The 288,358-nt window shown below is 30.4% G+C and overlaps 23 protein-coding genes and 1 long non-coding RNA gene across 35 annotated transcripts; 17 read left to right on the top strand and 7 right to left on the bottom strand.

Moving 5' to 3' along the window:
* Positions 1–9,168: 9,168 nt before the first annotated feature.
* Positions 9,169–15,065, top strand: LOC116413574 (cuticle protein 19-like). The gene is made up of 4 exons (XM_031913527.2): positions 9,169–9,248; positions 10,536–10,685; positions 13,884–14,050; positions 14,764–15,065. The coding sequence occupies exons 1-4, from the start codon at positions 9,237–9,239 to the stop codon at positions 14,810–14,812; spliced, it is 378 nt and encodes a 125-aa protein (XP_031769387.1). The 5' UTR covers positions 9,169–9,236; the 3' UTR covers positions 14,813–15,065.
* A 4,310-nt stretch (positions 15,066–19,375) lies between these two features.
* Positions 19,376–21,235, top strand: LOC113511581 (uncharacterized). The gene is made up of 4 exons (XM_026895223.3): positions 19,376–19,453; positions 19,529–19,864; positions 20,176–20,342; positions 20,433–21,235. Exons 1-4 carry the CDS (start codon positions 19,442–19,444, stop codon positions 21,085–21,087), a joined length of 1,170 nt encoding a protein of 389 aa, XP_026751024.3. The 5' UTR covers positions 19,376–19,441; the 3' UTR covers positions 21,088–21,235.
* Positions 21,236–24,579: 3,344 nt separating this feature from the next.
* On the top strand, positions 24,580–27,091 carry LOC128200577 (cuticle protein 7-like). The gene is made up of 4 exons (XM_052894423.1): positions 24,580–24,625; positions 25,227–25,421; positions 25,990–26,156; positions 26,916–27,091. Exons 1-4 carry the CDS (start codon positions 24,614–24,616, stop codon positions 26,986–26,988), a joined length of 447 nt encoding a protein of 148 aa, XP_052750383.1. The 5' UTR covers positions 24,580–24,613; the 3' UTR covers positions 26,989–27,091.
* Positions 27,092–31,795: 4,704 nt separating this feature from the next.
* Positions 31,796–36,024, top strand: LOC113511589 (cuticle protein 7-like). Of its 2 annotated transcripts, none has more exons than XM_026895230.3 (4): positions 31,796–31,916; positions 32,478–32,696; positions 33,518–33,690; positions 35,905–36,024. In XM_026895230.3, the coding sequence occupies exons 1-4, from the start codon at positions 31,899–31,901 to the stop codon at positions 35,978–35,980; spliced, it is 486 nt and encodes a 161-aa protein (XP_026751031.2). In that variant the 5' UTR covers positions 31,796–31,898; the 3' UTR covers positions 35,981–36,024. The 2 variants fall into 2 exon arrangements, with proteins under 2 accessions (XP_026751031.2, XP_052750382.1); XM_052894422.1 differs by having other exon boundaries at positions 31,875–31,916; positions 32,482–32,696.
* A 2,597-nt stretch (positions 36,025–38,621) lies between these two features.
* On the top strand, positions 38,622–49,247 carry LOC113511871 (cuticle protein 19.8-like). The gene is made up of 8 exons (XM_052894438.1): positions 38,622–38,763; positions 38,839–39,075; positions 39,461–39,627; positions 40,313–40,352; positions 47,823–47,840; positions 48,059–48,289; positions 48,416–48,582; positions 48,976–49,247. The coding sequence occupies exons 1-8, from the start codon at positions 38,752–38,754 to the stop codon at positions 49,118–49,120; spliced, it is 1,017 nt and encodes a 338-aa protein (XP_052750398.1). The 5' UTR covers positions 38,622–38,751; the 3' UTR covers positions 49,121–49,247.
* Positions 49,248–61,704: 12,457 nt separating this feature from the next.
* LOC113511870 (cuticle protein 8-like) lies at positions 61,705–64,439 on the top strand. Its single transcript, XM_026895596.3, has 4 exons — positions 61,705–61,780; positions 62,728–62,961; positions 63,300–63,466; positions 64,253–64,439. The coding sequence occupies exons 1-4, from the start codon at positions 61,769–61,771 to the stop codon at positions 64,320–64,322; spliced, it is 483 nt and encodes a 160-aa protein (XP_026751397.1). The 5' UTR covers positions 61,705–61,768; the 3' UTR covers positions 64,323–64,439.
* A 1,106-nt stretch (positions 64,440–65,545) lies between these two features.
* LOC113511869 (uncharacterized) lies at positions 65,546–69,957 on the top strand. Its single transcript, XM_026895595.2, has 4 exons — positions 65,546–65,561; positions 67,738–67,979; positions 68,474–68,646; positions 69,657–69,957. The coding sequence occupies exons 1-4, from the start codon at positions 65,546–65,548 to the stop codon at positions 69,808–69,810; spliced, it is 585 nt and encodes a 194-aa protein (XP_026751396.1). The 3' UTR covers positions 69,811–69,957.
* Positions 69,958–73,972: 4,015 nt separating this feature from the next.
* LOC116413583 (uncharacterized) lies at positions 73,973–76,453 on the top strand. The gene is made up of 4 exons (XM_031913599.2): positions 73,973–74,112; positions 74,847–74,948; positions 75,138–75,166; positions 76,015–76,453. The coding sequence occupies exons 1-4, from the start codon at positions 74,104–74,106 to the stop codon at positions 76,313–76,315; spliced, it is 441 nt and encodes a 146-aa protein (XP_031769459.1). The 5' UTR covers positions 73,973–74,103; the 3' UTR covers positions 76,316–76,453.
* A 5,264-nt stretch (positions 76,454–81,717) lies between these two features.
* On the top strand, positions 81,718–83,374 carry LOC113511868 (histidine-rich glycoprotein-like). Its single transcript, XM_026895594.3, has 4 exons — positions 81,718–81,746; positions 81,982–82,203; positions 82,873–83,045; positions 83,185–83,374. The coding sequence occupies exons 1-4, from the start codon at positions 81,735–81,737 to the stop codon at positions 83,252–83,254; spliced, it is 477 nt and encodes a 158-aa protein (XP_026751395.1). The 5' UTR covers positions 81,718–81,734; the 3' UTR covers positions 83,255–83,374.
* Positions 83,375–83,458: 84 nt separating this feature from the next.
* On the bottom strand, positions 83,459–93,687 carry LOC113511867 (cuticle protein 19-like). Of its 3 annotated transcripts, XM_052894468.1 has the most exons (6): positions 86,113–86,177; positions 85,327–85,456; positions 85,065–85,099; positions 84,730–84,890; positions 84,141–84,323; positions 83,459–83,565 (listed from the first exon to the last, which is right to left on the bottom strand). In XM_052894468.1, exons 1-6 carry the CDS (start codon positions 86,131–86,133, stop codon positions 83,538–83,540), a joined length of 558 nt encoding a protein of 185 aa, XP_052750428.1. In that variant the 5' UTR covers positions 86,134–86,177; the 3' UTR covers positions 83,459–83,537. The 3 variants fall into 3 exon arrangements, with proteins under 3 accessions (XP_052750428.1, XP_031769543.1, XP_052750427.1); XM_031913683.2 differs by lacking the exon at positions 86,113–86,177 and adding an exon at positions 93,375–93,687 and having other exon boundaries at positions 83,459–84,323; XM_052894467.1 differs by having other exon boundaries at positions 83,459–84,323.
* Positions 93,688–100,889: 7,202 nt separating this feature from the next.
* On the top strand, positions 100,890–107,989 carry LOC113511866 (uncharacterized). Its single transcript, XM_026895590.3, has 4 exons — positions 100,890–101,031; positions 101,220–102,317; positions 105,087–105,186; positions 106,234–107,989. Exons 1-4 carry the CDS (start codon positions 101,023–101,025, stop codon positions 106,344–106,346), a joined length of 1,320 nt encoding a protein of 439 aa, XP_026751391.1. The 5' UTR covers positions 100,890–101,022; the 3' UTR covers positions 106,347–107,989.
* Positions 107,990–108,126: 137 nt separating this feature from the next.
* Positions 108,127–112,351, bottom strand: LOC113511717 (peroxisome biogenesis factor 2). The gene is made up of 5 exons (XM_026895423.3): positions 112,156–112,351; positions 112,001–112,078; positions 109,744–110,169; positions 108,800–109,021; positions 108,127–108,379 (listed from the first exon to the last, which is right to left on the bottom strand). Exons 1-5 carry the CDS (start codon positions 112,186–112,188, stop codon positions 108,296–108,298), a joined length of 843 nt encoding a protein of 280 aa, XP_026751224.1. The 5' UTR covers positions 112,189–112,351; the 3' UTR covers positions 108,127–108,295.
* A 4,695-nt stretch (positions 112,352–117,046) lies between these two features.
* LOC113511675 (chromatin modification-related protein MEAF6) lies at positions 117,047–118,818 on the top strand. Its single transcript, XM_026895356.3, has 4 exons — positions 117,047–117,360; positions 117,643–117,846; positions 117,944–117,980; positions 118,276–118,818. The coding sequence occupies exons 1-4, from the start codon at positions 117,226–117,228 to the stop codon at positions 118,716–118,718; spliced, it is 819 nt and encodes a 272-aa protein (XP_026751157.1). The 5' UTR covers positions 117,047–117,225; the 3' UTR covers positions 118,719–118,818.
* Positions 118,807–120,975, bottom strand: LOC113511674 (osteopetrosis-associated transmembrane protein 1). Its single transcript, XM_026895355.3, has 5 exons — positions 120,685–120,975; positions 119,780–120,081; positions 119,476–119,708; positions 119,217–119,388; positions 118,807–119,138 (listed from the first exon to the last, which is right to left on the bottom strand). The coding sequence occupies exons 1-5, from the start codon at positions 120,774–120,776 to the stop codon at positions 119,086–119,088; spliced, it is 852 nt and encodes a 283-aa protein (XP_026751156.1). The 5' UTR covers positions 120,777–120,975; the 3' UTR covers positions 118,807–119,085.
* Positions 120,976–123,318: 2,343 nt separating this feature from the next.
* LOC113511712 (gonadal protein gdl) lies at positions 123,319–126,678 on the top strand. Of its 3 annotated transcripts, none has more exons than XM_026895415.3 (4): positions 123,319–123,641; positions 124,837–124,997; positions 125,321–125,454; positions 126,428–126,678. In XM_026895415.3, the coding sequence occupies exons 1-4, from the start codon at positions 123,550–123,552 to the stop codon at positions 126,563–126,565; spliced, it is 525 nt and encodes a 174-aa protein (XP_026751216.1). In that variant the 5' UTR covers positions 123,319–123,549; the 3' UTR covers positions 126,566–126,678. The 3 variants fall into 3 exon arrangements, with proteins under 3 accessions (XP_026751216.1, XP_026751217.1, XP_052750429.1); XM_026895416.3 differs by having other exon boundaries at positions 123,319–123,685; XM_052894469.1 differs by lacking the exon at positions 123,319–123,641 and adding an exon at positions 124,420–124,616.
* Positions 126,679–127,220: 542 nt separating this feature from the next.
* LOC113511967 (1-acyl-sn-glycerol-3-phosphate acyltransferase gamma-like) lies at positions 127,221–146,887 on the bottom strand. Its single transcript, XM_026895708.3, has 8 exons — positions 146,635–146,887; positions 146,074–146,288; positions 145,424–145,596; positions 141,562–141,723; positions 140,344–140,541; positions 131,708–131,845; positions 130,220–130,439; positions 127,221–129,847 (listed from the first exon to the last, which is right to left on the bottom strand). The coding sequence occupies exons 2-8, from the start codon at positions 146,252–146,254 to the stop codon at positions 129,771–129,773; spliced, it is 1,149 nt and encodes a 382-aa protein (XP_026751509.1). The 5' UTR covers positions 146,255–146,288; positions 146,635–146,887; the 3' UTR covers positions 127,221–129,770.
* A 4,660-nt stretch (positions 146,888–151,547) lies between these two features.
* Positions 151,548–154,027, top strand: LOC113511610 (protein stunted-like). 2 transcript variants are annotated; one of them, XM_026895265.3, is made up of 4 exons: positions 151,548–151,707; positions 151,776–151,906; positions 152,684–152,705; positions 153,913–154,027. In XM_026895265.3, exons 1-3 carry the CDS (start codon positions 151,679–151,681, stop codon positions 152,695–152,697), a joined length of 174 nt encoding a protein of 57 aa, XP_026751066.1. In that variant the 5' UTR covers positions 151,548–151,678; the 3' UTR covers positions 152,698–152,705; positions 153,913–154,027. The 2 variants fall into 2 exon arrangements, with proteins under 2 accessions (XP_026751066.1, XP_026751065.1); XM_026895264.3 differs by lacking the exon at positions 152,684–152,705.
* On the bottom strand, positions 153,700–155,631 carry LOC113511865 (tRNA N6-adenosine threonylcarbamoyltransferase, mitochondrial-like). The gene has a single exon (XM_026895589.3). It carries the CDS (start codon positions 155,410–155,412, stop codon positions 154,168–154,170), a length of 1,245 nt encoding a protein of 414 aa, XP_026751390.2. The 5' UTR covers positions 155,413–155,631; the 3' UTR covers positions 153,700–154,167.
* Positions 155,632–156,541: 910 nt separating this feature from the next.
* LOC113511609 (traB domain-containing protein-like) lies at positions 156,542–163,263 on the top strand. Of its 2 annotated transcripts, none has more exons than XM_026895263.3 (11): positions 156,542–156,799; positions 157,406–157,616; positions 158,287–158,382; positions 158,709–158,830; positions 159,006–159,130; positions 159,868–159,994; positions 160,392–160,531; positions 161,266–161,417; positions 161,736–161,841; positions 162,177–162,338; positions 162,941–163,263. In XM_026895263.3, the coding sequence occupies exons 2-10, from the start codon at positions 157,427–157,429 to the stop codon at positions 162,289–162,291; spliced, it is 1,173 nt and encodes a 390-aa protein (XP_026751064.1). In that variant the 5' UTR covers positions 156,542–156,799; positions 157,406–157,426; the 3' UTR covers positions 162,292–162,338; positions 162,941–163,263. The 2 variants fall into 2 exon arrangements, with proteins under 2 accessions (XP_026751064.1, XP_031769327.1); XM_031913467.2 differs by having other exon boundaries at positions 156,542–156,808.
* A 154-nt stretch (positions 163,264–163,417) lies between these two features.
* On the top strand, positions 163,418–174,006 carry LOC113511939 (traB domain-containing protein-like). Of its 2 annotated transcripts, XR_008252788.1 has the most exons (9): positions 163,418–166,815; positions 167,721–167,872; positions 167,966–168,090; positions 168,711–168,837; positions 170,134–170,276; positions 170,467–170,624; positions 171,765–171,870; positions 172,539–172,613; positions 173,360–173,401. XR_008252788.1 is itself a non-coding variant. In XM_031913538.2 (8 exons), the coding sequence occupies exons 1-8, from the start codon at positions 166,731–166,733 to the stop codon at positions 173,460–173,462; spliced, it is 999 nt and encodes a 332-aa protein (XP_031769398.1). In that variant the 5' UTR covers positions 163,418–166,730; the 3' UTR covers positions 173,463–174,006. The 2 variants fall into 2 exon arrangements, 1 of the variants encoding a protein (XP_031769398.1); XM_031913538.2 differs by lacking the exon at positions 172,539–172,613 and having other exon boundaries at positions 173,360–174,006.
* Positions 174,007–174,364: 358 nt separating this feature from the next.
* Positions 174,365–178,987, top strand: LOC113511602 (formylglycine-generating enzyme). The gene is made up of 4 exons (XM_026895255.3): positions 174,365–175,109; positions 175,326–175,497; positions 176,184–176,343; positions 176,679–178,987. Exons 1-4 carry the CDS (start codon positions 174,566–174,568, stop codon positions 176,820–176,822), a joined length of 1,020 nt encoding a protein of 339 aa, XP_026751056.1. The 5' UTR covers positions 174,365–174,565; the 3' UTR covers positions 176,823–178,987.
* A 1,612-nt stretch (positions 178,988–180,599) lies between these two features.
* Positions 180,600–219,306, bottom strand: LOC113511947 (elongation of very long chain fatty acids protein AAEL008004-like). Of its 3 annotated transcripts, none has more exons than XM_026895675.3 (9): positions 219,095–219,306; positions 189,298–189,367; positions 188,755–188,837; positions 187,836–187,943; positions 185,452–185,535; positions 183,918–183,974; positions 182,988–183,230; positions 182,240–182,392; positions 180,600–181,805 (listed from the first exon to the last, which is right to left on the bottom strand). In XM_026895675.3, exons 2-9 carry the CDS (start codon positions 189,353–189,355, stop codon positions 181,650–181,652), a joined length of 942 nt encoding a protein of 313 aa, XP_026751476.1. In that variant the 5' UTR covers positions 189,356–189,367; positions 219,095–219,306; the 3' UTR covers positions 180,600–181,649. The 3 variants fall into 3 exon arrangements, with proteins under 3 accessions (XP_026751476.1, XP_052750426.1, XP_031769552.1); XM_052894466.1 differs by lacking the exon at positions 219,095–219,306 and adding an exon at positions 218,241–218,263; XM_031913692.2 differs by lacking the exon at positions 219,095–219,306 and adding an exon at positions 189,456–189,601.
* A 657-nt stretch (positions 219,307–219,963) lies between these two features.
* LOC128200587 (uncharacterized) lies at positions 219,964–240,035 on the top strand. Its single transcript, XR_008252789.1, has 3 exons — positions 219,964–220,073; positions 237,378–237,685; positions 239,657–240,035. It is a non-coding gene; the product is annotated as an uncharacterized LOC128200587 (long non-coding RNA).
* Positions 240,036–241,473: 1,438 nt separating this feature from the next.
* On the bottom strand, positions 241,474–275,517 carry LOC113511953 (elongation of very long chain fatty acids protein AAEL008004-like). 2 transcript variants are annotated; one of them, XM_026895685.3, is made up of 9 exons: positions 275,188–275,517; positions 272,499–272,559; positions 255,546–255,625; positions 250,287–250,477; positions 248,771–248,851; positions 246,085–246,247; positions 243,507–243,643; positions 242,712–242,900; positions 241,474–242,072 (listed from the first exon to the last, which is right to left on the bottom strand). In XM_026895685.3, exons 3-9 carry the CDS (start codon positions 255,592–255,594, stop codon positions 241,956–241,958), a joined length of 927 nt encoding a protein of 308 aa, XP_026751486.1. In that variant the 5' UTR covers positions 255,595–255,625; positions 272,499–272,559; positions 275,188–275,517; the 3' UTR covers positions 241,474–241,955. The 2 variants fall into 2 exon arrangements, with proteins under 2 accessions (XP_026751486.1, XP_026751485.1); XM_026895684.3 differs by lacking the exons at positions 272,499–272,559; positions 275,188–275,517 and adding an exon at positions 269,982–270,206.
* Between the last annotated feature and the right edge of the window lie 12,841 nt (positions 275,518–288,358).

Raw genomic sequence — 288,358 nt, 5'->3', positions numbered from 1 at the left:
GTGTACGATCATAGTTAGTAAAACAGATGTAGTTAGATTTAATGGCATTTAAAGTCAGTAGATTATATTGCAGCCAATCCGCTATTTTAGCCAGTCCGCTCTCAGTATGTAACTTTACTTGTTCCCAAGTCTCTCCTGTGAAAATAACAGCTGTGTCATCAGCAAATGAAATAACTAATCCCTCTTCTAATGCCATGTTACATAAAGTATTAATATATATAAGAAACAGTGTAGGGCCGAGGACGCTTCCTTGCGGGATCCCGTACGTAACTGTTTCTTCTGTACTGATAAATTCGCCTATCTTAACCCTTTGTTTCCGTTCACATAGGTAGTCTTTAAAAAGTTTAAGAGGTATTCCTCTTATATATACCCTCAAGTCTGTACAGAAGTTTGTAAACGGAAACAGTGTCAAAGGCTTTTTTGATATCAAGGAAAACAGTTAAACACTTATTTCCCTTATCAACCTCCTCTGTAATTTTAGCAACAAGCGTCGAAACTGCGTCCTCAGTAGAAAGCCCCTGTCTAAAACCGAATTGCTGCGATGATAATATATTGTATTTAGTTACATAATTTGTTAACCGGTTATTAATTAATTTTTCTAAAGTTTTTGAAATAGGTGTTAGGACTGAAATTGGCCTGTAATTTTCGGGTTTGTTACCATCTCCTCCTTTGTACACAGGCGTTATAAGAGCCTGCTTCAATTAGGGAAGATTCCCTGTTCAAAACACAAATTCGCTAGATGGCATAATAGAGGTACAGTCACATCATGTGCTATTTTTAAAAAACTAGTTGGTATTTCATCAATTCCAGGTGCACTGTCCGACCTTAAACTCATCAGCACTGAAAGCACCTCAGCAGGGTCTGTATCATATAGCACAAATGAAAAAACAGGAGGATTTTTAGGTTCATAAATATTAGGATCCTGAGTAGCGAAGGAGTCAACCTTAATTTTATCTGCCAGTACCTTGCCAATATTGGAAAAATATTTGTTTACCTCGTTTGCAGATTCCAAAGGTGTTGAGGCTATCTCCAGTAAATCCAAATTTTGTTGTTTCTTAGGATTCCTTTGAGTAATGTAGTTTATAGTGTTCCACAATTTTTTTGGGTCATTTTGTACTTTACTTAGTTTTTCTCGCTCATATTTTCGTTTTTGATTTTTAATCAGATTATTACAATGATTACGGTATCGTTTGTATGTTATTTTTAATATTTCATTATGTGGATCCAAATTTAGTTTTTTTTGCATGTTATTACGATTCCTAATACAACGCACTAATCCTACTGTCATCCAGGGTTTAAGGATTCTATTTTGTACAGGAATTGTAATTATGTTAGTGTTATTAATAAGACATTGTTGAATTTTATTAATTAAGCTATTTATCAATGTGTTCGGATTATTTATTTTTATCAAATCTAATACATCACTACTTTTTAGATCAGTCAATGCATTTTCTATATTCAGAGATTTTTTTGTTTTAATACATTTATTATTATAAAATAGGTCAGATATTTTTAAGCAAATCATATAGTGATCAGTTATAGTTGTATCAACAATCGCAATGTTAGCCTTTTTATATACACAGTTAAGTTTTATAATAAAATGATCGAGACAATTTTTTCCTCTTGTAGGTTGTGTATGTCCAGGTAAAAGGCCGTGCATAGCAAGCATGTTTAAATAATTTAATCTATTTACACGATCAATTGATTTTTCATGCTGATTAGATATCAAATTTATATTTATGTCTCCAGCGATTATAATATTTCTAGTAGGTGTAATCGAATTTAAGTATTGATCCAAAGAATCTATGAACTCATCAGAACTTGACGTCGAAGGAGATCGATAAATACCAAGCACAATGAAATCTGTGGAGATCTGAATTTGTAAACACGAGGCATTTTTTAATTTTATCTCATCAACTTTTGCATTATGTGTATTTTTAATATATGCAACTACTCCGTCAGCTTTATTTAAATGATTATATACTATATACTATATATTTTAAATTTCATGATCTGATACTGCTTAGTAGTTTGTATTCACACAAATTCATTATTTATGTAGTTAAACTTTTTGGAAAGTTTGATCTGAGTTTCTTGCACATTCTTAGCTAAAATTGTGTGACGATTGAAAAAATTGAATAAAAAAAAAATATTCAAAAATGCTTAAATCTAAGTTTACGTTTAAGTTAAATAAAAATATTTCTTTCTTCTTTCTTTTTTTCATTAGTTGGCCCAAAGCTCGTTTGACATTAACAAAAGTGTAGTTTCCTAGTCCGCAGTACATCGTAATTCGTTAAAAAGCTCTCGTAAAAAACAAGTTGTAATGAACACGACAATCATGTCAAACACCTCTCATTGTGTTCGGCGTCAATGAAAGACCTTGGCCTACTGCCACAGTAAGCATGCCTTTACTGTACTTTTTTACTTTTTTCCGTTGTCAAATACAATAAGAATACTTATCTCGAGAGTTAATATTTAAAAAAATCAAGAAATAATAATTGGTATAACTGTAATAATAATTGTAATGCACTTTGCACACGTGCATGTTCATTTAATTATTTTCATGAACATTATACTATTGTAATCTTTTGGAGGAAACAATAAAGAGTATCTATCTATAATATGCTAAGTAACTTAACCAAACTTTACAGTGCATGCTGTTATTTGTTTTATCACTTTCCTAATGAAACTAGGACAGCCCTCATTAATTCTGTGGCAAATAAATCTATAAATCGATATGTTTTTCTTACCGTAAGCAAGATATAGTATGAAATAGCAACAACTGGCATCTTATTCTTTATAATAAATATGATAACAAAATAAAAATATTTTTTTAATGCTTGTAAACAAGTCTATGAGAATAAAAATTATTTGAATTTGATTGTACATACAAATAGACATACTTACATTTATACCGTGTATTAAAAGTTTAATAAATAAATATATGTACTACTCACTTTAAAGTAACAGTTTCAATATTTTTATTTATATAAATTTAACCTATATTCTAAAATACTTATGATATTTTATGTCCTGAACTATCAAACAGTTAATCATATAGTTACATTACAGATTTGAGATCGAATATTCAAATATACACACAAAAAATTACAAAACTGAGAATAAAAAAATTACATGAACGTTTATCAGATGACGCAAGTGGTCTATAAAAAAACGCGTAACACGATTTAACTCCGATAATATTATAATCTAAGTTGCGTTCGTGATAATTATGGAAAATCTAAGTCACAAATCTTAACTACAGATTGAACAACAGATATTTATGCAATATACTTTTGTGTAATTTATAAAGATTCGATAAATTAAATTGAATAATGACTAGAAATATGAATATATTGAATAAGACTTAAGATTTTCTGTTATCATAAAAAAGAGAATATTTCTTTCTTAAAATGACACCTATTGTTAATATATATAAGTGTAAGTATACTTATAATATTAAGATATAAACGTGTTAGCTTAAACTATAAATTTATATTGTATGAAAATAAATAAAAAGAAAGAACGAGAACAATTACTATTTGAATAGTTCATTCATTCAGTCGTAATATAAATAATTACTGACTGGGTAAGTGAGCTTCAGTCATGTGATCTTCTCCGATTACTTATAGGCTATCAAAATCGAAAACTGGTTGCTACCCAGGCGACCTTAACTTTTATTATATAATCTCATATTTGCTTTAAAGATTCCTTCATTGATAATGAATAAATGAAGGAAGTATATACAAATTTAAAATCTCAGTTAGTTGCATGTTAAACTCTATAAAGTTCATGTTCCACTCCAAGCCATTTAGAGAGATACCAGATGTAAATAGAAATAAAAGATTTATTTCAAAACAACCAGGTTCCTTATCTCGAATCACACTTATATACTTTTTTACTTTTTAAATTATGATTTTTTTTTACAGACATGACAATCCAATTACTTCAAATACAAACTACTATTTAATATAAATTGGCACACCGCGAAAGTGTCTCCAAAACTATGAATTGTATAAATTTTCAAAACTTGGATTACACAGAATTTTACAAACAATCTAACATATTGATATTAAATGTTTTTCAAATATACTTCTCTTTTTTACTAAATTATATAAAAGGGTAACGATGTCCTCGTTGCTGATTGCCAAGAAAATGGATTAGCTACCAATAATAAGTTTAGTTATTGTTTGTTAGTTACTACTCACAATTTAAAATATCACTTTTCAACCAACTTTAAAAGAGTAGAAGATTTGTTTTTTTTTTATCAGAAATGATTATACAGATCGGTCTGATAAATAATTTATCATAATCTTTTTAATAATTTAGTTTTTAAATGAAAAGACCTGGTGTTGTCATTATTGAAATTTTTTTTATGTGGAACATAATCTTAATTTATATTTTTTTATTCAACTAGAAATAAAAAAAAATGTGAAGTAGTATTTTTGTCAAATCTATAAATAATTTAGCATAAATTTCGCTTCGAAACTTAAAGTCTGAATCCAACTATCCTGCAAGTAGGCTGTTTTGAATCTATTTTGGGTATAATATTAAGTATATAGTAGTTTTTGCCCTAAGAGAAAATTACATACAGTTGCGATATCTATACAGAACTGTACTACAATACATATAAAGATAATATACGTTCCAAGGTAAGCAACGAACAGACAATTTTATTGTGTTCAAAAAATAATTAATAAACAACCTGTTAGAAATAAACGTAGCCCAGTAGAGGACTACCAATAATTTTTTTTCCAAAATAAGCTAACTGCTTTAGTAAAATTAGAACTTTGATCACCGATTGAACGATATTAATATCAAAATACGCCTACTTAATGGATTTATATGGATTTAATAATTCACAAGTTATAAAATGTGTTATTCTCTAAAGCCCACCAAACAAGGTCGCAGTTACCGCAACTGTCTTTTACACACATCTTTACTTGGCAACGCTCTAGTTAACCATATGTAATTGCGAAGACCCAACAAGACACTGTGCTGAGAAAACATAAATAAACATGACTCATTTCGCTGTATGCAATTAATTTGTATATGTGTATATATATCTGTCTATCTATCTTCACGCCAAGGTCACTTGTACATTTTTGCTGGAGTTCGTAAACTTCGGAGTTTCTTGACTCCTCTATCAGACACTGATCATTTTAAGCCAATAATTATGACCTTCTTTGTGCCTACTTTCCTCTATCTTTTAAACACTATACAATAATCCGTTCATCAAAAATGTTTTCCACATGCTAGATCAGTTATAGCTTAACCTTCTCTGATTTATTTAAATATCGATCATTATATTCCACACTAAACTTTGAAGCTTTTTACATCGCTGAGGCACACACGTGCAGATATATTTATAACCTATATTTTATATACCAAAATTATTTGTAGTACTTATTGTTGCCCGTCTTTAAACTGTAATTTGATATGTGTGCTTTAGATACAAATAGTTTTTATCTAACTCTAATTATTGTACACAATGATAGTATATAAAAATATGACACAGATATGTAAATGTACAAAGGCGAACTTAACTCTAAAAGAACTCTCTTCCAGCAAACTCAAAGTGGAAAAGAGCAACAATCTCAGCAGATAAAGCGGTGTAAATAATGTGACAATTTTCAAACAAAAAAGAAGTAAGCTTAAACTTATACATAACTAATTATGTATCTATATTTACGTTTAGTAAAATTTCATATTAAAAGTATTAATAAGTTTAAAAAGATTAACTGCAATCTGGAACCATTTTAAAAAAGATCATCGATCATCAACCTGATGCATATGCATTGATTTTATGAAATAGGATAACGACACGGCATTTTTGTATATCTTATGAGTGTCATATCCGTCATGACATACGATGTGGTAGCGTATTTTAAATGTCATGGAAAATGTCCGGTTTTGTTCATTTCTCGAGATACTTTTAAAGTTAAAATTTAATACGTCTATAATCATTAATTAGATTATAAACGTCCTTATTGTACCGAAAAATTATTTGTACCTAGAGAAGCATCTATAAAAACACATACATACAATACATTCTTAAAATACATAATTAAATTGATTATATCATTAATATTATAATTTGTAAAAAATATGTATTTCAGTTCCAACTTTAAAATTTAAATATTTTTGTTTTATTTTTCCGATAATTCGAATGACTAATATTTCTATAGCAAACCTAATTGCAATACATTTGGAATACTTACATAATCTAATTTCTAACTAAACCATTTAAATGAAAATATCCATAGCATCAATTAAATATAATATTTTATATTAAGATCTGTAGTCGGTACAGGATCATGAGTTGATATTGGCCTTTAACTTAATACATATTAATATGTATCGTAAAGAGCAAAATAAGCATATTGTTACAAAATTTTAACCTTGCACAGATTTATAATTTTATAGAAAACGTTCCATTAATTAGCATTTACTGGTTTTAATGGTATTTTAGTTTGTTAAAATTTTATCGAAATTAAGTCGGCATTATATACTAATTTATTACAATATGATTACATAATAGTAAATTTTTGTTATATATAACAGTGTCATATACAATTCTGATGAGTTTGAGAATTAATCTACTCAATATATGTTTCAATAGAATTTAGTAAAAATGGGAACAAACGAATATGTATCCCAACAATAATATAGTCGGGTAACGTTGATAGTAGTAGCACAAGTCTATATTATGTTATAAAGAGAAAATACCTGACTGAAAGAGTTATCAACGCACAGCTGAAACTACTGAATTACATTGGGTTCAATAGAAAAAAATAATTTTTCGAAAATTGATCCCTAAGAGTATAAATATAAGTCTAGAATTTTTTTAACCGATTGATACTTGAAATTTACTATAAATACACTTAAATAATAATTAAAGAAAAACGTACTTTCATCATTTTTAAAATTTGTGTTCCTAAGTGTGTAACAGAGGGATGAAATATAGAGAAATGTCTTGACTAACTCATCAACGCACAGCCGAAACTAATAAAACTAGAAATACCAAATTTAAATAGTAAATTGCTTTTATTACCTACATAAGTAATGAGAAAGAACTTGTCAAAATTTGGCCAGTAATGGTGTAAAATAGGTGAGGACTTTTGTATCAGAAAGTATATTTTTAATCGATTTACTTGATTAATTATTACAGTTTTCGTATGAAATGACACAGATTAGTTATATATAAAAACAAATTTTACACATTGATATACGTGTAATCATATTGTAATATTTTGAATTATTTCATCTTAATTTAGAGTTTCTGAGATAATTTCGACTAACAAAATTTATTTGGCTTTTCTTTAAGTTGTAATGAAACCATAATATCTAGATTATATATCCAAACGTTTATTGATTTGACGATAACTCTATACATATATTGGTGAACATAAATTGTAAACACGTCACTTGCTAAGCTCAAATGTTATTTCAACATTTATTAAAAAAATTTGAATTTTTGCAATAGTTATGAAATTGCATCAATTAAAAAAATATCAAGGACTAGTACATAATAAGTTAAATACGCGCCGTAATGTACTTTGAATGCACGATCCTTCTTTAATTCAGGTTGCGCATTGCTTGTAAAATAAAAATACAGCTGTCTTGATTACATAAATCATGCCAAAACGAGCAGTTGACCATCAATTACCACTTAAAACAAACAAAAATGATGGTACAAACTACATACAATTATAAGCCCATTATAAAACAGCGAATAAAGTAATAACATTTAACATATAAATCTTTTTTAAAAAGTTACCTAGTCTAATATAATAAAAAAGAAAGCCTTTCATTTTTTTTATATTGGATAAACACAAAAGCAACAATATTAGCGAGTAATATGGGCATTATTTTATTTAAAAAATACGTGCTAAGCAATAGAGCACACTATTTAAAGATGGCGACAATAACTGACTAGTTGTAAACAGTTAATTGCCTTAACGGAAATCCTACTTTTATAAATAAACCTAATACTCGAAATTGGGGGAAAGGTATTGGTAGTAATGGGGTCAAATAGTCCCATTACATGCAATATACCCTAATAGGTCAACCTCCACGTGATTTCCCCTGGAAACCATCGTGTTTAATTCCAGTTGATTTTGTCAGGATGGGCTAACTGACCTACTTTCATCCTCATCTGTCATGTCTCACTGATGCCCCGCCAATTTATACCGATAGCGCAGGCGGGGTTACCATATCATTATCACCCATTAAAAAAATCGAATTATAGTCTAGTTGAAAGCCTGTGCTAGAAATTGACATTATAGAAAATCCCTCTAAAACTGGAAAATAAGTATTACTAAGCTGACGATCTCCTTGATATTAAGTATCATTGCATGCAATTATATGTACAGAATAAGCGTTACGCATAAGTATATGACTTTAATTAGTTCGAGTGGACTTAGTAACTCCATCCAGACTAAGATCAAGTCAGATATCTCTTGTATCATAAACTAAAAAGAAGATTTGTTATTATGTCAATGACTTAACGTATTTAAACATAATATAATAACTAAATTTTTATTACTTATTTCTTCTTTTACGACATAGATACCTTTAGAACGTTGAGTAAATTATGCTGGTATTTAATCTCAAACTAGTAGTCCCAGATTCAATATCAATGTCATCCGCTAAAGAAGACTGTCATGAAAATTTTTATCTATGTTTATCGCCTTAAGAATTATGCTCTATTACACCAATATTTATAACAGCAAACTGATGGAAGAAGAGAGAGACATTTCTAAATTTTTATAAGTTAACATAATATATGTTAACTTGTCATGTTTTCTTTAGTTGATACATCTATATTATGTTTAAGTTACTGATATCATAAAACGTTGAAATTATCGTTTCCTGATTGTAGCTTTGGCACACGGTGTAGTCACGTCTTAGACTAGCATATGTTAAAAGAAAGGAACCATCAACGTTTACGCAGACTTACTTGTAAATACTTTGGTCAACTACTGGATTCAAAATTGATTTGCTTTCCTTGCGTCTATTGACTTGATACATATATTAATTTCACCTTGAACCATGCATAACACTGAATAATTTTACGTAATTGCTGTATTATTATCAAACTACCGTATTCTTTCTAGCGTAGACAGAGCACACGCGTCGCATCTTGCTTAACTAATATAAAAGTCGATAGCTTCGCTCTTCGGCAACAGTTGTGTATAGTCGGTGAGACGAAGCAAACCTAATTCAAACACAAAATGATCGCTAAAGTAAGTGTAATTCGTGATATAATCTCCCGTTGCGAAATTAAGTGAAAGGATTTGTTGAAACGTCGCCATAAGTGATTTGGAGCAACCTCAAGGATTCATTGTTTCTCGACAGTCGTGTTTGATACATTTCTTAGCTCCAATTTCAAATTCTTTTGAAGTCTATATACATATGTATTAACACATTTCTATATAAATAAATTAGAGGTTAAAAGTCCACCCTCATTACTTGTTGCATCAAATCACGTACACAACCTAATTTTGACTTCTTTCATTCTTATACTTTTCCAAATTCAAGTTATAATTTTATTATTGCTTTTTCATTTGCACTAATAATTGATTGGCATTTTTCTCTGTATATGTAATTTTAAATTGCAAATAATAGTCCTAATGTAAAAGTACTCATTTACATTGTAAGAAATAGTTTGCAATCTAATTCAAACTGTTCAGACATTTATCCACTATTAATTTCAATTTTATCTTGACGTTAATTATTACTAGTTAATAATCATGTCTATCCTATTATATACATGACTTCTTTTTATCACTTATTTTTTTTTCTAAATATATATACTATATAGTTAATCTAAATCTTGCTTCTGAAAAACAATAACTGGAAAATGTAATAGAAATTATTAGCAGTATGTTTCCGTTATTTCTAAACGTCAACTCCACAAAACTGCCGTAAACTTTCTACTTCCATATTTATAAATGTTATCCAAAAGATAATATTATAAAAATACATTTAAAGATTGTGCCCCAAAACAGACAAAATTAGTTATTTTGATTTAAAAACTAAACTACTAAACCGATTTTGATAAAATTTCTATGAGACCAATCTGAAAATATATCCTTTTAGTTAAAAAAGAATCTTTCAAATCAATTTAGAACTGACGAAATGATGAGGTAGCTTAAAAAACTAACATAAAAAAAATACAAACGAATTGAAAAACTTCTTCTTTTTAAAGTCGATTGAAAACAAGACTTGCTCTTGAGAAAAAGAATAATTCACACATAATATTATCACTATTACATGTTTTATTAATAGTAGTTACTAGAGGGGCCCAATTGAATGATAATGGAAGGGAGCGATGACATAGGTGAGGATAAGAACAACACAGTTCGCCCATCATGACGAATTTAGAATTAATTACACGAAGGAATCGGGTAGACATCGACCAGACTGTACCTTATATTACCAGCAATGAAATTAGTAATTTCCATTACTAACAATACTCTTCCTAATAAAAATCTATGAAAGAATTCAAGATTTTAATTAATATTGTCCAGGCCGCAGTCGTCCTGTCCCTCGTGGCGTTGGTGTCCGCTGGAGTGGTCCAGGTTGGATACGGAGGTTATGACCAAGGAGCAGTTGCGTACGCACCCGTAGCACAGGTCGCCCAGTACGGAGGCTATGATGACAGAAACGTTGATTATCACGTAAGTTAATAAATATAAAACAAACAATTTATTTATTGGAAAATCAAAAGCGCTACTACAATAAATACAATGTTATAATATAAATTATGGTTAATAATAAGTTTCCTTAATTGTATTATGTAGTTGATAGTTATAAAAGGTGAAAATGAGGAATAACGTATGTTAGTAAAGTGATAGATTAACGACTTTCTGACAATTGATGACACCGAGGAAGATTTTTACAAAAACAATGAAATCCAATCTTGTGTTTTTTTCTCTAGATGACAACCACCATCAGGTTTTTTTTTTTTTGTTCTATTTGAAAGATATCTTTTAGTTCAGAATTTTGAAAAATCGACTCCTTGGAGAAAAATAACTTCATTTGTACAGGAAATTGTATATTTTAAATAAGATGGGCAGTCCGACAATACAGAAATTGTAACACAAAAAAGATCCCACAAGACAAAACGCTGCAACACTGTATGCGCTATCACAAATATGAGTATATTTGGTACCTTAAATCTAACTGATACCACTATCAATTATATAGACAGGCCACCTAATTGAATACGCTATACATTGTTTATCATGTCAATAGTTAAATTATTCTGTATAACAAATAATACGTAAATTGCACATTCAACAGATGCTAATATCAACATTTAATGATATTATTACGTTAACTAAATATTACAAAATATGTACTAAAATACATTGTATTTGCCATATTTCATTTGAAAATAAATCAAATGTAAGGACTATAGAAAACAGAGAAATAGAAGCCAAAGACTAAAAAAATAAAGAATAATCAGTCATAAAAAATTACATCGTCCTTTTAAAAATGTAATATGTTAAACTCATCATAGAATCCCAATAGGAGCACATCGTTAAAAGAAGCAGTGATCCGGAAAAGATGGATACACTAGACAATGCAACAACTAATTTGAAATGCGGCCAGTTGCAAAATATCAAAATGATACATACAAAAAGACAAAGTTATAACCAACCTTCAGTTAATGAACATTGTGGCGAGGAACTCGCAATATGTGCACACAGTAGTAATCTCAAAGACCATTATTGCAACACGACACCTCTGTCATACCAGCCATAAATTCATTACATTTAAAACCTCTAAAAAATTGGTCAAGGATGTGTATGTAAAAAATTGTAACAGTAGCTATCTTGTAATTTTCTGCTAATTAACTCTTACACTAAACAAATGCATACTAATATCTGACCCGTAAGTGGAGCACCGAAGCTGGTTTTGTTTCCCTAGGCCTGTATTACTTCGCTAGTGACGTAATACAATAGCAACTAGCTAATTGATAACTTGCGAAAACGCGCATGCTGTACGATCCAATACAATCGAAGCTATTTCCGGGATAAGATCTGAGACTATAACAGTCCTTGTTGCTTATGTTGCATCATCCTCTCAGTACACATAGTTAAATTTAAGCGAATAAGTAATATTAAATTTCCCCAGAGAAAATGTAGGTAATGTATGCACGCAAATCAGACATCGTAATGCAGGTATATCGGCATTTAGCTTGTTTCTCTAGGCAGTTGAATGAGTAATAGCGTAAGACTTTTGTTATTATATAAGCAAAGCTTTATTGTTGAACACTGACTTGTCAGAAATAATTTAATATCTAAAATGACAATTACTATAATTATGATCCAATTGTTTCCAGATACTATCAAATTTCCATTTTTTAAACAAATTGTTCTTACTACAGGTAACAATAACGTAATTATTCATAAACTTCCTTGTCCTAGAAATGTCAAATCGAAAACAAGTTCTTGGGACCAAGCGAAAGATATTATACCCCATTAACTACAAACAGGCACTTGCTTACATTATTTACGTCAAGGATCTGAAATGTAGGTAATAGCCTACAACACTTTGCGCGTCGTAAATCAATGAATCGATAATCTGAGAGATTTCACGGTTCACATACCTATTTATGACGCTGTCGTAAATCGATAGAATAATTTGAAATATTCCAGTTGTGTATTACATAAAATCTCAGCAGCAAATCCTGGTCGTGACTGAAGGGCCGATAACGTAGCTGTTCCCAGAGCGTTGCGACACAGCGTCTACGACAGGGACGTAATGACTGTCATGATACGAGTGGAAATGGACCGTTGTTTGCATAAACTGGCGCGTGCTCTCACGCTCGTTTAATGGCAGATGTGGATTTTGTTGGTCCAGTGTCGACCTAAATGCAACATTAAGCAATTCATTTGACAGATTTTAATATTTTCTTTTAAATTCCATATAGTACTACATAAAAAACCAACAGAAATTATAACTGCTATAATTTGTTAATTAAACGTTACTAATTTATTATAATATTATGGCACTTATTACTCAATAAAATTAAGGTCAAGAGGACTACTATACCAAACTTTCGTAACACAATTCATCTAAAAAAATACTGATTACATACACACACACATACACTTGTACATAAACATAATATGATTAATTGTAATAATTCATCTTATTACAAACAAAACTGGCGTTTAGTAACTCGATACGTAACATAATGCCTATGTAATGCATGAGCCTTGTTAATTTTATATCGATCATGCACTATTATTAGTAAGCATTGAATCACACTTGTTTTGTTTGCTATTCCCCAGATTTTAATAATCACTCGTTTTATTCTATAGAAAAAAAACAAGCTTCTAATAAGGACATTTATTTTATTAATAAGTGTTTTATTCATTAGTGTAGTTATTAAGCTGCTAGAAATATTTTAAACAGAAAAGCGTAAATGATAACATGAATATACACAGATTACTCTTACACATATGATACTCACAACTCATTGTTATTTACTATTATTTAATTTTTCGTATAAATTTTAATATTAGTTTTTACTTAAAATGGTCAGCTCCCATACAGGTATCAAACATATATTTGTTGTTACGATTATATAATTAAACATATAAAAAATGTAAAATTAACAAAACCTTAAATTATATAGTAGTAAGATTAAAATAGCTTTCTTACCTTTCATGTACCACCTAAAAATAGAATTCGAGACATTTGTGTGAGAATAAATAGGACAAATAAATACCTAATAATGCCGCGCCTATTTCATATTAAAAATTTATTCAAGTTAAAATAAGTTACTATTGATATATCTTACATCAGAAAGTTTGAAAATCTTAAATTTTAATTTAAAAATCACCTATTTATTTTTATTTCAGGCACACCCCAAATATGATTACTCTTACTCCGTGTCTGACCCTCACACTGGTGACCATAAGACCCAACATGAGGTCCGCGATGGTGACGTCGTAAGAGGCGAATACTCCCTCCTCCAACCAGACGGCACCTTCCGCAAAGTCACATATACCGCCGATGATCACAATGGGTAGGTTTTTATAAATATAACGTTGACAATGAAATTACGAGCAAGATTAAGACCGTCATGTACTGGTAATATACTACCCCTACATATAGACTAAGAGCTCATAAATTCTAACCTGGCCGTCATCAAATTTAGAGGAACAAACTTTGTTTATCAATTTAAAATTCAAGCTAACTCTCCGATAATAATAAATACGGTTAACAAACTAATCTTAGCAATAGGCTTGCATCCTGGTACGCTACATTCTAATATGCTTGACGAAATATAGACATGTTGAGTATTACATTCGCTACTTGAAATAAAGTACTATATATGTATTAGATTGACTTTGAAAAATATGCAATAAGAATTAATTCAATAATTGTTAAGCTTTATGAAATTTATATAAATTAATTACAGCGATGGTCAACGGTAGACAAATAGAAGGCTGCAATTATAAGTTGTTACGTTATATTAATACACTATAAATATATGTTAAATAAATATTACAGGACAGCGACAGAAGACATTGATAAACCTTTTTAATATTCAAAATTATGATGGTGATGACATTAGCATGACGAACGTTACGTTACTAGTTAAATATAACCAAAACCTGATTGAAAATGTCATTTATCAACATGTTATCTCATCGATACGTTTCCTTCTCTTGAAGGCCAAATTGTTAGCATCTTATTTGAATAATTAAACTGACTAATTATATTTTTTGATTGCAGCTTCAACGCGGTAGTTGAGAACAGCGGAGCATCCCAACACCAATACTAGTTACCAAGAATGGTGGCGCATTGCCATACACCATATGTGATATTAAACCTTTAATACTTATGTAGATAGTCTTTGGTCGACATCGACTTTTATGTTTTAAGACTGCGGCGAAAATATACTGTTTGAAAAAAGAAATTGTATTTTTATTGAAGTATTTAATGTTATTTTTTTATAAGATTAGAATAAAATCAGTCAAATTAAGAACTCCATGATAGTAAGTTATAAGTCTGTGATACGTAAGCTTTGTCCACTTTTTTAGTTTCTGTGTAATAAACTTCATCATATAATCAAGTAAAATCCCCTACAGGTGTTTCTTTTTCTGTCCAAACATGCAGGATAAAACTAATCTAAAATTTGAAAAATGTACTAAAGTATGAGTTATTTCTCATTAATGGCGAGTGTTATATTCAAAAGCAGTTGTGAAAAGCATACCAGTACCAATTACGAGTGCATACAGATGAAAAGGTCTATATTCGCACTTGAGAATAAGTAAATATCCCTTTTAGTTCAGAAACTCATAAAATGTAAAAAATAATAAAAAATTTTAATCTTGGTAATCTTTTTTTTTTCCTTTTTATAAAATGCCATTATTTATAAATACAATTGGATATTTGAAACTTTTATACCAACACAATGCATAAATGATAGCGTGATTATTATACATAAAAATCACATAATGCTCTATAACCCGTGGACCACGATGCTTTTATTAATGTTTTAATGCCTCATTTCCCCCATTTTCCTATAGTGATCCATTCCAGGTTTAATAAAAAAAATATGGAACCATATCTTATCATTTTAAGTTTGAAATTATAATAGTAAGACCGACTAATAAATTTTCTCTTCCACTCATATCTGTTAGTTATTTTAATATTCACTCTCTATTTATGTCTTTCTTAATAACAGGCCACTGCTTAACATAAGCGCCTCTCAAGGCTCGCCACTTTGTACGATCTTATGCTTTTCGCATCTAATCGTTCCCAACAATTTTGCACAAATCATCCCCTTGTCATTTCAGTCCACTAATCCTTTCGGCTACATCAACGACTCTAGCTTTTAGATGAATTATATTGTTTTTAATTCAATCTCTCAAGAAAACTTCGAGCATAAGACTAAGCATGGTTCACTAAACGACTCAGCTTATGGACTAGTCCCGTCGTCGGCGTCCACTACTTCATATCTTCATTCATTTACTCTTTCTCATACTACTTAAAACATGATAAAATTTCATTTATATTAATCTTGATTCATTGCCTAAGTGGCAGTGGCAAAGTTTTACTTGCAGCCATGAATTACATGTAATAAAGTTAGCCTCACATAAGAACTAGTGATCCCAGAAATAAATCATTACATTATTTATTAAATATGCCAATTAGCCTTATAGATGATATCTAAATATTTTATTGACAATTTTGGCCATTATGTTTTCTTAAAGTGTCATCATCTTCCCGTTCTTCCTGTCCTGTCGTTTTCAGATCTATTTGAGGCGAGCGTAATATGTTATATATATATATATATATATATATATATATATATATATATATATATATATATATATATATATATATATATATATTATAGTTTCTTAAATGATAAACATGCTTAAAAAGCCTTTACTAAAGCCAACCTTCAATATTATTTTTTATAAAAATTTATTTAAAAACATATATTTTCGTTTGAGGGTCACAAGAAGGTATGTTGATTATGTCACCAAATTATTTAAATGTGGTCTACATAACGTATTTACATATATCAATACATTTTTGTATATTAATGTCTTATTTTTTTATGTGCAAGCTAAGCCCCCGACTTCGTCTGCATGATTATGCATTTCATGCAGTCTGCATGAAACTACCATCCAATGTAATTCTGTGATTAAAAACATACACTAGTCACATATATGTCACATAATTGACTTGAATAAGAAGAACTAACTAATTATATCTCATAATTTGCTGTAATATAAAATGGCAGTTTAAAAATACACCAGTTTTCTGAGCGACATCATTAAGTCATTTATAAAATTTCATTACAAATTGTTCAATTATAACTTCCAATGAACTTTTTTTTAATAACCGAAATAAGCACTAAGAAATAAATCTTACTGAAATTTAAATCACATTTCCTATGGATATAATGTATTTACACAATGTACTGTTCATACTAATAACTAGGCCCACCTTTTACCGTTACCTTATTTGCTTTTTTAAATGTCATAAAAAGTTATTAGATAGAGATAATACTCCTTAATTAGTCTATAATACTTACAAAGGTATTGTCCTAAACAGATTTATAACATTTAATGCATAACTTCGTTGATAGTTTTTTTTAACTACTATTTTATTACTATGAAATTAAAAGAGATATTTCTGGTTTATATCAAACCTGAGCTTAGTGAATTTACATTGTAAACAATAATTCGAATGCACATAAGCAAAGGACGAGTCGAAGGGCGCATAGAGCGAACTAACTGCAATTGACAACCCGCCCATTTTGTCATTGCCAAGCGTGGCAACTACTGGCAAACCCCCCCCCCCCAAGGGGGAGGCTTATGCTCAGCAGTGGACAGTTAAATGCTGATATAATGCATCATCATTATATCAGCATTTAACTGTCTGAAATTATATCATCATAAGCAAAGTCGGGAGTGTTAACCACTACAAAATAAGAAGTTATCAACTATTGATATTAATGTCAATTTGGTCGGTAAATAATTGAAAATATTATATAATTATCTAATCCCGCAGGTACTACCTTTAATCTATGATCATCTCCTCTTTACATATAAGAAATATATATACTTCTACAGGACATGTCGTTACGTAGTAAATTTTTCACAGATTACCGTAATTTTTGATAACAGAAAAAAGTAATCCTTTTTATTTTTACGGCTTTGACACCGCCAAGTCTGCCTATTGCTATTACTAAAACTAAAGAACCTAAACAAATCATTTTCTAGCTACTTTACATTAGTAATGAATAAAAGGATTTTTGATACACATAAAATGTTTAAAATTAAAGTAACACTGTATTTTACTCAAACCAAACCACAAAAATTACCAAAAGATGACGAACTATTTTTTACAATAAAGAACTCTAAAATATTTACCTCTTTTTTAGGATTTTCATGAACTGTTATTTTGGGTATGGGCATAGGAAATGAGAGCATTAAATAATTATTTATTTAAATAAACATTTTTAATTCACTTTATTAGGTTATGACAATTGCTAAATAGAGAAGCAATAAACACCAAAAATATCAATTTGATCTAAGCCTAAACAACATAATTAAATACTCGTATTTAAAAACTGAAATTGACACGACTGCCAAGTTTTATTGTTTTTACAGTTCTAAATTCAGAATTTAGAATAAATACTTCCTGTGTAATATTTCTTATGATTATGGTCAGTACTACTTTAAACTCCTTTAAGATTCCAACAGCAAATATGTTTCCAAATATGTTTTTGCAATATGTCAAATGTAGGCGAATGTATGGGTGTTATATGTTATTGGTATGAATATTACGATTACTATAATAATTTTTATTATTATTATCATATAATTTAAAATTGTGTTTTATAAAAAACAACCGCCTACTGAACTAATTGTGATAAAACACTAAACTTCTGAACCAATTTTGATAAAACTTCTATTGCACCAATCTAAAAATATATCTTTCTATTGGAGTTACTAAATCTAAGAAAGCAATAGAGAGATCTCAATAAAAGATCCTCATGCCACGAGCTGAAGTCACAATAGTAAGCTAATGTCTTCTTCTTACAGAAAGAAACCTTGGCCAAAGGATAGTGTGTTGTTAGGATATGCTATAAAATAAATAAATAAATACAAATTTGTCAATAAATTAATAATTTTAAAGTAACTAAATAAAAATATGTAATCCCTAACCATAATTTTAATTATAATTAAGATACAATTAACCAAGTGACGAGTAAGAAACATGTATTTCTTTTTATATATTTTTATAGATTATATGCTAGATATACTTTATATAGTTATATATACATATAGGGCAATTTTTACTCTATGTCGCGTGAATTAAATTACATATTACAGTGTCCATATTTTGCATTATTATAAGTTTATTGAAAATAACTTCTTTTAATAATAGAGGTTGTTTGTTGGTTTATGAGTTTCTTTTACATTATAAACGATCAAATAAAGTAATGAAATACTCCAATAGTAAAAATAGATGTACTCAACGTTTGTGTAAACAAACGCGAAAGCTATATAGGTATCATTAATTTTAATTATGTCAAAGGCTTCATTTATAACCTGGAAACAGATACAATTTGAATAAAGGAATAGCAGAGTTCCCCGTAACATTGCATAATATATACACACCACTCTACATAAAACAAAACCAGATGTCACGCTAGATTACTCACTTTTTGTAAACCACGTGTTTTGAATACTGGATAGAGAAAACACGGAGCCTGTGTTAAATCTTCATTAGCATTTTAATTGTTAACCGCTATTCATCTAGTCAACGACATTGATGGTTTGTTTCGGTATTACCGAACAGCATATTTTAAGACAAACAAAGCTCCTTTTATAAGAGAGGAACATTCAGAAAAATATCAGTAGTCTTCCATCGATCACCAGGAAAGATGATTCTTAATGTAAGTCGTTTCCTCTTTCTTGTCATTAAAGCTGACAGTAATGATATTTATATGTGTTTTAATAATTTGTTTCAGAAAATAGTTATATCGATCATTTTTAGTACGAGTTGTCTGCAGATAATATGTGGAGCTGGTTATTCTAAAGTCTATGTTCATAGAGGCGCAGAAGAAGTTCCAGTGGAATATTTAAATTACGGCGCACCTCCAGTTGTAAGAAATCCACAAATAGCTCAAATATCAGCTGCTCCTATTGGATCCGTTTTGCCACTACAAAACGTTGTATCAGGATGTGTGGCGCCATGCGTTATTCCTAGTCAATCTGTGAACACCGTAGCTGCCGTGCCTACTAGTTCTAAAATCATTGCCTATAATACTCCAAATGTACCTACTGTTGTTCTTCCAAATTCTGATGTAAGTACATAGAAATATTCAAATAAAAAGATAATTAATTGCACTAATTGCATAGTGAACCATATTCATGCGAAATTATTTTATCATCGATTTACAGTAAATTACCACGTACATCGAATAAGAGAGATAGTATTATAAGAGATAGTTTTGCTTATATTTAATTTCGCTGTATTTAAGTCAATGTGAAATTTTCTTTATTAAGGAAATCGAAAAAGTTTACTTACTTGTGCTTTTTTTAAATCAGTTGATTTTTCTTTAATACAGAATTGAGTTAAATATCATAATAATTATATGTTCTGTTGACTTTGTAGGAGAAAACAAGTTACGAATATTCATATGTAGTCTACGATGAGAATACTGGAGATAGAAAGGCACAACGGGAATTAAGTGATGGCTCAGTGGTACAAGGAGAGTATTCTTTTATTCAACCGGATGGTTATGTGCGAGAAGTTAAATATAGAGCTGATGACTTAACAGGGTATATATTTTTAATATTTTAAATAACGTTCTAAGATTATATATTTTTTGTACGATTATTCAACATTATAACCACTTTTCTCTTGAACAGATTCAATGCCATAGTGAAAAATTTCTTGCCAGAATCAACACCAGATGAAGACGCGAAAAAACCTACAAAAAAAGGTAAAAGTGAACCAGACCCAGCATGTCAACCGATTCAAACAGGTGCATTGAAAGTAGACTCAGAATTAACCGAATCTACTGAAATAACAGTAGCGCCAACAGTTGAATCAGCTCCTGAAGTAGCCTCAGTTTCTATAAAAGAGTCTGAAGCTATTGTGGTTATCGACTCTACTACTCCTGATGCGAATTCTGCATTTTCCACTGAATCTTCTGTTCAGTTAATCGGATCGCCACTCAATTCACCAGCTGCACTAGTTGAAAACCCTTCTGCTACTAAAGCTATTGAACCACCAACTGACAATTCAGTTGAATTGATCAAAGATTCTACTAGTGATTCCACGTCAGCTGAACCAGATCATGACATTATTAACTGTACAGATGAAACACATACACACGAAGCTGTAGAAACTCCTATTGAGACGATTCCTAAACCTGAAGTGCCATTGGCAAACGGACTTGTATCATATAAAGATATTATTCGATGCGTACAAGCAGCTATAGCTAATGGTGATCCGAATGCGAATACTAATATTTCTCCATTGACATACATAATTTTACCTGGAACCAATAAACCATGTTAAAAAATAAGTACATCCATGTCCTGAAAAGTGTAATAATAATATTCTAGTCTTATTTTTGAAAACCAATGTCGACTTGAATTGTATTATAGGTTTGTGTAAAGTAATATATTGGTATGATTTTGAGTAAAATGAGCAAAGAAAAACACAATATTCGTTTTATTTAGAAAAGAAAAAGAAATAAGAAACGAAATAATACATCTGTAAATGATAAATACGAAAGTAAAATCATTTACTAATATACTTCATGTTTCAGTTAAAATGACAGTAAAATGACGAAGTATACAGACACGACATCTTAGTCCTCAGAAATTACAACATATAAGGCATGCCATGTCCATCATAGTATATTGTTTAGTGTCTATTGCTATTCGTGTCTATAAGCGCCGATTTTTGCTTTTCACCAAATAGGCCGTAGTCTGTTCGCTACAACTCCTTTTCCATAAGACTAAAGTCACATTTTTTAATTCTTTAAATCCTTTAGTAAATATATTAATACTTAGGATTCATATTCAAAAACATCTGGCAACAACTCAAATAAATCATTAGATTACCTACATTATATTATTATTACTTATTTACAAAGATCTATGATAATGAACTAGTACCTAAGTACTTAAAAAGTATATTATAACTCAAATCGTTTTTCCGGATACGGATTATATTAACGATACGAAGCAAATTAAATAATAGCTTGTGAGTTATATTTGTAAATATGAAATATGGAAAAATAATATACATACAAAGTTATAAAATATTGCGTGGTTGTAATCACAAACCTCAATATAGGTACTTGTAACGACAACCTTACAACAAACTCAATTGGTCAATCGATCATATCAACTCGAACCATTTAAGTTAGCTCTTAATGTAAAAAGATTATCATCTTGTTATGCCTTTGTTGGTATTTAGTAGGCAGATATAAATAAAACTTACTCAATAATCTAAAATGGTAAAGAAAAGAAAATAGTGCATAACTCTAAAAATACGGAATAAATTACTATTCTCATGTCGTAACTCGACATTGTCGCTCTAATTCTTGTACTACAAGAATTAATGCAACTGTGTTTAGTTACATATTTGTAGAACAACATTCGGTAAAGAGGCAATTACATCAAACGAACAAGGAGTAGATAAAAAGGTACAATAGTCTTAATGCTAGGTTTAGGATTAAAGAGCAAACAAAACAAACAAGATTCAAAACAGAACAACAACGGTTCTGGAATTATTATATTTTAGACGTACATTCTGTAGTTTATTGTATCATTGTGAACGTTGATATACTATGGATGCGTTTATAATTTTGCTTTTTTTCTAAATAAAGTAAATAATCCTACATAAATATACATACATTGAACAAATATTACTTACATATACAAATATATATCATAAAAACGTACATATATATATATACACATACGATTATATACTATGATACCAATAAACAACAATAGAAACCAAAGGTGATGATGAAGTTGATGAACTGCTTTCACAGCTTATTCAAAAGATATTCATAGACTTTTTTCTTAAAGTAAATTTGTTAGACACTTGTCTTGTGTGAATAGGTAGCGCATTCCAGAATAATGAGGCCTCAGAGTGAAAGAATTGGAAATAAAACCAGAACGATGCAGAGGAATAGAGAGAACAAGAAATTTTTTAGAGCAAAGTTCCTGTGTACGATAATCACTAAGATAGTTGAACCATGTTCTGCCATATATTTTTTTTAAAGAGACACCGTAGACACATAGCTATATGAAATATGCTTTACAACCTACAATCATATCTACCAAATATACATAAAAAAATCCTAAACATCGGTCAAATCGTTTCGGAAGAGTTTCATCACAAACACCGTGAGCGAGATTTTTATATATAAGATATAACCAAATTTTAATGATCATGATCTCGTATTGTATGCTATATCATCAAATATTACTATACTGGTACATTAATTAAAATTAAAACGAAATTTCAAATTGTTCCTATTCATTCCATTTTATAGTGCGAGTACTCTAAGCACGTTTGTAAAAACTATTTTGATTTTAGCTGTATACTTTATATTAGCACTACGTCTTAAAATGCTCCCTAATACATTTATAATACATTGTAAGTAATTTCACACGCTTGTTTGATATATGAAATAGAATTCTTTACAAGGTAAATAGTGTACTATAATAATTTCAAAACAAACATTGTATTTTCTCAAGCGCAAACATTAAAACCAACGTTTAGGCAGACAGTGTGAGTTATTATACCGCTATAAATCCAAAGCTAATTTATTGTTATAACATTTCCGCGTAGTTTACTTAATTTACATTCAATTTGTTTTCAAAATTTATCGCATTCTTACATTAAATATAATTTAATCAGAAATATCATATAGTTATTAAATTATTATACAGTTATTACTTTTTGGCACTTTAATGGCTCAATCAATTAGACTATTTTTTATCCTGTTCAATCAATAATTCGCGGTATTTAACTTCGATCACCTCTCTCAGCGCAGGACACATCAAGTTTCGCATTATAAAAGAGACCTACAATCTACACTGGCCATTTGCTATGACTTGGCCTCTTTTCGACATTTCTTTAACATGGAGTGGTTAGCTTTGTGTAGCCCTGTTATTATTATTTAGCCCTAATATCTTGTGCATGAAAAGGAATACAGTGATATTCTGTATTTATACTCTATCATCACATAAAAATTACTATTATACGATTATGATGAAGTAACAGTAAAAAAATAAATAACAACATAGTATCTAATCTAAATGATAACGCAAAATTTATTTGAATTCACAATTTTTGAATGGTTATAACCATTTATAGATTGCGATTATTAGTAATGAGTAGGTAGTCACTATTGCTAACAATGTACCAATCAGGTCGACCTCCCCGCGGTTCCCCCTGGAAATCACCATAATCAATTCTTACTGTATTCGTCACAATGAGCTAACTGACCTGTTTACATCCTTACTTCTTACTTGTACTACGACAGCGTATATCAATAGCACAGACAGGGTTACCGTACTATTTTCACCCATAAAAAAACCGTAAAACTTGTGATACAGTTTTAAATCATAAACACAAATTTTTTTTCTAGTGCCTCAAATATCATAAATATTTTAAACTTTAGCGATTAAATAAATCAAGTCTTACATAATAAAAACGGAAGTAAATTCTCAAAAAATCATCACAATACATGATGGCATTATTTGATTAATGACTTTCATTATTAAGATAAATATTTATAAATGTTAGAACAGGAACTAATTGGTTGTCAAAAATATTTATAACACTTACAAATCATATATAATTGTAGTAGGCATACTGATTAACGAGTTCACACTAGTTAACACTTATTGACTCGGCCTTGAGAATGTCAAAGTTACAGTTACAGAGTCAAGGTGCGCGCACGCATTTCTCCGCCCCACCGCACAGACACGCGCCGCCCGGCCGTGTTCTATAAAACCATACAGCAGGACCATTGACATCAATCAACAATTGTTAATTAAACAATACGCACAAAATGTTCAGTAAAGTAAGTGTTCAAATTAAAATAAATAAAATATTGCAATAGGCAATCTAAATATAACAATATCCAAAAATATAACGTTTACAGTACAGACTGATACTGATGACGTAATATTCATAATTTCTCTAATTTTTTGATAAAATAAAGTTTTGGTAGAAAAACATAATAAGTTACATACACTTTAAAGTTCTTTTTGTTATATTTAAAAAATCATCAAAATTGTGATTGTACTTTAAAAAAAAAGTTTTAGGACAGGACAACTACTGTCCTGAAACTATTTTTTAAAGCCATTTTTTTATTTTACAATAATAAAATGTCTAAATAACTGTTTCCTACACATGAGTTCTTTAGACAGTGGTCATAGTCTCTTAAACCAGATTAAAAAAAGAAAATCTCTCTTTCAAACCTGATTGTTAATAATAATTATTATTTATAATTATGTATTTTTCAATTGAAATAAAAATGTTATCGATTATAATTCCAATTGTCGTTTGAATTCTTTTAAATTAGGTATCTTAACTCACGTACTTGTATATCTCGAACTTAAATTGACTACTGTCAACTAATTTTAATTATTGTAATAAATATTTCTGATTTGTTTTTACAGCTCATAGCTTTCGGCGCTCTTCTGGCGGCAGCAAATGCTGGCCTATATCACGGGCACGCAGTGTCCTCACAAAGCATCGTACGTCATGACGAAGGTCATTACGCCGCTCCTCTGGTTCACGCAGCTCCTGTCGCCCACTACGCTGCGCCTATAGCTTATGCCCCAGCAGCCTATTATGAAGGACATGACGAATATGTAAGCATTAATAAACGTCTTGAATACTATATTACAAATACCCAAGAACAATACATAACCTTCAGATGAATTGGCATGAACGCAAAATGTATTTGTGAATTGCGTTTCTATTCCATTACATGAAATGAAGGTAGGTATATGATGTATAAATACTCCGATTAGCTCTTCGAGTATAAAGTCGAGAACATTTAAGTATATGATTATATTGCAAATTATGAAAATGTAATTAATAGTTGAACTATTTTATTGCTGCAAATTATCCACTTGCAATGTAATCATAGGTATCTTTACAACAGAGCTCCGTACATTCACCTTCATTAGGATACAGTATTTTATATGCCACTAAAGGAAGAACGATTTTGAATTGCTTGTCTTTTACCATATGTACTGTAGTAAAAGAAAATATAATGTACTTATTAATATAGATATCAGAAAAACATACATTAATTATTTATTATGAATCATGTTATCACTACTTGCAAAACCCTCCAAGGCTGAGGCTATGTTTAGCAGCAGAACGACTGATATGATGTTATCAAGATTATAAATTTGTTAATAAACATTATAGGCTCATCCCAAATATGACTACGAATACTCTGTCGCCGACCCGCACACCGGCGACCACAAGTCGCAGCACGAGAGCCGCGACGGCGACGTGGTGCACGGCTACTACTCATTGGTGCAACCCGACGGCTCCGTACGCAAAGTCGAGTACACCGCCGATGACCACAATGGGTAAATAAAATAGCATATCTTTTAATGCATATCTAACAGCATTTTATCGTCAAACCAGCAATCAGGGAACGAATCTCCAGGAATATATGCAGATCGTATGACTGCCTATTTTTATTTTTAAAATAACACAATTAACATGGAAAGGTTTTGCTGGAAGAAATCTCTTATTAGAGATAAACTCGCCTCTGTACATTATGTTTATAATGAATTGTAATTAACACTATGTCTTGTGCACAATAAAGAATAAAGAAAGAATCTCCACTCTTAAACCGAAACACTATTAATTCATAACATGAAAGAAAATGCAGTGTTTGCTCTTCTTTCATCATCCGTACCCTACGCAATGAAGAGTGGAATTCTCTTACTGCATTTGTTTTTCAAACCACATATAATTTAAAACCTATTTAAGGACAATGTATAAAGGCTATTCATGTTAATAATACTAGGAATGGCAACATCCCATTTTGGAAACTTAGCAACGAAAAATTTATAGATAAGATAGAATTTTGATACAAAAAAAGCTAAATTATTATATCAGAATTTCCATAGAATTCTTACCACAAATTTTTGATACCTACTAAAATGCACTAGGATGTACCTCTCAATGACACTATTTTGTTCGAATGTTTAAATAAATTCCTGTAATATTCCCTCTTTTACCAATTTTAAAAAGATAATGGGTTTAAATTAAATTACAGTTTTTAATAGCATATTACACGATATGTTAGCCCATTTTAACGATTCTATTTCCATTTTCAGTTTCAACGCCGTGGTGCACAACTCTGCCCCATCTGTACATATTGCTCCAGTACCAGCCTACCATCATTATTAAAAAAAATCATAGCTTTTTAATTGAATACCTGAATGTCGCATGCTAGTTGATACCTATTTATACTTTTTTAAATATGAATGTGTTGAATGTGCTCCGATAAATAAAATGTGTTTGTTGTACTTACTCTCATAGTTTTATTTTGATTGCATGTTTACATACATATTATTGAAAGAAAAACTTCAGCTCAGCTCAGCTCAGTCAGCTAATGTCTTTTACCTGAAAATATAACATTCTAATATATAATATAATATTCTAATATATCTGATATATAATAATATAATATTCTAATTTATAAAAAGTACATATATTCACATTCAAATCATCTTCATTAAAATACCCTTGTTTACGAGCACTTTTTAATTATTTTTTATGAATCTACCGCAAGGGTCGGAATGTTGTTACCTACTGAGAACGTGCTCTTTTAAATCTCTATTAATATTGTGTTAATCAAGTAAAATGTAAGTCTAAAATTACTCTTACATGGTCACTAAAATGCCCGTGCATGTTTGACTAACACTCTACACGTTTATGCATTGTTTATTCAAATAACAATCGTTTTAATGTATACTAGGCTTTGATCAATAAATGTTTAGATCGAAAAAATAAAAAAAAGGTAGATCAAAAATATCCTTCGGTATCATATAACATTTGATGCCTATTCTTATAAAAGACCTATTAACTTCTTCTAAAGATACGTCGGAACAGCAAATTTGTATTTGTATCTAGTATTAAGTTTATTACAATCGCCGTTTTTATGAAACAATGAATATTCTTGCGTATATAAAAATTGTTTGCGTATATACATGTACTGTGAGAATATTTGCTTCTTTAAACTTCTCTCTTAATGATTTACAACTTCCCATAGAATAAATTGCGCGAATGGCACGTTTTTGTTAAACAAATATCCATTGGTTGTCGGCTGCTTTAACCCATAATAATACTCCATGGGGCAATGTACCATAAAAATAACTATAATTAAATAATTTAGCAGGTACAACATTAATGTACTGTTTAACCCTGCGTACAGCATACACCGTCGAATTTAATTTGGTAACAAGGTTTTGAATGTCCCTATTGAGTTTTATTATCATGAGTGAATATTAGATTTTATTATGTATAATAATTCCTATAAGTGTTTACTGTCATGTAAAATACTTTTGTTACAAATACATATTATAATAAAATAACTGAACAATTTCTCTTTCACTTCCTTCGGGAGGTTAATAGTTTCAATTTCATCCTGTTTACTTAGACCGTGAAATTAAACAATTTTATTGAACAGGTCTATTTTAAATATGTTTTTGAAACAAAAACGAGCTTTATTAGACCTCGCACTTTATCATCATACTTCACACACCTCACACAACCAAAGGACTCCATATATGACATACTTATCATGCGTATTTTACGAGTTTTATGAGTTTTTCGAGAACTACCTTTTATCTTCATCACGATAAGCTAGATGGTACCATAATACTGCTCTGTGACCAAATTTACATAAGCATATCGCAAATTTTTAACGAGTATAAATTTGGAATGGAAAAACTTGCATTAGTTTTTAAAACAAGTTCAAAATTTGTAAAAATTAACATAAACACCATTTATTGCTAAACTATTTACTGAAATTAATCATCAGTCTATGTTACTGCTTTCTTGTCTTTACTACTTCACTGATATACATAAAAATCCTGGGAAATTATCTGTTATTTAAAGATTTTTCATTTCTTTTTATATTAAGAAAATTTGTAATTAGTAATATAATTTATAGTCGATCGATTGTGCAGAACATTAGATGGAAATATAAAATCCTTCTTGAAATTTTACAAAACATTGTGTGTTTTGTGTTATCGTGTTCTAAATTTAAATATTTTTCATTATTGTCTCTTCGTTTTCGCAGGGCATTTATTATTCTTATATATATCGATGAATCCAACCCGGCTAGGCAAAGTTTGGAAAACTACACCACACCTTTCATCCAAAATACCTCTGAGTTTGAAGAAGAAGGTCTTTATCCAGTGCGTGTTACTAGTGATGACTTATGGAACCAAAACATGGTTTTACACGATTGTTCGTATGTAAAAAGCTTCAAATTACTCAGAGGACCATGGAGAGGCCGATGCTCAGAGTCACTTTGCGTGATAGAATCTGAAACGAGGATATTCGCAAAACAACCAAAGTAACCGATGTAGCCCGAAGGATAAGCAAGCTGAAGCGACAATGAACTGGTCACATAGCTCGAAGAACCAACAACCGATGGAGAAGAAAGGTTCTTGAGTAGCGACCCCGTACAGGTAAACGCAGTGTAGGACGCTCTTCTACTAGATGGAGCAACGATCTGAAATGTATTGCAGGGAGTCAGTGGATACATATGGCTCAGAACCGTTCTTTATGGCAGTCTATGGGAGAGGTTATGTCCAGCAGTGGACGGATAATGGCTGAAATGATAATGGTAATGATAATGATATTATTCTTATCTTCTTCTTTTTCATTTAAGAGTTTCTTCTTGTCGGTGCAACTAATTCATGCATCTTCTTCCAGCCAGCTCTATCCCAGGCTATATCCTTGACCTCCCTATACGACATGACACCTAGTATTTCTTTTATCTGTCCCATGTAGTTATTCTTTGGTCTTCCGCTTTTGCCCTCTATTTTTCATTCTAATTAGCTCTTAAAAAAATCGTCATGTCGTATAAGATGGTCCGGCATTTTGCCTCTTCTATTCCCTATTATTTTAATTAATGTTCTTTTCTCTTTCACTCTTTTCGGGACTTCCTCATTCGTTAGTTTTTCTGTCCAGCTTATCCTTTCCATTCTCCTCCATGTCCACATTATTCTTATGATAATACGAAAATTATTTCGAATGCATATGAAGTATTACTAATAGTTTGTCACTGTGACCTTATTTGATTTTACTTACACAAAATTGGAATTAATATATTTAACATATGTTTTTACTTCCTGACACTAAAATACAAGTATAACGGGTTTTTAATATTAAGAGCATTTACTGAACTTACAAGATTATTTGTTTTCAATTTTTAATTAATACAGTAACCTAGAACTTACATAATATTATTATGTTTATAAAGTTATACTATATTCACTAATCACATTCATTACTGAACAATTTTTTTACTGTTTTTTATTCTAATATACAATAGGCCACTCCTTCCTTTTCCGTAGCAGATAAGAGGCAATTAAGGGAGAGCGTGAGATAGGCAACAGCGTCCCTCTTAAATCATCTCCGAAATCTAACTGTGGTTGCCAATCCGCCTGCCAATCGTGGCAACTACTGCCAACACCCCTCAAGAGGGAGACTTATGTTCAGCAGTGGACAGTTAAAGGCTGATATGATGATGATGTTGAATCTAATATAAAAAAATCTGAATCCTTTTTTTAAATAATGAATCCTAAAGACTGAGTTTAGACTACGAATTTTCTTCCTAAACTATATGTAGTATTAGAATACTAGTTCAAAACAACGTCTACTGAGTTTTTCACAGTCATTCATAACATAGAAACTTTGTATTTACTACTGTTAAACCGTCAAACATTTTATTCTAGTTTTAAGCGGATGTGTACTGAATAATGCTTGAACACATGCTTATTTGTCTGCATTCAGACGCTAATGAGAACCTAAGTATATTAATAGTTTCACAATGTTTTACAAGTATTACGAGCAAAATATATTTATAGAATCTGTTTAGATTTTTTTTTATACAACTTAGAATGGCAAACAAGCTGACGGCCCACCTGATGGAAAGTGGTAACTGTCGCCTATAGAATCAACATTATTTGATACTTTTAATACAAGGACACTTTATAAATGTAATTTATTTCTGATTAAAACAAATACTTAAAAAGCATCGTCTGATAAAATACGTAATTACATTATTACTTACCAGAAATGGAATAATATTAAAAAGCTATATTCTTAGATATTATATCTCATTTTGTTCCAAAACTCCAAAAAAATATCCCATCATAAGTAGTAAAGTAATATTTTTAATTTACTATTTTTGATATAATACCTATTCACATTCTTTTAAATAGTGTTAAGATCTCATAATATTAATAGTTTAAATTGCTATAACTTTCTTTAAATATTATCAATTAATTTGATTAATTTATGATTATATGATAACAGATCATTTATATCTAGATGGAGCATTAAATGTTTAAAAAAGGTTCTATAAACGGTAACTTGACTATTAATACGTCGCGCTTTTTCTTACTTATTCATCATTAGTGTTTAATATTCAATCACTTATTAAGGTATAAGAAAGTACAAAACTAAAATATTAATAATAATTTTATTTAATTATTTTATCCGTGATCATTCATCCCAATTACAGCGTGTGTACGTTGTCGTGTGTCATGATAAATTGTTAAATTGGTTGGTTAAAGTGTCAAGAGGTAACAAATAAAAATACTTTCTCATTTGTACCTACTTGATAAAATTATCATATTTTAATCAAGTCATAATTACAAGATTAATACAATTTCAAAAACGCGCCATTTAAAAATGGTCTACGTTATCTAAGTATTATTTATCTGTATCAAAACCTACACCATAAGAACAAACAATGTGAACCTTATTATTATGGCTAGACATTGCATTGTAAAATGCCTATTAAAACCTTCAATAAACAAAAAAAAAACACTTTTTGTGGATCACCACAAAACACGTACTAAGTGTACCTACCATAGTAAAAAGCAAAATTACAACAATCGATACCGTGACATATATTGAGATTCTATAATCGTATAATTCGACCTTTTGTATTGACATTGTCGCGAGGGCGCATTCTGCGGTCAGCCCCACTTGTTCTTTTTCAATATTTCATGATATAAAAACCTACAACCAATGGTAATTGACATCAATCACCAACCAAGCATTGACTAAAGTACATGAAAATGTTCAAAACTGTGAGTGAGATATTTTAAGTACATAAGTGTCAATTAGTCTACCTAGTCGTGCTAAATTTTATAATAAAATATTATTAAGTGATGGTCCAATCGTAGATTATGTTATCGTGTAATTCACATAGTGCGATCGTGATGTGTGTTAATCACGAATCGCAATGCAGAAGAAAATTCTAGACGTAACATACAGTGATTCAACAAAATAGTTACAAAACAATAGGCATAATTATATATTCAGAGTGGTTCTATTCCTATTATGATATCATATTATCTTATTAACAATTATTTTTCTGAATTACAAATTCGATATTAATTATTTAAGGTCAAAGTTTTACATCAGACTAGTCCGTTAAAAATTATATTCATGATAATATTGATTTTACTTTAAAGATAAAGTAATTTGATTATTGTATAATTGATATGAAAAATAACAATATATTTATTACAACTTACAATGTATGGTATATAATATAACATGTTAGAAATTAGTATATACAGTAACATACCTTTATATGCTGCATGTTCCTAAATTATAAATATTTTTATTAATTACTTTTTCTACAGCTAGTAACCTTCAGTGCCATGCTGGCTGCTGCCAGCTCTAGTCCGTACGGGCATGCCATCTCTTCTCAGAGCATCATTCAACACAACGGGGCATACGCGCCTATAGGGCATATAGATGCACCTGCTCTCTACGCCGTGCCCCTAGTTCACGCGGCCCCTCTAGCACATTATGATGCCCCTATTTCCTATGATGAGCATGATGATGGCGTAGACGATTATGTAAGTTTATAATACCCAATACAAAATTCCCTTTGGGAGAATGGGATTATTGGTAATGAGGTCTAATAACCTCATTGCTAGAAATATACCCTGTAAGGTTAACCTTCACACGGTTCCCCCAAGAAACTATCATGATTATTTCTTGTCAAATTCATCATGGTGGGCCAACTGACCTGCATTAATTCTCACCTATCGTCTTCCACTGGTGCGCCGCCGGTATATACCAATAACGCGAGCGGGGTAACCATTTCATTTTCATCTATTAAAAAAAATGCAAAATTCTCTCTCTATTTAAATCAATTAAGATTTTTAAAAAAATAACGATATTCAATATGAAACTAACCTATGTCTACTACAGAACTAATTATCAGAGTCGGATTAGAATCACCAAAAATATCTCGTATAATACACACCAAAAGTACGAGTGAATTGAGAGTCTCATTCTTTTTGCTCATGCATTGCCATTTCTGAGAGCTAAGATGAAATTCACTACCAAATCATGTATAAATTTCAAAAACATCTGAAATTTCTGAAACCTTTGAAATTTCTAACCACTATCAAATATCCTGGTTTGTACGATTAAATCAGCAAAATTCAACCCTCACTTTGTGTCACAAAATTACAAAATAGCTGTAAACCATCTCAAATAAGTTGGTTAATCTATCACTAAGTTCTTTCCTTCAACATACAATCCAAAAAATATTATTAATCGTGACTCATGCTATAATAGGTTCATTTAGTAAATATTCATCCCTAATTTTAATGTTGAAAATTATTGATTAATATGTACAACAGTAACTCATTACATTTTTTTTGTTAAGGGTCATGCTTATCCCAAATATGCCTTTGAATATTCCGTATCGGACCCGCACACCGGCGACCATAAGTCGCAGCACGAGATCCGCGATGGCGACGTCGTGCACGGCTACTACTCGCTGGTGCAACCCGACGGCTCCGTACGCAAGGTCGAGTACACCGCCGATGACCACAATGGGTAAGCAAAACAGTATATTGTTCCTTAGGGAATAAAGTAGACAAACCAGTGAGTGCAACGCTAGATGCCTAAAATAAGCGTTGCTTTTGACTACAAATGACAGGAATTAACAATCTTACTCGTATTTTCTATCGTGTGATATACATGCTATATATCATACGACGCCATGTATATCTCATCTCTTCTTCTCGTTTAAAAGTTTCCTTTTATCAGTGTAACTAATACGTGCATTCTCTTCCAGCCAGCTCTATTCCAGGCCATATCTTTGACTTCCCTATACGACATGACACTTAGTTTTACCTTTATCTGTCCCATGTTGTTATTTGTCGGTAATTAGTTATATCACATTTTGACATAAATTCATTAATTATGAAAGTCACACTGTTGTCGGTAGAGCTCTTTCCACTCACTCCGATTTTCATTGAACCTCTTTACCACTTCATATTTCACAATAACAAAGTTATTTTTAATATGGCTGATATACTCGTAACTATGTCTTAATATCCCTTTCCTCCCTCTTTCCTTTTGTCTTACCTTCTATTGCAATGTTTATGAAAGCGTCATGTCAAATCAAATGTACAAACATGTTCTTATAACAAAACCCGTTTACTCACTTTACTACAAGTATATTTTAGACTGTTATTTTAGTTTATTGAGCCAGATATATTTAATCATTGATAGACAAATTGTCTCTATCGCGACAGTAATGCCCTTGAATCGGAAAATCACCAAATCAAAAAATACAACGAAAGCACTCTCATGGTGATTAAAACATAATAGATACTAATACGACATAACATTATTGTTATGTTAATGGAATTGTTTCATTTAATTATTTCTATTTTAAGCAAAACTTCACCAATGTATTTATAAAATGTTGAACAAATAATATACCACATAGTATTCGACAATAAAGAAACGAAGACTGTCTTATATGTAATGTTAGGCACCTATAACTGTCCTTACTAATATTATAAATGTGAAAGTGAGTTTGTTTGTTGTACGTTATAGTGCTTTAACGGCTTAACCAATTACTATGAAATTGAGTATACATATACTATATAAGATGGAGAAGAATATAAGCTTTTTATCCCCGTCAGTAAATGCGAAAGAATTCATGGAAAAAGCTAATTGTGAATATTTTGAGAACTACTAAATATCTCGTACAATAAATCAAAGAAAAAAGTGGATATCGGTTAGATGGTTCTCATGAAAACTTGTGTTCTTAAATAGTATTATAATCCTACTAATATTATAAATATAAAAGTGAGTTGCTTTGTTTATTAACTCATAGCATTTTAACAGCTAAACCAGTCATCATGAAATTTAGTAAATATGTATTATTTAATTTTCTTGTTTGCCATTCTAAATTACATAAAAAAAAGAAATAATGAATAATATAATACTTTATACCCTGGACAAAAAATATATTCCGGTCACGTGAATGAAGTCATTATTAAAAACTAATATGTATAATATTAATAGTTTTTTGCTTAATATTTAGATTGACGTTCACTTCTAGATGACGTATCAAGATGAAATATATATATATCAGTTTTTAATTACAATGGAATCGTATTCAATTTAGTGCAGTAGTTTTTACATTTTGCCGAAACAAACAGACAGCGATATATTCTAAAAAATATTATTTCAGCATCTATCGACTTGGCTATGATCTCTTATAGTCATTCTTATTCTATTTATCTTTTATGTACAAACATCACCTAGTTACAATTTAATATACAATCTATACTTATAATAAATCTGTAGAGAGGTCAATTCTGTACATGAAATATATTTCCAAAATAACTATCAGGGGGTGATTAGTGATCGATACTGATGCCAAAAATGCAATTAATAAAATTTTTGTCTGTCTGTCTGTATGTTCATTATAGACACAAAAACTACTCGACGGATTTTAACAAAACTTGGTACAATTATTCCTCATACTCCTAAGCAAGTTATAATATACCTTTCACCAGCTATGATCAATAGGAGCAGAGCAGTGAAGGGAAATGTTCGAAAAACAGGAGAAGTTACTCCATTTTTAAGCTTCCGTTGCGTGTGCTGCTTTAATGGTCACTTTTTAAAATGGAAAAATGTCCACCCATGCGAAGCTGAGACGGGCCGCTAGTGTTACATAAAAACAAGCGAATTTAGAATTCATATTTCTTTCTTAAATAAAAAAAATAAATCCCTTTTTCTTTGTTTCAGTTTCAACGCAATAGTTCACAACTCAGCGCCGTCCATCCACCCGGAGCCCGTTTACGACCACCACCACGACTATTAAATATACCAAATATTAATTATTATCATTAATAAAGATATATAAATTATAATTTATTAACTTCATACATATGCATTTAAATTTACTAAAGCCGTATATATATCATTCGTCATTATCATCATCAATGTACATCTATTACCTCTAACTGCTCAGTGTAAATTTTTTATCATGATCTTTTATCTTAATATATAAAATCCCGACTCACGATGTTCGTTCACGCTAATCTCGGAAACCGTTCGACCAATTTCATAATACAAATTTATGAATGTGTATTGTTTGTTCCAACTTTTTTTTTTAATTGGTTGATAATGGAATGATAGCCCCGCCTGCGCTAACAGTATACGCTGATGAAGCACCAGTGAGGGATAGGTGATAATGAAAAGGTCAGTTAGCCCATCGTGATGAATACACCTGGAATTTAACACGATGGTTTGTAGGAGGGACCACGTAGAGGTCGACCTGACAGGTTTCATTGCTAGCAATGGGACTGGTAGTCCGCATTACTAACAATCCCTCTCCCCACCCCACCGTTTGTTCCAACTTTAAATATTAGATAGGTATTATACCAATAAGATAAAATGGACATGGTTTATGGCTGTAAGCAAATAAAACAACGTTTAACGTGATAGCTGATTTTTTTATAAACTATCTACAGTTGGCCAATCGTAGTGATGATATAACAATGATTTTCAGGAGGATCCGTGTGGAAGTCGATCTGATAGGATATTTCTAACAACGGAAATTAACATTCCCTTTACTAACAATCCCTCTCTCTCTAATACTACACAGTAGTACAACAATGGATAGTTATAGATAGGTGGCCAATAAAATATATTAGACAAATATATGATATTATAAACAAGTTTTAATGCAGGTGAAGCAATCTATAAAAAGCTATAGTTATACTCGTACGAGAACATGTAACTATTCAGCCTTATAGCAAATTTTAAAATTTGATAAAAGAGATAATCTCTCTACAGTTAAACTTGACTTTGTATGATAATATTATAAGATAACGTATCTAAAAATGTTTCGTGTGTAATAAAAAATAAATAGCTTTTGTAATATGGCAGTAAGAATAAAAAATACGGCACGTTTAATTTTCATATATAGATATATCTATCCCCGATTTTTGAGGTCGGAACAAAACATTAACATATACTCGTGCAAATTCTTACAAACTGTGTAATCACGATATCGATTTTATTATTTTCAAAAGAATATGGAAACTAAATTTCGTTATGTACAGTTGAATGTACATTTATTTATTTATATGCTTTTGTACATTCAGTTTTAATATAGATATTAATTTATAACAAAAATGTACACAGACGAACTTTATATCCTCTAAAGCGATTTCTTCCAGTCAATCTTAAAAAATTGCATAAAAATACATTTTATGCAACAAATATTATTCTGAAGTAAATTATTATTATCAAAATTAATGTTGCAAATTTAAATACTATTTTACAATATTTTAAATACGAGTATTTCATTCTATAAAATAAATAAAGAAAAACTCCTATTTATTGCAGAGACACAATATAAGATTTTTAAACTAATTACTGAATTAACTTCTATTGCTAATTAATATTTTAGCAAAATATCCATAATGCCGTTTTACAAACAAAAATACAATTTTATTTTTAACACATTTAAGTTACTAGTTATTCCTTCTTTCACATTCACTACCCAGGTTCAGGATATTACTTTTTAATTAATTTCATTGATCTCAACAAAACAAACTTAATCTCTTAATCTTATTCTTATAAGTAGGTATATGTAGTTAATGTAAATATATTTAATCTTCGTAAATATTTATTTTTTACCTACTATTAAGCATAATTGTAATAGTAATCTGTTATCTAAATTCTTTTAAAAAGTAGAAACACAGGAATATATTTTTTTAATTATTTACAAGATGTTAATATTTTGTTCGTCAAAAAGAAAACAAAAATATAAATGCAGATCTTACAATGTTCGTTCTAATTAAAATGTTTAATATGATTCCCCTCAAGACTGTGGAATACCTGATATATTCATTGATTTACTCGTAGTTCTTTTACATGTACTGCGTTATTTATCTGTTTATATCATAAAAGATATCTACAAGTACTTACTCTTAAAAAATTTATAAACGAACACAAAAAAAAAAAAATTTAATATCATTGTAATTTAAAAAAAATATATACTAAATCACATATAATTGCTATTATGTGACGATTTTGTTCCTACATAATAATATATATATATATACGATAAATTGTTAAAATTACACATGTTCTTAAATTTAATTCTCAATATGTATTCCATTCCACATATAACAAACTTTAAGTAAAAAATAATACTACAATAATCACATAATAAAATATTAAAATTTGTACCAAATATTGTATATACAAAGAATTAATTCACAACTTAGGCATTATTCGATATACAATTTGATGAAGTCAGTACGGCGTTGATCAAAAAACTATCACCCACGCATGTGCCCACTACGAAAGTCAATTTACAAATAATAATATCTTATCATGGACCACATTGACCTACTATAACGTATAATATAGTTCACAGAGTATTTTTATTAAGTAATAATCATTTACTTGGTCGTATGTAATGCGAGAATGTGAAGACAAAGCGGGGCGACCTTGTGGACGTGGGGACGACTGAGGAGTGCTCGCGCGCCCCACCGGGCCCGCAACACCATTTCTTATAAAACCCACTGGCGACTATGAAATGTATGTCAGTCACGCACAACTATCTAACATAAAAAAATGTTCGCAAAAGTAAGTTTATCGTGGTGTAACGTGAAGTGACAGTTAATTGTGATTATGGATAATTAAACATATTTTCATGTGCAGATCTTGGCACTCGGTGCGGTGGCGGCGGTGGCGCAGGCTGGCATAGTGGGACACGGCCACGGATACTCTGTATCGTCACAGCATAATGTAGTGCACCACGATACGCACTACGCAGCCCCCGTAGCTCATGCTGCCCCCATCGTTCACTATGCTCCTGTTGAACACTCCGCTTCAGTATACGCCGCTGCTCCCATTGCTCATGCTGGGTACTCCAGCCATGGACACGAAGACTACTACGTAATTTCTTTTTACTATTTATTTATTATTTTATTTATTTTTTTACGACTTATCTAAAGTAACCGTCTTTACACATAATCAGTACCATAAATATAAAGGTATCCCTAATTCTGGATATTCCTAAGAACTGAAGCAAATTTTTTTTTCTTGATATATTATTAATATTACTTAAATTTAAATTAATATTTTACTTAAAAATCATTATATATATAATTCAATATGCATTATAGTTAATAATGAAGACAATACAATAATTATTTGAATGCCTCTCTCATGGTTCCCGCATACGCTTTTATCTTAATCATAAACACTTAATAGTATTTCCGCAGACAAATGTAAATTCAAGGTAAAGTAAACTGAATTGTCTTTTCTTATGTTTTTACAGTCTCATCCCAAATACCAATACTCGTACTCCGTGGAAGATCCTCACACCGGAGACCACAAGTCCCAACACGAGTCCCGTGACGGTGACGTTGTGAAGGGCGAATACTCTTTACTCCAGCCTGATGGTACCTTCCGCAAAGTCTCCTACTCCGCTGACGACCACAATGGGTAAATTATTTTATACAAATTAGAACAGCAAAAGTTGCTTACGGTCCGTCTTATGGAAAATCGTAATCATCTCCGTCAACACATAGCACACCATGTATATCAAAGGATATAATGAAACTTTCACAGTATCCTTTACGCATTAGCTGAGGTCTAAAGTGTTATGCTTCTACAACTAATAATTATACGACCATATCTCATTCAAATCAAAGCACCGCCATAGAAGCAAATCTGTTTTCGGTAACAGAAATACACATGCGAGATATTCATAAGGACGACTTTTTTCAAAGTTTCCCTCAGGTAAATATTCAGTAAACCTTATATCTATTTAACCATATAATGCAAATCCACTAGATTTTTGTGTAAACATAATTGCATAAATTAGAGAATATTTTACACTAACGCTATTACAAAGATGATGAGACAGCAACTTTCCCCGAATTGCGCAAAACACGTGTTGCCACTCGTGTTTGCTTTTTGACCAAGCTTTGTTTATACGTAACGTAACTTTGAGTCAATGTTTACATAAAATCATATGGTCGACAAACCGGTACGAGGAACTCGTATGAGCAATGACCTCTCCCGACCCTTGTCTGTCAGGTGGCGCTACAATTACGGACTTGTTTTCAAACTAGTTTCCACTTCGTGAACAATTATAATACTCAATGTATTTATTATTTTGTTACAGCTTCAACGCGGTTGTACACAACTCTGGGCCCAGCCACCACGTTTACTCATCTCAGCACCATCATTATTAGACTTGGGAAAGCTTAAGATACTATGTACCTTGACTATTTATTTTTACTGTGATCTACATGTATATAATATAATTAACTCATATTGATAGTCATTAAAAAAGTACAAATATTATAATGTGTAGTATTAAATCTCATTACCCTATACAACGGCACCCTTATTTATATAGTTAATTTCTTCTAACAATATAGTATCAAGGTGTAATAACATAATTATGCACTCTAAAATAATATAGAAATGTATTATGCCCCCTACCGCCACCTACCGGATTCATTTCTTCTTATCAGAATAAAAAAATATACTATTTCTCATGTTGGAAGCAATACACATTAATAAAATTTTATTAAAATCTGTTAAGCAGTTTCGGAGATTAACGTGAACTAACATCGTGACACGAGTTTTATACGTATTAAGATATATCAACGACAGTAGCAAAGTAAGAATATAATGTAGGTATTACCACTCATTCTAATCTCCAGGATGTCGTTAAAGGTAACTAACAGCCATAAATCAATGAAACAGAAGAAATACTCAAGATAAAACACTAAATAACAACCTGAATACCGATATAATAGTTAATATCCTCTTATGTGCAGAGACTCATATCCAACAGTGGTACTTTAATAGATTATTATGGTGCCATTAATAAACTAGTCAAAACTAGTAAAAGTCTAGTAAAAAAGTTAAAAATAATCCTGTTTATTTTAACATATTTTAACAGTACTTACAGTATGCATAAGTATAAGTAGCGGTTTGCAAGAAATTAATACAGCAATTAAATTTTAACTTCACGTCAAACAAATTCAAATAGATAAGTACTTCGAAAACTAGACCGTTTATACTCGTACTATTTCGTTACGAAAGTACGTTTTAATTATTTTAAATATGCATTAGTATGTTGAAAACATTTCAAATGTAAAATATTTATCGCATAACTACAGGTATACAGTCAACAAGAGAAGTTGTTGACTTTAATATACTCTGTTTAAGCATTTTATGCAACATACCTTTTGGTACTTAACTACTTTTATTCTACCCACACTTATTGACAGCCATAACCAGAACGATTAAATGGAAATTACGTTAGCAATCACTTTAATGGGTCTTTTTGATTACTTATCAAGGCGAGAAAATGCAAAATAAAATTTTATTAAACACAGTTTGTTACGTTTATATCTATATTTATGACATCACAAACAATTTGCTATAACATTCATTAATCATTCCTAACTCAACCAATTAAATTATGTTTATCCAAAATTTTATATCTTCCTTATTTATCCTAAAACAAAATAAAATACAATTTTTCAAGACATATATCTCCAAGAATAGATATTTAAAAGTAAGGATGGAATAAAAATTGTCTTTTTTACATAACATCTGTGGTGTATAAAGGAAACCATTAAAATAAGAAATTTAATGTTAACCACACTGAAAAGACAGCACCTAATAAAACCACACAATGTTAACATCTCCTACATAATTATGCCCTCCTACTGTTTTATCAAAAACTTTTGATTCTCTACAAATTGTTTATCTTGTATGGAGATATAGTTAGTAGTTTCATTGTATGTAATAAAAATTTTATCAGGCTTCACATACAAAATTTTGATAATTTAATAATTTCTCTTTGTTTCTATAAGTAGAGTAATAAGTCATGGAAGAAGAAACTTTAAAAAATCAGACAATTGCTTCTGATTACAGTCCTCTAAAATATGGGATAACGAAAACATTTTAATTGTTTCTCATTTCATTTCAATAATTCATGTCATATTTTAACCGACTTTTGACAAGAAGTAGTTATTTATTCGACTATACACTCATGTGTTGCTAGGTTCGGTAGATAAATACTCTAGCATAAGAAGCATCATGGATCCTACACTTATCCAAAATTGTTTAAATGTTTTATAACGAAACTAAATAATTCAATTTATTATCATATAATTTATCTGGTTAGATATATTTAGAATCTTACTCAACCGGCAGCGGTGCATAATATCGGGCAGAGAATGTAATGTTGTATAATTTCCCTGTTCCCTTAACTTACATACTAACGCCCTTGTCGATAAAATTACTGGTTTCACCCACTGTAACAAACTGATGTCATAAGTAACGGGTTCTGTAAACTCCGTCATAGCCTACCAATATATTTATTTTCACTTTTATCAAGTATTGGTATAAAATAGAAATAAATAAACTCACAACTGAATACCTCGAATACCTTAAAGTTTAAAGACGAAGATATTTGACCAGTGCGTGTTGCAGTGATAACTTATGGAACTGAAACATGGTCCTACACGGTTCCCCGTATGCAAAAGCTTCAAATTGCTCGAGTTGCTTTGCGTGATATAATTCGAAACAAAAATATACGCACAAGAATCAAACTTGCCGACATAGCCCGAAAGATAAGCAAGCTAAAGTGGCAAGGAGCTAAGTGGCTGGCGAAAACCCATGGTAAAGAAAGATTCTTGAGTGGGAGCCCCGAATAGGCAAACGCAGTGTAGGATTACCTCCCCTCCCACCCCACTTGATGGAGTGACCACCTCTAATACATTACAAGAGTCAACGGATGCAGGTGGCTCAGGACCGTTCTTTATGGCAGTCTATAGGGAGAGGCCTATATTCAGCAGTAGATGGATAATAACTGAAATAATAATAATGACGATAATGCTCATAACTATAATCAGTATATATCAGTAATAGTCATGGCATTTATCCCAAATATTCCAATAGAAGAATATTTTTTTAGAACGTAAAATTTAATATGCACACATTTCAACGAGCATTTTAGAATCCAACATAATATTGGAGATTAAGACATAAGTTATTGGAGTATCGTAAATTATTATTCTGATGTTGAAACTGACACAAACTATTTGATCGAGATTCTCATTACCTTCTTCAATCTGTTAGGCTTGTTAGACAGAGAATAATGCATACATTTTAATCTGTGTCTATTATTTATTTTAATCGCATGTCTCTATTTTACTAGTAATGTTTAAATTGTTCAATTAATGTTGAAAGTACAAGTATTTTAATACATAAACTAGCAATCAATTAATAAGTTTTTGTAACAACAGCTACATAGTTTTGCGTGTATGTATATTGTGCATTAGATACTGATTATAATCGTGCATGATTAAAATGTATACCTATTATTAGCCTCAAAAATAATTTCCCTTCACACCAATAATTATTCTGAATATTGACTTATCCGCCTTCAATTTTGTAACTAGTAAATTGGAAATCCAGAATATACTTAATCTTGCTGTTACACTACGATAGTTTATTTATAAAGTAGTTAGTTCCCTGTTAGAAGTGCAGCAATATTACTATATTAGGAAGTTTTGCTTATATTAATTACATCAAATTGATCTTTATAATTTGAATTAATTAATCACATTTATGAAACAAAACTTTAATAAATTTAAACCTTATTAGTTAAAATTTTATATCAGAATATTATTCTGTTTTTAATGTCACAATTTTAGCGTACTTTTTTTTTGTTTATTCAATTGTGAATGCACTTCACAATGAATGGATTCATAACTGTGAACATTTCATTGATTACTTGTTTCTTTGCTAGCAAAATGTAGCTAGTTACTACTCTTATAAAAAAGTACTATTTTTGTATTAATAAAGGCTTTTGTTGTATAGTTTTCTAATCTTTATTTATCTTATAGTATCTATAATACTGATATAGGCGCATATGTAAATGTGAGCTGTTTTACATAAAGAAGCTCATAATACAAATGTCATATGTTTACACAGTAAATCAAATAATATGTGGAAAACAAAATATTTTGTCAAGGTCTTTCATAAACATTTTTCCCTATAAAAATTACTGACATAAAGATAAAACACTTATGATAAGTCCAGCCTAATAATAATAATAGTAATTTATACTTACACTTTAAAACATTTTAATTATTAAAATATGTAAATGTATATGTGGATGTAGATAAATGAAGCAAATACTACCTACTGCTCCACATATTTATGTAAAAACTCTGACCTTATCCATATCACAGGCGATCTATGATTTAATTACAAGATAGTTCAGTCGAAATATTGTTATTCAAGACTTAGGTGCTGTCAACAAAAGCCTTTGATTAATATTAATAGTTATCAAGTCACGGTCGCATTGGGTGAGTGACCTCTGAACTATTGTGTAGAGTTACACTTTACAATCAATTCTGGAGGTTTGCTTGCGGGTAGCCTTGCAATAATAAAGTTAATATTTCGTGATCAATACGAGTATTAACTAGATCTCCTTCCGTTGCGTTTTAATACAAATAATTTAAGAATTTGTTCTGCAAAAATAACCGAGTTCCGTTAAAAAAATTAATATTAAACTTGTATTATAACCTTCGCTTCTGACTAAAAAAGTTATTGTGAATATTCACACAAAAATAAATATATAAAATACAATCTTACGAAAAACAAATCGTTTTTAGCATATAACTGTCCACTACCAAGTAAATAAAATTAACACCGGATCTAGAAGCTTGCGGTAGGCGTGCAATCTTAAAATTCCATATTATTTTCTGTAACAATTAAAACGGTTAACTACAATGATCGTGTCCAATCAAAGCACTTTAATATGCAAATATGACACAGTTACCATTTTGAATTTATTAATATGTAACGAAAGCGTGCTTCAAAGGGATAATAGGTATTCGAAAATATATCGATGTATAATTATACCGTTCCGATTGTAGGACCACTGCTTCGGGCATTTTTGTACTATATTTAAAAACAATGAAATTCGTTCATGCATTAAGTTACCTACTTGATTGCAACAGTTAATTTATGATATCAACTCCTGGTGATCGCGTTACTAACAACGGTTGGGAAATTAAATACCTGGCAGGGGCATAGGTATACTAGAAACCACTGTGTGGTTTAACATATATTTGATATCGTTGTTGCAATCACTCAGTACGATTGACATTTCGGCGCCCCGCGTATCAGCTGGCGCATGCAATTTGTTAAAGTATTGATAGATCTGTTCTGTACAATAAGAATTATGGCAAAAAACATGTACATAGACACAGTAAACGTACAACAATTTTATCTGTTCATTTTAGGTATAGACTATTTGAAATCTTTTTATTCAAACAAAATAACATAAATAAATTTCTCAGTTTATCAAAAAAAGTACGTATAAAACAAAATTCAATAACAAAAAAAAACATTCAAAAATTAATTAAATTTATATTACAAAGTATTGAATGTTTATTAAGTACTTTTCTCATAAATATTCAATTAAATGTTATTCGTTTCTCTGATACTAATTACTGGTATACAAAATATTAACAAGTTCTGGCATTTCAATGTCAGTATTTGTTGATACTTTATTGGCCTTATTGACTAATGATATAGTTACCATTGATAACATAATAGGTATTTTGATTGAAATTAATATATCTAAATAATTCTACTAATAGTTTTTTACACAATTAACTGCGACTATGCTAACAATATTGAAAACTGTACCATCACGTACATATGTTTGCACGAAAATATATTGCTGTGGCCACCTACTTATATGAGTAACATCAACCTCTAAGTTAATTGTAGTGATATAAATGACACTTTATTGATATTTCGGTTTTAATAATATATCTATGCCTATAATCGTTGTTATATCCTCTATTGGGAGCACGCCGATGGTATTACATAGTATACGCAATACATACGAGTACACAACAAGCCAATTTTAAAATACGATATTACTAGCACTTGTGTTTGCATGGCTGTGTTTCGATTTGAAAAGTGGGATATGGCGTGAATTTACAAGGTACAGAGGAATAACACCTGAGTCCTCAGGAATGGCAACGCATAAAGGAGTATCATGGGCGAAATAGTATACTCTATTATGTCCATGGTACTGCTAATGTCTACGGTACTGGTTAAGGCGACGGTTACCACTTTCCATCAGGTGGGCTGTCAGCTTGTTTGCCATCTTTGTTTACAAAAAAAAACAAAGTATCGGCCAACAAAAAGCTTAAACAAAATATTTGATAATAAATACTTAATTGTATTAAAACATTTCAAATATATGACTTATATATACTTAACTATAGCTGCATTTCGCTTCGTTTTATATTTCTATATAAAAAGAATTTTCTAAATCGGTTTACTGATGACTGACTGAAAAATACAACCCAATTGAAAATCTTTATTGAAAAGTTTTATTGATGGTTCGAAGTTTTATGAGATTATATTTAGTTTTTCTTTTTTATAATGTAATATTGTAGTAACACTCTATTTGGCTCAAGAAAGTTATATTTTTAACAACTACCTGTGTTTATATCTGATTTTTTAATACCTTTTAGTAATACACTGTAATAAATAAAATCGAATTCTACCAGTGAAACTAAATAGTTGTTACAAAGTTCTTTTTTTTATGGATGATAATGGAATGATAATCCCGCCATTAACTGGAATGGAAAGGCAGGTCAGTTAGCTCATCGCGATGAATATACCTGGAATACAGCACGATGGTTTGCAAAGAGAACTATGTGGAGATTGAGCTGATAGGATATATTGCTAGCAATGGGACTGGTATTTCGCATTACTAACGATTTCTTCCCTCTGGAACAAGGAGTTATAAACAACAAACATTTTTTAATTTTACGTACGCTTAACTACTTCGATTTCATTCTGCATAATTATTTATGTTCCCAGGCATTTCAATCAAGATTAGTATATACTCTATATGCTATATTTCTATGGTATCGATAGTAATCATGATAGGTCAAGTGTCATATACTCATATAGTACAGAGATTCATGTTAGCTCTAAACCGCCATTTTGTTGAAGTTTACTATTTTTAAACTCATAGATATTACGTGATTTAAGCCTAAATACATACATACAATATACGGGTTTACAAAAGAGTATGAACTCATTTGTTAACTTACGTGTGTCAAAAATGGCTCAAATAAAGTGTTTATCTATCAATTTTTTTAAACAAACAAATTACTAAACTTCTTTTTTAAAAGGTTGAGAAAATAAACCAGAAAATATATTTCATAGACAACTTTAAACATTAAAACCAGGATATCAATTTTGTAAATGACCGTGTACTAAAGATAATTCAAATGATAGTGAAAATTATTAGACCAATCACGATCACTGTATAAACAAAAAAATATCGTTTATCCATGTTACTCACGCAACATCGATCTTTGAGATAGCAATTATGGTAGGTAGGTACCTAGTTAGCTGGAGGGCGCGCGAACGGGAGACTGTTGCCGTTGGTGAACTATTATTGTCCGAGTATGCGGCACGCGGCGCGACCTCGCGGTGTCAAAGTTGCGGAACTGCGGTGACCGCATGCCCCACCACTGCCAGGACTAACTCCGTTTTACTTTTCATATAAAAGTCACACTACAGTTCGATAATAGTATCAGTCACCTGCTCTGATTAACTAGTTCAAAATGTTCACTAAAGTAAGTTTAAATATTGGTTATGAAAAAATGAATATTAAATAATAAAAATATTTTAAAAGGGCTGTTGTATTTAAAATACGCGGATACAGGTTTTCCAAAGTGATTTAATTTTAATTCATGTGTTTATAATCACACAAGTCGATCGTTGTTAAAAGTGTTTGTATTAATTTTTTATTCAGTCAATTAGACAGTGAATAAAAATTTTACCTAAATTTCAGGTGTTCACCCTCGGCGCCATCTTGGCTACCGTAAACGCTGGCTTACTACCAGCGCATCACGCTGCGGTCTCCTCGCAAAGCATTGTCCGCCACGATGCTCCAGTGCATTATGCCGCCCCGGCACACTACGCTGCACCTTTCGTCCACGCCGCCCCTGTAGTTCATGCTGCCCCCGTTGTTCACGCTGCCCCCGTTGTTCACGCTGCCGCTTATGCTCATGGTCATGAATACGTAAGTATTAATTTTTACTCAATAATACCATAACACAAAATTCCTTAATTTACATGAATATTTTCCATTATATTGTTGTACTTCAGGTTATGTGATAATATAATTAAACTTTCTTTTTGGTTCCAGGCACACCCCAAATACGACTATGCTTACTCCGTAGCCGACCCCCATACTGGTGACCACAAGAGCCAACATGAGAGCCGTGACGGTGGTGCTGTACATGGTAGCTACTCCCTGGTCGAGCCTGACGGTTCAGTCCGCAAAGTAGAATACACCGCCGATGACCACCACGGGTAAGTTTTCTCAACATATTTAATATTTAAATAATAACCACGTTACTGGAATACGCTGTAAGACGGCGATAAAAACTAGCATAACTCCTTCTTGGTCCCGAATACTATCATATTACCATATAGTATACCAAATTTCATATCACTAATTGAGCCGTTTATGTCGAGAAGTAACAAACAAACACTCACTTACACATTTACAATATTAGTAAGAATGTTTGTTTAAAATATGTTCATTGTCAAAAAATATAGGTAAAAAAGAATACATACTCTTCACAGAATCACAAACCCTTTTATTTAATAATTAAAATGTATAATACCAGTAGAATAAACATATATATAAATAAACTTTTATTATTGTTTCATATCAATAACACATACCATCTGATTTTTCAGCTTCAACGCTGTAGTCCACAAGACTCCCGGACATCACCCCGCCCCCGTCGTTCACGCCGCCCCCGTCGTCCACGCCGCCCCCGTCGTTCATGCTGCCCCATTTGCTTACGGTCATGGGCATCATGGTTACTTCGGGCATTATTAAACAACGACTAGCTTATAATGTGTTCATTTGATGATGGATGACTGATGATTGTGATATTTATATGTAAATAATGATGATGATGAATATGATTTTATACTCGACTGTAAATATACTCAGCTGCTGAAAATATTTGTATTTTATTATTCTAAAAATCTCCTGATATTTCCAAGCATCACTACAAGCCGAAAAAAGTATACTTATCAAAAAATTATTACGCATCAAATTTAGGCAGGCCCCAATTATTTTATTACGTCAAGACCTAAAGTCCTATACTTGAAATAAAAACGATCATAATTTATAACAGAATAATGATTTATAAATAATATAGACGTTTGACTATATTACTAGTTATGTTATATATGTATAAGCTATCTTGAAAACGAAATAAGACTATGTAAAAATACTCTTATTTTGTTTTATTTTTAATAATTTTGCATGTATGTTTACATTTGGGCAATTTTTTTTTTTACAATCGCGGCTTTTTCTTAGATTACCAAATAGGTTTTCTTTATTGTTATACCTTTCATAATACTATGAACATATGGCAAAAAATACCTTGACTTATCACGTATAAATATAATTTATAAGGTCCTCGAGTAAATTTTAAGTTTATTTGTTTATATTTTCACAATAAATTCCCACAAGCAATTTAATTATAGGGTGCCCTTGAGTTTCAGTACAGCGACTTAAAACAATTAACTACTTAGTAGCTATGCATGGTTGCGTGGGTTACGAATACCAAGGCACTTGTGCATAGCATTCGATGTTTTGACGGTATAATTACGGTACATTGTATGGAGTATTACAAAATGTTACTACTCATATAGTAATACTACTGTGCGACGACCTAGAAAACCTCACAATTAAAGATTGCATCTCTATTACAGTAATCAGTGAATGAATTTGTATATTACTTATACAGTAACATTTTATAGACATGATCTGTTATAGGTTGGTTATCTGTTTGAAATTAAAAATTTATTACCTTTTACAAAACCGGTCCATAAATTCACCACGTCAATTTAAAATAAACTTTTGGCTTATATAAATTTTATAAGCTAATCTACTAAAGAAATGACAAAACACGGTAGTTTATGTAATATTTTGTAAATTTTAGTACTTACTAGTTTTACTCGTGACTCATCCGCGTGACCGAGATATGTTTATTGACCGGGATTAAAACTATGTTCTTCATCATCCCATGTACATAGAACCTGTGTACCAAATTTTATAGTGATTAGTTAAACAGTTGAGACCGCTAAAAGGTAAAAAAAAAAAAAACAAACTAATTTTTACGTTTATAATGCTAATAAGGATTATAACCATTGAGATTGCAACCAATACAGTGGCATAGAAAGTCTTAAGTGGGAATCAATAGTGCAATAAAGTATTGAAACAATATACACACTAATAGATCAATAATTAAATTGTATTGTATTATTTGTCTTGTATTAATATTCAATAGAATAATAAAATAAAATCATTGTTAATGTGCAATTTCACGAGATAAATGCAATAAGATATAGTAAACATTCCAGACTTTGTGAATTCCATCCAAAAACATATAAAGAGATCAGTACCTATATATTATTTAAAAGAATAAGTGCTCTAATAAAAGTTACATGTTGGAGTAATAAAAAAATATATACGTACTAAAATAATATTATATACGTAAATAAACCTAAAAATAATACATATATAAATATTAAATGTATACAAATTCAATATATTAATAATATATAATATATTAATACAGACGAAATTTTAACCAACATTAGATTATAATACTCGTATGAGAGTGAGACAGAAGTGTGAATATTTAGCATACATACGAGTATGTATGCTAAATATTCACACTTCTGCAGCGCATTAAATAAAATAATTAAATTAATTAGCAAATCGGTGATCTTCGTTTAAAATATGTATAAAATTATTTTCTAAACCAACTAAATAAAATAAAAAATACTCACAGTTTTTTTTTATTTTTAATGGATGATAATGGAATAGTATCCCCACCTGCTATCGGTATATACTAGTGGGGCACAAGTGAGCGATGATAGGTGATGATGAAGCAAGCCAGTTCGCCCATCGTGATGAATTTAAAAAGAATTAATCACGATGGTTTCCGGATGATGAGGGAACCGTGTGGAGGTCGACCTGACAGGGTATATTGCTAGCAATGAGATTGCTGATTCTCATTACTAACAGTCCTTTCCCCCCCTCCCCCTGTCAGAGGGTAAGCGGCTTGTTAAACCGTTACACCACCACGTAAACTTTACGGTATCAATAGCTAAATCAAACATAGTAGGTACGTGTACCATTTATTAAAAGGAATGCTTGACCTACGCCAAAGCGGATATAATTTTGTTGCTACTTATTAACACTTCCGCAAAACATGTACAAGTATCAGTTTGTACAATAAACAACGTCAATTTAAACGCAATCACAGTAATGACGTCAAATTACATGGAAACAAATAGGGCCCCACCATTATGTGTAAATCTCGCCCATATTGGTACAATCAACATATGCAGTTGTATTTCCAAATCAAAACAGTAGAAACAATCAGTCATAACAACATTATCACAATAAAACATGTCAATTTATATATATTATATCAATTAATAATAAACTATGCAAGAAGACGTATTCGTATTGTGAAACCATCAGTATTATGCTGTTTTATAATCTGCCACGAAGAGAAAAACGGTTGAGCCTGTTAAAGTAATAACATCTTAGTTATTACTCGTATGACTTTATTTATATTTTTGTCATAATATAGTATTTTTGTACAAACTTTTATGCATATATACATATGTGTATTATGTGTATATATATATATATATATACGTATATTTTATAAAAAAAAACCTGATGTACTGGATATATCAAGTTTTTTCTAACAAGCAGTTCGGATCTGATTATTTCCTGTACCATTAAAATAGGAGACTCTCGTCTCTCCATCGCGTTTGATTTTATAGATATAAAATTTACTTTGTCCGATTTATGTCTCAACTATCATTAATTTTAATCAAACAAGATTATGATATTATAATAACTATGAAATTAATATTTGTGATACACCCACATTGAGAGTGTTGAGGTCACGAATGTTTATTTTATTCACAATTAAACAAAAGTAGCTTACTCAAAAATTATATATAACACAAAATACTAGAATAACAAAATATAAAAGAAGCAAGTTTTTCTCAATTAATTAGATAACTCTTTAATCTACAATCAACTCTCGCATGAATTTATTTTTATTTTTATATTAAAATTAAGTTCTAAAATTTTCTATTTTATTTTGGTCTGTCAATCAAAAATATTTTTAATTATATTTGATGCAAAATAAAGTATTGAAAAAACTTGATGTTGATATATTTTAAATAATATCTTACTATCTTACTACTTCGTTCAAGCAAAGTTGAAATTTCAAAACTGTGATTTTTGACTCCATTAGAAGAATGTGGGGCGGAATTTGACCGAGTCTCGAGTCAGATTATAACAAGTAGTAATTACCGACCTTGGTCTCATGAGATAATATCTCAAACAGCCCGTAACGCATACACACTAACACTTTGATCGTCTCCTCTATTATTATGGCTCTTTTAAAGTCAATTCTGTGTAATATAGTTTTTATCAAATATTATTTTTATACAATATTTGTATAGTTCTTACAAAATACTGTTTTAATACTATTTATAAGTATAATACTTATACTTAATTGAGCTAGTTGCACTCGCACCATAAGGTGGGTACCGTGAAGTGGGCAACGGCTTACACCTTCCCTTCCCCTCCTCAATACGCCAATGTCTGTGCTCATTTTAGTATAAGAAATCTTGTAAAAGATATATTTTTTTAATACTTAGAATGGCAAACAAGCTGACGGCCCATCTGATGGAAAGTAGTAACCGTCGCCTATAGACATGAGCAGTATCATGGACATAACAGAGTATACTGTTTTGCCCATGATACCCCCATGCGTTGCCATTCCTGAGGACTCAGGTGTTATTCCTCTGTACCCAGTAATTTCACGCTATATCCCACCCTTCAAACCGAAACACAGCCATGCAAACACAACTGCTTCACGGTTGAAACACGAATGGGACAGAGGTACCCAAACAATCGACTTTTGTACAAAGTCTCCCTCTGGTATAAATATAATATATTTATAGCACACGGAGTAACGTCATACATATCATTACCTCAAGACTCCAAAAGGGTTGAATAGTCCAGTGGCTGATACATTCATAAATTCACTGAGCATTATAAATAAATATTAATTACTAGAGTTGTGTATGGCCAAGCCCTTAGCCTGCAATCGTGCTGGAGGGCTTTGTACTACGACAACGATTTTAGTTCATTCATGTCATTGCTCGATCGATTGTTGAATTGTCTGCGTTCTGTAAGCTTGATGTTGTAACCGCAAATGTAAAAGCTTTGTCCACTGTTTAAGAGCAAGGATATGATATTTATTATTAGTCCCCATTAACCTTATTACTTATAAAATTTATTGTAAATACTCGTTCATTAAATTTTTTTTTTATTTAATATTAAATCGATACAAAAATATTCAATGCCCTAATTAGTGCCTGAATAAATTTGTATGAATACGCGTAAGTTTCAAAAACCTTCGCAGATTTTTTGCGGTTAGATATAAAACGAGTAATATGTAATTTACGTTCTTGAACATAAGTATAAAAAATATAAATCATTGAAACTTGATTTAATAATATCTTTGGTAGGTATTTGTTTCAGTAGGTACGAGTATTATATGCTCAACGTTATTGACCTCTTAATATTCAGATAAGTCACTGAGAATAGAACCTTAATTTATATATGGTTTTCCTTTAAAAAATATGCATAAATATACTAAGAAAGAATTTACCGGAATTTCCACAGATATGGAAAATCAGAGTCTGTGCGAGCGTAAGTGCTAAGCAGGGGGGAGGGATTGTTAGTAATGTGGATTATCAGTCCCATTACTAACAATGGGTATATTGTATGGGTATATATATAATATAACAGGTCAACCTCCCCATGGTCGGAAACCATCGTGTTGTATTCCAAGCTTCTTCATCACTTCGAACTAACTAACCTGCCTTTTCATCCTCATCTCTCATCCCTCAATGGTGCCACGCCAGCGTATACCGTTAGCGCAGACGAAGTTACCATTCCATTATCATCCATTACAAAAAAAGTGCTAAGCAGGTAGCTGTATGCTATTTATATACATATAGCTTACCATAAAACGATACGGCAATTGGACGTAAGGCTTGACGAAATACAGAATACAAATTATAATACAAAAGCGATTCAAAATGTTAACAATACTTCAATAGAAATTTGTAAAAATACTAACAAGCATGATATGTACAAAACACTTTCGCTTATTCAAGAAATAATCTTTACTATACATAAATAATCGCTTTATTATTTTAATTCGTATTTTTGTAGAAATTTAGACGACTCGGTTCATTTGGCGACAAGAAATTTACAAACAATCGTCACAGATACAATAAGCTAAATGTCAAATACAGATACGTATTTCTCAAGTCTAAGTAGTATAATATAAACCACTACATACTATACCAATTACTAGTCGATAAGTACGATAGTTATCATTGTTTTTAATTTATATATCTTAAAAATAGGTCTATTAGTGACAAATGTTTCCATTTTTTCATATCTTTATATTACCTCACGCAAATATATGCATTATATTATCCATCCCGTGCCTACCTACTGAACTTATTTCCCGGTATGCGATATTAGTCACTACTTGTGTGAGCATGTCAATCTCTGGTATCAAGAGTATCAAGGCTACCTACATTACACATGAAAGTTTCAAATGTGGCTTACTGAACGACCGTTAACTGTCCACGTCTAAACGTAAACCTCCCCCTATTTGGAGGTTCTGCCAATAGTTGCCACGCTTGGTAGACGGGTTGACAATCGCAGTTAGGCTTTGGTGATCTTTTAAGAGGGACGCTAGTGCCTATCCCTTAACCATTAAGTTCTTCAACCACATCTTACGACACCCATGGGAAAAGAAGGTGTGGCCCTTTCTATGGCGGGACAATACGGTAGCAACGGTAAATATGGTAACTATATTATTCGTGATTATATTCTGATTTCGGAATAAAATAAAAATGAATAAAGTCTGCCACCTCAGTGGTATAAGAGAAAATTGCCATGTCCATTAATAATAAAAATATCCCTCAGGCATACATAGTACGAGTAATAAATATATAAATAATATTATTATTTCTTTATATAAAAAATAAATAAAATAGATGTTTTACATAGATACCTGTGCCTCACTTATGTATCTGTTGTCAAGCTGTATTTGCATGATTATGTTTCGATTTTAAAAGGATACATGTCAGTAGCCTACAAGGTATAGAGACAATATCAAAGTACTCAGAAATAGAATGGGAATGTGATGTCTATGCTGATGTTCGTGTCTATATGCGACGGTTACCACTTCCCATTTAGTACACTGCGTCCTTGTTTGACATTTTTAAGTTTAAATAACTTAAGATTGTGTTCCACAGAAAAAACTTCAAATATTGCTATATTTTTTTTTCTGTGCAACACATTACCAGCCAGCCAACCAGCTATTTGAATTTGAAACTAAACTACTAAACTAATTTTGGTAAAAATTCTATGAAACTAATCTGTAAGTATATCCTTTCCGTTAAAAAAATAGTTTTCCAAATCAGTTTACAACCAACGTAGTTATGAGGTAACAAATATAAAAAAATCAAACGAATTGAAAACCTCTTTCTTTTTAAAAAAATATATATTAAATTAAATCGATTAAAAAATTAACTATATTATGTTATCAAAAATTCATTTGAAGTTCAAGTCTGTTAAAAAAAACGAATGCCACGAACATAATTCGTCACGGCGCAACCAAGTGACATCCGTCACGGTGGCTTGTCTCCAAGTAATAAACTTGATCATGATAAGTAACTGTGCTATAACAATTGATCTTATCGATTTACAATATCGATTTTGGTATGACACGTAACTAACAACTGATTTCAATCAGATAAAATAACAAACAATGATTGTGTGCGCAATCAGAGAATAGAATTAAAATATGGTGTATATTTTTATGAATTGCGCATGTACAACTTACATTATTAGGGGAGGAAAGGGATGTTAGTAATGCGGACTATCAATGCCATTGCTAGCAATATGCCCCATAAGGTCGACCTCCACGTGGTCCTCCCTGGATACCATCGTGCTGAATTCCTGGTGTATTCATCACGATGGGCTAACTGACCTGCCTTTTCATTCTCGCCTATTAACCCCTCACTAGTGCCCCGCCAATGTATACCGTTTGCGCGAGTGGGATAACCATTCCAATATCATCAATAAAAACACCTACTTTATTATGTATATTTTGTTCATTTATTAAATAAACCCTATAAAATCTAAAAATATTTAATTAAATCAAATCACATACATACATACAGAGTACATTTATATGCCTCAAAAATGCTTGATATATAGTTATTTCACGATTTTTGTAACTAATTAGTAAAGCCTTGACGGCATCCTTATGAAATTAAACGTAGGAATCTAAAAGTTAATCGCGCATGAAAATCCGGTGTAATAACACGTTGAATAGCTCATAGTCAGTAAAGTGTAACAACTACATGTCTATATTAATTATGTAGACGTCGGTAATTAACAAAAAATATATAATATCAAACAGATGTAATGTATGAAATATAACGGAAAACAAAATAATTTTTACAAGTACACATACATCTTTAAGGTTATCATCATAAGTTTCCTGCCCTTATTCTATTTATTTGAGGTCGTCGTAATTAGGCGTAATATATTTTTCTTTTACTTTTGTCTCTGCTATAAGTCAGCTCAGTTTTATTACTCCCTTTTTGGTTCTCTTTCACACAGACCATTCATCTCTTTCCAAGTTTCCCTCTATACTTTTACCTTTAGTGTAATATTTAAAAATTTTGAATTAATCATACCATATGTAAGAGACTAACTTTTAATGGCAGTGAGCCAACTGCAAGCGAGTGGCCCAAATACTATTTGCTAGTAATATCCTGTCAAATCGAGCTTTATGTGGTCCCTCTGGAAACCGTCATAATTAATATCTGGTGAATTCACCACACAACCACAATCCACCACTTAAGGAGTAAATTCCAGTATCTTTTTTGAAACTCACGATCGTAACGTTCGTTCCAATAATACTTTCCAATTGTCTTTCCCCTCTCACCGTATTGGTTACGCTTCAAACTCTTTTCTCCTACATTCTTCACGCCTCTGGAATGCGATTCCTGATGCCATTAAGAGACTACCAACTAAACCGTCTTTCAAAACAAAACGTTCTCGCTCACTTTTTTACTTTATCCGAGCAGTAAGTCCTTTATATTATTCTCAATTTCGTGTATAATGTAGTATATGTTATTCATATATATTTATTCGTTTATATATGTAATTTTAGTATGTATGTATATCAATAATTAATAGTACCGCATTCGAGTATTCTGACACTTCCCTATGGTTGACTGGGAGAGAATGCTTTTAGCATAAAGTCCGCTATGTACACATATTTGGGCACACCATTAGTGCAGGTTGCCATTCCATTTTCATCCATAAATCATCCGAGAGAGTTCACCATACGCAAATGAATTACCCTTACCTATAAAGAACTATTAACGAAAATCAATACCTGCAGGCTATTATATACTATATTATCAGTCATGTACTATCTACAATTATTTTTTGCCCTCTCAGACATTGACCTAAAAACTATCATTACTATAGTCTATTATTGTGTAACACCTCGTTACCATGTAATAACAGACTTGACAATACAAATACAGTAAACACCTTTGCAATTTATATGTACATGGGTACACACGGATATATGATGTTTTTTGCGTACATATCGTAATTAGCCCAATTTTATATTGAGTCTAATTATGTATCTACAAAAAGGTATGATATTTGCAATGTAATATTTTATACATTCATTCAACCAATTGACAATTGCTTACACAAGTTTGCATAGGATAAACAAATGTTTAGTTGTGATTACACCCGCACAACAGGGACATATATCAAGAGGTAACAAACAAACAAATTCACTTTTATATTTATAATATAAGTACGGATTTTAATCTATTATAATGTAACATTATTTTCTTAATTTTTAAAAACATAAATACAAAACAGCCCTTCTTTATTCCATAGCACAGTAATTATCCAAAGTTACCAGTTGTAAGTGTAAAGAAATATAACAAATATACGCAAATTTTAATTATTTTATTTATGTAAGTAAAGACAGATCAACAAATTTTGACGTTTTACTTATTTTAACATAAAAAAATATTTTATTTAACTTTTTACAAAATAGTACCTAAACTACATCAATATTATTATTAGTAAATAAAAAGGTTTAAATAAAAAGTTAAAAAAAAAATATTTAAAAGTAAACCACGTAAATATGAAAGTTCTTTATGAAAGGCCATGTACTTCATTTCAATAATCGAACTTATCAACAACAATTATTGTTGAAAAAAAATTTTACTGAATATCAGATATTATTGTAAATAGAAAATACTTTTTGTTCTAAAAAGATCAACAATCGCTAGAGAAGAAAAATACTCGAGTGATCAATGAACGCAAAAAGCTCAGCTTATAATAGTCAGTCAGAGGGGAAACCTAGGTTCATCAGTGGACAATACTGAAGTGGCAACCGCTGACATTAAGTAATGATGATTAATTGTTCTCAAATTCTCTTTTCTAATCTTTTCACTTATTTATGCATTTTCTTCCAGCCAGGTTCTTAAATACAATATATATTTTATAAATGCATTATACAAACTAGGTACCTACATAGTTCTTATAATACGAACAGTTCAATTCGAGGCATAAGGTTATTCTTGTTCCAATGCCATCCCTAACTGCGACCTACTGTGACATTTATTTTAGGTATTAACAATAACCTGTAAAGAGAACGGTGACCCCGTGAGAAGTCAAAGTGAAGGCATAAGCCTACAAACGTAGAAAATATATGTTTATAATGAAACAAATATCACAAGGACAAATCGAAATACCTAATAGTTAATGATATCACTTTGAATATTTTCATAATTGTTCTTCCTATTTCTAAATTTCCAAATCTAATAATTATATAGATATTATGTTTATGCTCAATTGTTTCTGAATATTAAAGAAACAACAATTTAATGTTATAAAAATAAAAGAATTGATTGTTTGTTTGTTTGTAATGAATAAACTCAAAAACTACTTAATCTATTTTTAAAATTCTTTCACCTATAGAAAGCTACATTATCAGCGAGTAACATAGGCATTTCATATATTATTTTCAAAAATTCTATCAGGCCAGATCGCTAGTGTTACAGGTATTAGTTGTTGACTATAAAAATTATCCCACTTTACAATAAAATCGTTTCTTCAATACGGCAGTTGTAAAATGTATTTATTTTTATGTTACTTCGGAATATTCTAATTTATTTTATATATATAAAATATAAAGTCGGAATATAAGGTCCGAAATTACAGCAAAATTATTGAATAAGTACGCAAACGCTACTACTACAAATTTTTAAGGACCATAGACGTTACTGCATATGCTATGATGTCCATATTGCCATTTATGTGTATACACGACGGTTACCACTTTCCATCAGCTTGCTTACCATTTCATGTTAGACTATATATTCTCACCACCATGGCCATGTGCGAATTTCTAAGCCGCTATTTGCTAATCCATGATAATATACAGATGATAAATAAACGCATTGCACGCGACAAGAAAAATAGTCGAACACATTATGGTCGTAATTGAACCTTACTGTAACACAATACAGTTGAAGGTATATTTCTATTTATATTACCAAGTGTACCTATTTCATATTATGTGCATTGTCAAGCTTTTTCACGTACCGTACAATGAAACATTAATTGTACATACATTCTCACACATTATAATTTACGCTTGAGCAATATAGTAGTCTAAAATCAACAATGTTCAAATTTTATGTGTTTTAACATAAATATCTAGTAAAATTGGACATAACTATTATAATTTTGTTACAAAAGTTGAGTATATTGTTATGACAAAATTCTCATAGACTTATTTATAGTTTATAACCTAAAAACATTATATATAAACATAATTCAAAATATTGTTCCTTTATTGCATGTAGTGATGATATAACAAAATAATATTGTAATAATTAAGTATTCAGAAATGCAAATGTAATTAAAAATCTAGGATCACCTAGTCTCTAATTAAGTAGAGCTCATACTAGGGAACACCCTAGTATACTCGTATCTAACAAGATAACTGACTATAACGTAAATACTTTTTGTAAATACATACGTATTATATATAGAAAACACCCAGACTAATTAAAACAAACATACTCGTGAGTAGGTGGTGCGGAAATCCGGAATTCCAAATTGAAGTAGTGTAATAAACCATTATATTATCAAGGTATCAAAAAGACTTAACTATAGATTAAGAACTTGGCTGTTATTTTCTATATCAGATTTCTTTAGAAAAAGATGTGTTTGGAAAAATGTTATATAGAGTTTGACTGAACTTTGAGTCTTTACTCTAAACAATGTACTATCATAAATAGTACCTTTGGTACTACTACTACACAAAACCTTACAAAAAAAAATTTGATAGAAATTCTTATTATAAAAACATATTATTATGCCTTACCTTACTGGAATATTATTGTAATACGTAGTTATATAAGCCTATCACAATAAGCTTATTTTTAAACTATATCTACGGTCCCTAAGCTTTCATCCTTCTTATATGTAAAATCTAAATATTTATTTATTTATTTATTTAACTCTTTATTGCACCATAAATAAAAATCTACAATAACAAGTGAATAATTCAAGTGAAATACAGTAACATAAATACAGATTGAAATATACACATAAAGGTACAAAAGCCGGTCTTATCGCTAGGGCAATCTCTTACAGACAACCTTTAGTTAAAGGAGAACAGATAGAAAATAAATATTAAACTGAAACCATATTTTACTACAGTGAAATATTAGATTTTTTTTATAAATAAGATTATTGAAGATGTACTAGCAGTCTTTATAGTTATATACTTTTTATGATTGTTGCTTTAACTTATATTACTTATATTTTATATATGCTCTAACTTATATTTTATATTTTGTCACATTCCTAGTAAAGATTCAAAAGGAATATAGACATTTACGGTTAGAATATCATAATATTGTGATTATTTATTATAACTAAGTTATTAATTTAAAAGAAATTGTGCAAATCTCACTTATTCAGTAATTGATATAATTTTTATTTCTGACGAAATTACTAACAAATTATGCCCAAAGTAATACACACGCCTGTAATAAAGTTAAGTAGCTCCCTGATAAGTACGCAACACATTCTTTACGGAACATTACAGTGTGAGTACCACTGTTAACACATGCCCTGAGAATTGATCAATGAATTTTTGCTCTAATAATTCCCACAATTATAAACTCTATATAAACTAATGAAGCAAAGCTAAGCTAAACATTGTCGTTTCGGGTTACGCGGGAATAAGTGCATACATAACACAAGTTGTTATTCAAAATGTTGTTAAAAGTAAGTTTCATTGACTTAGAGTTAATCCTTTTTATTTTAGCCTGTTGTTTTATTATGATTAAATAAATGATTACCTTATATTTATATAAAACTAGCATTTTGCCGGTTACTTCGTACGCGTAATTTTCAGAGGTCGTAAATATCAATGAAAGAAATCATTTTAAGATTACATATCAAATTGAAACAATTATAATTTTTTAAGTTAGATCTTCAGAAGTACAACAATACCTATATAATATAGGTATTATAAGATTATAACTTGTGTTATTCTTACCTATAATCCCTCACCATTATACCCCGCCAGCGTGAACCAAGAGCGCAAAAAAGTTTATCATTGCAGTTTCATCCATAACTAAGGGACTGTCCTAACTAAATAGATATACTGATACTGATCTACCTATTAAAATGTAAATATTAATGTTATAACGTTATGGTTTGGAAACCATGACTACAATGTTACATAGGTGCTGGCATAGAAATAAATATATGTAATAATAACAAGCTTCGCTTAATCTGTAATTGGCAAAACACACGCACAGAGAAAACTCATTTTTCTGCATACAACAAATATTTTCATATGCAGTCTCACCTATATAATAAGCAACTTTAAATTTTAATAAAATGTACTATGTGTCATTAAACAACAGTTACATTTAAAAAAAGAATTGAATGAAAAAAGTTTTATTCATATAATTATTATTTAATTTTTTATAGACAGATATAAAGTTACTAAGATCTTAATCATATAAATGCATTGTGTATTCTTATTCTATTTTCATAGTAATAACGGGAGTAAAATAAAAGAATTAGGGCTAGGGCTAATTAGTTTAAACTCTATCCTTTTTATTTGGATGTACAAATAAAAAAATATAGTATTTGTTGAATAATTCTTAGATTATCGTATTATTGAAAACTCTATTTCATTGTTCTGATATTATCGTTTTCAGGTACTAGGCGTTTGCCTATTGGCAGCTGTCAGCCAGGCGATATTTCCGCTACACCATCACCACCAACCAATAATTCATCATCCCGCAATTTCCCACCAAGAGTACGAGAAGCACGACGGTCCCCACCACCCAATACCAATACATCATGTACCAATCCACCTGCCACCGATTCATCACCATGCCCCAATTATTCACCACGCTCCAATTCATCATATTCCTCATTATGATCATTATGTAAGTGTTTTATTTAATAACATATTTTCTCTAAACGTATACTGCGTAAGATACTAATAAATATTTATAACCTGGTTTATTATAGAGCATTGTGACACTTCGTGAATAAAATGCATCCCTTATATTATTAGATTGAAGTTTATATGAAATGCTTAAAAAAATTAAGAAGAAAATACAAGGAAAGAAATCGAAATAAAAATAATATAATAATAATTCAACAAAATAATTGTAATCAATTAACCAGTAAAAAATACTATTCTCTTAATTAATCTTCTAAATTGATTTATTTTATTTTACAGTATAATACTGAGAACTATTTTAAAGTTTTTTTTTTACAGGCTTTCCCAGAGTATAAATTTTCTTACTCCGTGCATGATCACCACACTGGAGACGTGAAGTCTCAACATGAAGTAAGGCATGGAGACATTGTAAAAGGAGGTTACGAGCTCGTAGAGCCTGACGGTAGACACAGGAAGGTCGAATATAAGGCTGATGATCATACAGGGTAAATATGATTTAATTATTACAGATATTTATTTCTGAAAATGTAGAATTAATATGTCGTATACATTTTTATTTAACTACCAAAAGAAAGGAGTTCGAATGTTTTTCTAATGTATTGTATATTATATATTAATAGACACAGCCTATAGATAATTTTGAACTTTCGCGTTGTTTACACATAATTAAATATGAAATGAATGAAAAAATAAATAAAAAGAGATCTGTCGTGACCACGGCGTGGTGCAATCCACATCGAAATATCGGCACTAAAGAAGCAGGTATGTAAGTGCCTGCAAAATATTTCATCGCATTAAGTCCCGATAGTGTATTTAAAATATAGGCTATAGAGTCTGATAAATTTCAATAAAAGTTGATTACATTAATCTTAATTAGAAGGGGTGCTGTTAGGTACGGTAACGGCCACAGTCCATTACGAATTTATAAATTTTATAAATTAAACAATCACATTTGCCGTTACTTTGTCATATCTACTTGCATTTTTTTTACCTTATCATTGTTTGTATTTTAACAAAAGCAATAACAAAATAATAATAAAACCCTTAGCGACAATTGTTAATATACGTTATCAGCTTAACCAATCTTTTGATGATAGTAGAAATTGAGTATTTAGGATGAAAAATTTGTTACTTTTTAACCCGATCACGTCAAGGAAGTTTTAGTTTAAGTTTCAGTTAGTGTCATGTAATCGACACATATTTAAATAGTCTATTTATAGAAAAAATAATTTAAATTTTAAAAGTTTATACTAATTTTTATATTGTTACAGATTTAATGCTATTGTACACCATTCATCGCCTCATCATCATGTTCATCTTGCGCATCATCATCATATATAGACATTTTCAATATCACCGACCGATATCATAAGGATGTGATACGCCACCTCGTCTAATACTTCGGAAAGACTGACTAAATCCTATTTCTATGCAGTTTTGTAAAATATTTTCATAATAAATTAGCGCTAATAATGTGAATTTCTTGTTCTCATTACCTTAATAACCAATATTTTTATGCAACTTTGCATAGCAAACTAGCGGATGGTACACCTGATGAAAAGTGGTGTCCACAGTTACAATAAACATTATTACATTATGACATCATAGAACACTCTGAGAGCATAGTGCCTCTCATGCGCTGCCATTCCTGAAGACCACAGTATCTTGTATGTTTACTGCCATAGACAGATTATAAACATAACTATGCATAGCAAAATCACGTATAGGATAGGAGTATCAATGCAGGCGACTTTTCTACAAAAGTTTATCTTTAATAATTAAATTACAATAGAACTTTAAATACTGAAGTAATACGCAAATTGAACATTTTAAATTATCTTTAAGGAATGCTTCATCTATTCCTACATAATTATGAGTTAAGTATCTTGTTAAATACACATAATAAAAAATTTCTGTATATAAAATTTGTATAATACTTAATAATATCTTAAATGCTTAAAGATATATTTTATATAATATTTTCACGAATTCTGAACCAAACTTTTTCCTTACAACACCGATAAATATTCAACTCACTTGAGTATTTGCTATCGCGATCATTACAGGCGTTCTTCAAATTATTACAAATAAATCAATCTTTACTAATATGTGTTATAAATATGAAACTGAATAAGTTTGTTTGTTATTTTATAGCGCCTCAACAACCTAATCATTCGCTACAATTTAGGTATACAGATACTACGTGAAACGGAGAAGGACTTAAGGTTACTTTTATCCTGGCCAATAAACATATCCCGATCACGCAGACGAAGTCGCAAGTAAAACTGCCATGATAAAAAAATACTTATATTCGTAATTTAATTATTTAAAATAATATACCAAATAATAATGTACCTTCAACTTCTATGTATTTGAATATCGTTTTTTTATTAATATTCTTTTTAAATTATAGTTTGTAAGACCCAATATTCTGATCAATCCTTACTAAGACAATACTAAAATGAATATGAAATGAGATAAAATAAAAGTGTCTAATGTTATTTCATACCACTTTAACGATACAATTAGTTGCTATAAAATTTTATGCACAAGTAGTGTTTACAATGGAGAAAGACATAAGTTACTTTTTCCATGTTTAATCAATTTAATAATATCTAAGTCATGTCTACGTGACTTATCTATGCTTCGAATAAAAACTGATATCATAGTAATTTATATTTATAATAAATGCATAGCATCACTTTCTGACAAAAACACAACCTCCCTCACATTTTACTTGCAAAACTGTACATAAGATTTTATTAAACGTTTGATTGTGTGGGCATGTAGTATTGAATAAAATCAAATAAATGACTAATCATTGTTTAAAAAATTTATGCCATTTATACATGAAAGTCATATACATTTACTTATTTATAATTTGTGATAAAATTAATAATAAACTAAGATTTAATTGCACAAATAAAGTGTCTTCAGTTTTGACAAAATTCTACGAAATCAATAATAAAAAAAACTAAAAGACCTCTAAATATAAATTATACAACCGAATATAAACTTCTGCTCTTTAAAACTTGTCGACCAACACAGAATATTGTTATGTTATGTTTAACCATAACTAGAATATTCAATATATATAAACAAAACTCACCATAGTGAACAGCACCTAACTACACTTGAATCTGATATTAATGTAATAATGTAATAAAAAATGAAATAACATTCAGTGAATTACATTAAGATTACATTAAGATCTTATAAGTTTAGATGGAGAATCAAATATAAAGCATCCCAAAAATGATCACTGTTGGCTAATTCATAGTTTTTATTATATTGAATGTTCAAATATACGATCTCGAAGAATACGATAGTATAAAAATTATACTACTTTTAAAAATACATATACAGTAGAAAAGTAATTTTTTGTCATCACTGGTACTTAAAACGCTTCGAACAATTGTACACTAGTAATATTTGGGATGGAGATGAACACATTAAGACGGCTGCTTTTTATACCGGTCAATGTATTCCGGTTACGCGGTCGAACTCATATATAATTACTAGCATAGTCATCATCCTGGCCGTGTAGTCCCGGTATGCCGGGATTCTATGGAATAGGCCACCCCTTCCTATCCCGTGGGGTTAGAGCGAAGGACGGGTAGCAGCGTACCTCTTAAAATATCCTTAAGTCTAACTGCGGTTGCCAATCCGCCTGACAAGCGTGGCAACTACTGACAAACTCCTCCCCCCCCCCCCCCCCAGGAAAGGCTTAAAATCAGCAGTGGACAATTAAAGGCTGATATGCTGATAAAGATTATGATGATGATAGTCATCATCATCATCTTCCTACCCTTATCCCAATTTGTATTTGCGTTCGACGTAATATATTTTCCATCCATATTACAAATAATTACTAGCATAGTAAAAATAAATAAATAAAATGACGACCTTTTATGATAAAAATCAACAATTACAAGATCATTATATTATAATGTAACAAGAAAATTACAAGATAATCATTATAGAATTTTAAATGCGCCATTTTTTTTTAAGTATGACTATTTTATTTCAGCGCTTATACGCAGACTTTCTATCTAGACATTATTGATCTATGTAATTGGAGTAATCCAATAAATCAATTTGACCCCCAAAGTTAAGTTTCGCTTTTACAATCCGTCTAAATCAATACACGCCCATTGAGAAACTATGCCAAGATAATTGCCATTGTACAGATTACAGGATATCCTGAACACTGGAATTTTATGTTTTTGGATAATCATGTCCTCTATAAATTGAAGATGCGTTGATTGTTATATCACTTGAGAACAAAGTATTATAACTTACGCAATGTTCCATCAGGTGAAAAATTTATTTACTTTTTTTCAATTTTCTTCAAAAAGAAGGAGGTTCTCAATTCGGTTGTATTTTTTTTTTATTTTTGTTCCATTACTTTCTCAGAAGTTTTGTCAGATACATAAAAACTTCTTAGATTTTATAATTACGGTCTTGTGGCTATAAATCATTAATTAAAGTAACTGTAACGTATTATTTTTGTTCTCTAATATAATAATAATTCCAAAACTTATCACTTAATAAAACATATAGTTTTTACGAAATACAAACTACTTTAATCTTCTGTGAAATTATAACTATAAGAATAATAATATATATAAAATAATAAATAATTAATTATATAGTGATAATAAATCCTTTTAATAAATGAATCAAAGATGATTGAAATTAAAATAAAAAACTTTCTTTTTTTTTATTTTCACATTGTAAAGTATATATTTCGTAGCATATTATAACATACACCAAAAACATTTGGTTGAAACATTTAGTTTTGAAATATTTACATTAATCTCTATATTATACCTGCAGTTAGGCCTAGTGCTGTGTTTGGTCGTCTGCGTCCTAGGGGACGATGATCGGCATGCTACCTCCGAGCAGAAAATCCGAATAAACCACAAGCCTATAGAAAATCATCATGGAGACCTGTCACATATCGGACACGAGGAGCCTGAACATCATGAAGAATACGTGAGTAGATAATGTTGTTGATTTTCAACTATACAACAATAAATAGGATGTACGTGAGTAGGATATAATTTTGACATTTTAATAATATTTCTATATGAATTTTTATAAGTGGAGAAGACTAAATACACCACCATGTGACAATAATTATATCGTGCATTTATTCTAGTAAGACGTATATTAAATAAAATAATAATGAGAAAAACCACTCAATCATATTAATCACCTGGTCCACAAACTAAGATATCCTGTATTATGAGGAAATACGCAACGAACAGCCTGAGGTTGGTATAACCCCGATTACCTGAGCTAATTCAGAAAAGATAATTTTCTGAATTGACCTGACCGAGAATTACATCTAGGACCTCATTACAAAAAGCTACTTACCGCTACGCCATAGACAGTTCATCAAATGTTAACAAATTGGATTTATTATTTATCTTATATATGTATATTTCAGCTCTGTAGAAAATAATAACATTCTAATTCCACAACAGGCTCATGCATATCCTTCATACGAATTCTCATACAAAGTAGCAGACCCATATACCAAGGACTACAAAGGTCAACATGAGGTCAGAGATGGAGACGAAGTGAAGGGCGAATACTGGTTAAGAGAACCGAAGGGTAGACTGCGTAAGGTCAAGTATCACGCAGACAAACACACCGGGTAATTATGCTTACTTTATTAGAAATATTGGTATTATAAGTATAACGCTAGTGCTCTTCCACAAAAAAAGGTGTTATAATAAATACCTGACCAGTAATATAACACTTACAAATTGTATTTAATTAATCAATCCGCTCTCAAAGCTTTAACGACATTTTATTCTTTGTCTTATGAAAATTAAACTGTAAACTAAATTACAATTAGTTATCTATCAAGTTGTAATCTTTTTCTTTTTTAGGCTAAGCTAATTTTTAAATAAGTTTTTCTGTTTTTAAAGTACAGTATATATTATCTATATTAAGTTTGTAATAGTCTCTGTATCCATTCACATTTTATATTTTTTTAAACTCAACTTTTGTTAGAAAAAAGCTACAACTGAGTTTTTTTTACCATTCCTCTCGATTAAAATTGCATACCCGTTGGAAAAATAATAAAAATGAATATTACGAATTGCTTATGATTCTTAAATAAAAAAAATATTATTTATTTTATTTATTGAATATATTGAATAAATATATATGAGCCGACTAATCACCATTCGCGGAGAAATAAAACTTTATACCACATATACCTATCCTTCTCTTACTGAGGTATGATAGACCCATGTATAGGAGCATTAGATGTTACCAATAAGATGTTTAAGAAAAATAACCAGATGAAGACTGTACAAAAGTCGTTTGCATGGGTACCATTGTCCCACTCGTGTTTCTGCCATGTAGCACCTTTGCTTATATAGTTCCGATTCGATTTAAAGAGTAGGGTGAGGTGGGATATAGTAATGAAGTTACAAGGTAAGGAGACATAACATCATAGTCCCTAGGAATGGCAACGCATAAAAAGTACTATGAGTATCACAGTGTATTCTGTATTTTTTATTTTTTGATAACCATGATATTCTTCATATTTATAGGCGACGGTTTTCATTTTCCATTAGCTGAACCGTCACCTTATTTGCCATTCTAAATATCATAAAAAAAATGTATAAAGCATAATTAATGTTTGTTTCGCAGTTTCCAAGCCGACGTCGAATACTCAGCTCCTCATATACATGCGTACCATAACGTAATCCATAACTCTCACGACAAATATCACGTGGACGATCTTCCAGAAGTCTCTATAAGAGAACAAAATGAGGACAACACTGAAGACCGTGCAGAAGAGTAATGTCATTGGATATTTGGAAACACAGAACGAATCCAGACTATCAAGACTGAAAGCATGAATAACGTGAATGGAATTAAATTGTGATTTTTATCAAAATAGAATAATGATGTCATATATCATCTTGCAATTATATTTTTTTTTTTTGAGAGTTAATTAATTTGGTATTATTTAATATACAAGCTGAAATAATCTCAACTATAATAATAATTAATTATTATTAAAACAAATACGCTTCAATTATCAACAGTCATAAGTTTTTACCCACACTAAAATATAACCACATATATTTGATTTCATTTTTATTAATAATTTTGTGAGTTACAGATATTTTACTAGAACTTTCTTTTGAACTTTCTAATCCCTAAAAATTTAAAGTCTCTTTATAAAATAGGAATTTGGAAATGCAGTATTTATTTTTTTATGTCAATCTAACAGCCAATAGCTATTACTTAAGTCTATTTCAAATACGGGTAAATAAGAAGTTGTCTAAATTTATATAGTTTCAAGTTTAACGTTTGAATATCCTTTAGTCAGCAGTTTTGTCTATAGCTCAACTAATTATTATTTAACGATTATCAATGAAATAATATATTTGTTCTTTAACAAAAATCCATGTTCTGCAGAACAAAATGAGTCACAAACCAAAGAGCGAGAAAACCTTACCGGTTGTAAAAGAAGATCATTAAACATCGTATATAGAAATGAAATCATAGCGTTTATACAGCCTACTCATACATCATTTTCACTATTTAGTGCTATAGTTTCATGCCTCTTGTAACAGAAATATTGTACTTGCTACCAAAGAGAGACTTGACAAAGAAAGACAATTAACAACTTGCTTATTTGCTATAATTCAGTTTAAATACATATGGATATATATAAGGATTACATATGGCGGTTATTACTGGTCTTATTCATACGGTACATTCTTCTTTCTTAAACGCATCGTGATACAAAGACCGATAACCAATGAGTAATTCTTAAGTCCGTCCATTTGACGAGAAGCAAACATCGTACACATTTGTATGAGTGTTGTAAGTATTATGCGTAGTACATACTTGATTATCACCATCTTTGTATAAAAAATACTTATTTCCTGCTATCGTATTGTTCATTTCAATATCTATCAAGATAACCAATGGGAAAGAAAAGTTCTTAAGTGGCGACCACGTACGAACCAACGCAGAGTAGGATAAAATATAAAATAGGTAGTAATAATAAAAAAATAGGGTTTATTTCTCTTTGAATAATAGAGATGCAGATCAATGGGCAAACAGTAACGCCTCGTCTTTCCAGAATTATCTATTAAATCCATTGTTTTTATGTAATTATAAAAAGAAGATATTTTACTAATATAATGATATTGTGACTAGACGTTATCTGTACATGGGAGATATTTAGAAGCCAAAATAACATGTTTTAGAAATTTTTCCTGTATATATGTTTGTTCCGGTATCACGCAAATACGCCAAATTGGATACCGTTTACACAGTTGCATTCCTGAAGGTTAGGTAAACTTAAAATCTGGTATTTTTTATCTATCTAGAAATAATCTATTTCATTGGTTTTCCTGCTTCTGAAGTTCCATTCCAAATTCGGATTTAACAATCCCATTGCTGGCAATATACTCTATCAGGTCGACCTCCACGCGGTTCCTCCTGGAAACTATTGTGATTGGTTTATTGTCAGTCACGATAGGCAGAACTGACCTGCTTCATCTTCACCTATCATCCCTCACTGGTGCCCCGCCAGTGTATACCATTAGCGCAAGCGGGTATCCATTCCATTATCATCCATTAAAAAAAAAGCTAGTGCAGGAAAGATACAAGAAAAAAAGAACTTTGCATGAATATAAAGTAAATAGAATACTAATAAAATATTCATACACAAATTGTAAATAGATACATATGTATATGTATATAAATATAATAAATAGTAATTTATAAGATGTACGCTGTACATCTTATATGGATATAATATATATATGTAATATTTGTCAGATCTGTCAGTATTCTACGACTATGACAATATATTAGCAAGTGCATAGTATTGAGCATTATTATGTGTTATTAGTTAAAAATTGAGACTTATTTATATTTATTTTTATTAGACAAAACTGTATTAAAGTCACTTCACAGCCTGTTTTGCGCGTAACTTACATATCTAGATTTATGCTTAAAGACTTAGACAAAATTCGTAAGTTAATTTTCTGTGTAAAAATCTACATTGTTTCCTTTTTAAAACAGTTTTTTTATATATATTTTACGAGGTCTGTCCGGAAAGTTCGTATAAAAGTGTTCTGGAATGCGAGAAAGAGGAGTGGGGAGGCCAGGTAAGCGCAGGACCCCTTCCTTATGTCCCTAACAATGCTTCAGTTCTGGTCTGACCGCCGTGCGGTGCGAACTGGCTTGTCACGCCATCTGTGAAGTTACCTCTTAACGAAACCCCGTCGGCATGGAGCCCGCTTCCGTTGAAGAGCAGCGCGTCGTAATCAAGTTTCTCTCGAAACTCGGCAAGAATGGCCGTGAAAGCAAAGAGTGGAAGACATCCGGGGAACCACGAACAAAAAAATCAAGAAAATCCCGCTCAAATGTCAAGACAATGTTGATTGTTTTTTTCGATGTTCGGGGGATTGTCCATCAAGAATTCGTCCCTCCAGGCCAGACAGTTGATGGAAAATTCTACGTCGATGTGCTCAGACGCCTCAAAGCTCGTGTGGCACGAGTTCGTCCAGAATTGGCGCGAGAGGGGCGTTGGATTCTTCACCACGACAATGCCCCTGCCCACACCTCTCTTGTTGTCCGTGAGTTTTTGAGTAAAAATTCCATTACGGTGACCGAACACCCCCCTATTCGCCGGATTTGGCCCCGTGTGACTTCTTCTTGTTCCCAAAAACCAAATTGGTACTTCGGGGGCGGCATTTGGGGGACATAAATGAGATAAAAAAAGCTACGACGGGGCAGCTGAGAAACCTACAACCAGAGGACTTTCAAGGAGCCTTCTCACAGTGGAAACGGCGTTGGCACAAGTGCATTATGTCACAGGGGGAGTACTTTGAAGGGGATAAAATTGATTTACCTGAATAATTGTAAAATAAAATTTTTAAAAAACTTTTATACGTACTTTCCGGACAAACCTCGTATATGCAACTACATAGTGAATCAATTTTTTTTAATCGCTTCCTGACTTCAAAATTTTTATTTTTATTAAATAAGTAATTATTATGTATATGTATTTCAAATAGCAAAATGTGAATCTAAAAAAGTCTGTATTTATTTAAAAAAAAAGAGGTCCATAAGTCTACAATTTCTCAATTTTTTTTTCAATTTCAAGCTTTTTAGCGGCTTTATATCCAGATTTCGTCGCCAGTTCTCAATTTTGACAATTATTTTTGCAATAAATATAGTATGCTCTTTCACCGTCTTAATCTTATATTAATTCACAGCAATTATAGCTGACATTTTTTTAGTAGAGTGAAAAATTCTAGTTGCAATGCAAAATAGACTCCTAGAAACACTAAATACTAAAATTTTAAATCTTGTTTTTTTTTTTTATCAGAACTAAAAACATATATTATTGAAAAAAATGCGCTTATAAATTGAAAAGATTGGTCGTTGAAAGCCCGTGCATGATTGACTTACCCACGCACATTTGTCATTTAAGTAATCGTTTAGTATGTAATAGGTTTTATTCAATAAATATTTTTTTAATATCAATTTTAAACTTATTAAAAAGTAGATTTAAATATCTTTCGGTATCCTATTATAATATTTAATGCCCATTGCCATAAAAGACCTATATTTTTTTCTAAACGATACTTCGAAACATCATGTTTGTTATCATATCTAATATTAAGATTATTGAGATGACTGTTTTTAAGTAACAGTTGAAGATTCCTGCGGATATACATAATATTTGCGTATATGTATTATAAAGCTACGGTGAGAATATTTGGTTTTTTTATTATACTTTACGTAAAATAATAAATAATGAAAAAACATCAAAAAATAAAACAATGATAACTATATTATTATTTTTAGCAATGAAGATACCGTATTCCATGCATCACTATAAAATTATCTATAAGTTCTTTAGGATGTAAATCATTTAAGCATTAAACTGTAGTATACAGCCAATCAATTACGCAAATTGATTTAATAATGCATTGAACACACGAACATCCGTTTATTTAATCATTACATTATATATTCGTAATTATTCTATTTAAATTCAGATTGAATACAAATAGTTGATGCATAAGTCTATAGTGATTCTTGTATTTCAGCCGACAACATGTTTTGGGTAAGTTTATTTTATAAACTTTAAAAATAAAATTGATTTTAAAAAATTGAAATCAATTATAAAAGAAAAATCAAAAAATGTTTAGAATTGGCGAAGACAGCGCGAAAAATAAGGACAAATTGAAAATATTCTCCTTTTTGAAGTCATTCAAAAAGTTTATCCTTTACCGATTATCAGAAAACAATTTTAAGTTAAATTAAAATATATATGTTATATTAATAGGTAATAAAAAGTATGTAATATGTTATTAATATGATTTATTTTATTGACTATAAAACAATAGAAATAATAATAGTTAAAGATTACTGACCCTACCGTCAGTCAGAGTAGATGAACTATCCAGTAATGGCCTTCCATATCTTCCATTATACTATTAAATTTAATAAACCTTATAATAATGATCATACTAAACTAACAAACTATAGTTTTTGAAAACATTGCTCTAAAAACTACACACATATTTGTAGTTTCACTTGTAGTTTTAATGCACTTACAATATATAGTTCAGATAATATGTACTATTATTTTTCATCGGCTTCAAATAAGTGATGGTAGTCGAATTATTTATACCTACCTACTTATAAATACTTTCTTTGCATAGTGTTTATGTTAGTCGTCAACTTCAAAGTCTTGTATCAAAATAGACAAACATTTTAAATTTGTATAATTTCTTATTTCTATTAATATATCCAAAGATTAAGATTATAAAATAATTATTTCACAAAATATTTCAGTTTGTAGTTTTAGCTACAGCTGCGGCGCTGTGCGCTGGAGAGCCTGAAGTGGAACAAGTAGCTGCCCCAAGCGGCGCATACGGATTGCGTGAACCGACCGTGGTATATAACCTTCATTGTTATTATTATTAATCAATCTATATTCATATAAAATCAAATGTATTGTTTGTTGGAAATAAAACCACAATTACTCTACTACCAACCTATCTATACGTACATAATATACCCAAATTTCTTTATTAAAAAAATATTTCTTGAATTTATTTACACTTAACAATCTTTTTGTTTCAGGGCATCCCTGATTTATCTCGTGGACATCGGTTAGTATTGTCATTCAAAATAAACAGTACAATTAATTAGGTAGGTAATGAAAATTCTGTTTCATAAAGAAAAATGCAAAAAAGTAATAACTTTCAATGAAAAATATCTATATTCTTCAAAATAAAAAAAAAAACAAATAATAGCTAACATTATCGATTTATTTTTATAAATTTATTAAATATTATTGACTTTTCTGACTAACAATTGCCTTCCAAAAAAAAAATAAAAAAAAACAGTTAATATTACATAATTACCGAAAGTATCAATTCTATTCTCCTCTTATTAGAGACTGTCCATTAAGTAGCATGTAAGTCAGAGGATTGATAACTCTCGGTATTATACCGCTTGTATAACGGATTATATTCTGAGGAATTGTTTGAAATGATACCTACAGCCACTTTTTATCATCGCACCGCTCGCCATCAACAGAGAATTCATCCTCACACGCTTGAACCTAAATGGTCACGTACAGTGCGGTTCCAGGAAAATTTTCTCCCACGAACACTCAGACTGTAGACTGAGTACCCTGCCAAGGTATTCCCTAGAGACTACAATATGGGGTTCGTCAAAAAGAGTATAATAAGATTTCTTCAAGGTCGGCAACGCGCACGTGCCAGGCATCCGTAGGCTACAGTGACCGGCACAAACGAACTGTATGCTTGTTTACCACCTCTTTTGTAATCCTTTGCTCTATATACCTTCCCAGCAACTGCTGTACTATTTTAAAAAAAGCTGAATTTTTCTAGTGAACTGATTGTATGATAGAAGTTTTGAATAATACTAGCACAACATAATTCTTCTTAGTCGTAACTTTTCCTTAATTTAATTCAATCATTAATTTTACCAGGATCATTGAGAGCGTCAACCTTCCTGACTACCACGAACCTACATTGTTACTCGACTATAGATATTTAAAGACCGGAGGCAGGGACTACACCCGAGGTCCTGGTGGCCAGTACCTTATTTTGCCAAGGAATGTCCATACACAGGAGCCTAAAGAATTCAGAAACTACGATGAACTTCTGGAAGCCCTCTCACGTAGAAACAGAGCAAGAGTGGAACTTCAGAGGCAATATATACGTGACAATCAGAGAAACTGGGAATACTCCGCCCCTCGTGGACATAGCCATTTGCACGGAGTACACTAAAAATCTCTCCCTTAATGTTTGTAACCTAAATAGACTACGAGAACAGTTATTTGCTTATTAATTTATAATATGTGTTGAAATAATTTCACAAATTACAAAAAATATATAATCCACTTTCTCCTCATAATATTACAAGTAGCTTCCTTGTTTTAATCTAAATTGCAAATAAAAAATCTATAATTAAAATAAATTTATTTTACAAAAATTGTAATATGATTATTATTCCATAAATATTACTGAATAAATTTCATAGATATACTATATAATTTCTTATATGTTGTTTTATTAATATTTTTATAAATTACTTTTATGTTTCTTGGTTAAACATATATCTATCAATATCAAAACTGGCTTATGATCTTTAGAGCTGAACTGTACTAAAATCATTATTATAAATGTAATTACACTTACAACGTCTCCCGCATTGAACTCTAAATCCATTTTGTAAACATTCTTTGATTATAAAAAGAATTTCATTTTAAAAATATTATAAATATTTTTAAAATTTTTATACGTTTGCTCTCTCAACTAAATCTTGCTTTAATGGTTACATAGATTTGAATTAAATTTGATATATTATAATATATAATTAGGAAATTTACTTATTGTATATATCAAATATATTGGATATACGCATGCAAACCGCTGGTGTTGTTAATATATTTTCATAGTAATATCATAATAGAATTTTTTTTATAATTGTCTGTAATTCTAGATACAAGTAAATTTATATAATAGAGGGATCTGTAAGCTATATCTCTCTCATGGCACGATACAATTCGAATTTGCTCCGCCGTTTTAATATTACATTTAAAAAATATTATATAAAAAATTTTCAAACGTACGTACTTTCAGATGACAAGCACTATACATGCGAAAGTAAATTCTTTCATTAAAAAATGTTACTGGTATTGATTCGTTAATGAACCAATATTTGTACATGGATATTAATGCATTGTAATTACCACGTAAAGACACTTCACTTTAGTTTTGATTCTAAAGCTTACACGGACACATGTCAGTGATACGTTTGTTAATCGGTAGTGATATTATACCTAATACTAGTCTTATAATATTTATTCTTATGTATATAAATATATATTTATTCTTATTTTAAAATGACTACCAAAAGAGGTTCTCAATTCACCGATGTCTTTTATTGTGTTACACAGATATAGCTATTAAAAACTGTAGTATAGATCGTGACAAAATTTTTATAAGATTTTAAAATTAATATTTCATTATTTTATAGTAATTATACTTGAATTACTTTATCGTGGCTTAGATTTATACATGTCTTTCCACGTAACGAATTAAAAAGCATCATAATCGAAAACTCGGTCGCGACGAGTGAAGAGACTGTGTCGCTTTAATATCAAACCAAGAAGTCTACAACAATAGTGGCTCCAAGTAAATATACCATTAACAAGATATTTTATATATTATATATTCTCAAAATCATCCATATTTCTCAAAGTTTGCACTAATTCTATACTTAATAAATAAGAAACGTAATTTATACTCAGTGTCACACGTCATTGCCGCGTGGTCCCGGCATAGAATGGGCCACCCTGTCCTGTCCAGTGGCTGTCGTAAGTTGCGATTAAGGAAACTTAATGGTTGAGGGATAGGCAGCAGCGTTCCTCTTAAAACATCACCAAAGCCCAACTGCGGTTACCAACCCGCATGCCTAACAGTTAACGGCTGACATGATTATGATGATATTGATGATTTGACACATCATAAGAAGAATTTGCATATTTATGTGTACATATTTGTGTAGATATATATATTCTTGTATTTACAGATCGTGTCTCTTTGTATGTTACTAATCAATATCCATGGACACCAAACAACACTATTTCACCCGGCTAATATGAATTATCATCATCATCAGCAAACTAATAGCCGCACATTATTAAGTTTCGTAACACACGCTTGTTACACAGAACTAAGTAATTTACTTGTTTAAGTTTCAGAGCTCGTGTTCATCGCAAGACTTATCATCAGCATTCCCTTCATCATCTTCAACGGCATAACTTGCAAAAAAGTCGCCATCACACCAATAGGAAGATTGGTTGACGCATGTTCTCTAATGTTTGCTCTAATGTATATATTGACATTTTAATTGAAATTGATTTTGACATTGTATTATATATGGTTATCGTTTTCCTATTTACTATAGTGGAATTAAATTACAGAATTGACATTTTATGAAAATTGAATATAAGCATAATCTTTTATAGTTAATTATTAGTATTAATTATTGTAAATAACTTGACATGTACAAAAATTATTATTACTTGTAGTGTATTGGAGTTTGATCATCTGTAAACTGCAGGTAATATAAATAAATAAATCACTAAATAATTTTATCTCTTACAAAACCTTTCTTTTATCTACAGTTTCTATTTATATATTTCTCTAGTGTATAGCCTGAACGAACAAAAATTTAAGAAAAGATTTATTTTTATTCATATCAACGCGCGCGTAATACCCCGACAACACCTGGGGTATTACGCGCGCGTTGTCGACCCTGAAAAAATCTCTTTACCCCCCTTTTGAAGAACCCCAAACTATAGTCTCTTGGGAAAACCTCGTGGGAGAATACATCTCTGAAACCGCGCTGTACGTGACCATTTAGCCTGTAGGATATGAAGATGAATTCCCTGTCGATAGCGAACCACACGATGGTAGAAAGGGGCCGTGGGCATCATATTGAACAATTTCTCTTAGCACAATCCGTTGTACAAGCGGTATAACACGCAGAGTGAACTATAATCTCTGCTAAGACTTAAGGGTTCAATACCGCTTGCAAGCCTGGGGTCGTCGACAATTCTCATGGTATTTAGGTGCTCCCGCCCATAAGTGATAGCAATAATCCATGTGGGGCCGGATTTGCGATTTGTAGAGCATTAATCGCTGATCCGGCGTGAAGTAATGCTTCGCTCTATTGAGCTCACCGAGTTTTTTGGTTACCAGCTTCACCTTATCTTCGAGGTGGCCACGGAACTGTACATTACTAGAGATGTCGACACCAAAGATCTTAATGCTTTAAGAGACGTGCCCCAGAACTGTGGAGCCACAGGAAATGGTTTTTTTTTTAGCGATGAACGCACAAGCTTATTTCTTAGCGGAGTTAAACTGAACTAAGTTTTGTCTTCCCCAATCAGAGACTCCAGTTAACAATTTCTCGATTTTAAACACAAGCTATTCACGATTGTCCTCCACGATGGAACGAGTGACATTAGTACGACCTGTATATGGGCATCCTCAGTGCTGTTACAATACATGAACACATAACAATGAATGTTACCTAAGGATAACATATCATTAATATGCAGCAGAAATAGCGTCGGGGATAACACAGATCCCTGCGGGATGCCCGGCACGGCCCATAAGAGTAACAGGCCTTCGTTTTTAAAATAACTACATATTAGCTAATTAATGATTCTGTTATTATAAACAGTTATATTGCTGTGTCTCTTATAAACAAATAATTAATAAGTGAATACAATATTCAATGGTCACTTAATTTATTGAATATCCTATTTATCATTAATTTATATCAATATTATAAAGAGATAAGATTTAAATGTCTGTTTGTTTGTTTGTAAAGGAGAAACTTAAAACTACTCGACCGATTTAAAAAATTATTTCATAGAAAGTTAAGTCATTAAAAATAACATAAGCTATATATTATTTTCTAAAATTCTATCTACTCGTATTAAGCAGGGCCGGGTAGATAATTAACAAAAAATCCAATATAAGAGATGGGCCTAATTATTTAACCAATTGAAAGTAGAGGATCAAACAAACTATCGGAATTTAATGAAATGAGGAAACTAAATATTAGATATTCTGAGATTTACATAAAGAATATCATAAGCATCATAAAACATAATGTTACAAACCTTTTCCTTTCGTTGCAAAGACATACGGAAATATAATAATATATTATAATTATATAATTACTAATTATTCTAGAACATGAAAATGAGATTCAAATTTATTCAAATAGACTTGTTTACATGTACTTTTAAATCGTAATTTTTTAATCTAGTACAGGGTTTTAAAGTTTGTTACCTGTTTAGAAGAACCCGCAACAAACTCAACAGTTACTCTTTTAAATCTCTGTTAACATTATATGTATTTATTTAAATGTATTATATCTAAAATTACATGGTCGTAAAAGCCCTAAACTTATTAAGCTAACATGCTCAACTCTCACTTAAAGGAAGGTATGTGTGTGTTGACGTTAGTAATTAGTTGGTATAATGAATTGCGTGTAAATGGCAGATTCATATCAAACAATTACTCGGATTAATCAGTTCCGATCAACAAATATTTGTGCATCAATTATTATGTACACCCTTGGCACTATGCAGGGAAACTACGCTTTCTCAAACATACATTGTTATGATGAGACTCGGTATGTGTTGTGATGATACCATCTAACTGTCGATATCGACATACCAATAAATAATACTTGAATATCTAAAATTCCTAATATGTTAAGCTAAAAAAATACAATCTAATTGGGAACCTTCTTCTTTCTGAAGTCGGTTGAAAAATGACTTCGATTCTGACAGAAATAGTGTAGCACGAACAGGTAACTTATTTCTTGGGAAATTCATGTTTACAGAGAGTGATAACCTCTTTTATCAGGTGAGCTACACACTTATTTACTATTCCTAATAATACTTAAAAATAAAACTATAATCAATGAACAACTGAAACAATCGTAACACTACTTTAAGTATTTTTGAAAAATATGAAATTATCTTATTGGTATTGGAAAACTGTAATATTTTCACTAATAGTCATTATATGGCCATAATGACTAATTCTACTAAAATGATGAAAGTTAATTAATAGTAACAGATGTGTGTTTTAAATTAAATAAATAATTTTGATTAATAATTTATACGGTACCATTTAAACTAACTATTAAACTTTGTAATTTCTTTTATTTGTTTAAATATAAAATATATAAACTATAAAAAAACTTATAAATATATTTGGATACTTTTTAAATACTCTGTCAACTTTTAACAGCTCAACTTTTAATAAAATTTAATACACAGATGTATGACTTATGATCATATATATAGTAAATCATGCAAGTAAAGCCGTGAGATATAGATAGTATTTTAATAATTTTAACTAGCCCTTTTTATTTTAAATCTACCAAGACAAAAATTAAATCTTTTTAATTTTTACTACACTTATTTTTAAGAGAACTTTAGTCTCCACTCACGCTTTACTCATTCGATTATAATTGCCTAGATTATTGCTATAAATCTATACTGTCATCCTACTTATATAGCATCCAATTAGCGGTTTGTATATATAAAAGAAGATTTTTTCAGTTTATTTTATAACTTGAAGTCAAGCTGAGCAGGAGAATTATACGAAAATGTGGTCCCAAGTAAATAAACTAACAAAAATAAGATTACATATATTTATTTAAAACTCTACATAAAGAATGGAAAAAAATAGAATTAAAATAAATTAATTTCTTTATATGTTGTCACTTACTAACATTTTATCTCCAATACTTCGAATTTTAAACACATTTTTGTTTAAAATTCGAAAATTCGAAATATTGTTTGTTTATGTTATGTTTACTTATTATGTATATTATTGTTTCGTAATATTTTCAGATTGCTGTGGTTTGCCTGCTAGTGGCCAGTATTGAGGGTCATCCAACAGCAATATCATACCAGTCTCGTACAGACGGCCATCATAACCTTCACCATCAAGTCGTCCATCATATTGGACATCATAACTTGCATCGTGCTCACCACCAGATAATCCACCACGCTGGTCATCACAGTGGACATCTAGGCATTCACCGTGGTGACGACCACGGACATTGGGATCACGTAAGTTACTTTGTTTGCACTCCACTGCTCAATAATACTATTATATATATATATATATATATATATATATATATATATATATATATATATATATATATATATATATATATATATATATATATATATATATATATATATATATATATATAGATCTGATACTGTTTAGTAATTTGTATTCACAAAAAATAATTATTTATATAATTAAATTTTTGACAAAAGCAACAGCTATGTTTCTTGCCTGTTCTTCTTAGCAAAATTAGGCTCCGAATGGGCAGTAATAAAAAAATATAAAAAAATGACTATTCAAAAGTGCTTAAATTTAAGTTCATTTGAATCTAAATATTTTTTTCTTTATTAAATAACTAATTATTTTACTAATTGCCACGATATTATTTAATAACCTATAATTTAAGTAAACAAACGGAACCACACCGTTACCAAATGTCATCATTTTTATCTTAATATTCATAAGTACGTTATTTAAAGAATTTCTGCATACAGTTTCTAGTAAGGTTTTTTTATGCAAGTTGGTTTAACTTTACAATAATAAACTTTACGAAATACTTTTAAGTATTACAACTAATTCAAAATAATAACCGTAGTCTATAGATATTACCAGCAGTACAACATCATGAACATCATAGTATATATGCATTATCTTTTGTACAGGCCTCTTCGTACCCTTCTTATAAATTTTCATACCATGTGTCGGATCCACACACCGGCGATCACAAGTCGCAAACGGAGTGGCGACATGGCGACTTAGTGAGGGGAACTTACTCCCTCGTAGAGCCGGATGGCAATGTGCGCACCGTTCATTACACCGCTGATGATCACCATGGGTATGTATTCACTCGTTTAATAGTTCTTTTTTTTTTGTAAACATGTATTTTTGTAACATTCGATATAAAAACTACACTTGCTTACAGAGTTTAATATTTAAAATTACCGGTTAAAACTAATCGAAAGTTGTATTTCCAGATTCAATGCTGATGTTCATCATAAGACGCATCATCATCATCCGCATCATTCTCATCATCATCACCATTAAGCTTGACAATATTATTACGACTTCTATTACTTCGACATCTAAAAAAGATGAATCTGTACTATCACAGCAAAAATTGTTAGCGCTAACAAATAAAACATATAGAAAAACAAAGGTATTTTATTGTGTTTACATCTTATATTAGTACATAATGTATAAAACTAAATGAGATTATAAAATACTAGCTAACAAATATATTTCGATGGGAATATTATAAGAACGACTGTCCATTCCTGCAATGCCGCTGGTGTTGTGGGTGATCATGGGCGGCGGTAGTCACTTACCATCAGGTGAGCCGCATGCTCGTTTGCCCCCTGTGTTGTAAAAAAATAAATATGGATAACAAATTTATAAAAGACATTTTCAAATAGATATTTTTAAACAAAATAACTAGAAATAAAATAGTTTACATAACAAACTTTCGTAAACAAGTAACAAAAAAAAATGGAGTTAATAACAAATTTGAAATCTATATCATTACGGCTAGATAGATTCTTTGAAGAATATTAAAAAATAAACCACAACGGAATGAGTAGCAAGTGAAATCTATGTTTATTTTTTATACCACGTGGCAAATAAATGGCAAACAAGCATACAGCATTATTGATGGTAAACAGTCACTGTAACCTATGGACGCCTGCAATACTAGAAGTGTTACAATAAATGTGAGTGTAAATACCATATGTATGTAAAGTACAATAACCTTTCCATAATACGGCAAATATAAATAGTTACTTTCATTATCCTTAGCTAATAATATCTTTAATAGATATTTAAATTACATATTTATCTATTCTAAAATAGTTTAAAACTACTGCCACTATTTTTTGTCGAATGGTTTACAGTGAATCCAATTGTAGAATCGTATGGCGTATTAGATGCATGATACCCGGAATGTTTCTTCTCGTTGGTAGAACTCAGATATCCATTTCTTTCTTCTGTAAGACCAGTAAGACTTGGAGATGCGTTATAACTATCTTGAATATTACTATTAGTGGATGATTTGTGTGAAAAATCATGATGTGAATGCTGGTGTCTTGTCGGTTCATCTCTTTTGACCACAGCGTTAAATCTGTAAATATAAATAATAAATAAATATAATAGTAATCTAATCTAATTAATAAGCAAATAAATTAAAATATTCCCACAATCTAACAGGAAAACTCCATTTGTGTAAAACGTTTCTTTTACACTAAAATAGTTAAACCGCTTTGAAATATATCTAATTAATAACAAATTAATTGGAAACCTATAAAAATAAATTGATTATAAGGCATTTAATGTTCGAATTTTCTATACATATATTATTTATACCTATGCCGATGAAGTTACACAGTTTTTATCTACAGACAGATATTGGACTAATGATACCCATGTTGATACCCTTTGTACTGTTTCTTGTATACGTGATGTAGCAAAAACAAGTAGTATCGCCAAATATTTTTTATTTATTTTATAAAAATCATCACAATACATACCCATGAATAGCATCAGCTGAATATTCAACAGTTCTTAAAGCACCATCAGGTTCATATAATGTGTATACTCCACGCACTCTGTCCCCGTCCCTGGTCTCCCAGTGACTTTTTCTGTCACCAGTCTGATGGTCTGACACCTCATACTTGTATTCATATTTTGGCTGTAAATAATTGAAACGGAGGCATTTAACCACAAAAACCTTAAATCATATAAACTACGCAAGACGACAATTAAAAGTAAATAGAGATACACTAAAATAAATAAAAACAAGCAAGGGATATAGATTTGAGTATACGCATGTACATAACATAAATAAAAAATAATATATAAGTACCTCATTCGCAGCATATAGATCTTCCGGAGACTGAGCTATAAAAATAAAAAATAAAATGAAATAAAGATTATTTCTAGCGAGATTTTTATGATTATCATACTATCTTTCTGTTTTCGAAATTCAATTAACCCTAATAAGTACCACAGTGTAACATGCTCATCTTTTCTTTCAACTTTTACTACTTCTACTAACGTTATACATACTAATTTAGAATGCTAATCTATTAATTTTTAATATACTATTAAAGTTGCAGAATAAATACCAGAGACAGATGGCGGAGAAGTGGTAGCTGATGAAGGATGAAATACAATGCTTTGTGATGAAGTAGCGTGTTGCAACATTGCCACAGGCGATCCTTCTGCTAGTACCCAACCATTCGTAAGCAGTAACATCTGGAAGTAATAATTCATTTTAGATAAAACTGTCTGAACTTTATAGAGTTAGTTTAATCTAAATTAACACCATAGTCACATCTCTTGCTTATTGCATATTCGTCTTCATTTGCACACAATTTTGAATATTATCTATATGATCTGCTGTTGTGTATTTATTAATTCTGCTGATATTCGTATGAACTAATATACGTTGCTTTTAATAATTGAAATAAATCTACATTGAAGTAAATCAAACTTTTCAATAATTTAGGAATAGTGGCTTTAATACAAATTTACAATAAATTTTTTATAGTTAATATTGAACGAAACGTCGGCAATAAACAATTTACATCTAAACGCATTACGCTAAATATTGATTGTAAATTTAAATAAAAATTTAATTATATATATATATATATATATATTATAATTTAAAAACATTCGCGATAAAACGATTCAGTATACATACAATGCAAGAAAACTCCATGCTGTCACATGATCGATATATACGGAGATTAACAAATTGCATTGGACACATTATTTTTTTTAATTTTACACAGAATCAGATCTAGGACGAAATACATTACTTTCATCTATTTTTATGCAGTTTATTTTTATTATAATGATAGTTACAACTTTAAGTGTATAATGATTTATATAAATATTATACGTGCCTTAAAATATACCAAATTCATTATTAGAACAATATATTCTTCGCTAGAATAAGGTATGTATTGAAGGGTCGTCTCTCAATGAGTTCCCTTTTTATAGTGTCAGGTGATCTGATAATGTAAAACAATGTGCTCGGCAGCGGATGTATTTGCATGGACAAAGGTCCTGTTGTCAATTACTAATAGTACTGTATGCAAACCTTAAGTTAGATAAACAAGACAAGTACTAAAAATCCTTGTATTTGTATCAGCTCATTATACCTATCCGTCTTGTTAATGTTCTTATCGCTTTATCTCCTGACAATTTAAAACTAATCCATCTTAGGCCAAATAGTTTATGTATAATAGCGACTCCCCACGTTATGCTACTAATCTAGTATTATAACGTGAGTTTATTCCTACAGCCGTCTATTACTGCAGTTAAACTAAAGATATACCCCCTTATTCATTAAAACTAAAACATCCTACAAAACTGTTTTAACTATTACACCGTTTTGTCATTTTCATTCAAACTGAGAATTTAATACAAGGAAAGGATAGAACGGTGTAATAAATAAAATAGATTTATGAGAAATTTGACAATATATTTCGAATAAAATTAAAATGAATACTTATACAAAATCTATTATTTATGATATTTTACCTTTTACAAATTTATAGTTTCTTGTCTAATATGCTTCAGATATCTATAACAACATCGAACACCATTGACCATGTACTCTCGTCAAGATATTCATTGGAGTACTGCAAATATAACTGGCCACTAATAAAAACGAATCTCTTTGTATTTAAAAATATATATATTCGTCATTTATTATTATTAAAATATATTGAAATTTAATGAAAATATAACTATCACGTGTGGTAATTATTTATTTTTTTCACAAAAAAATGTCTCCATATCCTGCAGTCTTCGTCAGTTTGGTTTTGGTGTGTGTGCTATTTTTTAATAGCACGCTGGATCAGTTGCGTTGGATTACGGGTCAGTGACTATCGTTGTTTTATGGGTATTTGTTGTTCCGTAGTCAAAAGGCTATATGAGTTTTGCAGAAGAACACCCCTATAAAATCGGTGTAGGCCCCTTATGGAGTTGCTATTATACGCGGCTTAATCAGTAATAAGTAATTTATTATATACCTATGTTTTCTTAAACAATTAAGTATACTTATTATATCGTTTTATTATAAATTAAAATATAAAAAAACTTTACTTTGCCGTAGATCTTTATATTGTAATATATGATACTAGATACATCTCTGTTTTCTATGCAATACTACTAGCACTTGTTTTAAGCAAATACCTAATATTTCTTAGTACCAAATCTCATTATTTGCTTATTGGTTTAACCGCCAAAATTCTTAAAGATACTCTATAGTGACGCTAGGTGGCGTAAGTTTGAATTTACAAGCTAACGCTACACATATTATATAAGTTCTAAACGATTTTAATAAGTAGACTATATTTTAATACACCGCTATTTTTTGTCTGTATGCATTTTTTTGTTTGAACGATGATTTCGTGCTTGGTCAAATATCACCCGATGAAAAGTTACAGTAAGACCTAAAATTTCATAAACTCATCACCGATATTGATGATTCTTTTTGTTATCAAAATATACTTTACGCCCATATTGATCCTGTACTAATTTTATAACAATCGAAGTTAGTATTTTATGTGAAAGAAAGTGTAGACCCGGCATAGAATGAGCCACCACTTCCTTTCCTGTGGGTGTCATAAGAAGCTACTAAAGGCACTCTATGGTCAAGAATGGGCAGTAGCGTCCCTCTAAAATATCACCAAAAGCTAACTGCGATAACTAATCCGCCTGCCAAGCGTGGCGACTACTAAACGGCGGCGGTGGCGGCAAGACCCTCTTTTGGGGGAGGCCTATGTTCAGCAGCGGACAGTAAACGGCTGATATGAAGATGATGATGCTTTTATGTAAAATAAAACATAAAATTATTAAGTACCTACGTATAGTTCGTACATTAATAAATAGTAGTTCGTTATATGTTGCAGATATTTACGCTAATTCCTACATAATTAATCAAAGCATTATCTTTATCTGTATACGTAATAAAATAATAATTAGGTAGCATTGAATATATATCTAAAATAAATATTTATATAACGAGATATACAAGCAAATATAATATATACGTTATTAAGAATTATTAAAGTTAAATATGATATAATCTTTATCTGAGACATTTTCTTTTGAATCTAAAGGAAAACAGTATCTAAAATATATATATTTCGTATGAAGTGTACGTACTGTACTGTGCAAACTGTGCGGTGAAAAATCGGAATCCACGGAACATTTAAGGTGCAACTGTGATTCATTAGCAAGAATACGTATGAGTCTACTGGGAACGGTTTATCCAGAGCCAGGAATCTTAAACCGCGGGATATCGTTAAGCACAAAAGATCCCAATGGGTCGACGGCTTAGCTGACCCCATATGCGAATATTAGATAAGTCTACGTAGTCACATTCAAATCTACTAATATTACTGTACTATATACGAGTATGAGATTTCAAAATGTGACGTAAGTAAGTTGATGCAGGACTTTGAAAAATGGTATGACATTATTAATATATGTAGAATTTGCACTTAAGTAAACCACTCATTAATTGTATCTACACTTCTACAGTAAGTATTACACAACATGTTTAATTGACACCCAATTATAACTTAACTAGATTTACAAGTAACACCTATGCTAATTTTATTGCTTCTTTTAATCTTTTTGTATTAGTCAATAGCTGTTATTATTATAGACTTGTCGCTATTTTATAAATATAGTTAGTAGCTTTCAATAAAATCAATGAAAATATAACCATATTTATAAATAAATAAAATTAAGTAGTACAAATTGAAACATTCTATCATATTAACGTTTTTTCTCTAATACGATTTTTTTTGATGGGTGAAAATGGTATGATAACCCCTCCTGCGCTAACGGTATACGCTGGCGGGGCACCAGTGAAGGGTGATCGATGAGAATGAAGACAGGCTAGTTAGCCCATCATGATAAATTCATCAGGAATTAACCATGATAGATTCCAGGGGGAACCACGAGGAGGTCGACATGGTTGGGTATATTGCCAACAATGGAATTTTTAGTCTCCATTACTAACAATCCCTTTCTCCCCTTTTCTAATACGATTGGACAACGGCAGAATGTCTCATTATCTGACCAACTATAATTTTTTTATATTTTTGTTAATTACTACTAGAACTTTGATAATTACTACTAGAAAATTAACACATTTTTGCATGTTGCTATAATACTCTAGTGCTCATAAAAACAACACATCATAGATCTCGCAGTATGTTATGTAATAATTTTTTACCACCACCATTTTAAGTCGATTTAAAAAATACAAATATCTTCGCACAATTCTATAACATTAGCAGGATTCACTAGCTATCCCCTAGAAAAAATTCCTTCCACATCAGTTGTTAATGTAAATTCCTAATACGACAAATACATAATAACTCTATGAATTACAAAATTCAGAGTTACTTTCGTAACCTTATCAAGATTTAAGCCGCTTCTTTTATCTATCTACTTATGCACGTTTCATATCCCCAGCATGACATCGCATCAGCTTGATCTCTAATCCCCGATACAAATAGATACTCATATGTCATCACCACATATTGTCTCGACATGCACAGGTTGTATATTATCTGTTACATCAAATCAAGGCTACAAGAACCAAATAAACATATATTAAAGCCAGTCTTAATTTAAAACTCAACGACCTCTATGTACTTTCGTACTTACTCTAAAAGTAGTTGACGAACAATTCAATAATTATACTAATAAAGATAGTCAAGTGATTTAAGTTATTATTATTATTATTGCCTTTGATACATACAGAGTGAGATTAAAATCATCAATATGGTATTAAGAGTGTTCTATTAATGAAACCGAATACTTTTCCCATAAAATCAAAGACATAAAAATTATAGCGTATCTTACTAACACGATTGTCTGCCATTAAGCTAGACAGAAACACTGGAATGCCAAATACTTCGCTTCAAACAAACCTCTTTTGTTTTCTGTACATTCATCAATGTTTTCATACACGCTCGCCGATTACGGATACTTTTAATTTGGACCTAATCTAACTACTCCTCTCCATCTAAAGGTTGGCTGGAAGAAAACGCTTTTAGCGTTAAGGTTGCCCATTTTTTTATAGTATGAACATTTCTTGCAATTGTTTGCATCTGTAAAAAGTTTACTACGGTAATCTTTTAAAGAAAACAATAAATAATTATTCTTTGGTGGAGAGTTTCGAGAGGTAGACGGAATTTTTTATCAAGTGAACCAGCATTTGCAAGTATATAAAAAAGTATGTATATAGATATTGTAATATAACACTGAACTAACAACAACAAAAATAATATTAAAAAGTATATCATTTCAACTTTCAAAGTCATTGTACCCAAGTACGTCAGAGACCGCACATTTGGAAACTGGTTCAACTGAATGAGACTTACATTTTATTGTGTCATATCATTAGTTATTGACAATAAAAAAATAAACCAATTAAATCTGGTGCTCGAATTACGAGTACTTTATATTTTGTTTGTGATGTTAACCTTCACAAACAAAGCTCCGTGCATACACACACAGTGTTCACCAACTCTAGGGCCATATACTCGTATTAATGAAAATGACAGCATCGATTTGTGTAGATTTTTTAATATAAGTACAATTTTTTTTTATGCAAACAAACATAATGGATCGTTTATCAAGACTTGATAAAAGTATTTTTATTTATTTTTAATCCTTGACATACATATGTCCTAAAATGTAATCTACAAAGATTTATTTTGTATGTAATTAAATAACTTTAGCGACATATATAAATTTGTACGTAACAAAATATTTCTTTTCTACTAAGCTTCTCTACTAAGTCTTTTTTGTACTAAGCATATATGTAAATACCATGAACAAAACAAATTTATTATATTTTGATACATAATCAGTTAATTCAAAAACATTTGTATTCTAATTATTTATTTTCGCATCGTCATTCCAATAAAAAATATTCTAAAGTCGTTTGATAATTTTGCAAAAATTTTATGTTTTATCAAGGTCAACATGTATAACCCTATCACGGAGGATGTTGAACGCTAAACGTTACATAGACTCAAACCGTATCAAAGACATCAAGCTCATGTAAAATAGTAGTGACAGTAGCCCACATCGTGAACGAGATAATCGATCATAAACCGAAGCCAAGCCTCCGCAGCCATAATCTTCTTTTGCACAACAGTCAATCGTACCTTGATCTCTGCTTAGATATTTGTTTTTTGAAATTGCAGCTATTGTTAGTCACGACTTTTTATTACCTAAATCTGTTTAAGTTATTATAGTAATTTGATGTTATGCTCTAAACGTTTACTAATGTAGTTACCGATAATTCAATGTCTTAAAACCTTTTAATATTATCTTGTGATTACTAAGTGTATGTTTTGAAAATAAATGAATAATTAGAGCATTTTTATAATACAGTTCTAACATCTATGAAATAGGGAGGGAAAGGGATTGTTAGTGATGGAGACTGAGAATCCCATTGCTAGCAACCCAACCAGGTCGACCTCCTCACGGTTGCCCTGGAAACTATCATGGTTAATTCCTGATGAATGCATCATGAGGGCTAACTGGCCTGTTTTCATTCTCATCTATCACCCTTCACTGGTGCTCCGCCAGCGAAGGAAAAAAACCTCTATAAAATACATGCTATGCAGCTTAATCGGGTTCCATATATAATTTTTTGAATTAAGTATTACTTAAATGTTATTAGTTTTTTTTTTATATTTTATTTATGCCTGCCAAGCGTGGAAGCTATTGACAATGTCCCCCTAACTAACTTAATGCTGAGGACTAATCACTATTATTGACTAATTAATGGTCAATCCACTAATAAGGATTCTGCCTTGCCTTTCCCATTAATCATTGATCTCCAACTGTTGTTAAGTTAATATAGAAAATAAATTTAAAATTAGAACGATCAAAAGATATCTCGAACTGAGTCGTTTCCCGTTAAAGAAGAACATAAGCCTATTTAAAGAGTTTTGTTTCGATTTTTTATATACTAAATATATATATATATATATATATATATACGAACCTGAAACCATCAGAATGTGCGACAGTATATTAAAATTCTACACCACCAAGGTCGTTATAATATATACCTACTCGTAAATTATTTAAATGTGTCAACATGAGGTTAAATCTTTCACTGTTTCTTTTTACTTTCACGAGTCCGCCATATTTCTTAAATTTGTAGCCAAATTTCTGTGTGCCTATAATGTAGATTGCTATACTAATTATTATCAATGAAGCTGCACAGCCCCAGGACAAAATTAAATTTCACAACGAAATTCATTAAAAACGCAATAGAAGTCGGAATGAAAAGTGACTTGCACAATACAGACACAATCGTCATACAGATGTTGAAACATCATCAACACAATTGCTGACTCACTATGTCCCGAATCCTTGATTTTATGTTTAATTTTTCGTATATGTCTTGAAAAGGTAGTTATAGTTAGTTTGTATTTGACTACCCACTCAATGTATCCCTGGATATTACGAAATACTTAGTGATACCTATAGTATGTACTGAGGAGTAGAGTGTTATGCCTTCGTATTCAATCACTTAATAATAATCTACCCAATAATTTCCCACTGTTGGATAACTGTACATTTTGTTTTCATTAATGTTTGTGAAATGTTAATAATTGATTCACAGATCACTCTCCTTAAAAGGTGAACATTAGTCCTCTAATGTAACTACTCTGACTTTTACAACTAAACTAACTACAACTAAATCGATAAAAGGTTTTATTTTTCATCTATTTTACTATACCCTCTATCTTATTAATACACATAAATGCAAAAGTTTATAACGATAGATTAATGGATAGGTATATAGATGCTTGTTACTCTTAAATGCAAAAATTACAGATCGAAAATTAACTATATATATTTGGTAGATGAGTAGGTTATATTTCAGTTTAGCACATAGGATATTTTATGTACTGATTCACGCGGGCGAAGCCACGAGCTACAGCTAGTATCTTATATATCAAACTCTACTACCAATAAGTATATCTAATGTAAAATCAGTTATAAGAATTTTAAAATATTATTATTATTATTTGCATGCACAATAAACCATAACCTGGTTAAGTTATTTCAGAAAACTACATTTCTTATACTTTCCTCAAGAGCTTACCAAATATAAAAAAGGTCATATCTTAAACATTAAAATCTTTACTAGTATTGCACTTTACCCATTTTTTTAACAGTTATCTGTTTTAAAATTTCGTAATACATTGATCTATGATACTACTAAGTCATTATTTTTATTACGAATATAATATAATAATTATTACTATTGTTACTACACAAATCACTCAATAAATTATCGATAACATAACTATGCTTAAAGTATCTAATTCTATTAATCTTAACGACTAATGCGATTTTAATCACATTAATAGTAATTTGAAAAGATAGCAGATTAAATAGAAATTGCTATATATAATGATTTCGTCTTATCTAATGCAATCCTAGACAACTGTCATGTACTCGTAGAACACTATAGAATAGTGTACATAGAGACATTCTCGATGTTTAGAAAAAAATAGTTCAATATTTTCCATTTTCTGTTCCATATATTAATAATAAATTATACGAGTACATTCCTACCAAAATTAAAATAATATTTATTATAAATATCAAAATTTCCACTGCAAACATTGTAATTCAATGTTATCATTCCTTTTAATAGCATACCTAAGTGGAACGCGCCGTGACCTGTTCCATTATACAGACGAGATGCAATTATTAGTTTTACATGACAACTAGAATGTCACATTTTGATACACTAGTAGAAAAGACATCAACGAGTTAAAACATAAATGTTTTCTACCATCGCAAACATTATAAATAAATAAAATATCTTAATTTCTTACAGAATTGTATGGTACAATTTATATGTATAAACGACATTATTTTTTATAAAATATTCCATTTTTATAAACCTCAAATACACAAGATTTCACTATGTATTCCTTCTGTTACGTTGTAATTTGTACCTATTACGAAAGCATTGCTTATTTACTCGTATATGTTCCCAAAAGTACATTTTTCTTTACAGCAATTATTTAATAGCAGTATTGATTGATGCCATGTATTCTATATCTATTTTATATTGAAAGTACTCAGATTCTAAAGCGAAATCTTTTGAATCTACAACGTGACAGGTTAGGGTGGATACTATACACCAATACAAATCAAGTGCAGCTACCGTATTGTATCGTGTCTGTATGAACAGATCATGTACAATTTACAATTTGAACGTATTCCAATAACGACACTGAATATGCATTACGATTTCTCAAGTGATCAATTAGCAATGCAGCTAGTATTGTACTCGTAAATGCGAAATAGTATCTATCTATTGGATACATTTTTATGCTAACATTACGGAACATATTTAGATGAAATTTGCAAAGATTTAGTTAGAAATGTAACTGAAACCCGTAACCATGGCATGGTAAATTTTTACTTATACATATTTATTTGTTTTTGTTTGTGGTCATAAATTATATGTTTTATTTCATTTATTACATTTTGACGCCAACTACTCAACCAATTATCTTGATTTGTAAATAAAATTTGATCTATACACACAATTATATTTTATTGCTACTTTTCATTCCGGTTCAGGATGTATGAAATGACCATAATGAATTATTAAAATCTGATAAACTTGAAAAATATTCAAGGCACTCATTAACTACCTGATTAATAATAATTAAATAATTTCGCTTAATGAACTAGCCTTGTAGCTCCACAATAAATCCGATCAATTACATTGGGAACCTCGCGCTAGATATTAGAATGTTATATAAACTAATTACATTTATGAAGTGATTACTATATAAAAACTAGTCAATAAAACAAACACTCCGTGTGTATTGATTAACAATCAGGTTTCGGCTACTGGGCGTAAGTCGTATCAGAATCACCCGGTTATGCGGAGTAGATAAATCACTGTTTAATTATCGCTCATGCGATCAACGTATTGCAAATTTTATTGCAATGTTTCTGCATTTAACAAAATGTGGCTCGCAATTAACAAGTCTGCGTTGATACTGTTTAATAGAAAATGCACAATCACCACATTTGTTGTTACAAAAAAAGTTACAGAACTAAATCATTAAAGTATTAAAGTTAACCACACAACACTTTACAATAACTACTTTTCTGGTTAATAATTTAGAATCGCTTTTTTACGTGATAGATTATTCTTTAATACTTATAACTCAAAAGTACTGCCTCTTTCAAGAACTATCAGGTTATAATTTCTTGAACAATGAAGATAAACGTGCGCTGTAACATAGTCCTCGCAATGCAAGGCACAGTTCATTTTATAATGTATAAATAAGTATAGAGCAGATCAGCAGACGCAAAAATTAAAATATGCCTTCACTGCCCTGCGACTCGTTTTGGCGCCAATTGCCGATATTAATTACTGCACCACGTGTACACTTTAAAGAACTACATATTATTATTTTGGTGTCAAATTTCTTTTTTTAATATATATTTCAAAGATACATATCAAATGAACACTCTTGTAACCCTTTAAAACGTTGATTTATCTAAAACAAAATTTCACAAGTTAAGAAAAAACACTACTTTCCCTTGTTATCTAAAAAAATAAGTTTTTTTTTCTTCAATCTACGAATTTTGCTCTTTTATTGATTAGTATATGACTAGAACTCATTTTACCAATTACAAATTACCTTTATTGAGAATTTTTCTATAACTATAAACCAACAATGTGTTATTGATGCAGATAATCTGTCATTTATCAGCGTCGCGTTGCAACATACACTCGTGACATATCTACGTCAACTGCTAAAACCTGCCAATTCCGTAGCATGTTGGGCTGCATCGTCTACATCTTAGTATGTATACACTTTATCTATCGCGGGCATCGATCCTCATGACAGAAGTAGGTCAGATAATGAAAACAAACAAGTCACAGAACACCAGTAGCAATTATAACGGATTATGTTTTACCACCAGAGCGAGACTTTTTACAAAAATCATTTGCTTAGGCACCTCTGTATTATTCGTGTTTCTACCGTGAAACAGTTGTGTTTGTCGGTTTAAAGGGTGGAATATGGCAGTGAATTTACAGGGTACAGAGGTAGAACACCTGAGTCCTCAGGAGTGATAACGCATGGAGGGTATCATGGGCGAAACATTATATGTTATGTCTAACAGTATGTTATGTAACTCTGTAATGTCCATGGTACTGCTCATGTCTATAGGCGACGGTTACCACTTTCCATCAGGTGGGCCGTCAGCTTGTTTGTCGTTCTAAATGACATAAAAAATAACTGTCCAACATATTTTAGTAAGGCTGGTATTTTAGGGTGTGTGAAGGTACTGCACTAATATTCTGTAAGATTTTAAAATTAACGGCCTATTTAGCACTTTCATGTGCGCGTGTTTATATAGTTTCTCCGGCACCCCTTACTTCGACAAACACGGATACCACTAAACTTTTAACATACCTAATTTATCTCACGTTTACTACCTGTAAAGACGAAATATTTCAATATATCTTTATTTTCAAAATAAAATACAAAATCATTCTCACATCCTCAGCGTACGTCGAAACCATTATGAAATACCTGTCCACCTTATTTCAATTACTCCACAAATCGACACCATTTTCTTGGCAATTATCTCACTTCACGTGGATAGTATTAATAGATATAAAACGGTTTAAATCCTTCTGTAACATGCGTGGAGTTTCGTAATTTGCATGTAAGCTGCGAAGCTTAGGGGCTTGTTGCCTTATGCAAGGCGCCCGGCTGGTGCCTGTATGTAACCTCTTTTGCTGACATTAATTTACTAACAGTAACTAATACATGAGGAAATTGTAGGTAATAAACTCATGCGAATATTCCTTAATTCACTGCCATAATGTTTGTATCTTCTTAAATAGTTTTTAAAAATATACTAATAAAGACAGAGACTACATAAATAAATAAAGTCTCTCATAGGTATGCACCTACGTATATTTATCTGTATTATCCTGTCCGATGTTCCGATATTAATATTTCATCTGCCATTAAAACTATTATAACGTTACGTTTACTTTATCTTTTTAAGTACAAAGAAACCTATCACTATTCATTCTTTTATTTGTACTAACATATAGATACAAACCAATCTAATCACTTACATTGAACACAAAACCAGAACACTCCATAAAAAACCTTGACTTTATATCATTTATTTTATCAAGAAGGGCCGCTTAATTATAGGACGTTTCGTCATTTCCTTAACGTGGGAATTATAGGAGTGTATTTCCTTAGTAATTCTGTATTCACATTGAATGATTAATTTAAATAAATAATAATAAGAAAAAATTGCGATATAAAAAAAATTATATGGGAGGAGTAATGTCAAGAAGATGTATTCTTCTCGTGATAATAGTAAGGTCGGCTCTGAAAATGACCATTTTTTAATGATCATTAACGTTTATATTATACCCTTGTATGTATATAAAGACTTTTGTACTTTGTTGCATAAACAATTCAATTATAATAACCAACAAGTAATCTGAGAATTAAATACAGTTGGCTAGCTAAAAAATTAGAACTAATATCATTCTGACTAAACAATAAAAATGTTACATAATACATATGACCGTAGACGTTATACAAAAACACGTGTACATTAAAAAAGACCTTTTGCTTCAATAATATTATTGTTCATAAAATATCATTGAGCTTTCACTTACACAATCCACATCGACGAATAAAGTCTGCCGGCTTCATGCTCCTGAGACACCAAGGTTGAATCGGCGCCTCACTTTTAATCCTTTTTTTAATCATTGTCATCAAATCTCTTCAATATCAGTAATATTATTTTGATTTATAATGACTAAAATTTGTTAATAAAGTTAATAATCTTTAAGTTTACCTATTTTACCCAATAACCAACAGAAAATTATTATATAGAATGATACATGAAGCCCATAGAAAATAAATACCTTATTTATTATCCCTTAGTTATTTTATTATTTTTAGATTTCTATTTATGTATCTACAAACAAAAGGATGGAACTGATTATGTTTCATTTTATTTTTTTATTTAATTATTCTAATGCTGAAAATACTTCTCACAACTAACACGGTTTAAAAGCTAGTTGAAAAAAATCGGAACTTGGAAATAATAAAATAATAAAGCTCTTTAATGTAGTTTGTAGTTAGTTATTACAAATTTATAATTTTTTTTGAAATCTGTTGAGCAGTTTACGAGACTAGCGTAAACGAACATCGTGAATTTTTATATACATGTGATGATTTGATAATTCAAATTCAATTAATACAGAGCTCATGTGTAAGAAATATATTTGTTTTTTGAGAAAATAAACTTAAACTTAATAATTGTTTAAGATTTTGCAATATAGATAAAACAATATTGACGTATTACTGGTACTCGATAAATGATTAATTTTTCTGTCAGTATGCACCTACACTTACCACGAAAGGATACATTTGAAGGATTTTTATATGCTAAATTTAAGCAATTTATATTATATACCATAAAAGTTAAGTTACACGATATTCTAAAATCTACAAAGAGATATGAAAGTTTCTAATAACATGTAATTTTCTACCTCAGCCAGACAAGTTTATTAATACAACTATCTACCTACAGCTTTGCACGCATGATGCTTCTCTTTAAAGTAGAATTTTTGAAAAATCCTTTTTTTAAGGTTTCAGATTTCAAAATTTAGTAGTTTTGGCACTGCGACAGATAGTCAGGACAAACGATTTTATAAGTATAGATTTATCTAAATTTCTAATTATATTAATATTTATATCTAATTTGAAAAAATTACTAAACTACTTGTGAATATTGAGAAAGTAAGAATGAGTTACACACAGAACAGTCTTAATTGCACAGCCTAGGCTTAGATCTAGGATATTGTTAGTATTTAGTTTTTTTAGTAATAGACGCCCACTTAAAGAAAGCCACTTAAATGTAAATTGGACTCCCTTTTCCGTACTTAGGCCCTTATTAAAGTATTTGTATGTCTAAAGCCGTAGCTAACATAGCCTGCTCTTTCCACAACTGTCTGTTTTCAAGTTTCCTGGTGTCTTCACATGGTTCACGGATTAACCTCACCATTCTCTAGATATGTGAACGTTAGGAGACCACAACTACACATTCTAAGATTACGTCAGCAGCTGTTTCTTCGGCATCGAAACAACCATGGTGTACAAAGCTGTCTGTGGCCCCTATTGTGTATATGTTTACTTAAAGTAAAATGACCCGTTATTACCCCTGTCATTATTTTAGGGGTTTTCCTGTCCAAATTTAATTGACATTTTAATAATTATCAGTTCCTAACAAACAGTAAAGGTACCTTATAGGTACTTGATAGGAATTCAAGGTTCTGTACACCGCGAGCAACACGCTATGTAAGTACGAGTATACTGTAATATCCCTGATACCTACATATTATTATGACTACAAATATAAGCTAAGGTGACCAATTTTTGTCAGGTGCATCGTCGTCTTAACAAACAGTTCGAAAATTAGCATTGTAACCTCAAAGTACTGAATGAAAAAGAACAAGTCTAATACAAAATCCTAAGATTTTTAAAAAGATAAGTAATGTGTTTTCTAAAATAGTAATAGAATTTTAGACATGTTTATGTAAACAAAAGACAATTTGTTAGCATTTCATTGAGGCAAAGCAAAGAGATTCTCGCTACATTCTTAATCAAAGCATTTATTTATGTATTTTAAAATTATATAAATCATAAATTTAATGTAATATAAAATTATATGAATCAAAATATAAGTTAATAAAATGTGCTCTCAGATTCATGTCAATAATAAAAAATGAGATAATCAGAAGTATTTCCTATATCGTTTTCGTAACATTTATCGTTAAGTCGTAATTTTCGGAATTAGTAAGGAACGAGACTATTACCTTCTTAACTAGAGCTTTAAAGGTGTTTTCTACTGGAAAGTAAGTTAGAAATTTAATACGATTAAATAAGAAATTTAGTTACGCTAAATAGTATCCGCCCGATTTGTATTTCATGGTGTATGAATGTGATGTAAACGCCACTGGGCACATTACTCAGTGCCATCTAATTCAAAACATAAGAACAAAGCTATTATTATTTATAGATACTAGACAACAGACATACATACTTAAATACTTTTTTGTAAGCACATATATATTGTACGTAGAAAACACCCATACGAATACAGACATGCTCATGAGTACAAATGTTTGTATTATGTAGGGATCGAACCCGCAACCATCGGAAGGTGAAGCGATATAAAGTCGCCAAACCATCAAGGTCGCTAATATTGCAAACCAACAGGCTACGATGCCTTTAAGTAAAAACATTTAATTACAATTTATTATTCTATTGAATATATTTTTTTTAAATATGTCATTTATTATTGCAATATATATTTGTCATTTTCGATAATGTTACTAAAAATTTATGGAATATTATTATTATCTTGATAGGTCTATCTAATTTACTCCTAGTGTATCTACCACACGTGGACCGCGCCCACTGAGTACCACTGGTTAGCGAACGTTAAAAGTATGACCCGTTCTTACACATATGAGATCACTATATAAGTCTTTGCAGACCCACTTTGCTCTCATTTCGACTGTCGCCTAAGTTTGGCAAATACGCTTGAAGTTTTCGGTAATTTTGATGTAAATATTACCGAAACCGAAACCATCTTAACAAATTATATGACGTAACGAAAACAATAAAATTTATTAGTGAACAGGCAATTGAGCAAAAATGAAGTCGGTAAGTAAAATAATACAATGCGAAACACAATTTAGCCACTCACTTACTTTATGCATAATGCAACTAGATGGGATATCTAATAGTGCTCTAAATAGCACTTAGGTACCAACCATTAAATTATTTTTAAACCGTCATAAGTATACTTAATTTTAGACTGTCATAAACATGAATTATTGTTTTTATTTCAGGTGCTACTTACAGCATTATTGGTAACAACAATTACGACAATTCAAGCATACCATGATCCAGACCTCAACTACCACCTCAGTCAAATACAAAAACTGCAAAACTGTGACAATGGTTATTCCTACCCCGCGCCTGCTATTCAACTAACCACCTCTGGAGTGAAAGTAGCTGCTGCGCCAGCAGTAGTGTCCCAGCAAGTACTATCTGCACCTGCTTATCAATACTCTGATGCGGGTTACTCAAACAGATTAAGTTATCAAGCCGTAGCGCCTCAAATTTCCTATGTTACTCAATCACCACCTGTATATCAGACTTCAGTAGTGTCTCAAAACGCTGCGCCGGTATATTCAACAAAAGAAGTACACGGGTACGCTACCTCTGCAGGACTCTCATCAGCTGCTTCAACAGGAAGAAGAGTAACACCGCTTGCAACGTACGCCCAAGCACCAATCATAGCGAAAATAACAGCTGCTCCATTATTTGCCAAGTTTTCTGTAACTCCACCCAAAACCACATTCTTAACTCAAAACTCAGTATCCCAACAAGCATATGTAACAGGATCATTGGCAAAAGCTTCTCTAAACTCCTATAGTGTACAAAGTGGAGGACCTGTTGTATCTCAAGTATACGCAGCTCCTTCTGCAGGATATGCAGCATCACCGGCTCTTAAACTTCAACAAAATCAAGTTGTTACACAGGCAAGCTATAGCACCTCTATCCCTGCTGTCACTCGATACACGCAGACTGTTCCAGCTGTTTCACAAGTGACTCAAATTGCACCAGTATCTCAATACGCGACATCTTCTGTTTCACATGTAGGAGGGACTGCTACACAATATTTTAGACCAGTGCAATATTCTACACCAATTGTCTCTCAATACGCAACTCCAGCTGTCACACAATACGCTGTTCCAACTATTGCTCATTATTCACAACCAGCTCAACACGCAGTACAGAGGATCGCTTCGGTTTCCCATATAAGTGCTCCTGTTGTATCCGCAGTAACAGTTCCCGCCACAGGCGTTGTAGCTCAAGCCGGTCACATTGCTTCTTCACCTGTCGCTGTTAAGAATGTGCACACAGAATTTCTGGAAAATTATGTAAGTAGTTATTCTTATACATTTTATTAAATTTGATAAGCTGTTAAAGTTAAAACTAAATAGGTAATTTGAATAATGTTCTAAAAGGTACTTATTCTATTCTTATTTACTACGAAATTAGGCACGCTTATTATCGTTTAAGTAAATCGATCGTCAAGTTATTTATTATCTTTTTTTATAAGCAACTTTAAAAAGAGGTACTCAATTTGCCCGTATTTTTTTGCATCATATCACGTAAAGAGTCATCTATGCCAACCCTAAATCGATTTGGATAATAATTATTTTTACAATCGATAATACTGGCGGAAGTAAACCCTGTGGTTTACTCCCTTGTTGGTTTCATACTAATTTCAATATTGAAGACAGTTTTTATGGAACAAAATTGTTTATTATTAACACTACTTTAAAATAACCTATTATGAAAATTCCTATAAAAGCGTGATATAACGGACAGCGAGATCGTAAAAAAATAGCTAGATACCTACTATCCAATTTGAATGTTCAACAAATTCTGCCAAGTTTTTATCTACAAAATAAACTGATCAATTTGCACATATTTACGTAGGTGGCCAATTACTAAGTTGCCTCACATCCCTACAACAAATTTTGTGATGTAACTATATGAACCGTTTATCGGAATCCAGATTTTTTACATTGACATCTTAAGCCAATTAATCAATCAAATGTAAGAAATAGACGCATGTCATATGTACATGATTATTATATAATTTATTCAATATTCGTTAATCAATGCACATTTAAACAATTACGTAATGCCTTAGGGTAGCCTTAATTTGATGCCATCAAAATAACTAGATAAATACTTATACTTTCATACTAGTTCTCTACGTTTATTTGTGAGAAAATTAGCATAAAGATAGACACTAAAAACAAAAAAGAAGCAACGAACTCATTTGCTTACAATGAAAATTAGTAAAATCCAATACTACAATTTATTTCGTTTAATAATAATATAAACGATTTCTATATAGATATTAAGTATTGCAAAAAGACGAAACGAAGTTCTTGTAGATTTTATTATGTCTAACTGCTTTCAATACTACACTCAGTCGCTTTTGATAGAACTACCCCCAAAAAGAAAACCCCAATATACTCGTATCAATGTATGCCCCACTAACCTTAAAGTAAATTTAAACTTTTTTTTATAAGTACAATATTATTGGTTTACTCACAAAATTTATTTCGCTTTTAAACATAACTACAGTTTCATATTATTTCATCTCCACACTTTAGGACGTATTTTGAAATTCTGAATATATCTAAATATACCTACATATATTCTTATGGTGAATAAATATACAATATCAGGAGATATAAGTGATTAAACAAAAGCTACTGAACAAAAAGAGAACAAGTGTCTCTTAGCCTACATTTAGGGATATTTTGTAACTTAGCTTTTGAAATTACAATCCTTTCTTGCCAATATCCATTGTACTCGTTATCCAAGTTGTTTAAGAAATATGTAGGTGCTATATTTTTAGTTAAGCACTATACTCGTATAATCAACAGTACCTAATTTAAGATTTTGTTCCGTACAAAAAATACTAGTTTGTAGACTACAAAAAGAATAAACAAGTTCAATTTCCACGTACGTAGCGCATAGATATTTTAAAAACTTTTAAAATATTCTTACTTTGATAATATAGGCATGCCTCAGAACCACTAAACACATCTTTGATTATTTAAGATTAAAGTTAGTTTCAATAGGTTTCAGTTATTGTCATACCTATTAAGAAACTCCAAGTCGTTGAACGAGCTATGTAGAGGACAATTCTCGGAATTTTGCTGCATGATAGAATTGAAAAAAAGGATGCGAATTCTCATAAAACCCAAACTGATAACAGCAAACTCTGAAGTGCCAATAGACCGGCGCCCTCGCTATATAAACCGGCATGGAAGTGAAAACTTGTAGGGCAAATTAATAGTTTTATAACAAAACAAAAAACTTAAATAAATTATTAGGTACAAACCCCAAGTAGATAAAGAAGCAACTTCTAGAAGTCAGTGGATAAAGGTGGTTTAAAACTGTTTCCTATGAAAGTTCATAAAGAAGACGTATTATCAGCAATAAATAAAGAACGGCTAAAATGATGATAATGATAAAATATTTGTTTCTATACCCCCCAAATTGTTCACTAATACTGTACAGCATAGGTGCCTCCCAATTCTACAGACTGTATTCACAATTACAACATGAGGCACATTACTTACTGCCTCGCCCTATTGAGCACATTAAGCCATTTATTGAGCTGGACCTTATCTTCTAATTTACTATGTTCTTAATATTGCTAGTGATGTCAACACTAATGTTATTGGAAAATGAGGGATGTGTTCTGATGCCACAGAAAATTAAGTTTCCTAACGGTGATGGAACGTTTTTTATACCACTGAAATGGCAATCAAGCATACGGCCCACGATGATTTATTTAATGGGACTAATTTAAGCAAAAGGCGTTCTTCATAGAAATTTGATTACAAATTCTACTTTCGATTTTAGACACAATCAATAAACTTAGCTTTCTCCATAAAGTCATCCGTATACAGGCAATGTCTTAGTCAGCATATAATTGCTATTAAGAATACTTCTCAACATTTACCTCAATCGTTATATAATTACGAGTATAACAACTTCGCTGTTTTGTCGACGATTGTCCTATATAGTCTAGTTATAACCTTTGGCTGACATTTCTCACGATATTAGCTCAAAGGGCAACTGTCAATGGTGATTTCATATCGTAACGTTTGCAGGACGCCCATCCACGATACGCTTTTGAGTACAGCGTCAACGATCCACATACGGGAGACGTGAAACAACAAAAGGAAGAACGAGACGGTGAAGTTGTCAAAGGTAAGTTACAATATCGCTGCTAATTTCTATTACTAGTAGGGATTTTAAGATGTTTTATGTATCCTCATGATATAAAGTGTATTTTCTAAAGCTGTTATGTTATCGTTTATGTATAAGTCGGCTATGTACAAATTATGTGCTACAGCATTTCTTTCTTATTGTGACAAAATCTGCAAACACTTTATGGGCATAAGCCTAGTTGAGGCACGTACTTGTTATGTTTGCAAAGCCCTTGTTAATACACACACACATTATTTTTACTTAAGAATTAATTTTCTTCGAGTATTTTTTGAAAAACCTCTTAATCGAGGCTTTCAAGTAATTTAATTCTGGAAATAAGAACTAGCTATTTGAATTGTAATAATAGATAAATTTAATCTCTGTTACTGTGAATATACCCTGCCAGATCGATCTCCTCGCAGTTTCTCGTGAAATCTACCGTAATTCTTAGTAAATTCGCATCAACGAGTTAACTCATCTAATTTTATCCTGACCTATCCCTTACTAATTCCCCGCCAGCATATATCGATAGTATTGGCACGGTTATAATTTTATTTCCATCTACCTATATATAAATTTACGCTGGCAGAATACACCAGAGGTGTATTGCCAATAGTAGGCCCACTAGCTCCATTACTAACAATCTTTTTCCCCCGTTATTATAAAATTTAGCATACTACGTAGGCAAACAATGTGTTCCCATTAGGATATAAAAAATCATAGTCAAGCCGCAGTTAACAGTTATTGTATTGAATTATAGTCATTTTTTAATACATATGTTAAATGATATGGCACACTACACACAAATCAGTCAGACTTCAATAGTGGCCATCTCTCTTTCAATAAACTATTTATCTGTACGGAATTCGCATAGATAGGAAGCGCAGTTTGTTTCTAAAAACTAAAACGCTTAAGCTGTTCTCTAACAAACAGACCCTTTTCATTCAAGACACGTACCTAATTATACACGTAAATACTTGTTGAACTATGTAATCATAACACAAAAATGTAACAGAATAATCTGCATAGTTGTTATGATATATCCAGGTCAATATTCTCTGGTGGAGCCGGACGGGTCAGTGCGGACAGTGGACTACGTTGCAGACTGGGAGACCGGTTTCCACGCCGACGTGCGTAACAGCAAAGACAATCAACATTAGATTTAGAACCCAGAACCCCACCTTGATCGAATTGCAACAAGCTTAGCCATTTATGGTACCGACAGGGCTAATAGTATTAATTAGAAATCATTTTTAAATCCACTATGTCACGACCTATAGAAATTATCAGTAATATGGCTAAATGTTTATTTATTACATCTCATTAGACAGACATACAGTAACTATAGGTCAACTATGGAGGTATTTGCTGCAATATGTTTGCAAAAACCTCGCGGTAAGGTATCGACAGTACCGATATGGTCTTTCGACGTATTTTAGACAGTTGCGTTATTAACAACGGAAATGTCTATCCGTTATATTAGTAGTTAGTAGGTTAAATTAATAATTAGGTACATAACTTACGTAATATAATATTATATATATCAAAAAATTATGTAACATTGATAAATGAATATGAGATCAGGAATAACCTTAATGAGGAAATATTCATACAGAGGACTAAGAATAGCAATGTATGATAGATAGATTGTAACAATGATGATGACTATGTATAATAATATTTTTTTGTTATTCTTATGTGAAAAGAAATATGTACCATTTAAATGCAATATTACAATATTTATATTTACTTTTTTTAGTATACACTCATATCTATAGTTAAGATTTTTGTAAATAAGTACCTATGTAGCGATCTTTTATTACGCTTATTGTGCAATTTTGTATAAAATTTGAATTTGATTTATTTTATAAATATACCTATTCTGTGAAGTCGTGCCATTAACCTTTGTTTTACTCGTAATTCTATACGTAAAGTTTTCTCCGTCTAACCGAAATCTGTACTCAACGCTAATATCTTGTAGCGTTGTATTTAAGCGATTGGTAAGGCTACTATAAGAGTATTTGCTGTAAGCAATTCACATCTCACAGCTACATGGGCTGTCACGTCGACCTCCACGTGGTCCCCTGGAAACCCTCGTGCTGAATTCCTGATGTATTCTTCACGATGGGCTAATTACCTTAATACCATCCTTTTTATTCTTACCTATCAATCCTCACTGGTGCCCCGCCAGCATATGCCGTTAGCGCAGAAAGGATTAGCTTTCCATTGTCATGCATTAAAAAAAAATATTGTGAACTAACTATATCAGATTACTTTGCTCGCGTGAGTTAAGATTGTATGTTAATCTAAGACATGACCTAGTTGTGTAGTACATTTCATTTAAATCCATTCAGCCCTTTAAAGAGTTTATACCGCAAAAACAGCAGTTTATCTCATAATGTCAATATTCAAACAGACACTTTTACATTATTTCTCAATAATAATTTCTAAAAATTTTCTTAAAATGAACTAAGCTATAGGTTATACTAATTATCACTGATATTTTATATTCTGTTAGAAAATCAAATTTGAAAAAAATCAATAGCAAAATATAAATAAGTAGGTACCTAGTTATTGTTGACAAATATATAAGTATGTAATATTTTTTATGATTAACGTTTTTAGCTAATGTATTGTACATACACACAAACTAATATTGTAACATTAAACACGGTTGTAATATTTTTATTTTCCTGTATAATATTTAACTCGCTTTTTGGAAAGCAAAATACGCTTATTATTATTTAACACTTTATTACACCAATATTTTATGAATTACACTCTTCACCTCTTCAAATCTTTTAACATATACAAACCAATTTTAATGATTCTTTTTTAATCCAACCTATTTTCTTCTCTATTAGCTTTTAAAATAAAATAAAAATTTTTATATCTCATTCAATATCTTTATCAAACTAAATTAATCAATATAAAAGTAAAACAATTTTGTAATATTTATTTAAACATTTATAAAAATAACAAGTTCCTGGAATTAACAATTATTAACTAATAATAAATATAACAATCATTTAAATCACAGCACCATTATGGCTTTATATATACCCATCCAACATTTCCCATAATATACAATTATTAAAATTACTTTTAATTACACCACAACAAATTTGTTTACTTGCTTTCCATTGTAGTAACACTTTGGACAGGCATAGTCTGGATCTGCTGTCTTGTTAGCCTAAAAACATAAATTGTATGTATATAATTATTATAATAAACAGAAAATATGCTTATAGTTATTAAGTGATGTTAATAATAAAATATTTTTGAATAGATTTCATACAACTACTATCTTTGAAAATAAAAACTTTATTAGCAATAATTGCTTAAAATCATTGCAAAAAAAAAAAGTTATTATTATCAGTCTTGTCTCTCTTTATTTATTATATCGCCATAATGAAAATTAATTTAAACCGAGGAAAACTTATAAACCTAATGTTTACCTTATGTTTTTTTTAATATAAATGCTTAGCAATTGAATGTTAAGGATATTTTTATAATAGACAGTATAAAGATAATAAATAGCACTAAAAAAGAAAAGGTCAGACTACATTATGTTAAAAAACATTAAAATAATTAAGAGAAAATAAAAACACACCATTAAGCAATAATAGCAAAAAATGTGTGAACATCCCATTGTATGTGGCAACACTGGCTTATTTGTGCAACATGCACATACTGTGTTTTGTGTCATAGTAGCACTGGTAGGAGAACCCGAAGTGCGGGTATAATTTCGCCACCACATATATTTCAAAACAGTGGTCAATTTCTTTCTCAATCCAAACATATTCATAAGTGATATTACTGTGCCTATTAATTCCTGAAACATAAATAAAACACTTTATATTTTAAATTACATACTTATACAGTAATATAATTTCATTTTTTACAATAATAGTTAAAGTAAAGAATAAAGTATCTAATTTTTAAAATATTTGTTTAAAAATTCTTTGTTCTTATTTAAATTACAGTACACAAAATATAAAGTATTTGGTGAACATTCCATTATCTTAAAAGTTCTGGAACTCCTGCTCTATAGACATAAACAATAAGAAACAAAACTAAATATTTACACCAAAAAAACATGGAAAAATAGGAAGAAAAATATTGAGCCTGCTATAGTAACATGATGTTTTCTGCTGTTGAGTTAATGGGAAGCTCAAATCTGTTTGTCATTTTTTAATCTTTGAATCACAAAATTTGTGTCACAAAATATGCCATAGAATATTTTGTGACACAAATTTAGTGGCAGATTCTTAGTTTTACATACTGGTAACAATTTCAATTTCACTGTATAAGTTTGTTATGATAAATCAACATTTATAAATTTACTATTTACATAAATTAGTTTTCATAAAGCCCTAAAAATAAATTAATTAAGCTAAAAGTAAATTTTCACTAAAATTCAGTTCTAACTTCTTAAATTTATTTTCAGATCACTGTTATATAATATTCACTTGTTTGTAAAGGTACTTTTGGATGTTAGATACCCAATTATGGTCACCTAAAAATATTTAAATTTATTTAATACTTAATACTCACTATAAAATTATGCCACAATAATTCTCGAGTCCATGAGAAGTCTGTGAGATCTTCTCTTGTTAATTTGTCTGCTGTTAATTCAAGACCTAGTATAAAATCTATTAATACAGGATACTTTCCATGTTGTATAAATCGAAGAAAATTTAAAATATCACTTATTAATTGGAATGTTTCAATTTTATACACAAAGTTCTGTACTTTTTGGTTTGATGTCCAACTGTACATGGCTCTCTCTTTGATATACTTTAAACCAATTGTAAAACCATAATACCAGTATAATTTACTTCGTGATATATTGTCAGTTTTGTATTTCAATGATAACATCTCCTGACCAAATGTGCAATTCTTCTTGTAAAATGAATATCTGAATATCCATGTTCTTATAACAAGTTCAAGTTCTGGAAGAATTGGTTGAAGAAACCCAGGCTGAAATATCAAACTCTGTTAAATATTTCCAAATAACATTTAAACTAGCTTATTGTGTAATTGAAAATATTTCATAATTTAAAACTAGAGTGTATTTTTTATTCTTTTTTTTCCTCTGTAAGTTAATTCTTCTACCTAGATAAATTGCATAACACTCTAATTCAAAAATTGTTATATACAATGCCATTTTTTAATCACTATCTAAATTTTCGTATTGTGTTCTTTCATAAAAATAATGAAGTAATCATTTCTTATTTAAGTGGCCTTTAGTACTAGAGTATGATAATAAGTGACAAGAAAGTTATCCTCAAAATTTCGAGTTTCATGGTCTACATGTGTCACAATCGCACGCGCCGCGCGCGCGTCTCTTCTAAATTCATTTACCTAAATCATTCATACCTACACTACAGTGATACAAAAGTTGCAAATTTTCCCTTCATACTTTTACAAGCTTCGGACCGTCAAACTGCAAAAGTATTTGCGATTTGAAAGTGATTTCATTAAAAATATGACCCAATTAATAATAATTGAAAAATGTATCACAATTAAGTAGGTATTTTACAGTTTGGCGTATTTAAAAAATTTTAATCAACTTATGTACAACAATTAGGTAGATAATAAGAAAATAAAAACGAAATACCCTTACTACTAATAAATCATAAATCAAAATTTACGAATACTTTAATAATTGTTAAAAATGTAGTACATTGCTCTCTAAACAAAGTTTGGCACGTTTTTGCACATTGTCTTTTATTGTATTTAAAAGGAATTGGTTCATTCTCACTTCGTCTAATGATAATTATTGATATTACACTGATTATTTTAGATCCTCGCGATTTTGAGCCTCTCGTAAGTATACGAGTTAATTTCGCCTCATAAAAAGAGTCACAAGGTGTGAGGTCTGGTGAACAAGGCAGCCGTGAAACCGGGCACCCATGAACGATCCAAAGGTCACCATACTCATTTCATAAATAATTACAAACCACGTCAGCATATTGAGGTGGTACACTGTCCTGCTGATAATAAATATCGTGATAATAAGCTAGCATCACATCCTCTATTAATTTAGAAATTAAGGCCTATACATGTAAACAGTATATGCAAGCGTGAATGACAAATGTGTTTGAGTCGACCGAAATTGCGCATCGCGGGGTTGAAATGCCTCGCTTCACACCCCTCACTCATCCTTCAGTGAGTTCGCTAGACCATTCTTATTGTTTAAGAAAAAAAGGAAAAAATCATTCATTATTTCATGGCTTGTATTGTTTTGTTTGTTGCGTAAAATCTACTATTCCCGTAAACATACGCAGTTTTCTTTTATTAGTGTCTATGCAGTAATAAAATTTTTTAAAACCCATTTTTTTAACTTCAAAATGTTACATACTCAAATTTTATTTTTTATGTACTCTATAAGTGATATACGTTATAAAAAAAATTTTAATAGTGATTAAAAAATGGCCTTGTATTGCTGAAATTTTAATACTATATAGTATATGTTAATTTTACTATATTTTAATACAGATTAATAGCAATACTCGTATTGATAAATTCAATAGGTATCATATTTCTGATATATGGTAATACCGGATGCTAAGTATCCAGTATTTATGTAATTACATACTTTTCAATATCACATGAGTTACAAATGTTTTTTAACGTTTCACTTGTTAGTTCAGATCTAAGTCAACAGTAGAAAATTATCCATACGCATACATATGTGTTATTCTGTACTATTTAGATTAGAGGCGTTAAGGCTATCAACCTATATTTTTTTGTTCGCAGAATAGTTAAATTTTATATCTGCATATGTAAAATTTTAAAATAAATTTACCTCCAAATACCTAGTGGCTTCAAACAATAACTGTTTAAATAATTCCTCCACCTGTACATCTAGTTGAACAGCATCCAACTGTAATTACAATATTTCATAAATTGTTACAAGGAAACATTGATGATAATATAAAGAAAATGATTATAATTTTTTACCTGTGTCACCCGAGGAATGTAATTTATAGACATTTGGATAGATATACTTTACTTATTTTATTTTTTAATTATTTCTTATTCATCAAATCGCTTTATCTAGTATTATTAATTTATTTTAAATTTCATTTAGACGAAAAATAAAAAATGTCACATTTGTCAAACTAATTAGTAAATCTTCAATACATTATTTAAGAGTCAATACTGCTCTGGTTTTCAAAATCAGAGAGTATATGTATAGATTTGGTCAGGAAAGATAATGCCAATGTTTAGTTAAATGATGAAATCACAATAATGCCAACTTAACAAAAATACTGCCATCTATTATATATCTATGCTATTTGTGGAACAGTTTTAGCTTTTTATTTCATATTTCTTTTTATTTTGGCGAAAGAATTACAACTATATATAATTAATGGTTAACTTTATTACGAGGTTAATTTGACAATTAGACTAGATATTACGGGAAGCGTTGAAAACTTCTGTTTACTGTCAATAATACTACGAAATTGAGATCTCAAGGTAATATTGTACACAATAATAAATATATTTAAGAACATTATGTTTTGTTTTATTTTTGCTTAAAAAATTGTTTATCGGAACATGCAATTTTACATAAAATTTATATAGATAGTCCTTTTATCACATGAATCAAATTAAAGTATAATTATCACCCTATTCGCTTCCATTTTGTATATCAGGCTGGCCAACACAATGAGGAAAGAAGGATTTTTGTGTAGATTGATGAGATTATTTCTGACCAAGTCGTTTTAGGTGGCTAATATAAAGTGCGCTCTTATACTCTTGGTTGAATTCAAAGAGTATATCTTTGAATTAGAGTTATAATAATATTATAGATATATAGTTTTTCGATATTAATAAAATACAAATATTTCACACTGAAACGCAAATCACGTAATAAAAGAATATATAAATTTTATGTCATATTGTACGTTCCGATGAACATTTTTAGCAAAAATTAAAGAAGGGTAACATTCTTAAATATATTTATTAATTTATACATTTTTTTTTTACAACACAGGTAACAAACGTGCATGCGGCTCACCTGGTGGTAAGTGACTGCCGCCGCCCATGATCACCCACAACACTAACGGCATTGCAGGTGTGCTGCCGGCCTTTTCTAGAGTAGACTTCGTAACAGTGTCAATATTAATTATATACATATAGTCGCAATTTCCACGTCAAAATAAAACAAAATACGAAATTCAAAGCTAAAACTGTTCTACGAATAATTGAGATGGCAGCCATTTGTATCGCATTTGAGTGTATTTTTATTACTTAGAAATGTATTCTGTGAAGTGTATTCTGTTACTTTATAAAGAACCAAGCAATGAATATCTAGGTGAATAACTTAAAATACCCTAACCCGAGCTAATTTAGAAAAGTTCGTTTTGTAAAATGGGCCGACCTACTAACGAGCCCGGAACCTTTATTTATACCACGAAGGTGCAAACAAGCATACAACCCATCTAATGATAAACAGTTACTGTAATCTATAGTCGCCTGCAACGCTAGAGGTGTCACATACGCATTACCGACCTTGAAGAAACCTTAATATACCCTTTTTGAAAATCCCTATACTGTAGTATCTAGACAAAACCTTAGCAGGAAGCTTATTCCACATCCTGAGTATAATAACAATCCCTTGAAACCTCACTGTATGTAACTATTTATGTACAAGCATGTGAGAATGAATCCCCTGCCAATGGCAAGCAGTGAAATAATAAAAAGTGGCTGTAAGTATCATTTCAAACAATTCCTCAGAACACAATCCGTTATACAAGCGGTAAAACACACAAAGGGAAACAAATTCTTGCCTTGAACTTGAAATCTGAACGTTTAGCAGGTATTTTATGAAATAATCTGAATTAAACCCGATAATTTGCACAGAAAAAGTTTTATTCTATTGACTATGTTACAATAGTATAGTCTATGCTATAAATTACAGATTAAAAATAGAGTTCACAGCAAACAAGATCGTCAACAATTCTCATAGCCCATATTTAAACCGAATCAAGAGGATCGAGCTGATATCCAAGTGCTTCAGTTAATAGATGAGAGTAGTACTTTATTAGAGGCCGGGCCTGCATCTTGTACAACAATAGTCTTTGTCTTGAGGTGAAGTAAAGTTTTGCTCTATTGAACACTGAGCTTTTTGGACGTCAGCTTGACCGTATCTTTAAGATAACCTCGAAACTCTATAGTGCTAGACATTTCGACACCAAGAATACCAGTACCTTTAGAGATAGTTCATTTTAAACTTTCGCGTTGTTTACACATACTTTAAATATACAATCGGGACTTTATGCGATGTAAAAGCCTTTACAGGTAAATAGTACCTACATACCTGTTTCTATATTGCTGACGTTTCGACATGAATTGCACCACGTCGAGCTCACGACAGGGCTGATGTGAGTAGCGTCTTCGTCAGACAGCTCGCGCAGTCTCTTTGGATTATAAAGGACCAAGTAACTGTATTCTACATTTCACTCTACAGTGATTAAGACTTCCCACCGAGTGAAATATAATAATACAAAATAAAAAGAAATATAAAAAAGGTGTGCAATTTGTAACTCTCAATATGTCAGCAACATGGAGCTCCACGATACATGCACATATTGATGAGCTAAAGACGTAATACCGATCAAGAGTCCACTGGGTATCTCCTGCTCCTAAGGCACTGTTATTAGGGCGACATCATTAAAGTTATTTACGGGAGACGGCGCTGCAGACTGTGTGGGAAGTAGGTCATCTGTTAAAGTTCCATAGCTCTGACGCAGCGGTCATTAAATCTTACTGAATAATTTCTCCTCCTTTGGCACTTTTTTTAAATAAAGAACTATATAAAATATAGAATTTTACAAAATTTTCTAGAATGGTGAATATTACATTATGGTGAATGGTACATTACTGATTTCTATGACAGCACATGTTCTTTTCTTTGATATTTATTAAAAGAGTGAAATGTAAAATACAAAATATAAAGAAATGTAAAAAAAGGCATGCAATTTTTTGCTTTCAGTACGTCAATAGCAGTTATAAAATCTCTTAATTCCCAAATAAGTTGTATAGACGTGGACTTGACCTACCTAGTGATAATGACTATGCAAATGTCTGTGGCATTGTCTTTAAAAAATAGAGACTAACAGTAGATCATGAGAGGAAGTTATTAACAATGAGTCAAATTCTGTTACTGCGTGTAGAACGAACAAAATAACCTTCTCCTTCGTTTTACAAATGGCAATCACAGTTATTTATTAATGATTCATTATTATATGTCTATTAACGACATTTATTTAACCATTTACGACAATTATAAAAGTAAATTAAACAATACATTCAGGAAAGTTCATGTGATATTATATTTTAAGACAAATGATAACTCTACGCCTTTCCTTTTCAATAGTTTCATTCATTCATTTATCTACTGTCGCTTACTAACGTCGCTGCCAAAAATATTTTTTTTAATATGTTTCACAAAAATAATCGTAATGTTTTTTAATCAACGGTAGTGCTACTAGATTAGGCAATTTTTTGCCGTTTAGGCCATCTTGAAGGGCGTGAACTTGAACGACGACTTTAGAATATAAATATTTTAATCAAATTAGGATAGTTTTGACAATATTTATATAGCTTTTATAGAATTTTAGCAGAAAAGGTAGCGAATTGTAAAATGTATTTGCTGAAGTATGTGTACATTCAGTGGCACACAAATTAATTTTATTCATTTCTCTGACTTGAAGTTTAAAGCACTGGTGCATAACATATTGTTCTTGTAATATAGTTTCGAATTTGTTTTTACGTTTCAATCCATTTTTCTCCACCTTAACCTATTTTAGAGCTCTGTATAAACTAATACAAAGGAATATTTAATTCTTTAAATATAATTGCTAACTTTACTTACAGTTTGCCGAAACATATAGCAAGTCATAGATACATATCATGAACTTAAAATTTTTAACAACAATTCGCAAATTTATTTAATTTGTATTTTTTAATGGATAATAACGGAGTGCTTATCCCATCTGCACTACTATCCATTTCAAATAACAGTATCTAGCTATTAAGCAATCAGAGCAGTGAGAAAGCAGGTAAGATACGAATTTATAAGTCTGTCCATCTGTCGATCACAGCGCCGTATCCCAGCAACTACAAATAATATTCAATTATAATTTTAAATAGTCTTAGATAAATTTAATCGATAAACATTTTTTTTTATAACGATTAAAATCATTCTATTCCAATTTTGTTTAAATATAAAAAAATATTAGAAGACTGTCATCATTGTATTCTTTTATTTGATACTAGCGGCCCGTCCCGGGGTCGCACGGGTGGACATTTTTAACATTTCCCTTCACTGCTCTGCTCCTATTGATTGTAGCGTGATGAAAAGTATACTATAACCTACCCAGGAGTATGAAGAATAATTGTAACAAGTTTCGTTAAAATCCGTCTAGTAGTTTTTGTTTCTATAACGAACATACAGACAGACAGACAAAAATTTTACTGATTACATTTTTGGCATCAGTATCAATCACTAATCACCTCTTGATAATTATTTTGGAAATATATTTTATTTACAGAATTGACCTCTCTACAGATTTATTATAAGTATAGATTTATATGTTGTGTTTAACATATGTATATATATTCTTATTTATGTAGGTTTATATTCATATGTATGTATTAGCATTGTAAAATCTAATCTTTCAAATATATATATAATGATTTATAATTTAGGTAAATATTTATTTTAATTTCTGTTTTGCACTACTACTGCCCACTCACTACTTCCTATGCCACTGTGTTAGGTTGACTGGAAGAAATATCTTTTACAGATAAATTCAATTGCACTGGTATCCAAAGCCGTAAAACATATTAAAAAAAAAGACGACAAAGTCGTCATTAGGCTCTCTAATCTGTCACATTAATTTTGTGTTGTTTGTGTTCATCTTGCAAATATTTTGTTTTTCTACTTAATATCTGCGAGAACCATTTGAGCGTAATATATAATGGAAACATAAGATAACAAGTACACAAATAAGCAACGACATGGTTGTTTCACCACAAAGTCCTGCCAGCGAAACTGTGCAATTTAAAAATTCCAATATGGCCTCCAAACAAACTTCGGTAGCTGATACCAGAGCGGAACTAGCTGAATTAGTAAAAAGAAAGGCTGAAGTAGCTGTTAGTAACCTAGTTCTGTTTATAATAAACTTGATTGACATTTTTCATGACTCAAATTTCATTTTATGTATCTCCACAATATTGACTAGATGACTATATAATTAAACCCTTGATTTTCATCCCTAAGATATAAGTTGATTAATGGAACAGCAAAAACGTAGTGCACCAATGTAAAAGGAAACTCGGATAAAACCCTATATATATTGTAATTATAACCCTATATGGGTTTTTCTTTACAAGTCTCCTCTTCAATATAATCATAACTTATTTATATTTTTACAGGAAACTTTGGCTAATTTAGAAAGACAAATTTATGCTTTTGAAGGCTCTTATTTAGAAGACACACAACTTTATGGAAATATTATTAGAGGCTGGGACAGATACCTCACAACAAATAAGAGTACTAATTCCAAGGCTGACAAACGTAACAGAAAATTTAAAGAGGCAGAAAGATTGTTCTCCAAGTCTTCCATAACATCTATTGCTGTAAGTATAAGTTACAAGTCTTGAGTCTATTACAGCCTAGATTATTACTTTATTGTTTATCTTTGACTTACTTTTGTTTGTTTACTTTTGTTAACAGGCTGTTAGTGGTCTTGTTGATCCTGCAGAAGCAAAAAGTAAGTTCATTATACATATATATTTTTGTTATAAATTTACCCTCAATCATAATTGTATATTGAAGTATCACAGTAGTAATATACATTTTCATTCTATAATAATAATAGGTTTATGCCAAGCATAGGCCTATTTAAGTCATTTTTCCAGAAGACTGACATTTTTTGACATAGCTAAAAGCTCTGTTACCTGGAGTGTGCACTAGACATTACATTAATTATACATTATCATAATACAATAACTAAAGTAACAAAATATTTATTAAAATGTGAAAAAGCATTAATTATTTTGTTTTAGATGACAGGAACAGTGAAACAGAATCTCAAACAAATGAAGACTCATCTGATACTCAAATCAGCTCTGGATTGAACATTGGAAGTATGAATCACACAACTATACATGGCTCTTCAGAGAGCATTGCATCAAAACCAGCTGGTAAACAAAACACAAATGGCATTGAGAAAGCAATCAGTCATTCTTCTCAAATAAAACAAAGTGCTACTCAGAAAATAGCAACATCATCTGGAATGCTACAGAAAGCTTTTAGTGGTGATAACAAAATACTATCAGTAGTAGGATTAGACGGTAGACCAGGCACACCAAAAGATAAAGACTCCAGTATGAGCATAATGGCCAAAGGTGATTCTACACCAAATTCTTTAAAACACAAAATATCCAGTAACAGCACCAATAGCAGTAATATAAAGAAAAGTAACAATAAAAAAGCAAGACATAGATAAATAATTATTTTAAAATGGCATAAAGAATCTGTTTAGATTTATGAGAAAAATGTGCCTATGAATTAAGGAACTGTCAAATAAAATACTGTTCATATTGTAATTGTATTTATTTTATATTCTTTGGTAGACTTTTAATATATTCATTGTTCACTGCATATGTGTAGCTGACCAACTGTAGTGATTAAATGAATATAGTCCACATTAAAATGTAGTGTTTTAATTTCCTTTGCAGTGAAACACTTTTTCCATTCGATCCACTCGACTAGATAAGCAATATATTGTAGTTTATAAATTCTTCAATATTTACAAATTATATAATGAAACAATAATTTGTCTTAAACATTATTATTCTGAACTCTTAGATCTATCAATTTATTCTTCCACTACTTGATCTTAAAAAAGATTGTTTGAATCTTGACTCTGAAAAAATAATGCTAATAAAATTTTTCTATAATTTAACCAATTAGTCATTATTAACTTCCAATTTTAAATACATACCTTTTAAAATATTTGGTAAGGCTCTAATTGGAGAACAAAACCTTACAGCTACATAAAACAATATAGGTAGAAATGAAATAATTCCTGTGCAAACTAAAAATATTACTTCGGGTGTCTTTCTTAGTTTGCAACAATTGAGGTCCTTACTCCATATAGATCTAGTAGTATTCATCTATAATTATAATCAGATTTTAGAAAAAGTTTAAAATTTATTTACACTTAAATAATGGACAAAATAATTACTTAAATAAAAACTCACAGAGTCAACTATATCGAAGCATACACTGTCCAACCCTATAGAATCTTTACTTAGGGATCTATAGAATAAGTCTAATTGTAAATAAGACTGCATACACCTTTCACAAACTTCATCCGACATATTTGTAGTAGTACTATTAGTAGCAATGCAATTCATTGTTTCTTTGAACATTTTATCAAAATGTTTTGTATCATTAGATAGCACAGGTACTGGTCCAGACCAATCATAACAAGCTGAAATGAAAAATTCAGAAATTTGTATAAAATACGACATTAAAATAAAATATAATAAATGTGATACTTACCATTACAGTTCCCTTTTTCCCAAACATTCAAAATACCATTATAATATTCCAGTACTGCATCTAACCTATCATGTGAAATATAAATTGTTTTGCATGATGTGCCATTTTCAACTGTTTTTAATAATTCATCATACTTAGATTTAAACATCACATACTGATCTATGCATTCCTTGCAAAGAGTCACTGGCCAAGCATTCTTTATAGAACACAAAGTGAAATTTGATGCTGACTGTGCAAAATTATTTAATAATTCTGTACATACTTCTGGCACTGGTAAAGTATGACTATTTTCAATGTATTGTCTGAAAATAAAAAAATACATTCTATTTAATCATATTGTGCCGTAACAATTTACTATTGTTGAATAAGTGAACAAACCCAATATAAATAGTTATGACAGACTCTTGTTATAATGCATACTGTACATTAAGTGTTACATATTTACAAGACTAATTTATTAAACATGATTCAATGATTCCTAGATTTCTAATGATATTAGAGACAAGTCTTTAAGAAATAATTTATTAACTAAATAACAAATCTACATCATAAAAACACTAAATTAGATGAAATTAGTCCTTAAATTATAATTTTATATTTCACAATCACGAAAAGAGTATTCATACCAAAGTTTAGCAATATTTAAATTGTCAATATTCAAAAAATTTAAATTTTTATTCTGAAATAAAAACAAATGTTAATCATAGAAAGAGTTGCTCACACTTTTAGGACGTATACTTAATAAATGGAGTATGATTAAATTGTTATTCGCAGTAAGTAGGTTTACATATCTAGAAAAAGAAATTGTAATATAACTATATGACATGTAAAACTTAATAGTTCAAATTGCAGAGAGAAGATAAATCACAAATAAGTCCTATTCCTTAGATTTTGAGTACACTTACAAATGAGGAAACAATTTATTTTCATCCGAAACTTCAACACTCCGAGTAAAATAACAAAGGCAAAACAAAAACAGCATTATAGGATTAGCCATGATAATTTTTGTGATATAATTGTTTAATTCCGCTATAAAGTAATAATAATCCTATAGCACTTATTAATATAAATGTGATTACTTTTGGTTAATGGATAAAATTGAAACATATCAAAAAACAACAAATACAGAAAAAGTACTGTTCATCATTTATACGGAACAAGTCATGGCTATTTTTCTATATTATGACAGTTGTCAACTCGTTACAATCTTTTCAACTAGACATTAGTGTAGTGGTCGTATATATCGATATCAAAAAATATCGTTATTAGCCCAATATATCGAATTGATTTGACATTATCAAATAACTAAATATTGATATAAAAAAAATCGTTATATTTTATTCTATACAAAAAATCGTTTCGAATACTTGATCTGATTTGGTATTACTCTATGGTAGGCTTACATTATGATATTACATTATGATTTGGAGTGATAGCTGCCTTTGTGGCAGCTGCACAAATAGGGCCGTTCGACTGGCGAAGTGCCATCCTTTTACAGAATATCGTCGTGAAATAGTAGTACTTGTACTGTGTTTCATTCGGTAAGTAAGAGTTCCGAAAGCCAAAACCTCTAATCCCCTAGCTTGTTCAAATGCCTTAAGTAAAATTAAAGAGATGATCAGATCAAATCGACAAGAGAATTTGTGTGCTGCTATGGGATCAGATTCTGATAGTTCATGAGACAAACTTTCTCAGACAGAGTTTAGTCTCTGGAGTGATCATCACAAATTAGTTCAGTGGAATTAGAAAACCAATAAAACTGACGAAAGCCTTTCAAATGAGATAACGCTTTATTTAGGGGCTCCAGTTAGTAGATTTAATGAAAATCCTTTGGAAGTATAGATGGATTACAAGGTACAGCTCTGTTTCATTTGAAAGGATTTTTTTAAAGGCCGCGCAGGTCTTAACATAACAGAGAAATCAATTGCAAGTTAAACGAGTCAATAAAATTTAATTTATGCAAGGGTTAAATAAGAAATATTAGGATCCATAATTTTTTTTTAAAGTTTTTAAAGTTTATTGAAATATTTATATGGTCGTGATTTAATTCTACTCTTAATTAATTTTTATCTTCCCTTTTTTGATAAATAATTGAATATTATATACTTTATATCGAAAATATTGATATTTTGAAACGGTATATCGCATAATATCGATACGACAATTCGAAATATCATATCGAAAAAAATATCGATATATTTTTCAGATGACATCCCTACATTAGTGGGCATTAATCTATGTAACCCATTCTTACTTTTATACGGGTGTCCTAGAACCATTGTAACCATCATGGGAAAAATAAGAAAAAAATCTATCCCACACAGTTTAAAAATTAAAGGCATTTAAAAAAAAAACCTAGAAATTTGGTCAAACTGTAACCATTTTTCGGTTATTGTGGTTAATTTTTATTATTTTTGTTTATTTAAAGTTTGAAACCGTAACCCAAATAATATTTCGAAAACCACAGTAAAAAATAATGACACAATTGCCCCAAATCCTTTAAAATTAAGACTATTTGTTAAACTATGAATGTAAAATTTTCAAAATTTGTCGAATTTGAAAGGCCCTCATTTAAAAAAAAAATACTGTAATGTATTGTGCGCTAAATATAAGAGTAAAATAAATAATAGAAGTATTTACACTAAAACATTTGCCAACCCGTCTGTCAAGCGTGGCAATTACTGGCAAAACCCTCTTTATATTATAGGGGGGTCATTCAATAGTGAACAGTTAACGGTTGATACAATAAAATAATCTATGTAATAGGTAGGTAAGTAACAAAATCAAAGAACAAGGAATTATATAAAAGGAATAATAAAATTAACTGTAAATCACTTGCCTCCTTTCTTTTTATGCAAATATAATTCTCGACCTCTTTTTGCTAATGATATTAGCATAAAAAGAAAAGAGGAAACCATATGGTTTCCTGTTTTTATTTTATCATTCCTCCTCTAAGAAGGAGGAATTAGATAAATGATATACTGTAAATCATATGATTGCCTCCTTTCTTCTTATGCAAATGTCATTAGTAGAAATAAGACGTAAGATACACCATCAGTTGCTATTTTTGTCAATTCATTACAGGTTAATGTATAGAAAATCTTATATGGCCGTATAATCCTTCCAAATTCAGATACAACTTGCTTGCATACTTTCTATATAAACTGTGTCGAATATATAATCTAGAAACATAAACTTTATATAACCAAGGAAAAGGAGATCGCACTTTATACAAGCCATGCAAAACGACTTGGTCAGGAATATCTCATTAATGTACACAAAAAAAGCCTTCTTTTCTAGTTATGTTGGCCAGCCTGATAGTAAAAATGGAAACGAATAGGAGTATAATGATACTATGATTAGATGGTTTTGCGATATTAGTAAAATATAAATATTTTTGGAATATCGCATTTGAGTGTAAAATACACTCAAACACTGTTACTTAAGTTGTGTAAGCACTATTGTGATTTCCTCATTTATCTAAACGTTGGCATAATATTCCCTGACCAAATCCATACATTAAATGCTAGTATGGAAGTTATACAAAGCTGTTGATTACTTGCTAGTCTCTGTAATCTGTTATTATTGTTTTTCTGTCTATTAAATTTATAAAATTTTTTTGTTTACTTGCTTTTCTACTTCTGAATATTTATTTATAAAATAATAATTAATTGTCTTCTTAGACGGTGTTCTATGAATTACATTTTATTTCGATAGCCTGTATTTACCTTACTTTAATATTTATACTCCATTATATTTACTTCAATTTAATGGAGATCAACGAGCCAACACCAGAAGCTCTACAAAGAAAATTATATTTTCTACTAGAACAGTTGCAGGATATGGCTAGAGAACTACCACAGTTAGTATTGTCCATCATTGGAGACGTATTCAACGGAGGGCCTGGTAAGAGGTGTCTTTTTTTATGGGTAAAAATGGAATGGTAACCCCGCCTGCGCTAACGGGATGCGCTAGCGAAGCACCAGTGAAGGGTGATAGATGAGAATGAAAACAGGCCAGTTAGCTCATCATGATGAATTTATTAGGAATTAACTATGATAGTTTCCAGGGAAAACCGTGAGGAGGTCGACCTGATTGGGTATATTGCTAGCAATGGGATTCTCAGTCTCCATTACTAACAATCCCTTTCTCCCCTGGTAGGAGGTGTCAACAGGTGTCTACTCCAGAATTGTCTTGTGCCCAGTATCAGTAACGAAGTTTTCATCTATGGTTATACGCTTTTTTAAGGGGTCAGGCTCCTCCTGGCAAATAATCTTAAATACTCCATTGATTGTTAAATTAATCACATTCAAAGCTGTACCTGTATCAACCACAGATATATTTTTATGTATGTTCTTTGAGAAGTGTAGAATATTAATTATATAGTATTATTCTGTCAAATACAGAAATTATTTTTGTAAATCTAGAAATTTACATATTAAATTAATACTACTCTATCCTTAATGTTTGTATAAAATATATTTGCATTTTTTTTAATGTATGATAATGGAATAGTAACTGGGGGGAAAGGGATTGTTAGTAATGGAGACTAAGAATCCCATTGCTAGCAATATACCCAATCAGGTCGACCTCCTCGCGGTTCCCCCTGGAAACTATCATGGTTAATTTTTAATGAATTCATCATGATGGGCTAACTGGCCTGTTGTCATTCTCATTTATCACCCTTCACTGGTGCTCCGCCAACGTATCCCGTTAGCGTAGGCGGGGTTACCATACCATTTTCACCCATAAAAAAAAAATGGAATAGTAACTCTGCTTGTGCTAACGGTATATGTTGGTGGGGCACTAGTGAGGAATGATAGGTGAGAATAAAAAGGTAAGTCAGTTAGCCAACTGTGATGAATACACCTGGTGCATTCCAGGGAGGGATCATAAGGAGGTCTACTTGATAAGGTATATTACCAACAGTGGGACTGGTAGTCTGCATTATTAATGATTTCTTCCTCCCAATATATTTGTTTTAACATGTTACTGAAAATTATAAATATATATAATATATATAAATAATTCTTATAATTTTGAATTTAACTTTACAGAAAATACCAAATGCGAGTGCCAATAGAACTTCTTTCAGGATTAGCAAACTGTCTCCTTAATGATACAGTATTTGAAATAGTTAAAGGATTAATGGAGATTCAACATGTTACTGAAAAACATTTATTTCAACAACGATTACAAATTATCAATAAACACACATGTAAGTTAATATTTTATTTTAGATCTATAGTTTAGGGTATTTAATCCCATAATTTTTTCTTTGCTGCAAATTTTCAATAAATTTACAATCACAGTGGGATCCTGCTGTAATTTCCACAACAGATTTAACTCATACTAAGTGTTTGATTATCCATCCTTGCCTACCACTGAATTGTCTAGTGTCCATCTTGATTAAAATCATAGTTTTTGACTATGAACTAATCTCATGTAACAAGCACAAGAGTGTAAATATTCCTTTTTAAGGGGCCAGACTCCAATTGGGAAAAATTCATCAATGGATATATTATGATTTTAAAATTTCAGTGGAAATTCAAAATATGATTAAAAATGTACCAAGTCCAGAGCAGCAAGAACTACAAAAAACTATATTGTTGAGCAAACACAGGGATGAACTTAAACAAACAGATATGAAACTAGTCATACAGTTGGATCAGAAGGTAAATAATAGTTATAGTGTATTAAATATAATCATCAGCATTGTGAGGGATAATGGGAGCTCTATAGATCTATTACTTAATTTTTGGTCTAATTACTCAACAACTGGCAATAAATGAAGGAAATAAATTCTATTATTATAGTGTCACAGTGTGTGAAAGAAAACCATAATTCAAGATGTCTGTATGTGAAAAAACTACTTAAAACATTTACTAGCGCAAAGATCTGTAAACAATATCCATATAAAATTCAAAAATTTCGTCATAGCATAACCTTCACTAATTAATGTCTGCTTGCAATGCTATGCTTTCTGCTCTAATATGAAATTGTAAAGGTAAAACTAAAGTTTTTTAAAAGAATTATTAGAATCGGCTAAGAATTCACATAAGATATAAAAAATATAATCTACTTGAAAACCTTTAATTTTAACCTTTTAACCATCCCTTACTTATCCAAATATATTTTCATGCATATACTATCACTATAGGATTTTTTCGACAGAAGTAAAATAAAAATACTTTTATTTTACCTCTGCACAGGTCTTTGTATGTTTTTACTATTTTGTATATTATTAACATGATAATAAAATATAAGTTAATAAAATTTTTAAACAATTATAATTGAAAAAGAAAAAAAAAATATATTAAATAAGTTGCCAATTTGTAGCACTCATTAGGAGAATCCATATGGATGGAGTGTTGATTTCAAAAGTATTGTAGGGAGTCGGTAAATGCAGATGATTCGGGACTGTTTCTTGTGACAGTCTATGGGGGAGACCTATGTTTAGCAATAAACAGATAATGACTAATGCTGATGATGACAACAAATAATACTAAACGAAATACAACAGATTGCTGGAAAACTAAATATAACATTTATTATTTTTTGTGGTTGAAGGGAAAAGGCTTGAATAAATATTGAATTAGATTTTATTAGTGTTTATGATCGTTGATGATAACAGTATTTTTTTTTCAGGTAAGTGATCAGCAAGTTACATTGGAAAAGGCAGGAGTGCCAGGATTCTTTGTAACAAATAAACCAATAGAAGTAAAAGTTCAAATGTATTTACTTGATTTCATACTAAGACTGAGTAAAATGGATATTCCAAATTAAAGAGTTATTATTAATATTATTTATGTTAAAATGTATACATATATAATGTATAGTACATTTTAAAATTAGTAAAACATTTTTATTTACTATAAGCGAATATATTTATGTTAAAATTTGGTTTTTTATTTACACCTGCATGTAGTCAAAATTAAAGATAAGCATAGTAATATGTTATTGTGGGGGGAAAGGATTGTTAGTAATGGGGAGGTTAGTCCCCATTGCTTTCAATGTACCTTATCAAGTCGACCTCCAAGCGGTTCCCCCTGGAAACTATCCTAACTAATTCATTGTTGAATTCGTCACGATGAGCTAACTGACCTGCCTTTTCATCCTCACCTATCATTGGTACCCACCAGTGTATACCGATAGCTCTGGCTCAATTACTATGTCATTTACACCCATTAAAAAATGTTATTGTGAAATTTTGTTACGAAAAGAAAGATTAATAAAAATAAGTTTCTACTACTTCATACTAAGTAAACAGTGCATTCAATTGTCAAGTTAGTATGGAGAGGCTTAATATTTTTTGTGGCTGTTTCCATAAGAAATACATTCAGCTTCACTAGTAAAGTAGTAGTTAAAACTAGTAAAAGAATGTTATTAGTATTCTTTTTCCTAAAAGCCATCATAATAAAAGTTTTCAATAAAAGAAAAATTGATTTTAAAAGGATTTATTTTCATTTCTAGAAATTGATCCATCAACCAACTAGTAACAAGGAAATTAGTCATACAGTATATAAATAATAAAAATCTCAACAAATGTTGGCACACATTCCAATATAAAAGTCGAAAATTATACCTACCCAAGAAATTTACATCTTATCTCTTCGATTCCTTAGTATCCAATAATTACAATTTATACAAAATATACTAAATGACAAACAAATGCCAAGTCAAAATATTATTAAAATTTTCTAAATCACAAAATAATAATTTTGATCATTTTATACCAATGTTTTATACCTGCTTCATAAAATTGTATGTACCACACAGGTATGTACTAACAGTTATTATTCTGGTTTTAAGATCATAGTCTTCCATAGTAGTTCCCTACATGTATAGGCAAGTAGAATCCTATACGTGTATTTTTCAATCGGCAACTAAAAATGTTGAATCATTACATCAAGTATAGTAGTTCAACACATTTTTAAAACATTTAATATACATACAAATATGAATATTTTATGAGAATATATTAGTTTTTACACCTTGATTATTTATACTACAAGTACAGATTTCTACACAAATCACGATTTCCGTTTTTGGTTTAGTTACTTTTTTCAATATTTGGTATACGGTAATAATGATAATAGATATCTTTACATGATTCATTTGCCTGCAAATTTTATTTAATATAGATTGTATCCTGTTTACATTTCTTTTTAAAACGCAACAAAATTAACCTACAAGTTCATTATAGAACAATAAAGAATGTAGATATAAAAGACTCGATACCTCAGAGAAGAATAAAACCAAATAAATTGGCAATAATCGTAGAAGCTGAAGCTAAAGGTTCTTTTTCCATAAAAAAATTCAAGCGGACTAAATTAGTATGGGACCAACACAGAGTTAAACTCTGTTGATTGAAAAAAAGATTATTAAAAACAGTGTAAAATTGGTTATATCTATTAAATTTGTTTACATCCACAGAATAGCACCTCCCCCTGGCTAAATACTTACCTAAGAAAATATTAGTTGTATTACCTACGCAATAAAAAAACGTTATGCAATATAATAGATAATATGGCAGTATTTCTCAATTTGTATTTAATTGATAACGGCCTTCTGTCTGAAGAAAATCTTAATAATTTATTTATAATTGTGCTTTGTTACATTTTGTGCAGTTACTTTGCTGGTTAAATATATCAAGAGTACAACCACATTGTGAGAAGTACTGTTTTTTTTTTATTTGTTAATTTGTACTTTAATTTATAAAATAACATTTGTGGGAAATCACGATACAGTTATGTATGTGGATTCACATATAAACAGGATTAAATAATTAAAAAGCCGCAAATACATGGATTAGCGGGTAAATTTTTTGCCCTGTATTAAGCTAAATGGGTACTTTTCTGATGCATTATTTTGTAACGTTTCACTTCTTTTACACTTGTTTTTATTACAAGGGACAAAACACACAATTGTTAAAATGCTTACAACGCAATAATACGTGTATAAAAATACAATAATATCGGTGTTAAAATAACAAATATCACAGTTGTACTTCCCACAAATACCTGATGAACTCTAAGTATAAACCATTTCAATTTTAAATTAATTTTATGTATAATTTTTCAAATCTTATGATTTTTAAAATCTATTTTGAAAACAATATTAATGTTAGAAAAGCATTAAAAATCTATAAGTATTCTTATTTATGATTAAATTTGTAATGTATTGTAAGTTTAGTCAAGATACTAAATTAAAAAATGATATCTAAGATGTTTGCGATACATAACTATTTACTTCGTTTATTAAAAAACAATATGCGTATGTTTGATATTTAAAAATATAAAACTACATTTTTACTATTACTAAGAAAAAAAAAACACGGATATATTAGGGCAGACAAATATCATTATATATTGCCAATAATATGAATGATTTGAGATTTTGTTAAAAATATTTCAATCTTGATAATCAACGCTATGGGACCAACACTATGAGAGTAAATCTTTAAGTTAAAAACAATCATAATATCGTACCAAAAAAATATAGTCGAACTAGAACCTCCTCCTATATAAAATCTGTTGAAAACTGAGTATAAAATTAATCCGTCAATGGTATATTTTAATAAATGCTTAGATAATATATTTTGTCCATCTTTCATCAAAAATTATATACTTAGGTATACCTAGTCGTTTAAACATTAAAAAAATCTCAAAATTTACATTAATAGTAGGTACACGCTAAAATCTCTTCAGATATTCGATTCAGAATTATTTCCGTTTTAGATTTTTATAAAAATATTTATAAAACAACTGATTTATATACCATCAACAAGTATACTTATTTGCTACGATTTAAATTATTGCGAATATTTTAGTCACGTCTATCTCAAATCAGCTACGAAAACAATTATTCTCTGTCGACCTATCAGAAACGCATTTAGATAGATTTTGTAACACATATAAACCAAAATAACTAATAAAACGCCTAAACATTTTTCTGTATGGTATAGTTATGAATACTGGGACAGGGCATCTCACTTCTTTTCAGTCCCGTAAGACGATCCCTGGCTGATTTTTGACATCCCAATAGACTTTTGAAGAAGAATATAAACTGAAAAGTAATAATATTTTATTAGTAATGAGTTCTCACAAAAATTGTATCCCACTGTTTTAAACTTTAATGAAAAATTACGTTATCTAAAAGAGGGTGACTCTTTTAGAGAAATAAGTGGCCAATTTCCGAGCAACTGTATCAAGATAAAATAAACACTACATTTCAAGTTAGCTATTTGGGAACACCACATTTAATTTGGTGTAGTAGTTTTTTCATGAAACCGGACCAAACAGACAGACAAACAAAATTCTTAAAAAATATTGTTTTGGTCTCAAGACAAGGAATCTTAAAAAGCACTATCAATTAGTCTTAAAGATCTATTTATGGACATCGTCTAGTTTCTATCAGTAAAATAAGATATATACTTACAGGCAGCGAAAACAGCGGACGCAATAGAGAAGTACAAAAGCTTCCCGCTGAACAGAAGGCCAAAAAGGTAGTAAAGCATGGGCGTCAATGTAACTACCGCCCAGCCAAGCGTGTTGATTAACGAATAGATTCGACGTGACGCTTTAAACGGCTCTATTCTTTCGACGCCCGATTGTGTGAAGAAGTCCCCAGTATTTATGAATGAATCTTGCATTTTATCCTGTAATATAAGACGTAGATACAGAATCAAAATCAATTACACTGTTAAGTACTCGTTGTTATGGACTATTCTTTTGCTCAAGCTTACAAAACTGGAGATTATTGTTTCATACTCAAAAAATAAAAAATATATTCAGGAATTTTTCTTTGATGGTAAAAACAATTAACAAACCTAGACCTTGTGACATTAGTAATTTCATTCATTATATAACTAATATAAAACATATTCTGGCATTCATGGTGCGAATCAAAAAAATAATTGGAAGCAGGTAAAATTTTAACCTGCATCCTGAAGCAGTGGGTCTTACTAAATGAGCTTTCGAATGTATTTTTCATATTTTATTTAGTAATTAAAGATTGCCAAATATTTAGTAATAAATCGAATCCAAATGGTCCAAAACAAACTGGACGAAGACTTCAAATAAGAGAAATGGAATGATAGATTCACATAACGTTTACAATTGACAGTATTTTTCATTATACCTATTTAGTTACACATTTTTGTCAATTTTCATGACACAGATTTATATATGTGGACTTATGAATGACTAATAATGTTTTTTTTTTTATATAAATAAATAGCAAAAGTTTAGAGTACAGAGAATTATTTAAGTATTAATAAAAAGAACATTTTCTAATTGCTACCCATATTTAGACTTCATATCTGGAATGTAATTAATTTTCACGATCATTATCCGCATGTCTTATTGATAGCATTTTATTAATTAATTACTAAACAATGTAAAGTATAGATATTAAATTTTTAAAATTATCTTATTAGATAATTTTTAAATTTTAATATCTATTGATCTGTTGATCTACGTCGTGACAAAGATGCCGTGTGGTTCTGGTATAAAATGGGCCACCCCGTCTTTTCACATTGATGTCATAAAAGACAGGGTAGGGTAGGCAGTAGCATCCTTAGTCGCTTATACACCACAAACATAACTAAAAGTATAACTGAGGTCACCTACACTCCTGCCAAGCGTAGTAACTACTGCTAAAAACCCTTTTATGGGGGCGACATATGCTCAGCAGTGGATAGTCAACGACTGATATAATGATATGAATGACAGAGACGTAACTTCAAATCCTCTTGCTTCAATATTTTTAATCACCGCAAAGAAAAAAGTATCAGAATTATATTATCATATTTATAATACCCAATTAAATTTTAATTATTCCAATTTGCCATAATGGTTTTAGTGGCTACATTTAAAATTGTATGGACATTAGTCAGTGCTCTTTTATTTGAAGTACAATTCTTACCTTCACGACGAAAAGATCGTGCATCCATTTGGTTGCCTCGACCTCATCCTCAGGCACTTTCTCAACCGGTATCCGATCGATGTACAAATGCGCATGAACTGGCTTTCCATATAGCAAACTTGTTAATGTTGGAGGAATCTAAAAATATAATAATAAATACCAAGTGTTCAAGCAAATATTATTATTCTATTTAATTAATCTCATAACATAGGACATAATGAATATTATAATACCCGAGAGCGCGGAGGTTTAAAAGAGGCGAAAAAAAGAGGTGGAGGGACGCCGTCAAAACTTATCCTGATAGGCTCAGCCTGGGTGTCTGTCTCTACATTAGACCAGGTTTTTTTTTTTTAAATCGGAATAGTAATCCCGCCTGCATTTTACGCTGGCAAGACAGCAGAGAGATATAATAAGAGAGATTGAAAGTATGACAGTTAGCCCGTTATCACAAATTTCACCAAAATGAATTATGATAAATTCCAGAGGGAACTGCGTGGAGGTCGAACTGAAAGGGTACACTGTTAGCAATAGAGCTGTTTTTTAATAGATAAAGATGGAATAGTGCACCCGCCTTTACTAATGGAACAATGGCGGGGCAACAGTGTTGGATGAAACAAGGAGGATAACGGCAAGTCAGTTGGCCCATCGTGGCGATTTCATTAAAAATTTATCACGAAGGTTTACAAGAGGAACTGCGGTCGATATGAGAGGAATATATTGCTAGCAGCAAGTGCTGATGGGACCCCACCGCATACTAACAATACCTCTCTCCCCATTAGACCGATTATATATATTATATAGATTATACTCGAACCTGATAATTGTAAATAAAACAACAATACACATACCTAATGGACACGAATTTTATCTTTGTAAAAGTATAATATTTAGATAAAATGAACGCAGTTTATAAATAAGTACTAATTTTAATGTTATTGTTGATACACAATAAATTACAATAGCGATTACTGATAAGTCCATTATTTAGTAGTTATTTATTTATTAAATACTTTATTGCACCAATATTAAAGGACTTTGAAGAATTTTCAATAAGTATAATGTAGTACAAAAGGCGGTCTTATAGCTGAGCAATTTCTTCCAAACAACGTTTGTGTAGAAGGAATTAAAGACTAAATAGATAGTTATAATAAACTTCAGTTTTTCACCGCGTTGGCAATATATAATTTCTTTTATTAGATTAGGTAAGTTGGTTATTCTATTATTGTTTTAACGCTGATAGTAGTTTAATTACGTTTCAGGGCACATGCAATCGTAACCTCGTGTCAAGTAGGTAGTTAAGTCTTATAGTTTTTCTTTCCTTCGATTTTTTTATGCAACTTAGAATGACAAACAAGCTGACGGCCCACATGATTACTATTATTGATTATTATTATTCTATTACGATAAAGAAATCATTGATTGTAGTGATCGCAATATGACAACGTTGAATTATTTTTTTAGAATAATTATCACCTTATTTATAATTTAGATAGACATCTGAGATTATTACAAAGTAATTTTTTAACAAAATATGTTGAATTCATTCGTATCTATACTAGATATTAATAAATAATATTAATTTAGCAACAAATTTCCGCTACAAGCAACTTCGTGCAGAAGTAGGAAGCGGCACAATTGCTCCATTCATTGCTATTTGCAATAAAACGGCAACGGTGAACCGTACATTCACCCAATAACTAGTTACAGAATGGTCGCTCTTTTTATAGAGCCCTTTCAATACAAGTTATAAATTTATACACAACTATAAATATCATTAACAAAATATAAATATTATAAGAATATGTCACGGAAATTCTAAAGCGAATAATAATACGAAAACTAGGTGCGTAATTTTAAAGAATGAAACATTTTAAAAACTATATGTCGCAAAAAAATGTAATTAATAATAAAAACTCCCAGATTATCTTAAAAATTAACTAAAAAGTAAAAAAAAAAACAGTATAAATTTTATTTGAATAAGATGCAGTATAGGTCACTTGGACTACGAAAACAAATCAATTTATGAACATTCATTAAAATTAAATACGCAGTTTTGGCATCAAGTTGGATTTGTTGTAGGTGAATAATTATTTCTATAAGTTCGATTAGGTACAATATGTGTTAGAAAAGTGGCCGTACGATTAAATATCTTATATTTCGTAACTGACTATATCTCGCGGCATTGAACATGTGGATTGGTATTAAAATAACGTATACTTTATCAGTCATTTGCCTGTTGAGATTTCTCGTTGGAATAACCATTTAAGTTACTTATGGATTAATTTTCATCAATCTTGTTTTAGTGCACATACACCTATATATATTAATTTACCTAGTTACATACCAATAAAGAATTCCTATGCAACATTTAATGCTTTCGTAATCACTGATCATTAATACCTTATTAGCTATCGATATTCTAGACTTACAGCAGTCGTGGTATTTATCAGTGCTATAACTGTTTGATAACATTAATTGGTACCTTCTTAAATTTTGTCGGTGAATTGGTCTGCATGCATTTAAATTGTAAATTAATCTACTGGAATATATTACCGATCTGGATAAAAATATAAAAACAAAATCCTAGTAGATACCTAGTTTTTTCTAGGACAAGGTCTAATGAGACACGATACGTTTAACAGCCACAATTGAGTATACGTAGAAAACGAACATTCATATTTTTTTACGCACAATCATTTTTTGTTATTATATACTGTTCAGTAGGTAAGTATTTCCGGAATTATTTTCATGGTCAACAAGTATTTTCATACTTGCGTATTTGTGTAAACGCGACAATTTTTAGTTTTTACTAGATATAATTTCAATTTTACGTTTCTGATATATACTACCACGTACGATAATTTATTACTGTCATGTATTAATAAGGCAACAGAATAAATACCTAAGTATTTCGTACCTAAGTAATAGAAATTGCGCGTGATAGATATTTCTTTTAATAATGTTAGTTTTCTTAAACGTATTGTGCCAATCTACCCTTATATATAAAGACCAGACTGACGACTTTAAAAGTAATAAATTATTAAAATTGGGTTTTGCTGGAAGAGAACTCTTATTTACTTAACTCTTTATTGCACCAGAAACAAAAATAAATAATTTATAAAAAAAAAAATTAGGTGTAATACAGTAGCATAAAGTACAGATTATAATATATACATAAAGATACAAAAGCCGGTCTTATCGCTAGGGCAATCTCTTACAGACAACCTTTGGTTAAAGGAGAACAGATAGAAGTTAAGTTAACAGAGTTAAGCTCGCCGGTTGTACATCATTCAAAATAAATTATAACAATGTAATTTTTGTTTACAATAAAGTGTAAAATATAAACAAATAAAATTAATGTTATTATACCAAATTCTGCAGTAAATAATTCTTATAGTGTATATTAAACATTAATAAATATTTTAATTGATTTTATAAGTATTTATTATGATGATACTTAAATAAAAAGAAATAAAACTGTAAGAACACGTGGCCTCACTGATTTGTCCACTTGAATTCGGCCGTGTGGATAAAAAAGGTTTTGCTTGGGTAGGGAGGCACTTCTTGTAAACCATAAATTTGAACTGGTATCATATCGATCTTCCTATCAACGTATTAGATACGGAGTAGCACAAGGCAGTGTTTTCGGACCCTTGTTATTAATGCTTCATATAAATGGCATTATAATGATATAATTAAACACCAGTACTTCTTATTTTCAGATGATATATTGATTGTAATACCTGACACTGACAAGAATATTAATTATGACATTAAAGTAAATTTGACAATTAAAGCGATTCTCAATACAGATAAAACCAAATACATGCAATTTTTAAATTATATAAATAAAAGTAAAAAATGGAATATAGATATACAGGGACAATACATAAAATTTGTAGGACTTAAATTAGACCAACACTGCAACTGGAAATTAGGTGTAGTAGATGTTAAAAAAATTAAATGAGTATTTGACGAAAAATTAATCAACTCGATATATCTATATATTAATACATGAAGCAAAAATTTTGTAACCTTTTTACAAAGATTGCACGGATGGAGGAGTATGAAATTATAGTTATATAGAGAAAGAGTGCAGAATGCTAATTTTTTTTTAATTATGCATAAAAAATACATTAAATAAATAAAAAAAATATATACACACTACCATGTATTTGACGCACACACATATATATACTCTTTTGTTCATTGTTAAAGTCTGTAGTTAAATTGAGAATAGATTTATATTGTGTTTTTAATATTATTTGTCTATAGTCTTACTGAATGTCAAACATAACCATAATAAATTAATTTATCATAATATATACAATAGTCGAATTTCGACCACTGGGTGACCACTAGTTAACATTATTGTGCTTATCGAATTGACATTAATTGTTCCAATATAATATTGTGATGTTAATACAGTATTGGGTCTTTAACAATACCTAACATAATTTAACCAATTTAAGGTAATTTACATAAACGGAATGATAATCTTGACATAATCGATTGACTGGTGCATTGAATATAGTAGGTACCTATTGTTATTGTTTATACGTTGATGAATATAATGGGGGCAAATAAATGATTAAATTAACATTGATGTGCTGAAAGTACATATACAAAAAAAAATAGTATTAATAAATATATATAGCCCCAAAAAAAAAAACTGCGACTTTATTGTAAAAACACATTTACTCGTATGTGTGACGTTTCATATACACATAGGTAGGTAAATACACAGGTACCTAAACACAAGTACGTTTATTTATTCAAATACTTTAGAAAACAGAATCGTATTTTAAAATAAGATGATTTATGCTTCGCAACAAGTAATTAACACTTTATAAACAAAAACGATAGCCTAATTGTCATAAAATTAATATGGAACCAGACCAAGAAAACAAAATATACCGTTTGTAAAAAAAATTATCATGTGTTTCAGATTGGCAACGTAATAGCGTAACATAATTTAAAAAACAGACTAATTCCTCCTTTTTGTTAATTATCTAAAAAGGATATCGAACAAAGGCATGATATAGATAACCTTTAGGCAAGAAAGATAATAAATTTACCAATAGTGATTAACTCATAGAATCATTGACATAAAAATTTATAATAATCTTTATGATTTTCTATGGTGATCCACCCCACTCATTGCTTCTCAAGACTCGAAACCAAACCTTTAATCATATTCAATTCAATTTATTTATTCGCTACAATACTACATTGTGTTGAATATTTTTCATAGGTTCGGTTTCGAGTGTAAAGCCATCTGTATCTATCGAGCTCTTTTTTCACAAATTGAAAGACGTTACTTCATCATTATCACTATCATCATTACATAGTATAAAACAAAGTCGCTGTCGCTGTCTGTCCGTCCCTATGTATGCTTAAATATTTAAAAATACGCAACGGATTTTGCAGCGGTTTTTTTTTAATAAATAAAGTGATTCAAGAGGAAGGTTTGTATGTATAATACATGCATAATATTGAAGAGAAACACTGATAAATTTAGAGGTTTCTAATGTGACGTGAAGTAATGTGTACGCGCGCGAAGCCGGGGCGGGTCACTAGTCAAAAATAAATTCCTGCGTGCACATAATATTTGTATATAAGCAAATAAGTCTTTGCTTATTTATTAGTATCCGGCTGTTGATCTTACGATACATCGCAGTCAAAGTTCACTATTTCACAATCATAACTAACATTATACGAATGTTAAAACGATAAAATGTAAAGAAAAAATTATATTACTATGCGTTTATTATTTTGTATCTATCTTCTTATTCTACTTTATTTAATTGCAATTAATGTAACAATTACACAAATACATTTAATATAAATTGTAATTTAGATTTGATTGAACGGATGTGTAGTTGTGACAGTATTATACTTTTAACACTATAGAAAATTTAAGATATATTTGTAAATAAATTAAAAATTATATTGACTACACGGTTTTTCTTTTTATTTAATAAATACTTCCTATAAGATACCATTTTAATACTTAAATCGGAATCTAAAATTACAGGGCAATTTTAAAACAATAATTAAATAACAGCCTGCCAACAGGTAATAACGATAATGACCAGGCAATTCCAATAAAAAATATTCATTTAATTAAAATGCGGTAATTGTTTCTGCAATATTGCTTTGAATTCTTCCATATTTACCTACATATATTCCATAACGCTTAACGATATAAATTGCCCAATATACAGTAAGTATAATTTTTAACAACATCTGTTTGTTCTATCTACATCTATACTAATATTATAAAAAGAAATGAATAAACTCAAAAACTACTTTGCCGATTTCAAAAATTCTTTCATCATTAGAAAACTACATTCACCCTGAGTAACATAGGCTATATGTATTGTTAGAAAAGATTAGAGATCTTTACTAAAACTTTAGTAACGTAACTCAAGGTGTAAAAAATACTATATCTTTCGTCGCGTGCGCTGCGAAAACTATTGGTGATAGAACAAAAGTATGTTTTACAATATTGAAGAAAATATCACTAACTACAAAAAACTTCGCGATACTATATGTCCAACTACTATCGTTACGTCACAATAACCACTTTTTACATTTGGAAAGTTGATCGAAATACCGACCAAAATTACACCATGTTATTCATACTTCTACTAAATCCTTATCCAAATAAATCATATTGTTTTCAAAACTGTTTTAATTTATGTAGATTACTTTTTGAACTGTTTAAATCGGCTACTCCATTAAATAGATATTACGAATTTAGGAAGTCATAGAAATAGAAAAAATAATGCTGTCGCGTTGTACATGTTATTCATGGCTATTTATTAATCCTTATCCAAATAAATTATTATGTATTCAAAACTGTTTCAATACCAGATTTGAATTTTTCAAATCGTAGGTATATTCCATTTGAAAGATATGTTAAAAAGTCAGATATACATAGAAAAGGCGCCGTCAGCCGCCCGCGCCATGTCGGCCGCGTGGCTAGCTAGCCAGGCATTATAGCGGCGCGGGAGAGGGGCAGGTGGGGGGGGGGCACATCTATGAAATAGGTAGTTAGGTAGGATCAGATAAAAATATAAAATATTGTTAAAATGTCCACCCGTGCGAAGCCGGAGTGGGCCACTAATATATTATATATAATCTGTTATTCTTCGCTTTTTTATTATTATTTTTTATTAAATAAATAACTCCATATGTTGGTGCGGCTTATGAGAATGGAATTATAACATCGTTATTAAGAAACTTATTCCAGGACTGAACAGATTTAATTGACCGTGTAAGCTTATCTTAATGGAAACATTAATATACGTAAACAATGCGAAAGTTTACAATTCACTACTAACGTTAACAAGAGTTCAATATCAAGCAATAATAAGATATTCAATACCGTATTCAATTACTTGCAGTTATTTCATTAATAATACTGAAATACACCAACAGAACCACGGTATACTGTCATGTTCACACACCATGGTACTGTTAATATTTTTAAGTTTCAGGTTTTACCACACTCCATCAGGACTACCTGATGGAGTGTGGTAAAACCTGAAACTTAAACCGGGAACTATCCTCAATTGTGAATTGAAATCTTATAAGAATGATAACCCTTTAAAGATCCATTAATTTAGTGGTCAATAACTTAGATAAATAAAGATTTAATTATGGAAGATATGATAGTACATATTTAATTATATATATAATATATAATTAATTTAATTATATATATAACAGCGTAATTAATTTGTGATAGGAAGACGTTATTTGCTGTTTATTCTGAATATATTAGGGAACTATACGCGTCACAGTATATTCTTTTGTACCCACAGTCTTGTATGAACAAGTGGTAACTTAAAATATAATTTTTTACTTGACATTTTTTATTAATATGCGTCAGCTTGTTTTGCATTTCACGTAAGTAAAAAAAATGATGCGAGACGGACTCGCGTACCGAGTATTCCGTACAAAGAATATTTTGTTGTATAACTACAAATTTACGGTTTTCTGATTTTTCCCATTACTTGTACTGTACGACATTACTTCTTGCCAAATTTCATGTTTCTAGGTCAAAAGAAAGAACCCTATAGGTTTTGATTCCCTCGCAAATGTCAAAATATATGCAATCCCTATAAAATATGAAAAAATCAAACCCCTAAAGTTGACATAGAAGATAGATCTTTACAGCTTAAAGGGATTGCAAACTTGAGTTATCTATATATAAAAAAATTTATGCCACTTTTCGTTGTAATTTTATAACTCAAGAACGGGCTCACCTATCCAAACCAAATGTTTAGGCTTTGTTCGGACTATTTAGTAGATGGTTTATGTGAAGTTTGCACAAAATCGATCAAGCGGTTCTTCATTTATCACATTTTTTGTAACAAATGAAATCAATAAATGGCGGATCATTTTGTTAATTGGGATTTTTGTGTTAAATTCAAACTTTTTTTAAGATCCCCTTGTCTTCTTGTGCTGTCAAATTGAAACTTTTTTCAGTGTTGACAGTATAATTAAAATAGTTAGCAATTTTTTTTTAGTAAATTAATTTCATGTTTTTTTTTATTATTTCACTTTATATGTAGCGAAGCACGTACCGGGCCGCTAATATCATATAACAATAATAACAATCTTACCTTGCTTTCACTGAATGCTAACTGTATATTGTAAATGGCTGGTATTTTTCCTCTGAAAAACTGTAAACTTGTAGTGAAACCTCTTGTTCTGGGCGTCAAATGATGTTTAAGTAAAGGTAAGTTCTTCTCTCTGGCGAAATTTAATGATGCTTCGTGTTTTTTCTTTGTGTAACGTGTCCCTTCTGGAGTTAATAATAGCTGTAAAATAATATTTGAATTGTAGCATTATTCTTTCCTTTGAAAGAAATTACCAACAGTCGTTGGAAACTGCAGAGTTATGCGAAACCTGTCCTCCTAAAAATCCTTAACGCGCATTTTCATTACAAAAAATGTTTTTAATATTATTTTATAGCGGTGATTATTCATAAAGGACAATTGTGTAAGGACCAACTACAGCAAGATGATAATACTTTATAATATACAAATCGAAATCATTAGTAAAAATTTTATAACCAGTTCTACATACTAATGCAGTTGAATATTAAATATATAGGTTAGGACTATTTAGATCCATTATAGTATAATTTAAAAAATACTCTTTAATTGTGACTAATTAATATAGGTCTAATATGTGAATAAACTTGGCAAATTCAGTTAAGATTTTGCAAATTTTTCGCAAAGGTATATAATAATATACAGTTAACTTGAAACAGTACACATGAAGTTACTTAAAAACAAAAATTGTGTGAATGCCCTTTAAATTAAATTATCTAACGATGCCCATTCCATTCGTTATTATAATATACAAGGCAATTATAAGTCCCGGATATCAATTGTGACGCGCGTCGGTTAATGTAATAAAGAGTAATAGACGCTTATGACTTACGAGTCATCACGTATCGTGAGGGAAATAGTGCAGCTGTGAATATTATTAATACGGCACTCTACTAGTACCACCAAGTCATTATTAATAATAGTGTTAAAAAGAATCATCAAAACCGAAATAAAAGTTCTTACATTTAAATCTGTAAAAAAAAAATACGTAAAAAGTAATTCAAAACTAGTCTTTAATTACTTCACTACTTTTTTTTTATTTTCTGTTTTCTCTAGACTACAATGTGGGGTTTTTCTAAATGAATGTATTAAGGGTTCCTCAGGGTCGGTAACGCGCACATCGGCACAGCATCGCACGGCAACGTAACATCCTTAAGCATAAGACAGGCGTCCGTGTATGCTTGTTTGCTAACTTCATGGTATACAACAAAAAAAAAAACTTACCCATACTGGATCTGGATAATCGCAAATTTCTGATATCTGATGTTTTATAATTTCCTTATCTTTTTCAAACGACCTTTCAAGGAAAACAAATTCGGAAAACTTCCACATCCAACCGATAGGAGGTAAGTATTGGATAGATTTTTTCGCATATGCCTTGCAATTCTATAATAAAACAATATTTATGAATATATTAGTCAATTCTTGATCCAATTACGAATAGCACACATATTACTTTATAGTTGCGTCCAACACCCTTAAATTATACTTAGTCTCTAGATTCTAGGAATATTTGATAAGGTTGCGTATTTTCTCAAATTTTCATTCATTCAGTAAGAGTCCCTGCCATGGCAAACAATTTCAATTACAAGGATCTAGTTTGAAGTTTAAAAATCACTATTACGGCTATTTAGCTTCTAGTCTTGATTTGTTAACTTTAGAGTGTTATTGATAATCCTATTTCACTAATATCTTGCTTGTTCATATTACATTAACTAGTTATAAAAACTTTAAAATACGGGAAAGTGTGTTGTTAATAGCAATAAAATATGTCTTGTATTTTTGACTAAACTTTAATATTTTATATTACAAATACATATATACTTTATTACTGCATCCTGCTATTTACAACAGGTTATGGGCCAGCTTTGTAGGTAGAAAATTTTCATGATATCTAACAAGAGTAATTCGCCGATCTCCTTTGAAAAACTTAAAAGACGGGTGAACTATGTAGATTTGAAATTTGCTATGCAGAATGCTTTTATTTTTTTAAAATCCATGAAAATGTATTTGTGGATATAGTGCAGATGATAGCTTATAACCTGAAATAAGAAAACGGCTGGACGACAAGGATATATTATCGATTTGCGTTGAAAAATATTATTTTTCTTATCTGATGGGAGCTAAAACTGCAAAACAAGCTTGTAATGCTCTGGAAGGTGCCTATGATAATAAACATCTTGGTATGAAATTGAAGACGTTACGTAGTCTTTGTTCAATCAAACTGGACTTTGTTGGTATGGAGGCGTGCGTCGATCAAGTTTTGTTGTATGCTCTACAATTAGCAAGCATGAATAACCCTTTTGATGAGTTTCTTGGGGTAATTATGCTGCAAGGTTTACCATCGGAGTACGAATCCATGATAATGGTACGTGAGCACTCGGAAGTTGTAATATCAGTTGGTTTAGTGAAGACTTAATTATTACAAGATAAGCGTGCTTGTTTTCTTGCAAGAAGAGCACTTCAGCTTCGAGTACAGAGAACGAGTAACGTGGATGGAGACAGAGATGAGTTAAAGAATACGAAGCAGACTTCTTGCCGTAAGAAAGAACCATGGTGCTAGAAGTATAGACAGAAAGGGCACCTGAAAAGAGATTGTCGTAGCAAAAAGAGTTTTTCTAGAAACTGTTTTGTCGACATACACTGCTAGTGCAGACACAGAAAGTTCGTTGACTTGGGAGCCACAAATCATGTGACTGGACGATATGATCTGATGAATAATTTCATATCGCGTGATTTTTTAGCAACTATGGCTACTGGTGAAAAAGGCTTCGTTTACTGAGGTGGAGTATATAGTAATATTGGAAGCGGTAAGAGAAGCAGTGTACGTCTGTGGCTTACTCTCTGAGCTGACAGGGCATACTATCGCTATAGTATAATATCGCGGCAATCAATCAGCTGTCAAACAACTGCTGGTCAATCCAGGATTAAGAGGGCGTGTTGGAGTTTTAATACTGGCTACTGACACTGAAGTTTTTTAGAACGATGCATTAAAACTCCAACAAAGTGGAAAGATGAGAACTCGAATTTAACCAATTTTTACATTTTTATACTTTTACTATTCTGTAAATCAGTAATTAAATAGTATAGTAACAATAAAATCAAAGTTTACTTGTTTTAATCTAATTTCTAGGTAAAAGGCGACATAATATCTATTTTTAGAACATACAATAGATAACTTTTAATTAAATCCATTTTATGTTCTTCAAACTTATCGCTTACTATTATTATCTATGTAATAGCCTAATACGATTTACAGACAATGACCGATACCTGTATCATCGATATTGTGACACCTGCGTTATCTTACCATCAAAATGATAACGAAATCGTATTTTCTCAAACCAACAAACAACATAAAATACCTTTACAACATCATTCAATGTCTGTCTGTCAGTCATTTTATAATTCGGATTGACATAAAATTGTTGAAATTTGCCATGTTTTTTGACCATCAAACATACATAAGGACACTTATATACCTATCTATAAAAATAATTTATATTAAATTTCAGCAATCTTTGTAAATTATTAAAATGCACCTTAATAAAGCACTTTAAATGTATACTTTCCAAGTTAAACTCAAAACTGTTACCAAAATTTACCTTCTACTTGTGCCTGAAATTTAAAATCGAAATTTTTATTAATGACTAATAATTTTTGCTTCTTAATTATATACAATTTGAGAAACTAATGTAATTCAATAATTGACATGCTATATTTAAACACAATCTAACTTCACTTTTTATAGTACAAAACACTCAGTCTATGAGGTCAATAGTCACATTTGACCAATTGTTTATATGATAATTAAAATGATAAACATACATAATTAATACTGTGGAAGTAAATAATAATAATACGGAAAGTAATAACGCTTTTAATATTGTGGACTTTGATGTACTTCTCGGTATTCTTTCCAAATTTAATTTCTCATCATTGGCTCTGGCCTGGTTCCGATCATATTTTTCTGGTCGGCGCCAATTGGTATGTGTTGTGTGTGTGTGGTGTGTTGATGACTGTTGTTCTGACTGGTGTGGGATTAATGCAGGTGTCTCTCAGGGTGGGGTTTTTTCGCCTATACTGTTCTCAATTTTCATTAATGGAATTACGTCCGCTCTCATCCCTTCGTATCATTTATATGCAGATGACTTACAATTATATACTGCAACAGCAATTTCAACCTAACTAATGCTGTAGATATAATTAATAATGATTTGAACGTTTTTGCTACATGGACGAAAGATTTTGGGCTTTTAGTTAACACAGCTAAATCTCAAGCAGTCATTATAGGTAGATTTAATTTTATTATTAAACTTCGGGATTTAGCAGTTCCCAACATTATTTATGACGGAAAAATAATCTCATATTCCACTACTTTTAAAAGTTTGGAAATTGTCATTATTCAGATACTTTCATGGGATCATAAATGAAGTAAGTCGAAAAATCCATGCATTGTTACACTCCTTAAGGCACCTGCAGAACTTCCTTCCTTTCGGAATTAAACTATTACTGGCTCAATCTCTTTTTCTTTCTATCCTAGGCTATGCTGATGTTGCCTACATAGATCCCACACAGGAACTTGTTGATCAGCTTAAGTGACTGCTAAACCAATGTATTAGATACATCTATAACCTTCGAAAGCTCGACCACATATCTGGTTATGGCAGTCAACTCAAGTGGCTTCCAATCAGCCTATGGAGTAATGTCCACATTCCTACTCTTCTTTTCAATATCCTTTTTAATCCAACATATTTACATTACCTTCGGGAAAGGTTTAATTTTTGCATTGTGTCCAATATAAATTATGTACAATAAAGATTTCACAATACAATACATAATACACATTCTCAAAATGATATACATATCAAATTACAACAAACATGGAAATATATTTTACTAGCATTTACACTGCTTTTACATTAGTATTTATTTATCATAGGTGTTTAATGAAACTGTATGTACTGTCAACCAGTTTTACTTGAATGGTTGCTTTGGTTTGAAGTATGGGATATGGTAGTGTTTACCTATGCTGAATAAATATTTATCAAAAACCACATTTAAATAAATACAATTTAATACTCACCCCCAGAACTTGGATGCCATCACAGAACTGCCAACCCATAAGCCAGTCTATTTCAAAACTATGATTCATGATAAGATAACCATGTTCTTTTCCATAGAATTTATCATATTCATCTTTCTTTATGTATATAGACATTGTTGTCCCAGACCACCATTCTGACATAAATACTAATTCTGTAAGAATTTAAGAATTTTTAGTGCCACTAAAAACCATAAATAATAAGGCATAATAATAATGTCAACTGCAAAAATTTGGAACAAGGGGTAAGAAAATATTGTGCCTAAATATATAAAGTTACTAACTTTGTTTACTTAGCCCATGGTTTCACACATTCAAGGATAAATGGTTATAAGGAATGTCTGTGATTTTCAACATTTTGGGTACAAAGTGTTTTAGGATGATTTAATTTTTTCCCACATTTTATGTATTTATACAAACTATCATCTTTATTCACCACGATGGGCTAAGTGACCTGCTCTTTCATCTCACCTATCATCCCTTACTGGTGTTCCATCAGTGTATACTGTTAGGCGGGGTTACCATTCCATTATCATCCATTGAGAAAAAAGCTTGATTGCTACTTCTTGATGCATAAAAAAATATTCTTGTAACTTAAAAAGCAAAGCAAAAACAAGCATTATTATACTTACGACAATAAAATGAGTATGAAAGATAGTAATTTATTTTCCTGTATAGTATTTTATTAAACGGCTTCAGACCAAAGTATAAAATGGCCTGGATAAAACTTAATATGATACCAGATGTGAAATATGATATTGCAAAACATAAATGTACAAGAGTAGACCTCTTCAAAACCCTTAGGTCAATCATTTTATATGTCACCGCTTTCTAACAGACATATAATCTGAAACAAAATTATAAATTAAATACCTACTTACTATATAAATTAAATACACACGTACTGAATTTTGAAATCATATTATATATAATTTTGTAAGAACTATTTGGCTAATATTATTGAGAAATAAAATTAATTATATTCAAGAAAAACAGTAGTATTTTCTTATTCAAAGTCATGTTCTTTGGAAAAAATAAATTCGAAATTTTCATTTGTTATTTTTGCGTCGTAATAAAAAGGTAAAAATAAAAAATGTAAGTTTAAATACATTGATAGAGCAAAATTCTAGTGACGATAAAAAATTTATTAAAAGTCACAATAAAATCATTATAAAAATATTATTATAACAGACCGAAAAACGTGTTGTTTGGACTAAAAAATTATTCACGGTACCACTACAGATCAAAGAGACTATGGCCACCACTAATTTGCTTGCAAAAACAAGAACTTAATTTTTAAAGAGAAAATTATAATTTAAGATAAGAGAATACAACAATGACAAAACATTCTCAAGAAGTGAATCCAATAAAGAACAAAAACGATGAATGGTAATGGATGGATTAATAAGTATACAGAAGATAGGTAGGTACTGACTGAAGACACTAGACAGATCTTCAGGGTTTACAGATGCGAATTTAGATTTTTACCAAACGTGTAATATTTTTTTTCTCTAAATCGATGGAATTTCTAGGGTTTTTACCTTGTTACAAAGTTATATTGTTTATAAATACGTTTTGTCATATGTCACAAGATTAACTACAAAGAAAAGGTTATTTTGTATTTTATTTTGACTTTTCATACTCTTTTTATTCCGTCCTCTGTTATATATTTTCGGTCATATATTCTGTTATAATTATATATCTTATATACATATTTACAGTTTATAAGTACCAAAATTATTACACTAAATTTCGAAAAAATTACCAATTTTCTTCAAGTCACTTTTCTCTAAAAATTTTCCCAAAATTTGGCTCACTTAAATTTTTTTACCAAAAATTGCGAAAAAATACCCATTCTAGCAATGCTGTAAATTATGTGAATTGACAACATGTGACAGATGACAGCGGAGATTTTTTTTTATTTCGTTTAAGTTTTATACATAGGTAGTAGTAAAATAACAATAATGAGTAATTAGTATCGCTTTTAACATATACACACATATTAACACACACACTGAACAAATTATTTCAATACTAATAATAATAATAATAATAATGCCGGTCCTCGAAAGCGACAGCGTAAGGCTCTACTGGGACCGATCCATCATCACGGACAGGACCGTTCTTGCGAACAAACCTGATATCGTGGTGATGGATCGGGCACTCTCGAGGGTGTTTTTGGTGGATGTCACCATACCGCATGACGAGAACCTCGTGAAAGCCGAAACCGAGAAGAAGAGAAAATATCTCGACCTGGCTCACGAGGTGACCGAAATGTGGGGGGTGACATCTACCGAAATCATCCCAATCGTTATGTCGGTGAACGGTCTTATCCCAACCAGTCTGGAACAACATCTCAGACGGTTGGTATTCCGAGGCGGCTCACTCCCGGGAAAGATGCAGAAAGCGGTGCTCTTAGATTCTGCCCGCATTGTACGCCGGTTTCTCTCCCTGGGGCCCTGAACCCCGGCCGACTGTGCTTCTGCCGGGGGTTAGTTGCCATCTCCTCTCCTTAAGAGGGGAGATGAGAATTTTAGTGAAATTTAAAAAATAATAATAATATAAGCCTTTATTCAGACATTTTTTTTTTTAAAAAACAACATTTTAACAACTTATTATTTAATTGCTGTTGTCTGTTTGCTTATTAGCAAAGGCCTCCTCCAACTGTCTCCAATGGTCTCTATTGCTAGCAATTCTTGTCCAAATACCCCCTGCTTCAGCCCTAATGTCATCTACCCATCTTCTATGTGGTCTTCCTCTTCTCCTTTTTTTGTCTTTCGTGTACCAAAACATTATCTTTTTACTCCATTTATCTCTCCCTCTAATTGTATGCCCTGCCCATTTCCATTTAAGTTTTTTAACTATGACTGTAACATCTTTAGTTTTTATGTGTTTTTTAATTGTGCTAGTTTTAATTCTGTCTGATAATCTTATCCCCATCATACTTCTTTCCATGGCATTCTGGCAATTTTGTAGTTTTTTAAAGTGGGATTTGGTAAGAGCCCAGGTTTGGCAACCATATGTAAGAACTGGTAAAATACAGGTTTCAAATAGTGTACCTTTTAAGGCTGTGTTTGTCATGTTGCTTTTAAGTATTTCCTTTAGACTCCAAAATCGTTTCCAGGCATTTCCTATACGTTTTTCAATCTCCTTTGTAGTTAAGTCTGTTGGTGAAATTATTTGACCCAAATATACATACTCATCTACATATTCAATTTTTTTGTTGTTGATGCAGATAGTTTCCCCTTTTTTCCCATTTGTCATAATTTTTGTTTTTTCTTTGTTCATAACCAAACCTACTTTTCGGCTTTCTTTATCTAATTCATTAAGCATTACTTGTAGATTGTCTCTTGTTGGGGAAAATAAAATTAAATCGTCGGCGAATCTCAGATGTGACAGGTATTCCCCGTTCATTAATAGTCCATACTCATCCCAATTTAGTTGACGAAAGATCTCTACTAATACTGCAGTGAAAAGTTTAGGTGATATGGGGTCACCCTGCCTTACTCCCCTTTCTATTTTGAATTCCTTTCCTTCTTTTTCTAGCTTTACTTTTGCTTTACTGTTTCCATATATGTTCTTCAATATTCTGATGTATTTAATATCAATACCCTGATTTTTAAGTGCATACCAAATTGCCTCATGTTCGAGGGTGTCGAAAGCCTTACTATAGTCTACAAAGCAGCAGTAAAAGGTGATATTGTATTCTTTACTTTGTTCGAAAAGTTGCTTGACAACATGGATATGGTCTAAAGTTGAATATCCACTCCTGAAACCTGCTTGCTCCCTTGGTTGGTTATCGTCTAATAGTTTGGTTATGCGGTTTAAAATAACTTTAATAAAGATTTTATATATGTTCGACATAAGGCTTATGGGTCTATAATTATTCATATTACTTTTGTCCCCTTTCTTGTGCAACAATATAATGGTGGATATAGTCCATTGTGTTGGTATTGACTCACTTCTTAATATGTCGTTAAACATATGTGTAAATATTGGTGTAAGAGTATCTTTATTGTTAATAAGAAATTCATTACTGATATTGTCAGGACCTGGAGCTTTATCCTTCTTTAGAGATTTCATAACTGTTTCGACTTCTATGAGCAAGACCTCTGGAACATCCTTTTGCTTTGTCAAGTCTGTTTGCATAATAGAGCTCTTAGTAGAATATAAGTTTTGAAAAAAATTTGTAGCTATTGTAAGTATATCTGATCTTTTGGTTGCGGATTTACAGTTATCACCTTCTATATTTGGTATCCAATCCCTTTTTTCTAACAATTGTTTTGTGGCTCTTTTTGTGCCCCCAGTCTTCTGAATGCATTCCTCCATTGTCTTTAATCTGTGATTTTGTCGGTCTTTCCTCATATTTAACTTAATTTTTTTACTAATCTCAGTTATGTCATTTCTGACTTTTTTTGTTTTATTAGTTGTAGTTAGTAATTTAGCTCTAGTTTGTATCATTTCTCTTGTTTTAGCTGTTAGCCATTTTATTTTAAGGATTTTATCATTTTTTCGATTTACAATACTTTTGTTCAGGATTTCTTGTAGTTTATCGTATCTGTCCTGAGTATTTAATTGTTTTGTGTTTTCTATAAAATCTATTAACCTATTGTTTAAGTCTTTTGGATTCACTGATTCCACTTGATTTGATTGTTTAATTTTAAAGGGTCTGTTATCTTTCTTAATTTTTAGGTTTAATTTTGCTCTTACCATTCTGTGATTACTATTAAAGTTAAGAGTTTTTATGGTCCTACAGTCCTCAAAGTCTTTACTCCTATTGGTTAGTATATAATCGATCTCGTTTTTATAGCGACCATCAGGGGATATCCATGTCCACCTATTATTTACTCTGTTTTTGTACAGACTGTTAAGTATTTTTAAGTTGTTCTCATATGCCAGTTCAACTAGTTTTTCGCCGTTTCTAGTTCGTTTTCCTGAACAATAAGGACCCAATATCAGTTCTTCCCCACCTTTTCTATTTCCGATTCTGGCATTAAAATCTCCCATCACGATTAAATTTTTATATGTATATTTGTGTATTGCATTTGAAAGCAAGGAGTAGAAGGAGTCTATTTCTGTACTGTTGTATTGCTCTGTTGGCGAGTAAACTTGTATAATTGACCACTTCATATTGGTGTGTGGTAAAGTTAAATTTAGTATTGCAATACGTTCTGATATACCAATGAATTCATCTATATATCCCTTTAGTTCTTTACTTATCAAAAATCCTACTCCATACTGTCCTGGTGTGTCTCCATTATAATAAAATACAAACTGTTTGTGGTCCTCTATACTTTCGCCCAATCGTCTAACTTCACTCATTCCTACTATTGTCCAGTTTATTTTTTCCAATGCTAACATCAATTCCACTAAGCTTTCATTGGTGCGTAATGAGAGGGTATTATATGTTGCAATGTATATGGTTATATTATCTTTTTTCGGATTTTTTTTGTTGTGTAATGGTGTTTTAGGTGGAATACTTGGAGGGTAGTAGTCGTCTTCCCCCACGGTGACTAGCCGGCTTGGGGTGCGGTTTTCAGATGTTTGTTTATATTTAGTTCTAGATTTTTCCTTGTTTTGGTTCCAGGTTGACATTTCTAGTTTTTTGGGGTTTCTGACACTGAAGCTGATCTTCCTCTTATGTAATTAAATAAATTGTTTGGTTTCATTTCAATACTATAAAACTATAATTAAATATACTATTAATAATTATTCATTTTATTTTTTTTATTATTTATTTACAATTTGTGTATGTTTGTTTTATTTATATTAGTACCCTTTGCAACATAGTGTTTAACTTATATTCTACCATAACTTGTAATATACGAATATTTGTAAAAAAAAAAATATTTTCCCGTGTAAATGAATAGTATTTCTTTAAGAAAATAAATATCTTAAACATAGTATATATTTTAGGCAATTCTTGTTGTAGTATTTACTGTGGCAATTATTTTTTCGTACACTGGCAATCTGTGTGAAAGAGATACTACGAGCACATGTTATCTCATCCAAGAATACAGTAAGTAACTTGTAATTTTTATTAAAATAAACTCTAACGTTTGCACATAAAGTTCAAGTTTGTGCATTAAACTTTCTTGGTCAAAATGTCAAATTATCAGTTGTTACGTCATAGTCACATTCAAGATCGTAATTCATTCTAAATTTAATTTCAGATTCGCTACTTGTTTCCTTAGAATACTCTTTTTCACTTAATATAATTCTGATTCAATATACAAAATGAGTGCCTGGAGACAAGCTGGACTCAAGTAAGTGCTTAGATTATATGAATATTTTTCCCTAACATCAGATAATGTAAAGGGTTATTTTCTTCTAGTTACATAAACTACTCCAATATCGCCGCAAAGGTTTTGCGTAAATCACTAAAACCGCAAATACGTACAGAAGCCCTACGAAGAGATGAATCGCACGTCCGTATAACTCCGTGGGCAAATGGCAGACCAGCTAGTAAGTAACAGCTCCATGTAAAATTTACAGAAGAAATCATTGAAATAAGCCATAGGAGAGACATATTTATGGTTTGTTATGATGATTATAACAAATCTATTACGATACTTACTGAAATGCATTACAAAACCACCCACTTACACGGGCTAAAACCAAATTTCATTATACCCTGAAGTACTAATTATATAAAACATGTCTATATATTTATTAAGTTAAAGCAGCTGAATGGATTAAAATCAAATGTGGATTACCATAAATCATATCTATTTTAACAAAGACATCTTTTATCCTAAATAATGTGAGCACAAGTTATAGACATTGGTCTATTTGAAATTATTTTCCTGGCTTTTAAAAACTCACATTATGTATTCTCAGATATGTCTTTGTACTACTTAAAAGCTCCACTCATATTTGAGGTCACTAAAAATTCAGAGGTTCCCCCAATAATATGCCTATAGTTATAGATAAATATATAAAAATGTATGAGTTTACAAAATTCTTTTAGGCTTTAGTATGAATTATATGTATTTCTATGATTGTAGATTAATTGGGATAATTGTGATAAAATGTGACAAGGTGGATGGTGTTCATGAATTTTATTGAGCATCATTCTATTGAATATATCAATATAATGAATTTGTTGACATACCTAATGGTGTTGATTCTGAATTTCTATTATCTAGAATTAATTTTAGATATAAATTTGGAATGTGGTTTGTTTTTGAACTATATTAATAGTTATTATTCTTCATTAATCTTATTGTAATTTTTTTTCAGATGAAAAGGAATAAATTATATAGTAAGTTAGGTTACAAAAAAGTAAGAACAGGCCGGTTACTGATTTAAAATAGGGGTAATTATACTATCAAATATATATGATCATAATTACAAGTGTAAAACAGTGATATAACTAGATGATTCTAAAAGTATATTTATATATTATAAATATTTTACTACTATTATGCTTTTCTAGCATAATAATTTAGATATGATCATACATATTTGATAATGTATAACATAGTTTAGATAATTCAAATGTATGGTATTTATCATACCATAAACATGATACGTTCATTTTTATACACATAAATGATATTTGGGTACAGCTTGATTAGTATTTTAGAAAAAATATGGCATTTAAAGTGCCTTGTTTACAGAGATGCAGATCTATGTATATATTGTTTGAGTTTGATGCGATTCTTCTGCTTTTTTTATATGTGGTTGCATGTATATTACACCTACTCTGTAGTGGGCTAATACATGCCATCTTACCATAAACAGGCATACTTCCTATATATTACACAATAAAGTTTCATCTCTCTGTAAACAGGGTATAATTCTTGCAAAATTAACTTCTCATTATCTATTCAGAAACCGGCCAAGTACTAACATCTTATTGGTAGCTATAGTTATTTTTATGTGCAATTGTCTGGTCACTTTATGTGAGCAAGTGCATGGTTTCTAACAAATAAACAATAGATGTAATATTGAAAATATCTTTGCCATTTTTAAATCATAGTTTCCTTAATTTATGAAGGCAAAGTATATATATATATATATAATATATAATAACACATAAAGTAAACAAATTCAAAAATATCCACAATTAATTTTTATATTACTGATGGGGAAGATAAATGTTTATGCAAAATGTTACATACTACATATGCAATATGTTATATTTTGCAGTACTAATATTAGTGTTTTTGGATTTTAACAAGCATAATATATACTTAAAAAGTAATAAATACCTCTAGCTAGAAGATGCAGCAGATGATGATTTGGGGAATGCCTATGAAACTCCTAATAATAAACATTAAAAAGCTTTTAGTTACTATCTAACTATAGTTGCATAACTAAATTTACAACAAAAATATTTGAAAAATGTTTCATAATAAAATAAGGATTGAAAATATAATATTCTACATCCATGTTGTGTGTCGATTGCCATTACTAACTTATTCATTATTTTTGAATAAATTCATTAAACAAGTTTTTTTTTTCAGATTTACAGACTACTACACCTAAATAAAGGAGAAACTTCTTGTGAACATGCATGATCATCAAGAGTAATCTATATGTAATAGATTTAATTAATTAAAACTATGTAAAATCTGGAAACTGTTTATATTATTTTTTCTTATTATAATAATTTCTTAGAATATTTAAACAATTACTGATTCTTTCTCTTACATAAATAGATGTCAGAGTGTTCAGAAAGCAAATTCATAAGCAGTATTAAAGAAATGTACAATGTTTTTTCATGTAAATCCATGTTTTTTTAATCTTGTTACCCTCACTGGTATCTGAGCAGCCTTCACTTCATTTACTAAGCTTTTACCTAAAGGTGCAATAGGAGTTACATCACTAAGATCAATATCTGAAAATATATCAATTTGTTTTCTAAATTTCTCTATCCCATTCCATGCTATCATTACTCCATTATCTGTACACAATCTAGATGGAGGCCTATAAACTCTATACCCCATTTTCTTACCAATCAATTCAATAGACTGAAATATGGTATCATTACATGCAACACCACCAGATACAATAATTGTTCTATTGTGACTGCTTATAAGATCTTCTTTTTCACAAAATATTAAAGCTCGTTCTGTTCTGTGTGCTATGTGTTCAGCAACAGCAAGCTGAAAGGCTGCACATAAATCATTCACTTCTGGAACAATCTCATCCCCAATTGTGCCGTGCTCAGATTCTTTCTTTGTCAATGAACGGAATACTGAATCTTTTAGTCCACTGAAACTAAAATTACAATCTCGATACCTTGCTAAAGGCAACGGAAATTTAAACTGTTCAGGATTTAATGCTTTACGTGCTGCAACCTCTATTGCTTTTCCTCCAGGCATTAATGAGTATTCTGTTACATTTTTTAATTTTAATCTTCTAGCAACTTTGTCCATAATTTCACCTGGTGCATTATCTAATCCTTCTCCAAGTAAAAGAAATTCGTCAACATCTTTAGCAACAGCTAAAAGGCAGTGTCCTCCTGATATAAGTAAAACTATAAATGGAAATGCTATGGTTTGATACATTCTAGTAACTAAGGCATGAGCTTCCATATGATGAATAGGTATTAAAGGCTTGTGAAATTTTCTTGCAAGATATTTTGCATATTTTACTCCAACTTGCAGATTTATGAGCATACCTGGTTTTGTAGTTACAGCAATTGCATCTATATTACTTATTTTTAAATTAGATGATTGTATTGCTTTATTAACAGCCAATTCAATATTATTACGATGAAGTTCATAAGCAATAAGTGGATTTACACCACCATACCTTATGTGAATATCGTTTTGAGAGTACAAAGATTCACCTAATATTTTACCAGTATCATCAACAACAGCACAACCAGTATCATCACAAGAAGTTTCAATCCCTAAAATAGTTACTTTAGCTTTACTTAAATATCTTGAATTTCCAATCAATAACGTGCTTTTAAGGCCTTTGGAATACGTAGAAAACATACTACATAAAAGTAACATTTTCTAAAATATAATAAATTGCAGCAGTTAAAGTGAATTAGTAAATTTTAATAAAATCGAGTTTTGATAATTTTCTTATAATATTTAAACTACTTCATTCCTAAATATATAGATAATATGGATATGAAAATAAATAAATGAATAAAAATTGTTATAAATATTGGGAAAAAATTTGATAACTTGACATGTCAAGATAAAATGTAGTCGAAATTACTTTTATACTGAGAAAATAAGAAAATTAATCTATGTAACCATTATTACCATAAAATAATATTTATTAAATAATATTCTAAGTTGCAAAAAAAAAAATTATAGATTTGTTTCATAACAATAAATAATCAGGGTAGAAGTAACGCATATATTTTTTTTGTAACTGCACCATACTGATAAAATATATCCGTTTCTCAACCGGATCGAACAGGAAAAAAGCATAAGGTTGTCAAAGTATATTGTACATATACATAATAGTTAAATAAACTTTATTTAACAATAAATATATAAAACTTTTTCACATTTCACTTAGTTATATGGAATCAAGCATTTAATAACACCGTGTGAAAGAATTTAATTGTCAAATGTATGATTTTCCGTGTTTTGGAATTACAAAATGTATTAAATAAGGTTTTACGGTTTATAATTATATAAGGATTTAATACGTTTGTATAAAATATGGAATCTAATCGGTGTATGACGTTTGACTAAATCATTATATGTTTTAGTCAAACGTCGTTTGGCTGAATTAGTGCACCTCTAAAAAGGCTTAAATATTTGAGTACTCTTGATAAACATACATTTGATTTTGTATAATCTCTGTATATCATAAGTTTAGAAACCTAAAAAATACTAAATTTCGACGACCCATTTAGAAAATAATAATGATGCCAATTTATAAAACTTCACATTGTTTTATGTGAAAGAATGAAAGATTAAATTTTGTACTATTGGCTAAAACACCTAATAGTAATATATGAAATTAATAATTTTTATTTTTTCTACCCCAAATCTCATTCCTGGTTTCGTCCCTATTTATATACCCATTCCTTTTTACCCCATTTTACGGTATATTGTTTGTTCCACAGATTAGAAAGACTATATTATAATCCAAGATGAAGTAAAATGTCATTTCCTCCTCTTTCCTCTCTCTGAATCCAAATGTCCGTCTTGTCATCATTGATCAACATTGTTATAATTTATAATCTATTTAATGTTTTAATGCGATTTATTATAAAATTTTAGGGACTCATTTTGAAATTTAAATAACATTTATTGTTTTTTTCGAATCAACAAAAATTTTGTCTACTGTTATCGATGCTCCAATAAAAACGTTGTTTTTCTTGATGTGCCACTGCAACTATATCTTTATTTTCTCAATTTTACGATCGTAGTAGTAAGTATCGTACGTATTAAAATAAATATTAATATACTTGTGAATAATGGACTCCTACGACAACTGTCCTTTAGGTCCACTGCTATGTATAAACTCTATGAGAAGAGGATTGGCCTACTTAGCACGCTAGCTAGATGGCTTAGTGTTGAGTTCCCCTCGCCTTTTAATATAATTCATTTAATACTAATGTCTCTTGTTCCCTAATCTCTTAAAATATGAAGTGAATATGGATGAAAGGGGCTGGTTATTACTTTATACAGTAGAAATCAAAGTAATCAGTAATTTATAAAGTCTTACACTAAAATGTTTAAATCATCTGATTTGTAGATACAGATATTTATAGTTTATTTTTTGTATTCATCATATTAAATATTTATCAAATTTAGTAATTAAAAAAAATGTAATATACTGAGAAATTTTTTATTACATATTATTAACTTAAATAGATAATCTATTAGATTATGTTATTATAGTTATTTTAATAAAAATACATCCTAAACTTGTTTATTATTATGCATATTTATTTAACTTCTCTTGTTTTTTGCATACGTAATATAAGGGTTGACATAATGTCTTCTATCATTAAATACATAATTTTTATTCCAGAAGTGTTACCTGTTCACTGCAATGAATACAACAGATCTTGCTTTAGGAAATAAAAACCTGAACATGGATGAAGATCCATTGTTAATGAAGTCGAAATCACCAGGTTTGAAGTGTGACATTCTTAATGAATGTCAGATGTTTTTAAAGGCTGAAGATGGAAGTGGAGATACGCATATAAACACAGTGGGAAGTGTGGGCGAAGGAAAAGCAGGTATTTGCAATTAATTTGCAATGCAATAATCTTTTAATTGATGTTATTGTTATTTTTAATAGAATGGTTGTGGATGTATTATAAATACAATAAAATGTGATAAACTAAATGTAAATTTGTAGGTAACACAGTAGGAAAGGTAGTCATTAATGATGTTATCAGCATAGAGTAAGGAACAACCAGTCATCCAATAGCTTATGCATGTCCTATATATTTACATAAAAATTTGCTATGCTAGATATATTCTTCAGATGTTAGGAAGGGTTCTTTGGTCTTCCCTAGCAGTGTGTCGTCATTTTAAAAATGTTAATTTGTAATGTATACACTGACCAATTATGTATTATAAAATAAGCTGCTTCAGTGTAAACTGAATGGAGTAAGTGTATTTATAAGGTTTCAAAATCAGCACTGAGAAATGATACAATAGGTGTCCAAGTTTCTTGTATTGGTGTTTAATATGAACATGATGTTTAATATAAAATGTGAACAATAAATATGGTTTTCAGATATGGTTCATTTCTTTAAAGATTTTTTAATAGAATTAGGATATGTTTTTATTAGAAATAAGTTAAAACACAATTTTAATGTTTTGTTTACTTATTAGCTAATGTAATTAGGTGTCAAATTAAATATAACTTAAGTTCTTAAGTTGATAATAATTATTCTTCAGAAAAGCCAAAGTTTGTTACTTCAACACCAGATCAAAAGAAGGACTGTACATCAGAAAACCAGATTACAAATTCTAATTTAGAAAGCAACATAGAAGGTAAATGTTAATTAATAAATATAAAAGTAAGGATATAATATGTTAGTAGAAATATTAAATTTCATCTTTAAGATACTGTATGAGGTTACGAAGAGAACATGGTACAGAACACCTATGAAAGATAATGAAATCTTGAAATAAAATTCAAAGTAATATTTATTTATTAATGGATTTTATAATGATGAATGTAAACATTTACATTTGTATGATTAGATGATTAATAATATTATAAGTAATTTGATGACTGTTGAAATTATTAATTAAAAATAATGTCTAAAATATAGGTTATATTGTATGAAAAAAGTATGATTATTTAAAAATTCCAGATTTACCTGTGGATGATAGTTTGCCAAACACAGTGACAGTGTTAGATGCCCCAGATGGTGGGAAAGTTTATGTAGTGGGCACTGCTCATTTTAGTTTGCAATCTCAGGATGATGTATCAAAGGTAAAAATCACATTATTTAATATTTCTTAGTTATTTCATATTTAATCTTTATATTAGTCTTATAGGATAGGTAAAGAAAGTTGAGTGTAGAGGTCGAGTGTTGAGTTATAGGTCTTTGTCTTTACATGCATTTCTTGTTTCATCCACTTCCATGTTTTTTTTTATTTATTTAAAGGTCATTCAGGAAGTTAACCCACATATAGTCATGGTGGAATTGTGTCAACAAAGGACTAATATATTACTCTTGGATGAGGAGGTAATACTAAGAGAAGCTAAGAATATAAATATAAAGAAAATAAGGTAAATTACTTTTTCTATTAAGTAGAGTGTATTTCATTATGTATAGTAACTTTTTGTCATGTGTGCTCTGGCATAGAATGGGCCACCCCTTTCTTTCCCATGGGTGTCGTAAAAGACGACTAAAAGAGGGCGAGGGATGGGCAGTAGCATCCTTCTAAAAACATCTTTAAAAGCCTAACTGCGGTTGTTAATCTGCATGCCAAGCATGGCGACTACGGGCAAAACTCCTGTTATGGGGAGGATTTAGGCTTATGCTCAGCAGTAGACAGTTAACAGCTGAAATAATAATAATGATAAAATACTATGTTTTCCAGGAATAACCAACTTCATTCTTGTCCAAAATTTGTGTGGGTTTTACAAGAGGGTAACTTTTTTAAGTTTAAAAATAAACATCAAATCAGTTTACAATAATTTTACTCTTTGTTAAATTTAAGTTCTTTTTTTAAGACTGGTTAATAGAACTAAATGATCACAAGTTGTTGTTTATTAAGAATGCAACCATTGATATATTTAAAATTTGGGGTAGGCATACTCATTTGGCCTCCACATAAATGTGTATATAATTTATTTACGATTTTCTACGTATATGTTTATATAAGCAAAATTTTATTAATTAATTGGCAGTGTTTAATCTAAACACACTGCATCATGTACACAGTTAGTTCTTATTGAGTAGCAAACCTCGTAGATAGATTGAGATATGTTTATAATTTATTCTATTAAATACTATATTGCAGGGCAACAATGGCTCAAAATGGAGTGTTCAATGGCCTTATGTATATTTTGTTACTAAATATGTCCGCTCATATCACTAGGGAGTTGGGTATGGCACCAGGTGGAGAATTTCGACGCGCTATGGCTGAGGTATTTGCTACATATTGCTTTGTAATTTTATTATTACTGAAATTAATAGAGGTCATGAAGTTGGCTAGTTATTTTTAAAATGCCTATTTAAAAGTGGCCCAAAATTAATTTATTATTATTATAGGAACTGTAAATTTTTGCATATTCCATACTAAGGAATATTTTATTTCCATTTATAAACTTAGAATAGTAGACAGCTGTGTGATGAAATGGTAAATTTGTAATTATTAGAAGTCTGTGTGTGATCATGTCTGAGATTTTTGTTTTATATTGTTGGGTACTTCCATAATTAAAACAACATTATGAGACTATTAAGATTGAACAGCTCAGTGATCCGGCAGACATACACTAGATGTATTATATTTAATAATGGAATAAATCGTTTGATTTGTTTTAGGCCAAAAAAATTCCGAACTGCATTGTGCAACTTGGTGACAGAGCAATAGATATCACTCTTCATAGAGCGATAGCATCATTATCTTGGGGACAGACAATACGATTCATTTGGCATTTGCTCACCTCTAATCAGACAATTAGGTATGGTAATTATGTTTTGCTCATTTTTATTTAGAAGTCTATAATTAATTACTGATCTTGATCGACTACTTTTTTTTTATATGATACTTTAGTAAGAATTAACTTATAAATCATCATTATAAATTATTTCATATATAAATTAAATTAGATGTTTATTATTATTTATATATTTATTTATTCATTAGTACAAATATGTGTACATGGCGGACTTAATGCTAAAAGCATTCTCTCCCAGTTAACCATAGAGAAGTGTCAGAATACTCGAATGCGGTACTAGTAATTTTTGATATAAAATATAATTTTAATATTATTAGAATTAACACCTGATTTGAGGCTCGTGCCTCAAATTAGGTGTTAATACACATATATAAATACACATATATATAGAAATACACGTTATTATTTGGAGTGTGATGTATTCAACGCCTTTTTATAGGTTTTTATTTCTTATTAGAGACCAATTTTATAAAGCAAAGTATTAATAAAATATTTAGAACATTTGTTATATCGCTAGTAGTTACTGAGGTACATACTTGTAGTAAGACATAAAATTGTTTATTATTGGTTTAATTTAAATTTATTATTTCTGGATCGTGATTTATATGTAATAATTAGTAAATAGTGAATGCAATTATAGCTGGAACTATTGGTACTTTTTAAAAAAATATTCTTTATATCAGTTCTTTTATTTTTACATTTTTAGTTTGAATTAATTATTCATGTTTTTTTTTCAGTGCCGAAGAAGTAGAGAAATGTAAACAGAAAAAGATGCTGGAGGATATGTTGGAAGAGATGGCTCAAGAGTTTCCGGCTCTCGAGCGTGTATTTGTTGTCGAGAGGGATATGTACCTTTGTCACTCCTTGCAAGTTGCAGCTTTGCAACCCCGTTAGTAGAGTTTATAATTAAAGAGGCATTCACTAAAATGAATTAATAAGGTTCATGGTTAATTGAGAGCTGAAAACATATTTTCATTGTTTACTGCATCATTGCACATGTCATTACTACAGGGGTCAGATGTTCCCAAAGAGTACGTCTCGGTGCTTTGGAGTACCGTGAATCCCTCCCGCTTTACATATCATCAAAATATTTTTACATTCACTTATATTAGAAAGTGGTTAATTTATTTTTTAAAATAAAAAGAAAGTATGACTTTACTTAAACTTTGGAAACCTCTGGTATTAATTTTAATAAAATATTTAACAGGTAGAGAACCTTGTCGCATAGTGGGCGTTGTGGGTATCGGTCATGTTGCTGGCATAGTGGAGCATTGGGGCAAGATTACGCCTCAAGACATATCACCACTGTTAGAGTAAGTTTCTTTTATTTTTATGATTCCTTCTGATTATTATATTCATGAGTATGTAATTTTAAAGTAAAACGAATTTATGATAGATTTAAAATAATACCATGGCGACACTTTGTTTAGTTATAAAATTTAGTTATGAAAGATTGGATTTACATACATAGCATAATAATATTGGTTTATATAAAAAGGAAATATGTAAAATATTACAAGGTTAAGAAATAGTTATTTAATTTTATTTGCTAATGAATCTTTGTAAAGATGTTTGTGTGGTATTTCTATACATTTATCGTACAGCTTGTTTAATTAGAGTATAATATAAATATGTCGCGTGGCGGCAGGGTACCGCCGCCGTCGGTGTCGACCCGCGTGGTTCGCGTGACGGCGCGCGTGGCGTGCGTGGGCGCACTAGTGTGGGTCACGTGGCGCTTGTTGCCGCGTCGCTGGCTGCCTTGATCGTTGCCCGGTCTTTATTTGATCGTCTTGCCTCTCCGTCAATGCTGGTCAGTGAAAATATTTATTTGTATTATTGCCTTTTTATCAATTATGCCTATAGAAGCGAGAGGGAATCGTTCATTGAGAAAGGTACAATCGTGTACAATTCCTTACACCTCAGGCCGCCAACAGGCCTCATTGTCAGTTATCACGGTAATCCAAGTCCACTTACATCATCATACATCGGTAGTAAGGGTGGGATTGCTATTCCATTGTGTATATATATATATATATATATATATATATATATATATATATATATATATATATATATATTATTTATATATATATATATTATTTTCTATGCCTATCTTATAAGGATTTTGCGTAAGGACAGATAAAAATATATTCGATTAATACTAGCTGATCCGACCAATGTTATTTTTCCTCTTAACGTCACGTAAATTTTTTCTCTGTTATACTATCTTCGAAGTTGGGATAATAAAACACATTTACAAAATTTCATTAAGGTTTATAATGAGGTGTGAGTCAACCAAGCGGTTTTGTTATAAAATGTTGAGATTAACGTAAAGGAACATTGTGGTATGTCATTTTTATAGATTAAGAAAATTCTTATACCTAATATTAAAGTAAGAATGAATGTTTTCAGGACCATCTGCATAATAATTTCGCTGAAGCCTGTGGAAGGAAGTGTTAAGAATTTATTATTTATAAGAATTATAAAATACGTCTACATGCAATTTTAATCTAGTGTGACTTAAATATATAATAATCTTACCTACAGTATAGAACTTTAATGGGTTTCATTTGTGATTATAAAAATATCGTCACAAAAAATTTGGTTGTATTTTTGTCTTGTTTGTTGTTTAATTTGGTCCTTCCTACCAAATTAATTTTAAAAAAATATCCTATTTTGTAAATAATTAATATCTTGTGATTTCTTTATTAACTAAAAAGGACAATTGTTTAAAATAAATATTTAAATTTTGTTTGTAAACATTTAGTAATTACGAATCTTTAATTAATATTTGAATTGCATATATATATATATATATATATATATATATATATATATATATATATATATATATATATATATATATATATATATATATATATATATATATATATATATATATATATATATATATTTATTTATTATCGTTGTATCTAACTTTCGATTTTTCTGCTAAATGCATAGCTTATATGTTGATTTCTAATTAATTTATACTATTAGATTATTGCGGATTTCGATATTTAATTTAATTAGTATTTATTGGTACTTGTAAAAATTATATCAAAAAATATAAGAAACATGAAAACTAAAATAACTGTACTATTACAGGATGGTAAGATTAAATAATTAAAGATTTAGATATTATGTATATTGAAAGTAATTTATGATAAGATAATGATAATAGGCACTCGTTTTTCGTCTAAAATTATGTTCTCTAAATACTACATATTTTTATATAGAGCTTATATTAAAATTAAATGTAGTAAAGGTTTTTTTGTATATGAGCATGTGATTTGTGTCAGTTATCTTACTAATATAATAAAACTGTATAATAACTAGGTCATGTCTGTACAGTAAAGATTTTTAATAAAAAAAAAATATGGAAGGAAAAGAAGCTAAAACAATAATTTAGAGATTTTTTTCTGTCTCTATTTTTTTCCGGCATCACGCATATACTACTGCGCCAAATTGAATTAACTTTTTACAGTTGTGTTCGTAAAGATCTAGTTTAAAAACTGGTTTTTATTTTAGCTTTGATACGTCATTTAGGTTACCTACTTCTAAAATTTACACGAACGATATTACGACTAATTTTAATACCAAAGTGGTAATCTAAAGAATGTACATATAGCATCAAATCGTACGTGTATTGGGTTGTGAGAGGGAAGATGACAATTATATTACTAAAATATGTACAGTACTAAAAAGTACCTAAATTGAAAGTATTACTCTATGTTAAACTTATCTACATTCATGTTTATTAATATGAAGTAATGATGCAAATTCTTTAGTACTATTAATTATAAATTAACAATAAAACGTACGTCTTTTTTTACTATATATAAATACAGTCAGATGATAGTAGTTCCAGTTTCGAATTATTAAATTAGTTTTTTTTTTGTATATTAGAGTCGACACCAATAGCAATAGGTACTACTTTATTTATTAAAAATAATATTATCGTAATTAGAATATAGTGGTAGATAGGTAAGTCTAATAAATTTTTGTCAGACATAAAAATTGTTACGTGATTGAAGATTTGCTAAAATATGAAGGAAAATTGTCGATATATTTTTTTTTCAAAAATTACTGTATGTCAGCATTAGATTTATATATAAAATGCTAGATTATAATGTGTTGATGTATATAGTTAAGTCCTAGTTTATTATTAAAGGTTTGTTTTACAAATTTTTAATAAATTCGTGTGGGCCGAAATTATTGTTCATTGTGATTTACAAAGTGTGATAAAATAAGTATGACACTTCTGCCTGTGTTTACAATGACCTATAACATATTATAAAAAGCTTATTTGGACAAGGGGCAGCATTGACGTGAGTTTGCTCCATTAAAATTGGACGCATAAAATTCGTCCACTAGTCAATGGTAAATCATTGGCAGATACAACGAGGAATTAAATATGCGAGGATAAACGACTAAATGAGTACAACATATTAATGGCGCTATCTAATTTATTTCAAACAAGTCTTTTAATATCGATAGATGTACGGAAGGAAGTAATGAAATGAATCTATCGGTAGACATGTCATCGCTTCCGAATGCATGAGAAAATGAGACCGCTACGTATATCTTGTGCTTTCTTATGCACACGTTGACGGAAAGACTTCAACAATAGATTCATTTGACAGTTATCTAGGAGGGTCATTGTGTAACATGCGAAGCGAATAGAAACATACGCGTATTTTTAAAACATTTTTAATATAATTGCCATTAATCTTTTCATTATTCTACTATTGAAATTCATGAACATTAATATACTATTCGTTAATATTTTTTACATGAAGCAAAGCTACTATTTTTTCAATAATGCTATGTAAAACAGTTTTGAGCATGTATTTACTTGTTTCTTTTTTTTCAATACACTTACCCTAATGTGATGATATCACATAATTTGTATATCGAGGTAGTATATTTTAGTTGAATTTTTTAATTGATATGCATAAGTTTGGAATATTATAATTTTAATTGTGTGAACTCAAGTGAATGAAAGATAATGATGCTAAGTAGTTTAAAAGTTAGAACTGGCAGGTAGGTACCTACTGTTGTATATATATTATAGGCGTGTTCGTGGTCGTGGCGTGGCAATCGATCGATCGCGACTATTAGTCCAGTCGATCGTGGCAAGGCAAAAAATATAATATTTTGCTATTCTAGTGGAAGATGCTCAGACGCAATGTTCATGCTAATATAAATAAGTAGTTACTATGAATAATTTTCAGTTTTATCTTAATAGAATAAAAAAAATACTACAATATTACATAATTGTGTATTAAACTGTTGTTTTTGAAATTTCAAGAAGTATGTAATTGATAGATCGCACAGGGTTTCGTCAGTAAACAGTAGATCTTAGATTTTGTCAACTCGATCACTCTTGATATATATGATCTTATGTTCTAAGACTTAACGAATTTTATTGTGTCAATAAATATATACTATATAAAGTTTGTGAAGCCTATATATATTTTTATTATTTAGCTGTAAACTTATATTCAAATTGTTTTAAAAACGATAACTCAATACATTTTTACCACACATACCTACCTTTTCATGCATTTCTTATAGATAATAGCAGGACAAAAAATAATACCAAACAAGGTTACGATAGTAATCTACAGCGACCAAGTCTGCTTGTTTTATAATGTCATTTAATCGTTTTAGAAGAATAAATACATTTCTTTATGATTGATTTATGATTAGATAACACCTATAGACACAAAAAAAAAATTAGATAGGCCATTAGTTTGAATGATTTTCAAAATTATTTTATAAAAAATGGAGATAAAATATATTTTATTTTACAAAAATAAAAATCTTTACAAAGACTGATAGATTTACGATGTGATTTCTATTGTTATATACCTTAGTATCACTATTAATTTATCATAATACTTTCTTATTACCTATGGAAAAACTCAGAAATTCGTTGTGCGAATAACTTAATTTTACAAGCAAAGCAAGTAAATACTTATTTAAATAGGTATTAAATTACCTGGCTATCAAATTATAAATGCATATTTTTTATTTGTTCTCATCGCTTAAAATTAGAGGAATAAAACAAATATGACAGTTTAAAATTACAGTTAATCATGGATAGAAGCCGATATCTATTATATCAATAATATATTCAATAAAATGTTCTGTATATCATAATGAAATTTTTTGTACATCAAAATTATTCGGCGATATGAGATATCAAACATATATAATCGTAAGACAGTTGTGCAAAAGTCTTGAAACTGTCCTAAATAAGCGAGTAGAAAGATCTCAGAGTAAGTTAATTATGTTTTGAATTGAATAGCTTAGAAATGTACCTACCCTAGAACTGATATGGTATATTAATTCTTTTATAAGCTATAAGGTATAAATAAGTGGCCGGGATAGTTACCACAAAATTTCAAGATTAACTATTGATCGAAAAATGTACTTAATAATATCATGTTACGGGTGTCCATCTTTTCCTGTGGCTGTCGTAAGAGGCGACTAAGGGAACTAAATGGTCGAAAGATCGGCAGCAGAATCCATCTATAAACATGACCAAAGCTAATTGCGGTTTCCAACCCGCGTGCCAAGCGTGGCAACTATTGGCAAAATCCCTCAATAAGGAGAAGCCTATGTTCAGCAGGAGGTTAATAGCTGATGTGATGATGATATTTATATAAGCAGTAGCACCTCACTTAAAACAATCACGAAAAGCCTTACTTCGATTGCAAACTCTCCTGCCAAGCTTTGCAACTACTGGCAAACTGGAAATATCCTCTCCAGTCCCTAGCGGCTCCGTCATTCTTAACCAAGATAGCGGTCAGGTTAAAGGTAGAGCATGAGGGGGATAAGGGATTGTTAGCAATACGGACTAACGGTTCCTCTATTAACAATATATCCTATCAGGTTGACCTCTCAGTGGTCCCTCTCTAAACAATCGTGCTGAATTCCAGGCGTATTCATCACGATGGGCTGGGGGGAAGGGATTGTTATTAATATGGACTTCAAATCTCAATGCTAGCAATATACCCTGTCAGGTCGATCTCTACGTGGTCCCCAGTTATAATTAGCAGTGGAATGCACATACTATTATATAATTGAAGGGACCCTTTTTGAGTCACTACCGTTACCGCTGTACGCAAGTTAATGGTTTCTAGTCGAAATACTACCTTTTATAAACTATACGACTTTGCAGCCTTATGTTCCGTTTATTCAAGAAACGATAGCGGCTATTCTAACATAAAATTACCTCCTTCTGCGACACTCCTACAAAATGACAGGCAAGCGACTGTTGTGCTTCTTGGTACTGTCCACTTTAGCAAACAGTCAGTGGAAGATGTTTCTCAGGTAAGGATGCTCCCTGTAGGTATGTTTGTTTATGTAGGTATGTTTCTTTTAAAAAGATTCTAATTATTAATATAAATATTTTTTTTTATTTAGATAGTTAAGGTGTTGAATCCAAATGCTATCTTAGTGGAATTATGTCGCCAAAGAGTATCGTTACTTGAGCTGGATGACAAAAAGTTTCTAGAAGACGTGAAAAATTTTGATTCTAGGAAAATGAAGTAAGTCAACACATATGTAAATGGCATACCTAACTTTGTTATATTTTTATGCAGCTTCGAAGAACATTCAAACAAGGTGAAGACTCATCTGATGGAAAGTAATAATAGATAGCACCAGGGAATTGATATTACAGGATATACTATAATGCCCAAACCCTTTATTCATTAAAAATAAAAGTTTCTTTTAAATTGGGAGTTTAGCTAAAAAGAAAAAGATAAAAGAGTTCAATACTTAGAATAGGTTTATAAGAGATTTGAGGTTTTTATAAATAAGAAGGCAAGTATTTTACAGTGCTGTTATTTTTTAAACCAAATATGTTATACCTCCGTACTCTGAAATATCTATTACATTAAGACTGTTACTTAGTAGTTTATATTAACCCTTGTAAAATTCAACTTATATTTTAAAATAGCAGTTGCTGAGTTTTTACCCATTCTTTTTGGATTAGTAAATACAATATTTAATGATATTTATTGAACAACTATAATTTAAATTAATTAAATTATATGTATTAAAAAAAAAAAGCTTTATTGCATGTAAAAACAATAAATAATAAGCAGACTGCCCTAATAAACATGTTGTGTCTGTTGATTAATGAATATTTTGTACATATTTACAGACAAGTGGTAAGAGGCCAAAATTTTGTGTCTGGTATGTTGCATGCCATGCTGTTGAAAACATATGCAGACATTGCTAAAGAGTTGGGAGTCGCGCCAGGAGGTGAATTTCGAAGAGCATATCATGAGGTACATCTATAATTATCGAAATATCTGTATCCGATTTGGTTGTTTCGTAGCTCCGCACATATACGATGTAGATGATGAAATAAATATATAAAAATTGCTGCCCTTAGCAATGAAATTTTTTAAACTAACTACCTATTGTATTTTATTGGCAATGAGTATATAAGTACGTGAGTGATAGATAATAAGCGGATTGTTCAAACCTTTTTAACCGCCAGCAGGCCATAATCTTAATTTTGTTGGCCCTTATTTTTTACCCGCTAGCCTCTACTATGTTTGGGCTCTGTATACAATATAATACTAAGTTTATGTAATAATATTATAAAAAAGCCTGTCAAGTGTGAGTCGGATTCACGCAACGAGGGTTTCGTATAAAATCATCAAATTTCATTTTTTTTGTAAAATAACTGCAAATTTACGATTTCCGGATGTTTCTTTTACTTGTGCTACATGGTATTGCTTCTTGCCAAATTTCATGATTCTAGGTCAACAGGAAGTACCCTATTGGTTTCGATTTCCTTTGTAAATATCAAAATATGCGATATAAACGGAACATAAAGGCCGTATCTTTTGATTGCGTCGATTTACAAGCTTATTTTTTTCACTGCTTTAAGAGATTGTAGACCTGAGTATATGATATTAATTTTAACTTGATACCTTTACGCGTACTTAAGAAAAAGGGTCTTGACAGACGGACAGACAGATGGACGAACAGACGGACGGACTGACGGACAACGAAGTGATCCCGTAAGTATTCAGTTTTTCCTTTGGAGGTAGGAAAGCATAAAAACTACATTAAATACGCTATCAATAGATAGTCTTAAAAATCTTAATTATAGGCATTTTTGAATAATTTTTTTAAGAGTCGTCCAGTTCGGAAAAAAATTTTAGAGCTGAGAAACTGAGCTGTTGCTTTTTAAAATAAAAGTTAGGTTTACAACAAAGCCCGATGACCTGACTCGCCGCCGCCACTATGGACATTACAGTGAGCATAATTTGTATTATGATACGCAATTAAATTAAAAGTATCAATACCAAATTGAATGTGACAATCAGAATAGCCACTCATTTCAAAGTTAAAATGTTATTTATGTAATTTATTCAATAACTTTATGCCAATTAAAAAAAAAAACACTAATCATTAAAACAACAAAATTATCAACATTTTAGTAAATAATGACAGCAACTTATAAAAAATCAGTTTGAATTTACTAGTTTATGACTTTACTCAGTTTACGTAGATAAAGTTATATTATCTAGCAAGTATGACATGCAATAATTAATTAAAAAAAATTTCAGATGAAAAAGATTCCTGACTGCAAGTTATTTCTTGGCGATCGACCTATTCAAATTACAATTGCTAGAGCTTTTCAGTCATTGAGCGTTTACGAATTGGGTCAAGTGCTCTATCATCTTACCACTTCAAATCCTAAACCATTGGAGTAAGCACTCAACTATATTTAATATATTAAAATATTTATGTATATAGCCGATGTGTAATTATACCTACTTGTACTTAAACTTGCGAAGGCACATAATGTGTCATCCTACACATGAATGGTGTGCAGTCTACTGTGCAAACGATAATTATTGTTTTATAGTTTATACCTAAAGATCGCCAACTGATTTCAGTAAATTTCAACTAGAACGATACAAAGATAAAGATTTTGTACATGCGCAATTCGAGGAAATCACTAAAGATGTACCAGCATTTAAAAAAATATTCCATGTATTTGTCGACGAACGTGATAAGTGTCTTGCGTATTCGTTGCAAGAATGTGTGCGTACTGGTTCGTATTAATTACTATATCGTTCGTTTCGTATAAAATAAATAGCACGTATCCATATGATACGTACATGATACTTACAGTATGTTGAGGGTACAGTATCTTAACACTTTTGAACTGAAGAATTTTATTTTCTGTTCGTTACAAAGACTGCTTGATTCAACTTTATCCTTCGAAATTAACGTATTTACCAACAAATATATCCATATTTACCCACACATACCTCTATGCACGCATGCACGCATGTAAGCATGCACTCACGCACGGATACACGCAGGCACATGTACAACAAGCATACTCACACGCCCGCACGCACAAATAAAAATGTATAGTTAACGTTAGACAGTTTATTTTTCGAATGTTATTTATTTAAATGTTACAAGTCATCTGGGGTTTGTGGCCTGGTGGCTCTAGCACAGCCATCAGTCTCTATAATACATACCAATACATATACTGATACATACCAATATTCTTAACCAAATAGTTTTTTCGTACAGTATTGTGGAGAGTAAATAAATATTTTTGGATTAGAATTAAAAAAAAATAAGATTATTATTTACGGGGGTGCCCCCCCGTAAATAATAATAAATACTAAAAAAAATATACTCATATGCACCTTTGTAAAAGGGCCAACAAACCCCCCCGGGTTTGTTGGCCCCTTTACAAAGGTGCATATGAGTATATTTTTTTTGTAATGAATAATAATAGTATGGCAACCCTGCTCGCGCTAACAATATATTGGCGGGGCACCAATGAGGGATAACAGGCGAGAATGAAAAGGCAGGTCAGTTAGTTCGTCGGGATGAATACACCTGAGATTCAGCACGATGGTATCCAGGAGGGGTTGCTAGCAATGGGACTGGTAGTTCGCATTACAATCTCTTCTTCTCCAAGACGTAGTATGTATATGTTTTTAATGAGTGAAAATTAACTCCGCCCGCGCTATCGGTATACATAGGTGGGACAACAGTAACAGATGATAGGTGAAGATAAAGTCAGATCAGGTCAACCACGTGGAGATCGACCTAATAGGGTATATTGCTAGTAATGGGGTTGTTACGCTCTATTACTAACAAACCCTTACCCCCCAGTACGTTTATGTTATACCTCCAACATCGCACTAATACCATTTAATTATTTTAGTAGCCGACAATCCGCGTGTTCTGGCTGTAGTGGGAATGGGTCATGTAGATGGTATAGTAAAATACTATGGAAAAATGAGACAAGAAGATATTGTACCTTTATTATTGTAAGTTTATACACCCTTCTATATATTTAATTTAGATGTTACATACTTTGTGTTGGATTAGTTTGTTTTGTATATCAATTATACGAATACTTTTACATAAGTACGTATAGATATTATTCATGTTGGAAAATAAATATTTAACTAGTACTTAAGTATACTCGTGCCTAAATGTGAAGTTTGTATTTTTAATATAGATTATTATGATTAATGTACCTAGATTATTGTGTACAATTAAGTAAATACAATATTAGGTATGGAAGGTAGATAAGTTATAGTGGGTATATTACATTAATACTTGAGCACTTAACCGAAATGATCAGGGGGAAAGGGATTGTTAGCAATGGAGTTTGACAGCCTCATTGCTAGCAATACGCCCTATCAGGTAGACCTCCACGTGGTTCTCCCTGGAAACCATCGTGAACACAACTTGTTGAATTCGTCACGATGGGTTAACTGACCTGCTTCATCCTCACCTATCATCTTTCATTGGTGCCCCGCCGGTGTATACCGATAGCGCGGGTGGTTACCATTTCTTTATCACCCATAAAAAATACCGAAATGATCAAGTAAATAAGTATTATCAAACAATTATTAAGTATATATAATAATGATGTAGTATGTAATAATATATATAAAAATGATGTAATAACTTTATTTCTTATTTTCAGCGCCTAGATTTTTGTAACATGATTACCACACGATTAGTCCTCATTAGCTATATATAGTATCGAAATGTTATAAAGGTGAGGAGTTTTAGTAAATTAAGTTATTAGATATTTATAAATGGACCATTCAATTATATATATATATATATATATATATATATATATATATATATATATATATATATATATATATATATATATATATATATATATATATATATATATATATATATATATATATATATATATATATATATATATATATATATATATATATATATATATATAATAGGGCAATAAATGCCGCTTTACAGATGTAAAGTATTTTATCTATATAAGTGAAGAGCATGAAGGTCTATTGTCAATCGCGCAGATTTATTTAGCTTTAACATTGTTTACTATCGTTAAAGATGTGGTTAAAAATTTAATTTAAGTATACATTTTTTATGCTACCGATGAGTTGTATTTGGCTTTGGTCACAGTGCACTTTGTAGAAATGCAGTTATTCAAAAGCAGTTTTCTTTTATATTACATCACTATTATATTGCTTATTTATAGGATTTACCTAGATATATAATACAAACCAATGAACAAATAAATAAATATAGAGATAGAGATTAATTATTTTATTTAATTAACATGCAAATGCATTCGAAAAACTATAGATTTTTTAGTACCAATTCAACCTCTTGGACTTGTGTGTGATACTTTACATTTCGTTTTCAAATTTCAATATTTACATTAACGTTCTGCTGTTTTAGCCAACGTTTGTCTAACCTTGGACAGTATATAAGGTTTTAGCTTTTATCTTTACTTTTTTTCAGTGTTCCCCCTCCGCCATATTATACAGTGCTGCTCAAAAAGGGATTAAAATTCACATTTTATTTTTTAGTATTTTCTTTTTTTTACAAACTTTTGTTTGGTTAAGTCAATAATTTAAAATATACCGTCTAAAAAATTTAAAGCATTTTATTTATTAGAATCGGGATCTTTTTATTAGAATTAGGTCATACCACGGGGGTAAACAATACCTTTCCATACCTCGATTGTAGTTGGCATTCTTTTATAAGTAGTTTCATGGCCGCATCGCTATGGAAGACGTAATTATATTGGAAGAAGAAATCGACGAAGGAAGTTCATTAGCTCATATTACGGGTCTCAATTAGTATCAGTTTACCATGTTTATTTATTGCACCATTTATATAATAGTAAATATATTTAATTGTAATGAGAAATGATATAAAAGGTGATCTTATCGCTAAGCAATCTTTTCCAGACAACTTTTGGGTAGAGGACATTGAGAAAAAGAAAAAAGCAATACATATTATGTCTACTTACATACAATTTTTTTTTTAAATATGTTCCACCCATCACACATCTATGCAATTATTACGTATTATAGTTACATATGTACTCAATATATGTATTTTTTTTTGGTCGGTGTACCTCAACATACGACATAGCCATTAAAAACCACCCCTATATTTTTAACTAAAGTTTTTATGTACGTGACACTGGCCAGTTATAATTTATTTAAAAATATGATTACTTATAAGTAAAGTTTATAAGTAAAAAAATATGCCCTATTTGGTCGACCTCCACGTAGTTCCCCCTGGAAACCATCGTGAATAGTTCTTGTTGAATTCGTCACGATGGGTTAATTGATCTGCTTCATTTTCATCTACGATAGTGCGGGTGGGGTTACCATTGCATTATCACCCATTAAAAAAAAGACCTTTGAGTAGGACGAACTCAAAATCGACAAGTCTTGATACGTCGTTACGTCAATCAATGTCAACGTCAAATTGGCAATGTCAACAAATGAACCGACGTCAATTTTATAAAAGTTTGTTTTTGTTTATTTATGAATCCCTATAACGTTTAATAAATGAAAAATTATTAACTGTAAGGATTATTAATTATCATAATATTAAGAGATTAAAGTAACTATAGAATAATAAGAAATAGTATATATGCTTGTAAACAATTAAACAAAACTTACGAAGTACCTGTGATACAAGATCTATGCCATGATTTTGGGAATTTTCTTAATCATTTTTTCATTTTTTTTCGGCCATATTTATAATGAAGAAGGAACCAGTTGTGGGTGCAGTAATTTTAACAGAAACAACTTTGAAAATAATTTATTTTCAAACCACTTTAATAAGGATTTTTCGTCTGAGCAATGTTTTTTGAAAAGTGATAATACAATTGAAAAATTTCAGAAGAGTTCAGTGAATGAAATGGTTTTAGTGCCCGGTGGTGAATATCAGATTGGTACAGATGATATAATTATAGAAACGGACAGTGAAGGACCTAGGAGGATTATTAAAATTAACAGTTTTTATTTAGACAAATATGAAGTATCAAACATTGACTTTTTTCATTTCGTCACAAGCACAAATTATAAGACTGAGGCAGAAGTTTTTGGAGATAGTTTCGTATTTGGACTCTTTCTAAATAGAACATTTAAAGAAGAGCTGAAAGATTACCGCGTTGCACAGGCCCCATGGTGGTATAAAGTGGATGGTGCAGATTGGAGACATCCTTATGGTCCAGATTCAAATATAACAGGTAAAGAAGTGGCCAAAAGGCCACTTCACTAAGTTTCCACTGATATTACTTTTCTTTAGAGTTCAATAATTCAATTTGTCTTTAAAATCCTACTACTGGACATAGTTCTTAATTTCTTTATAGGAGGATATTGTCTTACTATTATTATGTCATCTGTTTACATGTGTTAATTATTGCTAAGAAATATTTTTTTATTAGTTATTTTTTACTTTCTAGATGCCATGGACCACCCAGTTATACATGTTTCATGGAGAGATGCTGTGGCATATTGTAAATGGAGGAATGCTAGATTACCAACAGAGGCTGAGTGGGAGGCAGCTTGCCGTGGTGGTCACCGGGATACAAAGTATCCATGGGGTGATAAGTTGTTTCCTGATAGAAAACATATGTAATTATTTCTTACATATTGCAGTCTTTACTTTGTATTATTTGTAACCTTAATTTTTTCTCATGTCAATCACTATAAAAGTGTTATTACAATTACAAATACTAGAACTAAATAAAAAATTGTTCAGTTATTAAAGTGATTCTATTTCTTAGCAAATCAATTGTAAAACAATTAACTAGACTTTTGCAACCCAGAACTTGGCCGCCTAGACTGTATTTTCTGTGGCATCCATCAAGTCTTGCAATGAACTGCTACTAGCGAAGGCAGGACAAGATAGTTTCTGTGCTATGGTTTATGTTTCATCACATATACATGTGAAGGATAGTTCTATGGAGAATCCCCAGCTATACATATTATCTTTGCTGCACCTGATCTGGGTCCGAAGGCTATTAAGTGATTTCTAAACTGGTCGTGGTAATTAATGCTGAGTAGAAAAACTCAAATAATGGAACAAGAAGAGTTGGAAGGGTTATTCTCTCATGCCATATGTGATGCCCCACTCATTCTAGGCTGATTGGTTAGAGGGCTTGTGGATGTCATAAAATGATAACGATTTTTAAGTGATGAGTGTGGTGATGCAAAGGATGATGTATGTCAGTGACCAATTACTAATGTTGTTATTAGTATAGATGCATCAAAAAGGCGAAAAGTCACAAATAATATTAAAGTATAAAATATTTTTGCAGGGCTAATATTTGGCAAGGTAATTTTCCAAATTACAATTCAGCTAAAGATGGGTATGTTGGCACAAATCCAGTTAAATTATTTTTGCAAAATGATTTTGGATTATATAACATGGCTGGAAATGTGTGGGAGTGGACACAAGACACTTGGTCCAAAGATCAAGTAAGTAGTATATATTTACTAGTAAGTAACTAGTTTTTTCTTGCTTGGCTAGTTTAATCTCAGAGTCTTGATGGTTTTTTAGCAAAACGAGTATTTTAAAAACGAGGTCGTCACAATAATAATAATAACAAATTATTATTTTAATCAATTTAATAAAAAAAATATTTATACTTTTTTAAATCATTATTTTTGGTTACTACATGAGAAGTAAAATAATGATGTAATAGTGTATATAATTTGTGATTGTAACATCAATATTAGTAATATATACCACTATGAGATTATAAGGCGTTTAAAGATTTAGACGTTATTGATATTTCTTTTTCCTTTTTTAGCCTCAAGAGAAGGTAAAAAAAGGTGGATCATATTTGTGTCATCGTTCCTATTGCTACCGTTATAGATGTTCAGCTCGGTCACACAATACTGAGGATAGTTCGGCGGGCAATTTAGGATTTCGTTGCGCCAAGTCTCTTAGTTAAGTGAATAGTAATATTGAGAATTATTGAATATTATATCAAAGTACTTAAAATATGTCTTACCCTGCATATACTGGAATTAAATTGATGGATGTCTGTTTATTGAAGATGTATTATGTATAATATATATCATGATACATATTATATATATGTTACTGTAAAAACCTTGGAAAATTTTAGTATTTACTATTAGTAAACATAAGACTTTATAAAAAAGAGATAAGTTGATATGTTTTTAGGGCTTTTACAATTATAGTTTGTAAAACTAAACATGTAGTTTTACCAATGATGGTTGGCAAAATAATAAAAGAATAATGATAAATAAATGAATGTAAATGAATATGGAGAAAAGGTAAGGGGCACTCTAATCATCGAGTTGGTGTTTTAGGGTTTGAAAAACCCTACTGTTATGTGCACAAGTACGACAAGTACGAGCAACAGATACGTCTAGATATGTCCAGTGGTAAAATATGTCTATTTTTCGAAAACCTATGACTTACTTTGTGAGAGGTAGTTAAAATTCGAATTGAACGATGAGCACAACATTTGGGACTTTTACCATTAATAATTGATAAATCTTAGGGTTTACTGTAATTCGTACTTTTACAGTATATATAATATATAAGTCGATATAACATTGTCACACTTAAAGTCAAGACATGACAGTTAAAAATCAAGTTATTTTAGTTATCCTCGAGCTACAATTATTCCTGGCGGCACCGAGGCTTTAAAAAGTGAGTTAAAAACTTTAATTGTTATTATTTTAATTAGTGTTTTGATTTAATAAAATGTACAGTACATTCTTTAAATTAAACACTTTGGTAATATTGAATGTTCCTTGTTATTTTTGTTAGCAACTTATTTTTAATTAATTGTAAGTAAAGATCGTGTAACTATAATAAGTGATACTTAATAGCACTTAACTATAACATTTGCCATATACCATAACGCCAATAGCGGTCCTGTTTACCATATAAACAGTAGGTGTAACAACTTCCCTGAATGAGATTATAGATGTTTGGTATAATTTCCATTTACCTATACTGGCTTACACGCGTTAAAATATTAATGAAGGTGTTATAATTAGTTAATAAAATGATTTACCTATTCGCTTAAGGCATATGCTGAGGAAAGATTTTTGTTATAATCCACATTTTGTTGTTGATCCAAATTCTCGCATGATGGTATAATTTAATTATATCTTAAAGGTTGCGGCTAACTGAGAACAGGTTACTCGAGTTTGTAATTTAGCTCATCTTTCATTTAAACACGAGTTTCATTAAAAAGTCTTATACATGCAAAAGTCAGTGATATTTTAGAGTCATATTTTTGTTCATCTTGCGTTAGTTGCAAAGTTTCATTGAAAAGTCTTGAACTGAAATCAGTGGCGGGATCTTAGGCTATAAAGTGTGCAAACCACACAAGGCACTCGGATACTATGGCGAGACTAAATTTTCTTAAATCATATACAGCTGAAATGGTGTTAAGATACATATGGTCTGTGTTTTATTGTTTGTTGTTGTAAAGACCAATTGAAAAATTTAATCAATGATAGTTTCGCGAAATTATTGTTTTGTAGATCATCATAAACTAAATTTATAATAATTTTGACATAAATAGATAGATAGATACTCTTTATTGTTTCCTCCAAATGAAATTATTTATAAATGAAGACATATTAGAAATTTAGTTTATATGGTCCTTAGAATAAAGATTTCGATGTGATATGATACTGAATTTTTAATTTTAGAGGGATTTAGAAATATGGAGTTGACTCTAGTGTTTATTTGTTTACATTTTAATTAAATTCGGTAGAAACAGATTTTAGGAAAAACTTGTTAGAATCGATTAGACGATATATATTTGTATACTATTACTTTTCCTGTACACATATATAATTATATTGTAATGTAATAGGTAAATAGTATTCAACTGTCGACCATGGAATTGTGCGAGTCGTGATTAGACTAGTGATAATGAACAAAAGAACGCTAGACAAGTGATAGATACACAAGAATAAACTAAATAGGATGAGTATCAGATGGCATACACATGTATGTATAGTTTTGCCGTTTTTATTGTGAATTATGTCATAAAATTTTGATAGTTTGGTACTTAATTAAAATTTGTAAGACTATTTTTAATATATTGTCGGAAGTTCAAAATTATTTTATATTTTTCATTTCCTCGTCTTTCAACATTTCCGTTTAGGATCCCATAGTCAATAGGTTTTTTTAATGAATGATAGATAATGCTCTCTATTACTAAAAGTCCCTTCCCCCCCAAGCTTAATTATATTGTGAAAATTTCTACTGACTTTAACTAACTAACGACTAACTCGGCCAGACAGGTCCATACAGGACCTATGTTAGGCCGAGTACTCCTCAATCTACCCCCGTATATTCGTCACGATTGCTTGATCTGACTTCATACTCACCTTGTATTACTTAACTACTTGTGTCCGCCCGTGTACCAATGGCGTAGACAGGGTTACTATTCTATTTTTATCCCACAAGATGTTGTTAAATACATAGAGTAAATTTTCAGAAACTGTCGTTTTCGGTTTAATATGATGTACCACATAAATGCGATAAGTTTGTAAGGATAGGTGGATGGCTCTTTGTAACTCTTTCATGCAAAAACTACTGAACGGATTTGAATGAAATTTGGTATAGGATTAGGTTATAACTTAGTATATAGCAGGGGTGGCTAACTTGACCCAAGATCTACTGTTCACTGACGAAACCCTGTGCGATCTACCAATTACATATTTCTTGATATCTCAAATGAAACAACACAGTTCAGTAGACAATTATGTAGTATTTTTTATTTTATTAAGAGGAAAAACATAAAAATGAAAATTAGTAACTACTTATTTATATTATTGTGAGCATTGGGTTTGAACATCTACCGCTAGATTAGCAAAATTAGGTTTGTAGTTAGAAATTGCCAACCTTAAACAACCTTTTTGTTCTACGTATTTATATTTTTTGCCTTGCCACGATCGACTGAATTAATAGTCGCGATTGGGTTTAGAAGGATTGTTAGTAATGGGGATATTAATCCCCATTGCTAGCAAGACCTCCACACGGTTCACCATGGAAATCATTGTGGTTAATTGTTAAGTTTGTCGCGATGGGCCAACTGACCTGATATTACCCTCACTATCATCTCTCACCGAAGCCCCGTCAGTGTATACCGATAGCGCGGGCGGGGTTACTATTTCGTTACCATTAAAAAAAAATTGTCGCGATCGATCAGTTGGCCACTACTGGTATATATACTAATTCACGTGGGTAAAGCCGCTGGATACAGCTACTTTTAAATATAAACTACTACACTCCCTACTTCACTACTTGCGTAGTCCTAATGAACAGTAATTATATAGCAGTGTCGAGACCTTTTAGTACTTATTCATTAATTGACATTAACTGTTTTCAATTACGTCACAAATAAGCAAATATTGTCTCAAAATGACCAGGATGTGATGGATATATGAATATACAAAAATAAATAATAAATCATATACAAACATATATCGATAGTGACGGTAATCAAACAACATGATAAGAGTACCAATCGCCATATGGAAATTTTAGTGCTGTTATAGTAACGATTTATTTTATTAGCTGTCATTATTAATTGAGCATAGAATTTAGTTTATAGTTTTTGAGTTTCATCTGCCATTTAAGTCTTTTATTATGCAATTTTTTGTTTGTTTCTCCTTGAAGGGTTGCCGTTATAAAAGGTTGGAAAACATTGGATTAGTGAAAAAAAAGATTTAATTTATACTTATTATTTATTTCCATATTTTGTATAAAAATTACAGTAGTTACATAAACTGATTTCAATACGCATGAAAATAAATTCAACATGGCCAACTTCAGTTTATGTTTGATGTAAATTGTTTGCTACGTGAAGCACCGTTCTTGGTAAGTACAGAAACAAACGGAAGACTAAAACAAAGGAAGAGCTTTGTTGGCTAATGCTATTAAACCCGTTAATTCATCTTATATATAGATAATTTTGGTATTAAATAAAATATAAATTAAACAAAATAAATAATAATCAACACAACCACTTCAGGTGTCATAATATCTAAAAACACAGTGAACAATCTATGTATACATAAAACATAGTTATTGTACTTAAAAAACATGTGAATAATAATTATATTCAATATATGTTAATTCAACTATACAACATAATCTGTCGTAAAGAAACAATGTGCTACAAAAATAACACAAATGACTCATACATTTACTACTAGTTTGTTTCATTTTATAATTTCTGCTAGTTTGTAAATAATATAATCATAGCATTTTGTTCTGGGTCATAATGAAAATAAAATACTACATAAATCACTCAAAACAGCGGCAAGGTACTTGTGTTTGTTTAAAATAATTTGGTACTATTAAAAGCACCAAATAAAATATACAGGAGCCGTTATCGTTATGACTGTATTCATTTAATTTCTTCAGATCTTAAAAGCGAATTTGCTTTAAAGCCTACTAAAGCCTAATAAAAGTACAAAACGCTATGCGATCAATCACAAACCTAATTATATATTTAAAATAAAATTTACACCATATATACCGCCTACTTATATGTACACTAGATAAATCACATTTAACACTAAAAATTCTAGGGATATTTATAGAAGAGTCGCGGCGGAGACACGAGACCGGCATTCGTGGGTTCGCGCGTAATTTATATACCGTCACCCCGTAAATGTCCACAAATCAAACAGGTAATGTCCTGTGAAAGTTGAGGCTACGAATCACAGAGTACTACGGAATGCTAAGGTGGACGCCTCGTCTTCGTACGGCGTCAGTTGCCGGCTGGCAGTACTGGCCGCGCCCGCGCGGTCGTTCCGCCGTTCGTATGTCCATTGCTCGCTATGTACCCGTTCTTCACTGACCCATTCTTGTATGTCACTTGTTTTTCAAATATCGTAGCGGAAGGTGGCGGCGACTTTGCACGTACCTGCAATATAGTATATAAATAAGCATTTATTTTTTTAATAATTGATGAAACTGAAATGGTAAATGTGTATATATATATATATATATATATATATATATATGTAGTAGTATGATACATTAAGTACACAATAATAACGAGAGAATCATAATTACAGATACCAAAGGTCCTGATTTTGAATATGGCCAACATCAAAAACTACAAATTCATTATGAAACCAATTTAATTCCAAGTGACGGCAGTATGTTTGTCGCCGTCACGTTTGATTTTAATATACGGGGCGAAATGTGTACATTTTAAGCGTTGTCGTTTACCATAACGGTGTAAAGATTTCCAAAATCATCTATTTTACGAGAAATTTATTTGTAACAAAAAATTCAGAGAATTGAAAATATCACCTATTTAATTAGAAAAATATAAGAATAATTGGTTTGTACCTTGGGTTTGTTATATTGTTGGTTGTAGAAGTCTTTGAATAGGAAGAAGAACATAACACCGTGCATTCCAATCCACCAGACGAACCCACGTGGGTAGTCGCACTCGATAAATAGCAGCTGGAACGCGTGGACGATAACACAGATGAATTGTATCTGGAGAACAAAGAAAAGAACAGTTTTAATATAACATACAATTCTCATTATATTCTGATTTTTGAAATTACATACTCAAATTTATAATTAAATAGATAAGTATTTATAACAACTATGTATGAACAATATAAATGATATAAGAGCTGTTTATTTGTAGTAATCTAAATTTAAACTAAATTTTTGTAAATAATCTAATTGGTAATTTTCTAAGAGACACCGCAAAATAGTCCACTACAAATTCAGGATGTTTTTTGCATAAAAAAAAATTTTCATCGTGCCAGCTGCAGTTTAGTGTGAACTCGTATTAGCTTTAACAGAGCATTGCCGCGGTGCGCCGTCGTCGCGTCGAGCGTAGACTCGGAAGGATATTTCTAATCTCCGGTGACGGATACCATTATCAAATCTATTTAGGTACCGGGAGACGGTACTAGGCTACTCCTGCTACGTTGGATAAAAATAAGTGTTTGGCGAAATGTGGGCATGTATGCTCTATTTAGCGCAAACGGTTAACAAATTATTCTAACTACTTTATTGGTAATTAAATTTGTGAGCTTATTTATTATTTTATTTAAGATAATAACAAATGTATAATTACCATTTGTAGAGTAGTGAGATATTTCTTCCACCACAAGTATCTCCTCATTTGTGGGCCCATAGCTGCCAACATGTAATACGTGTACATTATGATATGTACGAAAGTGTTGAGCAGCCCGAAAAATGTCGAGTGACCACCTGGACTGAACTTGACACCAAACCACACGGACATCGGCATCACGCCATGATGGATAACATGGAGGGTAGACACATGGTCAAACTTCTTTCGTAGTACAAAGAAGATCTATGAACAAATAATGATAAAACATTATGTATTTTTTAAATTACAATGGTAGCAACTAAGTTATAGTTAGCCTGTATACATCATTTTGTGGTTGAAGGCCACGTGAGTTAGTGACCATGAATCAACCATATTACCTCTTTTTTGAAGACCTTGAAAAACGTAATGCTGCACAAAACTAATATTTTTGTACGATTTTGTTGTCGGTATTTCTTAAATGTTAGGAATATATGTATTTAATTTTATTATTCCTCTGTACTTTCTATGTAAAGTATCCATATTTTAATTCATGTTTTTGGTTGGGCTTGAAATAAAATTTAGGTGCAAATCACAGTGAAGTTAAGCCCTAAGCTAAACTAGACGGTAGAAGAAAGTACCAAATTTATGGGTTCATTGATATTAGTTTCGCTATTAACTGCCTACGGATAATATGTATGGAGCCATATAAAATTGCAGGTCTGGTTAACTCGTGCTGTCTCTAGAATGAGCTAATGAAATTTTTATTTATTACAAGTAAATTTCAATATCTTAAATTATGAAAATTTCTTATTGTATACTTCTTTTACAGTTTATACTGACTTGGTAAACATTATACATAAATTAAATTGCAGTAAGAAATATTTGTTATTGTTGAATTTAACATTATTGCTAATATAATGGATCTATATAGTTACGACTATATGTACTTACCGTATCGAAAAATTCAGTGAACTTTGAAAAGTAGTACCACCAACATGCATGAACCATCTGTAATATAATACGTCGTATTATTCATATAATTCTCATATTTTACAGCTATAATTGTGTATGATAGATAAGCTTTGTAATTTTTTTTTATTATCAATTAGTAATATAATAATGTATTTACAATTTTGCAAAAATTCAAGTACTTAATTTTAGTAACAACTACCTGTTCTGTTGTCTACGGTCTATATTACAGCGTATATGATGGCGTCTATGAGCGCCGCCAAGTATGTAAAAGACAGCGATTAACAAATTTAAAAGTGGTATTTAAGGATTAAGTATTTTTATTGCTTAATAAAAGCACAAGTGATGAGGAAAATGTTCAGGTTCAAATCTCGCACACTTCAAATTATACTTAGATGTTGTTTTTCAAATTTTAATATTTTGACTTAATAGCTAAATTAAGATGAGATGAAGGAATATTGAATAGAAAACAACTTGTTAGGTACAATGTGATATTGTTAATAATGCATGAGTTGTCGACATCTACGTTTACTCGTGTTATATAATACTAAAGATATGTTTGATGGTAATGAAGTATTACGAGGACTGTCATCGATCCAGCGACGCCCCCTGTTTTAACTATATATGTACGTTATTATGTCCAATCTATTTTATAGGAGGTTTTCCAAACATTGCTCAATTATCTCTAATATCTTGACAGGTTAATCTATGGTAACATAAGTGAAACAGATAAAGGGCACTTCTATATCGATGACAAGTTATTCTTTTAAATTTTTTTTAACCTTATGGTTAAAAAACATTTATAACAGTTATTTCTAAAATTCATTTTTAATCATATATTTTCTGCGTTATTAGTAAACCTGCATTTTATGTAATTAATTACATAAAAATACAGGTTTATTATATTTATCTATAAATTGAAATGTATGGATGGAATAATGGTTAATGAATTATGAATAATTACATAGTAATTTGTTAGACATGATTTGACACTAATGCAATACAATATAAACAACACATACAAATCTATATGTTCATTATTCTTATTGTTTATCATGTTAAAAAAAATCTTGCAAAATTATTTGAAAACAGAGGCTATCTAGTTTCTTATGGGTTATCAGCAGATACAATATTTTGAACCCCGCAATAGAATCATAAAGTGATGACAAACTTGTAAATAAGTCTATTTAAATAAACATTATTTCTATGATATTTAAACATGTAGTTGTTTAACATTGTCTTGTAATGCTTTGTGACATCTTCGAGTCGCTAGTAAATAATGCGAATTTGTCTCCTATAAACACGAAACAAATTGAGAGAGCAAGTCATTAGGGATCTAGGGTTCACAATTTTAATAAGAAGCGTTTATTTTTAATATGAGTTAAATAGAAGTGTGATATTGGTGATATGCGTTGATTATATATGAACTAGATACACACATACACACAAAATAGGATTTTTATATGTAATAATAACAAAACTACTGGATCATTAATATATTCAAGTAGTCATTCACCCTCATCGTTTGTGGATTTTTGGAGTGGTCGACAGGCTGACATCGATAGCTATACCTGCCTGTGAACCAGCCACCTGACCCGATCTGAAACAATATACCGTCACCGGAACCTGTTAATTTTATATTTACATACACTTTCATGTTATATTGTTGGTGCTATCAACTTGTTAAACTAATAATTGATTCATAATTACGACTACACTTTATAGATTTATCTTGTTAGTGCTTCTAAAAACTAGAATATAAACAATAAAAATATTTAGCAACACAGTGTTCTACTATGTAAAATACCATGATTTCCCTGAAATAATTATATTACGTGTATATACAAGTCTATTTACATGTCCTGAAAACAAAAACAAATAAGTAATATGTCTATTTACAATGAATATTGGTTAGTTTATTTTGCTTATTAGCATACTGTCTTTGAGAGTAAGAGTACCCTTTTATCACTTACTCTAGTAGCTATAGGATTGTCTGTGTAGTCCACAGGCTGACATCTTAAGTTGTAATGTTTCAGCCAACCTCCCATCAAGCTCTGGGCAAGGTATATTAAAATATAAGTAGAAGGTGTATAAACCAAGGAGATCCAAATGTGTGAATATTTTATTAGAGTTAATAGGAATTTTAGATCTTATATTCTTAGTCTTAGGGACATTTTTCGCGAAAATATATTTTTGTATATAAAATATTTTTTTTAAGTAAGACTAAGGGGGGTAAATGAAATAGACTTTTAATTTTACAAAATTAGGTCATGAATAAGATTTTTAATTTTAAGAGTAATAAATGTGAAGTACTATACAAGCAAACATATACAGGTTTAAAAGTCTAAATTATTTTTGTCATTTTTTTTATAGAAAAATTAGGTATTTAAAGTATGTTTTTCACTTTTAATATTAGGTACATTTATTTCGTAATTTCTCGATCAGGTGAGAAGCAATATTAATTAAATATTTCGAAGTGTGTTTAAATAAATCGGAAAAAGAAAGAAAATTTGTATTGGGTACCATAACCGTGAAGTTTAAATTGCAACTAACACTTTAGAGGGGGAAGGGAAAGATTGTTAGTAATATGAACTCTCAGCCTCCTTGCTAGCAATATACTCTATCAGGTCGAGTCCTCGTGGTCCTCCATCCATCCATCGTGCTGAATTCCAGGCGTAATTATCAAGATGGGCTAATTATAATTATTCTTAGCGCAGGCGGGGTTACCATTCCATTATCATCATTTAAAAAAAAACCTAATACTCTGGTGAAGGAAAGGATCATTAACAATTATAAACCAAATTAATCCTAAGTGACGGTAGTTGTTTGGGCCCCTGCGCGACCCCGTTCCACTAAGCTTGACGAAACATATTGACGGACGTATCGACTGTTACGTTCACCACAACGTCGATAGTTGACGAATGTCTTTGACTACCCCATTAGGGAATAATTTCTTGAGTATATAAATATTTTTTAAGATGAAGCAAAATCTTTTTAAATAATAAATAACTGTAGACTGCTAATTATTTTAAATTACTATATTGAATTTCAAATTCTATTGTTTAAATTATCTATTCAAAATTCTTTTTTTTTATTTGAAAGAATCTTGCATTAAAATTTCAAAGTATGTAATGCTTGGATACAAGTTTATCTTGCCCCTAACTATCACTGTTTCAATTACCCCACTTGGTCTTACTTATTTATTTCTTGCATAACATGAATATATAATTTCTTATTACCTTAAATTAAGCATAAATATTAAAAAAAGTTATAATTTTAAGGTTTAGCAAGGACTGTGGTAAGTAGGAAGAGCTGTACCAATAAGAAAATGGCCCTTCTTGAATTAGCAAAATACAGAATTCAGGTGACCGATTTAAAATCAACCAAAAATGCCACTGATTTGCTTAGTATGTGTCTATTGTATGTGTAACATCATAAATGTAACAAATCATTCAAATTAAGTATGTTTCATATAAGATTGGAAGCATAATGTTAGATACTTAAATTTTTCTTTGAGGTAAAAGTGTCATGTTATATTTATTTAAATATATTTAATAAACTACTACTAAAATAATTGGACTAAAATCAATCCCTTGTGCTGGGCATTATTTAAAGATTCATATTAATTTATTATGTTTATATTTTATAGAAATGTTATTGTTAATAATTGCAATAATCAATCACATTTCCTGTAAGTTTATTAATATATTTATGTAAGTAAATTTTAAAAGTTAAATTATGTACCTAAATATATTCATAAAACTAATCAAAAGATTGTTTTGGTCAATTAACTGTATAGAATTATAGAAGATTGTCAATGTGTCAATATGACTTGATAATAATTGCTTTTTAATCTTTAATATATTTGAAAGATTAAATAAAACTATAGTAATATCTTACCTCATAGAATAACCATGCACTGAATATTACTTGGCAAAAGTTATAAAATATTAAAATATTTTTTAATTCATATGGTTTTCTATTGGCCATAATCCTGGGCCCTAAAACCTGAAAATAAAAATAAACTTTTATTACATGCATAAACATAATAAAAAACATTTCTTAAAATTAAGTGTATGTATAGTTTGAAATGGAATTTAAAATGAAAAATGTAAACAAAGATCTGTTATTGTCAAAGTAACTTCTCAATGATTGTCAACATTTCTATTGACAATTTACATTATTATTGACAATCGCCTTTGTACTTTTGATTACCTCTGTCTTATTCTTAAAACTAGTGTGTACAATAAAGAATTAAATAAATAAATGTAATCTTTGAATCAATATTAATTTTTTAAACTGTATAGAACTTATGTACTGGCTGCATTTTTGTAGGCATTCTATGATGGTTCTCATATTAAATACACTTGATATCTATTGACACCTATTTTAATCTATTATTATTACAATAAAACAAATTATAATAATAGTTCATCTCCTTTTCTTTAGAGGGGGATATGAATTTTGATCTTCTTAAATTTATACATATACATATATATAATACTGCTAAATATATACTCTGCTTGGATATTTTGGAGATGGTGTTCTAATAAAATATTATTAAGAATCAATTTATTAATAGCCATATCCATCTATATGCCATATGTTTTGCAATTACTAGTTGTAACAGATTTACTCATGTAGAAAAGTGCAGAAAGTATCCTGTATCTATGATATAGTCTATCTGTGTATAAAATATAATTAAAATGCATTCAGCCATGATGATTGAGTAGCAAATATGCAAAGACGTATACAAATTATATTAATAAAATTAGTCGAATTGTAAAGCTGAGATGTGATGTAATTAAAATATACATACCTTGACTAGATATACATAACTTAGACATATTATTAGTGTAGGAAAGGGGGAACTCATCAGGAACCATGGATTTGTTCGAGGATCTGTAACAATTACATACAATATTAAAATAATATAATTAATACCTATTTTATTGTCACTTTTATTTTCACAAAATTTAGTAATTCATCTAATTTTGGACTTTAATTTTATGATTTTATTAAATAGTAATTTCACAGCATTAATTGCTTTATACAAGTAGGTATTAATTTAATATTGTAATGCCTAAGCAAGTTTTTAATTTATTAGTTAGATAAAATAGTAATTGCAATAAATATATTTAAGTAAATAGTAAAAATATTTTTTATCAATTTCTTATGAAAATTATAATTGATTCATGTTATAGTATAAACATATAAAACATTACTTTTTATATGACTACTTACTATTCAACTTTAGACTGTGAAAAAAATATTTTTATAGACTTAGGTTTTATAACTAGGTCATCGAATAGGACAAGCAGCTAAAGTATTTATTACCTAATTGGCATATTATATTACTAACCTCCATTTTTGTCCATGAAAACGTGCATATCATCTAAATACTGTAGTATTAATGACATTGTTGGTGATTTCTGAAAACAATAGAAAAATAATTAAGTAAAACAAACGAACGATTAATTCTAATAGATGGTCAGATGAATAACATAAATGATTGATAACCTTATTAAAAAAACACTAGAAAACATTAAATTAAACACATGTTAAGTAAAAAAACAATATTTTGTTGTAGTTTTTACTTAAAATTTAAATTCATTCACATTTAGACAGGAAATTTAAACATAAAATTAGGTTAGACATCAGATTCGTATTCCAATCATCGACACTGACGTTTCAACTACGATCGCCAGATGGCGTTTATTAGAAGACTATGCGGATGGCGGAATGGGTGTGATCCCGGATGGAATTGCACAATGGGTGCGATCAAAATTAACAAATTAAACTTAAGTTATTTATAATTTCTTTATTTACTTTTATAGCTTTTATGGAATTAAAACAATATTAAGTTAGGCATTATTATGGGTAATGTAAACGTTATAATAAATAAATAAAAATATTGTATGGAAAGGGTTAATTAACTTTTGGAAATCGTACTCGTATACCTACTTGCACATCTTTTTAATGAAAATGCAAACTTAGAACAAGAAAAAGATGAGATTCTCTAATAAGATAAAAATAACTTATTGGTTTGCGTAGAACAAAGAGATTGTGTTCGTGAGCAAATTTTTACCTTGTTTTTAATGTTTGTCTAGTTCGTCCGGCTTTTATTTCTAACGAGAGACAATCTACAATTATAATATTCGTTTATAAAAACCATGAATTTCATTTTAAAATGTATTTTGTACGTACCTATTTATCATGAAATAAAGACGAAGGAGAAATTGTTCGTATTCAAAACTTTCATATCTACAGATGTCTTAAATACTTAGGTATTATTTTAATAAAAGTTATAGATAGGTACGAAAAAAATTAAGACAATTAAATTTAGTTTATTATAGTGCATCATAATTTAAAAGATTTTTAAAGTATTTTAGACAATAAAAGTCCCTTACTTATGTAGGTCTATATATAGGTAACCTGGGTTTTTTCTGATATATTTAAATTATTTTAAAATTAATCACTTTTAAAATAATGATACGTCAAAAAGACATTTTGTTTTTATTTCGGAACTAATTCATCTACTCAATATAATAAAGTATAATATAATCGAGCCGCTGAGGTCACTAGTATCGCTGTGAGGTTGCATTTACCTAACGAAACTGTCTATATGGCTGTTATGGAAAATTGAAAAGAGACTGGAGAGAAAAGATTTATAATGGGGAAATAGTGTGATCAGTTTCTACCTATATATTACTTTTATATGCATATTTCTTTTTTTTTCCAAAATTATTTGGTTCGCCATTGGGAGATGAGTATTAAGCTTAAGCGTCTTAGTTGACTTAAGCTGCGATTTGATACAACATAAATCTCTAATAGCTATTTAATTCTTGCACGCGTAATTTATTTTAATAGTGCTTCGCGTGCTTATCTTTTCCAGCAGCAAAAAGATGATATGTATTAGGATCACTTAATTATATGTATGCCTAGTGTGTCTTGTTATTAATGGTATGTTTATTTACAGGTAATGGTAACATTATGGAGTGCGTGGCCGTCTACGCAACGTGAGGGTAATTAGTAAAGGTAAGTGATTTAATTTTTTTTTATTTATTTAATTTTACGTAAAGTGCCATTGGTACTCCACGCATAGTCTGATATGTATAGGTAATTAGGTACTTAATATTTACAATATATATTTCGGCAATATTATTTGTTATAATAATATATGTTATTATAATATAGGTAATATTATTGCAAAAAAAAAAGAATAAAAAAAACGGAGCGAATCAATCGATTGCAATAATATTTTTCAAAAATGGTTCAGTATTATTGGTAATCGCCTCCTTTACTCTTCGAAATCACTTAAAAAATTTTGTTATCTCAGTCTTTTTTTGTAAATCAAAATAGCGGGTTTCACTTTATTATGATAATATTCGCGTGATGTTCAAAATTGACTTAGCGTACAACGTGCAGCGCTCGCATTCTATAATGAAACTCGAAGAGACATTCTATCGCGTCGCATTCATTTAACATAATTTCTGGGTCAAGGTCAATCTTACTATTAAAAAATTCTAGTCATCCTTTTGAATGCGAAGAGAATAATAAAAATGTTCCTATGGTATAATTTTTAATAGTGCCACCATGTGACTCTATCTCTAAGAGAGTAAAGGAAATTATATTTTATCAGGTCGCCCCCTATGAGTTCCCCCTTGAAACGAGAGGCTAAGTGACATGAATATAAACTTCATCATTTTATTTATTACTGAGGTCTCGCCATTTTATACTATTAGTATACGATGCATTATTCTTATTACATCCACTCAGAAAAGAAAAAAAAAACTATCTTTAATGTATCACTATTTACTCGTATCTATTTTAATATTCTCATGCATATATATATATATATATATATATATATATATATATATATTGTTAAAAGATTTAAGGAAATAACAATTAGTCATTTATACACAGGTACATATTTGTGTAGAGTATAAAGCAGCTAATGATATAAACGGTAACGATTTGCGGGCCTCGAGGCACAAAAACACTTTGAAAATCATAATCATTTAATCACACATAAGATTTCACGATGGAAATGTATGAAATGTGGACCTAATCTTAGATGCCTACGTTGGAATATATAAAATTACCCGCATCTTCTAAGTGTATACAGCGTGTAAGTTAAATTTTATCCCTCCTATTCATAAAAACGTCAAGCCTCCATGAACCTATTTTAACTATTGAAGTATTTTGTCTTATTTTTTTTTGTGCTAAATTCTTAATTTAAAAGACTGACTTAAAAAACATTTCAATAGCTAAAATAGTTTGTAGGAGGTTGTAACATTTATGAATAAGGGAGTAAATGTATTCATAGGAAATCGGGCAGAATCAAGTTTCCAAACCGATCCTCAAAGATTGATCTACTGGGCAAAATCAACTGATAAAGTTGAAGAATATCAGCGACATATTTACTACCACATCTGAGATTTTGATTGTCTCTGTCTTCGTTGATATCGTATATGAATAAATATTAAAGAGAGAGAGAGAGAGAATTACTCAGCGCTGTACCTACGATATTTCGGATATCAGTTGCAGGAAATTAAAATGGTCTAATGATTAAGTATATTTATTAATAAATTAGTTGACCTAATTGACACTGTCATTTTTAAATTCTTCCTCCTCCAGATCCATTACATACTATAAAAATATACAGAGTCATCGTAAATGTTTATTCAGCTGAAAGCCAATGCCCGAACTATTGAAACTGCAACACTTTGCCTTGTAAAAAATAGTCAAAATTTGATAATACTTTTCCAAACTCTGTGGCTTGTATGAATATTACAAAAATTCATTTTATTGAATCACCGGGTTTTGGGCTATTATACCTTTTAGAAAACCCTGTATTTTGTATAGCTTTCCTAATATCCAATTTTATAGCAGGTAAATATTTTGGTTAGCTACTTACGATTACTTTAATGTTGATTATATAATTTAATTAATTAGATAATATTATAAGCAAACTTGAAATATTATTAGGTAGTAGCCATTCTTAATTACATTGATATATTGTTTAAAGTGGTTTTATTGTTTACGATAAAATCACAAACACAAAACTATTATGCTAATAATTGTTGTAATCCAATTAATATGCGTTATACAGATATGATATTTAATGAAATAGATAAATGTATTATGTCATTTTATCTATTAATTCAAGTTCGCGGATTAGATATAGGTCTTAGAATACCTAAGTAGGTACAGATGTTCAGATGATCTGTTTCAAAGATTGACTGGATAATATGTATTAGTATTCTTTTATTTTCGAATTAAATTTATCGACTGACTTTAAGAGACTTTAACTATAAAAACTTTAATAAGATACTGCATTTATTGTACACATTATACATGTTCGTTACAATCTGATATGTTACATGCAGTCTATAATATGTTCTATTCCTTCTTTATATCAACGATGTGTTGTCTAATGATAACATTTGTTGTTATTCATACGGCTATACCAGCCGTACCACAACATTCTTTTTTTTTTTTTGTTGCGAAGATAATTGAGAACAGTTTAATTGAAATCAAGAATAGGTACTCTAGGTAGAGTTACCGTTTGGAGTTGATTAAACCTTGATCAAGTATAAAAAATGCATGCTTATGTATTTATATATATCATATCTATAGCGAAACTTCATTTCTTAGATCTCTACAGGTTATGTAACGTCCTCTATAGTCTCCAGATTAGGATCCCTGTGCATAATTGTAAATCTCTAGGCATTTTCATATTATCATTCTTTCGTATCATAGATCTAGAGTCATTTGGATTCGAATTGAATCGAATTGAAGATGAAGTTACGATGACATTTAACTTTGTGCACAACAGGCAGGGTGTATATCTAGAATTAAATTTGGATAAAGAATATTATTATCTTTATCAACCGATTTCAAAAGGAGATTTTTACTCATAATTTGACTATTTTTGTTCTATATCTACGTTAATTTATGTTTAGTCTTGTACTGGTATAGTAGATACTAAACATCTAAACAACAAAATTATCGGACTTTTAGAGAAACGAAATCGAAATAGAAGTATGTTAAATATATGAATGTGTCCAATGTAAAAGTATGTACAATAAAGATTTTAGAATACAATAAAAGTCAAAATGTGCGAAGAAACATTTATATAACTAGGGAGTCATACGCATATTTCTGATCGTAAAACACTTGTAAAACTTAGGGAGGTTTTATGGACGTCTTATGATCAAGCAGCCTGTATAGGTATTTTTCTTGTATTGTCACGAGATAAATAAACATGACGAAATTATAAGGATTCCGTAAATTATATTATATTTTTTGACCTTAGATATGAATTAAATCCTAGAAAAGTAGATATTCTTAATAAGGTTAGTATAGAGTATATTTACTTGTAATAAAGTAGTAATACTTTATTACAAGCAATTATATGTAAGCATTCCTAAGCATAAGTGGCAACCCTAACAGTGATCAGATAATGACATGTACAATATAGTAGAAACGTTACAAGAATTTAGATTAATTAATTAAAGTATATTAATTACCGTTCATGGTCAACCTCCATAGAAAGTGATAGTATTTTGGCACATGTATTAATTATTTTCGCGTCATTGACTAAGGTCAAACAACGTTCAGAGTGCTTGTACTAAATAGATAATATAGATGAGGGTGGATCATCTCCGATTGTGATTATTATGGAGACTTTCCAGCAGGTTATAAACTGATAAAATATCCTTAAAATAATATAATATCTATTAGTCATTTTAAAAACATTTGATTATTATACAATTTTAAAATACTTGTAAAAGTATTGTTACATTGATTTAAATTTAAAATTTCATTAATAATATGAACAACGACATAGGTTTTTTTAACGGGTTACTATCCAGTGAGAGATGATAAATGAGGATGAAAGCAGGTCAGTTAGCCCATCGTGATGAATTCAAGAATAAACCATGACAGTTTTCAGGGGGAACCTAACAGGGTATATTCTTAGCAATGGGGCTGTTAGACCTTATTACTAATCTTTTTCCTCCTCGGACATAGGGGTAGGTTAATTTTTATCTTCGTCAATCACTGTACCGGTCATGCGTACGAAGGCATTGGTGAAACTAGTAATCCACAATTTTCGTAAGATTCTTTATTTTGTTAAATATATATTAAATAATTTTCTTACTTTCTTCCAAGTGCCTACCTAATATTTGTGTTATAGATAACTGCGCACCATTGTGGACGATAAGACCTTTGTACCCTTCTGACACTATGCTTGATAAACAGATGTTAGGCAACTACATTAAGCGGAATGTCTACATACTTAAAACAAAGTAGCCAGTAATTTTAATGCATGGTATTAATATGCAAATATATTTTATATTTTACCTTATAATATCGTAAATGATAGTAGGCTCTATCTTATATTAATTACTTGACAGATATAATGATATATGTTATATTTGATATCAGTTTCAGGTTATAAGTAGAGAACATATTATTTACTATAAGAAGTATAAAATCTTGTTTTTTATAAATTATAGTGGTACCGATGCCATGATAAGTCGAATTGAAAGAAAAAAATAAAATAACTTGAGGAAAATATTGTTCAAATATACATTTGTGTGGGTGTCTTTGACTCACTAAATAGTTTTACTTATATTGTGTTTGTTTTAGTTTTGAAGAGTGAGCTCTCAGTTTATAATAACAATCTATGGGATGAGCTATGATATTATAGGATACGAACACATAAACAATTTGATGCTCATGTATATCACCACTTTTTATCAGTTAAGCTTTTAGTTTGTTTGCCATTCTAAGTCGTATAAAAAATAAAATCTTCATTATAATTTTAATACGTCTAAAATCTACATAGCTATATTTTGCAGGTCACGTATATTAATTAGACATGTGTACAGCTCATAGTTTTAACATTTTCTTTTACGGAATATGGAAAGGCAAACAAGCTGACATAAAGTAACGACAACAATTTCGTGAAATAAAAATAATTCATTATGTTTAATTATTCCAAAATTACATTTGTGTAATAAGTACAGAACTAAACTTTGTAATTATGGTGTGTACGGAAATATGTTAATTTCATTACACGTATCTAATTATTTAACTGCGAAATACTACTCATTAAAACTCAAACAAAATACAAAAATGACTTATAAAACTTAATTTGGGTACATAATAACGTATAGAAATATAGTAAAGAATTTTCTCTATAGGTATATAACATAGATATATCTAAGTTTAAAGATTTTTCGCGGTAACGAGGTCAAATTAGTTTTGCATAGGTAAAACTTTGCTCATCAAGTATTTACTTATATAATACCTATTTATAATTATATTTCATTGTCATCATCATCATCATTCATACGACCTTATAAACTCGATCACTATTTTCTTAAATACTTAGAGTGAATGTCCAAAAAAAAGTTGTACCTAATAGCAGTTTGAAAAAAAAAATAATTACTTGGTTGTACATGTATGTCTATAAGTATAGTTGATAATTTATCGTAAAAATAAAAATCCTTGTTCTTTTCAAATTTTACCTCAATTATTCAAAATTCATATAACTGTAATTTTGAATAGACTAGGTTACCTATATTTTTTTTCGATGGAAATGGTTTCATGGGCGCAAACCGTGCTAAATAGCTTGCTATGAATGATATGGTAAGTATTGTAACTCCCTATTAAATATTTATAGTAGACACCTAGATATTTTAGTAGTTGTTATCGCACGATAATGAAAATATCTACATATATACTCATATAACACTGTAATCAAGAAACCCAAGATAAAGCTGTCACCATATGGAGACGGTTTTGTGTAGTAGTATTATTTTTTATCTTTTATCGTTTTGTCAATCAATCAAATTATTTGTTATATATAAGCAGATTCACAAATTCTATAGTTAATAATTTATAAAATTCTAAATACCCTTCAATACTCTTATCGATGTACCTATAAATATTACTAGTAGTTTTTTTTATGGACAAAGATGGAGTAACACAATCTCAATAGCATAGACGTTAACAGTAATTGATGTACAATTACAGGGGCCACAGTTTTTTTTATTGCATATTAAATTGTACATAAGTAGATTTCCACACAAAACTAGTAAAATAATAATTCTGGATTAATCTAACATTATATTGACATAGTATTTACTCGTAGATCGTGTTTCAATCACCTTGGAATATCATAATGTACTTTTAAGAAAATTTACGAATACGATGTATAATGGCGACTACGCAAATTTCTACAATTTAATCCTTACATAGGTACCTACTTGGCAATTCGTTTGCTATATAAATATTGAATCTAGGTAATTAATAGACAAGATGTGTAAGTAAATAGTTAAATAATATTTTTGCAGTGGATCGTCAATATTACCTACAGGTTCGGTCAGTGCCAAAAATAAAATGGTGCATATCGTTAGTAATTGAAGTTATATATTTTTAAATTCTTTGCAATAGTAATCAGATGAATGTCATAATTTGAGTTTTATTTTAATTCGTGAGATATTATCTAGTAGTATGGATGATGATCGAAGTTATTTACTTAACATATTATGAAATAACGTGCGATTAATTTTCGCATCGTGGTGCTAATTACGTAAGTATACACGAGTACCTATATGGTATAAATAGCTATATTCGTATAGAAAATACAAATCCATTAAGCTGTTTTATTCAATTGTATGGTTATTATAAGTATCTACGTCTTATTGCTTTAGTCGCAAGCAAATTCTTTTCGCAGAAAACTTACGACAACGTAAAATAACAAAGAAAATTTATCATGCTCATAGATAAAAAATTAAAATATTTATTATTCCTGTGAATTTTGATATTAATCAATTTTCTTCAACATAATATAAATGTCAAGTAAAGGTTATCTATCGAATACAGGTATTTATTGTAGTTTGTTTACGACTTAAATGATGTTCATATTTAGCAGTTTACTAGTCATAAATACGAAACATTTTGTGTAATTTTGCAAGTTTAAGATAACAATAAAACATTGGTTGATGTTTATTGAACTTTGAACAATCCGAATGAAATTGTTTAACCTTTATGATTAAAATAAAAAAAAAATTCCATAAATCCCAATAGGATAAACTTTTATTATTGTCTACTAAATTAGTAAAAATTCAAATTTTATTCAAATAAAAGTCCTTTTTAGATTAGTAGACTAATCTAAAGAGGATTACTATTACCAAGCAGATTGAGATGTTTGGCATGTAGGACTGTTTTGAATTGTCTCCTATATCCTACAGTTAAATAGGAGGAATGATACTATGTATATTATTTCAATTGCACAATTGAATATAGAATATTCTATTGTGCAATTGAAATATAATATAATATAATATATATATATATATATATATATATATATATATATATATATATATATATATTAGGTAATTACCGATAATATATTTTGTACATCATATTATCTTTATAGTTTGAATAAATTGAGTTAAGTTTTACTGATGATACGATATGATTTCCAAGAACGTGTTATGTACCGATTTTGTTTGATCACACATCACAATGAATACACACGTCTTGCATATTAGCACGATGACATGCACGTACGAGTATGTATGTAGGTAATTATTAATCTTATATCTAATAATTTTGTGAGGTTTCATTCTCTGTATTTCAACAAATACCCTTATCTTTATAGGACAAGCTATCATGAGTAATATATAATTATGAATTAGAAGCACGTTTGTCTGTATATTGAAAAGATCAGTTATTTATTGATTCATTGTATTATTACGTGATTTAATTCTTTAGATTAGACTGAAGACTCAAGTGAGCGCAGTGTTGTGAATGATATTGATAATGCCCTATTTTGTATATTTGAAATAATGCATTAACAAGAATGCGTCAATTACAACAGCCGTCTTGTTGTAGTACGACAAATTAGTAGGTATTTAAACAGCAGCATTGTTTATTTACATTGAAACCTTGTTGCTTCTGTGATAACTACTCACCGGGTGCAGTTATTTGTGGTAATATAGTTTTGTTGTTGTCATTAGCTCGAGCAATCGCCTCGTGTTGTGTCTATGTAGGTCATTGGCTGCACGTCGTATTATGTAATGTCGTCAAGTGAGAACAGACCGACCCAGCGCGACTCGCGGTTCGTTAGCAAATGTCGTATAGCAAGCAGTAGCTGCCGCTTCTATCTCGGGGACGCTTGCAACTACATTAGATTTTACATTAAACCAGTTTTAGAATTTAGAACATGCAATAAATTTTGCAATTCTCAACACAAATGAATGTATATTTAATATGAGTTAGCAACCGACACCACATATCACGATTGTGGATCAATTGTCACTATTTCATCATGCAAGTGTTATGAGCAGGTGCATACATATAAACACTAACGTCGATATGTAGTTACTGCTGATATTTAAAATGTTGGTATAAAGCAATGTGTTATAAACTTAGTGTGCAATCATCATAAAGTAGCCATTAAACGGAGTAATTTGTCCTAATGAAGATAATGTCTTTTTTCTTGTCTTTCTTTTGTCTTTATAAAAGGTTATTTAGAACATGTCTGAACAATCTTATCTATTTACAAGCGCTTGTAATATACATATCGTCATCATATCATATCAGCCGTTAACTGTCCACTGCTGAACATAGGCCTGTCCTTATTGGAGGGTTTGTCAGCAATTGCCACGCCTGACAGGCTAATCGGCAACTGCAGTTAAAATTTGAGAATGTTTAAAGAGAGACGCTGCTGCCCATTGCTCGATTTTGAAGTTCCATTAGTAGCCTCTTACGACCGTGGGAAAGGAAATATTTATTATTTGTAGTATTACCATTATTTTGCAAATTAACATATTACAATCAATACACACTATATGTAAAATTATAGTTGTAAAATAAATTACCAAAATTTTTCTTCTATTTAAATTTGAAAATATTATATAATTTCTATTGTGGGTCATAGGTATATCTACAGTTTTTTTGTTCTTATGTTACACGACATTTTTGTCAATTTTGCAGATTAAACAAATAGTACCTAATTGCATATCATTTTTAATGTAAAATTTTTGCATAGGTATGTGAAACAACTTATTTCTTTCATTTATATTTGAAAATGTTTACCGAATGAAATACAATACTTTTTTCGTACACTACGGAATATTTTCGGCTATTCTAAACCGATTGTTTTTATAAAATTAATATACATTAATTTAGAGTACATTAACGTTCCCAATTTTTGTGACGATTAGTAATTTTTTTTTATATAGAATAAATGTTTGAATTATTATGTGTAATAATCATAAAGACTATTGTTAGGAAATATTTACATAGTACACGAGATCTATGTAGGTATGAGTACCTGTTCACATAATGTTATCACATTACACCATGAAGTTATTCCCGCCACTTGGTGGACTTGGACAACGTGGGAATACCTACGTTGCAATACTAGTAGTATTATCTGCGGTTGTAATTACTTATAATTACAAATATAAACCTGCTATTGTCTCTATAACGAGTCTTAAAAAACAAAGAGATGATAGAAGTTGTCAATTTATAATAACTATTTCCAGTCTTATGTGTTTAATAGAGTAACCAAGTTATCATTTGTGAAGCACCGATCATGTGACCGCGCCGTTTGCGTGACAGATCTTCAAATTGTTTTCTTAGAGACGAGTTCAATATCGAGTTTCCTCGGGACAGGTTTAATGCTAAGTTCAGTTCAGTTTAATGCTAAGTATCTAAATACGAGTAGTAATTGAGTAAGGACACCTACAAAGAATTACGACTCTATGAAAAGAGTTGAAGTTCTCGAGATTTCGAAAAAATGTAAAGAATATTTGCAGTGAAATCTCATACTAGTTTACTTGCTGGCGTGGTAATAGTATGTTAATATTAAATTATAGTGATGGGTTTTTATGATATATCTTTTTGATTGTCTTTTAATGCATAAATAATATAGTACATTATAATATCAATTGTATGGCCATAAATTAATATAACGGCCGTTTAGCTGCCATTGAGAAAATAAAGAAATAGATAATACTTATTGATATAGAAATTCTATAAACATTAAAAGGTCTATAATTATTGTTATATTAATCACTTTATGATTATTAGATTGTAGATACATAGGTACTTTACTTATCAATAAAAATAAACTTATAATAAATATATTATCGGCATTATTTTGATTTTAATCTGCATACTAGAGTAAAGCACAAGGTCATGAATCAAGAATACGCGTGACGGGGAATTCCAAATGGTATTGACATTCTACTATCGTCCCAAAGGTACAGTGAGTATTTCAAGCCCCAGGCATCGAGCATAATAAATAAAAGATTATAAGCAAACGCGTAGGTAAGTAACCTATTGCAATTTCAATTAAAATTATTTAGTGATTTGATATTAAATTCCTATAAAATTAAATAAAATCTTAATGTTTCTTATACTATTGTTACCGTTATCTAGATTTAACTGAAATATATATCTGATGTTCCTTTATTCTACATTAATATCTATAAGGCTACTTATTACATTTACAGTAACACAGGATTGGTAATAAAAAGTAAATAAACATAGCATTTAAGTGGAAAAAAAATTAAACGCAATATTTGGGCAAAATATGATAGTATAAAAATATGAAATACGAACAATATAATTTTTAATGTAAAAAATTGCTAAACTTTTTATTTTTTTATTTATAATTATTAATTTTAGGGAAGAATTTTTTAATATTACTGTTTATTGGTAATATTGATTTATTTATTTTTATAAAAAATAGAGACATTCTCAATTGCGCTATAAAAGACTTCAACGACACTTTATGTTTATATTAATTTTTATTTAATTGTTTATCCACGTAGGATCATAACTCTTCGTGTTTATGTATAGATTTATGACAATTAAACTTACAAAGTTATGTTATCACGCTGTAACAAACAGATGTATGGATAGGTAATATGGCCCAAAAGGTTTTATTTGATTTGCCTACGGGATACTAAAATGTAAATGGTTGTAACTATGTATTCACACGCAAACACAAGGTGGTATGTTATCTCGCATATCTGCATTGTGTGAAGTGTTAGTTACTTATAAAAGAACATGACAAATGCATCTAGTATAATAATATCAATTGTGATCATATTAAACGGCATCGTCATGGGAATAATCCATGTTGGTTTTATATTAATTTTATAACTTTATTGATTGCTAAAAGAGCAAAGAGCATTATGAATCGTTTATGTCCCCTAGATAAAGTACAAACGATTCTATTGATAGAATAGATCAGCGCTCATATGGGAAAGAAAAAGACAGCGCACGTCGTGTCGTTTTCCTACTCTGTCTCATTTACTTGATATCGATAATAATCGATTCGTTTGTATTATGTGTAGGGGGCTGAATTAGTAATAAATTATACAAAAAGAAAAAAATACAAACAGTGTGTGAATCGAATGTAAAGTAACTTTTTGGTAGTTTTCATACTTATATTACATTCATATCCGTTAATAATAATAAAAGCTGAATAAAAAATAAGGAAATAAACGAAAAGCATTTATTTTATAGAATTGTATATATACATATCTAGTTTATTAATGATACCTCCATACAAATGCTTCAAAAAGGTCCCTTTTTTATTCATATAAATCGGGTTATCCATATGTTCAGTTAATAATAAGTTATTATCTCATCAATAAGTATATAGGAGAAATTTATATTATAAAGTTAAATAAAAAAATATATTTACGAATATATTTAAAGAACAGGATAAGCAATGCGTAATGATTCGTAATGATGTTTATTTTTAGTAAATATATACATCTGAGTACAGACACAAAAAATTCAGTTTGAAATCATTTAAAATGACCGCCATATTAATATATATATATATATATATATATATGAGCAACATATGTATACCATATTTATATTATATCAGAATTTTTTTTCCATATTTAAATTAAAAAGTCGACTTGAATTGAGAAATTACTTGCAACACTAAAATGAAGCGCATTTTATTTTGAATAAAAAAAAAATGTCTGCTAATCATCAAATCAGCTGATTAAATTTTAACATATTTTTTATGCTCAATGTGCTATGTCTAATCTAAGCTTTCAAGCATCTATCAAAATATCGATCATTTGACATATCAAGTAAATCAAGTTAGTTAAACCTTCAATAAAACTAATTAGAGAATATTTGCATTAGCTTTAAATGTTATATTATGATCTCAATTTTTAAATGTTAAACTAGCAAACTCCTTGACTGCTATTTCAAATCAAGTTTTATATTTCTTAATATTATTGCATAAACGGAATAAAATTTTATATATGCGACATAAAAGAAAATAATAAATTACGACCAATTTTTAACCGACTTGCTTTATTTTCTCTGTATTTTTTATGTGCATGTCGTGCAATATTTTCATCAATTCTGAACTGATTTTGATAAAACTTTTTACAAGCGAGAGGGTTTATTTCTTCGATGGTTTCATGTTAATTTCGTTACTATTGAATTTTCCGCTTAATTTGAAAATGCATAATTTTAAGTAAAAAATAAATAAATAAAAAATACATGGGCAAATAACTTTTCACAATACTAGTGATTTATTTTTCAGTAAAATTAGCTTTCGGGGTACATACTCGTACATCAGTCACCTTGGGGTATCTTTGGGGATACTTTTAATTAAATAAAGTATTAAGTCAATAAATTTATAGTTACGCTTAATTTTCATATTTATTGATATACCAATTGGCAGCGTTTATCTTTATTTATAGATGTTTAATGTGTTTATAAAGGTTATACTTTTATTGGTATTTCTTTTTAGATTTTTATGTATTATCAAGTTCCGAGATGTGTATATTGAAACTGGTTCGTTAGTATGTGCGAGTGGTGGTGATGTGGTAGCGAGCGCGTCTTCGACATTGACACGGCGAACGCGTGCCTGCACGCTACCCAGCCACGCTGCGACGTCGAAAATTCCGCTTTGTTATTGAAAACTACTTTCAATGAAATGTATTGACGTACCAACGAAACCGTGAAAGCAATCGTCGCAAAACTGCCGCACGATATTGTTGTTCAATATTACGATACCGCCTTCGTGCGTTCAGTGTCCAAATTGCGAGTGAGAACAACGGAATTTTTATGGAATCATTTCATTTTTTTTCTGTCCGTCAAGTTTACTTAACTGGTTAGACTGGTTTACTTAAGTTTGTTATTGTTGAAATTTGGTATAGTTATAACTATTAATAGGTAGTAAAATAAAAATAAAAGACATTTGTCTGTAAAGTTCATTGGTAGATAAGGCTATTAGCACAAAGTCCGTCTTTTATAACATTTTCATTTGACAAATAAAGTTATTTAAATATAAATAAATCTTGTATGTGGTAATCAGAGAACGTAACGACTATTACCTTTGTTGTGAATATATTTGTACCTCTCGATATGTTCATTTTTGTAAATTTCATTGGATATTTGAATCCTTATAGTCTGAGATGACTCCCCTGCTATCCCACGGAATGATTTGTTTGATTAACAATGTTCTCCATCATCAGAAGATTTGGTTGAAATTTACACAGATATAAAGTATTTGGTGCTGGTTGGCCATCATCGAATCGAATTTTAAATTGGTTTAAAACTGGCTTAGATTTTGGGACACTGCGGGTTTTATGCACGGCGCTTTATGCAATATATAATAATAATGCATTATCATCATGATCATCATATCAGCCGTTGACTGCCCACTGCTGAACTTAGGTCTCCCCTTTAAGGGAGGTTTTGCCAGTAGTTGTTACGTTTGGCAGACGGGATGGCAACCACAGCTAGGCTTTGGTGATATTTTCAGAGGGACATTGCTGCCCATTCCCCGACCGTTAAGTTCTCTTAGTCGCCTCTTACGACATCCACGAAAAAGGAAGGAGTGGTCCATTTTATGCCGGGAGCACATGGCAAAAATAAATAAATAAATAATACATAATAGGTATAAATTATAAATGTACGTACTCGTACCAAAATATACAGACCGGTTAAAAACCTGAAATGATTTAGAATTGTTGTTTGCGAGAAAAACTTTACTTTTTGCCGTACGTGTAATTATCATTACTAAAATGAATAATAATTTATTTTAATTTATAACTATAAATAAATTAATGATTAAAATCTGGAAAAACCATAAACATATAATATGCTACACGATATACGTTTACGAAAAAATATGATAATTGTGTTATTTGCGATACAGTTTTTTTTCATGAACTTTATATTGCGGAATATTGTTTACACCAGTGCAATATGTATTGCGACATGTACATTGTTTGTGGAATTATTTAAAATATTTAAGTGACTGGAAGATATATTTATTTCAAGGGACCTTGGACCTACGAAAAATTGCAATAAAATAAATTATTTTATCTTGTTGATACATTACGAGACTTACGTGGAATGCAAAACTATATGTCACTGTAGGCTGAAATTTAGCTGGTAAATTTTTTATAGAGTTAGCATTCAATAAGATAGAATTTATGGGATTACTGACGGAAATGGGAAGCAGTAAGTTCACATGACCGAAACCGCTGGCTATACCTAATTTCTAAACTTTTTTGTTTTTATTCTGTATGTTCTTGTATTGTATCTTGTATATTATGTAGTAGAAGAATTATTATACAAAACAATCAATAGCTATTTTTAAAACGAAAACAATGATCGTAATTGATTTGTAATTTCACTATTATTATTAAATGAACACATTTATGAACGACAAGATAATTCAATTCAATTCATTGTAGAAGTGTGGATATGACAAGCAAGGATTTAATTTATAAAAAATAACATTTACAATAGTGACGAAAGTAAGATTAGATCAATACGAGAATAGACTGTATAGATCGCGAAAGTAAATAAGAAAACCTGTTCAGAATTGAATCAAAACTGTGGAGCATACTCACAAGTAAAATGTAGGTTAACTAAATAACCTTCTGTACTATTGGAACTCCCTAAAATTTGAATATCAGCTTGTAAACTAAACGAAACTTACTGTAAAACACGTTACATGGTATTACGAACATTACGTCAAGTTATGGTAGCATAATTAATTGCACTGAGCCAACAATTTACATTTTTACCTTCACGGAACCATGAAATATTACATTGAATCTGTTGAAACAACAAGGCAGCGAGCGCTATATTGTACCTTGATTCTGTAATTTGCGAGCCGCAATAGCCGATTGTTATAATGAGTTTGCTAACAATATATGAATGAAATTAATATGCTATATCAAGGTTTTTTGGTATTTCTGACCATATCCTCTCAAGCCAGTTTTATGTTTTGCTCTGTTCTGTATTAAGATCTGGTAATAACTGAATAAAAAGTTAAATTTGTACTTATAATTTATAAAGGTTCAATAATCTAAAGATCTGATGATCTTTAGATATCGTTTCAGTTGGAACTTTAATCAAAGAGAAAATTTTATTTGAATGCACATAGTATATGATGAAGTTTGCAGAGTATATGCAGGGTATAATTAATGTCGTCTTTTTAAAGATAGATAATTTTATATGATCATAATATTTTGTTGTAAGGACATTTTGTCTTAGATATCAAAGATGATATAAAATAAAGACATAAAATCGATTTTACGACGCAATACCATGTAGTAAATATTTATAGTCCCTCATGAACATGTAAAACAATAAATAAATGATATATGTGTAACTATATATATGTATAAAAGTAGTTGTGTATAGATTTAAATCTAAATAGATACTTAGTAACATATGAACAATATAGAAAAAGTATGTCAATTAGTATTAAAAAAATTAAATTGAATTATAGAACATCTGTAGAGAAAATTCTATGCATTTATAGATATGAGAAGAATCATCGTCGTCGATACAGAATTAGGAAATATGTCGCGTCATACATACCAAAAAAGAATTCAGGCAGATAGAGTGTGTATAGAATTATGTTGTAGCTACTTATTTTTCATTAAACAGCCGTGAAATTATTTTGATTATTGTTTACAGTAAATAATAATGATATATCCATTCAAATATTTAGCATAAATACTGCGGATCCATGAAATTGTTATTAGTATCAGTACATGATTTTTGTGGCTTGTAATAATTTGGTTACATAGATATCTACATAAAAGTTTAAGATTTAGTTGATCTGATTATATAGAAAATTATGATACTAATAAATAGAATTAGATTTAACGCAGAGTAATGGTCAGTCCATTAATAATTAAAAGGTGTTTAATGGTGTAATAGAATAAATAAAATTATATTTGATGAAACATGAGACCGCAAATTACTGTTGAGGAAACCCCAGCGAAATATCCAAAACATTAGTGCATCCTAAAAATCTTCTTCCAATTCTTTGCTCATTGTATTTAAACAACAACAAAGAAAAAGTTGAGACATGATAATTTACATGTTAGCACACTAGAACAACCATAATGTTTCCTGTGCATCGTAAAGCGGCAGGCGCGAAGGATAGATTGAAGCGTACATCGATCCGTCTTACGCGATCTAATTAGGGCTTTCTGTTATTGCGTCCATCTTAATAAGCCATGGTTTAATGAAATTATATCTATATGTTGTAGCTGAATCTTAAAACAATTGAGCATTGGTACAACAATAACTTGACTTATTTAAAAAAAATATTTTTTTTTTGTGAGAATTAATTCTTGAATTATTGTAACGACGATGTATGTGTGGCATGATTATTTTACGCTTGCCAAACGCTGATTGGTATTTAAAAAGTTTTTGTTTGATCTGTGGAGGTATTCACGTATCGATATTTAAATTACGTAATCACTAAACAGTTAACTAAAATATTGTCACTCTCAGCTGAGAACTGAGGTGTACCTATGCATTTTGTATGCGAGCTAGTGCAACTAGCTTCCAAATTTGTGTAATAAAAATATAAATGCATGCATTGCTCCTTTATGTCAAAGTTTGATGGCAATTACTAAGTATCTCAGGTACATAAGACTATTATCTAGTATAATAGGAAATTACGAAATTATATCTACGTATTGTTATTTGGTTCAAATTAGTTTTATATTATTTGGGCAATTAACCTTTCTGATATATTAATCAAATCTCATTTTGTGTAAATGTCGTTGGCGTACTAAATTTATTAATAACGAACAAAATAATTCAATATTTGTAGTTTTCAGTAAATCATAATTTACTAGCTTTGTCTGCGTTTTTTGTAGTAATTAATTATTGAGATAATATTAGTAGTCATTATTTATAATAACATCTTCCAGTAATATTAATTATCAGTAATTCATTAAATGATGAATCACGATTATCTCGATTATCTCGAAACTATAAATATAAACCATTTTGTTCTCTACTAATGATATGAGAACAGTTGTCATATTCAAATAAATACTTAGACCTTAGACTTAGACAAGATAATTGGATGGATATCAGGTAAAGATAGAATTTATATTTTGTCATATGTGAGTCGGATCTCTAAAGAGTACGGATAAATTTTGTGTACTTGATGAGTAATCGGAGTGAATCGACACGATAAGATTATCTAACTGTTAGATAACGGCATATCAAAGCCCATAGTGTTGTCATAAACGACGATAATTTTTAAACTAATCTAAGATCGGCGGTTGCTTAACTCGTCGAACAGCTATTACATTATTTCTGCCCAATTTTATAGACGTTTTTACTATTATGTGTATCTCCAAAGGGAGAACATTGATTCTTATTATTTGTTTTTAAACTACTTACAGTTCTTGTTTTCATCTCCTTACCTGAAATATAACAATTAAAAATGTTTAATCATTATTATTATCACTCTTTCAAAAGTCTCCATAACTTTCTCAAATTAATACCAAAATTATGTCTGTTTATTTAACTCTACTTCCCATTTTAGATTACGTCGAAGTCTGTATCTTAGATATGACTGAGGAGCTACTAAATAAACTTGAGTGCTTACAAAATTTAGCAAATAGATTTATGTTTAGTTTACACAAATATAAACACATTTCTAAATTTTGCTATCGTTTAAGGTCGTTCCCTATTCGTCTTCGTTATAAGATACATATCCTGTCTGCTCTTTATAATATCCTGAATGAGCTTCACTCTCCTATCTATCTTCGTTCCCAATCCCAAATGTTACTCCTCCTTCAAGTGCTAGACGTCATTGCCTGAACCACTCAAGAAATCTGAAGCTTTCCAGTTGCAGTATTCATTTGTAACTCCTTTTTATTCCGTGTTGTACAGCTATGTAATACATTTTTTTTCTAAGTCCCTCTATTGGTTCTTTCAAAAAAAGATGCTACTATGTTCACTGGAAGAGGTCTCTTTTAAAGACAAGTTCACCTTTGCACACATTATTTTTAATAATTGTTATTACTGTATTTATTAGTGTAATATATATATATATATATATATATATATATATATATATATATATATATATATATATATATATATATATATATATATATATATATATATATGTACGTAGTTCCAATGATGAAAGATATCTTTTGTTCATCTCCAGGGTCAGGAAGTAGACGAGAGTATGAGGAATGATTATATTATCTGTGGTGAGTTTTAATCCACCACGAGGGTTTGGTATGGATTAGTTCTTGATTTTAGTAACTTATTGGCTTTACTAAATGACTGTTATCTATTGATAACAACGCTGACTAACAACAAATATTCGTTTTAAAGTAGATAAATATTAAATTATCCAACCAAACGGCGACCGTAAATTAATACGCGAGAAATATTGCTTAATTGAAATGTTGCATTATGTTGTCAGGCATGTTAAGGTTTCTCACAAATCTTCTGTCTACAACTATTTAGTATTCTTGCAAATATTATATAATTTAGACAAAATATTCCGTTGCTTGCTACAACAGTTTTATATTACTTGACGAAAGTAAGAAATAACTTTAATGTTTAAGTATTGCGGTGGAAATTGAACTCACGTACCTTGTTTGTGCGTAATATTATATCAAGAAAGTAGAGCGCTGAGCTAATGAATCACCTCTCTGCTCAGTGGCTACTTGCTACACACTAGCGATTAGTTATTACAACAAAATGTTACGAAAAAGTTCTATTGCCGAAACGCCCTTGCTTGCTTGCATTTTGTGTTTACAACGATCGTAAAGTTGCAAAATGAATATTTTTGGTACATTGCCTTCTGCTAAAGTTATTTTGCATTTATTGCAATTAATATGAATCAGATGTGTCTACAGAGATTATAAAATACGTTACGTTATTTCATAAAATAACATCTGGAATATTCTTTTAAGTTATAGACGTGAGAAATAAAAGATACAGTTATTCGTTCTTTATCTAGTATATAATATGATTTCTGTATGTAGAATATAATAATAAAATAATAGTAAGTAATATTCATAATAAATAAACATAATTTCGACAGCAGGCGGTGTGCCCGCCCCGGGCCCATGTAGTGTATTACGCCTATTTACGTGTAAGCGTATTTACGTGAAACGAGCGCAGCAAGTCAACTGTTACTTTGGCCAATGGTAATAGCAAAATGTCAAACAATATTGGTTTACAGTCTTGAGATTTTGAGTATTTTTTTGTTTATATTCAACAAGTAGGTAAGTAGTTGTATTTAAATTTAAATTATTAATATTTTGATTCATTTTGGTATACTGATACACTTTTACCTTTTTAATTTCTTAAAAGTGTTTATACTGATGTCTGAAAAAACTGAACACTCTCAATTTTCAAAAATAAAAGCATTTAAATACTTCTCTTCAATTATTTAAAAAGTGCTCTTATATAATATATTTATTTTCGAAAATTAACAAATAATGCGGTCGCTGCTGGTCTTCGGAAATTGTAAAGGTCACAATGTATTGAAATAAAATTCTTAATCACTGATACTTTGATTATATTATTTGGAAACATTAAAAGTAGAAACATGAAAAAAATTAATTGTTGAAAATGTTTAGTGATAGTGATAGATTTACATAATTTTTCCATAATAGAATTCGCTATGGGAGTACATTTCAAATAAATTATAATTATCTATATTCAAAACATGATTGACAAAAAAAATTTACAGATAATGTTGACGTGTCAGATTTCCGTATAAATTACAATTATTTATAAAAATAAGTTTATTATGCATTCATTTAGTGCTGTAACGTAATGTACATACTTGCGTGGACATATATTGTCCACGCATGTCGAGTTGTAATTATGTTTGATCTTTAACTTATTTTATGATTCTTAATTTGTTTGAAAATTCTGTGAGCAGTACATTAATGACGAAAATCGAACGTAGCTGTAAATGGAAGTTTGAACATATTATTTACAAAGTGTAGGCGTGATAGGTAAACTAACTGATGTCATCGCCATGTTTATTTTTTATGGTACATGGGATTTTTATAGAACATGGGATTTCTTTGAGTAGTGTGGTACATAGTGTATTTTGTTAAATCGAGAACGAATATAGTATACGAAATTAAAGAGTGCTTATTAATAACAGGCGTGGCGTTTATTGTCGGTGAAGTGGCAGTGATGCGTTGTTTTCGCAATACCCGGAGGCAACTGGCTCGACCCTGAACTCAATTCGACCACGATCATTTTGCAACTAATCGCCGTCCGCTGCGCTGTGGTGGACGATGCCGCTGGGATAACGATGTTTAATTCGTTTAAAACTGGCAACAGCTAGTTCGCCTTTTCGTATATATCTATATATATTTATTATATATGTATCTATAAGGCCAGCACTGTTATTTACAAATAGCAAATTGACCAGAATACATATTGATGTATGGGTTAAAATACTCCCGATAATAATTGTGAGTAGTTAAGTTAGCAGTTAATGAAGTAGTTATCAGTTTTAACTTAAGTAACTGTTTTTCAGGATATTTTTATTTATTTATGTTGAACTTGTCTCAACCGGAGTTGAATTCTATGATTATTTACAGGAAATTTAATAAAAACTTGTATTCGATTTGTTGTGGTGAATCCGAATTTGGATAGAATACCCAAAAAAAAAAATCATAAATGTGGTGAATCACTGCATAAATTATGAAAATCATAAAACCCTGTTGACTTGGAAAACGTAGTTACTAATTTGTTTCGTTTTAATTTTGTTACATTTGAAAACTAACTTTATAAATGTAAGTTTGGTATGATTTGTATATACTTAGACACCATCGACATTTTTAAATACAATTCTACTAGAAAACTCATATTATTCGGTTCGTTCTATCTAGATAAATATGTGTTCACATTTTTGGATGAAATGCCACCTATGTCGTCGCCGGCGCAAATATAAACATTTGCAGGCGCGGCCCGATCGCGCGAGGTCAAAACGGACGTGCTCCTTCTAGCCGTATACTATCAATGACTTCAAGTAACTATCCTTGTTCGTGTCCACCAAATTAATAAAGAGGTCCTGCGCGAGAATGACCTAGAGGGCTGCACTGGCTAGGGGTTATAATGTGGTCTTCTGTTCCATAGCGGGCGATATACCCCGTCAGATCGACTTACGTGCGGTCCCTCCTGGCCAACATTTATTTATTTATTAAACTTTAATACACCTAGTCATCTACCAGTCGAACGCAACATCATGGTTAATTACCGGTGAATTCTTTACGATGGGCTGACTGACTGAATTTTATTCTAAGCTATCATCCCTTACTGGTGCTCTACCAGTGTATACAGAGAATGCAGGAAGGGTTATCAATGCATTTATGTGTCTTAAAAAAAGAGAGGTGGACTAGGTGGACTAGGACTAGACGAATTAATGAATAAAAGTTATTTTCATATTTGAAATTTGGTTTTATCGTTTCTGTCTACCTTACCCCAACTACTTGTGAAATTCATATATTTTTATAAATAAGTGGGTGCTAGCAAACAAGTTTAGTAAGCATAGCAAACTAATGCTTGACTGACATGCTTAAATTATGTTTGTTTTCTCAGCAACAAGATTCTAGACAAGTATTAAAATTGTACTGAAAATTTTATCGAAGGATGTTTTTATTCGTATTTTTTTAGTTCTAGGGTTAAAATTATATAATAGACGATCCTATTACTGCTAGGTTAAGACTGTTAATAGGGCATTAACTTTGTAGTCTTGACATAATGTTATTCTGTAGCAAAATTTTTAGTGAAATATTTCCGAATAATATGAACTAGCCTGAGTTAGTTTAAAAGTAATTAGTATGTTTTTGGTGGCTGAGGTTTTTGTTATATCTCTATCTAATTTCTGTTATGGGCGGATCGAAATAGTAAAAAAAAGTTTCAGCATGGTCCGTTGTGTGATTATTATAATGACATTTGTCCATCTGGTGATCGACCTCGAAATCGACCTTCCACTAGACCTTGGATTATTGGACAGTCTATACAGTTTCATTACGTATATGTTAACATACTCAAAGTACTTGAGTATTCGTATTCGTACAGTTGACGATAATCTCGCACTGACATTTTATTCAACTCTTTGAGTTCCTGAAAGATTAGCAATAATAGACAGGAAAAATTACCTATGATAATTTCCGCCAATAATGGTGTATTTTCTTGACGTTTTTGATGGCTATCACCACAAGTCAGTTGTGATTTGATGTAAATAATTGGAAGTTACGACAAATAGGGTTTTTTGAATCAAACTTTTTTAAAATTGCGATATTCTGCTTTTTTTTATTTAGGTATATAGGGAATGCAGAGTCAAAAATGAATTAGTTTTGCGCAAAATATGGAACAGGTAGTCAAGCGTTGATATTATTTCTTAATAACGACTTTTGATGTACTATGTTAGGACCTGTCTGATGTTCTATTTATCCTTGACTGTCCATTATCACATCATACTTACGTAGAAATATACTACAATTATCATATGGTACTTATTTGCATTGAAATATATTAACTTGCATAGATGTTATTGTCGTGTCACTTGACGCAATCATTATATGATAGTGTTTCATTAGATCTTAATGAAAAGGTAAGGGAGTTTTCTCTAATTATCACATAATTAGTCTCCGAAATAAATTAGGTAGTAACAAATAATCAATAAATTGATTTTAATTTGTACTACTATTGAGCATCAACAAACTGACTGTATTTGGGTTTATTATTTGTTTGTTTATTTTTCATTAAATTATATTAAAATAGACTATAATTGAGTTCATTATATGCCCAAGACTGACATGAATCGGTTTGCTCGGTTGTTGAGAAATTTAAAATATTCTTAGAATATTGTCGTAAAATGTCGCTATTTGTAGGCACTGCATTTACTTAATTTCGTAATTTTTACGAGTGTTATTTTAGTCTATGTTAGTAGACTTATTGTAAAATACAAACCATACTTGAAAAAGTTTTAGTCGATATTCTTATTTCCTAATAAGTAATAAAATGTGGAACAAATAACATTCTCTATAATTAAACCTTCGAGAAATGTAGGTCTCTTATCTAATTTTATACCATCGAATGCATTAATTTATACAATCGAATCATGCATTGCATTATTTCAGTGATGAAAAGGTTAAAATAAAACCCTATACACCAATCAGCCGCATAGCCAGCGTGCAGATATTAAACTTATTATGTAGAAAGAGATCCGTATCCTTAAATAAATGATGAAGGCTATCTATTTAAAGACGTGGATCCAATAAAATTATAATATTTTTACAAATACGAGTATACAATTACAATAAATCATCGTAATTTTTAAAATGTTCTTTCTTCTTTGATAAATAGCTTTATGAAAATAAAGCTATTTATATCATATTAAATAAGTTATTACTTATCCAATAACTATCAATATTATTTTTTTATTTGTTACGACGTCAATTAACATTATTTAACAATTTTTATACTTATGTACCTCTTCACATTAAAATTTACTGTATTTATTATTTTTATAAATAGTACAATAAAATAAATATATAGATAATTTTATTTTAAAATAATTTTAAAACAAGCTCTTAACAGAGATTGCATGCGTAAAGAAACTGTTGCACGTCATATCAAAGAAGACTTTATTTACTACACAACATTTTATAATTGCATGCATGTTATTACAACATAAGCAAAGTAATATGCATATAAATAGAATGGCTACACTCTACATGAAATGTTACAAATTTTAGAATAATTTTTGCAAGTATTTCACTTATTTTTGTGGTTAATTTAGAAGTCTACTTAAGTAGTTCACTACGCTACGCTTTCAGTACCAGTACCAGGAAAGTTTCAGACAAAAATAAAATACATGTGACTTAAATGTTGTAAATTAAAGATACATTTAAGTCGTTGGAAATAATTCGCCCGAAATATATCGCATTTACTAAAATCGAAAGCCGGCAGTGTGTGTAACTAAATCCCAGATATTCGAATATTCAAATTATCACAAATATAGACAATATATATAATAAGTTAAAAACACATAATAAGTTAAAAATATCTTTTTTAAAAGTAAAGTGGAAAGCTATCTTTAGGTAAGTGGGTATAATCGAGTAGTTGCGTCATTCATAAGAATTGCTAAAAAAATCACTTTTCAAGGTTATATCGTGCAGTTTGTTACTTAAGGAAGAGTTTGTGTATTAAACATTGACCTACACCATCTGAGCGTGAACGATAATGATACATGAAAAATATGTACTTATGTCTTAATGTTTTCGTCGTTGAAAAACCTATAGAACTGGTTTCATTTAGCCAAAATAAAAGAGCTAAGTAAAAAATATAGGCATAGAGAAAACAATAGTATTTCGAATAGGTATAATTATTGAGTCATTGAAATAATTTTACTTTATTGTGTTATTACTACTTTCAGGAAGTAGATCTATCGACTCAAGTGTTACGTGTTAGAATTTCATTGAACAAATAGCATTGTGTCGCGTTTGCATAGTTCGATTTAAACCAAAACTAGTTTTTATCCATCAGTTCGTTCGTGTTATTAGAAAATATTTATTAACTAGGATAATATGCAGCTTATGTCTTTTTTAATCCCAAATATTACGGATATTCTGTATTTTACATCGAACCATTAAGACGTCAAAATATAATTCTTTAAATTCAATTTTATATTTATATTATTACAAGTTATAAGGACTATAATAAAATATGTAGAAATTGTATCTATTTGAGTATTTATATTTTTATTATATTATTGTAATTATAAGAAAATAAAAAAAGAAACATATATTTTCTTTGTATGGTAACTACTCGTATTGATAGAAAAATTGATCTATTTAAATATTATTGTACATAATACATTACTCGTATTTACTGTACGAATTTTTAAATAATTCTACTAATTCAATATGTTAACACTAGATTCACAATTCCACGTAAAGTTCGTGTACATTTGTAATTTTCTTGTTAGTAATAAATTTGTTACAGTTCCGGATGATGATTAAAAACTAAATACTGTGTTATGTACTACACATTATATGACTTTTAGGTCATATTGATTATTTGCTTGATGATGCCTTGTTTAAAGGTAAATCAATATTTTAAATCTAATATGTCTATGAAACATATAGTTGTTCATTGGTGTGTTTTACTATGACAAAATGTATCAACTTGTTTTATTAAAGAAAATGTTTATAATATCAAAATAAGACTACAGACAATAAGACTTCCTAGGTAGATGCATCAAATATTTGAGAAGTAACAAGTTTTATGTTATATTGTTTTCATAGGAATGATATTTAGTGTAAGAAAAATCTAAATAACAACTAAGTATTGAGTAAAAAGAATCGTTATTTGCAAATATTTAAATAAAGGCTGTAGTTACGAGATAGGTATTATTATATTAGATTTGAAATTTATCAAATTTAATAGTTGTTATATCCAGTTCAGAGTGTGTCAGTATTATGAATCTGATGAGAGTAGATCTCTTTCTGTAAAAAATAGTGCGTACAACCATGAGCGAGAATAGATTTAAAATATCTGAATTAAGAATTGCGTGTCTATAAGAACATTTTTTGCAATATTCTTATGTACATGTTGTGTGTGATTAGTAACAAACAAATAAACGATGTATCTATCTATCTATCTATCAATATTAAGATTTACTCCGCAAAGAAAAAATGACATTGTCAATCGTTGTAACACGGAAGTAAACCGTATTGATTGCAAAAACAAAATAACAAAATATATTTAGAATAGACGTAGTAATCTACTAAATTTATGTTATGCGACATCCAAAAGATATAAAGGGTTGTATATCTAGAAATAAAAAAATAAAATCTGTATTGTTCTCTGGGAAGGGATCAGTTTCAGTGGCGTAATAAATGGTCCATTTTCATAAAATATAAATAAGTACCTATTTACTGTTTATTTTTAGAATATTTTTAAACTTGTACGGGTTTAATATTTATAATTTTTGTTAGATAATACTATACAGTAAAATTAATAATAACTTAATTCTTAAAATCTTACTATGAGTAAATGCGGGGGAAAATAGATGTCAACGCTGAGCTATAAAAAGTAAATTGTTCATGTGCTGTCGGATATGCTATTTGACTTCTAATTTTTTGTCGCCATGAGTAGGTACTACGTAATTCTTGTGTTCCTCGCATATTTAAGCGTTAGGAATATGGACGTTCATTCGAACTGAAGGAGATTCAACCTCAGGCTTTGAATTTACGTTGCTTCGGACGTCAGTTTATTTTTGTAATGTATGATTTTTCGTTGTACGAATATTTACTTATTTGTTTTAATTGTTGTAGGTATGATCTTTGTATCCTGCTATTCTTCACTCAAATGTCGTGCCCATCCCAGAACGCAAGCTGAGCTTTTAGCTGCACACAAAAACTGGAAAATAATCTTGAATATGCCAAGTCTTTCCCTCTCTCTCTCTCTGCCTGTTGTTGTACATTTATGTAGCTACATAACTACACGTACTAATCTGTAGTTCTTTTTCTGTATTAATTTACATATTATTGTAATATCAAAGCAATAAGTAATGTATTATTTGTTGTTGATTGTTATATTTAATTTTAACTGCTTAGTCGTTTACATTTATACCGAATATTAAATATTGATTTAAAAATTACGATTTTTTTATCATTGAAACTAATCACTTATTTTTCCATACCTATAATTTATAACTAATTAAGTACGTAGTACGGTACGGTAGTGGTGACTGACGCTTCACCACTAAAATGATTTTCGTGTTTGTATAGAATATGTGCGGAGTGATCAATAAGCTAATGGAAATAAGTAAATTTTTTTTATAAACCCAATTGTAGAGAGGCCTATACGAATCATGTTAGGTTGAATTATTAAGATTGTCACTACTAATTCAATGCCATTAGAAATAGTACGTACTATTACACACTGTCCAGGCAATAAGGAGTAATCTCTTGACATGTCAGTGCCCAGCCGGAGTGACCTTACGTCACGCGCCCACCGCTTTGCGCCGTCACACGCGTTGGGAATACTAACATCTGCAGAACGCCTTGGTAGATCCTTGGCTTCAAAACCGAGCTCCTTTCTTAGTAGACTGTTGCGTTGCGTTCACTATATGTTTTCTACTAATATTCGCCGTTCACATAAGTTTGGCAGTACCATCATAGCTAGAAAGAGGCAGTTGTTGATGTACCTAGGTTCGTGTTACAACATTTCCCAACAAGTATCCATTCAGACACGATAATTATAACAATTTTGTATTAATTAATTATACTGGCAAATCAAATCCTTAAATGACCTTTATTCATGAACAAGTTGCCTACCTATAAGTAGGAAGGTATACTTATTACCTAAGCTCATTGATTAGCGCTTCAGAGAATAGTTGCTCATTTTGGATCGAGGTTGTCTGTCTGATATGGTATCATCAAACGTTTCTACAATTTATCTCTGCTCGAATAAATAGTTATCAATGTTTGTTTTACGATTGTCCTCTCGATTAATTTGGTATATAAGCACCTGTAGCTGCTTACGTTATGGAAATATTTATTTATAGATAGAGAAATTACGAGTATTTTAGTTATGAGATATGATTATTATATAATATAAGTAGCTCTCAATGTTTCTATAAAAGGGCTATGATTATTGTATTTCTTAAAAACTTTGACATAGCCCCGGGCGCTATCTAGGTGTTGGTGTTATTCACAGAACAACTTTATGCAATAAATCAATTAATTCGTCATCTGAGAAGGCTGTATTTTATCACATTATCTCACCTGATTGATCTATTAATAGATGTCTGTTGTTCCTCAAGTTGACCAGTCCAAGAGCACAAACACTACCGCGATTTAGGAAAGATAATTTTAATTACTTAGTATGAAATTACGAAAAGCGAGGGCGCCAGTTTGCGCGAGTGGTGACCGCGGTGAGCGCGTGAACGGCGCCTGCACTTGTGTATAGGTGTGAGTTAGGTACTGCCGGTGCGCGCTCCACCACCACTGCTTTTATCACTTCGGACTTCAACTTGACTTCTCACGTCATAAACTGTTTACCTGTACTGCGAGAATATTTTTAAATCCTATAAGTTCGTTGCGAAGTTTGTGTTCATTAAATGATCAAAATTCTTCTGAATGTCGTTGGCGTAAATTTCACTTTACAATAATCGTTGCGGTCGTCTTCCTAGAATTTTCCCGATTCACATTTATTTATCCCTATAATATAAAATATTGATAAAAATACCTTTAATTATTATAATCATCACGACTAAATTGTTTACTTTAGTTTTTATTCGGTTCCATCATATTTTATATGTAAAAAATTTCTTATACGTATTTTTATGAATAGATATTTATCGATTAAATGGATTTAAAATGATATTTTTTTAAGGAACGATAACTGCACCAATTTTATTACTACAAGTTGGTGGATTAACTGTAAGGGATCAAAAAGGTTGGCCCGTCGTGACCTTTTCTTCAGAAATTGTTCACGATAGTTTTTAGGGGAATTGCGTGAAAAGCAAGCTGATAGGATATATTGCTAGTAATCAGGTCTTTAGATTTCCTTACTCACATTCCCCCCCCCCCCCCCTTTAGTACATATAGATAAACACATAGGAGATATAGATATTATTTACACGGTCCTCAATTATACTTTACACAACCGAGTTACAAGAAGCATCTAGTATTTTATTATATTACTGGCAGCTTCAATAATTTTAAAATCTAAATCTATATTTGGATTTTGGTCATAGTGTATGTAAGTACATTAATATAAATGAAAAACAATTGTCAACAATATTAATGAAAAGTTTATACCTACATATTTATGTGTATTCTTAAAATAACTTACACGAGTTTTTTAATATATATTTATTTATATTAATATAGCTACATGTTATGTAGTTAGGTTATGCTTAAAAAATATTATTATAAATTATTGATATAAATTTAAATATATCCTATTGTAGGCTCAATTTGTAAAGCGTTTTAAAGAAAAAATAATTTTTAGGTTTACTACATTATAAAATAAATTATAAATGTAACCGATGCGACGTTATGATAATCTGGTCGACTGTGATTCTGACATTTTTTTTTACAACACAGGGGGCAAACGAGCATGCGGCTTACCTGGTGGTAAGTGACTACCGCCGCCTATGATCATCCACAACACTAACGGCATTGCTGGTGTGCTGCCGGCCTTTTTTCTTTGTCACATTTTTTGTTAAACTTCTTCCTGTCTATTTCCCCTATATAAAAACATTCACTTTTGAATACGTATGGGAATTATAATGCAAAGTAATTTTATCATATTGGATATTGATAATTGGATATAAGAAAACTTGGATATTGAGACAAAATGTGTTAAAATCCTTCAAATCTTAAAATCACGTGTCACGACGTTCGTCTACACTAACTTCTGAAACAGCTTAACAGATTAAAATGAAATTCAGCAAATATGTGTTGTTTGCTTCAATTTCAGAGATAAGAGTTTTTATTCTTATAATAAAAGATTGATCTAGTAGGTAGCGGCAAAACCTTTACAAGTTCAGTTAGTAGCAATGTATATGTTACAGCAAAAGTAATAAATCCGGATATTATATATACTATCAAACCATTACATATATAATATCTACTAAATTTAAATAAAGTGATAATTAATAACAATTATACTCATTATTTAGCTATTTTATACAATAATTAGAAGACTCGGGTAATGTAATATACAAATATAGATGAAGGCTATAAAGTTTTATTTCAATTTGCTTCAAGCATAACTATGTATGTAGTAATAATAAGCCGTCATTTTTAATAGTAATAATAATAATAATAATTATTATTTTTAAAATATTATAGTTATCATAATTGTAAATATTAATGTATATTAAATAAACTTTAATTATAAAGTAAATTTAAAGTTCACTATTCCTAACACAAAATAAAAAAAATACTTTGGGTAACGTACTTTTGGGTATATATATATATACACTCCTCGCAAAAATTAAGGGAACATAAAAATTTTTGAAATTTTTGGGTGATTTTCAACAGGCTGTATTTCAGTGAAAAATAATCGTACAGCAAATTTAAAAAAAGGGTTTTGAAGCTTGAAAACTCTAGTTTTCAGATTTTTTGGTGAAAAAATTTTTTGAGCTCCGGTTTCCATGCAATTCTTAAACAAAGCTGAAAATAATTTTTTTCTAAATTTTCTAGGTTTCGTTTTTCACTCTATGGGCATGGAAAAATTTTTTCGAGCTACTCCATTGTATAGGTCTCTTAGCGTGTTTATTCAGCTTCAAAAATCGCTTTGGATGGCTCAATTACGACCATTTGTCTCCGAGATATCGAACTTTGAATGCAAAAGCATCCTTTTCCATTCAACTGCTAATATCTCTGGAACTACTGGTCGCACAGCAAGCGGGCGCCGAGTTTCTTTATCTGCATAAAATTTTCTTGATTTTTTTCGATTTTTTTTTGATAATGAATTTTTAAAAAACAAAGAATTGAGTAAAAAGTGAAAAACAAATGAAATTATTGATTTTTGAATGGATTAGGGTGAGTTTAAGGGACAAAAACCTTGTTCCCTTATTTTTTCCAAAATTTCAATCAATTGGTCCGGGAAAAACCGTTGAACCGATCGCTCCAGGGATTTAGGGGGTTCTTAAAAGAACAATAGACTGTAAAATTTTCCTCAAACCTTAGCTTTCCCGCCCATATTAGCGAAGATACAGCCAAGTAACCAAAAAAGGAGAAAAAGTCACTTTTTTCCACTTTTTTCAATTCAATGTTAGAGGTGGAAAAAAATTTTTTCTTCACTAACTCTTGACTGTGCTTAATAGGAAATTTTATGCAGATAAAGAAACTTGGCACCCGCTTGCTGTGCGACCAGTAGTTCCAGAGATATTAGCAGTTGAATGGAAAAGGATGCTTTTGCATTCAAAGTTCGATATCTCGGAGACAAATGGTCGTAATTGAGCCATCCAAAGCGATTTTTGAAGCTGAATAAACACGCTAAGAGACCTATACAATGGAGTAGCTCGAAAAAAATTTTCCATGCCCATAGAGTGAAAAACGAAACCTAGAAAATTTAGAAAAAAATTATTTTCAGCTTTGTTTAAGAATTGCATGGAAACCGGAGCTCAAAAAATTTTTTCACCAAAAAATCTGAAAACTAGAGTTTTTAAGCTTCAAAACCCTTTTTTTAAATTTGCTGTACGATTATTTTTCACTGAAATACAGCCTGTTGAAAATCACCCAAAAATTTCAAAAATTTTTATGTTCCCTTAATTTTTGCGAGGAGTGTATATGAAATATAAATATAAAAATGACGTGTATGGAAAGAACATCCGTGTATTATATTAATTTTAAAATAAGAATAGAGAAGTGAGATTACTAGTCAATATAAATTTTATTGATAATGTATACGGTGTTGTTCATGTCTATAAGCGAAGGTCATCATATTCCATCAGGTTCCGAATAAAATGTTAATTACAAATTATTTCATGTAGATACAGAACCTTCGGTGTATGATAATTGATATTATTTTTTGTTGTATGACATTTTCTTGTTTAGTATCTTTTTGTTACTTCTTGGGTTTCTTTTATTACAAATAATGTTTGTCGATGTCGAATAGTATAAAATTAGAATATTGTTTACATGCATTGATGTCGATTCAAAGGTGATTTTCTAAATCCATCTCTAAAATTAATATTCTAATTTAATTTCACAGTGAAATATTTATTGTAAGGACCAACATGTACATTGATAGTGCTGTGTACAGAGGGGGGGGGGGGGAAGGGATTGTTAATAATTCGGACTACCAGTCCCATTGCTAGCAATATACCCTGACTGGTCGATCTCCACTCGATCTCCACCTGGAAACCATCGTGCTGAATTCCAGGTGTATTCATCACAATGAGTTAACAGACCTGTTTTTTCATTCTTACATGTCATTCCTCACTGGTGCCTCGCCAATGTATACTGATAGCGTAAGCATTCCATTATTACCTATTAGAAAAAAGGGCCTGATGTTAAAAAATACTGTGTATAGGAACAGCGCGCTGTGTAGTATTTCTTTATTACTGTTTCCAAAAGCTTTGCTCCCGTGAATCAATAGATATATACAGTATCCTATGCATTAAGATTTAACTTACCCGCATAGGAAATTTTATTTAAATTTGTACAAACATCTAAATTTGTAAACATCTTTACAAACTTTCACATTTATAATATTAATATCTTTATTTTATGGAAGAAAATCATGCCTTGCAGTGGGTTGTTATGATATGACCTCATTACGGATGTGGAATCGAATAGCCAGTTCTTGACGCATCCAATAATAAAATAAGTAATTAAGAATAGTTTAATAATATACTTTTATAATGATTGTTTACATTATTTTCTTTTAATTTCCGTAAACAATAGTTTACTGCATTAACCTAAAACAAGTTCAATTCTACGTAATGGTTATTAAGATTTTACGTCAATTATGCGGGTACGTCATTGTTTTAATTAATGAATTGAATGGTAATCCCCCTTGTACTGTTTGTTTAATCTGGCGAGATACCAGTTACGAGTCATTGGTAAAGATAAGTGGTCAGGTTAAGATAAATGTCTAGCAGCGTCATTTATTGTGTGTAAATTTATCATATATGTTAATAGTTTATATATTATATTTTTTTGTTTGCAGCTTAGAATGGCAAATAAGCTGACGGTCCACCTGGTGGAAAGTGGTAACCATCGCCTATAGTCATAAACAGTACCATGGACATAATAATACGAGTATACTGTGTTGCCTGTGATACTTTCCATGCGTTTTCATTCTTGAAAGCTTAGTTCTCCTGTGTTATACCTCTGTACCTTATAATTTCATTACAATTTCAGTAATTTGTTGGATTCGTTTCACATGTTGGATATATAATAGATGCGAACTACTCTAGAATGTCTGTTTAGGGTAATCTTTGACGCAATGCACATTATTTTATAGAAAGAAGGTAGTAATCAATGATACGGCCTGTTTGATGTAAAATTATGATCCTACTCCTAGATGAAGTGACCGTATTAAATGTGTTGCAGGGAGTCAAAAATGCGGATAGTACAAGATCATTCCCTATAGTTGTATATATTATGTTGAATCGTACAATGAAAACAGTAAAATGATAATGATAGAATTTGAGACTTATGTTTCAAAGTGTCTACTAAACGTGACACTGCAACGTTTGTAGTCTGTGGCATAACTTAATTCTTTATTATTTAAAACAGTGAAGAATTAAGTATTATTAGTGAGTATTGTTCTTAAATGAAGTTATTAATTCATTCCTATATAAAAAAACCAAGATATACATTTTTAACTAATTGGTGACATTTATTCTCAAACTTGCCGAAAATTCGTTACCATTTTTGAAAAAAATATAAGTTCTTTAGATATTTATTGCGAGTATTTGACTCCATTCATACAATAATCATCTGATTACTTTTTTTGCTTTTTGTTTATTACTTTTATTTTTCTTGAAGGCATTTTTATATGTTGATTAGGTAACGTGATGATACACTAGTATGAAACACACACCTGAAAAGATACACCTTGTATCAAATAAAGATCTTAACGCTTTCAGGATCCACATCACGCTCATCTTTCGCATTCATTTCATTTCATTTCCTTTCAATTTGTAAGACATTGCGTGTCTGCGTACAACAGGTTCACTACAAGGCCAAACAACGCGATCACGTAACTCGTAAAAACAAAAGTAACGCCTAAAAAAACTAGAAACAGTTACAATTCCACATTTTGCATGTCTAAATTCTAGAGGAACTTATCGTACAAGGAAATCATGTTTCAAATTCAGATAGGTACCTGTGTCCCAAACAATTGTTATAAGTGGCTCTATTTTTTATTTAATAAATAAAAAGAATTAGTTAGATCCTTATTTTTATGATAAAACTCTAACTGATACAAGTAATTTTTGCGATCATTAAAGTATTTTTTTTTATGGATGAAAATGGAACGGCAGCCCCGCCTGCGCTAACGGTATACGCTGGCAGGGGACTAGTGATGGGTGATCGATGAAAATGAAAACAGGCCAGTTAGCCCATCACGATGAATTCATCAGGAATTAACCATGATAGTTTCCAGGAGGAATCGCGTGGAGGTCGACCTGCTTGAGTATATTGCTAGCACTGGGATTCTCAATCTCCATTACTAACAATCCCTTTCCCCCCAATCATTAAAGTATTAGAAGCAAGTGAAAATGCGAAATGATTTTCAAGTGATTTTGAAATATTGGAGGATCCCACTTCGATTGAATGTTTATCTTATGTATATTAACGACGACTACCTCAATTCTGAAACTTTTTTAAAGTTTTGGCACTTTTTCTGCATTCGATAGGGTTTACATACAAATATGTGATGTACCTATAACTGTTTTTTATTTTACGTATAATAATGGGGACTTATAAATGTACGTGTTATGTGTCTCCGAAATATTAAAAGGTTTTTTTTTATGGATGTTAATGGAATGGTAACCCCGCCGGCGCTAATGGTATCTGCTGGTAGGCCACCAATGAGGGGAGGATGAAGCAGGTCAGTTAGTTAATCGTGACGTATTTAACAATAAATAAATTACGATGGTTTCCAGGAGGAATCGCATGGACGTCGACTTGATAGGGTATATTATTACTAATGGGGTTGTTAATCCCCAATATTAACGATCCTTTCTCTCTCTGGTATTAAAGGATTACGCATAAAATCGGAAATAGTTACTTATAAGTGTCAGAATAGTTAGTTTACTAGCATTTAGTTTTAGCCAGATATGTTTACGGACCGGTATAAAAAGTATTTTATGAGCTTCTTTATTCCATATAGAACGTGTATATTAAATTTCATAGTGGTTGGTTACGCAATTAAGGCACTATAAGGTAACAAACAAACAATTTTACTTTCACATTTATAGGTATTTCTAAGGATATTTCTGATATTTCCAATTTCGTGGAGAAGCATTTGCTATTGAATAATTTCTGTGCAATTAGGTAGGTACATATATGATAATGAGAGAAGTACTTTTTACTGTACAAATATTTAATGAATATATAAATACAATATATATTAATATTTTTCAAAGAATGTAAATTGTCCTAGTAAAAAAATAACTCATGGATATTTTTTCATGGGAAGTATATTTTGTCATTAATAACTGATTCTATGAGGGATAAAAAAACTTACAATGTCTAATTTTGTCCAACACAGCGGTTTGATGACAAACATGTGACGTTCTATTTTATTACTTTTCGATAATTGGGTAATTAGGAATCAAATATATTGACGCATTCAGAAATATAGGAATTCACCTATGTATTTTGATATTATAAGTGGAAAAATATACATAAAAAAAGAATTATTAATATTTCCACGGAAAACGATGATTATAGTGGAAACGCCCTGTGGTTTGTGGTAGAAACGAAGTAAAACCTTGAAAATTAAAATGAATGTCATCAAGCAACAATTTATTCTATTTGATATAAATATTGTTGCCAATAAGTATATAAATTAAATAATAGTATTATTTTATGGTTAAATTTCATACATGTATGTTTAAGTGAGTAATATATCGTTCGATTTTGAACTGATACTGAATTGTTTTTAACAAAAACAATAGTACTGAAGTAGTTGAACATCTTGTACACAAAATATTTTGTAAATAGGTTCTTGATTTCTTTAGATAAAAAATTATTTCATTACGAACCTACTTAGATATGAGGTAATAATGTTATAATTTAGTATATAAACTAATGTAGAGAGAGTCTCCATAGAAATGCTTCAAGAAAAACGGGTCAACTTTTTCATACGATTTTGCGTGATAAATAGTTATGAATGATTCCTTTATAACTTCTACATTTATTTTGTCTTATAAATTCTGCATCTTTTTAATGCGTAAACACTCATTTTATTTATTAAATATTACGTCAAAATATATTGTATGCGTAAGTCTATCTAAGAACAAACTCTTTGAAGTATATAGAATAATGTTTTTTCTTCGCGTAATATTTAATTAAGAATATGACTCTTCCATCACACAAATATTTGGTGTTAATAACATGGAATTTATTAGAGCCATTATAAGAATTCAAAACAATTTACATGTTACAGGATATGGTATAGGCCTGTATTATAAAGGACATATTTGTTTGTACATCATACTCGAACCACGTGAATACAATGTATAATTTATCAATTAATACATTGTCATAATATTGTTATTTCACCATTCTGGTAAATTTAATTATTATATCATAGCTTTTTGTAAGAGACTTTGAGGTAAACGTGTGTAGATATATTGGTTACTTTAGAGTTTGCTTGAAAAGGGCGCACGAAATAGCAGTTTAGGTTCTTAATAATAATCTTAATATAAATTATTAAGAATTATTTTTTGAAGGTTATTAAATTTTTTAATGAAGACCACATGTACTTATTTAAATTAATTAATTCGAATTTTCATCGAACAGGTAAATTGAATTTACCTGTGCGTTATTTATTCGTTGGTATTTTAAAATACTTTTTCTTAGTGGACGCCTAGACCACCATGCAAACTATAAGCAATTTTGATGTTTCTAAAATCAATACTTTTTATGTAGTTTGTACAATGTAAAATGTTTTTTAACGAACCATGCAGTACTAGTCACCTAGTTATGGCATCGTTTCAAAAGGTTTTGTGGGCCGCGACTCACTACATAGCTAAAAGTTAAATAAAAAAAATATTGGAGTCCCCAATGTAGATTCATTAATCTGATAGAAGTTCCTTGATGAAGTAGAATGGCTATAAATTAGTATGTAATGTAATACATATTGAACTCCTTTTTCCGCACTTAGCATCTCGTTTAAACCGTTGTCCATATTACTACGAGTTATAAAACTTAGAAATGGGATTTGATGGACTATTCAATGGCGATTTTTTCCATATTAATTGAAGTAAAAAAAATCTGTAAGAGCATCAGCAAATCAGCAAGGGTATATTTATACGAGTACAAATACGTAATATATTGAAAGGACAAGGAAGCTGATAGCTCTCTAGTTAATTAATAGTCATCTCTTATAAAGTAAAATAGCTCTACGAATCATATATAGAAGTGCGCTGTGACACCCATAGTACTTCCTTTTTACTGCATTAACTGTATCGTTACATTTATTTATTGTCTTGCTTATATTTCCTTATATTGTATAATTCAAATAAAGTATAAAGTATATTCACTTATTCATTCTTCGAGTTTTTGTAAAGTGTTGCTTCTGTGACTAGTAATTTCACTGTCGTATCTCATTCACAAACAAAACAGCCATAAAACAACTGGTTTGGAAACAAAAACATTTCTTGTAGTTTATTTGTAATATATATAAGAGATATTATGCCAAGTTGAAACTACCGTACCCATCTAAATTTGCGTCATTAGTTTTTGCCACTTGGTGTAAAAAGAAAAAGATCAAGCACGAGCAAGGAACACACTTTAAATTTATGGTAATTTCCATCAGTATGCAATTTATGATAATAGTTTTATTAGAGAGATATATTTAAATATAATTATTTTTCAAGAACATATTATTATAGCGTTTCTATTTTAAATACGAGTAAAAATACAAATAGGCATAAACTATAGCTATTAAGTATATAAGCGAGTATAATTTATCTATTAAACTTTTGTAAAACTATTGTTATTACTTCTATATTTGTAGTGGGGCTGAATTATAATCTCAAGTTATTGCCTACACAAAACCGATTATTTTATTATATTACTACTCCCAAGGAAGGGAAATTCAACGCACGGGACGATAATTTAAACGTTCGACCTTAAAATCGAAGGATGAATGTGATCGTAGATCGTTAGAGTAATAGCACGTGTATTGTGAGATCGGATTTGATTATGGTTTCTAGATGCAGTATTGCCGAGTTGATCTCCTTTTGATCAGATATGCCAATTTCTAGCCATCTTCCAGAAATTGCTTACTATATTATGTGTATGTATTTCTTAATTTAAGACACTGATGTGTTGTTAGGCCTCCCTTGTCACCAAATGGCTATAGTCTCAATGTATATATAAATTTCCGCTTAGGTTTAAATTAATAAATTAATAATTAAATTATTGTCATAATTTCAAGACGCTGTTTATTTGTACTTCTTAACCCAAAAAAAAAAAACAATTTTTAAGAGAGATAGCTTTAGGAAAATTTTAAGAGTATTAGGGAAAACACAGAACTTGAGAGAGATCAGCCTTATCGGTAGAATATATCTAATAGGTAGGAAATCTTTATTTGAGAATTCCACATGGTTATATCATTCTATATCAATGGGTGTAATTGTTCCATAAAAATAAAAAAAAAACACATCGCCTTGGTCATCATAATAACCTTATGTATTAACTAATTATATAAAATATGATCACGACCCGTTGTGTACGTCATAACCTCGCTCCTATACATGGTATTAGTGGAATTTTATACTTAGCAGCTTTGATATTGTTTCTATGTAAGTAGTTATTACTATATATAAGTTTCCCTCTTCATAATATTTTTGTTTGGTTAAACTTTTGATAATAATAATAATTGGTTAAATATTTTTATTTATAATTAAATGGTTTAATTCAAAATTAAAAGTTCAAATTATTATGCACTAAACATAAAATTTTCATGACTTATATTTATTATAGAAATTTATGTTTTTAAACTATAAAGCTGTTTCGAGTAAGATTCATCATACAGCTGTTGAAATCGTGACATGCGTATTAAATATGTGGCAAAAATCCGAAACGTCAGCGACTTTGTCGATAAAGTCCGAAAGATCAAGGACTAGCATACTCGTACTTGTCTAGGTAGGTATTCATTTTGTTGCGTATTCTTATAAAGTTCAATGCCAATAATAGTTCGAAGTATTGTATGCTAAGCTTTTTTGATAACCTTAGTTTATTGGGTCACGTATTTAAATTTTGCATAAGTACAAGGTTACCGTACTTAAGTAACATACCTTATAATAATAAGTTTTGAGGTCCTCTTTGTTATCTCAGACAGTTCGCTATAGCTGTTCTGCTTCAGGTGTTTGACAAAATACTTCAATCAATTAGTGGATTGTATCAGTACGATTCAACCATTCAATTTTATCGTTCAATTTTAAAATTCAATATTATAAGTTCTGCGTATTATTCTGTAAAGTAAATATTTAAAAGTCTTATTGTAATTTTATAATTCTCTGCTGCTTTACAATTGTAAAGTCTCCTTTAGCACAATGTCGTTTGTAGGTCGTTGCTTTAGGGTTCCATATATTGATAAAATCAGAACCGAAACAAGATCACTCACGCCTTTATTTGTTACATGCATTAATATCGTATATAAACTTGAAATTTACTATGCGCATCTTTTAGGTGGTATGTTAAAGACCTTACGTGAACGGATTTCGATTATACGAGTAATAAATCCTTTTCATATCAGCCCTTAACCGTTCACTGCTGAACATAACCTCCCTTGAAGAGTTTTGCCAGTAGTTGTCACGCTTGGCAGGCGGATTGGCAACTGCAGTTTGGCTTTTAGTAATGTTTTAAGGGGGAAGCTGTTTCCTATCCCTCGCCGTTCCTTATTTGTCATTTATGTCACCCACGGGAAACGAAGTGGTGGCCTATTCTATGCCGGGACTATACGGCCACTGAATACTTAGTTAAAATTATATTACATAGTTTTCAAGTTATTTAAAATAAATGTTTAAAATTGTAATACTCGTAGGTAAGTAAGTTATAGATTTCAAGAAAATATTTATTTATTCATTCACTGAAGTATAGACAAACATTAAATGTAATACAATATTAATATACATGCCTATTAAAGGTATTCACAGCATTTACTTTAATTTAATTATACAGTATGACAAGATATAGAACAAAAATATAAAAATAGTAAAGGAAATGTTCTCCTTTATCAATATGCTTAATTTTTATTGATTATAGTTAAGTTTGTAATTTTCTCAATTTCTGTTTCACTTTGTATAAAGTTTTAAATATTATTAGAGAAAAATAAAAAGAAAATTTATTTGCCATTATTTGATATTTAAGAAAAATAATATGAGGTGTCTTAATAAGATCAGTAGATATTATAACATTTTTAGAAATTTTGTTTGTTTGTATGCTAATGCAAAAACTATTGTTCTAAATTGTATGCGGATATATTTTAGGAAGTCTAACTTTAAATCTGACGTATGTTTCATCTTGATACGTTATCTAAAATGGTCTATTTCATTAGTTTTCTTACTTCTGAAATCTAGGTTTACCAGGTAGAGGGCAAAAAGCGAATTTATAATAAAATTAACTCCGAATAGGAATTCGGTCATTTAATTACATATTTTAATGGAAAGATATACTTATTGGCGGACACGCCACCATGATTAAAAATCAGTATTTTAATTGAAAACATTTTACTACAGTCCAATTTACTTATACCCTGTAGAATTTTCATTGACTATGTTACCGAAACATACCTATAAATATATGGAAAAATCGGTGTGATTACGCGATAATAAAGTGTTAATATTACAAATGTTATGAAATTATCGGATATAACTCTGTAGTTCTCCAATGATAACTCGGAGGACTTTTTAGCACCTATACACATGTAGACGTATTATTAGTTTGACAAATATTAACTGGTTGTGTTTGCGTATAAGCAGAAAGGTCGTGTTTGTGGCAAAGTCAGTTACCCACTGTTCGTTCCATGTTTGTTCTTTTTGTTGAATGTTAAGTTGAGATCGATTATCTATATTGATAAATAAGCAAAAATTAATTCACTGATTTAATTGAAGTTAATGATAATGATTCATTTATCCTTTCACTTTTTTCTTTTATTATTTATCTTATAAATATACAGATAAAGAGAGTGTATGTGTGTGAGAGAGAGAGAGAGTGTGAGAGATATTAAGTAAAAATTCTAAGTATCTAGTAAAGTATAGGTAGATACATAATACATATGAATTTATTGAAGGAGTTGATGTTTAGAAAATAAATTGTTTGTAGGTACCACTCTACCACATCGACAGGTTCACACAATACAAGAAACCAAAATAAACATATTATTTAAGTTTGTACCTATTCTATAAAAAATTAGGCTTCAATTTTAACAAAGTAAATTATTTTGATATAAAAATATCCAGCTATTTTGATTTAAAATCTAAACTATTTAAAAAGCGGATAGTAAATCTATTCAGATTTAAATTGAAACAAAAATTTTAATTGGTTTCTAAGCACCATACTTATCCTAAAGAAGACTTCACCCAGAAGTCTTCTTTAGGACTACTCAGAATTTCCCTTACACATAGTATATTAGACATCGTTAAATTTAAACATAAGTTTCAAAAATAAAAAAAATAAAAAATGTCAGAATGGAACCTTACTCACTGCAAAAATAAAATTCTTGTTTTAAAATATTTATTACCTACTCGTATAGTAAATATTTAGCTATTAAAAATTGCATTAATTTCTATAGCTGTTTTGTAAAAGCGGATTTTTTGCTTTAAGTTTCCACTGCCATAGTAATAACTTAAGTGTAATATAATTTATTGTATAATACTTATTAAAGTTCCTACGTGGTTTACCTATTTATACATATTAATAATGCATTTAACCACAGATCCTTTATATCTACGGAAAATAACAGTTGTACCTGTATTTTATTGAATGATCATGAGGTAATCTTAAACATATAATGTCTTCTAAATGATAAGTCATATGTAGGCGTTTTACGTCAAATAAATAATTTTATATTGTATATACTGGTAAAAGATATGAAATATCTACGATTTTGTACTATAGGTAATTTCAATAAACAGACAGAAATTATTGAATAATTTATAAAAACGAAATAAACACGAATTTGCTGGCAATAGAATAAAAATATTTTTTATTAAAATAAACAAAATTAGAAATATATTTAAATTAACCTTTTAAATTCAGATGGCTAGAACCAATCGCAATATTAGTAAGTGATTATATTAGTAGTAAATAAATATTATTAATAATTATTTATTTTTGTAATATTTTATTGATACGAGTATGTTTGATCAATGTAATTGCTCTTTTTCTTTATGTTTATCGTCATCTAGTTAGGATTCTACTTTCAGTGACCCTATCCCTCTAAATGAGATTTTAAAATTGAATTTTGACAGCACACATAAAAATTTAAATATTAGTATATATTCGCATTACGCACGAAGTATTCCAGCCCACTACCCAGATTTATTTGCATCTTTTGACGTTAATAACGTATATGTTATATTCTAGTCTTGGAATCCTGGCTGAAAGCATGTCTGTCATCTGCCTCATACGATTTGCCTGGTTTTAATCTTATTTGCAATGACCGAGTATTGGCAAGTGGCGGTGGAGTCGCGTTCATTTTGCTTACAAGATTATAAAGTTTTCTAATAATTCCAATCCTTCTAATGAAACTGAATTCCTATTTATCGATGATAATCTTTCACATTCTAAAGTTCTTCGTGTATTTTATAGTCCTTCCTTTCCTATTGGTTATTTTACTTCTCGTGAATACCCTAAAAAACTTAATTCCATCCTATAATCACACCATAATTATGGGTGATTTTAACACATGTCTCCTGAAAGATGCCTTCTGCGCAAAACGTCTCACTTCTCTTGCTGACTCTTGTAACCTCCATACCCCTTCAGCCAACACACTTTTTCCCCAATAGTAATCCTTCCCTGTGTCTTATGTTTGTTTCGTCCTCTGATTTTGTCGCTAGGCATGGTCAGTATCCTGCAGATGCCTTCTCATACCACAATTTAATTTACCTTTCTTACAAAATTCTTCCGCCTAAACCTAAGCGTAGATTGGTAATGCAGCGCAGTTTTGGTGCCATGAACTTGGAGCAGTTGCAAAAAGATACTGCCGCATGCAACTGAACAATTAGTAGCCAGAACTCAGTTGATGAGCAAGTAAATTGTTCAACTCCTTTCTCCTAGAGTTATACGATCGCCATGCTCCTGTTTGTCCAGTGCGTCTCAAGCATTTTCCTGCTTCCTGGCTAACTAATGATATTAAAGCTCTTCAGGCTAAAAAAACAAGGCAAAAACTAAATTTAAATGAAACACTGATAAATATCGTGACCATTACATTAGAGCTAGGAATCATTGTAATAGAGCATGTAGGGAAGCTCAACGTCGCCACATCCATACATCTGTCGAAAACGGAAACCTAGCTAAAGTCTGAAGGTTTCTCAAATCACTTGGAGTTTTATTAGAACGTGAAATAAGAAGTAACTCAGATTTTTCAATGGAAGAACAGATCATTCCTGCTAATTTCTTTCGCACACAATTCGTTAACGGTTACATAACAGATTGTATGTACACCAAAGAGTAAAATATGTAGATATAGCAAGTGAAGTACTGAAAAAATAGTTTTTATGGTTGCATACCTGTATTTCTGTACACTTTATGGTCTGACGGTTTCAGCAATGAGTCTAATTTGTGTATTTGCTTGTGAATAGTAATCATGAAAAGACTGATGATTAGCGAGTACCAAAATGTGTCTCGTATTCGTGTTGTCGTTTTAAACTGAGTACGGGTGCTTAAATAAATAAAGATAAAATAGTTATCTTTAAAATCAACACGCAATGAATACATAAGTATTCTATTGACCCCAATCCTTCATCTATAAGTAGTTGGCTTTAGATAGAGTCATTTTGTATAAAATTGTAGAGCAGTTACGTTCTGTTAAAGTTATCTTGGTCTTATAACTAATAAACTAAAGAATGTGTAGAACCTTAAAAATATTATTAATCTATAAAAATATTATTAATTTATATTAAAAAAGAATAACTTTTTAATATTAGTAAAATCATAGAATGTGTCAAAGTACTTATTTTATGTAAACTAAGCCCATTTCAGATATGATCCATGTATTCAGAAGACCTATGTCCCATTTATTAAAGATTTTTGCATTTTTGCATAATTTTGTCTACTTTCTAGCAGTATAAACAGATACCATAACAAGGCAATGTGCCCACCTCTGCGCCTTGGAGGTTCCTTGGCGTAGTAGTGGGCACGTTGCTTTACGTAAATGAGATCCCGGCTTCGATTTCCGATTGAGCCCATTATAGGAAACGAACTTTACTGGTTTGGCTCAGGTCTGAGTATTGTGGGTGTATCCCAAAGTGTTAATTAGGGGGGAAGGGATTGTTAGCAATGGAGTTTGACAACCCCATTGCTAGCAATATGCCCTATCAGGTCAAGCTCCGCGTGGTTCCTCCTGGAAACTATCGTGAACAATTCTCGTTGAATTCGTCACGATGGGCTAACCGACCTGCTTCATCCTCACATATCATTTTTAACTGGTACCCCGCCAGTGTATACCGATAGCGCAGGTGGGGTAACCATTTCATTATTACCCATTAAAAAAAAGTAACCGTCCTCTATAGATGTGAACAGCACCATGTAAAAATATCACAAAGAACAATCATTTACCATCAGACAGATTATACGCATATTTTGCACTATATATAGATAAATTTACCATAGTTCAATATTCTACAATATTTTCTTTTCACTGTTTAGTAAAATTCAAACAAAACATTAGCATTAACTACACTAACTGACCTGTTTCATCCTCGTCTATCATCCTTCACTGGTGCCCTATCAGCATATACCGATAGCGCGGGTGGGGTTACTATTTCATTATCACCTATAAAAAAAAGTGTTAATTACCTGATTCCTCGTAATGCAGGTTATTCTTATAGCTTATAGACCAGGAGATTGGTGGGATTGTTCGGGTTTTATTATTATTAACTATGAATATTATATTAATAATTATTTTTACGTAGGTACGTTATCAGATTGGCCATACGTTTCAAGTACTTGTTCTTGGATTATTGTATTAAAAAAAGTAGGAAAAGGAAGTATAATTTTAATTTTTATAGGCACCTGTATCATCAACAATAACTTGTAAAAAAATAACCATAAAATTTGATAGTCCACTTAAGATAATTACGAATTTCATGTAGGTAGTTATACTTATATATTATATGTAAATTATTCAAATCAAAGTTAAAATAATGGTGTTCATCTTTATATTTACAAGTACACATTTACTTAGTGTGTTGGTTCGTAGCAAATATTTTGTTTCGGGTTGAAGTACTCAACTATGGTCCGTTTATATCGTCATCGTCATACAAAGTAAATTTAATTATTTTAACAATAATAATCTTAAGAACTGACCTATTGTGTACAATATACCTACTTCCATTATCATCATTTTAACAATTCCAATAAGGTGCCGTTACTGGAGATGAGCTCTTCGTGATAAAAGAAGATTTACCTGTAAAGTAAGCATATTTTTTTATATGACTTGCTGAAGTAGCATCAAACTTGTGTATGCATGTAAGCATGTATCTGCATTATATCTGTACAGAATAAGTATAAAAATCATAATGCGTATACATTTTCATATATTCTTAAATCGGTAAATATTTAGACGTATACTATAATTACAGTTATGAGATATAATCAAGAAAACGAAGGACATGACTGATAGGTAAACGGCCACATTTAAATGTTTCCCAATAGAGCAATCATCTGAAATATACAAATAGGTAATAACGTCAATTTTAAGATTTGTACCACAATGAGTAGGTAGAGCAAATAATGGCGTGTAAATACTACGTTCTAATAATAATTTAGTATCTAAATAATTTATGTTCCTCCATGTTATCTTAAAAAATATAGGCATATTTGAATTCTCTAGAGGCACATATTAGATAGTAGTGTCGTTTTATGTTACTTATTTATTATATATACTCGTACATATAATATTAATACCGAATGTTATGCAGAGTGCTTATTGGAGTACAAATTTAATGCTGTTTTATGTAATATTTTTTTATTTATGTATTGATTTGTATTCTGTTACTGTGCTATAAATAAATATGGAATTGTATATAGGTACTGAATACAGAAACAGAATGAATGCATCAAAGACTTTAGCAAGATGGTACTGTCTTTTTTTTATAATTTATTTGTATCTCTGATTTACTTACTTTTGTTCTAGGTGCACATTGTGTTTTTTTGCTGGTACATTCTTGAGCTGCGATATCATACAGCAAAAGTCTGTCGTAGAATTGAATGTCTTTAGCGTAGAGTTAATATATAATATAATATAATGTAAATTAAACACTTTTTTCCGCGCTTAGCCTCTCATTTGGGTCATTGCGCGTATGAGTCGTGGCTAGTACAGCCAACCCAGCTCCGCCCAGAAGCACAGAAGCTTCCTGGGACCTTCACAGGCCTCACGGAGCGACCTCACCGTTTCGAGGATTTCTAAACGTTGATGGACCACAGCTTCACATTTGAGAATACGTGAGCAGCCGTTTTTAATATATTTATATATATACGAAGAGGGATCAAAAAGTAACTGGCAGGTATAGCTCAGATACATACTTGTAATATTAAAATAGAAAAAATCATCGATTCTCTTTTGTTCTTTTCTAAATGTAGTCATTTGTTTGCTTCGTGTCGGAACGTGTTCTCGAAAATGGAGAAAAACGAAGTGCGACCCGTATTAAATACCTCTGTTTAAAAAACTTAAGAACGCAAGAGATTCATTGCGGTTTGAAGGCAACATTAGGAGAGTCTGCTCCGCCGTATTCCACTGTCGCAAGGTGGGTTTTTCAATTTCGAGTAAGGAGAAGGAACACGGAAGACGAACATCGTTGCGGCCGTCTATCGACAACAGCCACCGAAGAAAATGTTGCGAAAGTCGAGAAAATTATTATTGAGGCGATCGAAGAGTTACCATTCGATACTTAATTCAAGAAACGGGCATTTCATGTGGAAGTATTCAATCCATATTGAACATTTGAATATGAAAAAAGTCTTCGCAAGATGGGTGCCGAGAATATTAACCGAGTACCAGTCAGAAACAAAATCGACTTGACATTTCGAAGATATTGTTGGACAACTTTCAAGAAGATTCTGAATACTTTTTGTTTCGTTTTGTAGCAATGGGCGAAACATGGGTCCATCATTTTTTATCCCGAGACAAACTAGCAATCTTCGCAATGGAAACGGACAACATAACCAACCCCAAAGAAGTTGCGCTCCGTGGCATCGGCTGGCAAGGTGTGGTGGTGGCTGGCAAGGCTGGCAATGGCCTCAATATTTTGGGACTCAGAAGGGACATTGTTGATTGATTACTTGGAGCGTGGAACCACTTTTACAGGCCAATATTATGCAGCTTTAATTTCCAGGTTGAGGAATGCCACCAAAGAGAAAAGGAGAGGAAAAATTCGAAGGGGCGTGCTGTTTCATCACGACAACGCACCCGCGCTCAGGTCGGCAGTTGCGATGGCTGCCATTCAGCAAGCTGCCTTCGAATTGGTTGACTACTCCCCTTATTCACTAGATCTGGCGCCTAGTGATTTTTATCTGTTCCTCAAATTGAAAGAATACTTAAGGGGAAACAGGTACGAAGACGATAATGAGGTGATGGATGCCGTGGAGAGCTTTTTGCAGGACCAAGACAAAACTTTTTTTTGAAAGGGATTGAAGCCTAGGAGTAGCGCTGGACTCGGTGTGTAGAGAGACTCGGATACTATGTAGAAAAATAAATTATTAATTTATCAATAGTCATTATATTCTATCTTATTCTCACTACTTTTTGATCCTTCCTCGTAACAGACTACTTTCAAAATATATGGATGCGAATATATATATATTTATTTACATAATAAATTATATTTATTACATATATAATTAATTATACATGTAAATAGGAAGAGCCTTATTGCTAGCAATACACCCAACCATGTCGACCTTCCCGTGCCCCCTCCGCCCCTTGGAAACCACCACTGAATTCCAAGTGTATTCATCACGATGGGCTAACCTGCTTTTTTTCATTCTCATCTATCAACCCTCACTGGTGCCATGCCAGCGTATACCGTTAGTGCAGGCTATTATTATCGTCCATTAAAAACGTGATTTGTTAATATCAGAGTGCAAAAAAATTTTAGAGATGATACTTCTGGAGTTGGCATAACTTAAATATGCACTTATAAAGTACAAAAGGCGGTTTTATTCTCTTCTAATCAACTTTTGGCTAGAGAAGAAAAAAAAATACGGTAGTTATTTAATGCAACAAGTATATTAAAAAAAAGTTCATATTAAGAAAACATATTTTGTATTAAAAAAGAGGATATAATTAAATTATAATCTCTGATTAGAATTTAATTTATTCAACTAGAGGGCAGTTACAAAAGTCGTCTGCTTGGGTATTTCTATCTCACTTGTACCTTCTGCTTTGAAGCAGTTATGCTTGCATGTGTGTTTCAGATATTGCAGTGAAATTACACAATATGGAGGTATGACACCTTAATCCTTAGAAATTGTAAGACAACATGAGGGGTACCAAGAACGTGAGAGCATTCTGTGATGACTATGGTGCAGTAGATGTCTATAGACGACGGTTATCACTTTGCATCAGGACGGCCGTCAGTTTCTTTATCATTCTACTTGTAAGTTGCAGATCTATACACAACTAGTTGATGTTGATATATATACTTATTCGGAATAATTTCTGAATATACTTTTTCATAATAAAAATAAACAGTAATTTATGAACATTAATGAAATATCTTCATTGAATTATCTTATTATTATAATTTTGCACATCTATTTATTTTGTGCTACTCATCAAGACATGGCGTTAATATAGTTAAAATTTCATTGTATTTAGGTCTAAATTAAACAGTAATAGGTAAATTGGATTGATTCACAGGAATAAGGATTAAAAAATATAATGCTTTTTTTTGTAAAACCCTTTATTAAAGTAATAAATAAGTTGCAAAAGAGTGAATACGCAGCTTGAGCAGTTTAGTTGCGGCGGTAACATTCCGCGGCCGCCGCGCTACAAGCTACCGGCATTTCACACATTGCACAACATTTAAAGCATACACTGCAATGGTGGCCCCATTGCAATTTCAAAATGTCGTTATCAAAACAGGTTTTTAAAATTCACTTATATTGGAGATCTTTCTCATCCATGCAAGTTCTACTAGAGCGAAAAAGGCATAAAGTTGACTTCTTAAATTTACAAATTATAATTTATTACTGAATGTGTAATAGCGTCATGACATTTAGAAGAATGAATAATGTTTGTATACTTTCTCTAAAATTAGAATTCTGGGGACATTTAGAGAATGGCCAACATATTAAAAATAATTATACCCATGTTATGAAGACGACATGATGACTTGACAACTGTATTTTCACACTAGTAAAGAATTATACCCGGCTACTGTACATATTTGATTTTTTACATTGTTGAGTAGAGCATTTATTTATAAAAATAATAATTTACAAATACACACAGTGCAATAATTACAATAAAAATATTATAGATATGTACTATAAAAATATTGGAAAGGTTGGAAGTCAGAACATCAAATATTTTATGTAATTGAGTCTTTGTACAATATAAGATAGAAATATTTAAAAGTACACTTTTGCCACCATTACATATTGGTTAACCATACGTCAAAATTCTAATAAACCTATTGGTTATTGCAATGGATGATGAATGATTATGATCCTTTTGTCCGAGCAAAATTTTGAAAAACAGTGACAATACATTGGTTTATTTGAATTTTTCGTATTTACGAATTATGTGGTAAGTGTTGTTTGCAGGTTTGATTACACCAAAAATTTGTTGCCCAGACTGGGTATAGGTTTAAAGTAGGTTTATAGTTTGTATAAGATATTTGATTAATATATAATATAGTATAAGATAGTTGAGCTCAGAACAAGTAGTACAAAAAATAGAATGCAGTTATGAAGATTTAACATATTTAAGAATTTGGTAACATGATTCATATTACAAACAGCGATTTTATAACAAATTTATTTACAAATAATCCATTAACCTTCAATACACCTAATTACATAATTTAACACTCATATTTTTTATTTATTAAAATATACACACATTACAAAACGTCCTTACTGTCACCCTCGAATATTAATATGAAGTGATACAATTTTAGTGAATACCACGACCAGACTAATTTTCGTAGTAAACAGAAGAAAAGAAAAGAATTAAAAATGGGATCGAATTGAAGTAAATTTTAGGAAAGATTAAATAGATACAATAATTAAATACTCTTAGTATTTTAATATTTGTACTTTTAAAAAAATGTAAGGCATTAGACAACTTTCAAACCAACTTTGTGACTCGCTTTGTGCATTGACTATCTTTTCTGTTGAGGTTGGTAGTTTACAGGTGAATAATATACATTCAATATCAGTATTATCCGTGCATTTCATATCAATATTAAATAAGTTCACGGAAATCTAGTGCCAGAGTAATCGTTATGTGCGATAGTATTAAAGAATGCATGAAAATTTACCCACACCATATTCGAGACACATACCGGGCCATCGGACCCATACAACTAATCCCAATGGGCGAACCCGCAGCTTGTTCGTCTATACTACCCGAGGTACTCGCACCATAGAATAATCACTATATGCTTCTTTATAATGTAAAACATCAGTCTCAGGTCAACTAGGGCTTTTTGTCGCCGTGGAATATTCGAGATGGTCCTATGAACGATAGAGCTAAATATATACAGCACTACGAAACCGGCCGCCGTCGTACGAACGCGTCTGTTGACGACGCGTATGAACTCGGCACCTCCGAACCCTCTTCTTGTTTGTAACCATTCTGGGCACTGCTGTTCTCGTCTATTGCCTGGAATAAAAGTAGATTTTGGATTATTTTTAAACTAACAAGAATATTTCCATAGTTGTAATTTAAGACGTGATTGATTGTTGTGGTAACTTAATATTCATAAGTCATGGAATTTTCCGGTATTTATGGTGAAATTAATAGAAAATTTAAATGTATTTGGACTAGCAATACAAACAATTCGTCAATGTGTGAATGAACCTTTGGTAAATTTTACACTAGTCTCCATGTGTTATATTTTTTAAATATTTCTGTATAATTTAGTATATCACACTACTCTCCGTCTTTCTATTTATTACTGTAAACCAAATCTTTTTGAATTATGGATAGAAAAAAAAATTACGGCGACCCCAAATAAGAATTAGGATAAGGGTAGAAAGATGATACGATATGGGATATGGCAGTGAATTTAAAGAATACAGAGGTTTAACACCTTAGTCTTCAGGAATAGCAATGCACGTGGGGTATCATGGGCGAAAAAGTATACTCTGTTATGTCCATGATACTGTTCATGTCTATAGGCGACGCTTACCACTTTCCATCAGGTGGGCCGTTAGCTTGGTTGTCATTCTAAGTTGTACAAAAAAAAGCATAAAAAAAACATATCGAAGTTTGTGTGAGAATGATTCACGTAAATCTTACCATGCACAATCCAGTGGCTGCCTTGGCTTTCTTCTCAGGCTTAATGTACTGCGCCTTGTAGAAGTCGCTGAACAAGAAAAGGAAGAGGAAGCCGTGCATCGCGATCCAGATGACGAAGATACGAGGGTACTGGCATGAGGGTCGGAACAACACTTGCAGTTGATGTGTGAAGATCATAACAAACTGCACCTGTAAATATAGTATGACAATTGTTCATTGTAAATATAGTCGATTTAGTAATTACAGTTGCATAAATTTTTTTGACAAGATCAAATTAATTGTTTAAATCAGTTGCTAATTTGACAGCTTAAAATTGGATATCAAAAATGAATTATTGTATTGAAAATAGAAGTGTATGAATGTTCGAATATTAAAATTATTCATTCATTGAATGGAATGACAACTTATGAGGTATACAATGGACGTAATAGTGTATTCTGTAATTTATATGGTGCTCTGTTTAAATCTATAGGCTATGGTTACCACCCTCCAGCAGGTAGGACGTCAGTTATATTACCATTATAAAAAAAAAAAAACGATTATTTACAACAATATTCTAGAAAATAATTATCCAGATGTTGCAAATGTAATTTAATGCAACAAACAAAGTTGCCAATCATCACGCAACATAAAGCGCCTCTTTTGTTGTTTACAAAGATTATCCTCTTCACGCTGGATTCAACATGTTAAACTTTGTTGCAAATCCATTGTTGTCTAATTAATATATAGTTTAAATTAAAAAAAAAAAAAGATGCAATATTCACTGCATCGAATTAATTTTATCATCATACATACCAGTTGGAGAGCTGTAAGATACTTCTTCCACCATATGTACTTCTGGTACTTCGGTCCCATGGCAGACACCATATAGTAGAAATACATAATTATGTGTACAAACGTGTTCAGCAGTGCGAAGAATGTGCTGTGACCACCTAAAACAACGTACACGTGTATTTGATATTAGTCATTTAACAACTTCCTGATCTACAAGTCAACAACTTTGAATAATATTACAATTTTCCTTTTATCCTATTAACTGACCTTTAATATGTATGCAGCTTAGTAAACTACCTGATTGGATTTTATTTTAAATATTCGTATTAATAGCCTCCATTATCTGACTATTTTCACGTCATGTAAATTTTATTGGTCTTTTTTATCATTAAAAACAAATATATAATAGAAATCATAACTTTTATAATAACTTATTATATAATATTTTTTAAAAGCCTTGTTCTTAATATTAATTAGTAATAAACTAAATATTATGAGTAAATCCGAAAAAAACTTTTTTACAATTTGAATTAATTAAATAATTTTAATGGATTACGCGAAAGTACATATTACTCGGTTAGTCGGTTGGAATGATTTTGTTTAATTCCGCTACCATTAATATGCGTGCAACTGCAAACATTTGAGGATTGGCTAATATTATCATTAGTAATTATTTTTTGGCGCAGAATGGTTAACACTAGGCTCAGAGAAGCGATCTATTAATAGCCTTAAGATGCGTCGTTTAGAGGTAAAACACGTGTCGCAACATATGCGTCGAGTGAATAACAGTCAGAGAATGATAACTAATAGGGAAGGTGGTAGAACTACTACAAATAACTATAGTAATCAATCCTCAATGTTTGGCAGTGACACTCATACTAATGGTAGCGGAATTAAACAATCTAATTCTAATTACCTAACTAGTAAATTAAATTATATTTGGACAAGCAACAATACATAATTAAATTCATATTAGTTCAGAAGAAATTCTATACATTTATGTTTCTTTTGTATAAGTTATAAGGCCATTGTACAACTCGTAACACCTATTTATTACACGTAGGTCAAAACTGGTAATTCCCATTACGCTTATAGTCTTTTGTACACAATATTATTAGCACAACCTATGTTAACATATATACATATAATTTGTTTGTCTAGCAAGAAACTTGTTAAATTATATGAGTTTATGTTTATATAAAATATGAACATACTTAAATATTATCACAAATAACAGACAAAAACATGCCAAGATTAATATTCCTATGAAAAAGTTTCACCTAATTATTCTAAAACTGTGTTTTAAAAAATAAGTAGATAGTAATGACATGGGTGGATGCGAATCTTTATTAAAAATATTGAAATCGATAAATATTTCGGCATGTTTCACTGCAGACATACCTGACTTGTTAGTCTTTGATTGTACGTCTTAGATTTTTTTGTATATCGATGCCGGAAATCAATTAAAAGAGACAACAAAAAAATACTGTATTAATTATGTATTATTTGTAATCTCGTTTAAAAATATACTACTACCATGCTTAAATTGAAAAATGAGTTTCTAAATTTGTAAGCTTGAAAGGATGAATGCAGCAATATAAATAACAAAATAACAAGAATGCAAAACCCTTCATTCTATTTTAAGAAGACCTTGAAAGTCGTTAAGTAATTTACCTGTTTTTTAGGGTTCTGTACCAAAAACGTACAAAGAATCTTTTATAATGTCACTTTATGCGTCCGTCCGTATGTTCCAGCGTTATATCTCAGCAACAACTAATGCTATTCACATCAAATCTCGAATAGTTTTATATATTGTTGATCAAAAAATATTGTGAGAGAAAGAACTTAAAAAATATATTTATTCTTTTTTGCTAGATGGTCCAAAAGGGTAGTTAAAATTTCAAAATTAAGCAAATAGTCCAAGTGGGGTATTATAAGAAAGGGATAACTTGTACGTTTAAAAATTGTTTTTATGTTGCGTAGTTTTTAAGTTATGATTGAAAATGTAAAATAAATCCCCTTATATCAGAATTCTGTAAAGCGAAAAATTTGAAATAATCTTACAAGAAAAATAAAACAAAGTTTCGAACTAGCATGATTTTTGGAAAATTATATAAAAACAAACTTCGTTATTTAGGCGGTTCTGTTTTTAACAATAATTATGGCCCAAAACAAGACATTACGAACTGTAGAATTAATAACAATAAGAATTAGTATTAGCATGAATTTCGTATGAGAAATGTTAACGACCATTTTATTTGATATTTATATATTTATGTTCAACAGCGGAGATTCAATTCGCACCTGATCGGTTTTTATTTTGTGTTCGAGTATGTTATGCTTCATTTCTGTCAATTCTGAACGAATTGATAATTTTTGTTTGTAAATCTATAAAGTTTACTCTCGTGTTAAAGCTATGTTTTCAAGATCATATTACTGTATTTCGATTGAACTGTACTTCGGGGCTTCGTTCATACGATTTATGTCAAAACTGTTTCATTTAAAATATGTACTATTTATTTTTCTATATAAATAGTTCTGTATAAATAGAATTACTTAAAATACTTATGTTTTTAGAATTAGTTATAAGTTTACTCACCGGGTGCGAATTTAAGCCCAAACCAAACTGACATGGGCATAATCCCGTGGTGGATGACGTGTAATGTTGACACTTGATTCCACTTCTTTCGCAACACGAAGAAAACTGTGTCCGCGAATTCCGTGAATTTGCTAAAGTAATACCACCAACATGTGTTCGCCATCTAAGCAAAAAATAAAATAACATTTTATAAAAATAATAATTAAAACTAGGGATATAAATTTTCTTTTAAATGAAATAAACTGCTTTGTATGATAAATAAGGTCAACAACAAAAATAGCAGTGTTGAATTTCTAAATAATTATTCACATGGTTTTGTCAGTTACTGGCCGAATTATTATGTTATACTGTCGTATTATAGCCATTGAACTCCCACAATTATGGTAAATTTAATGACCCTCCATTTATTTGGTCATTACGAGATTACATTTAGGCTGAAAGTTGCGACAAAAGTATGCATATAAATACAAATAAACTCGTAAAACTATATTTTGCAGTCGAATAGTGAAAACAGGCATTAATTATAATTTTTGATTATCATCAGTTTCAATTTCATCTACCTCCCCAACTATATAACCGCAGTTTAATTCATCAGGACGATTTTATTTTCCATATTCCTGTTTATCTAAGTCTAGATTTTTTAAGTTTTTACAGATTGCAAATATAGTAATGTTACAAGTAATAATAAATAACTACAAGTTTTCGGTCTCTAATCGGCAAAAAACAGAAATCTAGTATTGGGAATTTTCCGAAACAATAACCACAAAAAGCGCAGGCGTTCACGCCTCTTATATAATCATTATCATATCAACTGTTAACTGTCTACTGCTGAACATAGGTCTTCCCTTGGTTTGCCAGTAGTTGCCATGTTTGACAGGTAGGTTAGCAACTGCAGTTAGGTTTTGATGATGTTTTGAGAGGATATATATAAGTAATAATAATATGTATGTAACGTCAACAGAAGATCCTAACTGAGGAATATATTTATTCTTAATATTATTAATCATAGAATAAAAGAATTACTAGCATTATCATTCAGTGTTTAGAATGGGAGTGGAGACTAAACATAAATAAATGATATTATAAGATGTATATTGTGATAGATATTCCATTCTATAAAATTTCAAGATGATTCTATTATAACACTTGTGTATTACAATTCATTATTTATTTATTTTATTGTTCTGTATAGTTTACTGCAGATATTCAATAACATAATCTGATAGACTTGTCAATATCAAGATACTATAATCCAACTTAAGAGACGATGTTTAGTAGACGGAAGTCAGATCTATATGCGATTACATAACAAACTCGGCAAAATTTAATGGTTTCTCAATATCGATGTTTCCCAATGAGTAAGTCTTTTCAATGTTGACTTAACATACATATTTTATTACTTAAAACAAGAAATAGATGTGTGATATAACATATATTAACAGAAGTGTATAGCAGTTTACTCGAATCATACTCTTTCATTGTAGTTACAATGTAGAGGAAATAGAGCACACCAATCACGCGGCAATAACGTACGCGTACCGTCATTAGATAAATTAAGTCATACGCAAACTACGTCACAGCACAAATTGTTGTTTGCAATATGCTTGGGCACCTGTGTACGATTTGTGTTTCTACCGTGAAGCAGTTGTGTTTGCATGGCTGTGTTTTAGTTTGAAGGGTGGATATGATAACACATATAATAACACCTTAGTTCTCAGTAATGGCAACGCAAGGAGGTATCATGGGGGAAACAGTATACTATATTATGACCATGGTACTGCTCACGTCTATAGGCGACGGTTACTACTTTGTATCAGGTGGGCCGTCAGTCATTCTATGTTACATAAAAAAAAGCTACACCACGACGGGAAGCAAATTGTACCATTTTAATACGATCGAAAAAATATGTTCATGATTGTAATCAAAGATGAAGTAGTTAGTGACAATAGTCGACTATTGTATGCTATTGTCTTGCTATCGCTAAAATTTGTATTTTCTTTGTGTGCCGCAATTGTTTGATCATCTATACTCTGAGTTTATATTACTAAATTAGTTTTGATCTTATAAATGTTCGTGTGTATAAATTCTTTGTATTTATATAATCAGTTTCGGAGACGTATGTATGAAAACAACAGTAAAATATTTGATAAGTCCATTATCTAGTATTAAAAAAAATCATGAAATATTATGTCTGAATCAAATAGTTTGACCGTTTCGAGGGCCCTTAAGATAATTAACGTGAATAGAAGAGGATGCTAGCGCACTTGCGGACTATGACCGCTGTCATGGTCGCAATAACAACCGATGGTGGTCGTTTTTAATTATAGTGTAATGTAATGTGATGGCGGTCACTAAGCGTACAAGGGCGTTCAGCCGCCATATTGTAGCAAAGATCTCTATTATTTTTCGAATACATTTGAAGGTTAGTGCAAATTACACAGAATGTAAGTCTACTTGAGATCAAATGTCAATAACATGAATGAACAACTGTGTAATACTTAAATGTTTGCATTTATTTTAAAGTTGTTAAAATTCTAGGTATAACATGTACCTACTACTTGCGTACAATATGACATCACTGGTAAAGGCGATACGACCACTTGAAAAATATGTATTTACAAATTTATGGTGTAAATATCGATATAGGGTTCAAAGTTTACTGAACTACTTGTGAGTTGTGACTTACCCTCATAGCAATAGGACTACGTGAGTAGTCGACTAGCTGGCACGTGAAGTTGTAATGACCCCACCAGCCACTCATCAGGTACTGTAAAAATAAATATATAATAAAATAAAGGAATCATTCGTCTATATTACTGAGGTTTTATTAGTATGACCGTCATTTGTATTAAAAGGCCGAATCGTTTAAAAAGGTTTTATTTATAGAGGTTGTTATGTATATTCTAAGTACTTTTAAATATATACCTTTTATAAATAAAAAGTTAAAGTAAGGATAAAGAATCTGCGAGCCAATTGAGGGGAAGTGGTAATTGTTGCAAGTAGACATGAACAACAGCAAGTACAACACAATTTATAGGAGGAAAGGATTGTTAGTAATGTGGACTATCAGATCCATTGCTAGCAATATACCCTGTCACGTTGACCTCTACACGGTTCCCTCTGGAAACATCATGCTGAATCCCAGGTGTATTCATCACGATGGGCTAACTGACCTGCCTTTTCATTCTCACCTAACATTCCCCACTGGTACTCCGTATTCTGTTAACGAAGACGGGGTTACCATTCCATTATCATCCATTAAAAAAAATTATACTATCGTCGATCGCTACTACACTTCTTATCTTGCCGCTCCAAAAATTGTATGATGTGAGATTGCACTGATTAGCTATCTTTTTATAGTGATATAAGACGAAATGTTATTTCACTGTGGAAATGTTTCTTAAGCCTTTTTATTGCTACACCGCTTCTAAATGAAAATTAAGGTTTTGGTATGTGTACTGTGAATTTATATTGTTAATTAATACCATTGTTCTGTTAAATTTGACCTTGTATCGCAAAAAGCGTATTTAATTCTAGTGTTAATTCAGCTGTAACTTATGTATGCTTCAGTGAAAGTTTAAATCTTGTTTTGGTCATCGACTTTTAGTGGTGAATGTACAGTCTGACAAAAACTGTTGATTCAGGATTTTTTTATGATACTTAAAAAAAACGAAAAAAAAAAAAGCGGCATTTTGGTTGTGTAAGAAAATAAGTTAATTGATTGAGTTAGAAATAAATAATATTCCCTTGAAATGAAACGTTAAGAGGACGATTACGAAATAATTAGATGAATGATATTAACGCTCAATTAATAAAAATATAATTAATTGCACATTGTTGCTGTTAATTTTTCACTTGTTTTGCATTACATAAAGAGCAAGGGAAAATAAAGTGCTGATTCGCACGTATCAAATAGACAACGAGTCATGTAAAACGTAAATTCTCATATTAACATTATCTAATACTTATCAGAATTACGAGTATTGTGACATTTTTACTCGCTTCTACGTAGGGGATTTCGAAGTAAATTAGCTCATGCAAAGCAATGAGCGAGCACTAAATCTAATATTTCTTTTTATTATATTATTTATGAATGATTATGTAGCAAATATCAATACAATCTCATATTTATAATATTTATAAATTATTAAATCATATTAATACTTGCACTAGTTGATTACGAGAAGATAGTCGTTGCTTACCTCGTAAAATATCCATGCACTAAAAACTGTTTGTATAAAATTGTACACAATTAATACGTTTCTAAATTCGAATGCTTTTCTGTTAGCCATCATTTGAGGACCGATTTTTTTACAGAAATAAGCATATATTATGCACGCAGCTAATGTTGGCCATGGGGAAGACATCATGGGCCAATCCTTCACTCTTGGATCTGAAAAAGAATAGTTTTATATAAGTATCTATACATATAAAGTTTCGCATGTCTGTATTCTTCTAATATTTGTTATCCTTCTAATATATCTTATATGCATGAGCATGAGTCACACAGTACAAAATATTCAATTTTAAAATCACACATCGTAAACTATTGTATGTTCAATCACAAGACTAATTTCTAATGGCAGAATACAGATAGTTAAGGCGTACGTTGCGTCTTAGCTAAGAGTAGGTACTATCTAGTTTCCCGTTGACAGAAACTAATATATACTACTATATTTTTAATTATTTATGTTTGTAGCGGCTTTGTATATTACTGTTGTCACGTTGGTTATATTTAATTTGAACATTTGTAAATAGAAAGGAGGAGTAAGGAAAGAGAATGATTGCTAACTTTTACACTTACTATAATTATAATAACGTCATATCACAAATCATTAAATCGTAAAGAAAACGATCTCATATTTTTAACTAATGTTTTTAAGTTAATCTATTTATTACAGTAATAGCATATTTTTTTTTTATTCAAGTATGCTATGAGATAAATGTATTTTCTGTATAACCTTGATTAAAAGTACTAATTTTCTATGAAATTAGACTCGAGAAGCAATCGTTCCTGTTCTTGAAGTTTCTACAATGTTTAAATTTTTCTAAAGACTGTTTTTGTAAGTAATGATGAGCTTGTTTGTATAAAAATATTTATCGTCATAAATCCATAAAAGAATCTACTTATACTATTTATAAATATATGTTTAAAATAACATTCAATTGTGCCGTTCGTTATCGAATTAAATATAAATTAATTACTTAATGTTAATATAAACATTTCTATATAGTTATGTATTATTTCAGGAGTTATTTAACCGGATTCAGTGCTATCTATAGCTATCAAAATTAATTACATATTTAAAATATAATTATACAATAATGATATAATTAAGGTTCTTCATTCATACTTGACCTTCGGCCATATGGGTGTAGTTTTATCTTTTTTTTTTTCTCCGCTACTCGCTAAGAGTTATCGTGATGGCAAAGAGTATTTAATTGTTCAGAGTTGTTTCGTCATACAAGATTATGTACAGAATGGGAACAAAAACGTTTAGTAATAAAGGTCTATTATTCTTATTTTTCCTAATATTATAATAAAATTAATATATTGTTCTTAATATTTGTTATAACAATAACACGAAGAATGTTTGTAACCTCTTAATGTCTTAACAATCGAATCAGTAATTATGAGATTTGGTTTACACAGTATTTTGGATAGAGAAGAATATTGGTACTAAGTACTTTTTATCCTAATTAATCAATATCCCGGATATACAGATGAAGACGCGGGGAAAGACTAATATGAATAATAAATATCTTTATAATTGTACTGCTAAATAAAATTGTCAGACATTTGTTGAATATTCTTCTACACGATAGGTGAAACAAGCGACCAATATAACCATCTCTTATCGAATGTATTTGAATCTAACGCACCACAGTGAAACCTATTTGGATTGTTAGGATGAAATCAAGTCAATAAATGGCCCATCGTGACGAATCCAAGTGCGGATGGTGTGGAGGTTGACCTAACAAGGTATATTGATAGTAATGGGGCCACTAGTGATCGTCACGGGCGATCTTTTTTCCCTAAACTAGCTAGGATTAATTTTGTTTTTCACTTTTCTTCATTAAATTTATGTAACTTACAACTCAAATAAATCAGTTCCAAACATACAGTTAATATTTTAAGCATATATTTATATATATTTTTTCAGATTGTTACTGTTAACTTAATCTGGGAATAAAAAATGACCTTTGATGTAATTAAGCACCTTATAGTGATATACAGTGACAAATTATGTATTACCTACCCAAACAGTGGTTGTTTATAATAACAAAGTCAAAAGTTAAATAATTACTTATCTTGTGTTTATATTGTTTAAAAAAATTTACCTATATTTTTTAAATGATGCTTTTTATACGCTATTTATCGTAATTGTCGTTATATGTAGATGAAGAAAAAATGTTCTCGATTAGTAATCATCACATCAGAGGACAAGAAAATAATAGACATAAGATATTTATTCAACTAGAACTGTTTTTAGAAAATTTGTCGGGATAGAGTAAACCGTTATAAAAATTTATGCATCTACATATACGAATAGATGATTTCAGATTAGCTAATTATAAATTGTTACATACTGTTGTATTTCGTGCCACACTTCTAAGCTTACTTCAATATTGAACACCGTTTATGAAGATAACCTTTGCAGCAGGAAAAATATTTTTATCAATTTTATAAAAAAAATGTTTGCTAATATGTTGTCATTGTAACCTCATAACCAGGAAAAATAGGGTAGGGTAATTTCGCAAACTTTATTATTTGAAGGTATAGGTCATATGCTTGTGGAGCTGATTCGTTGCGACAATATTAATTACAGTATTATTTATATATATTTTTTTTACAAAATGCAAGTTTAGTTAATCGCATTTTGAAAGGGATAAGAAACCATACCCAACTTGAGCTAAATATTTTGACATTCGTAAGTATACATCTACGTTCGAAGTAGTATTTTATTTTTTGTAACGTTGAAGTAACTCATTTAAATAAACAAATATACAATTTGCTTGCATAGCGTAGGTTTGCTTCTAAATATAATAATAAGATATAAATATAAAATTATGAATATACCTTCATATGTTTATACAAATGGATTATTATAATACTTCCACTTGTATATAATACCTATTGTAATAATTTTGCATTACCTGTTAATAGCTAATAAATAAGGACATGATTGTAATCATGTCCTTATTTAAAAGCTATTAACAGGTAATGCTAAATTACGGACAACTCAAGGTAATATTTCTACATTATCTCAGGTACAGCTATCTTGTTATACTTACTTATCACTATTTAGATTCGGCGGTTAAGTATGTTAGTATATATGTATATCCAGGGTCATATATTTTATTCATGGTATAAAATTAAATTGTAGTACGTAGTGGATATATATTAGTAGAAATCCATATCGTAATATTGATTGTCGTAAACTTCTTTATTTTATATAAATAGCTAGCTAGCTTTTGTCCCCTATTTCAAACGTGCGGATTTCAGAAGTTCCTACTTCTGAAATTCGCGCGTGCCAATGAAATAGAATCATTTCTAGATGGCGTATTAGACGATTATTATTATAAGACCTTCGGGAATAGAATTATGTAACAACGCATAAATTTTCGTGCAGTAATTTTTACGTGATGCCAGAACAAACATACAGACAGACAAAATTTTCAAAAATTATTAATAACGATCAATATTTTGTTACTATTTATTACATAAACGGGGAATATAGTAATGTAGATTTTTTTTTGGATGTCATGGTCTGATCGCTTGAGTAATTTATGTATTCAGATTGGTGTAGGCGTGGTTGACCGTGTTTTAAGCTAAAAGACGGCTAAACGCAATCAAAGTTGGCTTATCCGTCGTATTCGTGAATAAGTGCTACGTGTAGGGAAGGTTTTTATTATATTTTTTTCTGTTGTTATCTGTTAGCGCTTTAACCAATTACTATGAAATTTGGTATAATAAATTTTATAGTAATTGGTTAAGGCGCTATACGTGTATACACGTACTATGTATTTGGAAGTTATATATATTACTTTATATCCTGGTCACGGACGAAGTCGCGTGTAAAAGCTAGTTATACATTGTACAAAAATTGGCCAATAGAAACTGTCCGTACTTCATATTTTGTTTGGAATATTTCAATTTTATTTCTGACATCAAAATCCAAATTTCCATTGATAGCTCAATAATAATATTAACGTTTTAATTCGCTAGCAGAGCAACTTTTAAATAAGATTGAAAAAAGTTCAATTTGTTTTTGAAAACTGACAGATAATTGCCATATTTCGTCATGAACTATAACTTCAGAAAAGTTACGCAAAGTCCGAAAAGTATAATTAGCACTCTTCGTTAAAAATAACTTTCTGAACTGGGCGGTGGAATAAAAAGAAGCACCGCAGTTTTTTTTTTTCATAATAATTCTTAATAATTATTTTTTGAAGACGTTACATTATTTTAAATTAAGTTCCAAGTTTTATTATGTTATGATAATTAAATTATTGATTATGACATAGTAATAAAATTTATATATATACAAACATATAAGTTATTTTATTGCATTTCAGACAGAACTTTTAATTTTTTAATTAAAACTTCTATCTGAAATGCAAGGATTTAAGGGTTTTACAGGATTACCAATATTTACAACAAAATATTGTACTAGATGTACATACGGGAGTAAAACCTAGCAATAGCAAAATGTATTATTAAGTTCAGAACTAACAGTATATATAGTGTAACAAATATACAAAAATACGAGTGAAATGAGAACATCCTTCTTTCGTAGTAACTTAAAATACAATGGAATAGTTAATTAAAAACAAAATTCACTTCTTTGCGAACTGTATCTTAGTTAACTACTTTGTAAGCACTAACTTACCACTTATGCAATCTGTTGAATGGATTGTTGACTATTTATTTAATTTTATGGTCAACAGGAAAATTATATATGTATAGCCATTTTAATAATAGAACAAATTAAAATCTTATTGAAAATTACCTATTGTATTTAGAAGCAAAATTATTATATGTATATATATTTCACGTAATAAATTTTTTCATAGGGCAAATATGTTGTAAATTAAAAAAAAAAAATAAACTACAAATTTATGGACTTACTATGTCTAACCAGTCAGTATGTTTAATCTTTTCGTGAAATATCGAAATATAAATATTTATGCATCTTTTAGAAATATTGGATACATAATATTCTCGGTAACCCTTTGATAAGTTTTGTAAGAAGTGTGAAATTTTTTTGTATATCAATGACCGAACCGGTAAGGTCTAAATACACATAACATACTAAGGTGATAATCGGTAATAATCGTTTCTTATATTTACTCTTAAACTTCATAGGTTCATAGATAGTGGGCGTCTAGCTTCTGAAATTAATTTAAGTTTACGCTATTCTATTCACAATAAGGAATGACAAACAATAATTACTTACCACCTCTGTTGTCTATGAGGTCTCTGTACCAATTATATATCGACGTCATCTTTGGATAAGCTTATTCTAAGTGACTTAATCTGTAACAATAAGAAACAAAATTATTAAAAGTATTTTAATACAGATGGCATAATATATGTATGTATATACCTAGCTTTTTATATGAAGCATAACTATAAACAAATATGGTTTACTGATAATAAAAAATACTAATAAGTATTGATTTTAGTTATCAGAAGAACATTGGTTGAGGTTATTGAATCACATAATAAACGAATGCAGTCTGATAGAAAGTACCTAAAGATATATAGGCAATGGACGTTAATAAAAATAAAGGCTAAGTTTCAAAATAAAGATAAAACTTGTGCTTAATTATAATAAGTGGGATGTAATATAACAATGTATACAATTGTTAAATAAAAAATAAATAAAATATTATTTATTTTTTGAAATATTTGATTTCAAGTAACTGGTAAGGCTATATTCTAGATAATACCACTTCAAGCAATACAGGGTAATGAAAGACTGCACCGAGGTGACGGCGACGATTAGAATAAACACTTGATGGTATATCGATTTTAAATCCTTATACATTTTGACCGAATCAATTTAAAAAAAGTTTTTAGATAAATTTGACAGTTGAATGGGGGCATTTTATTGGCAAATCGATAAAAATAGCGATTTTTGCAAAACCTCATTCTCTTCCACATATCTTCCAAAACTTAATTAAACTAAATAACTTTTATTTCATGGCATATTCATCTAATACTATTATTACTATACGTATGAAGATACAGTAAGATGATAGAAGATAGAGCAGGTCAGTTAGCCCAACGCGACAATTTCATAAATAAATTAGTTCAGATAGTTTCCAGGGAGAACCGCGTGGAGGTCGCCCAGACAGGGAATTAGCAAATTGTTAGCGATGGGGTTGCTGATCGCTATTACTAATAATCCCTTCTCGAGGAAGATGTTGGACTACCGGTGGGTTCGTATAAGGTTTTGTGTTTTACGACGAAAAGGAGTGCTACTTTCTTTTTTTTTGATACGAGTATGTATGTCAATACAGCGTATTTTATTTTTATTTGGATATCACTTGTATGTGTGCATGTGCGTGCATGCATATGTGTGTGTTTGTACGAGTGTATCGTGTAATATTAGCAGGTCATTTACTTTTGTAAACATTATTACATTGACGTATTGAAATAGAAAGTAAATTGAATTATGTTTGTTTGACCTAGTCATCACATATTTTCCTAATTTGCTTTTGAAAAGATTGTTGTTGCACAAAAGACTGGTTGTGAGTCGTAATAAGTGGCAACAGTATAGTATCATTCGCGTATAAGATACCTCAGCTATAAATAATACAGAAATTGATACCTACCTACCGTTACTTAATACCTTCAATATTCACAGAATATTATGAAATTAGTTATACCTGAATTGGTCCGTGTAATTTGTTATTAAATGTATTTTATGTCAAATATTTAGTGCACACATATTTTCATAATGTGTGGTTGAGCCTTTCTGGCAAATAAACTTTAACACTTACAATATTAGGCTGTACGAGTCTCCTACCATAAGGATATTCGAATTGTATCTAGAGACAGACAATGACCGATAATATTTTAGATATGCACGATCTCGTTTAAGAGCCGCTATTCATATAATAATAAAATATTGATAGTTCAAAGTGTTGCAATATCCTTGACGGCGTGTAAACAATTTCTACTAGATAAATTACATTTTTATCTGATGACCTCCATGGTGTAGTGGTAGATAGGTATGTTGTTGTATGTGAAAGGGATCTTGCGTACAATTCTCGTCGGGCTAATGTAGGATAAGCAAATTTTATAAATTAGCTCTGGTTGGTATGTTCAATGTATCTCCTGTGTTTAACTGGTTTTTCATAGCAATGGTTATCCTATTAACGACGTGATCGTTCGATCGATTCAACATAAAACGTTTAAAAATTCATTTCGAATTAAACCAGTTATGGAAAGTTGTTCAATTTTATCATTTTCATGTATATAATTTGGGCTTCGGCTTCTTTTTATGTATTGTTTATAGTCTTTTTATTACACCCTGCATTTGAGTCGGGATCTATGTACACAATTATTTGCAATACGTATCGCCCTCGCATTACACATATTATTATATAATTCCTGCGTTTGAGCGCCACGTAAAACACGCACTAATAAATTTCTAGGTTACAAGAAAAACTGAACTAATAAATGTAACTTATAAGTAAAAACAATAGATCATTGTCCGTATAATATTAAACTTTCCCAACTTTTTTTAAGGACACAATGAATAGCGGGCCCTAAAAATATAAAAATCGGTCAAATGCGAGTTAAACCCACACGATAACCAGGGTTCCGTACTTTATAATCTATAAATAGGTATTAGTTTTCTTAAAATGAAATCTACTTAAATAATATACTCGTAGATATTCAAGGAAATTTGTATTATTAATTTGGATTTGGATATAGTGACAGGAAGGTGTTGAAAATTGATTAGTACTGGACTATGCAGTGTCAACAGTGCAATGAATCGCGGTACTAATGCATATTCAACTCGAACTTGGCCAGCAAAATTATAATTAATTATTTTTTCGCTCGTGTATGACCTCTCATAGACATATCGGACACCTCTTTAATCATCATTATAATTAAGTAGGATAATGACGCGTGTCAGAGGTCATTCTACTGACAATTCTATGGTTTGTGTTATACGTGTGAAAGGCCCGAAGGTTACTTAGTTTTGAATCAATCTGGTAATTTTTAGTTCTGTTAGTTATGCACCTAATCGGCATATTTAGTAAAAGTAAATTTGTATGTATTTTTATCAAAACAACAAACGGCTAACATTTATACCTATTGAAGCTGTGTTATAATGTATGTTAATAAATTAATGTTATTTTTGTGTATATCTAATTTATAAATAAATAAAAAAAGAATACAAATAAGTATAAGTTAAATGTATTAATTAATATATTAAGTATATAAATATGTATATGTATATATAATAAATATTTATAATCAAATATACCATTAATAAATGTTCGAATATTACTAAACGAAAAATTAATTACTAAAAGGAGACTGTCTAAAAGTCATTTGTTTGTATAACTATGTCCCATTCGTGTTGTACTGTGAAGCAGTCGTGTACGAATGACTGTGTTTCGGTTTGAAGTGTGGAATATGGTATTTAATTTACAGGGTACAGAGGCATACCACCTTAGCCTTCAGTAATGGCAATTGCATGATCATGAGCGAAACAGTATACTCTGTTATATTCATGGTACTGTTTATGTCTATAGGCGACGGTTACCACCTTCCATCAGGCGGACCATCAGCTTGTTTGTGATTCTAAGTTGCAAAAAGAAATTACTAAATAAAAATTTTATAGTCAAGAAATATAACTTGTTTGACATTTATTAAATGATTATCACACGTTATTTGTATAAAAAACGTCAATCAAAATTACAATAATGTTTCATTGTGTATGATTTTTGTCTTCTATTTCAAAGATTGGAACTCTGAATTCGAAATTAATTTATCGCCAGAAAGCAATGCAAAAATGTAAAAAAATATGTTCCTAATTCGAATATACTTCGGATTTGTTTTTTATAAACATAATGAACTTGGACTGGACTCTACACCAATACATTTATTAAAACATATTCAGTTATGTTACGACTGAACCAATGGGATGAACGATTTTTATATTAAAAAAAAAAAAAAAAAAATGGATAACGACTCAATTGCTGTTTTTCTGATAAACTAAGAACGCTTAACATTATTCGAATTTTGTTTCTTATAAATTCTAGTTGTACACGAAGTACAAACAAAAAATATTATATTATTTTCCGTCACGGAATAGGGAAATAGAATTACAGGCAATTGTGGTGATTTCGCAAGTTATGGTATCTAGTGTTTATTGCTTCACTATATATAGATATATATCCTTGAAGATGGACATAATGGCGGAAGCATAACAAGTTAAAACATTGCGGCACCGCCCTTAAAAACTAGCCGTTTGCAGATTTCGCATATAGAATAACTGATTAAGAGAAGTTTCCGTCGGTTACGTCACATCACACATACGGTAGATCGCATCAGTGGCGAGAGAAAGGGGGGCGATACCACTAACCTGTTCACCGGAATACCGCATGAGACCTGATTCACTCACTTATATTACAGTGCCACACTATTAAGTAATATTTTCGTGCATATTAAAGCGTTACTTAACAATTCAATGTCGTGGGGTTTAGGTCGCGGCTCGAGTCAGCCAATTTGTTCTCATTAGAAAACAATTATTATTCAACAATAAGTTCGAACCAACATGATCTCGATTTAAATACAAAACGTATGCATTAATATTCAATTATGCTTTTTATGTTTTATGTATATACATGTAACTTTTTTATTAATAAACTTATTGCTTAGATATCCTGAAATAACTGGGAACACACTTATTTAGCACACGTACCTTGGTGGTTTGTTAACAAGTGAAATCGTCAATCTCATACGTTATAGGAAGCGACGTGGACGGACACGTTTGTTTCTAAAACACACGTCGGTATATACTTTCAAAGTATTGTCACGTTCCTAGAATTAGTATCGCATTGCAGCATGGAGTAAAGGAAACACTAGACGTTGATGACACAAATAGTTGGCGCAATTGATATACGCTTTGACTGGGTTTTAAATTCATTATAGCATACTAATTATAAGGTAATTATAAAATAACTTGATAGTTGATACAATTATTACGTTTAAATCTGCTACTATTTGTATGTGTGTGATTGCAATAATTTGAGGATAACTAATGAATTTCAAGTGATATGAACTTTCGCAAAATAACATTTACACGTAATTCAGTAAAACATAACATTACTTGAATTTTATTAAGTAAAAATAAAAATAAATAATGATTGTGTGTCAAACGATCATTTAGTGACATATGGAGTAAACAAATTAAATAGACTCACCCAGCGTGCCGAGCTCAATCAGCACAAGGCGGTAACGTCAGATATGAACGGGATGACAACGCGCGTGCTGTAAGTGACCCACTATTACACAACAACTTATTGTGAACGGCCTTGACCCGCTCTTCACGGCAATATTCACTTACACTCATTCCTACACTTGAACCTAATATCCATGTTAAAAGTGTTATTTTATATTTCACGTAACTAGGTCTATCACAGTAATATATCTATTAATGAAAAGTTTTAACTAAAAAAAAAAAAAACTGCAAGATATTAAACTAATAGAACCCAAAAACTTTCAACTCTATCAATTTATTGTTTGTTACTTATTTAAAATATTAATAAGCAGTGCTGGTAAACATTTGTGTATAACGTTTTCTTAGGAACAGTTATACAGTACTTGACAAAGTGACCACAGAGGGACGGCTTGCAGACTAGGACGAAGGAACTGCCGGCGGTGCTATCGTCTCGAAGCGTTCTGTGAAGCAGCCGTAACTTTCACTGCTACGACCAAGTCTCGGTCCATAGTCCGCGGGTTTTACGTAAGGGTGTTGCGCCAGAGACGCGACGCCGCCCGCGCTCGCGCCCTGCGGAACCACTGACCCACTGCCACAGACGCGTGCGCAGCACACCCCCCTACTTGAGGTCCCATGCCGAGAACGTTCTACATTACGTTGGAAAGTCGTTTCTTAATATATTACATGTAGCAATCGACTGTTACTATGTTTAAAAAAAATGAATCAAATTAATATTCTTAAGGAAAGTAACAACTGTTTATAAAGCTGATGTCGTGTTTGTATCATTGTGGTAAGGCACATTACTGTTTGTAAATAAGATTTCAAAATCAGCTAAGGTCAGGTTAGGTAGGTAGATTCTAGGTGGTTCTTTAAGAATAGTTGTGGTGGTGGTACAAGCTTTGTATATACAAGATAAAGTAATATAAATAGTTATCAGAAAGACTGTAATATAATTAAATTGGAGCTATTTTCGAAGTTGAATCTTAAGAGTTCTTAATAAAATACAAGCAATAATGGAATATTGTATGAATTGTGGTGAAGGTGCTGTCAATGAAAAAACCTGATCATTCCTGATCAAGTAATTCTTGATTGTTCAAATTATTTAAGATGAAGCATTACACGAAATAAAATAAAAAATATAGAAGGTTTGGTAGCTATAGTTCACAAATTTTAACCTTAGCGATAAGGGTTTCAGAAATCCAATTTTCGAAATATCAGACTATATGGAAAGCATTCAACGGATTATTGTGTTCGGTGAGGAAACGATTTAATAAGATTTAACGTTCGAAAATATATTTATATATACTTTTATTGTTATACATATAACAAGCGATACATATCGCACGATAGTAAATAAATTTTAGTAAAATAAGAATACATGTAACCGCTGTAAAAAAATGATTCATGCATATCAGCTAAAAATTTTTGGCATTGATAAGTTGGCATACCTTGAACCTGGGAATTAAACCATAAGCCCATTTCTCAAAGGGATGTCTTCTACCTAACGAAATATAATAATAAAGTGTGTAGTTAAAATTTGTAAATTTAAATAATTTCAAAGGAACATTTAATAACCCGCCTGTTTCCCTTCGCTTCATTCATGTAAATCCTTATCATCAGACTCTGTAGGGATTTCAGGAAATATATTTTTAATACCCATCAACGGAAATCCTATGCAAATTCTAATTTCGAATCTAGTTATTTGTATATTTTTAAGTGGCCACAAAAAAGGGAGGTTCGTAATTGGTTTGAGTTTTTTTATTAGTTGTTATTCAACACAAACTTAATTGACCAAATGAAAATATGACAAAGTACAAAAGGTGAAATTAATGCTAGTAACCTTCTCCCAGTCAACCTTTAGGACTAATAGTAAATTATAAATGCGGTGTTTCATTATAAAGACATGTTATATATAGTGTAAGCAAAATGTGTTTTATCAATCGTACATATACAATGTCCGAACCATTCAAGCATGCTCTTTCTCATTTTTATACCGGCACTTTCTTTCAAACCATCCCGTTCTTGCATTAATTCTAATAGGAACACACGGTATGTATCTTATGAAGCAGACAATGTCCGTAGTATTCAGTTGGATTCTACTTTCATTATCTTTCTTACGTACTCAAATCTCCCTCTCATACAAAGTAGTTTCTAAACAGGCCAATATTAAATTATTAGCACATATCTATTATAGAATGTTAACTCCAATAATATAATTACGAGTAATTAGTGTTATTTAGCTCATGTAAATTCAGATCAAATATCTTATCCAAGATTAGTGTGTGAAAATTTTTTACAATTAATAATATTACTAGAATTAATTTCAATGTATCGAGTTTCATTCTCTTTGTTTAGCGAAAAAAATGTGACATTAAGTCTGATATGCGATTTCCTTGGATAAATAAATGAAAATTAACTTTAAAAGTATATACACACAGTTGCGTTTTATGTAATAAACAGCATATTCACAATGTCGCTTTTCTATATAAATTAAATACGAGTACATATTTATTTATTAAGAGTCTTATATTACTTACTATGTAGAGGATATTTTCGTAATAATCATGTTGACAAATGTTCCACACTTAGATTATAGAGCATCGAGTATCTACAATGTGTTAAAATTTAGTAGCTAATTTGACGTTTTACTGACAATAATTTTTTTGAATCAAAACAAAAGGCGTTTTTTTCAGTGTTGCAAGTAATTTCAAGTTCAAATTAACCTTATAAATTTCGACCACATAATTAGTATTAACTGTAATACTGGTAACCTGATTTACGTACACATGGATAAAAAAAGTTGACGTGTTTTTGGTGGTGCATTTGAATGGGGACAAAAAGGCACTTACACTACACGTCAGAAAATAAATACGAGTACTATTCTTATTTTAAAATGAAAAATACCACGTTTCAAAGTCCAATAATATTTTATTATAGTAGGTATCTAAAGTAGATATCTTGTTGTTTATCGGTGTAAACATATATTAAATTAAAATTAAATGTAATAAAAAAAAAAAAAAAAAAAAGAAATATGAGAACAGTAAAATTAAGAATTTCTTCTTTTTTTATGTAGATTGCAAATAGTAACACAGATTTTGGTACGGTAAGATATATTTATTCCTTACGATATGATTGTTAAATATTCATTCAGAAACGTCATTGTTTTAGATTTTTTACAAGATTTCCAGGTCAAGGTTTCTATTATCACGAAATGAAAAATAAGCAATAACATTTTCACTTGACATGTACAATTATGTAAGTACGAGAACATGATAAATATTACTAGTAAAAAAACCAAGTGTAAGGATTTTTGTTACATGAATTTTACATTTCGAAAACATGTACATACGGTAACACCCAGTACATATTTCTTTTGTGTTAATATTTTCTTTACTACCTGTATATTTGTATAAGGTATATTTTGATTCAGACTAAGTACATCAGCTTACAGCGGTTTAAAAACAAACAATGTCTATTATAGTAATAAATTTTAATTTTAGGTACACTTTTAATTAAACATATTTTTGTAAAACGGCAGCAATTATAAAATATGGTAAATATTCTACGATAAGATTACTTGTCGCTCGCATCTATTAAATAATTAGTCACAGTATATTGAATTGTGGGTCCAATAATTGTTCAGTATCTTAATAAATAAAAAAAAGGGGAAAATTATGAAACTCGAATAATAAAATGTTTTCTTTTTTTTATTACGAACGTCATATATCAGACATTTAGGATCGGCATTAAAGTAAAAACCTAACAGTAGATCTGGTATTCTTGCATTTATGAATCATCTATGACACACGTAAATTTACAACTAAATTCATACAATCAAATCATTTTTATCACCGTATATACACATACATATACACACACATACGGTGAACTAAAATAAAAAAATAACATTTGATTTTACTCGTAATAATTGTAGAAACCACGAATATTAAAACCTAATCAAAAATCAAATCAGAAAATTCCATGTATTTGTGTTATTTAGTGATCTTCACGTCATTACTCAGTGGCTCGATCAACAACTTGTCAAAATAATATTTTTTTACGATGTCTGACTTTGTATTGCAAATGAGGAATTATGATTATTTCATATCAGAAAATTAAGCAAAATAGTAAAGCTTTTTCTTTATACAATTATAGTGCACATTGGCTGGTTCTAGGCTTCTTTCATTCCTAAAATATCTTTTTCCGAAATGGCACTTCTGTAGGTCAAATTCAAGGGTTCCTTGGTACAATACTACAGAGGAAATTTTATAGTATGACTTGATCTGTACATCACAGTGCTATATCTCAAGAACTACTGATAAGTGTTACAGATTTCTTAAGTTCGTTTTTAATTTCTTTAATACTGCTGCTTTGCGTAATTAGTTTATTATTACGAGTAGTAAGTAACCACTGCTAAACATACAAAGATGTACACAGCGTGGGCGTAGTGTTCATTTCGCAAGATATTAATATGCGACTATGATCAATTTGGTTACCTCGCGAAACCTTGCTGCTCGCTCGGTTATATAACACTGAAGATAAACAAATGGACAATGGATTCGTATCGACCTAGTTTATCGATTAGATTAGAAATTTATCATCAACATTTTCTTTATCTCATTTATTGTTAGTATTTGTATTTTATCTTATTTTAAATATACTTAAAAAATGAGGAGGTTTTTATTTTATGTTAAATATATCATGGATGATTATAAACGCTATTTTGATGATTCATTACTTAATCAAAAGGGTTTTCTCAAGTTTACTTATTTTTACAAGAAGAAGTATTCCTGTTAAGCTTTATTAATAAACTGACTTTTGCTCGCAACATTGAAGGTGTGGCTTTTGGAAGTAGGTAACCACTTTTAGGTGACGTATCAAGATAAACCATACACCAGGTTTTAAATTAGACTTTCAGCAAAATAACTGTGAAAACTGCATTTAATAATAAATGGTACACATTTAAATGAAGAACCCTGTATAATAATTTTAAATAATAGTTTAATTAATGAATTGTAAACCACAAACAATACTGAATAATTTATATAATTAAATCGTTAATTAATAAAAGAAAATAGGCTTTGTGCTAATCGAATGTCTGATAGGTCGATGCATTATCGATAAGAATTTATATAAATATTTGAAAACAAAAAGTAATTAAGCCATTAAATCATTATGGAACGATGTAAATAAAATTACAACTATAAATATTTACGTACATAATCACGTCTTAAGAAATGTTTCTAGATTTATCTTGTATTTTATATACAATAGGTAATAATATTATCCACAATACTGATGGGATAAAAACTTTTAATGTAAGATATGGTCTATCCGTGTACCACAATTTTATTTAAATCCGTACATCTCTTGAAATAAGTATCTAAATATATAAACTTACTATTAATAGGAATTATAGAATCTTACATTAATGAGTAGTGGATAAAAATGTGAGAATGAAATTAAAGGTAGGAATTTTTATATAAAGTTTAGCGTCCAGGTTACAACTGGAAAAGTCAGGTCAAAGTAACCTTTGACATCATGCGTACATTAGTTCAATCATAATAAAGTAACATTACTTGTAAAAATTTACTTCTTATGTGTAGACCCAAAACAAAGTCGAAAAAAAAAATGTATTCATCTACGGTTAAAAAAGAAAAACTGGTTAGACTCAAGTTCAACAAGTGCTCCCAGTGTTTCAGAATGGAAAAAATACAGTATAGCGCGGAAAAAAACGGAACATAAGTATATACATGCAGTGACGTCAATTGTTACTACAAAAGGAACTTGTACAATAATATGTAAGTACAAAAACAATTACAAGTGCAGCTTTCATAAATATGCGCAGTTTTAAATTGTTCGTACTTTACAGAAAAAAATAGTTTTTGTATGTTTTCTACTATGTATGATGACATCTGGTTAATAACGTTGGAGGTCGTATGTACCTAGTAGGCCACCTTCGTTATCTAGAAATTCTTGACATCAGAGGGCGCACAAGCAATAGTTTTGCTGCATACAATGTAAATACTATTTTGACGAAATTTGGTATATTTTAATGTAATAACTAGTTAGTAGTTAACTAGTAATAACCGGTTAGTAGTTACTTACCGGTAGTAATTACATTAAAATATAATGTGGCTTAGGAAACTTTTAACAATAAAATTTGGTATAGTTTAATACCTATACAAGATCCTATATAATCATCATCATATTAGCTATTATATATCAAAAGATTAAGATCCTTTATATTAAGGTAAAATGTATAATTCACACGGGAATCAGCGGTGGAAGATGCCAAATATTTTTTTTCCAAATTAATACGATTTTTTTAACTGTTACCCAACCATAAACTCATTTCGGTTTTCACTACGTTTTAGTATGTTATAATAATAATAACAATTTTATTTATTTATCTTAAAAGAGCCAATTTTTTCACCTCAATTTGCTATTTTTCATTCCTTATTAGGTTTACAAACACAAAAATTAACAAATCCCAAGTTCATTTTATATTCCTCTAACAATTTCGCGAACTCCACAATTTTTGTCCAAAATTGCGGAAAACATACTCATGACAGGAAAATACAAAAATAAATCTTGTTGTGGCGAGCACAGCTCATAAATAATCAAAATCGATATGAGCGAGTTGGACTCACACATAGATAGTTTTAAAAACGAAGATTCTGTACTTAAATAGATTTCTGCAAATAAGGTTTTGTTTTCCTTAACTGATATATTTATTTCAACAAGTTGATAGAGATAATTATCGATGTATGTTCTATTACAGTTTGAAATTTACCAGGCGAATATAAATCTAGAGATTAAAGTAATTTATTACCGAATATAAATAATATCATGATAATTTAAAAATATTGACACCAATAATGATAACAACTACAAATTAACTAAGATATTAGATTATAAAATTATCTAATACTAGCTATTGCCCTTGGCTTTATATGCACGGTATCGTGTTTCTCTTTTAAACTGAAATTATCAAAAATCATTTTTTTTTACAGACGTTATAAAATAAACTATGCTCCAAATTTTAGCTTTGAGAGCTGAAATTTTATAGTTTATAGATTTAGTAGTTTTGAATGTGTTAATATTTAGTAAAAACGATTTTTTAAGTATTTATCATGAACCTTATTTATAGCAAATTTGCTTCAAATGCTATTCGACACTTGATTTTTACCTTTTTTTTTAATCTTTTGTGTTTTCAACCGATTTAAAAAAGAAGGAGGTTCTCAATTCGATTGTATTATTTTATGTATATTTCCGTCAGTTGTAAACTGATTTGTAATTTTTTTATCTGAAAGGATATGCCTATAGATTCGTTCCATAGACTATGAAAATCGGTTTAGAAGTTTAGTTAGCAGTCCAAATTGGTTTACAATTGACGGAATTATGAGGTAACAAACATAAGAAAAATACCACCGAAAACCTTCTCTTTTATTGAAGTTGTTAACCAATTTCAATTAAAATTAATATGGAACCTACAAAGGAGTAAAATTTATCGATTGCAAAAAAAGATGAAAATCGTTTTAAATTAATAACGTCAATTTTGAAGAATTGAAGATATCGCGTGCCATAAAAAATAAACTAAATTTAAATTGAGAGAGATTGCATTCGGAATTCTCTTACTAAATTGTTTGCCAAGAGATAATAATATACATAATATACACTCGCTCTTATCTACTATTTTTTATCCATTAATAGAATTTGAATTTCGATTATTATTTTTTTATTTCTATGCATTTTCGTTGTGGCGTGAAATTATTATAGGTAGACTAGCTCATAATTCTTTTCATAGGATTTCAGAAGCTAAAGAAACAAAATGTAAATGCATAAATTACCACTATTACGTTGTCGTTGTTGTTTTTGCCGTAAAGATGTATCTTTTACCCCGTTTTTGACGTAAAGATGTATCTTCTACTCTGTTTTTGTAAATTCTTATATCATTCCTTTTAAAAATAGGTAATAGAGTATAATAATAGCATGTATGTAGTTTTTCTAACGAAAACCTCTATTTAAGTACTTAGAGTAGTAGTTTATATGTTCCAGTAAGAAACTACTAAACTGTATAGATATAAGATCCAATGTCAAAAAACGGGCTTCAATTTAGTTACTCAAAAAGTACAATTGGCTGATATCGCCATTTTTCAGTATTGCAACTAATTCGATTGAAAAGTCCTCAGTTTAGGGGATTTTTTAAATTTTGAATTTGGAACTATTTTTTTTTTCAATATACTTAGATACATCCTCGCTATATAATAATAATATAAATGTGGTAAAGAGTTTGTTTGCTTGTTATCTTATAGCGGCTAACGGTTTAACCAACTACTGGAATTTGGTATACATGTATTATATGGGATTGAGAAGGATATCGGTTACTTTTCCCGGTCAGTAAACATACATCAGTCACGTGGAAAAAATAATATTTTGATATAAGGTTTGGATCATACTCTATGAATTTACACTGTTTTTTCAATATTATAGATGTAAGATTATTTTGTTACTTTTATTATTTTTAATTAAACTTTACAACATTAATCTCTCCTACTTATGAACAAATATCTATATAATTATAAATATGGCATCTCTGTTTACGCACATATAAACAAAATAGTTTTGTTGGTAAATAATTTGTATTGAGAAATCTCATTTAAAGGTTAATCCTACTAATATAATAAATACGAAAGTTTCTAACGATTGGATGCATGAATGGATGTTTGTCAGTGATTATTGCAAAACCTACTGAACGGATTAAAATAAAATTTGGTATACGGATAGGTTATATCGTAACTTAGCACATAGGCTGTATTGATAAACGCGGGCGAAGTCGCGGGATACAGCTAATAATCTGTAATAATATTAGTCATTATTTTATCCAGACTTGTCAATATAATTATATTTAAAAAAAAATAAGTTTTAATTTAACATAAAAATAATTAAATCAATTAAAAAGTATGTATTTTAGTTGTCTAGACCCCATAGTACAAAGCTTTGATTTGTTTGAGACTAGATGGCGCTATGTAATATGTCTAGTAATATTTGTTAATTCTAATTTTTATTCAACGAAATTTGCAATTTTTTGAGCAACAGAATTTTTAAAACAACTAAAACATTTAAAGAATATTTAATATATTAGTAGTCTTATTCCAAAGGTATCAAGGCATACATTTTAAAATTTTACATTGAACTAGCTATGTAGTAAATGCTTCTCTTTATCTCGCAAAACTTGTTATCTCCTGTGGATATTTTGAAAAAGGCTTTAATATTTTTTTTCCTTAAAAGTAATTTCTTCAAAGCATTTCTAGCGAAATTAAGTAACAAAATATTACCAATTAAAGGCCACAGTTTAAGACAATCAATGTAAGAAAAATAAAAATGACTATAAAGAAAAATAAAAATGTTTATACTTACATAAGGAAGAATTGCTATCCGTATTCACTATACGGACGTGTGTCGAACGGCAAAAGGATGACACCCTTTAAGAAGGAGCGCACCTGTTTTAGACACCTATTGAATGTAAAATAAATACCGACGCGCCTTTTGCGCTGGTCTGAATGGTTGCGTGATGGAATACGAGTATAACCGCCAATACAGCGGCAGCGCCGGCGCTGCGATAGTGACTGACGGTTTGCGAGGCGCCTTCGGCCGCATTAGGGTTCTTGTCTGCGTCATACGGACGTCACTCGATGACAGTTGTTGAAAATTATAATAGACCGCAACAGAAAGATCTTAAGACGTCAAAATAATTAATTTATTAATTAACATCTAAAGTATGTTCATTTAAAATCCGGTAGAATACGGAACTGCAATAATATGAAGACAGTAGCAGTCTATGCGATTCATAATATAATAATCGAATAAGGCTTAATTAATCATAAATTACAAGAAATAATAATTATTTTTGTAGTAGCCCCGACATTCTTACAGGCTCATTTGTGATAAAGCACAAATCAAAATCAAAATAAAAAAAAAAAAAACTAAATTTTTTAATAACTTAATAGGAGGAATCGTTGCGATTTTTTATTAGATATGTACCTTAAATGTCTATTCAATTTTTTTAAGATTATTAACAAAAAATTCTCCATTCATCAGTCCAAAGAATACTTTCTTTTTGAGAATGTTATGAGATATCTACTCTAATTTTAAAATCATATTTGCAATTGTTAAGGTGTACTGCATTATTCTTGTATTGATTTTGTTACAATCGAAGTCTCTGTTTTGCTCCAATGTTTAAGAAGGACGCTACTGCCCTTCCCTCGCTCTCTCTTAGTCGCCTCTTACGACACTCACAGGAAAGGATGGGGTGGCCTATTCTATGCTGGGACCACACGGCCATTTTATTAATCTTACTCCTATTAATATTATATTCGTAAATGTGAAAAATTGTAATAACATTTGTATGTTTAAATATTGAATATATGAATATTTATTTAAAGGAAATATGGTAAATATATAGATCTTAACAATAGAAAGTTCACATCATTTTTGCTATAATTACGCATGCAAAATAAAAAAATAAAAAAAAACAGCAGCTATTAATATTGATAGAATCAAGTATTAAACAATTAGTAACATTAACAATTCATAATAAAAAATTCAAATAAAATTTCATGACAATTAAAATACGCCATTAGACTTCATTTGATATTATAGGTATATATAAAAAGGTACTTGTAGGTATATTTAGTGTCAATAATGTTATTAAATATTAATTTTTATTTTACTTTTAATTTTATAAGTTCATTAATTGAATAGAAATAATTATCTATAAGCTATTTCGTAATTTTGGGATTTTTTTTTGTATAGACATAGTAATTCTTTTGATATAGAGAAGTTTTACACTCCGTTACAAATAATTTAGTGGGATCCCTACTCCCAAATTTAGAGTGTTTCACAAGCCTTTGTAAAAATTTTTGAATGAGAAGTGCAATTTAGATAATGCATATAGATGCCACTGTAAGAATTTTGTTCTGGTTGAAATACTGCCAACAAGATTCCGTAGGTTGTATATTTATCAATTCCTCGTATGCATTTTTGTGCAATAAGTGTTTATTAATGAACTTGGCGTCCGCCCTCCCCCAACCTCTCAAAAATACCATATATAAGCATTGTACCTACGTATAAGCTGTGAGAACAGTGTTCACATTTACATTATCGTTTTAATCATCGAAGCGCAATTCAAACTTATAATTTTTTATACACAGATTGTTAATATGTTTCTTCTAATTTCTATTCTTATATTACTCCTAAAATTTTTAATGCTTTATATTTAAAACTTATATCTAAAAATTTGATTTCGATATTTTATACTTAAAGTTTCGGTAGTTCGTTTTAAAATTAACAAACTGAGTATATTTTGTTTTTGACAAATTTATATTAAAATTATCACGTTCTAGCCAATTATTTACGTCTTTAACTATTTACTTTATAATTCAATAAATATTTGTTATTCAATCACGCTTAAACGGCTTTAAATAAAATTTAGTACGATATATATGTATATGCAGTATACTTGTATATGAGGAGGTTGTATTTATAATTAACGAATAGGTACGATACTTCGTATATTGATTCACGCGAGTAAAGCCGTGGGGTACTGATAATATATTCATATTTATTAAAAAGTGTATTAACGCAATCGCAGGAATCTCACAACATTGTACAGAAGTTATATACCTATATTATATATATATATATATATATATATATATATATATATATATATATATATATATATATATATATATATATTTGTACATCTTTGTAAAGTTATATATACGTAATTAATACAAAACAATTACATCAACAAAATATACAGGCCGAAATCGTTAGAATCCCTTCCTTTTAAATTGAACATTTTTAATAAAGAAAGATGGGATTTCGATTTCACCCTGTATAATATAATTAAATATGAATGAAGATAGGTACCTGGTTTGAAATACAGTTGGGTTTCTTGCTCATTCGTCAGCTATGTACTTGCAAATAAAATCTGAAATATAAAAAAAAGATTTTTAAATATAATGTTCAAGATGTAAGTACGTACGTATACGGAAATAACATTGATTGCATAGAACCAAGGTTTTAAGTACAGTTATAGTCTCAAAGTGTCAATACAATACACAAATACAGGTATCGAGCATTAATGGCGACCCCGTTCTGGCTTTACACGGATGTACAATATACATACAAACAATTTTTAAAAAAATATCTAAATGACAGTGAAACCTATATTAAAATCCATAGCATAGTTTAGAAGTACCTAAACCGAGAAACAAATGCGTAGCGATATTGTATTATATTATTTAGAGACTAGTTTTTACTTGCGAATTTGTCCAAGTGACTCAGATAAAAGTAGTCTACATCCTTCCCCATCTCAAGTACTATGTATTTTCAAATATACTCGCAGAACCACATTCCGGAATGGCAAAATCTTTAATTACTATATTTTTGTATCAATAATTCCCTTTATGCAAATAGACTACTAAGGTATTATGTATTATTTATTTATGTATCAATGTTTTAAGTATGGGACGTATTTTATAAAATTAGGGTATGATGAGGCTGACATATCCTTATAGGATAAAAGCCTCTAAATAAAAAAGATTAAAAAAAAAGTACTATGTATATACATATATTCGGTATATACCAAATTTCATAACGATTGGTTGAGCTGTTAAGGTAAAATGATAATAAATAAATAACTCACTTTTGTATTTATAATACTATGACAGACAAAAAATCCTTACTAGTGTAATCATGATTTATAATAGTTTTAAGTAATTTTCCATGAAGTAAAGCTACCTAAATATTTGAATGGCAACACTAACGATTGACCCACATATTTGTCTTAATCCCTCTTTTTCTGTGCCAATATATTTTTTTATTTATATTCTATAACAATCAAGTATGTCTATTATTATTTGCATAGAAGATTGACAATGCAATCTCTTACACAAAGCTGAATACTTTAATCCTTAAGACATGGTTGTAAAACTGTAATTTATTACACTTTTTGTTTTTAAGATTTTTTGTACTCTTTCATCCGAATTCAATCCATATGCTTATGAGAATATTTAGTCATTTTTTTATGTTTATTATATTTAAATAAACACTATTGTTAATAAGAAACAACATTATCAAGAACTGGTACAACGATATTCTCTTTCTGAACAATCATAAAAACACATATTTGTTAAATCAAATGACAACCAATGTGCAGTAATAGATATGGTGTCTTGCATAAATATGGTACTAGGTTTGATTCTCAGACAGACTAATATAAAAAAAAAACCTGCGTATCAAATTGCTTTCAAGTCTGTTCAATAGTTATTGGATGAAAAAGTAACAAACTTTTGTATTTATAACATAAATAGGATAAATATCAATAATAAAGAATATTACATCATTAAATTATACACACAACTGTCATCCCAAGTGGAAGTCAGAGGCTTTGTCTATTTACAGTCATCAACATAATAAACAAAATATTTTATAAAAGAACAGTAGCCTCTATGTGAACCAATATCACATAAAAACTGAACTTTTGTTTATAATGGATAAACTTAAAAAATACTTAATTTATACATTTTTTAGACCTTTATCAGCGAGTAATGTGGATCATATTTTATAAAAATTAGAGATTATAAAAATTAAATTATATCTTTTGTATATCCTATTTGTGTAAAGCTGGGGCAGGTCGCTAGTTTTTCATATATTAATGGACACTGTTTTAGTAAGAGAGCAGGAATAAATATATTTGTTATATAAACCCAATAATATTCTTGCTTTTCTAGTAAAGTACAATCTAGAAAATTCAAAATGCCTATCATGAACTAACAAATATTTACCTAGGTATTTTGTAATGATGACTGGCTAAATAATACAAGGTTTTGTCCACAATTTCAGTAAGATATTATTTCTTTAAAGTTTATATAGTTTTGCCCACATCTGATGTGTAATAGATTTTTTAATGGATAATAATAGAATGGTAACCCCACTTGTGCTTATGGTGTACACAAGTGAGGCAACAGTGAGGGATGACAAGTGAGGATAAAAATAGGCCAGTTAATCCACCATGAGAAATTTTATAAGAATTAATCACAATGGTTTCTAGAGGAAACTGCATACAGGTCATCCTGACATGGTATAATTACTATCAATGGGACTATTAGACCTCATTACTAACAATCCCTTTCCCCTGTAAGACATTATAATCAAATGTCTGAAGAGTAATAAGAGACCCTTTTTTATATCATTAGCTCTTACTTTATCCAAGTATGTATTTAATGCTGGTACTGTATGAGGTTGTTACCTAAGGTATAGGCTTGTTCTAGGTAAGATGATAGTTTGTAATAATGAATTGTCCCCATTTTGTCTACATTTTCTGTAGTTAAAATTTAATACAATTTTTAATACAACAAAATATTATTACCTAAAACTTTATTATTTAGACATAGGTAATAAGGATAGATAAGTGATTTTCACATAAAATCACTGTTATAAAATAATATTTTGATTTACTTATGAAGTACAATAAGTTTTATGTAAAATTATTAGGATGCAACTTTTTTGAATTGTGGGCGTGTGCAATTTATAAGTTAAATAAATTACTAATTACCAGATTAGTAGATCTTCGACGAAGACGTTGTCATTGTTTAATGAACACATATATATTTGAAAGTAACAAAATTTAATTCATCGCATAATAAAATACTTGAAAATAGAAAATACAAATAAGAAGGGTATACTCTTATTTGAACGATGACTAATTTTAAGGTTATATCTAAAAATTGAAGCTACTGAATCTACGTTCCTATAATCAAGTTTAATGTTAGATTGTTTTATCACGGCATTCTTGTATAATTAAAGAAAAGAAAACTCAATTTAATTAAAACATACAAAAAAAGCGAAAACTAGACGTCCTAATTCAGAAAACGGAATGAATAATTCCAATTTTTTTTTTGCTTCTCACGGACTTAGATGAAAGGAACTAGGAATTTATTTATAATGCCCGCTACATACACAAGTTCAGTTTTAGTAAATGATTTTAACAATCTGTGATTTTAACTGACGGTTGTAAGCATAGATAGGTATCTTCCTAATATTAGGGCCTTATTTTTTAATGGGTCATAATGAAATGGTAACCCCGCCTGTGCTATCGATATACACTGGCGGAGCACCAATAAGAATGACAGGTGAACATGAATAAGCAGGCCTGTTAGCCCATTGTGATCAATACACCTGGAATTTAGCATGAGGTGTCCAGGGGGACCGCGTGGAGGTCGACTGACAGGGTATATTGATAGCAATAGGACTGATTGTTAGTAATGTGGATTGCATTATTAATATATACCAGTTATTTTACGCCAAGGACGTCGGAGAAGCAGCTCAACATTTCCAAAATGTAGTATGTAGAGCATATTAGTAGAATTGACAAGAGATTGGCTAATTTACCTTCGGGATTTTGAGCTTTCTAGTCTCTTGCCAAAACTGCACAAGGGAATTTCTGTCAGTCATCTTTTCCACTATTGCACAGGGAGGATAATTTGTTGGCTCTGAACGCTAAAGAAAAGGCCGATCTCCTTGGATCCTTTTTTGCGTCAAACTCGACGTTACATGACGGGGAGAAAGCACCACCGACAATCCCACGTTGTAAGAGCTCTATGTCTAATATTTAATTCACGTATAGCTCAGTGCGTAGAACACTTCTCGTAGAACTCTCCCTTGAAATCCATAAGTCGAGTGGGCCCGATGGTATTCCTCAAATTGTGCTTAGACTGTGTGCGCCAGTGTTGGTTCCGGTTCTTACGCGTTTTTTTCGGTTCTGTTACTTATCAGGCATAGTCCCAAAGTTTTGGAAGACTGCTCTAGTAGATCCGAACCCTAAAAAGAGAGATCGCTCAAATCCAATTAATTATCCAATTAACCCATAGCTATCACTTTCTTATTCTCGAAGGTTATGGAATCCATCATTAACCGTCAACTGCTTCGGTACCTAGAAGAGCACCGGCTGATCTGAAATCGCTAGTACGGCTTTCGACAGGGACGTTTGACCGGTGATCTTTTAGATTACTTGGTACACCGATGGACAGTGGCAATCAAAAATAAGGGAGAGGCCTTAACTGTTATTCTGGATATTACGAACGCCTTTGATCGTGTGTGGTATAAAGCGCTGCTTTCGAAATTACTCTCGTTTGAGTTGCCTGCAAGATTGTGCATTTGGGTTGCCAGTTTTTTCAAGGAACATTAAGGTCGTTGTGGACGGAGCATGTTCTGAATTAAAAACTTGCGAATGCTGGTGTTCCGCAAGGCTGTGCACTTTCTCTGACTCTGTTTTTAATACCGATCTCGCGGGCACATACCGATGAGTGCCGGAACAGACTTGTGTCTGAAATTGAAACTTCACTCGATCAAGTTTCGATCTGAAGTGAATACAACCTTGTCTAATTTAACCCTAAGAAGACACAAGTTTACGCGTTCACCGCAAAAAAGACGCCGTTTGTCGTATCAATTCATTTTCAGGGCACTTCCATTGATAATAAGTCGAGTCTAGGCGTCTTTGACGTTGATATATCTTGCGACGTCCAATTTTGCGGTCATCTGAAGGAAAAGGTTAATATGACTTCCAAAAATTAGGAGTGCTCAATAGAGTGAGACAGTATTTCACGCCAGATTACCGCTTGATATTGTATAAAGCTCAAATTAGGCCACATATGGAATACTGTTCTCACCTATGGGCAGGAGCGCCACAGTACCAGCTCCTTCTGTTAGATCGCATTTAAAGTCGGGCGGTTCGAATCATTGATGATCAGTGCCTTACTGTCCGACTTGACCCACTGAAACTGCGTAGAGATGTTGAATCTCTGTGCATCTTCTACCGAATTTATCATGGGTAGTGCTCTGAGGAATTATTCGGATTGATACCTGCTGCTGACTTTCACCACCATACAACCGCAATAAACTAAAGTTTCACATTTGCAATGCCTTAGGTGTTGTGGGTGATCATGGAAGGCGGTAGTCATTTACTATCAAGTAAGCCGCATGCTCGTTTGCCCCCTGTGTTGTAAAATAAAAGTATGTCATTCCTATGAAAGTATGCTTAGTTGTTTCCACATAAAACTTATAAAACATAAGGAATTCCATAATAATACCTCCCAACACAATTAAAAATCAGTGTTACTATATAAAAATGTTTCTTATTACTCGACACAAACACGTATAGATTTTATATTAAAGAATTTTAATAATAAACATTTTATAGTTGTAACAATTGTTTCGGCGGTGTTACCCAATATGTACTCGTATATTAATATCGAGTTGTTAAATTATGCCAATTCTATCATTCCCTAGATTAAAGGATTTTGTCGTGTTGACAACTGTCATATGACAGATGAGCGGCGACGTCTGATCTTCATACAAAACCCTCAACATTGTTCAACCTGAGAGCCTACCATGAAATATTTTCCGAAATTTCGAGGATGAATAAAACACAATTTTAAAGTTAAAGTTATATAATACATACCGTTTAAAAATGTTAAAATGTCGTTCCTGTAGACTACTATGGCAGGATTTATTACGAAAGAAATGTTAAGCTCCATTTACTAAGCCGATTTCGTTACGAACAAATATACGAAATTGTTAAGTTAGTTTTTTACTGCTTTATCTTTATTTGTAATTATAAAATTAAAGTTTTGATATATTAATTTAATAAATTTAACTTTTGAAACATTTGAATTGAAATAACATGTAAGAAATTATTGTCCTTAAAATTTTATTTAGAAATTTTAAGGTTTTCTTACGCTATTTGAAAAGAAATCAGAAGGTTTATAATGGAATATTTTCCGAAATTTCAGGGCCGAACGAAATAGAAATTTAATGTTAAAATTATACATTTAAAAATGCGAAAATATCATTCTTCTGGACTATTATGGTAGAATTCATGATCAACGAAATGTTAAGCTCCATTTACTGGGCCGATTTTGGTACGACCAAAAACATGAAATTGAGCCCGAAAATTCTGAATTTCATTTTATGGTGGATCCTCAGATACATTTTGGTAGATTTGGATGTTTTAAGACATTCTCCTTTTCGTATTTAGTAAAAATAATATTTTTTTTATGGGTGATAATGGAATGGTAACTCTACCCGCGCTATTCACTGGCGGAGCATCAGTGAAAGATGATAGGTAAGGATGAAGTAGCCCATCGTGACGAATTCAACCAGAATTGTTCACGATGGTTTCCAGGGGGAACCACGTGGAGATCGACCTGATAGGGCCTGATAGGATATTGCTAGCAATGGGGCTGTCAAACTCCATTGCTAACAACCCCTTTCCCCCCTAGTAAAAATAATAATAAAAATATGTTTTTTTTTAAATTAATAGTTTGTACTAGAAATTATTAATTACATGAAAATATATAATCAAAGTCGAAGGTTATGGCAAAAACCGGGGGTACATTTTTTTTTAAATTGATCATACATTGGAAACAAATTTTTTTTTATGCAACTTACAACACAAACAAATTAACGACTCACCTGAAGGCAAGTGGTAACCGTACTATAGGGGGGCGGGTGGATTTTTAGTAACGTTACCAGCTCCATTACTACTAATATACCCTATCAGATTGACCTTCACGTGGTTCTTCCTGGAAACCATTGTGGATGTCTTTATTTGGTAATGAGTTGTTAGTGACATCTATTGTTTAGTGGCAGTACTAATATTAAAACAGTAGTAGGATGTCTCTGTTAAATATTTCAAGTTTGACGGCTAGTTAATATTGGACTACTACACAACAGATGTCACTTTTGCTTGCTGGATTAAGTTTAATTTTTATTCAGCTTAGAATGGCAATCAAACTGACGGTCCATTTGATAAAATGATGTATCTAAATTAGTAGTTAGTAAAGATGTGATGATTGATGAGAGATGTTATTTTTTAATGGGTGAAAATGTAATAATGACCCCGCTTGCGTTATTGGGGCACCAGTAAGGGATGATAGGTGAGGATGAACCACGATATTTTCCAGGGGGAACCGCGTGGAGGTTGACCTCATATGGTATTTTGCTAGCAAGGAGGCAGTTAGATACCATTACTAATAATTTCTTTTCCCCCCGGTGCTAAAAAGTTAAGTAGGTACTTAACAGGTGAAAAATATTTATAAATAGCTGTATCCTGTGGCTTCATTCGCGTGAATAAGTATACGAAGTATCCTATGTGCTAAGTTAGGGCATAATCTTTCCGTACACCAAATTTCATTCAAAACCCGATCGATTGTTGCAAGCTTTCGCTTGTATAATGTTAATTATAATATAGTAATTCATCTAAGATTGTGTAAATTTATTGTTTATCGAATATAAATTAAACATACTAGTTCAGATTTAGATTTTACCGTCATGTCAATTCATCTGATCTGGGGAATTTTTACTCAAATTGCTTTCAACACTGCAAAAGATTCGCTTTGTTATGTTAAAAAAAAAAACATGTTAAATTCCATCAATTCTGTGAGTTAAAACTGACCGACTGACTTATGAAAATTGGTCATGGGCGATTAAATAAACATCTCAATAGAATGAAAATTGTTTCTACTAGACTTAATATAAACTCTGAATTATTTTCTTTTATCTCGTTTATTATTAGTGGCCAAATAAACCGCGCTCTATTCATTTGTCACTAAGAATCGAAAAATCAAAGCATTATATATTATATTTATTACGAATATAAGTAAAATCTTAAATTTTATGTTTATGGGACTGCTGTGTAGATACGCTTTTGTAAGAAATATACTGGGAGGTACGAGTATAAGTCGATAAACGAATCGACTGCGGATTCCTTGGTAATCTTGTTTAGTTGCGTCGTTTTCGATTCATTTTGAGCCTGCTTAAAATGAAGCTTTACAGTTAGTACCCACTCAGAGTTACTCTGAAGAGCGATGTTTGTACGGATTTCTGTTCATTTCCTCTTATGATCTCTAAATCTGCTTTATTTTATTTTTAAAAACGCATCTACGTACTTAAAATTCTAAATTAAGAAAACACAATAGCTGTATGGCTTAGTCTTTTTGCCTTTCTAAAAAGGTATTTACATAGATTAAGGATAGTACTCGTACCTGCGGGTAAATAGAACCTAAAAAAGTGGTCGGTAGAATTTTAACTCGTTTTTGATACTCTGTAAACTAAGGATTAGATTCCATTGAACTAAATTTGCATGTGTAAGAAATATTACCATATAATTACGTATAGCTATGTTGCTGTTACATTGTAACCTGAGGGTCACTATATAATAGGAGGGTAGAGCAATAAAATTTGGTACTACAAAAAAGAAACGCTGAAAAAATTTCTACAGAACTATAAATAACATAGAAGTGAGAATACTATCGAGTGTACCAACTATAATTAAAACCAGTTTAAAGTTAAAAAATATATCGCGTAACGTATCACAAAAGATCCAGGTAGGTGTATGGAAATTTTTATTATTTAAATTTTAATGCATAGTAAAATTTTATGTACATTTGGTGGACTTAATACTGAATGGTGTTTTCTACTAGTCAACAGTTAGGCAAATCGAGAAATAAGTAGGCGGTGCGTTATTGAATTGATGAAATATATAGTAATACTTAATATATTCATATATTATAAATAAATAAATATATACTCACATAAAGAGATACATAAAATATTACTATAAATACAATTAACTGTATTAGAAGAGCAAATAAAACAATCTATGACTCAAACAAACTTTCCCTTTAAACTTAACTATTAAGATTAAGATTGAAAGAAAAATGAGAAAAAGGCAATGAATTTAAAAAAAAATCGGTTTTTAAGGAAATAGAAACGCAATTTAAGTTTAAAAGCGAGTTTGCTAAAAGTAGAGCCGGAGTGCGGTCCAGTGTTTAATAGTGTGAACAGTGAATAAAAAATTAAGTCAGTACGAGCAGGCACGTGAAGAAGAAGATTTTTGCACGGATAAAGACAACGATTGGTAATGTTTCCATGAAAATGAAATTTACACTTCAGGTAGTCACGAGAGTTTGGATCGAATAAAATGAAATGCAGAGTACGCAATATGCGTATAATTCTAGGCTCGCGGATAGGGAGTAAGCTGAGCACGATAGGAAGAGATAGGACCACACGAATAGCTTAAAAATGAACAGGATTTTTTCCAAATTGCTTAATAAATTTTAAGTTTTAGAATATATGTGTAAATAATTGTAAAAGAAAAGTTGTATGATAAATCAAAATTTTTATTTAGATTAAATCAAGATTTGGATCTATTTATGTCACTGTTATAATTATTGGGACTATAAATATACACCTTTTAGTATTTATCACGTACTGACGTTTCGGAACGTGTGAATAAATTTAGACAACTTTTTATCTCGGAGACCTCCTTATCACCACGTACCTACCTAACTGATTAGATATAAGTGCGCTCTAAAATTTATAACCAATAATATTAATCAATTATTTTTATAAAAAATTATGGGATGAAAGAAAAATGGACAGATTTTTTCTTAGTGAATGAGAATGGAATAGCAGCTCTGCCGGTGCTGTTAGGTTTATAACGGGGTTGGTAGCAGCCATCTATCTATCAAAACACTTAATATTTAGTCTGAACAGGATTAGTTCACATCATTGTACAGCTTAAGAATAAAATCCTGTAAAGAATCATAATAATCGGTGGGGAACTAGAATAATATTGCTTAACGCATAAAAATATAACATAATTGAGAACTTTCTCCTTTTTTTGAGATTAATTAAAAAGCAGGGATCATCTCCGTGCTTTTTAACTGAATACATGATGGGCGTACTGAAATATTGTGCGGCACCTTTAGAATATAGAATAGGTGTAATTAAGATTCACAGGAACGTTATTTGACATTTGGAGTTAGAAGGTTATATGGAACTATGTATGTATTTACGAAATATATTTATATTATTTAAAATATGTATAACATTTATAAATTTCGTGATTCTTAACATGACGGCTACATAATAAAATATTCACGTCCGCGTCATCGAAACCACATTCCACTACCATAAATTCAGCTTTATTGTTTTTTGCAGGGGATCTACCTGTATACTTATTAATTAGGTACACCTATAAATAGACAATTATTATTACCTGGCATTATGCAAATCTTATTTAATTTTAGTTAGAAAAGGTAGCTGGAATGTATAATATACGTGGTATGGATTATATACGAAATGCCACATAGTTTATCAATATTTGAAATACTAATAGCACAGAATTCGTAAGTGTGAAATATTGTACTTATCATGTGACTAGTAATCATATTGAAAATTTTTAGAACTGACAATTTAACAAGTTGATGTAATAAAATCACAATAACAACACGCATGATGTTATTTTTAGGGTTCCGTACTCCGTTCTCTCCTTTAAAGGAGAGAACGGAACCCTTACTTCACTTTGTTCTCCGTCCGTCGGTCTATCCATTAACACCCCTTTTCTTAGGAACGCGTGAAAGTATCGAGTTGAAATTAATATCATATACTCAGGTTTGTAATCTCTTAAAGCAGTAAAAAAATCTAGCTCCTAAATTGTAGCAATCAAACGATACGGCTATTTATATATATGAACAGCCGTATCTTATATCGTATATTTTGACATTCGCAAAGGGAATTAAAACCTATAGGGCACTTCCCGTTGACCTATAATCGTGTAATTTGGCAAGTAGCAATGTCATGTAGCATAAGTAAAGGAAAAAATAAAAAGTAAACGAAAAACGTAAATTTGTAGTTATTTCACAAAAAAAGTTTTTATATTTGAAGATTTTGTACGGAACCATCGTTGCGCGAGTCCAACTCTCAATTGACCAGCTTTTTTTTTATTATTTTTTTGTGAGCTTTTTATATTCATGATCTTTACTAATATTATAAATTTGAAAGTGAGTTTATTTTTCCTTACTTTATAGCCCCCTACTGGTTTTATCAATCATAATGAAATTTTTTTAATGGATGATAAAGAAATGGTAACTCCGCCTGCGCTATCCTTATATGTTGTATACGCTGGCGGAGCACTAGTGAGGGATGAAAGATAATTATGAAGTAGGTCAGTTGGCCCATCGTGATAAATTTAACAATAAATCAATCACGATGGTTTCCAGGAGGAACTGCTAGGAGGTCGACCTGATAGGGTTTATTGATAGCAATGGGGATGTTAATACCTTCTCCCCCCCAACACAGTGAAGTTTGCCATACATGGAATGAAGAAGGATACTTTTTGTCGCGGACAGTAAACATACTGGCCACGCGGTTAAAGTTGCGGGTAAAGGCTGCTTATTATATATGTTTGACATTTATTTAATAAGATTGCGTTTGATTTAATTGGGATAAGGATAAGAAAATGATGATAATAATGATAATTTGACAACATTACGATATCACTATAGCTAATAAATAATAAATATAAGTACTGGTCTCAGTATACTATTTGTCATAAAAAAGAAATAACATCTCAATCCAGGTTACAGACAAATGATCGTCCGAGTAGAGAATCATTGTGTGCTCTAAGATATTTTTGTATTGTCATTGATCCATTGTACCTTCAATCTTCCGAACGGGTGCAATTTCACATCCGAAAAAATATCCCCAAACTTTAATGTTACTACCACCGTGCTTGACTACACCTACCTTGTGTATTTATAATTAAAAACATTGTTTACAGGACATCTAATATAGTGCTTTCCATCGAAATGTACCATATTTATTTTTGTTCCATTTGAAAATAACACTTTTTTCTATTCTCATACCGTCAAATTAATATATTTTTTTAGTAAATAATAATCGCTTGGTAAAAAGTGGTACCTGTCGAGAGGTTCTTCCAAACAATTGAGCTTCCACTAATCTTTAGCGTATCAGTCTTGACGAGATATTTCTCGGGTCATCAGGCGAAAAATCTTCATTTTTAATCTAGTTGGAGCCTTTAAATGGGTCTTTTTTGGCAACACGAACGATTAGCGTATCTTCTCTGGGAGAGATTTTTTTGGCTGAGCCTTTTTAAGAATATTTTCAACAGTTCCATGTGTTTTATAATGACCAATTGCATTAAAAACTTTCTTAACAGAACAATTTAAATGATTAGCTATTTTTCTGTACGCCCACTTATGATCTATATGTAAATTAACAATTATTTGCCCAGTTGACGCGTCACAACTTTTAATTTTGCCCATTTTGAACAAAATAAAATTCAAATTAAATTTTAAATTGCCGCCAAAATCATAGAAAAAGCCAAGAAAGAAATGTTATTCTCCAATTTCAGAAAAAAGAACGAGCTATGGATGCTTTTTTAAAATGTTTCTAATTAGGCGTCCAAGCGGTCAGTAATAGAAAATTAAACTCCTACATGTGTAAGACTCATTTTGTAATTAAAAGTAAGATATGTTTTATATATTTCGCATTTAATAAGTTTTTTATTTGAGTGGCTATATTATTGCATAATTATTAATTGTTGAGTGTGTATATTTTTTACGAACATTTGTACGTTTAAGTTATACTTTCTTTAATTATAAGAAAGTGTTTCTAATTATAATTACGCAGTAATTATATTTTATATCAATTTTATAAGCTGGTTGCAAAAATCTTTAAAAATTTTCCACAGGTTTGATCGTCAGCTTGTTTGCAATTCAAGTCTTATAAAAAATACTAGTATTAAGTTCCAACACGTGTTCTTTAATATTTTTTATTATTAACCATGTCCGTGTTTAAAGCGCGCAGACGGACTTTTTGTTTTTCATGGAATACATAGTAAGTTATTTGAGAATATAAGTATATTTCTTTGTCTTCAAGTAGGCCTTATTAGTAGGCAATATTTTCAAATATTTCATTCATGTGCTATTTCTTAGGATTAAAGTGTTATATTTTTTGTATTCAGTAACTTTACTGCCATTATCTAACCAAAATACATTTGTAAGAACAAGGGCTTGACAGATGAAACACATCGATATTTACATCAGATAATTTATTATACTATAATGAAGGCGGCCTAAAAACTTTTGATATCAGGGTGGTACCCTCACTCGAGTAGTACCTGTCAGTAGTTTATTATAAAAAATCGTAAGAACAAATATTGTTTAAACATTCGGTAATTTAAGATTGTGTTCCAAAAAAAAATCGACTTCAACTGTGGCAAAACCAGTTATTTTGATTTAAAAACTAAACTACTGAACCGATTTTGACAAAAAATCAATGGAACTAATCTGTAAGTACATTTTTTCAGATAAAACAGAATTTACCTAATCGGTTTATAACTGATGAAGTTATGAGACAATAAGCATAAAAACTACGACCAAATTGAGAACCTTCTTCTTTTTGAAGTTGGTTGAAAATCATAGGCATTTGCTTTGTGTTTCGAAGTGCACGTAAAGCTGTCTGGTAAGCCACGTGAGGCTTTGGTACAATGAATTTGTCTTAGAATTTATTAATAATGAAGATACTATATTTAGTAATAGTATAACTCCAAATTGATACAATTTCCAGTACCTTTATGCAATCACAAAGTTGTATCATTTTTCACTATGTTTTGAAATGTATCACAAAAGAGAACAACAAAAAAAAAAGAAAAATTAGCATATTTTTTCGGTTTTTACTTTTAGCTTATCTTACCCTCTTCTTCTCTTATCCTTTTCTCTGCTTTGTTATTTACTTTACAAAGCAGAGAAGAGGATAAGAGGAGAAATTTTCTCTGCTTTGTAATTTGCTATTTACTTTACAAAGCAGAGAAAAGGATATAAGAAGAAATTTTCTCTGCTTTGTTATTTGCTATTTACTTTACAAGTACAAAAATTGTCCAAAACAATTACTCTAAATTTTCCAAACCCATTTCACTTTTCTCCAAGAATTTCATTTCTCTAAAATTTTGCGAACATAAAATTTCTATCCAAGATTGAGAAAAAAATATCCAATCTGCCAACGCTGTCTCTTATAGGTACATATTTTGCAATATTACAATACATTAATTATATAAAAAATGAGTAAATTACGTAACGGTACCTAGTCACTAGTATCTATTATACGTGTATATACAATATACTGATATTTAGTTGTAGAAATTTCTTTTAACTTAATTCTCTTCTTTTCTATGTTATATAGAGAAAAAATCTAAATTTTTATTAATTCATTACATATATTATCACTGTATGCGACCATCCAGATTAAGATATGGGGGTGAACTTCCTGTCGGTGGCGAGTAAAACGATAGTAGAAACTAATCATGGCCATCATGTTAAACAATTCTTCTGAGTATAATGCATTGTATTATTGGTACAATACGCAGAGTGAAGCAAAATCTCTTCTAAAACTTAAAGGTTTCATATTGCTTGTAAGCCTGGGAGATCGAAAACTCTCATGACACGTTGTTGTACAAATTTGAAGGGTTTAAGCTGGTATCCACGTACTCCCGTCCATAGCGTCAGCAAAATTTTATGTAAGGTCGTATTGGTGGCTAATAAAGCAATATTCGTTGAATCGGCATGAAATGTTGTTTTGCTCGATTCAACACACCGAGTTTTTATTATAGGTATTTATTTTCCATGTTTTTTGTTAAAGTTTGTCTATATTAGGAGATTTATGGATTGGTATTTGCGGTTAACCATTGATATTATGTCATATAGTTAATTATATCATCGTATATTTATAATGTCAATAATAGATAATCAATTAGAAATTTCTCGAGAACTTATATGAATATTCTTTAATTGTTCTTTAAAAATATAAATTAAACAAGTATAATTTTTTTACGGGTAGTATGTTTGGCATTATTAATTTCTTATAACATGAGACAAAATTAATGATTTTTGGCTAGAAATGAGAAGACCTTGTACTAGAATGCTAATATCTATTTAATTCACTTATTTTAGCAGATATAGCTATATAATGCATAATATTATCGCTGGTAGACTTAATGTCAATATATACGTAATTCATATAACTGTGTGGCAATTATTTATATATAATTTGATATTATTTATATTTACATCAACATTGTATTTATATATTAAGTCAATTGTAAGTATAAAGGATACTTAATTAGTCATTAATATATGTAAATTTAACTTATGTTCAGCAATGGATAGTTGAAGGCTGATATGATGATACGTAAATTTCGTAGCATACAGTATCTGTGAAAGATTGTTCTAATAAAGTCCTCAATAGAAAGACCAAACTGAGAATAGTGGAAACGTATTCATTAGATATTTTAAATTTGGTGATATAGAATGATAACCTGGCCTGTATTATCAGTACACGCTGGCGATGTAGAAAGAGAACCTTAAGTTAATACCTAAGACTAAGGATAATTCCTTAATAAAGGTTGGCAAAATAAGCGAGTACCTTGGATTTTTTTTTGATGGGTGAAAATGGTATGGTAACCCCGCCTGCGCTAACGATATACGTTGGCGGAGCACCAGTGAAGGGTGATCAATGAGAATGAAAACAGGCCAGTTAGCCCATCATGATGAATTCATCAGGAATTAACCATGATAGTTTCCAGGAAGAACCGCGAGGTGGTTGACCTGGTTGGGTATATTGCTAGCAATAGGATTCTCAGTCTCCATTACTAACAATCCCTTTCCCCCCTACCTTGGATGTTAGGTCGGTTAATGTGACGAATAGTTTCCAGGACAGATTGAGATCAACCTGATATTGGGTATACTGCTACTTTGCTAGCTAGGCTGTTTAACCCATTATAATAATCACTTTCCTCCCAATATTAGGGCGTGAACATTATTCATGAATTTATTAAATCTATACCTACCAAGTTCAAGAAAGTT

The sequence above is a fragment of the Galleria mellonella genome, unplaced genomic scaffold (genome assembly GCF_026898425.1).
Source record: "Galleria mellonella isolate WM207_F2 unplaced genomic scaffold, CSIRO_AGI_GalMel_v1 utg213, whole genome shotgun sequence".
Classification (NCBI taxonomy): domain Eukaryota; kingdom Metazoa; phylum Arthropoda; class Insecta; order Lepidoptera; family Pyralidae; genus Galleria; species Galleria mellonella.
This window is presented reverse-complemented; position numbering and strand designations above follow the sequence as displayed.

Bases quoted from the DNA above. Each gene is read 5' to 3' on its own strand.
- LOC113511939 (XM_031913538.2), top strand. From the start codon at position 166,731: ATGAGATATCAAACATATATAATCGTAAGACAGTTGTGCAAAAGTCTT. The intron at 166,816-167,720 runs GTAAGTTAATTA...ACGACTTTGCAG, and splicing joins GCGAGTAGAAAGATCTCAGA to CCTTATGTTCCGTTTATTCA. The intron at 168,091-168,710 runs GTAAGTCAACAC...ACATATTTACAG, and splicing joins TTTGATTCTAGGAAAATGAA to ACAAGTGGTAAGAGGCCAAA.
- LOC113511717 (XM_026895423.3), bottom strand. From the start codon at position 112,188: ATGTCTATAAATTACATTCCTCGGGTGACACAG. The intron at 112,079-112,155 runs GTAAAAAATTAT...TTGTAATTACAG, and splicing joins ACATTCCTCGGGTGACACAG to TTGGATGCTGTTCAACTAGA. The intron at 108,380-108,799 runs GTGTGTTTTTAT...TTATGTTTTTAG, and splicing joins TTTGCTATTATTGCTTAATG to GCTAACAAGACAGCAGATCC.
- LOC113511967 (XM_026895708.3), bottom strand. From the start codon at position 146,254: ATGATTGACCTAAGGGTTTTGAAGAGGTCTACTCTTGTACATTTATGT. The intron at 131,846-140,343 runs GTAAGATTGTTA...TTATATTTTTAG, and splicing joins TAGCATTCAGTGAAAGCAAG to ATTCCTCCAACATTAACAAG. The intron at 129,848-130,219 runs GTAAGTATATAT...ATTACTTTTCAG, and splicing joins GTCCGCTGTTTTCGCTGCCT to TTTATATTCTTCTTCAAAAG.
- LOC113511869 (XM_026895595.2), top strand. The intron at 67,980-68,473 runs GTGAGTAGATAA...ATTCCACAACAG, and splicing joins CTGAACATCATGAAGAATAC to GCTCATGCATATCCTTCATA. The intron at 68,647-69,656 runs GTAATTATGCTT...TTTGTTTCGCAG, and splicing joins CACGCAGACAAACACACCGG to TTTCCAAGCCGACGTCGAAT.
- LOC113511712 (XM_026895415.3), top strand. From the start codon at position 123,550: ATGGAGATCAACGAGCCAACACCAGAAGCTCTACAAAGAAAATTATAT. The intron at 123,642-124,836 runs GTTAGTATTGTC...TTAACTTTACAG, and splicing joins ATGGCTAGAGAACTACCACA to AAAATACCAAATGCGAGTGC. The intron at 124,998-125,320 runs GTAAGTTAATAT...TTAAAATTTCAG, and splicing joins AATTATCAATAAACACACAT to TGGAAATTCAAAATATGATT.
- LOC113511865 (XM_026895589.3), bottom strand. From the start codon at position 155,412: ATGTTACTTTTATGTAGTATGTTTTCTACGTATTCCAAAGGCCTTAAA.
- LOC113511868 (XM_026895594.3), top strand. The intron at 82,204-82,872 runs GTAAGTTACTTT...TCTTTTGTACAG, and splicing joins ACCACGGACATTGGGATCAC to GCCTCTTCGTACCCTTCTTA. The intron at 83,046-83,184 runs GTATGTATTCAC...TTGTATTTCCAG, and splicing joins ACCGCTGATGATCACCATGG to ATTCAATGCTGATGTTCATC.
- LOC113511947 (XM_026895675.3), bottom strand. From the start codon at position 189,355: ATGTCATTAATACTACAGTATTTAGATGATATGCACGTTTTCATGGAC. The intron at 188,838-189,297 runs GTTAGTAATATA...TAATTGTTACAG, and splicing joins TTTCATGGACAAAAATGGAG to ATCCTCGAACAAATCCATGG. The intron at 183,231-183,917 runs GTAAGTACATAT...ATTTGTTCATAG, and splicing joins TCACTGAATTTTTCGATACG to ATCTTCTTTGTACTACGAAA.
- LOC113511675 (XM_026895356.3), top strand. From the start codon at position 117,226: ATGGTTGTTTCACCACAAAGTCCTGCCAGCGAAACTGTGCAATTTAAA. The intron at 117,361-117,642 runs GTTAGTAACCTA...ATATTTTTACAG, and splicing joins AAAGAAAGGCTGAAGTAGCT to GAAACTTTGGCTAATTTAGA. The intron at 117,847-117,943 runs GTAAGTATAAGT...TTTTGTTAACAG, and splicing joins CTTCCATAACATCTATTGCT to GCTGTTAGTGGTCTTGTTGA.
- LOC113511870 (XM_026895596.3), top strand. The intron at 62,962-63,299 runs GTAAGTGTTTTA...TTTTTTTTACAG, and splicing joins TTCCTCATTATGATCATTAT to GCTTTCCCAGAGTATAAATT. The intron at 63,467-64,252 runs GTAAATATGATT...ATATTGTTACAG, and splicing joins AAGGCTGATGATCATACAGG to ATTTAATGCTATTGTACACC.
- LOC113511674 (XM_026895355.3), bottom strand. From the start codon at position 120,776: ATGGCTAATCCTATAATGCTGTTTTTGTTTTGCCTTTGTTATTTTACT. The intron at 120,082-120,684 runs GTAAGTGTACTC...TTTTATTTTCAG, and splicing joins AATAAATTGTTTCCTCATTT to ACAATACATTGAAAATAGTC. The intron at 119,709-119,779 runs GTAAGTATCACA...TTTTCATTTCAG, and splicing joins GGAAAAAGGGAACTGTAATG to CTTGTTATGATTGGTCTGGA.
- LOC113511871 (XM_052894438.1), top strand. The intron at 39,628-40,312 runs GTAAATTATTTT...ATTTTGTTACAG, and splicing joins TCCGCTGACGACCACAATGG to CTTCAACGCGGTTGTACACA. The intron at 48,583-48,975 runs GTAAGTTTTCTC...CTGATTTTTCAG, and splicing joins ACCGCCGATGACCACCACGG to CTTCAACGCTGTAGTCCACA.
- LOC113511953 (XM_026895685.3), bottom strand. From the start codon at position 255,594: ATGACGTCGATATATAATTGGTACAGAGACCTCATAGACAACAGAGGT. The intron at 246,248-248,770 runs GTAAGTCACAAC...TTTTTTGCTTAG, and splicing joins GTAGTCCTATTGCTATGAGG to ATGGCGAACACATGTTGGTG. The intron at 243,644-246,084 runs GTGAGTAAACTT...ACGTTGTTTTAG, and splicing joins TGGGCTTAAATTCGCACCCG to GTGGTCACAGCACATTCTTC.
- LOC113511610 (XM_026895264.3), top strand. From the start codon at position 151,679: ATGAGTGCCTGGAGACAAGCTGGACTCAA. The intron at 151,708-151,775 runs GTAAGTGCTTAG...ATTTTCTTCTAG, and splicing joins TGGAGACAAGCTGGACTCAA to TTACATAAACTACTCCAATA. The intron at 151,907-153,912 runs GTAAGTAACAGC...TTTTTTTTTCAG, and splicing joins GGCAAATGGCAGACCAGCTA to ATTTACAGACTACTACACCT.
- LOC113511867 (XM_052894467.1), bottom strand. From the start codon at position 86,133: ATGAATTTGGTATATTTTAAG. The intron at 85,100-85,326 runs GTATTTATTCTG...TTATTTTTATAG, and splicing joins TTCTCCGCCATCTGTCTCTG to CTCAGTCTCCGGAAGATCTA. The intron at 84,891-85,064 runs GTACTTATATAT...AATTATTTACAG, and splicing joins ATCTATATGCTGCGAATGAG to CCAAAATATGAATACAAGTA.
- LOC128200577 (XM_052894423.1), top strand. The intron at 25,422-25,989 runs GTAAGCATTAAT...TAAACATTATAG, and splicing joins ATGAAGGACATGACGAATAT to GCTCATCCCAAATATGACTA. The intron at 26,157-26,915 runs GTAAATAAAATA...TTCCATTTTCAG, and splicing joins ACCGCCGATGACCACAATGG to TTTCAACGCCGTGGTGCACA.
- LOC113511589 (XM_026895230.3), top strand. The intron at 32,697-33,517 runs GTAAGTTTATAA...TTTTTTGTTAAG, and splicing joins ATGATGGCGTAGACGATTAT to GGTCATGCTTATCCCAAATA. The intron at 33,691-35,904 runs GTAAGCAAAACA...TCTTTGTTTCAG, and splicing joins ACCGCCGATGACCACAATGG to TTTCAACGCAATAGTTCACA.
- LOC113511866 (XM_026895590.3), top strand. The intron at 102,318-105,086 runs GTAAGTAGTTAT...TAACGTTTGCAG, and splicing joins CAGAATTTCTGGAAAATTAT to GACGCCCATCCACGATACGC. The intron at 105,187-106,233 runs GTAAGTTACAAT...TGATATATCCAG, and splicing joins AGACGGTGAAGTTGTCAAAG to GTCAATATTCTCTGGTGGAG.
- LOC116413574 (XM_031913527.2), top strand. The intron at 10,686-13,883 runs GTAAGTTAATAA...TTTTTATTTCAG, and splicing joins ACAGAAACGTTGATTATCAC to GCACACCCCAAATATGATTA. The intron at 14,051-14,763 runs GTAGGTTTTTAT...TTTTGATTGCAG, and splicing joins ACCGCCGATGATCACAATGG to CTTCAACGCGGTAGTTGAGA.
- LOC113511581 (XM_026895223.3), top strand. The intron at 19,865-20,175 runs GTAAGTACATAG...TTGACTTTGTAG, and splicing joins TTGTTCTTCCAAATTCTGAT to GAGAAAACAAGTTACGAATA. The intron at 20,343-20,432 runs GTATATATTTTT...TCTCTTGAACAG, and splicing joins AGAGCTGATGACTTAACAGG to ATTCAATGCCATAGTGAAAA.
- LOC116413583 (XM_031913599.2), top strand. The intron at 74,949-75,137 runs GTATATAACCTT...TTTTTGTTTCAG, and splicing joins GATTGCGTGAACCGACCGTG to GGCATCCCTGATTTATCTCG. The intron at 75,167-76,014 runs GTTAGTATTGTC...TAATTTTACCAG, and splicing joins GATTTATCTCGTGGACATCG to GATCATTGAGAGCGTCAACC.
- LOC113511609 (XM_026895263.3), top strand. From the start codon at position 157,427: ATGAATACAACAGATCTTGCTTTAGGAAATAAAAACCTGAACATGGAT. The intron at 159,131-159,867 runs GTAAATTACTTT...ACTATATTGCAG, and splicing joins ATAAATATAAAGAAAATAAG to GGCAACAATGGCTCAAAATG. The intron at 161,418-161,735 runs GTTAGTAGAGTT...AATATTTAACAG, and splicing joins AGTTGCAGCTTTGCAACCCC to GTAGAGAACCTTGTCGCATA.
- LOC113511602 (XM_026895255.3), top strand. From the start codon at position 174,566: ATGATTTTGGGAATTTTCTTAATCATTTTTTCATTTTTTTTCGGCCAT. The intron at 175,110-175,325 runs GTAAAGAAGTGG...TTTACTTTCTAG, and splicing joins TCCAGATTCAAATATAACAG to ATGCCATGGACCACCCAGTT. The intron at 176,344-176,678 runs GTAAGTAGTATA...TTCCTTTTTTAG, and splicing joins ACACTTGGTCCAAAGATCAA to CCTCAAGAGAAGGTAAAAAA.